The 227585-nt window shown below is 41.1% G+C and overlaps 15 protein-coding genes and 1 long non-coding RNA gene across 32 annotated transcripts; 6 read left to right on the plus strand and 10 right to left on the minus strand.

Annotated features, from left to right (window-relative positions):
* Positions 1-18945: 18945 nt before the first annotated feature.
* paip1 (poly(A) binding protein interacting protein 1) lies at positions 18946-30440 on the minus strand. Its single transcript, XM_034091162.2, has 11 exons — positions 30040-30440; positions 28396-28547; positions 27933-28130; positions 27645-27757; positions 27238-27349; positions 26796-26921; positions 26581-26687; positions 25350-25467; positions 25209-25263; positions 24665-24749; positions 18946-20214 (listed from the first exon to the last, which is right to left on the minus strand). Exons 1-11 carry the CDS (start codon positions 30239-30241, stop codon positions 20127-20129), a joined length of 1356 nt encoding a protein of 451 aa, XP_033947053.1. The 5' UTR covers positions 30242-30440; the 3' UTR covers positions 18946-20126.
* Positions 30441-32792: 2352 nt separating this feature from the next.
* fgf10b (fibroblast growth factor 10b) lies at positions 32793-40186 on the minus strand. 3 transcript variants are annotated; one of them, XM_034091625.2, is made up of 5 exons: positions 40046-40186; positions 39893-39947; positions 38880-39583; positions 33899-34002; positions 32793-33553 (listed from the first exon to the last, which is right to left on the minus strand). In XM_034091625.2, exons 3-5 carry the CDS (start codon positions 39328-39330, stop codon positions 33362-33364), a joined length of 747 nt encoding a protein of 248 aa, XP_033947516.1. In that variant the 5' UTR covers positions 39331-39583; positions 39893-39947; positions 40046-40186; the 3' UTR covers positions 32793-33361. The 3 variants fall into 3 exon arrangements, with proteins under 3 accessions (XP_033947516.1, XP_033947515.1, XP_033947514.1); XM_034091624.2 differs by having other exon boundaries at positions 38880-39947; XM_034091623.2 differs by having other exon boundaries at positions 39893-40186.
* Positions 40187-49426: 9240 nt separating this feature from the next.
* LOC117452915 (A disintegrin and metalloproteinase with thrombospondin motifs 12-like) lies at positions 49427-89547 on the minus strand. Its single transcript, XM_034091730.2, has 24 exons — positions 89264-89547; positions 88749-89107; positions 83952-84129; positions 83616-83818; positions 83415-83498; positions 82663-82787; positions 82385-82534; positions 60717-60860; positions 59268-59412; positions 59080-59172; positions 58790-58935; positions 58113-58282; positions 57509-57642; positions 57114-57234; positions 55924-56168; positions 55385-55526; positions 55139-55265; positions 54344-54554; positions 53070-54254; positions 52049-52201; positions 51717-51893; positions 51113-51259; positions 50820-50973; positions 49427-50599 (listed from the first exon to the last, which is right to left on the minus strand). The coding sequence occupies exons 1-24, from the start codon at positions 89379-89381 to the stop codon at positions 50484-50486; spliced, it is 4827 nt and encodes a 1608-aa protein (XP_033947621.1). The 5' UTR covers positions 89382-89547; the 3' UTR covers positions 49427-50483.
* Positions 89548-92070: 2523 nt separating this feature from the next.
* On the plus strand, positions 92071-99643 carry agpat9l (1-acylglycerol-3-phosphate O-acyltransferase 9, like). Of its 3 annotated transcripts, none has more exons than XM_034090897.1 (14): positions 92071-92157; positions 92552-92729; positions 92818-92881; positions 94493-94641; positions 94739-94884; positions 95199-95273; positions 95375-95464; positions 95548-95641; positions 95742-95857; positions 96157-96212; positions 96425-96510; positions 96632-96760; positions 96958-97037; positions 98009-99643. In XM_034090897.1, the coding sequence occupies exons 2-14, from the start codon at positions 92586-92588 to the stop codon at positions 98115-98117; spliced, it is 1338 nt and encodes a 445-aa protein (XP_033946788.1). In that variant the 5' UTR covers positions 92071-92157; positions 92552-92585; the 3' UTR covers positions 98118-99643. The 3 variants fall into 3 exon arrangements, with proteins under 3 accessions (XP_033946788.1, XP_033946789.1, XP_033946791.1); XM_034090898.2 differs by having other exon boundaries at positions 92089-92172; XM_034090900.2 differs by lacking the exons at positions 92071-92157; positions 92552-92729; positions 92818-92881 and adding an exon at positions 93208-93301.
* A 1910-nt stretch (positions 99644-101553) lies between these two features.
* Positions 101554-103342, minus strand: myl7 (myosin, light chain 7, regulatory). The gene is made up of 7 exons (XM_034091477.2): positions 103250-103342; positions 103026-103127; positions 102482-102557; positions 102239-102343; positions 102079-102157; positions 101939-101987; positions 101554-101847 (listed from the first exon to the last, which is right to left on the minus strand). Exons 1-7 carry the CDS (start codon positions 103250-103252, stop codon positions 101743-101745), a joined length of 519 nt encoding a protein of 172 aa, XP_033947368.1. The 5' UTR covers positions 103253-103342; the 3' UTR covers positions 101554-101742.
* Positions 103343-103938: 596 nt separating this feature from the next.
* Positions 103939-111133, minus strand: gck (glucokinase (hexokinase 4)). 7 transcript variants are annotated; one of them, XM_034091475.1, is made up of 10 exons: positions 111109-111133; positions 108642-108804; positions 108367-108536; positions 108061-108180; positions 107843-107938; positions 107641-107740; positions 107348-107531; positions 106555-106710; positions 104869-105102; positions 103939-104651 (listed from the first exon to the last, which is right to left on the minus strand). In XM_034091475.1, exons 1-10 carry the CDS (start codon positions 111115-111117, stop codon positions 104504-104506), a joined length of 1380 nt encoding a protein of 459 aa, XP_033947366.1. In that variant the 5' UTR covers positions 111118-111133; the 3' UTR covers positions 103939-104503. The 7 variants fall into 7 exon arrangements, with proteins under 7 accessions (XP_033947366.1, XP_033947364.1, XP_033947365.2 ...); XM_034091473.1 differs by lacking the exon at positions 111109-111133 and adding an exon at positions 109336-109448; XM_034091474.2 differs by lacking the exon at positions 111109-111133 and adding an exon at positions 109318-109448 and having other exon boundaries at positions 108367-108521.
* Positions 111134-112456: 1323 nt separating this feature from the next.
* On the plus strand, positions 112457-116859 carry ykt6 (YKT6 v-SNARE homolog (S. cerevisiae)). Its single transcript, XM_034091460.2, has 8 exons — positions 112457-112655; positions 113031-113192; positions 113415-113497; positions 114097-114197; positions 114282-114386; positions 114599-114664; positions 114918-115019; positions 115100-116859. Exons 2-8 carry the CDS (start codon positions 113089-113091, stop codon positions 115133-115135), a joined length of 597 nt encoding a protein of 198 aa, XP_033947351.1. The 5' UTR covers positions 112457-112655; positions 113031-113088; the 3' UTR covers positions 115136-116859.
* An 895-nt stretch (positions 116860-117754) lies between these two features.
* LOC117452713 (uncharacterized) lies at positions 117755-124968 on the plus strand. 2 transcript variants are annotated; one of them, XR_011643835.1, is made up of 6 exons: positions 117755-117897; positions 118445-118493; positions 119032-120295; positions 120891-121019; positions 122229-122313; positions 124292-124968. XR_011643835.1 is itself a non-coding variant. In XM_034091440.1 (5 exons), exons 1-5 carry the CDS (start codon positions 117841-117843, stop codon positions 124338-124340), a joined length of 312 nt encoding a protein of 103 aa, XP_033947331.1. In that variant the 5' UTR covers positions 117755-117840; the 3' UTR covers positions 124341-124968. The 2 variants fall into 2 exon arrangements, 1 of the variants encoding a protein (XP_033947331.1); XM_034091440.1 differs by lacking the exon at positions 120891-121019 and having other exon boundaries at positions 119032-119103.
* Positions 124969-125638: 670 nt separating this feature from the next.
* Positions 125639-151774, minus strand: osmr (oncostatin M receptor). The gene is made up of 17 exons (XM_034091442.2): positions 151462-151774; positions 151230-151384; positions 132556-132709; positions 131963-132235; positions 131735-131864; positions 131295-131443; positions 131042-131175; positions 130813-130954; positions 130251-130336; positions 129907-130114; positions 129377-129559; positions 129186-129287; positions 128536-128703; positions 128258-128410; positions 128023-128104; positions 127846-127930; positions 125639-126826 (listed from the first exon to the last, which is right to left on the minus strand). Exons 1-17 carry the CDS (start codon positions 151589-151591, stop codon positions 126038-126040), a joined length of 3123 nt encoding a protein of 1040 aa, XP_033947333.1. The 5' UTR covers positions 151592-151774; the 3' UTR covers positions 125639-126037.
* A 176-nt stretch (positions 151775-151950) lies between these two features.
* Positions 151951-197415, minus strand: LOC117452311 (rho guanine nucleotide exchange factor 28-like). Of its 6 annotated transcripts, XM_034090852.2 has the most exons (40): positions 197203-197415; positions 196335-196378; positions 191866-192007; positions 190909-191018; positions 190326-190512; positions 187945-188128; positions 186955-187156; positions 186564-186639; positions 180422-180462; positions 179772-179844; positions 170841-170962; positions 170305-170687; positions 169438-169612; positions 168829-168940; positions 168545-168625; positions 167558-167600; positions 166537-166626; positions 165828-165951; positions 164940-165084; positions 164618-164673; positions 163708-163765; positions 163037-163157; positions 162320-162450; positions 162065-162205; positions 161451-161701; positions 161247-161372; positions 161040-161157; positions 160017-160271; positions 159855-159931; positions 159570-159748; positions 158872-158969; positions 158585-158770; positions 157931-158062; positions 157670-157803; positions 157543-157590; positions 157321-157425; positions 157082-157246; positions 156461-156712; positions 153162-153531; positions 151951-152983 (listed from the first exon to the last, which is right to left on the minus strand). In XM_034090852.2, exons 2-40 carry the CDS (start codon positions 196365-196367, stop codon positions 152793-152795), a joined length of 5517 nt encoding a protein of 1838 aa, XP_033946743.1. In that variant the 5' UTR covers positions 196368-196378; positions 197203-197415; the 3' UTR covers positions 151951-152792. The 6 variants fall into 6 exon arrangements, with proteins under 6 accessions (XP_033946743.1, XP_033946744.1, XP_033946745.1 ...); XM_034090853.2 differs by lacking the exon at positions 168545-168625; XM_034090854.2 differs by lacking the exon at positions 166537-166626 and having other exon boundaries at positions 197203-197414.
* A 201-nt stretch (positions 197416-197616) lies between these two features.
* On the minus strand, positions 197617-204754 carry utp15 (UTP15 small subunit processome component). The gene is made up of 12 exons (XM_034090778.1): positions 204642-204754; positions 203833-203945; positions 203646-203738; positions 203090-203274; positions 202676-202854; positions 201626-201751; positions 200730-200865; positions 200495-200579; positions 199645-199800; positions 199345-199446; positions 198504-198637; positions 197617-198347 (listed from the first exon to the last, which is right to left on the minus strand). Exons 2-12 carry the CDS (start codon positions 203920-203922, stop codon positions 198047-198049), a joined length of 1587 nt encoding a protein of 528 aa, XP_033946669.1. The 5' UTR covers positions 203923-203945; positions 204642-204754; the 3' UTR covers positions 197617-198046.
* A 374-nt stretch (positions 204755-205128) lies between these two features.
* LOC117452274 (transcription factor BTF3-like) lies at positions 205129-207944 on the plus strand. The gene is made up of 6 exons (XM_034090780.2): positions 205129-205211; positions 206179-206247; positions 206346-206459; positions 207032-207233; positions 207328-207387; positions 207743-207944. Exons 2-6 carry the CDS (start codon positions 206179-206181, stop codon positions 207787-207789), a joined length of 492 nt encoding a protein of 163 aa, XP_033946671.1. The 5' UTR covers positions 205129-205211; the 3' UTR covers positions 207790-207944.
* Positions 207945-210762: 2818 nt separating this feature from the next.
* On the plus strand, positions 210763-213831 carry il12b2 (interleukin 12B 2). The gene is made up of 7 exons (XM_034090779.1): positions 210763-210890; positions 211215-211296; positions 211426-211665; positions 211946-212045; positions 212170-212354; positions 212842-212990; positions 213081-213831. The coding sequence occupies exons 1-7, from the start codon at positions 210888-210890 to the stop codon at positions 213201-213203; spliced, it is 882 nt and encodes a 293-aa protein (XP_033946670.1). The 5' UTR covers positions 210763-210887; the 3' UTR covers positions 213204-213831.
* A 2031-nt stretch (positions 213832-215862) lies between these two features.
* On the plus strand, positions 215863-219469 carry LOC117452401 (protease-associated domain-containing protein 1-like). The gene is made up of 5 exons (XM_034091011.2): positions 215863-216068; positions 216928-217028; positions 217142-217251; positions 218483-218650; positions 218899-219469. Exons 1-5 carry the CDS (start codon positions 215993-215995, stop codon positions 219017-219019), a joined length of 576 nt encoding a protein of 191 aa, XP_033946902.1. The 5' UTR covers positions 215863-215992; the 3' UTR covers positions 219020-219469.
* Positions 219470-221960: 2491 nt separating this feature from the next.
* LOC117452588 (kappa-type opioid receptor-like) lies at positions 221961-222848 on the minus strand. Its single transcript, XM_034091298.1, has one exon. It carries the CDS (start codon positions 222846-222848, stop codon positions 221961-221963), a length of 888 nt encoding a protein of 295 aa, XP_033947189.1.
* Positions 222849-224267: 1419 nt separating this feature from the next.
* Positions 224268-224952, minus strand: LOC139434412 (uncharacterized). Its single transcript, XR_011643760.1, has 2 exons — positions 224512-224952; positions 224268-224399 (listed from the first exon to the last, which is right to left on the minus strand). It is a non-coding gene; the product is annotated as an uncharacterized lncRNA (long non-coding RNA).
* Positions 224953-227585: the final 2633 nt, after the last annotated feature.

A 227585-nucleotide genomic window follows, 5' to 3' on the forward strand; every position in this document is an offset into this window, starting at 1 on the left:
ACATTTAATTATAATGAAACCAGCTGCAATGGATCATGGATCCACCAGGGGGAGCCGTGAAAAGCTCCCACACTGGAACTCATGTGAAATAAACAGCTGATCTACAGGTATCTGATATAGCGGATATTTGTTAAGATCCAATGTCACGGATAGGATCATATTCTGTGCTAAATAAGAGACATGTAATCATTTACTAAACATCACCATGTTTTTATTTAACAAAATAATGTTTCATTCACGTTGGCGTAAGTACAAAACCATCGCTGCACCTGCAAGGTGAATACAGCTGGTAAAAGAACAAGTGTTTGAATGCATACATTAACAGGTTTATGATATCACTGCCCCATTCTAAAAGACGAGTGGATCTGACTTTAATTACATTTGTCTCGAGTGTTTCGTCAACTTAATGTGTTGCTTAAAATAATACTTCTGCATACAGTATGTGACACTGTGAGTGTTGCACGGCCAGATACGGCTCAGCTGACTCAGATCAGGAGATATATGATACATTATGAAGTGATATGCCGCGGACTGTACTTAATGTTACTCTGATCCGGTTACTTATGTTGTGGCAGATATTTAAGTAAGCTTTCTTAACGCTAATGTTATAATAGTCGGATTGCTCTGAAGATGGGAGGTGATATTCTATTATGTTCACGTTCACACAGTCGGTGATTTTTGCCGGCTGTCTTTCCTGCATCGGCAGCTTTTCTGTATTTCCTTTCTCCTGTAATATGACTTGATCGCTTTAAACTCCGCACACTGAGCTCTGATTGGTCAGCAGGCAGTGCTTTCACTGAGTAGAGCTCTTAGCCTGCAACCTAACCTGGTCCCGACCAGGTTAGCCGCTAAGCATAAGTTACCATGGAGATCTAGCCTGCTAAAAAGAGAACCAGTTTCGTAGGACCGGAAAGCCGGAGTTTTCCCTGAATTTAGCCGGCTAAGCGAAAATCCTGCTTCGTAGTATACCCCCCAGGTGCTTTACGACAGTGGCGAGCCGTCAGGGCCCTCTAGGCCCTCCGTGAGGGCCTAAGATATTCTAAAATATAATATTTGAAAACATTAAAAAAAAACATTTTCTTTTATTATATTTTTTATATTTTTTTGTTGTTACATTTTCATTAGTTTTACCAAAATAACTTGATTTCATTGTATTTAAAATAATATTTCCAAAGAAATAAATCCTTAGAATCTGCCTGTTCAGTTCTGTTGGAATGTGAAGGGTTAAATGCCGTCTCTGCGAGTTAGTAGGCTTGTTTGAGACAAGCAAGACCTGCGCAGACCTGCGCAGTTGCGATCAACGTCTTGCTAGTGCGTTGCATGATGGTTAGTCATTTTGTCCGACTTGCTCTGGAGGCTCGCCCACATGAGACTTTGAAATCTCGCGGGACAAAGACGCCCGCAGCCTTGAGAGCGAGGCGAGGCGAGTTGGCGTAGTTGCTCTCCACGAGCTGCGGAAGCGAAATGCTTGATGGGAAACGGCTCGCTGGTATCTGGAGCTGAGCGCTCATTGGTGGTTTTTACCACGTGCTGCTGATGAAACTCTCCAATTGGCTGGCAAAAGTTTGTTGTTGTTTTTGTGTCAGTTTTACGTCGCCACATCCATTCCCATTTTTCATCATTGTTCCACAATGTTTATCATCATGAAATTAATATCTATATTTTATACTATACTGCTTACCGTTTTCATACTTTATATATCTTTGCATATTCATACACACTGTTCATACTGCTCACAGGCTGATAGTGTATGCATACCCCACTGTTTATTCATCATTCAATTCATTAGGGCCTGAGCACGTAGTGCAAAGACCTATTGAAATCGTCAGTATTATTTATTCTTCTGTTACCGGTTCTGCACTTTCGACCTGTTTTGAGGGGGTTACGACACTCTTCATGTAGCGACATTTGGCAACGCCACCAGGACCGGTGAAATGTTAACATTCTGGATTCGATGGGTGAACATTTTTCACCTTGCTCTCTAGCGCCACCTGTGTAAATTCAGTGTTTCGAAAAATTTACAAAGTCGCAGCGTAAGTCTGACGGACCTGACATTTTGCACACTTATCCGGGTGGAGCAGCTCTACATATTATCCTCTCATATCCCGAAGCTCCGCCTACTTTGATTTTTTTTTAATTAGCATAATGTGAAAAACATTGAAATATTAACTTAAATTCCAATTTCTTGATTTTCCAAACCAAACTTCGTGCACAGCATCAATGGAGGGGCAGACACATTACCGTACAAAATCAGCACGAGGTGTGGAAAAATGTGGCCGACATCAATCAAAACGTATTAGCAAAAGGGTGTTGCCTACACATAAATGCTCACAATTCATCCAAAATGTATCCAAATATCACAGATTTCGGTGGATAGGTTCAGTGTGTCTTGGGGAATAGGTACAACGAACAATGTTCATTTCGAACAATAGGGGGCGCCAAAACACAACTAATTTATATCTCAAGAACCGATGGACTAAAAAATATATATTGTCATAGACATACTGGCAGGGTGAGTATAAACTGAGATTTAAAGGGTCGCAACCAATGAAAAATGTGGGCGTGTCCTATTCAGTTTTTTCTCGAAATCGAAGGGTTAAAAAATGTACCGAGCCATAAGTAGGGGAGAAAATGAGTTACGGCCTTTAAATTCGGAACGCATGTCACAGCCCACAACCTTTTCCAGACTGTGAGAAAAAAGTCGGACGTTTTAGCAAATATGTCTCAGTAGCGCCCCCTATTGTGCGGTAGTCAAATATAGTTTCTTCGAACTACCCGAAACTTGGCACAGAGATTCCTCAAGGAAATGCGGACATATTTCAAAATGGCTTCCATTATCTCCGCCCCCCATGAAGTCGGCCATTTTGAAATATGTCCATTTTAAGCGCATTTTCGCATACTTGTCCTAGGAAAATGATCGGAAAAATGTCAAACGAGGCCAAGATCAGCCCATATCCAATGTGATGCTAAATTGCGAATGAATAGTCGACTGCTCAAACGGGGAGCTCGTAAGCTAACGGAACATGTACCAATTTTGACGATTTAAATGCCACAAAATCGCTAAAATGACTTTCGGACGCAAAACTTGGAACACACGTCACAACCCACGTCTTTTTCCAGACTGTACAACATTTTTTTACATTTTGTACACCAGCTCAGTAGCGCCCCCTATTGTGCGATAGTCACATATAGTTTCTCCAAACTACCCCAATCTTGCCACAGACATTACTGATGGAATTGCGGACATATTTCAAAATATCTTCCATTAGCCCCGACCCCCAGAAAGTCGGCCATTTTGAAATATCGGTGTTATTCATGCGTTTTAAGCGCTTTTTCGCAAACACCTCCTCGGGAAAAGATCGGGAAAATTCCAGTCCAGGACAAGTTAAGCCCATATCCAATATGATGTTAAATTGCGAATAAAACAGTTGCTAGCTCAATCGGGGCGAACGTAGCTAACAGAGAATGTACCATTTCTGTACCAGTCTCAAATGATTCCAAACTACTCGCATATTTTTCCAGATATTCACGAAACGCTGTATACACATTACTATTATGATGGCACAGAATTTACCAGCAACAGCTCTGCTTATTACTTTCCCACATTAACCATAAACACCCAATACATATAACTCCTAAAAAATGTATGGTGAAATGTTTTCCATCTTTGTTTTTCTATCTACGACTACAAACAGTATTTCCACTACAAGCAGAACAGTAACACATCTTTCTATGCAATACAATAGAACAGTATGTGTTCACAGCCAATCCATGATTTAATGAGTATTTCCTTTGTGCCAAGAGCTGATTTAGTATATTGCATCAATGACCTTTTCAATTAAATTGACAATTCTTTTGTGTAATTAATAGTGTGTGAAACCAGCAGAGTGAGTGACATGGTGTTCATTTCCACTATGCCAAAGCAGTTTACAGTTGCTGACGTGTGTAAGGTAATATATATTGTCCTAAGTAATTGTATGTAGCTGTGTTCAAAGGAGTACACGTTACAAGGCCGTGCGGGGGGAGCTGCCAGACCCAGATGTCCTCAAAAGTCAGCGAGGTATACAAGGACCTCTCAGCAGACATCTCACCATGAAAAAAAACGAATGGCTCACTACTCAACTCAATCTTGTACACAGAGCCTATAGAACACATAATTTAAACCAGCAGGATGTAAACAGAGGAGAACAGCCGGTCTGATTTAGTGCCATGTGATTATCCTGTAATGAGTAACATACACAGTGTTGATCGACTATATAAACAGTTCATTTATTGTCTTGATACATGTGTTGTGTAAGACATTTGAATCAATTTGATACGTCAATATTAAATGTACCTTTATTTTGAAAAACTTTATTGTGAAGGACAAACCGGATGTCACATTTCCGGTATTGCCGGTTTAGGGAGAGACTTAATTCAGGTAGCTTGCCTTGGCTGTCTGTGTGCGCGGAGGTTTTGTCGTCAACAGACTCATTAAACTACCCACTTCTCGGTAGGCCTACATAGAAACCCTGCTCCACGGTGTCAAACGTGAGTAATATTGCAATTAGTGTGTTATACTGAAATGTGTTGACCTATACTTTATACTTTATTTATATATATGTATGCTTTTCATTGGAACACGCCGTGGGTGTGTGCAGTGCTAATGCTAATTACCAGCGCCACTTGTTTGATGTACGTTTTTGTTGGTAACCTCGCTAGTTTGTATCTTTTAGTGTTGAAGTGGGCACCGTTAGATTCTGTGTCTCCTTGCGGTCATAAAAAATGTGTTGGATGTAAAGCTAGGATAAGTAATAAGGGAGCTAGGAGTGATTTTCGGTGCAGTAATAGGTTAGCATTTTTCGCTCGGGGCTAATTCAGAGGCTCACTGTTAGCATTGTGTGTTTTTTGTGAAAAAATAAATGAAAAAGATCAGTTAAATTAGGTTTTTCCCCGTTCTATGGATAAAATAGTCATAGTTTATTAAATATTAAGCTTCCTTAGACGTTGTTTCCTGAAAAATGACGCGATTTCGGGTCGGTGGAGCCTAAGAGGATAACAGAGTATGTTTTATTTTTTATTTTATTTATTTTTTCACAACAGTTGTATTTGGATGGAATGATACCTATAGTGATAATTCAAAGTAATAAATGATTTTTACAGTGAAAAACGTTCAATTGGAACTGATGGTTCCCAAATTACCCAGAGGTGAGGTGGACTTTATTTTTCTAAACCTCTCTAAAAAGGTCACATTTCACTTGTTTTGCATCAATCTTGATACAGGGTACTTATTATATGTTATAGTTTGGATTCCTAAAGCTTTTAGTCTACTAAACTCATAATTCAAGGGTGGTTTTCACTATAAGTAGCCTAATGTTTTTTTATTAGGCGGACATTAGAATTTACATGTTTTTACTATGTTCCATCTGAATTTACTTTAAAATAAAAACGTCTCTATTGTACGGTGGCCCTGAAGTGCAAGAAACCACAGCATTTCACAAAACACAACAGAATTTCACAAAACACAACAGCATTTCACAAAACGCCACAGCATTTCACAAATCGCCACAGCATTTCAGAAAACACAACAGCATTTCACAAAACGCCGCAGCATTTCACAAAACACCACAGCATTTCACAAAACACCGCAGCATTTCACAAAACGCCACTGCATTTCACAAAACACCGCAGCATTTCACAAAACACTGCAGCATTTCACATTGGACGGAAAGGGTATTCCTTAGGGAGAACACTTATTGTTTGTGATTGGACAGAGCCAGCCAGAGAAGCACTGCTGTGATTGGTTGTTTTTGCTGCCAATCAAGAAATGACTTCGTGATTGGCCCAACACATCAGCCGTTAGCTGTTAGCACACACTCAGAGCTCACAGCTCCTCATATCTGTTCAGAAACTGGACAAAAATTAAAGATATGCAAAACACAGACTGTCTATGTCATGGCGAATACAGTCGCTGCTTTATTTATGTCTGTATGATGTTGTTGTGAGTGTGGACGGAGCAGCTACAGGTTAGTTTAGCCTGATCGATCCGATTCCGATAGGATTTACATGGAGATCCGGCCCGCCCCCTCTCCAGCGTCTTTTTTGATTCACAGGAGTAAACACAGAATTAATGCTTTATTAATTCATGGTTTTTAAGGGGCTTATCTCCATGTAAATACTATGGTAGACTACCCAATATTCGCATCGCTCTAATCGCTTGAGTTTCACCGCGGCTGTCAGCTGTGTTTGCTCCTGTCATTCAAACAAGACGCGCTGGAGAGGGGGCGGGAAGTATCTCCATGTAAATCCTATAGGAGATACCAACTACAACAAAATGAACATATTTGACAGTGATTTAATTGTAATACACGTTTCAAAGTGATGCCGAAGTAACTACATACTGATAACGGTTAGTAAAAACCATGAATTAATGCTTTGACAAGTCTGCAGACAAGACGGCAGGCGAAAAGCTTTTAAAATGCGCGTTTTCAGAATGGAATCGGATCCATCAGGCTAAACTAACCTGTAGCTGCTCCGTCCACACTCACAACAACGTCATACAGACATAAATAAAGCAGTGACTGTATTCGCCATGACATAGACAGTCTGTGGTTTGTAAATATTTAACTTTTGTCCAGTTTCTGAACAGATATGAGGAGCTGTGAGCTCTGAGTGTGTGCTAACGGCTGATGTGTTGGGAGGGACCGGTTGGGACATATTGCGCTGTCGGACGTTGACCAATCACGAAGCGTAATTTCTTCACTGGCAGCAAAAACAACCAATCACAGCAGTGCTGTCTGGCTGGCTCTGTCCAATCATAAACAAGAAGTGTTCTCCCTAAAGGAATACCCTTTCCGTCCAATGTGAAATGCTGTGGTGTTTTCTGAAATGCTGTAGCGTTTTGTGAAATGCTGTGGCGTTTTGTGAAATGCTGTTGTGTTTTCATTTTAAGTCATATGCTAATATTAACCAATACACAGCTTCAATTATTACTTTACTTACCTTGACCACATAACAGCTGTATTGAAGGTTTGCTTTTTGATCAATAAACATAACAACAAAAAGCAAACTCTACTGGTATGGAACATACATGGCCTAATATCCAGAGGAGATGCGTTTATTGAGTAAACAAACAGCCAAGGGCAGAACGTCTGCACAACCCACTGCACCGCACGCCACGGTTAACCTGTTAAACCCGAAGGTCCCCGGGGACCCTGGTTTTTTTCTCGACACTGTCTCAGGGCATCTTAATATTGAAAAACCTATCAATGTGTTATACCAGATTAACGAGAAGAATCTCAGCTAACTGACGATAAGAACTATTTTTACCGAAACAAAACAAAAGTGTCACAAGAAGCGTTAGCATTAGCCCTTAGCTAAAACGGGCAGATGCTACTTCCGGTGCTAACTAGCAAAAATGATCTTTAAAACTTAATATTGACTAACTTTCACTAACTGTCACTCGATTCTATTGGCTCTAACGGTTCATAAAAGGTGTCAATCACCCAAATCGACCAATGGGTTCCAAAGATATGATCCTGCGTAGTATAAACTACGCCCGCTCCGGCTCCATTACGCAGCCAGAAGGGAGAGCTTCACCACAGAGCAGGTGCTAGAGATGCTAGCTGACGATAGCGTGGCTATGATCCTACCAGATGACTCTTCGTCGGATGATGAAGATCTCCTCCAGCCAGACCTGGATCCGGACAGTAGTGACTCGGATGTTGATCTTCCACCACGGGAAAGGTATGTAATCTCTCTGTTTTTATATATTACTTATGTGTTTGGTGGAACTGCGTCACAGTGCTAGCTTAGCCAAGAAGCTACAGGAATGATTAGGCAAAATGCTAAATAGTGTTACTTGTCTTTTTGGAGTTACATTTTCTAAATGAATGGCCAGTGAATGAATATATACATGTGTTTACTTATTTATTTGGTGTAATATTATTCATTTATAGTCCAATATTATCCTTTTTATATATTACTTTTGTGTTTGGTGGAACTGCATCACAGTAGGCGCATTCACACTGAGGTACTTTTCCCACAAAGGTTCATGCGAACTTAGTTCATGATCGTGTTCACACCAAAAAGAGCCGGTACTACAATTAGTTCATGCGAACCTTTTTACCCCCTCGAAAGTCCCTGCTAGAGAGCAGGGACTTTCGAGCGGCTCTTTTGTGAGAAAAGAGCTATATGTCTGATTGGCCGGGCGGATTGTAAACCACGGCCCGTAAAACTCCCAAAAAGTTTTGTGAAGCCGCCATTTTATTATCCTCGCATTAGCATTATTAGCATTAGCATTAGCCAATCGCAGAAACGCAGAGAGACTAACTTATGGCAACACAAAATAAAACATGGGAGCGGTGGAGATGAGGAGGTGTCGGCGTTCTGGCGATTTACTCGGAAGGCTACTGAAGCCTTCCCCAACTCTTGGGACTTCCGGCCGGGGACTTTGGGCGGCAGCTATACGCCGTGAAGTGGTTTGCGGCCTGCCAGTAAACCCAAAGCAGAAGAAGAAGAAGTGACGTCAGCGGCTTCATTTGCCTAATCCACCCCAGGGACTTTTTCCGGTGTGAACGCGATCTGTACTTAGTTCATGCGAACTAAAGAGTTCGCATGAACCTTTGTGGGAAAAGTACCGCAGTGTGAATGCGCCTAGTGTTAGCTTAGCCAACAGGAATGATTAGCCAAAATGCTAAATAGTGTTACTTGTCTTTTTGAGTTACATTTTCTAAATGAATGGCCAGTGAATGAATATATACATGTGTTTACTTATTTATTTGGTGTCATATTATTAATTTATAGTCCAATATTATCCTATAAGTATAAGCCAGTGAATTAATCGAATCTCTTTGTTTTTCCACATTTGTTAGATGGGGTGTGACCCCAGCAGGACAAAGCCTCACACCCAGAAGACTTTCAGGGAGCAGCTTGCTGCAGAATTGTTGGAGTTTGCTGAAGGCCCTGCTGAAGGCCCTGCATCTCCACCACCCCCTCCTCCACCACTCACATGCATGCCCGAGTATTATGGGAAGATGCCACCAAGGTCAGGAAGAACTGCAGGAGGTGCCTAGATGCTGGACTCAAAAGGGTGAATACACCTGTGTACTGCAGGAAGTGCCAGGTCCCTCTGTGCTTCACTGTCAAAAAGAACTGTTTCAGGGAGTGGCACGACCTAAATACTGGAACATTCAGATAGGTATAAAGTTCAGGTAGGTATAACGTTTTGCAAGTGTTTATTTAAAAAAAATTACTTGTTGTTTTTATATACCTAGTGTGATTTTATTGTATAGTACATTGGTAAAAAAATTGTTTTTACATGCCTATAGTGTGTTGGTAAAATGTTTGAAATAAATCTGCCCCAGTTGGAGTCAAATGTCACTTATGTTTCCGTTTTTTTTATTGTGCAAGTACACTTACACACAATGACCTACAGTGTAGTTAATTGTATAGTGCGTTGGTACATACACACACATCCCCACACAGCTACACACACCTACACATACCCACACAGCTACACCTACACAGCTACACCTACACATACACACACCTACACTTACAGACACCTAGTACACACACTCACACATACAACAATATATATATATATATATATTTTTTTTAAAATATTTTTTGTTGTTGTTTTGGGTGGAATGAATACCTATCAGAGATGGGGACTCGAGTCTGCGACTCGGACTCGAGTCTGCGACTCGGACTCGAGTCGCACTTAAGTCGCACACACAGAGACTTCAGACTTGACTTGGACTCGTGACCAAAATACTTCAGACTCGACTTGGACTCGTGTGTTGGGACTCGTGAACAATCATTGTGTTTTCTATTTTTGGCGTATTAAAGGTGGGGTAGGTACATTTGAGAGAAACCGGCTCGAGATCGCTAGAATTTGAAAATAAACAACCGGAGATAATCTGCAAGAGGCTGCTACTTCCTTATAGAGCCCGCCTCCTCCAACACACACGAACGCGCACATGACCAATGAGGGCACGAGAGAAATGTGTGCCCAGATGGAAGGCTGACAGGCAGGCAGGCCATCCAGTTACTTTAGCCGGGCTCATTACGCAGACGTGCGCGCCTCTGTTACTACCTCGTAGTAACACAATAGCGACCGGCGGCTGTACCGCTTGTAATTAGGTTCAACTACAACAACTTCGAAAAAAACGCCGGCGACACCAACAAAAGGAGCGCACACTGCAAAGTCTGCAATATCAAAATCAAGGATTCTGGCGCAACAACGTCAAATTTCATCAGGCACTTGAAAACTCACCCGGAGAGGTCAGTCACATTAACGCATGGACGGTTAGCAAACATGTTTAGCTCAGCATCAGCTATGTAATGTTAACTTAGCTTGCTACTAGCTTTGTAACTGAATATTTGAAAAGATTAGTGAATTGCTTGTCACACTTGTTTGAGTTGAGTGGCGTTGACATCCAACTCTTGACATGACATAAAAAAGGTCGGTAACGTTAATCATTACCCGCTTTTAAGTACCTTTAACAGTTTCCCTGCGGGGGATTAATAAAGTATTTGTGATACTGATTTCTGATTCTGAAGTGTTTTGCTTATAAGTTGTTTGTATTTAGCTAAAGTGTGATGTTTGTCCTCATATTGCATAGCAATAGCCTGTTTAAAGTGATCATATAACAAACAACTAATCAGTACTGATACTGTATGCTAATAGATATAGGAGTGATAATAACACAGTAAATGCTTTGCATTTCTTAGATATAGCCGTGCAGTATTCTTAACAGACTGGATAGCAGCAGACAATATAAGGCTTATTACAACCAGAAGAGACATGAGACTTTTATTCGTTAGAGACTTGAGACTTGACTTGGACTCGTGACCAAAGACTTGAGACTTGACTTGGACTTGCAAAAAAAGACTTGTGAACATCTCTGATACCTATAGTGATGATTCAATGTAATACAATGATTTGTATAGTCTGGTACCTGAAAAAGGTCAAATGTGCCCAAAGCTTATTCCGCCTGGACTTTATTTTCATAAACCTCTCTAAAAAGGTCAAATGTCACTTGTTTTGCCTAAATCTTGATACAGGGTACTTATTATGTTATACTTTGGATTCCTAAAGCTTTTAGGCTACTAACCCATCATTCAAGGTTGGTCTTCACTATAAGTAATGGGTTTTCTTTAGGCGGAGACAGGAATTTACATTTTTTTGCTATGTTCCATCTGAATTTACTCTGACACAGAACAATCTATATTGATTCTGACACTTCTACATCCAACTCACAGATGTAACCTTGATTTGATAAAATTCATATAAACCTTTTTAGAAGTGAAGTTATGGTAATTTGTTCTGGGAATGTCATTTTCGAGCCTGAAACCTGAAAAACAGGCTCGAGGTTTAACAGGTTACGGCTCCTCCAGACAGCCTCCGCGATAATCGATCGTCGACGAGCCTTTACAGCAGGGGTGGGGAACCTTTTTCCTCTCAAGGGCCATTTCAATTTTTTCAACATCCTCCGAGGGCCGTACAAATTATTGACGTCTGCTTAAAAATACTAAAATCAAAGCCCATTCATTTGGCCTTTCTTTCATGCTGTGCAAAGAAAAAGCAACCTCTTAATCCAGATATTTTACCATGATTCGCGCATGCATGCACGTGCACGGTTGTGGCATGGCCACCAAAACATAAAGATATGGACACAAGATGTGTGAAATTTAGTTTCCTATCCATGTGAACATGATTTAAGTGGGGGGGGGACCTAACCCCCTCTAGGGGGGACTGGGCTCGGGGCATGTTCCCCCGGGAAGATTTTTTTTTAAATGTTGAAGTTTGGTGCACTTTGAGAGCAACATTAGGAAATCTATGGAAACCTCTCTCAGCACCCATATGAAACAGAACTGGAAGCAGATTTTCTTTTTCTTTATGGATATTTTACAAATCACTCCCCTTTCAAACTGTATTCTTGTTTATTAATAACTTTTTTTTATTGTCATATAGTATTTTATACCCGTTTACTGTATTCTCTTATTTTTTTATAACTATAACGATCATATAAAGATGTGCCTTTACCTCACTGGTAGTAGAAAAAGCTTCTTATATTCGTTAGCATAGCTAGCTAACCAGATGCTAATAACAACAAAGTTATCGACTGTATGATCAGTATGACAGATGAACAGATCGCCACTGGGCTTTCAACTAAAGACACAGCCACGCAAAAACTGCGGCATGTGTACGGCTCCTTATGGCTACTGACATTTGTGAAGTCCCGGCCCGGAGCGGCGTTCTGGTGCTCTGCTCTCCGGCAGCTCTAAACCCCTGTCGGAGGAGACATATACCACGTGATGACACGTTAGGCTCGTGTTGTGTTCAAGGACCCTGACCTTGCCCAGGAAAAACAGGTAGTCGCTTGTTACATATTTTGCGGTCTAGATTTCTTAATTTTTTTTCTTTTTTGCGTGTGTTACCTCGAGGGCCGTATCAAATTGTCTCGCGGGCCGTATACGGCCCGGGGGCCGGAGGTTCCCCACCCCTGCTTTACAGAAATGTGTTTTCCTTCGAGGTGGCGAGCCCACATACGTTTCCCAGTCGCTGCCGGAAGACCTGGGAGTCCGGGACGCGCACGTTTGAGAAATTACGAACGGCTCATTTCGGAGGACACGCGCGCATCTGCTTGACGCCGGGACGACCGGCGACCCTCCCCTACAGGCACTCGGACGCGAAGGCCCGCCCACAACTGCGTGCACGTCTGTGACCGCAGTTTTAATTCTATATGTTATTCTGTAGATTGTGTACATTACTTTCCACTTCACTGCTTGTTGCACCTGGTTAGAAGCTAAACTGCATTTCGTTGTCTCAGTACCTGTAATATGTGCAATAACAATAAAGTTTCTCTATAAGTTAAACCAAATCATTAAAATAAAATCTATTATAATGTAATGATTTGGTTTAACCTTATTTATTGAATACATCATTTAAAATGGCAAGATTAAATCAAATTACATCCATGTTGTACACATCATAAAGCTTAAAGTGGCAGCTAAAGAATTAACACAGCAGCAGGTCTGTTCAATTCATGCTCATTAAGCTTCATGTGTGCGGATCTGAAGGGACTGATCATTTGTAGCCTGTCCACCTATCAGTTTTGCAAACATTAAGAGGGAGGAGCATTTCTAATTATGGAACCCAGTCACTGGTGTGGTTCATCATCATGACTGAATTAACAAACCTATATAAAGCAATGGAGATCACCTTTGTCTACAGTGGGTAAAATGGAATTTCCGCCATTGCAAACCCAGCCAGTCAAGCCGACTCCGAGTCCGAGCTGTCCGACTTAAGACGAGCTTTTTGACACCTCCCCCGGCTGCGATCGGCTACTCTCGTCTACTTTACAGGAAGTCCGGTTAACTAAAATGTCCATGCGGAACAATACCCCAACCCATAGATCCGAGGTCACTGAGGTCGTCAAACAACTCCACAGTGGCAAAGCCCCGGGGGTGGATGAGATCCGCCCGGAAATGCTGAAGGCTCTGGGTGTTGAGGGACTGTCATGGTTGAGACGTCTCATCAACGTTGCGTGGAAGTCGGAAACAGTACCGAAGGAGTGGCAGACCGGGGTGGTGGTTCCCCTTTTTAAAAAGGGGGATCAGAGGGTGTGTGCCAATTACAGAGGCATCACACTACTCAGCCTCCCCGGAAAAGTTTACTCTAAGGTACTCAAAAGGAGGGTCAGGCCGATTGTCGAACCTCAGATTGAGGAGGAACAATGCAGATTCCGTCCTGGTCGTGGAACGACGGATCAGCTTTTTACTCTCGCAAGGATCCTGGAGGGGGCCTGGGAGTACGCTTATCCGGTCTACATGTGTTTTGTAGACTTGGAGAAGGCGTATGACCGAGTTCCCAGGGAGGGGGTCTCTACTCAGGGCCATCCAATCTCTGTACTCCCAAAGCGAGAGCTGTGTCCGGGTCCTCGGCAGTAATTCGGACACATTTCCGGTGAGGGTTGGCCTCCGCCAGGGCTGCGCTTTGTCACCAATCCTGTTTGTAATATACATGGATCGGATTTCGAGGCGTAGTCGTGGGGGAGGGGGTCTGCAGTTCGGTGGACTAAGGATTGCACCACTGCTTTTTGCAGATGATGTGGTTCTGATGGCTTCATCGGTCTGCAGCCTTCAGCACTCACTGGATCGGTTCGCAACCGAGTGTGAAGCGGCTGGGATGAGGATCAGCACCTCCAAATCTGAGGCCATGGTTCTCAGCAGGAAACCGATCGACTGTCCACTCCAAGTAGGGAATGAGTCCTTATCCCAAGTGAAGGAGTTCAAGTATCTCGGGGTCTTGTTCTCGAGTGAGGGAACAATGGAGCGTGAGATGGGCCGGAGAATCGGAGCAGCGGGAGCGGTACTGCAGTCGCTTTACCGCACCGTTGTGACGAAAAGGGAGCTGAGCCAGAAGGCAAAGCTCTCTGTCTACCGGGCCATCTTCGTTCCTACCCTCACCTATGGTCATGAAGGATGGGTGCGCCTTGGGATCCCCCAGTCAGAGCTGGTTGATGTCGCCAGGGAAAAGACAGTTTGGGGCTCTCTGCTGGAACTGCTACCCCCGCGACCCGACCACGGATAAGCGGGAGAAGATGGATGGATGGATATTGAGTAAGACAAAGGTTGATAAACGCTGTGAGAATGGATCTGCGGGTAGCATTCGCTCGCGATCTCAAGTCGTCTACAACATACGTTTAGGGAGCTATATAGAAGCCTATGGACATCCCGGAAAGTTGAAAATGTACGCTGAGGGCCCCCCCCTTGCGTTGGATAAAGCCGACACAGGGGACTTGACATAACGTCAACATAGGCCGACCAGGGAGTGAGGATGTGTTGATTATATCTAAAATATGGTGTGACAACCACATTAAAGTGTGCTACCAACCTTAAAGATATTGTTTCTGTCCCATCATGAGGATAGTGTGGGTTTTATGGCCTGCAGCTAACATTGCTTGGTCCCCAGGTCCCTCAGTAAATTGACCCCTGACACAAGTGAAAGAAATGTAAAATGTATCACAAAGAAAAGCAATGTTCTTAGCTGTAATCCAAGCTCAAAGTCTCACAATTTCAACATAAATGTATGCTTTGTTGTGGGAGTTATAAATGACCAAAGAGCTATTACATTGCATTTAGCTGACGCTTTTATCCAAAGCGACTTACAATAAGTGCATTCGACCAACAAAATTCAAACTTGAAGAAAACAGAATCATATAAGTACATCAGGTTTCATAGAGCAAAAAAAGTGCAAGTGCTACTCAACTGGCTTTAGGTAAGCCATTCCTTTATTAGTATATAAGTGCTTTGTTAATAGTTCTATTGCTCGAAGTGGAGTCGAAAGAGATGAGTTTTCAGGCTGCGCCGGAAGGTGTGTAAGCTATCTGCTGTCCTGATGTCAATGGGGAACTCATTCCACCATTTTGGAGCCAGGATAGCAAACCCACGTGTTTTTGCTGATGGGAACTTGGGTCCCCTTCGCAGCGAGGGTGCAGCGAGCTGTTTGGTTGATGCAGAGCGGAGTGCACGTGCTGGGGTGTATGGTTTAACCATGTCCTGGATGTAGGAAGGGCCAGATCCATTCGCAGCATGGTACGCAAGTACCATTGTCTTGAAGTGGATTCTAGCAGTTACCGGAAGCCAGTGGAGGGAGCGGAGTGGTGTGGGAGAATTTAGGAAGGTTGAAGACCAGATGAGCCGATGCATTCTGGATGAGCTGCAGAGGTCGGATGGCACATGCAGGTAGACCAGCCAGGAGGGAGTTGCAGTAGTCTAGGCGTGAGATGACGAGAGCCTGGACCAGAACCTGCGTCGCTTTCTGAGTCAGCTGGGGACGTATCCTCCTGATGTTGTAAAGCGTGTATCTGCAGCAGCGGGTTGTAGCAGCTATGTTTAAAGTGAAGGACAGGTTGTTATCTAGGATCACACCCAGATTCCTTGCAGTCTGAGTCGGGGAAACAACAGAGGTGCCGATGTTGATTGTCAGGTCAAGAGTGGGACAATCTTTTCCCGGAAGGAAAAGCAGTTCAGTCTTGTCAAGGTTGAGCTTGAGGTGATGAGCAGACATCCACTGAGAGATGTCAGCTAGACAAGCAGAGATGCGTGCGACGACCTGGGTCTCTGAGCGGGGAAAGGACAGAATTAATTGGGTGTCGTCAGCGTAGCAGTGGTATGAAAAACTATGCGGGCTAATGACAGATCCGAGCGAGTTTGTGTACAAGGAGAAGAGGAGGGGACCAAGAACAGAGCCTTGAGGGACCCCTGTAGTTAATTGACACGGGTCGGACTCCGACCCTCTCCAAGTAACCCTGTAGGTGCGGTCTTTGAGGTATGAGGTGAGAAGGGAAAGTGCAGAGCCTGAAACTCCAAGTTCTTGGAGAGTGCGAAGGAGGATCTGGAGATGCACCGTGTCGAATGCAGCAGACAGGTCCAACAGGATGATGACAGAGGAGAGGGAGGCTGCTTTAGCAGTGTGCAGTTCCTCAGTGACAGCAAGGAGGGCAGTTTCTGTGGAGTGACCTGCCTTGAAACCAGACTGGTGCGGATCCAGAAGGTTGTTCTGATTACACTGTAGCAAGGCAAATAGCTGCGGTGAGGGTAAAGAGATGTCATAATATTCTGTTTGTCATCTTTCTCTGAGCAGCCAAGCACTTTCAAGGCCATTCTGAACACACATGTCACATTTCTGAAATGTCAACTACTAAGAAGCTCCTTTATTTCTTATAGAAAAGGGAGAGGCTTATAATGAGAATGGAAAATTGTGATAATTCAAATATAAAGATGGGGCAAGACATGCTTGGGACTAAAAGTATAAATGTGTGGACTCTGCAGGGTTCTCATCTTGTTTTGTCACTGTCTTAGATCTATTATGGTTAAGTAGCATAACCTTTTTTACACTAATCTAAAACCAGCTATTTGAAAATACAAGTTTAGCATTTACTCCATTAACATCATAATGAAACAATACTGAATTTCAAAAACTCCGATTATTTTTTCCTAGTACCAAACGTACTAAATGAAATCATTGATGCAGCTTCTTCATCTACTAGCGACTCGATATGTTAACGCTACTCACTTTGGTCACCAGGTGGCGGCAAAGGATAAAATATCACTTACAAACAGACATCAACCTGATTTTACATTACATGTCACTTGTTAGACGCTTTTATCCAAAGCGACTTACATAATCAATCCTGTGGGCAATCCCCACAGGAGCAATTTGGGGTGAAGTGTCTTGCCCAGGGACCCAACGACATGCTGACTGCAGTGGGGTTCGAACCTGTGACCCCCTGATACGAACGCCAACGCACAACACCACACTTGGTAACTGGTGTTCATTTGCAGGGATTTGTATTGCATTGCAGGTCACAATAGCCATTGTTATTCTATTCTAAACTTTAAATACTTCAATTAAGAACAATTCACTGTGTTCTCAGCAATGCATTTGACATACATTTAAGTCAAGATCTCCATTAAAAGGTCTCACTAGAGGAATTTATTGCAGAGAATTGGATAGTAATATAAGAATGGACATAAAGGTGTTTTTGCGTGTCTTTTGAGCCCTTATTTTATTTTCACCTAAACTGTGAATCAGCACGGCAGATCCTGCATAAACTGCCAGAGAACTGTAACTGGTGTTAGGTGACTAACATTTAATGCCAGTTTTTTTTAGGTCCCAGAATAAATATCTTTGTTTGAGTTGTGCAGTCCTCATAGCAATAACTTAAACAGTGATCTGTCATTTTATTACAAACATGTGTATAGGTCTGATCTGGAAAGAGTTGCACAGACATAGAGTCACCAGATGATGGCAGTTTGTTCAAACACACTTAGTTGGGAAATGTTGCTGTACAGCAGAGAGAAGACGCTACTTTCAAAATAATATTGTAAACATGTTATTTTCTCCATTCGTTTTATTAGTTCTAAAGTGAAATGTGCACTTTTGCAAGTGTAAAGAACCCCTTGTATTTAAACTTGAGTCATAGTATTCTCCTTTTATACCTTAAGAGCAGGGGTGTCAAACTACGGAGCGGGGGCCAAATGCGGCACATGGTCTATTTTGAATTGACCCTCAGCAAATTGTTAAAGTATAAAGGAATATGACCCACTCCTGAAACTTGTGCTTGTATGTAAACATATATTACAGTATTCACAAGTTAATGAGCCCACTTTTCAAATAAATTCAGTCAATTAAAGTTGAAAACATTTTCTAATCTTATTTCAGAAAAAAAAGCCCAATAACTTATTTGCATAACAAGCTTGAAATAGACCCTGCATATGTCCCCTTATTATAGGCAATTTGAGGCTGAGCTGCCAACAAAATAAATAAATCCCCATGAGAGCTGTGATGTAACCGGTTTTCTTTCTTAAAGCATATTCATGTATTAATTGACCTATATTTGATTGAGTTTGCGCAAACAGTTATTTAGATTAAACAGTGATTTGGGTAGTGCAAAGATGATATGCTTACTATGTTATTGCCTGAGATCTAGGGCTGTTCAATATAAGGAAAACATACCAACACTTTGTTCAATATTGCCATAATGATATTACTTGTATTGAATAAACAGATAGTGTAATGAGTTCTAACTTTGTGATATCACTCCCTTGGATGGGCATGCCTCTACTGATAAGAGCTTTGCTTGCATTCAACTTTCCTCATTTCACAACGTTCTGCTTCACCTGCTGCAACGTGCTCGGCCTGCAACAGTTGGCCTGCCCCATACTCGGAGACTATTTTCATTTGTGTGAGTAGTTTCCTATCCTATAGCTCTCAGGGAAGCTAGGTCGAACCTGGCATAGCAGTGCATGTGTCTGGAGGGGGTGAAACTAACCCGCTGCTATTATTTTTAACCCCTCCTTCTCCTCCTCTTTACCCTGACCCTTTGCTCTGCTGCTTTCACTATGCTGCTCCAACACAACAGTGCTTGTTAAACAAAAAGTAAATAGAAGAAATTTGTAACAGTATTTTATTAAACACTTAACTGAACAAAAAAGGAAATACCAAAAAAGAAAGAATAGGAACATTTAAAAATATTGTTTTCTAATGATAATCTCTCACAGAATCCCTGAGCTTTATATCGCAGTGTTTCACCATGTGTTCCCGTGAGTTTATATCTCGCTATACAACAAAGATGAAGTCCAAGTCACTAAATCACTTCACAATTAAATCTCTGGAGAAAAAACAATGTGCCTGTCCCAAATACAGAACAAACGTCCTTGTTTATCTCCTTCCACCTAAACAAAAGACAAATCAATTCACATTATAAAGAATTTATTGCAGGCAAACAATACCATAAATAATATTTACAAACTATGAAACAACATTCCTTTTTATGGGCTGAATGAATTGCTGGTAGACAGTCTTTCCGTCTTGGGATATAAATAATCCTTTCCTGCAGTTAACACTGTCACACTGACCATGGATTCTGAACATTTTACTTAGAGATTTCTGTCCAAATTCACCTCCCAGGTTATGACTAAATTAAGTATTTGTTTCTAATAGAGCTAACATCATTTCTCCCAATTGGACTGCAGTCACGTATATGAATGCCATCAACCTGACAACAGTCACAGGATAAAGGCTGTATATGCATTTCTGTATGTAGTAAAGCAACCCTCACCATCTTACAGTGCATTTCACATTAGGATGAGGCCTCTCTGACAATGAATGGAGTTTTTTTTGGCCTGTTTATGCATGGGGCATTCATAAGAACTTAAACTAGAATGCACGCAGTCGATGCAATCGGCCTTTCAGAAAGTAACTCAAAGGAAAATAAATCCACAGCACACCATTTCCCTGTTGGCATTTTGTTTAGGCGTAAAGGAAATACATTCCTGAAAACAATGTAAAAGCAACAAAGAGAGAACTGCCATGTCCAAAGAAAAACTCTTAACACCGTTAATATTTTTGAACAATTAACCCTGTTGACTGTCCCCATTTCTAATCAACCCCGACTGAAATAGTGTCAGAAGTGCTATGAACAGCACCTTTTATTAAAATGCTTTTTAGCCTTAAATAAAAGTTTGAACATATCGGATGCTAGTTAACTTTGCGTTTCAACATTCCAAACAAGTTGAGAATTAAAAGTAAAGGATGTGCCTTTCGAGACTCATGGACTTTCACCGTCACGTCATTGTTTTCGTCTCATCTCTGCTTCTAAACAAAATGTCTCATAAGCTTCTTCTATCTCAGGCTCCATCTCGTCTTCAGAGTCGAATCTGTGAAAACAACAAAACCAGTCATTTACTTTTTTTAGATCTTTAAAAAGACAAATGTGCTCCTGAATGTATGGATGGCGCGTGTATCTATTATTAAGCGACCTAAAATATGGGTTAGAAAAAGGCCATTTACACAATGCACAATAACAGAGCCAGAGTTCACAGAGAGGATAGCAGCGAGCTAAGCCCTCTTTCACACTCATCTGCTGACTAAACTGAAACCCAGGCAATGGTTCACCCTGTTGCATTGTGGGCTAGTCAATCACACTAACCATGCTCAGGGGCCCACAGGTGATCATATGACCTGTGGGAAGCTGCATTCAGACGCCCTTTATTCATCTGTATGAGCCCATCCTGATTTCCATCATGCCTATTCCGCTATCTTTCTTTGTAAAACTTTAACTGACAGCATATACAAACATTATTGTCAGTTTGAAAAATTGTAATTCAATTAAAAATAACACACTGACTAACTTACATCTTCTCTAAAACAGCACTTATTTGTTACAGCACCCTCTTGTTGTCTAACCCCGTTTCCCCTATATACAAATAGCGGCGGCGGCGCAGCTGCTAGGGGGCGCCAGCCAGGTACTCCGTCCTAGGGGAAACACTGAACCCTGTTTAAGGTTTTTTCCATAACGGCGTGTTTGTGACGTTCTGCCTCGGCTACTGTGTACTCAGAATATCATGCAGTAGGGCTGAACGATATATCGTGTCATGGCGATAACCGCGATATTCACACCGCAGGGACGTGGGGTTTTATTCATTTTAAATGCTAACGCACTTTAGCACAGAATTCAAAATAAAGATACCCTCATTACTTATCGAAACTGCACATACAATATATACAATTAAAGCTGAGACTCCACAGATTATTTAAGTATAGTATCATCACTAAGCGATCCGATCTCGCGACAGGGGAAGCAAACAACACAACACGTAACTTTACGGAGCTTTTACGGGAGATCGTCTCACCGTAGCTGTCAATCTGATCAAAAGACGTGTTCAATGGCATTAAAACGAGAAAAAACGCGGCTGAATCGGTTGATCCATAGGTTAATAATGTATCTGTGGCTTTGAAGCAATTGTTTATAATCCATAATTCCATTTTTATGTAAAAATCGGAGCACAGAGTGTATGCAGCTTCCGGTTTTGGCTACGCGTCACTCTCACTCCTTATTTGTTCATGTGTTTGTGTGTAGAACTTCCCTTCGATTCCATTGGCTCTATCGGTTATAAAGAGATTTCATTGTCAAAATCGACCAAGGGGGGCCAGAGATATGGAAAATCCACCCAAATGACCCCATAAGTGGTTGTTTTTTGCTAAATCTCTCTAAAAAAGGTCAAATGTCACTTGTTTTGCATCAATCTTGATACAGGGTACTTATTATATGTTGTACTTTGGATTCCTAAAGCTTTTAGTCTACTAACCCATCATCCAAGGGTAGTTTTCACTATAAGTACAACAATTATTTGGACGGACACTATAATTTACAGTTTTTTTTACTATGTTCAATCTGAATTGTCTTTAAAATAAAAAACATCTATATTGATTCCGACTTCCAACTCACAGGTTTATCATTACTTTGAGAACAAAGATTATTAATTTACCCCTTTTAGAAGGGAAGATAATGGTCATTTGTTCTGGGAATGTCATTTTCGAGCGTGAGACCTGAAAAACAGGCTCAGTGCTTAAGTATTAATTAACTCAAACACGTCATGTTACAATTATTTTGCTGCTTGCTACAAAAGGAAAACTTGCGTGGCTCTCATGTCAGGGGTACTTGAGTGAGTGACATGCAGGCTCTGCATGCACAGCAAACCACCAATCACAATAATTCTTGATCAGATCACAGCAGGCCCCGCCCCGCTAGTTTGCAGACCATCAAAACACCGGTAAAAAATGAGCGAGGCACAGGAGGACAATACCTTCATCCGGTTAAATATAGTTAAAAAAAACGCAATATATATCGCAAGGGGGAAAAATCGCAATGTCAGTTTTTTTCAATATCGTGCAGCCCTATCATGCAGGATATATAAAATATATATTTATATCACATCACTAACATCTTTGAATTATTCTGAGGGTCGTTGGGTTCATGTGTCATTGTCTAACTAATCTTATAATAATAAATTACATTTTTAATTAGAGCGCTTTTACAGGTGCTCAAAGCGCTTTACAATTACATATTAGACATGTAAATGTCAATAATGTGGACATTACCCACAGGAGCAAATGTGGGTAGAATATCTTGCCCAAGGACACAACGAACTGGAGTTCACCAACGCCCCTTGATCTGATGATCAACGCTCTAACCACTGTGCCAAACCGGCCCCTTATAAAACACAAGTATCATCGCAGCTGACTGCTCAGTCTCCATAAACATAAAGTTTTCTTATAATGACTGTTATATCTTTGAATGGTATTAATAGCAACTATGAGAAACGGGTCCCTGTAATGGCTGGGACCTAAAAGGGAAGCATATATATCTATATATCTAAGCATCTATATATTAATTATCCTCCGATATCTTGTTGTATGACTGTGTTTTAAAATGGTCTGTAACTGTGCCGTTACCATTCTTGGGCCAGGACTCTGTTGAAAAAGAGATTTTAAGGTCGCATTCACACCTAATAGTCCGCTTCTCTGGTTCGCCAGACCACAATTTGTTACATTGTTTCATTTTTCAGAAGGTTTGGTTTGCGTTCACAAAACTCAAACGGACTATAAACACAAGTCATGTGCACGGAAATGCTGTTCAACCATTGGTCAGACATTAAGGGGGTAAACACGCAAATCCCGACAATTTCTACCGGAGCCTCCGCCACGGAGCATCGGCAGGTTATTTTCATGCTGTTGTTAATCTGGAGAGCATATCAACGGCGCATATGATTATATAATCAGACAACGTTCGATACGAAACATTATAACACATATAATGAGACGCAGGAGGGGGTTTCACTGACGGAAGGTGGCTCTGACTTTTATGTATAGTTTTTAGTTTGATAGTTGTTTTTACTTTACACGACACTGTTCAACACTTCATTCTGCTTCACTCTTTCGCTAACGATTCTGAAGACATCCGCGTTCTTGTGACATGTAAATACTACGCTTCCTATGTTTTGGTGCGGACTGCGTTCACACCAGCAATGAACCGCTCCAGAGTTCACTAGCAAGTGCTCCGAGACCACCTATTTTAGCGGACCAGAGTGCGGTTGTTTAGTTCACTTAAGACAGGGGTGGGGAACCTTTTTCCTCTCAAGGGCCATTTCAATTTTTTCAACATCCTCCGAGGGCCGTACAAATTATTGACCTCTGCTTAAAAATACTAAAATCACAACCCATTTATTTCTTCTTTCTTTCATGCCGTACAAAGAAAAAGCAACCTCTTAATCCAGATATCTCACCATGACTCGCGTATGCACGCACGTGCACGGTTGTGGCATGACCACCAAAACAGAAAGATATGGACACAAGTGTGCAAATATATTTAGTTTCCTATCCATGTGAACATGATTTAAGTGGGGGGGGGACCTAACCTCCTCTAGGGGGGTCCAGGGGGCATGCTCCCCCGGGAAGATTTTTTTTTTAAATGTTGAAGTTAAAAGCATCAATCTGGTGCACTTTAAGAGCAACATTAGAGATCTACTGATACATCTCTCAACACCCAGATGAAACAGACCTGTAAGCATATTTACTTTTTCTTTATGGATATTTTACATTTTACTGTATACTTGTTCATTAATAACAACTTTTTTTTACTGTCATATAGTATTTTATACCTGTTTACTTTATTCTCTTATTTTTTTATAACTATAATGATCATATAAAGATGTGCCTTTACCTCACTGGTTGTAGAAAAAGCTTCTTATATTTGTTAGCATAGCTAGCTAACCAGATGCTAATAACAACAAAGCTATTGACTGTATGATCAGTATGACAGATGAACAGATCGCCACTGGGCTTACAACTAAAGACACAGCCACGCAGAAACTGCGGCATGTGTACGGCTCCTTATCTGAAGTGCCGAGCCGCATTCTGGTGCTCTCTATCAGAACTGCACCCCTGTCAGACGAGACATATATCCACGTGATGACCACGGTCAGGGTCCATGAACACAACACGAGCCTAACGTGTCATCACCAGGAAAAACAGGCACTCGCTTATTTAATTTTTTTTATTTTTGCGTGTGTTTATAAATTACCTCGAGGGCCGTACCAAATTGTCTCGTGGGCCGTATACGGCCCGGGGGCCGGAGGTTCCCCACCCCTGACTTAAGAGGTCTCGGACTGCGTTCACACCGACCCAAATGAACCGCACCAAGCAGCTAAACGCACCAGGGTTCGATTCAACCGGACTATACAAGGCAGGTGTGAATGCGACCTTAATCTCAATGAGACCTATCCTGGTTTAATAAAAGGTAAAATAAAAAATAAAATGTGTACTTACAACTCGGATTCGCTTCCATTTTCTCCGTCAGTGTCATTGAAATACTCCTGCCTGTCCAGGATCTCTTGGTATTTCTCACCATAATCTATGAAAGCCGAGAAAGGGACATTAAGGCACTGGTGCTTTATGTTGCAGACCATATTTATTAACGCTAAGCAACATAGTGCATAATAAACAAAAGAAAAGTACATTTCTATCAACACTTACACCCATGAAAACAGTAGGGTGCCTGCATTTCAATTCATAGATCTGATGCAGATTATTTTACTTAGAAAACCACTTTTTAACATAGTTACTAGTAAAACACAATAATATATCACAAGCTATAGAGAAAAATGAATAAATAAGAAATATCTGGCCTCCTAACATTTTTAAAGTCTTCTAGCCTTTTCGTTTTCGTGCAAATACGATACAGAAATTACAGTTTTTTCTAATGTTTTTATAACAGTATAGAGCATGATTTAGCATGTCGACGGTGGCTGTGATTGACAAACAGCTGATAACCTGGTACTGATATATCACACACGTGTTTACAAAGATTCACCTGGGTCTGCTGCTGTGAAAGGAGTCCCGTCTTGTGTGTAGAATGTGGGTTCATTCTGAGAGGAGAAGAATATTTAATGAAAAACAGAAATGCAGAGAAAAAAGAAAAAGGAATGGGAAGAATGGTGAAGGTGACCCTCACCATGAAGTAGTTGGGGTCGTTGTCTGGCGTGGCGTTGCTGGCTGCTGCAGCTGCTCGGACCCTGCCCCAGTCACTCGATCTCAACTCCACTAGTTTCAGGAGCATCTGTCGGACATCCCTGAGCACAGAAACACTCACATCAATACATTTCCCCAGGGTGTATATTAGGGATTAACGCTCAAAAGTGCAGCTTTTTGGCACCTTTTCTCAGTTTATGCGCGCAGAGAAAAGTGTGAGTGAATATCGGCCGATATTCACTCTCTAACAGCCTAAGAATCAAATCAAGTAGTCGATAAACAGAGAAATAATTAAGACCTATTTTTGTTTATGACATTTTTCATAATTTCACTAGGACAAGATAAATATTCTGCCTCGTCCTAGATAATAAAAAAATCCCTAAATACACGTCATTATTGTTGAGGAAAGAATATATTTTCTCGAGTAGAATCTGGCACAACACAGCACATCACTGTACTGTACTAGGGATGGGAACGATTAATCGAATATTCGAAATGATTCAGGTATTCGAATAATTATTCATGTATTCGAATTAGGGCTGCCAATTTAACGCGTTAATAACGCAAAAAAAAAATTACCGCCACTAATTATTTTTATGCGATTAACGCATGTGTAATTTTTTTTCTCGGCCGCCCCGTAGTTTCAGAGCGCATCGAGTTTAAAATACCATCTACAAGCTGATGCTGACAGCCCCGCTCCTGCCGCCCGCTTGAGGCAGACCACACTTCCACGCTCACCGGCAGGCACCAACTGGCCATCGGGAGGACCGGGAGGGTGTGTGCATGTGTGGCCCGAGCGAGCGAGAGAGACCTTACGTGCATTGTTGTTGTTAGCATCTGGTGCTAGCTAGCTGCGCTAACTGATATAAGGAGCTGTTTAAATGAAAACAGAGGAGCGACATTTCGCCACAACTGCGCCGAGCACTTGACTTTATGCAGGAAGCCAGACAGTGGGACATTGTACGAAAAGTCAGCACACTCAGCTCGGATAGTGTGCAACATGATTGCAGCGTCCAGGCAGCTCCCGTTCGAGCATATGCCTTGAGCTGCACATAGCTCCAACGATCCATCACCCAATTGGGTAAAAAATAATAATTCTGAAAACATTTTTTACAGGATGTGTACATTTCGGTTAACCGGTTAACCGTTTTTTGGGGGGTCGAATATTCGAATATACATTTGCTTTCAAATTCCCATCCCTACACTGTACCCACCTGCTGCAGGTGGCATCCAGTAGAATATTTTCTATTCTTCGGACCAGTTCATCCATGTGTCGTTGTCCACTCTCTTTCCACGTGTCATCCAGGACCGAGCCCGTCAGCTGTCAATTTAAAACATTTTCAATACCTTCCCAAAAAAGAAAAAAGATCGAACTGTCCAGAAACATCTTGATACAATTGTTTAGACGTATTTAATTGAGAATGGAAACCTTAAGCAGCTTGACAGCGCAGATGAGATTTGCGTCCACCGGCTTGGAGAACAGACTGTTCATCAGGTCCTTCAGAGCCGTGAGAAGGATCGCTGCTCGATTTGGAGGTCCTTTTGCACTTTTAATCTAAATAAAAAAGGCAAATTATTGACTGGCACTACTGTGACGACTAGTCCAGAGATTAGTTTCAACCTAGTCTTTATATAAATACAATTCTTCAAGTGAGGAAGCAAACATAGTTAATCCGCCAAATGTTTCCTTTAGTGCCACTGGGGCAGCATGTGGGACTGCAACAAGTTCACAAACTGCCATTGAGTGAAGCTAAATTAAAAGGCTGAAAGGAATAGAATATTGCATTCTGTACATTTCAACAAATTGATTAAATAAAAGCGGACGACTTAAGGAATGCTTATGTAATGTGGTCTCGAAGACGATGTCTTACCTCGAGGCTGAGATAGAGCTCTCCCAGGAAGAGCACATAGGAGTGGAACTTCTTCTGAGTCTCTTTGTCTCCTCGTACAGCTGCATCCCTCTGTTCATACTCTGTCTGACACCTAGGGCAGACGACGCATTATAGCTTTTAAACATCACTTTGAATGAACAATGACAGGTCCAATGCTTCCTGGCCTTATTCTCACCGAATAACTGAGTGTAATGTAAAACATATTCCTACTCTCTACTACTGGTGCTAGTTTGAAACTAATATTTCATACTTATTTTACCCTTTTCAACAATCCAAATTATCAAAATATTTGCATTTCATGAAAAATAAAAAGGGAGTTTGGTCATAATATTTCATCTACCCCGATATCAACCTACATTAAATACAGTCAAATATAAACAAATCACCTTTTTAGGAGCAGCTGACGAAAGTTGCCACTTGGAGGGCTGACGGTGAGATGATGAGACAGGTAGTTACAGAGCCGGGCGCCCGTGTACGAGAAGTTCGGAATGGCAGTAGACTGCAATGAAAGGAAGAATGAATACATTGTCTTATACCATTGTGTGGTTCACCAGAAACATAAATATATATATATATTTCGATGTGCATGCTTTGTTAAGACAGGTTTGGTTTAAAATCATATTGTTTACTATTCATCCACACAGCAACATGAGAAGTGATGGTGTGTCTCTAACCTGTGTGTAAATCAGCTCCACCAGCTCATTCAGCAGCTCCTCAGTAGTGACCCAGGAATTGAGCATCGCCGTTATCTGTTCAACGTCAGACTCAAAGGAGCCTGGTGAGGAGCTCAGGTGGGCCAGGAAGTCTGTCACCGTCTCAGCCAAGGTTTGTTCCTCATAATAGCTTGTGCTGTCATCACAAAAAGAGGGGTCCTATACAAAAATCACAATACGAACATGAACAACTATTGAAAAACCCAGAGCACTTTCTTGTGCTGATGCAATCATACATTTAGAAGTGTAAGCTTAAAAAGAAGAAATCTAAGACAAACTTGCTCTTTACAAAAGCAATGATAGATGTGTTACTGACACAGTTCCTGTCTCCAATTACAACAGCAGCAAAGAGAAAAATGTTCCAAAACACATAAAAAAAGGAAGTTATAACATCAGAATAAAGGCATAATAGCGTTACTCTTACTTCATAAGAGTTCATTCCAGAAGGGACAAACTCTGGGGCACTCGCTGAAAGCTTTGACGACTGGACCAAAGAATCCACTTCATTAAAACCTCTGGAGGCAGACGTACTGTTGGCATTTGCACTTGGTTGGTGTTTGCTCGGTCTTTTAAAATCTAAAAATGGAAGAAAGATATTCTCAGTCTTAGTTACATCTTTAACTACTCATTCAACATGGGTGGATTCTCTCTCTTCTTTAAAGAACAAGCTGGCGATAGTCTATAGTGTTGAACAATGTTGATCTTTCAGTAGGTCCTCAATTAGAATATTTCATTTTGAGTTATTTTCTAAAAACAGCCAAGCTGAACACTGCAGTTTGTTTTTAGCAAATCTCACCAATTAGTATATTTGAATACTTCTTGGACTGCAATTAAAGTCTATGGCAAAGAGGAACAAGCTTCATCGGGTTCAAGATATGGGCACAACATGTTTTGTACACAACAGAATGAAAAGCAAAAAAGACAACAGGGTGTAAAAACAGTCAATACACAGTTAACAGAAAGAAATACATTTGCTTAAAAAGTACAAAACATTGATTGAGTAACTTATATTGAGTGCAAAGACATAGTACTGCACACAATACTATGGTATACTATCACTTACAAAAGTGCTGCTGTGAGTACTTAGAGTTTCATGCAGGATTGCAAATCATGCATATGTGCTGATCTCAGCTCTCTGTTCCCATGCTTATTGTTTAGGGTCATACTATAGGTGCAGCTAGAGTACAGTACACATCAACCTAGTGGAGCCATCTGTGGATTGGTTGGCTGTTATCCCAAGAAATAATACAAGAATCTGCTGTGATAATTATTTTAGAGGCAGATAATATCAGTACAATTCCCACCAATACTAGTTGATGCTAACTTTCATTTGGGGATATTTTTCAACATTAAGTTCTTGCTTTTGCCTTTGTAATCACGTGGTGTGTTGACCATACAGAAACACACAATAGTGCTGTGAAAAGTCCACACATTAGACTCATTCTGATACAGTTTCACATCTGACACAGATAATAAAACTTTAGTGATTCTAATTCTAACCCGTGAACTATCTTACTGGCACTTCTTGACAATTCCCTATTCCTTAGCGCCAGCTGCTTGATCAGATTAAAGGGAGCAGAAAAGGGAACTATTGTTGCCACTTTGCTCTGCGTAGACACACGTTAGAGTGGCTATAACAAAATATTGCTCCAAAACGTTATATCTGGGTAAGACAGTTTTAAATGTGGTACGTAACTAAAGAACCATGCGATATCTGAGTGGGAGCTTTTTTTAGACGGAGCGTTACAAACACAATCCAACAGCTGCATGTCGCAACAGCAACATGCTAAAGAGAGCTAACATTAATGGTATTTAGCAGCTAGCTAGCTATCATTAATTTCAACAACAGATTTAACCAGGTAACACGAGGATATTAACCCTTAACGCTTGTCAGTATAACTATTAACCGAAGGTTATGTTGTGGCTACTATTCATTTTACGTAAAAACAGTCTTTGGCCTTCACTCGCAATAATGTCAGATTGGGTCGTTTACAAGGAATCGAATGTGAAAGTAGCTAGCTTAATTAGCTCAGTTATCGCCATTGTTAGCTCGTTGACAGCCCCATACCTCCAGCAACCATGGCGTCGGCCGCGCTTGTGCTGTTTTCAGAATATGGCGGGGATGTTCGCGGCTGTCTCAACGGCTCCCTTTGGTTGAAAAGCGGGGTTCTGGAGTCTCCATTGCCGGTGGACCCCACAAGCCCGGGGTCCGCGGGAAAATGTCGGGCTCTCTCTGCTCCGGGAGCTCGGTTAAAACAATCTTCGTTCATGGTTACTCGTATGTCTCTCAAAGCGGCATCAGAAAGATGAAGATCAGCAGTTAACTTCTTTTTGTGGTGCGTAGCATCAATTGCTTGTATTTTAAGACCATACAACACGACCTATCTCTCTTTCATGATGCCTTTTACTAAATCGGCTAGTATCACGGCGTATACACAACTTTTTGTTGGCCACTTCCTTTAACAACAAACTCGCCGTTGCTGATTATCCGTGACAGTGTGCAAAATCTAAGTGTCCCCCTCTGGTGGCGTGGAGGGCAAAGCTCAGCCATAAATGGTGCATCTCGCTGACCTGGCAAGACGTGATCACTGATGGTAAAAATAATTCCGATTTTTAACTCCATAACAGTCAACCATTAAATATACATAGTTACTTTATAGGAAATGTTCACACATTAAAATAAATATGAGAATAAAACATTTTAAAAATAAGGCATTTGACTCCAATTTTAAGCTGTCATTGTGCCTACACAAAGTTATGACTACAGCTAAACAACAAAGACAAGAAAGCTGCACACAATTAAACATACACATTTATATACAAATCATAGTGCTTCTTTAAGTTGAACTAAATAGGAATACATGCATTATTTTGAACCGACTTGATGCCTGACCATCATTCAAAATATGCTGCTGTGGCCTGAATTTTTGAATGACTAATGTCACAAGTCGAATTCGACTAAATAACACACAAACAATTTGACTAAATGTGGAAAATGTCTTGTTTAAAATGAACTTGTATTGACTTTAGTTACAGTTACTTGGATGGTTTTGCTTCTAAAACCTGTGACCTATAAAGTCCTGTATGCCTCGAGCGTCTGCGTTTTTTCCACTGCCCCATTTTTGGGTTTTAGGTTATCTGGATGATGGACCTGTTAAAGTGAGTGGTTGAATATGTCAAATGACGTAGTATTGATTTATTATATCTGCAAAAGCACTGTTGTACAATTTTGTGGAACTAACTGATACCACAGAGGCGATTCTGGACCTGTGCAGCCCCTCCAGAGAGCCTCCCTCCCTGAGCTCTCTCAGTAGCTGCCCACTACAAACATGTGTTGCACCAGAGCTCTCAGTGTAAGTATTCATTAGTTGTTTGAGCCTCCAGCCATTTTCCACTTGTTTCCCAAAGCTGGATCACATTATGCCACAGAGAATTCCCGTGCCAGAATAAGGAAACCCACTTCGATAAAACGATTACTGCCCCTTATTTGCTATTATTGTTGTTTATCCCCCAATGCCAATGTCTTGGAGGGACTAGTTCAAACATTCACAAATCTCTAGAACGCACAATGTGATATATGACTGTAGGATTGTTGTTGAGCGGGAATCATGTGCATAGCCACCATTGCAGGTTTTAAATGGAAGAGAGTGGAGTTTGTGGCTTCATCAGTTCACATTATGTAGATTACATAACGATTTATTGTCTGCATCATTAGTTTGCATTTAAAGACAAATATAGGGAAATGCAGTGCTACAGAGACCAAATCAACCGTCCCATTGTGAGGTCTTTCTTGTAAATTTAGTGCAGAAATATAAGTAAATGAAACCAAAAATATATACCCTTGGCCTCAGCAATAACAACACCATGCATTCGACTATGTATGGTGCAGAGATTGTCATGAAATACTATTCCATATGTTTCCATTGGCCCTGACTGTCATGGTGGATTCCATTGCAGCATTCCTTGGCATTAATAATTTGTTGCGGTGATTCCTTAAACGGCAATGAAAGGACAATATACTATAGCCTAAATAAACTGTTTCCTGTACTATTAATATGATTCACATTGCTTTTGTTACGTTGGAGCCCCACTCACAGGCCAACTTGGATAAATGTCTCTTGCCACCGGTCTCTCACCTTCCTGTCTAAATCTACTCTCTTCGTCTTCTCGTGCCGTTGCTGAGATGGATGTTCAGAGAGGTGGGATAAGAGAACATGAGGCCCGAAAGCCTGTGGTGTTAATGTTCTCCCCGTGGTCTTTGGATCTGGCATCAAGGCAGATGTCATTGATTAGTGTGTTTGTAGATGATTACTAAGGGAAATGGGTGGTCAGACACAGGTCATATCTCTCTTTCTGCCTCCACACACTTGCAAGGCCCTGCAGTAAACATATTGGCAGAAGTGATGCTGTCCAACATGACAGAGCTAGTTTGATATTTTAGATTTTTTGTGGCAGATCTGTAATATTAGGATATTGTGTCAGCATCTACAGGCAATACCACAGAAGGAACCTCCCTCCCATGTTGTTATTGTTGGTCTATATGTTTCCTGTTTGCTTGGGAAATAATCATTAGTGCAATTGTTGCCACATGGAAAATCTGGCGAGGCATTACAGTTGCCTTTTGGCCCTCAGATAAGAATAGACTAACTGTGACCTGAAAGTGCACCAGGGTTTCTCACTTCTTGCTGTTCCACTTCAGTAAAATCAATTTCCGTGTATTGAGGAAGTCAGACAACTACATTGCAGAGGAGAATTTTTTATTTTAATTTCACATAAAAGAGTTCCTATAAAAAGTAAAGAATGCAAAGGAATGCTTGCCTTGTAAGTATTCCCCTCCAGTTAAATATTTCACAAAAATAAATAAATCATTACATTACAATCAAAACACAGTGGTTAAGTATCAAACATTTGCTTTAAATGTGTTGCATCCTCTATTATTCATGCTGTGGTGATGAACTGACCAATCATTTCCCTCATCTTGTCTAGTCTCATCTCTCCTTTTATCTTTTGCGGATTATCTGGGTTCTCGCTGTAAAATGTGGATTATAAATAACATCTTCTGCATCTACCGCAGTATTAGCTGGGACAGTATCCCCTGTGTTGTCTGCATTACATACATACTCCAGTTGCAACAGTTTGGCACAGAAAAGAAGGATAAATATTGCATCCGGTGCCACAGAAAACACAAATATCATCCTTTCCCACTAAATAAAATACGTGATCTCAGTAAAAGTCAGGAGCAGATACCATATTTTTTTGTGTAACAGTGTTAGTGCCTTGTTTCCAATATGAGATTTCTCAGTGAATGTCTTCATTTTACAGCTTTTTTATTATTGAAAACCTCTCTGTCCAGTGCTGCTTATCCTCCTCCCCCTGTTGATCCCTCCAGTTCACACCATAATTGGAAGGAAGTGGGTGGCCGTGTTCTTCCTGCGGGTTTTCTTCCCTCTCAGCGGCTTCCCGTGGACATTCAGACCCACAAACATCTGCCGCTTCTTGTTCCTCCACTCAGCTGATGCGTACGTGTTGTAGCCGTTCTCCTCAATGCGCTCCTTCAGGGTGCAGTCGACACCGAACTCTCTCTGTAAAAACAGTAGGTATCACGTTTCAATGTTTTACCCCAGGCATGTGAGGTTAAGGCAAAACACACATCATTTTCTTGTGCAAATCCATTGTGGTTGCTCATGGTACCGTGTTTATTTACTACTCCTCCTTAATCCATATTGCATGTTTTGCTTTGTGAGCTTGAGTAGAAGTTAGTGTGCTCTTCTAAAATTGCATAGTTAGAGGTTAACGTGTGCGCACTGGCCTGGTTGTTTTTAGAGTTGACCCAGCAGTTAGAAGTAAAGATAAGACCTCCTTTGATAAGGACAGACTATCTCTCTTTCTCTGGAGCATTCAGATTGACCCCTGACTCGGATACTAACCGCTCCGTACAGCTCTCCCTTCCTGCTGATAGCCAGATAGTAGTTGCTGTTCAGCCCTTTGATGGCCACCACTCCCACGTCCACCGATGTGATTTCCAGAATGCCTAGGGTTCAGCAAAAAAGACAGTTACATCAATGTATTTCAACATTCACAGTGAGCATAGGAGCTTGATGTCATTTGTGCATGTAACTCAACTGCTCAAAACACTTAAAAAAAAAATTCACGTAGACAAAAAAAAACAAAGAAAAGAAAACGTGTTTTCGACTCGTAGTTGAGGTAGACAGAATTGTATAAATAAATCCATAACGTTTTACAGAACTCGGAGAGGGTGAGAGTAACGAACGGATAACAAAATATTGCACGCTCATTCCAGGACATTTAACATGTAAGTCCTTAAGCAAGATGTATCGTTATGTTGATCTAAATCTAAAGGCACTTTACAACCTACACCTGTGTAACAGATTCCAGCTGCGCAATCCATTTAGTTTGAAAATTAATAGGTGGATAGCGCAGAGATTCTCAGGTTGTTTATGTTCTGTTTGGTTTTTAGGTTTCCAAGTACCTGTGCAAGCCATTCAGGGTTCTCATAGGCTATTAGAGGGGCTACTTTATACCCCAGTTAACAAGGGCATGCTTTTGCCCCAGACAGCTGTGGTTATTTGTGTGGTCTAAGTATCAGAGGTCAGAGAGATATAACTTCCTAGCGTGTCCTTTGACCACAGAACCTACTTGTCTCGTCTTATCCTGTGTGTGTGTGTGTGTGTGTGTGTGTGTGTGTGTGTGTGTGTGTGTGTGTGTGTGTGTGTGTGTGTGTGTGTGTGTGTGTGTGTGTGTGTGTGTGTGTGTGTGTGTGTGTGTGTGTGTGTGTGTGCGCACATTAACCTCCCCTGTTCCCATGGCATGTTTGATTTCATGCCTCCCTCCCTGTCTTCCTTTCCCCACTTCCTGTGAGCTGTCGTTATTTTATCCAGATAAGCACACATGTGTGCACATACACACACACACACACACACACACACACACACACACACACACACACACACACACACACATACACACACACACACACACAGCGTGGGGTGTGAACTCCAGTCAACGACAACCTTTGATCAGATCAGCAACCCTTCCTCTGTCTGATGACTGTTTGTGTGGTAGCCCGCCCCACTGTCAGGCCCACTCTCCGGTGGTTGGGGGCCAGCCTGGTACATGAGGGGACAGTGGAGGATGCAGGTGTGCCCCCAAAGATCAATCTCTTTTTTGTTAGAGCAGCTTCCCTCCTGTCTATGAGCTCTTGACTGTATCAGTTTCTAGTTCAAACAGTGGCACCTCGGGGCAGTGAGGTCTGAAGCGGCAAGGCGGTGGTGGGGACTGTATCACAACGGCCATTGAAGATCTGAGAGGAGCTGGTTTCTGTATGGGATCGGGTGTCGGGTACGGAGTGAGCATGTAAGACAATCTATGGCAGTCTCTGGCTGCTCTGTAAACATGGGAGGGATGAAAGGAAGGAGAACAGAGGAGGACAGAGGAGCCATGACAGTGAGACTGGGGGTGGAGTGAGGATTAGTAAGTCTGTAATGATCACTGATCAAAGTCCGCCACCGGAGGCAGAGTGGAGACAGGTTGCATACACACACACATGCACGCACACGTATCTACGTACTGACACACACATACACAGAGATGATATTGTAGCAGGTGAATGTGCACTTGCAAATCTAACCTGGCTGTGAAACTGCACAATCTCCATTCACTGTTCTCTGCTTGGTGCTGAGCTTGGCCCACAAGTGGAGAGTAATGAGTTCATGGCTGAAAGTATGGGGAAACACCACCACCAAAACAGCCTACTCCAGATTACTACATTAAGCCTCAAATGTGACAACAATGCTTTTTACGTGGTACATTTTACAAACCACACCTGAAAAATGTAGCCGTAAGTCAGCCAGCCGTGCAGGTTCAGCTGTTTATTTGGGGAGACAGCAGTTTTTCTTTTGCATGCTGGTTGCTTTTCTGTGTGGCTTATTTGAGAGTTCTGTTTGGAGTTACAACAGTAAATGTTGTGTTGGTCTTGGAATGGAGGCACACAATGCCAGTGAGAATTAAAGGTGGTTTTTCCGCAGTCGGATGCCAGAAACCATGTGCTTTGCATCTTGAATTGTTATTCCTCCTCACCCCTGCTTTGCTGTTAATCAGGATACACAGAATGTATCTGCACAGAAGGGATATGCATCCTCTTCCCCACCTCTGAGAAAAGCTATACATTTCTCTTCTCAAACCTCAATAAGAGCACCATCTGTTATTTCCCCACGCAAAAGGCAACTGCTTTGATTAAAGGACATGAATGCACAAACACTTAAGCACACATTCACATATAACACACACACACACACACACGTTTTGAACCATGTCCAGAAGCATCTTGCACACGTGGCCCCTAAAGCACAGAATCACAAATGATGGCGGGACAGAAATACACACACACACACACACACACACACACACACACACACACACACACACACACACACACACACACACACACACACACACACACACACACACACACACACACACACACACACACACACACACACACACACACACACACACACACACACACACACACACACACACACACACATGCTCCCCTCAAACCCTGACAGGCTCAGCCTCTCACACCGTCACAGCCTCGGATAATTACCAAAATGTTTTACCGCCAAACTTTTGCCTTTAGTCTTATTAAGCAATATTTCACTCAGAGCCGCTAGTCGTCGTACATTCAGGAGAACTCAGCTGTGAATCACTCATATTTTAATCACATACTTAGGCCATGCAGATACCTACTTAGCTGACTTTAACATAATCTCCCTCCCTTTCTCTCTGCCTCTTTGTAACCTCAGCACAGGCGCTCAGCGGGTTTGAAAGCCATGTGGGACAGTTTTGCGCTGGCATCCCCATAAATCTGTGGGAGGCTGGATACTGGCTCTTTAACAGACAGTGAGCCGGGTCCTCGCAGGGCCACAGACAGCACCCAAAACCAAAGCCTCCACATCTCATACACATCTAGGAAAAGCATGGTAAATCTATAAATTAATCTATTGCAAAAAATCAATGTAGTGTGATTTGTCTTGCAACTTCTGGCTCAGCAAAAGGTAAGCCATCCTCCACTCATCGCACAAAAACTTGATATTTTGTCACTTCAAGGGACCATCGAGGGTCTACAAAGGACGTCAGCCCTGGGATCATGTCTAGCCCCAGGGGCCAGAGCAAAGACTGAAGCTGCTGTTGTGTAGTATCCTTTACCGTGTGAACCTGATATGAGGGCACATAATCCACACACAGTGTCCTCAGACCCCCCCAGGACACAGCTTTTTGATGGCACCACCATTGATACTGAAGACGCGCGGCTTTGATGTGGCCACAATGATGTTCAGCCATGTCATTCATGAACTTGTACCTCTAGAGATTCCCCTGTGCTCCCTTTCACCTCCCTTCAATGCTCACTCTGAACTACCTCAAACTGACTTTTGGAAATGGCAACACACTCCTAAAAATGAGAAGGTGCTGGCCAATAAAAAAGAAGACAGAGTGGTAAATCCTCTTCCAAACATACATAAAGTTTGGGGTGATTTCACACACCGCTGTTATGATAACTGAGTCAGACTTCCTTTCAGTTTTACAACTTCTACTACTACCACTAACAAAAATGGAGTAAAGGCATTGCGATACGGTCAGTAAATAAAGTTGCCTCTTTCATGACCTTGTCAAAACAAACATCTCCCCTGACATTATGCCTCCCCATGCCATTTCACCTAAGTCACTTTGATTGAATATGTGGTTTAGCTCTCCCAAGAGGAACATTAAAAGCTTCCATATACACTCTGGGTTGGGGGACAGAGTGGGAGAGGGAGGGAGAGAAAAAAGAGCATGTGAGATATGTATACTGTATGTGTGAGTGTGTGTGTCAGTAATAAGGGAGCACATGTGTCATCCTCCGCTGCTATATGATCACACACCCACTGAAGCATGTGAGTGCCCGCTGGCTGATAGGCACACACACTTAGCTCGGTGGGAACACTGGAAGACTAATGAGAAAGCTATTTAACTGACTGATATCCCGAAGCATACAACGTGTAATCACTCTAAAGACTTGTTTCTCTGAGTGCAGCATGTCAAACTGCTTTAAACAAATGTCTGATCTGTCATGGAGGGTCTGTAATTTGCCGGACTATGTCTGGCAGGCGAGCAAACTGAGTGGGAGAGTGAGAGAGACACAGACACAGACAGGCAGAAAAAGTCTGAAAACACCGATGAGACTGACAACCATATCCTTCCCCCTCGCACCCCTATCCCTGTTCTTCTGTGGTTGTTATCAGTGCTGTTTAACCAGGGCTGTGAAGACAGCCTGATAATGGCTGCCTTATCAGCCCCTGCTCCTTTTTAAGCCATCTGAGAGCTACCATCATTGTGCTGAACGTTTGGACAGGAGACATACCAGTGGGATGTCTGGTTTAAAACAAAATACGACTCTAATGCTTCATCCAAACGACCAACCAATGGGCAGGCTGGCAGTCTCAGAATATCATCCAATTAACATGCTTTTATATAAATGTGATGTTTTACGCAGAGTAATATATCCAGTTTATGCATTTCTTATAAAGAACAACCACCTGATTTCTCAAATGAGAAATAACTAAACATTTAAGAGGGTTTCTTATTGCAATAAATGTCCCACTGGTGCTCTTTGTTGTGCGCGATAAACAAATGCCTTAAAAGGTCAAAAGTGTTGGCTGCATAGATTAAAAGCCTTCATTTAACACAGGCAGTTTGGCTGTAAAAACTGATGTGTGTGCTCAAATGAGCCTGGTTTCTTCTCACATTTAACTTTTGCAGCCACCACCACATAGACTCAGATCATCGTTGGTGTCTGCTTCCTTCCTTTCTGTCTACTTTTGCACATTTATACCAACAGGAATTACTTACTGAGGGGGTCATCCTTGCTCTTGGTTCCATTGACCTTTCCGTCCCTATCGATCCTCAGGAAAAACTTCTGGAAAGAGAACAGCTTCCTCCTCCGCATGTCCCCTGTGAGATGATTGTAGCTGCGCACATGCCTGCCTTGTGGCCCCCCAGTCCGACCCAGGGGGCCCCCAGTGGCCCTGGGCCTAGACACAACCTCAGTCTCAGAAATGTTCAGTGGGACCCTGAGAGTTCGAGGGTTGGCGAGCCTTAGTCTGTCTCTGCGGGGCTGGTGGCAAGCTGCCCCCGGTAGGGAGAAGGAAAAAAACACCAGGGCAACCAGGAGAGGCAAAGACAGGGAGGAAAGCAGTGTGGATGGGGACCTCAGTCTGGTCCCAGCGTGAGCCCCTAACCCAGCCCTGGAGCAGCACGAGGCAGAGGCAGCCTTACTCCCTCCAGCAGCCCATCTGATCATGGTAGTGTGCTGTGTGGAGGACTACAGGCAGCCTCAGAGCCTGGAACATGCTGCTGGGGGCGAGAAAAGGCTGGGAGGGCAGGGAGGGGAGCCCTCCACAGTCCAGACACGGCGAGGTGGTCCCCCTGCAGAGTCCCAATTATTTAGCACCTGGATAAGATTCTTTCCCTCTCAATTATTTTTGATAGTGTTCAACAAGTCAATGTGAGTCCTCTTCTCCACCGATAAAGTTTTAGGCTGAAGATCAGAAAGTCTGTTTTGGAAAATAAAACAGTCTGAATGAACAAAGATTACGACATAAACAACACACCGATTACTTTTTGAGTTTATTCCAGTACTGAACCTGTTTTTCCACTTCCCCTACGTTTTCTAATCGCTCTAAATTGTTTGTAAACGTTGACTATACTCGGCTACTCGTGTGACCCTTTTATTTCCAGGCACTTTCTAAATAAAAAAAACAGAAAATAAAAAGATATAAAGTTCACTGATATCCAGTCAGAAAGATTGCCATGTGAAAAAAAAATCCTTAATTCCAGTACAATTAAAGAAAAAGGCAATCTACCTGTCCAATAGCTGCTTCACTCCACATGTGCAGAAAAGGATTTTCAGATTTCAGTCTGAGGAGAAAAAGCAGGAATCAAGACTTAAAGAGGAACGCTGGTCAATCCGGGCGCATGTGAGATAATCCATCTGTGTTCTCTCTTCATCTATTTACCCCCAAATGACTCCACCTTCATGAAGCATCGAGGTAACGGTCTGGGGAGGTCTTCCTCTTGCTCTAGGGGTTGAGTCAGAGTGATTTGCCTCCTCTTCGTTGGATTTCTTGATACAAGGATTCCTGGTGTGATCTCCTCACCTGGAGGCTGATCACAGAAAATGACTGTGTTGTGTGTAGCTGTGTGACTCTGTTAGTTATTTGATCCCTCCCTCCTTTACTCAACTTCCCCTCGCACATATGGGAGCGTGTGTGTGTGTGTGTGTGTGTGTGTGTGTGTGTGTGTGTGTGTGTGTGTGTGTGTGTGTGTGTGTGTGTGTGTGTGTGTGTGTGTGTGTGTGTGTGTGTGTGTGTGTGTGTGTGTGTATGCCTACATACAAGTTGATCTCACTTATGAGAGTGTGTGAGAGGTGATAGCAGGGTTTATCTGAGTAGATGCAGCAGGACAGGAAGAAGCCGTCTGGTAGTATTGGATCTGTCCCTAAGGCTAAAGATTGTACTGGTGATGGCTTTATTGAATAATCAAAGGGTTGTTCTGTTTTCTGTATGGTAGGACTCGTGTTTTTTTGTTGTTATCTTGTGTAAGATTGAGTGTGAATGAATACAAAATGTAGACCCATTTATTACTCATTAAGATGTGATAATCCTAACAAGTGGTCATCCTGCTCTATCTCTTCAGAAACAAATCATATTAAGTTACTATGGCAGGTTCCTTCTGGAAGCTGGTCTTATCACGACCATCTTCTCTCCTCTCTCTTTCCCTCAAGGTACTTTATCGTAGTGTGTTATCTGTAATGCAATTAAGCTCTCTCGTTTCACTCAGCAGACCTCCGCCTTCCTTTGGGACTCAGGTGTCTGAGTGGCCCTCGGCCAATGAGACTCTTAAACGAACCATGCATCATTTGCTCCTCAAGGCAAGGCAGGCACAGGATGGACAATATCATAGCGGACAGAGATGGGGTCGTTACTAAAAAATGTAATATATTACTTTTTTTTTTTAAAGTAATATATTACACTACTTCGTTACTCTCTACATAAAGTAACTCGTTATTTTACTTGTTACTTTACTCGCCGAGCACGTACGAACTGCGCATGCGTGAGTGGCAATAACTCTCCTTACCAGCAAGCGGCGGTAGTGTGTATTCGTCATTCAAAACAGGCAACAACCGGAAAACAGAGAAGAAGAATAGACTACGTGATATAAACAAACAACAAATAGCGTGTGCGTTAGCTTCACCTTAGCATGTGTTCTTTGCAGGTGTGTGTTGAGGTTTGACGTGGTGTTTACAGCAGTGGATAACAGCTTCTGGTCTGGACACAGTTTGCACCTCACCGTCACATTCCTGTCTATTCTTCGGACGAACTCAAAATAATGGGCATACCTCCACCCCTCGAAAGTTATCGCTGACTCAGCCATGTTTATGCAGCACTGCATGTGGAGATGTGGACGCGCAAATCACGCAGATTACGCACATATAAACCTGAGGCGGAAATCCCTCTTGTCTGTCAGTGTGATTATGACTGATTTTAGTAAGTAACGAAGTCGGGGCAATGTTAGTAACTGTAGTGTGATTACTGAATTATAAAAGTAGCGTGTTACACTCAGTTACCGACAAAAGTAATATTATTACAGTAATGCGTTACTTTGTTACTTTAGTAACGCGTTACACCCATAGACGGTTACACCCAACTCTGATAGCGGACTAGACAACAATGCACAATATGTGGAGTGAATGTGCAAAATATTAGGGACGGTCACTGTTCTCACGAAGCACACTGACGAGGCAAAGTTAGATATAAATGTATCTTTTTGATTCAATTAAAACATTTCTTTTTCAATCGACACAAAAGTAGCAGGGTTACAATAAACACTTCACATTATGCAAAGAGTGTTGCAACACCAGAGAGACAATTCAAGTCTTATTAAGATGTTAACAATGATCAAGGGCCATGTGGTGACATTTCTAACCATCTGCTGTAATAAACTAAACTTGTGCTGGCAGTCTTATCTGTCCTCCCTGATCTTTGTGTTTTTAATGTCCGGGTCTGTCCTCTTCCTCGCTTTCCTTCCCCTAAGTCCCAGTTTGTAGTGCCTGCTTTAATGTCTGTCAACGAGCTATGGCCAGAACAGCAGTCTGGTCTTGGCATGGCTTTATCTGGGATACAAACAAAGCTATCTTATCATGGCTTCCTTTGTGGTGTCCTTCCCAATGTGATAACCTGAATCAGTGCAGAGGAAACAGAGCTGGGAGGAGCAGCCATCATTCTTATTGATTATTAGTAGATTAAGTTGTTCTAGATTTATTTTTCATTGCTTACAATTGCTTCTACTTTACCTAAATGGTTTTATTACAATCAATGATTTGATCTAAATTGTGATTTAAGTATATGTATCTCTATTGAAGGTTTATATTCTTTTCAAGATTCAAGATTCAAAGGTTTTATTATTATGTGCACAGCTACAGTGTACTTATGGCAATGACAATCTTAGGTCCCGAGCTCCTCAAACACAAATGTTGTTTATCATGTTGTAGTTAAAGTAAAATATGTTATTTATCATTTTATAAATCAAAGTTTGTCATTGAAAACTATCTAATTATTAATTTATTTATTTTATTTGTGTCATGCAAAAATTAGGCTATCCAACATATTATTACATACATGTCCTGTCTTGCATTTACAAAGCATGTGGAATAGAAAAAAAGAGAAAATAATCAGAATAAACTAGAAAACAAACTAAACACAACTCTATTATCTCTCCATAAAGAGCTTTTTCTCCTTTGTTTTCTCAAGATAGCTCATTTAAATGTTTGAATTTAAAATGAGCACAAATAGACACAAATACCAAATACTAATTTTAGATCGGTTAATCTTGTGCATTCATTGTATTCTATTCTCTTCTTTAAAAACCTTGGCGAGGTTTAATTACTTTGACTGTGAGACTGTAAGAAATGTAAGTAACAATATCTTGAAAGAAACATTTTATTATATCAAAATTGTGTGGCCTGGAAATATGCAAATATGTTTGTTGGAAAATATTTTGGGGAAAAGTACTAAATGAAATAGCTTGTCTGTGATTTATCATTCTGCGTTCTACTACGGTTGACTGGACAATCATGGCCTGACGCTCTATTATTTCTATTAGAAGTATGATAGGTAAGATACTGTAAAATAGCCCAGTGACAGCTCAGACCAGTGTGTTGCTCTCAGTGTAATGCATCAGGATTGCATTTGAAACTAGAGAATGCAATTCCTGAAGAAATTGCTAGTGGGAATGCTTTATGCTGAAAAGTTGATGCTAAACTGCTATGCTGAAATGTAATGTGTAAGAAGAAAGTGAATAATTTAGATTGAAATGATACATGAACACTGGGGGCTTGAATGTGTGATGAGAGAAGAAAAGAAAGTAAAAAGGCTTGGAAAAGCAGCAGAATATTTGAACTGCAAACGTTTGAACTAACTTGATGGCGAATGATCTGTCGCCAACGGCATTTGATGACATCCCATAATACGCTTAGATGCGTTGATGGCTGCATCGTTACCAAACCTGTGAAGTTTTGGGCCGTTTGGAGCATTTTCACTGAAGTTATGAGAAAACCGTGTTTCATGGTGAGCATTGTGTTGCCATGGCAACATCATTTGAAGAAATCTCTCAAAACTGTCCCTTAGATGTCTTCACGGCTGGACTGTTAGCACACATGTGAAGTTTGAGCACTTTTTGAACATTTTCATAGGAGTTATAGCGACATCGTCTTTTATGGCGAGGGATGCGTTTCCATGGAAACGGCATATGATGACACCCCATAATTAACATAGAGCTGTTACCTGAAGTCTGGTGCTCTGAGCATGTCAGTTGGAGTTATGACATCATCGTGTTCCATTACACAGGTGTTAATATTTGAGCTAACGACGTGTCCAGAGATCAAAGGTTTCCATGGTGATGTGCAGTAATCAGTGAGAGGAGAGCATTTTCATTGTTCTGAATGAGAGATAAACCTCTTACATGTGAGCGTTTTGATGAAGAACCGTAACATCGGTGAATTGTCAAAGCGTGAAGCATGTCAAGGAACTTGAGCATCTGAAGTGTACTTTTTGTGTACTTTCGGGTTAATAATGTAGCCTTTTTGGCAGATTAACTAAAGGTGTGCGGCTGCTGTGGTGGGGAAAGATGAGGCTGAACTTACAATGGGGCTTAATGGAGACATGTTGAAAGTTGTTGTCACTTCATGCCATCAAGAGGCATTTTGTTTAATTATTTTTGCTTAATCTTTTTTAATTTTTCAAGCTACGAGATGTTTTCCTACGTTTCTCATGAAAAATTATGTTTCAGGAATGTAGGGTTTGGGAATTATGGCAGGTTTAAAAGAAAATATGAAGACAACATTAAATCTGTCCTCCACTCTAGCTGTGACATCACGCACTCTAAAATCTGAAGAAGACCTCTTTACCAATGTCTGAACAATGTTTAATATCTCTAAGTACGAATCAGAAAAGCAGTGTTACATTTTAAAGTTGGAATGAGGTTTCTGAGTGAAAGTATGAAGGAGCAGTTAGCAGTTGAAGTTGCATGAAGATTGTTCAAGTCTGAAGAATTTCTCCATTGACTTCCATGTTAAAAATGTGAATTATGGGATGTATCTCTGAAATTATGAAAGTTATGAATGAGAAAAGTAATAGCCATCGATTCCCGACCGAGCTGAACGTTTTGATGTTTGAACGGAGTTTCCGTGATGTGGAATATGGGAGAAGAAGAAGGCCAAAATAACCCGGCGGAATAATAAAGAATATTGTGCATAGCATAACAGATAGTTGGAATGCTGTGTCAGCATTCCCACTAAATGATTTCACATTGGAGGCATGGTCAGATTCTCAGATAAGGGATCAGAGACTGAAGAGTCAGCTCTTACTGTTCTTTCCACTAAGACAGTAATGTCCTCTGTAGGTGCCTCAGAGGGATGTGGGCCTGAAATGATTTGCAGGATTTCTTTAGAGGCCAAGGAGCAAATTCTTTGTCAACGTAACCGTGCCTGTGTTTTATCTCCTAAATGCAATATAAGTGAGATTTGCGAGGTCTGGAGATGGTCTCATCTCTTTCCTGCTCTACAGCTTTTGCATTTAGTGTATCTTTATAGATCTATCCCTGAATTGCATTTCAAAGTTCAAAACAATGGGCAATAGAACAGACAAATGTGCTTCTGATCCCTCCCAGGCTGTGGCTCTAGCTGGGTTATTACGCTATTCTCAAAAACAGAACATAATTACAATAAAGGCAATGAAAACTTGAATACCGGAAATGTATACGCGTCAGCAGAGATTTGATTTCACACAGTACGAAATGCCAAAAAGAAAAAGGAATCGAGGGGAAACACATGGAAAGATTCTCTTTTGTACTTTTAGCGTTTCATGTAAGTTAGCTTGACAAAAGCAAACTCTTATTCGTCTGCACTTATTTTTATAAAGTAATGAAAGCATCAAGTGTTGTTTTAGTTGTATTCCTTTAACTCAATAATTATGTGAATACATTTACATTTGTATTTGAGTTCAAACAGGAACAAGTTAGGATCAAGGTAAAACAAACAAGCAGACAGTTGCTAGTGTATCAGCTTTGTTTTTCTCTTTTTTTATTATTAAATCAGACATTATTTCTATCACAGAACCTACCAACTGTGGTTTATGTTGGTACAATCTTGCCCTCTTTGGCTCTCGTTACTTTATCTTCCTGTAAAAGCCATGATGGCCTTGTTGCTCATGCAAACTTCACAGTTGGTTCTGTTTGAAATGATGTCGCCCGCCGGCTTTAAATGCATCACTTCCTGTGTCTAATGATTTTCTTTTCTTGATAACAACATGCTTGACCTCAAAAGGTTAGAGCAACAATGTTATTGGGTTCAATCAGTCTTAGACGTGAGATAGAAGTGTAACATACATAGTTTGGGTTTCTTTCTGAAGCTACATTTTGGCCTCTTGATTTTGCTTAATGCGGATCCTGTAGCAGGTGGATCGAGCCCTGAGTACCATGCAATCTGTTTTTCTGTTACATACTATGTCGCATTAGCCAGTCATACTGTAGAAATGTGTTTTATTCATGTCATATGTCTCTGATTTAGCTTGGCCTCCTTGTGAGTATAATTGCCCCTCCCTTTTGGTACACTATCATTAGGCAGATGTTTTACACAGCAAAGCCCCTCACTCCGATGTACCTAAACTCAAATCCATATGTGGCCACGAGGGAGTCAAACGCACATCTCACAAACAACCTAACTGACCTATGGGAACCATGTGTGTGTCTGTCTGCGTTCCCCGGGGGCTCGCTATGTGTGTGTGCTGGGTCAGAGGAGGCCGAGGCTTTAATAAAGGAACAGGCCCGGTACATGGATGCCAGTCTCACCACCCGGGGACATGCAGCCTGATGGAGTCCAGATGAGAGCCACCAGACCGGACTTCTTCCTCCAAACCAACAGCCAGTCGGTGCACGGATTACATTCCACTGCCTGCTTCCTCCAGCCCCTCTCTGCGTTTACACTGGGATTTGGGCTAAACTGGCAGATTAAAGTAACATTCTCCTTTAATGGTACTTTAAAGCTTTTCATTGATCACCGATTTCATTTGCAACCTCATGTTGCAAAGACACAACATGCAAACAGATGCTTGGCTCACGCTCGAGGCCTTTTTTTTCTTTTCTTCTGTTGGTCATCAAATGTAAATATTTAATGTGTTCCTGGCCGATGTGTTGGGGAGTGTCTGGTAACCTACAAGATGAGGTTGCTTTTCCTGCTTTACTGTGATCATTTGATGTTCGCCATGTTATCTTCCCCCTCCTGAACAGGCACCAACATCATCCTCCTCTGCTGAGTGTCAGTTTCAGCAGGGCAGAGGAATTTACTTACAGCTCAGTCACTGGATCAACTGAGGCTCTCCAACTGTCCTATGTCTTCTCTGGCAACACATGGTCCCATTTTACAGCCACACTTTTTATTATAATGAGTAGAATGACAGGCAATAAGACAATATGCACTCTCCTAGTACTAAGATAAATAAATATTTGTCAACCTTCCGTAATTTTTTTGACAAAGTTACCAATAAGCTTTTTAAATATATTTTAGTGCGTTATATTAGCATTGTTGCAAAGTTTATGGAAATAGTGGATTTCGAATATTCTAATAGTCTGTGAATTTGTATCCCTTTTTTAATACATATTGATATAATAATACAAAAGAACATAGTACATAAATAATACATAATACAAAATAACATAGTGGGACATTGTATGCAAACTGCCCATCCCTAATGACGAATATCTAATACTTAACAGTGACATTTTGTATTTACCACTTACCTGCCAATCAGGCATACTTTAACCATTACTATAATATGCAGTAAACCTGTGGAGCCAACATCAGTTTGCTACTGCGTTGTGCAGAGAAAGTCTGGAAAATCTACAAACAATGAAGTAAACACTCAAACATCGAATCCAAAACCACAATTGTTTGGCAGAAAAACACATGCATTGTGTTGCTTAAGCTGTTAAAAGTAATTTTATGACAATTATTGCCATTTTCAGAGAACAACCAAACACTAACCACTAATGTTGTTGTTGTTTTGTATAGCTGGAATTGACCTGTGCCAGATAAGTCACTGTTTGGTACACTGACATCTGCAATTAAAGCATGTTTAGTTTTGTTTTTAGATATATCGATATAAATAAAGATAGCATTTTTATTCTTTCATCCACAAGGCTTGCTAATTGACTTTTTGTTGGATTGCTCAGATCTATGTCTTCTGTTAATCCTAAATGATTCAGTTAGGTCATTTACTAAGATGTCTAAAGCCCTTGTGGGACCTTTAAAATCATAAATAAGCATTGAAATACATTTTCTATGAAGAGTAAATACACCGTTAAATCTTAATCTGATATTTTATATTACCCATGCATTTCCTTATGAGTTTAAAATCTAAATAGCTTCTTTCTGAATTGTGCAATTCTACAAATAAAGCAACACACAATGATGTCACAGTATGAGAGATGTTATGTAATACAACTTGATGGTGTTTGCGTCATGATAACACGCATTACACACACATACAAATACACACAGCCTCCCCAACACACACACACACACACACACACACACACACACACACACACACACACACACACACACACACACACACACACACACACACACACACACACACACACACACACACACACACACACACCATGTATACATCACTTCAGGGGACATTATTACATTGACTTACATGCATTTCCTGGAGACTTATCCTAACCTTAACCATAACCAACACATGCCTAACCCTTACCCTTACCCTTAACCTAACCCTAATCCTAATCCTAACCAAGTCTTCACCCTAAAATTAATGATTCCCCTCATGGGAACCTCCAATTTGTCCCCATAAGGGAAGCCAGTCCCCACACCCACACACCCACCCACCCACCCACCCACACACACACACACACACACACACACACACACACACACACACACACACACACACACACACACACACACACACACACACACACACACACACACACACACACACACACACACACACACACACACACACACACACACACACACACACACACACACACACACACACACACACACACACACACACACACACACAGAGCTGGTTTTTAGGACATGAGCTACATTGACCTAGTATTGTGTTACTCCTTCCATTACAGCTGACTAACTCTTGGTCTCTGGCTCGAATGATAGCAGAAGGACGCATGCAGCGGGGCAGTGTCCGTCCGTGTCAAGTTATCTGGCACAGAGGATCCTGGGAAATCTGGGCCAGTTGAACCCGATCCCTGAAACAGAGCCCGCTGCTACCGATTCTGGTGTTACACATCCAGCAGCATCTGGCACTCTCAGGCGAGAATGACCTTGCTGACATGAAAGGTCAGAAAGCAGAAGACGCTGATGCAAAGAAGGGTTATTTATACTATGGTATTCCAGCAATGCTTGTGCCTCATGCGTACTACATAATCATCAACTTCTTCTTTCTCCAGGAAGTTCCGTGTTACAAATTTGAATAGGATTATTAATAATATATATATATAAATAATCGGTTGGATTTAAATCACCCAGAGTAGCTTGACTGCATCATATCAAACAGTATACACTAATGCAGAGCACATCCAAAACAGGCATATTGCATGTTATTGCAGCTTGCGAAGTTGTTAAGAAACCAATCTGATTCCTTCCTTTATATGTCATGATACTACTATGCTGTCAGCTATTTGGCCAGGTGACACAATATTTGCAGTCAAAAGTTACAGGCTAAAATTGAATGTTTACATAAATTGCTTTAAATGTAGAAAATCAGGGGAAAAACCCAAAACAATTCATGTTATTTTACTAAACACATTTTATTGTCACATTTATTATAGAAAACATAGGTAAAAATTAGTCAAGGTGACAATGGCAATGGTAATGCCTGTACAACATCATACAAACAAAGAAGGGACCTGAGAGGGATGACCTGCAACACCTCTTTCTCATTGGTCAATCTCACACTAGGAGGAGGAGCAACACAGGTTTTAATTATCATTGACAATCGTAACAAAAAATGATTAAAACAGGAACTTGTACCCAGGAAAATGTAAACACACAGTGCCAACTCTGAGGATGAAACCACAATTCAAGCAGAAAAAAGAAAGATATAAAAGAAAAAACACAGTTAATTATTTCTTTTAACAATTTAATAGAAGTCTAAAAAAACGTTATTTACATTCTCTTTTTACCTGTTACCATTCAAATAAAAATATAACTGGTAACTTTAGTGTAGAGTTGTGAGTCATCAGCTCCTTGATTACAAAGGCACATGTATCACAGTTGTGTATGGGGTAACACTTGAACTTGAATTGTGATTTTCTACTAAATTACTAATTTGATTTACTTTCATGTTTTTTTTTCAGTATGTTTCTACTGAATTATTGTACTTTGAACCAGTAAATACTTTTAAAGTTATGGTATATTTTGAACACTCCTTAAACATCCGTCCAAATCTAAACGTGGCAGTTAATTCATAAAAAATGTTTAACAAAAGAAATATTGACAGCAGAAATATTTTAATCCCAATAAGCATTTCTGCTCACCTCAACATGAATCTATTAACATTAAGCTCTGAGATTTGTCCCTAGGTTCATTCATCATCAGTGTTTTTGGCTTGTTCTCTTGCTCACTATATACATTTCTTTATGTACTTATGACTATATAAGATGTGAGTCGATCCAGGTTTTATTTGTGCCGATTAACGTGTGCTCGTTGGGATTATTAGCTATTTGGTTTGGACGTGTCAGACTGTTGATGGAATGGTTATATGTCAGTGTAGCAAGACAGTACAGTAAGTGTGACTGTAGTCCGGATGTGTTGATTTTGATACATATGTGGGTGTGTAACCCTGGCTAAGGCCGACAGGTGACACAACACTGTCTTTGGATGGACCTGAGGGAGCAGCGACCCAGCAGCTTCAGCTTGTCACAGAAGCGAGAGGTCATGGTGTTTTTCCTGCAAACGGCACCTGCAAGAAGGAACACGAGACAGACGTCAAATCCAATCAAATCCAATCCACTTTATGTATATAGCACATATTAAAAACAGAGGAAATATGTGCCATGAAACACTGCAGGACAGGTAATATTTATTTTATTTAAGGTGATTTAGGGTGAGGTTAGTTACAAATAAGTGTGCCCATAGTGACCCTGCTGGGCTACCAGACAGACTAATCGTTGCGTACAAACCTGTGTTGGTCTTGCATTCCTGCATATTGCACTTCCTGAGTGTTTCTGGTTTGGATATCTTCTCACAGAGACTGTTGGGCATGACGGCCATATCCTGCTCACTCAAACAGTTGACTTCACGCTGCTTCTGACCCCCACCACAGCTCACAGAGCACTGCAAAGACACACACAAAACGATAATCATGGTCATCAGGTCCACTTCTAGGAATATTAAACTGCCAGACATGTTTTTATGAACAACATTTTGAAATGCCCTCATTGCTCTGGGTAAATCTTGATGATGTGAGCCTGACCTCCTCCCAGTCCTCGGCCCTCCAGTCGGTGCAGGGCTTTAGACTGCAGGGCTGTGTGCTGTTTGGCCTCAGTGTGGTGCTGCAGCGATGAGGCTCGGGACAGTACACCAGGCGCTCATGGACACCTTCATCACAGCTGCCAGAGCACTGAGGAAAACACAGGGTTATAAGGAAGGTGCGTAATTGTAAAATCCATATATTTTGGGACATAAATGTGACAATACTCACACATTTGGCTGTGACAACGCCGCAAGAATAGCCTAAATCCTCAATGTAATATTTGATTGAATTTGACTTGTTTTGTTATACTAAGTAAATAATATTATTCATTTAGTAGGGGCTACATCATGTGAACATTAGTTATGGCCTTTAGTGAAAATGGTTTCTAGAAAAATCATGAATGGTTTAGTTCTCTCAAATTATGAAGATATCTGCATCTACCTTAAGTCTGTATACTTTCAAATATTGGAAAATAAAATCAAAACTCTTTGATTATTATTGAAAAATAGATAAACATGGATATTCCTTTTTTTTTTTTAAAGCTAGTGAAAAAAAGGTTGCTTAATTGTAACATAAAGAGATTGGATGTGTAAAATGGTCCTACCGGTCCCCAGGGTGATGTGCTCCAGGTCATACAGGGCTTGTGGGGGCAGGTCAGGGTGCTGAGGGGTCTGCTGGACACGGCTTGACAGTGGAAAGGTCTGAGGGGACGTTTACTCTGAGAATCCATACACTGGACTTCACGGTACCTCCTTCCCACCAATGCACAGTTTTCAGGACACTGTGGAGAACATCATGGTGAAATTGAATGCCTTAGAAAGACCTGGCACTTGAGAACTCAACAAACCCATTTCATCATTTGGAAAAGTAACGGATGATTAAGTATTGAGTAAAGTTCTCGGATTCGGTGACTGGAGGAAATCTAACGTTACTCACCTTGCTCCAGCTGCCACTTTGCCAGGTGGCACAGGGCTGTAGGTGACACGTGCGCGCGGGCTCAGGTCTCTTCTTGCTGGCACAGTCCTCATCATTCTGGGAGCTGCATGTTACTGTCCTCCATATTGCTCCAATCCCACATGTTGTTGAACACTGAGGAACGTGTTCTTATTAGAACTTGCCTTGGGTTTATGTGTATACTTTGATGGACACATTTTAAAAGAGACATGTGAGGCAATAATATTGAAAAGAAAATATTTAGCAAATCTTAATAAAAAAACAACCAGAAATGTAAAAAATCTCTTTCTGTGCATTTGAGCCTGTTTCTTCCTGATAAAAGATCATCCCATAACCATGTTCTAAATCATACATCATTTGATTTCCTACCATGAAGAAGCCTTTGAAAATTACTTTTACTTGACCGACAAACTTGAAGATATTAAATGAAATACATGGTAATTCACTATTGATTGCTGAATGAGGTAACACAACATCACGCAGCCTATTGTCCACTGAGGAGAGCACTTGCATTGGCAGCAGTATGGACTGGATTTCTGTGGTGACATTTTTGGACTAAATCACATTAGTGACCCTTTTCCATCACCCAGCATTGGTTGACCTCCAGAGAAGGTAGATAGAGCTTACAGAACAGACTTTAATTCAGTTGTGTGCGTGACACTGTTTTTTCCAGTCTCTCCTAGCTTTGCAAGTGAATGTTTACCAAGGCCGAACATTCAGAAAAACAAGAGTGATGACTACAGGCGATTGACAATCAAAAAACGTCACACATACAACAATGTTTACATCTGTCTGCATCATATGCCACAGCATGTGGTAAACTTCAGGTTTTTCAAAGCTTTCACTTCATAAGAGTCGTATTTATGGAAGGAGCATCTCAACAAATTAAGATGTATCTTATAATATGGCCAGCATTAATGTGATTTCTTTGGAAAACAAGTACATTTTCTTGTCTGATTCTTAATAATGAAAGATAATATGGGCATAAAACATCTGTACCCACCTCGCTCCAGTTTCCCACGACCCAGAACATATCCATGCTGACTGGCTCTCTAGCCATCTGCTTGCTTTTGTCACTGACGGAGCTGCTTGTGGGATCTTCTGGTCGCTGGTTTTTGTTCTTGGTGCGACTTCCTTTAGACGAGGAAGAAGGATTTTTAGGACGAGTGGTAGAACTGGTTTTCCTTGGTGTCACTGCAGGCTTCTTTTGTTTAATGATCTTCACTGTAGACTTGGGGGTTGCTGCAGTGGTGAAAGGTTTTCTTCTAGTTGTGGAAGACGCTTGTGTTGTGTTGAAACCAGATTTTGATGGTACTGTGTGATATCTGGGAGTGGTGAGGGGAACCCTGCGTGTCCAGGGGCTGTGTGGGTTAATACGAGAGGTTGTGTGTTGATCTGAGGAGGGATAGTGTTGAGTGGTCTTTGCCCATGATTCAGTACTGGTGTGTGGGGCGGGGTAGGTGGTGGGTGCTTTGGTTGTGTGCACGGTAGGCGGATTTGTTTGTAAAGTGGGTGTAATAAGGATATGTAGTTTTGGTGTGGTTGATTTAAGAGGATTTATCAGGGGTGTAGATGTGGAAACATCCAGGTCAATAATACCCTCCTCCTCTGTTGTCCTATCATCAACAGCATAATCATATCCTGGAGTATACATCCCCACATTTGGTGTGCTGCCCTCCTCTCCCTCCTCCTGAACTTTTACCTTTACAATGCCTTTAGTTTTTATGTCCTTTTCAGCAGAATTGACTTTAGATGAGAAGACTTTCCCTCTCTTATCCTCATTTTTTCTCACATGAACATTGGGCTCATAATCATCTGTGTCTATGATTTCAGGGATTGTGGTTTGAGGGGTTAGAGGGGAAGCGGTGGTAAGGATGAAAGCTGTCGTAGTTTCTTTGGTGGTTGTTTTCTTCCTCACAGTGACAGCAGCTGTGGGTGCAGATGTGGCCATGGTGCTCGGGGGAGTCCAGGTAGGTGTGGGCGTGGAGTGGTTGGTGGGGCTGCTCTTAGGAGGGTACAATTGGCGATATTTAGGAGGAGGACCGGGGCGTCTACGAAGACTTGAGTTAGGGCAGCTCTGTAGGGCGCACAGTGATCTGGTCCGAGGTTTAGTTGAGAGGTCGCAGGTCTTCTTTGGTGCACATACGACTGAACGTGATCGAACACTGCCTCCGCATGTGACTGGGCACTGCAGAGAAGGAACAACACAAATTATACATTAACTCAGAAAAGGCAGTAATATAAAAAATAAATCATCGGTTAAAAAAATGACCCTACCTCTTCCCAGTTGCTGACAACCCAGTTCAGACCACAGGGTACCTCTCTGTTGCACGGCACCACAGGTTTGGGTTTTAGGAGATGCTTGCACTCGGCAGGGTGGAGCACCCTTTCCTCCCCTGAGACTGTCCGAACACAGAGCACCGTTCGCTTCCGTACCCCATCAGATCCACAGGTGGAAGTACACTGCTGCCAGCCACCCACCCACCACCTGAGAAAGAGGGGATGGACAGAAAATGAGGTTGAATAAACCAGAAAGAAGAGATTTTATGGGAGCAGATGGCAAGCAGATGATTGTGTCATCTTCTGACAATGAAGAGGGCTGCTTATAATTTCTAAATGTTTGATACTATTGAACCAAAACCATGCGTTTTGGAATACATTGCTTTAAGGAAAACATGTTTTTCTACACAACCACATTTTTTTTCATACAATAACTTACAACATTTTATATGCTCTCAAAACACAATGAACCATGCAAGATAAAACTAGCCCAATGCACACAAATCACAAACTGTTTCAGTAAACAGGTCAGGACTCCCTGGAAGAAGAGATCTTGTATCTCAATGGGACATTCCTGGATAAATAAAGGATAAATAAAAAAATAAAAACAAGACTATAAATCTGTCCAGGCCAAGTAACGACTGTCGTTACTTGGCATTTTTAAATATATTCTGCGAACACATTTTAGTTGTTAACAAAAACAGTATTGAGGTTCCATAACCAATACGTTTCCAAGTCAAAATATACTGACAGTGACTGAAAAATAGTTAAACAGCATTTGAGAGTGAGGACCTTGCAGGACAATCCATAATCTTGCATTTTCGGATTCTGTCTTCCAGACGGCTGACCGGGTCACACAGAGACTCATCCACGACACCCACGTCCATCTCAAAGCACCGCACAGGCTGGTGCTGCTGACCTAAAGCAGCCAGGAATACAGAAAGCGGAATGACCAGGCCGTTACTTAACTGTCACTGAAATTATTTACCATAAAAAATGTTTAGAATGACGATCCCTCTTGTCTAATGCAACACCAACCTAAGCCACAGGTGGTGCTGCAGTCAGTCCATGCCCCGTGCCTCCACCTGTAGATGGGTTCGATGACCTCATTTCCTGTCCCTTTTGTCTTCTTGATGATGTACTCGTACTTTATACCTGGGTTTTTCTCCTGGAACAGCAACTGGACAGCCACATGAATTTTAATGTAGAGTATGATTTCAACATGAAATATTGGACATACAAACAAATGTTCAATTCCCCTTCAATTTCATTTTAGTATCTGGTGTCTTTGAGTATTTGAGAGAACAATTGCTTATATACTGTCTGTATTTATTGTGATCTAATCCTTCACGCAGATATGTTTAGGCTCATTTGGAAAACATGCAACATGTGCATGCTCTGAATGGTTGGCTATGGTTAGCTATCCTAAAGTCCCTTTCTCTATCCCTGATTGGTTGAAACCACCCTCAAAAGACACTGAGTTACATTGTGGATTTCTGATTAATGCTATATATCTCTCAAATACAAACGTTTTTAAAAACTACAAAAAACAAAGACCCTTCGCAGATTGACCCTACCTGCAGCATGACGGGATGTGAGGTGGGTCCAGGCGCCGTGAGGTTCTCCAAGTTCCCGCTGCGTTCGTAGTAGAATGTCGTCCCACCGGCCTGGTACTCCCCGTTCCACTGGATGATAAAGTTGCCATTGAGAAAATACTCCTCAGAGGTCTCGGTCTTCAGAACCAGGAAGTTACCTGCTTCCTCCACTTCCTTTACCAGGATGTCCCGCGCCCCCTCAGGTATTACACCCACGTCCATGTACCCTGGGAGAGTGGAGAGGGGAGTCAGAGTCACCGCGAGGTAATGGATGGCCCACCATGGCTGCTGCCACACTCACATCCAGACTACCAGACAGTTTCTCTCTGATCTTTAATAGAGGGTGGGCTCGGTCTGTGGGGGTGGTTGGCATGTGTGTGTGTGTGTGTGTGCGTGCGTGCGTGCGTGTGTGCGTGTGTGTGTGTGTGTGCGTGTGTGTGTGTGTACACGTGTGCGTATTCGGCGTGGGGGGCACTGCCTTGTCTCTGTTTTTATTGTGTGTGGATGGGGGGCTGGATGGGGGAGGACGAAAGCAGCTATGAGTAGGTCTCTGGAGTTTAATGATGTTTGTGGGAAGGTGTGTGTGTTTCTGTGTTTGTGCAAAGGAGGGGGAGGTTTTCCCCTGGTCTAAGCCTTTTGAAGTTTTACACATCTGGGCTGGTTATCTAGAAAGGATGCTGTGTGGGGCAAACACACAGGCAGAGAGAAAGAGAGGCAAAGAAGGAAGAACGTTTTTGTATTGTTTTAGAGCCTCTTTCTCGATAAATGTTGCCGTGTGTTGACTCTGCATGTGAGTTATACTTTTTTTAAATTAGCCAAAGATATGTCAGATATAGATACGATTTAGCTGAATAAAAGCATGGGCCTGAAGATAGACACACACTCGCCACACACACAAACACCAGCAGGACAAACAGCTGCACCTTGTGGACCAGAAGGCTGCCATGACAACAGCATCACAAAACATTGGGGTAATGCTAATGAACAGTCCTGAAATGACTTTCTGCCTGTAGACATAAATTAAAATTCTGCTATTTCACACTCGTCTGGTGGGTATATCAAAGCTCCTCCTCATTAGAAGGTTTTCTGTTTTGCGTTACAGTTTTATAATTGGATCAAATCTTAGGTCTGGATAATTCAATTTGCTCAAAAATTCATTGTATCAAACTTACCAAAGCCTTCTTCTTCATCAAACGACTTGTAGACCGTCTCACAGCTTGTGCCGTCACCCAAACAGACCCCGCAGCGATCCTCCACAGCGTTTGAGTCAATGCCATAGTCACAGCCTACCGCCTTCACACAACACACACACACACACACACACACACACACACACACACACACACACACACACACACACACACACACACACACACACACACACACACACACACACACACACACACACACACACACACACACACAAATATAGAGACACATAACAGGGTCACATAAGTTGAGAGTTTGCACAGAAAAGCTTCTCACTCACTTATACTGATGTTAAACTAAAACTCCTATCCTGGTCCACTATCACCCCCCCCCCCTGTCTCTTACCCAGCCACAATACCTTGCACACTCCGTTGACACAGATGTTTCTGGACTTGTTGTTCATGAAGCACGGAGTCCCATCTGTCACAGTGTCCAGCATCTTCTCCGTAAAATACTCAACGTCTGGTCGACAGTACAGCTCACATGGGTTTACTGAAGATGGTTGAAGGGTGGGGAAAAGGAGAGAATAAAGTAGCTTTGTTCTATTGAGTGTCTACTATTGTCATGCCTGATTATCAGTAACAAGGCATACTTACAAAAGTTTCATCATGATGTCAAGAAATGTTGGAGCTCTTTTTTCTATTGAACAAAAAACCTAATAAGCCTTATAAAATAACATTATATATAACTAGTTAATTCAGTTTAGGAATTGATATAAAGTAAACTTCAGCAAGGACATTAACTGCAGTTAACGGAAAACCACATACAACTTCAACCAACTTCAACCAACTGCATTGTGTGCTGCGATTGCTTTTTCGTGTAAATGCTGCCATCTGTTGGGTGACATACATGATCGCAGCTTCAGATTGATGTGGTAGGAAAAAAGGGCTAATTAAAGGGTGTGTGTCTGTCTTTCTGTAGTATCTAAACTTATCTTTATATTTGAGGCTTTGATCACTCACTTGGGTTGGACACAGGGATCCACTGGTAGAGCTCATTGTGGTAAGGCACAGTGTCAAATTCGCTGCACAGCATCTCTCGAAAGCTTGGTTCATTATTCTGACACAGCTTTGTGTTACAGGTCCGATAACGTTTCCTTTCCCCGGTGCAGTACTTGCCACCAAACTCTGGTCTGGAGAAAAAACAAGAGAAAGACTTTGTTTTCTTTTTGAATTTAGTGAAGTGAGACATGACAGGTGAGACTGGAGAATAATTAATACATAAATTGACATGACAGAAACATTTGTAGATGGTGTGGTTTTAATTAAGATGCAAGACCGTCTGTTGTGTATGATTCTTGTGAGGTTTTATGCAAGTGTAGAGGAGCCATCAGGGATTTTGTTTTAAAAAGGGAAAAAAAGATAAGAATACACTAATTAATAAAAATATAGAGTTGGAACAATCGAGTTTTCTGCTAGTAGAGGAGGCTAATGACATCCCTTGGTCCAACTATTTTTCATTCTATTTATTGGCTTCTTTTTTGTTCGGTAGCATAATTTCAATCAACCATTTTAAAGAAAAAAAACATGAATTGTGTTAGACTTGCCATTGGAAGATAAACAGGTTTATGGCAGGTATATGTACAAAAAAAAGTAGTGCCCTGAAATACTTCAATGGCAGATTTAAAATCAGCTCTTACTTGGGGTTGTTACACTCCCTCTCTGCTGACTGAACTCCAGTCCCGCAGGTCCTGGAGCAGTGAGACCATTTCGTCCACTGTCCCCAGCCTCCATTCACCTTCTCTGGGAGTTTACCCACAATCACACACTCTCCTGAGATACACCACTGTAGGAGAAAATCACACAAATAAGACCTGTAAGATGACACTTTAAGTACTTTGCGTCAGTACAAGCCTTATATCCCAACCATCTTCATTCCCCAGGCTAATGAAATTCACACTCTAACAAGACAAAGCCAAATGGCACCCACCTTCTCCGGTCCACAGCGGGTGCCATCTATAGGCGAGTCCAGTTTGGAGCGACAGGATCCGTTCACTGAACACCAAAGAATCTGGCAAATGTTCTGAAAGAAAGATGTAATCCGTAAACAATGAGAAAAGGATTATATTCTAATGGATTCCTAACATTTTAAGTCTTGGATTCACGATAGACACTCACATCGACCTCATGGCAGAAGGTTGCGTTCGGGCCGTACTGGAGTTGGCACTGGTGGTGTGTGGTGTAGCGGACACCGAGGCGAGCCAGCGGGGTGGTTAGGTCTCTCTTAGAAGGACGGTCATCCAGACAGAAACCCCAGCCACGACTAAGACAAACACAAAAAAGGTAAAGAATGTGTGACCTTTGAAAAAGAGAAAGGGGAACAATGTGTGGTGCTGAGAGAGATGCCTGACAGAGAATGCTTGAAAGGTCAACAGAATAAGGACTCTTTCACAAATAGTTCTCAGTAAGTTACTGGGATAACCTTTTAGGAAACACTAGCGATTTTCACAATTCACACATTGACTACCATACAAACTCAACAGAAGAAGAAGATGGGGCAGGGCTGGATGTACACGTGCTTAATATTTAAGGAACATGGCTTGTGAGGAGCGCTTTTAATGGCCTCAGCATTGGTGTAAATGCTAATCTGTGAATAAGTACTTCATCTCTGAAATATTGTGATTGGTTCGAGCTTCTTTGGTAAGGCCTAGTTAACCCTTTTTATTTTTCCCTGTAATGTTAATTATGTGTCCACAACACTGCTGTACCGGCACTTCCACCCATGTTACTTTGCCTGGAGGTGGGAAACAAGTGGTACAGATTTCCCTGCTCCCATTCACATATGAGCTCTGCCCAGGTGTAAGGGACTTAAGAGGAGCATGGAGAGTTTGTTCGAGAGAAGTTCATACTTGTGGGTACTAGTATGCGTTTTAACTTTAGTAACATTTAAAACAATTATAAAAACTTGTGTCAACATGCAAGTGAACAAACATATATTTGCTTTTGTACTGCAATTTACAGTGTCCTATAGCACAGAATCCTATCAAATAGGGTGATGCGGAAAATACTAAAATTCAACAAACTCTTTTGAATTTGCTCCAGGTCCAATTTTTGTTGTCAGAAAGGAATTGTTAAATTCACAGTTGACTCAGTTTTAAAGAGAAAATAATCAGAGTCAAGGCAAACTCTTTTAGTTATTTGTGTAAGTGTGACCGCCCTCGTATGTTCCCTGAGGCTCCTCTTGCTTTTCTTTCATTATTGTTGGATTTTCTGGCTGTAAATGAATTGTGCTTGTACAGCATATTATTGGCATGTAAGATCTTTGTTGCCCCCTATAAATTGAGATTGTCATGGTTTGCTACACATGAATGTCTTTATAACTGCATTTTTGTTCTACCATTGCAGGTTTTTTTCAATAATTTTCACCACCTCCTTTCAAATCTGCACCAGCATTTTCACTTTAATATTAAGAGTCACTGCTTGTTTGGAATGACTGTAATTCAAACAATGATTTCACAACCCTGGAAATGCACACAATTTCTAGACCACTTGGAAAAAACAGCGTGAACAGTAAGAGAATCATGTTATGATCCATGGCTTCAGAATAAAGTATGAATGCAGCCTTACTCGAGGAAGCGTGTGATGTAGTCTTTGGAGCAGGAGGACCAGGTGAGAGGCGAGCTGTCGTACATCAGCTGTCTGGACATGATGAACGGGTGCCTCCCCTCCAGCTCGCAGTCATTCCCCTGACCGTCATGATGGATTCCAAAGCTGTGTTCAAAACACAACCAGCAAGACCAATTATGTTATTATCCTAACAAAAGAAAACATGTTTCACCAGGATTGCATTCAGCTCTTGGACCTGCAAATACTGATTGAACCTCTGAAAAAACATCTTTATCTTAATAAAATGTCGACAGCGTCAATCCTCTGATTTGAAATCCACTCCAAAGTCTTAGATCCCTTTTGTTTGTGCATGTCCTACATCATTACCTGGGAGTACAAAGCAGTGAAGTTCTTAAGAAAACAGAAGAGTTGTACAAAATGTATGATTTGTAACATAAAAACACAAGAAAACGAATAATCAGTTAACAAATTGTGCTTTCACAATAGCAAAGATGTTCATTCAGACAGATAGTGTGTAGGTTTACATAATAGTCAGACATTTGACCTGGAGCCAAAAACCAAGTCTGAAAAGATGACGAAGTTTGTCCTGCTATTGGGTTCACAATAAATGCGTTGGCATGTCTGTATTTCATGTCTGAAAAAAGGTTCAAAGGAAGGTGCTCTTTGTATAAGTCAGGGGAAACTAATGTTCATTATCTTGATGTGATTCAACATTGGGGAGGTGGCTGCAGTTATCTTAAGAGGCAAACAAAAATAAAATGTTCTTTAATAATAATAATAATAACTTGAATTTATATAGCGCCTTTCATAACCTCAAGGTCGCTTTACAAAGAAACATACAAGGACAAGACATAAAACATAAAAACATAAACATGTAAAACATTTACATTTACGGTTACTAAATGCACCTCGCATCATTCTCAGGTAATCTTTTTTTAACCAAGGTCTGGTTACCAGATACTATCCAGCCCATTCACTTATAAGCAAATGTAATAAAGCTAGGATATTTGATAACGCAACTGTGTATCCCTATGGTAACCATCATACGAACGAGATTCTGTCTTTGTCACATCGCCCATTATCAGAGGTGGGAAGTAGTGGAGTACAAATACTCCGTTACTGTACTTAAGTACATTTTTCTGGTATCAGAACTTTACTCCACTACTTATTTTTCTGACAACTTTTTACTTTTACTTCTTACATTTTTAAAACAAATACCTGTACTTTATACTTTATACTTGTCATTGCGTGCCTTGCGTGATTTTAACACGATCCGTGGATCCTTCACTTCCTGGTCTTTTCTAAAGAAGAGGGACCAATGAAAACTTTGTCAATTTGCCGATTTTCAGCATCGAAACATTCATTAGCTAACAATGACATTATTGTTCTATTAATATAAAGTGAGATCAGTTAGTGATGGCAGTTTGACACTGAAGCTTCGAACGGAGCTTCAACCCTGGACTTCCTATTCCATAGAAGCAGTGCTTCGAAGCTTGCTTCAAATCACGTGACATATGACGTCCGAAGCAGCAACTGCTTCAAATCACGTGACATGTGACGTCCGAAGCAGCAACTGCTTCATTTCCTGAATGACTGGTTCGCGGTCCATTCACGCGATTCAATCACTGCCTCGTCTCGATTCTGACAGGTGACAGGTTGAAACAGTTTAAAATTTGAGCGCTTCAACACTTTATGACCGCTCTAAATAATGCGCAATGTGTGGGTTGTTGTCGTAGTTTGCGTTGTTACTGTTGAGTTGTTGGTATTGCATTTGAATCGTACTATCATTATAGAGCAAGCCAGGAAGAAAGATAGGTCGTTCTGGCTCGGGAAACACTTCGAAATGTGGAGAAGTTGTGAACAAAAAGACAATTATCAGTAATATAAAAACAGTTCAATATTTCAAGGAATAGATAGCCCAGTGGGTAGAGCCGGCGGCCCAAATGCGGCGATGTCCTCCGCGCAGCTGGTTCAAAGCCCAGAATGGATGTATTTTAATCATTGCTTTTCAACTTTAATAACTGATAAAAGTTGATAACTGCCCTCTCCTCCCAAAAAAATGTCCAGCACTCTCTAGTCTCTTCTCAATAACCAAATACACACAATTATTAATCTTTAATTGCAAATAGAACATGATATTCAGTCTGTGTGTGTGTGTGTGTGTGTGTGTGTGTGTGTGTGTGTGTGTGTGTGTGTGTGTGTGTGTGTGTGTGTGTGTGTGTGTGTGTGTGTGTGTGTGTGTGTGTGTGTGTGTGTGTGTGTGTGTGTGTGTGTGTGTGTGTGTGTGTGTGTGCATCGAATATTTTTCAAGGCAATAATACGTTAAACCCACTGCAGCCTTGCACTTCGCCAGGAGAGGTCGCTGTAACTGAAGCTTCGAGAAATTAACCTATTTCCGACACAATTGTCCAAGTGGTTCGATGCTTCATTCAAAGCTTCATTTTGCCATCACTAAGGTCAGTTACTCTATAAAACAGATGGTAGCTGTTAAGGGAAATGTTTACATATGTCCTCAGTTATTGTATGTAATACTGTTATTGTACCACTGTGAGGCACTGTAGTATTACGTGCTACTAATGACCAGTCTTGCGTCATGTAAATGAGGGTGTGTTCACCTGATGCACGTGTACACTGTCTATGTTTGTTCTCTTCTAAGTTAGCTCGGCTGAGCGAAGGAATCACCTGTGAAGCAGAGGAATAAATCATGCTCAAGGGCTAAACAGTTCATCGTCTCCGTCTCCAATATTTCTCTCCGAGTGCAGCGTAAGAAGAAGCTGCCATCCTAAACCTCAACAGGTTATGGGCCCAGGAGTCATTCGGGGAGAAGTTTGAAAATGTATCACCGTCAGAAAGTCACGGCGAACAGCGTGCTAACGGGATAGCAAGATAAGCTAACATGGATAATCGAGGAACAAGCAGGTTGCCTCGACTGATGTTCGACGGAGATGAAACCAAGTACGAACTTTGGGAGACAAAAGTGTTAGGACACCTTCACCTATTAGGGTTAAAGAACACGATTCTAAGAGAACCAAATAGTGAAGCCGAGATAGCGGCAGACGGCAAGAAAAATGCAGACGCGTATGCTGAGCTAATACAACTTTTAGACGACAAAAGCCTCTTGCTAATTATGAGGGATGCGCCCGACAATGCAAGAGAAGCCTTAAAGATATTAAGGGGATATTATGTCGGGAGGGGAAAACCCCGGATAATAAACTTGTATACCATGTTGACATCACGAACAGTGAAAGTGTCACCGACTATATCATACGGGCAGAAACCACCATCACTGCGCTACGGAACGCAGGTGAAACGTTAGGCGCCTACTGATAGCCATGGTCTTAAAAGGACTGCCTGAGATATTTAGGCCATTTGCAATACACGTGGCACATAATGATGACAATATAACGTTTCCAGAGTTCAGGACAAAGCTAAGGAGTTTTGAAGACACAGAGAAATGAAGCACGACAGAGTCGAGTGATAACGTGATGAAGACTCAAGCGAGACCCGGACGGCGGCCCGCAAAGCAAGGTGCATATGACAGGAACGGTGACAATGCCGATATTGAGTGTTTTAAGTGCGGCACAAAAGGCCACAGAGCGAGAGTGTGTCGGCAGAAGACATGGTGTAGTCAATGCAAAAGTGACACACACAAAGACGCCACGTGCAGGCGTAAAGACAGACAAGATGGCGCGAGAAAAGTCTCAGAAGAAGATGGTGGCAACGCAGATTACGTCTTCAGGATCAAAGACGGAAAAAACAGGGTCCAGCGGCAGCCAGCACGCAGCATCCAGGAGAAGGGCCTGATGGTCGACACAGGAGCCACCTCGCACATCATCACGGACATCACCAAGTTCAAAAACTTCTATGACACGTTCAAGCCACACTGCATGGAGCTGGCAGATGGTACCCGGTGCAACGGCGTCGCTCAACGCAAGGGAAAAGCAGAGGTTTGCCTGGTAGACAGCGGAGGACGGCGACATACCACTACGCTGAGAAAGGCATTGTTTATACCGTCATATCCCCAGGACATCTTCTCAGTGAAGGCAGTGACCACCAGCGGAGCCACGGTCGTTTTCAAGCAGGGAAAAGACGCTTTGATACACAAAGACGGTACCAGGTTTGACATTCATGTGTACAACAGGTTGTATTATTTGCACACTGAAGGTGAGAATAGTGACAAATGCAATGCTTGCCATGATGTACAGACGTGGCATGAAATACTAGGCCACTGTAATTATGACGATGTGCAAATGCAAAATGTGGTTGAAGGTATGCAGATCAAGGGCAAAACAGATAGACCCGACCAAGAATGTGAGGTGTGTATTCAGGGGAAATTTGCACAAACCAGAAATAGAAACCCTGATAGTAGAGCAAAGGCTCCATTACAAATGGTACACAGCACACGAACCTAGCCGGTCCAGTAGCTACAGAGTCAAGAGATGGTTACAAATATGTACAGTCATTCACTGATGACTACTCGGGTGCAATATGTGTATATTTTCTAAAAACTAAAAGTGACACGGTACAGGCAACGAAAAAATTCCTAGCAGATACAGCCCCATACGGGAAAGTGAAGTGTATAAGGTCAGACAACGGCACAGAGTTCACATGCAGGGATTTCCAAACGTTGTTAAGGAAAAATAGGATAAGACATGAGACGTCAGCCCCGTACTCACCCCACCAGAACGGTACAGCTGAGAGAAGCTGGTGTACTCTTTTTGAGATGGGTAGGTGTATGCTAACTGAAAGTCAGCTACCAAAACAGTTATGGAACTACGCAGTCCAAACAGCAGCCATAGTACATAACAGATGTTTTAACAGGCGTACAGGACAAACCCCTTACCAGATGCTGACAGATAAAAAGCCTAACGTCTCTACAATGCAGAAGTTTGGGTCTGTATGTTACACATACAAACAGGACAAAGGAAACACTTGATTCCAGGTGTGATCAGGGTCGTTTTGTGGGTTATGACAAGAACAGCCCCGCGTATTTGGTCTATCACCCAGATACTGAGAAAGTACAAAAGCACAGGCTAGTCAAGTTTGTAAACAAGGTAACTGTGGAGAAACAGACATTTGGGTCAGACCCAAATGATGACAAATACAGTGTGAGGCAGCCTAGGGCTAGCAGGGTCACACCGGAGATACATGAGAGCACAGAGAATGCTAAAGAGACTAGTGCACAAAGTGACAGTCCAGTAACTATGTCTGACGACAGTAGCCAAACACAACCAAGTGGGACAGATGATGAATCTGAGGGTGGGAGATACCCGACTAGAGACAGAAGGAAACCAAGTCACTTTGTAACTGAAGACAGTGATAGTGATGGGATTCATACTACCGTAGACTACTGCTACAGAGCAGTATGTGGCATTCCACAGACATTTAAGGAGGCTATGACGTCAACGGACTCAAGAGAATGGGTCAAAGCCATGGATGACGAAATCCAATCATTACATTACATTACATTGCATTTAGCTGACGCTTTTATCCAGAGCGACTTACAATAACCTTGAAGAAAACAGAATCATATAAGTACATCAGGTTTCATAAAGCCAAACATTTCAAGTGCTACTCGATTGGCTATAGATAAGCCAGTCATTAAAGGGAAATGGAAACACTTTTCAAACTGCTTTCCATGCGACAATATTCCCATTAGGAAATGTATTTATCTAGTCTATTTCCAATGTAAACGATCGAGATACGCACATTTATTTGTTTAAATACGCGCCTAATGACCTAGGGTGCTTCCATCGATTCGGGACTTTCCCAGTGACGTCACTGTGTGTGTACGGCTTCCTGGGCCAAAGCTCAATACAGCTGCAAACAACATGGCGTGCAATGCACCAGTGGTTTCCAACAAAAGAAAACGGTCGTCGTCAGGAGCGTATTGTATTGCCCCAGGCTGCACAAATGGTTTTTATACAAAGAAGGAAGAAGTACATTTCCATAGGCTGCCACTAAAGGATGAGAAGCTGCTCAAAGCATGGGTTATTTCCATGAAACGGTCCGATCCGCCGCTGAATCAGTACGCACGTGTGTGCAGCGAACACTTTACAAATCGTCACCTTCTTAAACTAATGGCCTAAGTCATATTTTGGAGAAAATGTTTTTTTTGCCTAAATCATCTCTTCTTGATGCTGGCCACCTCTGGTAAAATTGCCTACATCCTTATTGAAAGGATAGTGCTGTTCCTACCCTGATAGTATAATGGCCTATGTCAAGAGTGTGACTTAGGCCATATATTTAAAAAACATAATGGCTTAAGTCACATTGTCTTGTGACTTAGGCCATTTGACAAGCTTTACAAAATGGCTACTTCAAGAAAAAGAAAAAACTAACAGATAAATTAAGTTATTTTCATGGTTCAGGGCTTGTCCCCTATTGGGAAGTGATGTTTACTATACTATAGGCTGGGCTATAAATATTGTGTAGTTATTTAGTCTTTTACTTTCACAATGTATAGTTACTGTAGCTACCGAAGCTATACTGTAGGTACTATAGTTACTGTAGCTAATATAGCTACTGTAGCTCCATGAAGCATGCACACATTCCCTTCTGGGACAATAAAGACTAATCTAAAAACTAATCTAACCTTTCAAAAGTAACGGTTACAATTACTGCATAATTATGAATTAGAAAAAGTACATTTTGCATTTGTCTGTTTCAATTCTTAATATTGTATTATTGTCTCATTTTTCCACATTACATTTCCATCTTATTAGGAAAGATTACATGTTTTTTTAATTGAATTTGGCCAAATGATATTCATCAAAAATAGCTTTAATGTATTAATACATAGGACCACAGTGCAATTACAAAACATTTTTTCATAATGATCACAGTTGTGACCGTACGCCTACTCCTTTTTGGTAGGAGATGCACTTGACTTTTCAGACACCGATCAGGAATCATCCAATGAAAATGAGACCGTTGTTAAAGAGATGGAGCAGCATGTACCAGGCCAAGACCCTGTATCAGATGGAGCAGACAATAACTTAAACACTCTCATTGAAGAAGAGAGTGTTGCTGAAGATGCCAAGCAGACCCGTCCACACCATGAAGAAGACTTAGATGATGATGATGTTATCATTGACCCAAACTACAATCCATCCTCTGATGAGTCCTCTCTCCCTGAAAATGAAGACAGTCTGGCAGCAACTTCAGAACATTATGGTCCTCATCTAGAGGATGTATGAAAACAATATGGTCAAAAGGAAACAACATAAATACCTCAGCCCAGAAACATGGAAGCAAAATGAATCCAGGAAGAAACATCTCAAAGGAATGGCATACAAGGTCAAAGGTGGCAAAGAAATAGCTGCAAAGGCTATGGGCCTTCCCTGCAATTCGAAGTTCTGTCAACGAGTCACGACTCGAGACTGTCAATCCATTACAGAAGAGCAGAGGCAGTGGATATTTTAGAAAGTTTGGTCAATGGACAACTGGGAAGAACATCGGTTATACGTCACCACTTTGATCACAAAGGTTACCATGAAGCCAAAGAGAGAAAGTTGGTGAGGGATCCAGGCGCAGTTCATCATTTTCCTACCAACTGAAACTTCAGGATGGAACGAATCTTAAAGTGTGCAAAGCTTTTTTTCTTCTACACTTGGTATCCCTGAAAGAACCATTACACTGGCTGAACAAAGACACCATCGACCATGACGAACAAGTGGCAGACCCGCCAACTACATCTCCACCTCAGAGTGGCAAAAATGCAAAGCTGGAAACTGCTGTCACAGAGTTCCTTAAGGACTGGTTGAAGGATCTGCCCACTGTTGATTCACACTACTGCAGAAGGACAGCGCCCTACAAAGACAAGAAGTTCATTCACCCAGGCACAACCATCTCCCAACTACATCAGGAATATCAACAGGCAGCTGCAATTGCTGAAGTTGACGCTCTGCCAATCAAGGAGAGGACATTTCAGGACCTTCAGTCCATGAAACATGTCATGCCCGTCTAGTGTCATCAGCTTTTTGACAATTTGCCACATAATTAGACACACACACACACACACACACACACACACACACACACACACACACACACACACACACACACACAAATCAAGATGACTGAGAAAGATTCAGGGGATAAACTGATTTAAAGGTCCCATGTCATGCTTTTCCGGTTATTACCTGTCCCCTAGTGTGTTATGTAGGTTTTTCTGCATGTAAACAGTGTGCAGAGTCACAAACCCTCAAAGTGCACCCTGTAGCGAGTAAAACTCTAACACAGAAAAGACCTGTCTGTGCTGCCCCAGAACGCCTCGTTGGACATTTCTCTTTTTCCATTTGTTTCTTCCTGAGTATAGTGACGTAATCTTACCCAGTTCCAAATGGACCAATCCGTGGAGCTACACACACACACACACACACACACACACACACACACACACACACACACACACACACACACACACACACACACACACACACACACACACACACACACACACACACACACACACACACACACACCCTTATCTTTTCTCAGCCGAGATGTTCCGCTGAGTTTTGCCGGCACACTCAGCCGCAGCTACGTGGATCTCCACTCACAGTTCGCCAGACACTCTGAGTGTGTGCTCAGGCTGAGTTCCGTGGTATCTCGCAGACCCCAAGCAGCAACCAGGAAACGACACCAGTAATACAGCTCACACTGTCCGCTCCTCGAGCCTCAAAGGGCGGAGCAGCGAGCCCCGCAACGTCTCGCCAACACAGCACCCAGACCGCATGCAGCATTCTCATCTGTTTGTCATTACTGGTGTCATTTTCTGGTTGCTAACTAATGCCATTGTAACACATAATCACTGATGTTCAGCTGTAACGGTGGTGGACTCATCAGAGCACAGTGGGCTCACAGGGTGGGGGGGGGGGCAGGAGCTCCAACAAGGTGTGTAGGACAGAGAGTGAATACACAGACTATAGAGATGCTGTTTGAGAAACCAATGTGAGTTTGGAAAATTGAACAATGTAAATCTATTCTAGTCGACCTCAACAATGGAATTATGATCAGTCGAAATGGCCAAGACATGGGACCTTTAAATGGAAAAGGGTTAGCTGCAATTAAAAACACAGCAAAGAAGAGCTGGAGGGAGTATGAGGAGAGGCACATGCCTCCTCAGGGTTAGATTTACTTGCCTTTTGTTTTATTTAGCTAAGATTTAAGTTGTACCTTTTGAGTTTGCTATATTGAATTAAAGGGCCAACAACGTCCAAACTGCCCTCTCTTTTCTGGGTCTCTGTATGCTCTTCTAGCATTTGAAACTGTTAGTGGCCGACCCAGCCATGGTCTGTCACAGTAATGCGGAAAGTGCACTGTTTTGCCTAAGTCACTTACTCAAGAAGTAATAAGGCCTAAGTCAGGTTTCAAATTGCCTAAGTCACAACAACATGTTCGTAAATTGGCCTAAGTCATCTAATCCTCTTATTTTACACAATTGACAGACAGTGTTATTTGTACGTCAATAGTCATATATTGTCATAACCTTTTTGTGTGAAATAATTAATATATATCATATATTCTATATTTGGTTCAGTTTTTTCTGTTTTTTGAAAAACTTTCAAATATGACTTAGGCCATTAGTTTAAGAAGGTGACGAAATGACGATTATGTCCACAAAATGAGGTTTGATGAGTCTGGATGCCTGGTTCAATACAAAACATCGGATTTGAAGCCAGGATCTGTTCCCACAATATTCGATTTCTCATCGTATGCAGTCGGGAACACCGACCGTCCCAGCACGCCCGCCGCGCAAGACAATGACACCAGTGTCAACAAACGTGAAGTTCGAGCAACCAAACGAGCTGCTTCAGCTGCCGAGAGAGAGGTAAATATTGCAGCACTACCAGATTACTAGCTCACACATGTATTTACTGACACTGTGTCAGTGACACAGTGTGACCTTATTAATGTATGTATATATATATTAGGGCTGTCAAGTTAACGCGTTAACGCAAAGGAAAATTAACGCCACTAATTATTTTAACGCGATTAGCGCATGTGTATTTTTTGTCCTCGGCCGCCCCGTAGTTTCAGAGCGCATCGAGTTTAAAATACCATCTACATGTCATAGTCTGCTCCATCATTCACCAGTAGTTTTCCATTCACCTGTCTCACCTGTTTTCCACACCCACTCGTTAACTCACTCTCTTTCTCTTCTGCACCCATTAGCTTCTGCCAGTATTTAAACTCGCACCTGACACACACTCTTTGCCAGATTGTACTTTGCCTCATGCTTGTCTCTCCCGCGTTCAACACTAGATTGCCTACCCGGTTCCGACCCTGCCTGTCCCCGACCTGCCTGCTCTGCCTGTTTCCTGATCCTGCCTGTCCCTCGACTATCCTGCCTGGCCTGTTATCCGACCCTGCCTGTATCCACGCTGACCGCCTCGCTTACTCCCTGACCCTCTGCCTGTCCCTGACTCACCTTCTGCCCGCTGTCCTCCGGTGCGTTATACTGCCCGGTTGGTATTCCTCCGATCCAGTGGAATCTCCAATAAAGGATATTACCAATTCTCCTTGGTTTCTCGAGTGCTGCATTTGGGTTCTCCTTAAGACTGTGACAGAACAATCTGGCCAGAACATGGACCCAGCGCACTCCTCTTCACCAAGAGACCGTTTCGAGAGAGTTGAGGACGCTCTCCAGAGGCAGGAAGCCTCGATAGCCGCCCTGGCCACCGAGGCTCATCATGCTACATCTTCACATGACCAGACGCTAACCTATTTAGCTGCGCAGCTACAGCAGCTAACGGCTACTGTGCAGCAGCTAGTGGCAGGAGTGGCCGCTCCAGCGCCTCTTCCTATGCCGTCGACACCCGCTTCTGCATCACCTCTGATGGGATTTACCCCGGAGCCTCGGGTGGGAACTCCGGAGCGCTACGCCGGGGAACCGGAGGGCTGCAGCCCGTTTCTTACGAACTGTTCTATCCTGTTTGCACTGCAGCCACACACTTTCGCTTCTGAAGCTGCTCGTGTGGCGTTCACGGTCAATCATTTGACTGGGAAAGCCCGACTGTGGGGCACAGCGGAATGGGAGCAACAAACACCCGCCTGCTCTTCGTTCCCCGCTTTTTCTGCGGAGCTGCGCAAGGTGTTTGGACCCGTGTCTGTGGGTCCAGACGCTGCAGGAGGACTATTGAACCTGAGCCAGGGTAATGGATCTATAGTGGATTATGCCATTGAGTTTCGCACCCGGAGCCGCCTCAGCAACTGGAATTCTGCAGCCCAGTGTGACGCCTATCTGCGTGGGTTGGCGGATTACATCAAAGATGAGCTTGTGTCGTTTGATTTGCCCAATTCACTGGATGGGTTGATTGAACTGACTTCCCGCATGGATCGGCGCATCCAGACACGGAGACGGGAGCGACGATCGGCGGAAGTTCAACATGCCTGGGCGCCCCGACGTCCGAGTTTGGCTGCGACTCCTCACCTCACTCCAGAGCCGCAACCAGGGGGGGATGAGCCCATGCAGGTGGGTCGCACCAACCTCACTTTGGAGGAACGTGAGCATCGCAGACGTCGTAACCTGTGTCTCTACTGCGGCCGGGCCGGCCATTTCGTTTCTCACTGCCCGGTAAAAGGCAAGGCTCAGCAGTAATGGGGAACATACTGGTGAGCCAAACCCCTGGATTTGTTCCCACTCAGAGACCATTGAGCCACGCCAGGTTGCTATTGCCGGATAGCTCTCAGGCTCTTGCAGTTTTTATTGACTCTGGTTCGGACGCGAGTATTATGGATGAAGAGCTTATGCTGCAGTTGGGTATAGACCGGGTTCCCTTATCTCGCCCAGTTCCAGCCAACGCCTTAGACGGTCACCTGCTGGGGACAGTGACTCATCAGACTGTACCCGTTCACATGCTCCTGTCTGGGAACCATCACGAGACTATTCAGTTTCATGTTCTCCGGTCTCCACATATCCCGCTTATCCTGGGTTACCCATGGCTCCGCTGCCACAACCCTAACATTGACTGGGAGACGGGAGCCATTTTGGGATGGAGCCCCTCTTGTCATCAGATCTGTCTGAAACAGGCTGCCGCGCCTCAACGCTCGGGGAACCCCAGCCAAGTTCTGGATGTTACAGGAGTTCCACCGGAATATCTGGACTTCAAGGAAGTATTCAGCAAGTCGAGGGCTACTTCCCTACCACCACACCGGCCCTACGACTGTGCCATCGACCTGCATCCCGGCACCAGCCCTCCCAGGGGTCGATTGTACTCCCTGTCTGCTCCGGAAAGAGTTTCCATGGAGACTTATATCAATGACGCTCTGGCGGCTGGGATTATTCGCCCGTCCTCATCACCTGCTGGCGCAGGGTTCTTCTTTGTAGAGAAGAAAGACAAGACCCTAAGGCCCTGTATCGACTTTCGGGGTCTTAATAACATTACAATCAAGAATCGATACCCACTGCCTCTTATCTCTTCTGCATTTGAGTTGTTGCAGGGAGCAACCATATTCACGAAGCTGGACTTGCGTAACGCGTACCACTTGGTACGTATTCGCGAGGGGGATGAGTGGAAGACCGCCTTCAACACCACCTCGAGGCACTACGAGTACCTAGTCATGCCTTTTGGGCTTACCAACGCCCCTGCAGTATTCCAGGCGTTGGTAAATGATGTGCTCCGAGACATGTTGGACCGACACGTGTTTGTTTACTTGGATGACATCCTGATCTTTTCCAAGACACTGAAAGAACACGTGCACCACGTCCAGGCGGTTCTCAGGAGATTACTCGAGAACTCGCTGTTTGTTAAAACGGAGAAGTGCGAGTTTCACACATCCTCTGTCTCTTTTCTGGGATACATCGTGGGACAAGGGAGCATCGAGATGGATCCTGCCAAGGTTGATGCAGTCACTTCCTGGCCGGTTCCAGATTCCCGGAAGCGGCTACAACAGTTCCTCGGGTTCGCCAACTTCTACCGGAGGTTCATTCGTGGATACAGTACCTTGGCCGCTCCTCTCACAGCCCTGACCTCCTCTAAGGTCATGTTCCAGTGGTCCTCCTCGGCTGAGGAGGCATTCCAGAACCTTAAGGCGAGGTTCACCTCCGGCCCCATCCTCCGAGTACCCGATCCTGTAAGACAGTTTGTTTTGGAGGTGGATGCTTCTGATATGGGGGTGGGAGCCATCCTGTCTCAGCGAGCAATGGACAGCCAAAAACTCCATCCCTGTGCTTTCTTTTCAAAGCGTTTGACTCCAGCGGAAAGGAATTATGATGTGGGAAACCGGGAGCTGCTAGCAGTGAAGTTGGCTCTGGAGGAGTGGCGTCACTGGCTCGAGGGGACCAGTCAACCTTTCCTGGTGTGGACCGACCACAAGAATTTGGAGTACATCCGGTCGGCCCGCAGACTGAATTCCCGACAGGCTAGATGGGCCCTTTTCTTCACTAGGTTCAATTTCTCCCTCTCCTACCGCCCTGGTTCTCGGAACATTAAGGCTGACGCTCTTTCTCGTCAGTTTGGAGAGGGAGGTAACATTCCCAGGGGCTTGGACACCATCCTTCCGACTTCTCAGCTCGTCGCCGCCCTCATCTGGGAGGTGGAGGAGAGGGTCAAGGCTGCCCAGCAGGACCAGCCGGGACCCAGTGCCTGTCCTCCGAACCGCCTGTTCGTTCCGCAGACGTTGAGGTCTGATGTTCTCCAGTTGGCTCATAACTCCAGACTCACCTGCCATCCTGGGATCCAACGCACATGGGAGGTAGTCCAGCAAAGGTTCTGGTGGGCAACACTTAAGGAGGACACCAGGGAATTTGTTAATGCCTGCCCCGTTTGCAATCAGAACAAGTCTTCTCACCAAGCTCCTGCTGGTCTCCTACGACCTCTGCCTATCCCTCATCGCCCCTGGTCTCACATTTCTTTGGACTTTGTTACTGGTCTGCCACCGTCCAACGGACACACTGCCATCTTGACGGTGGTAGACCGATTCAGTAAGATGGCTCATTTTGTGCCGATACCCAAGCTCCCCTCAGCTAAAGAGACGGCAGAGCTGGTCCTGCTCCATGTGTTCCGGCTCCATGGGCTGCCTACTGATGTGGTTTCCGATCGTGGTCCTCAATTTACCTCGGTGTTCTGGAGGGAATTCTGCACGCTCCTTGGGGCCACGGTCAGTCTGTCATCCGGTTTCCATCCGCAGTCCAACGGTCAGACAGAAAGAAAGAACCAGGAGATGGAGACAACCTTACGATGTATAGTCTCCAAGAACCCAGCGGCCTGGGCTAAACAGTTGCTCTGGGTCGAGTACGCCCACAACACTCTGGTCAGTTCGGCCACCAAGCTGTCCCCATTTCAGTGTGCTTACGGGCTTCAACCCCCTCTGTTTCCGGCCCTGGAGAGGGAGGTTACCTGTCCGTCCGTCCAGGCTTTCATCCGTCGTTGTCGACAGACCTGGAATCAAGCCCGGAGAACTCTCGTCTGTTCGGCCAACCGGTACGCCTCCTCTGCCAACCGCCGACGTTCTGAAGCACCTGTCTACCAGGTGGGCCAAAAGGTATGGCTTTCCTCCCGGGATATTCCTTTACGGGTGGATTCAAAGAAACTTGCACCTAAATTCATTGGACCGTTTGAGATTGTCAGAATAAGGCTAAGACTGCCTCGGACTCTGCGGATCCATCCCACCTTCCACGTTTCCAGGATCAAACCTGTCCGAGAGAGTGCCTTGGTTCCTGCGATCCCTCCCCCACCACCCCCCCGGATGATTGACGGCGGGCCTACGTACACTCTCCGACGACTTCTTCGTTCCCGTCGCAGAGGAAGAGGAGTCCAGTACCTGGTGGACTGGAAGGGTTACGGCCCTGAGGAGAGGTGTTGGGTTCCAGCTCGTCATGTGTTGGACCCCCGGCTCATCAGGGAGTTCCATCGGCGTAATCCCGAGTAACCGTCTAAGACCGTCACGTTGACGGGCAGAGACACAGGGAGAGTCTCTCCTCTTACCGTCAGCTCGTCAGAGGAGGACAGCGAGGGGCAGGCTTCTGATGAAGATGCAGATTCCCACAGGGGGCAGGAGAGGGAGGCGGAAAGAACTTTTTCAGATGAGTACTAATCCCACCTCCCACCTTCATCTGTAGATTAGCATTTAGGGACGTCAGGAGCCGTCCATTAAGGGGGGGGTTCTGTCATAGTCTGCTCCATCATTCACCAGTAGTTTTCCATTCACCTGTCTCACCTGTTTTCCACACCCACTCGTTAACTCACTCTCTTTCTCTTCTGCACCCATTAGCTTCTGCCAGTATTTAAACTCGCACCTGACACACACTCTTTGCCAGATTGTACTTTGCCTCATGCTTGTCTCTCCCGCGTTCAACACTAGATTGCCTACCCGGTTCCGACCCTGCCTGTCCCCGACCTGCCTGCTCTGCCTGTTTCCTGATCCTGCCTGTCCCTCGACTATCCTGCCTGGCCTGTTATCCGACCCTGCCTGTATCCACGCTGACCGCCTCGCTTACTCCCTGACCCTCTGCCTGTCCCTGACTCACCTTCTGCCCGCTGTCCTCCGGTGCGTTATACTGCCCGGTTGGTATTCCTCCGATCCAGTGGAATCTCCAATAAAGGATATTACCAATTCTCCTTGGTTTCTCGAGTGCTGCATTTGGGTTCTCCTTAAGACTGTGACACTACAAGCTGATGCTGACAGCCCCGCTCCTGCCGTCCGCTTGCTGCAGACCACACTTCATGCTCACCGGCAGGCACCGACTGGCCATCGGGAGGACCGGGAGGGTGTGTGTATGTGTGGCGCGAGCGAGTGAGAGAGAGACCTTACGTGTATTGTTGTTGTTAGCATCTGGTGCTAGCTAGCTGCGCTAACGGATATAAGGAGCTGTTCAAATTAAAACAGAGGAGCGACATTTCGCCGACAACTGCGCCGAGCACTTGACTTTATGCAGGCAGCCGGACAGTGGGACATTGTACGAAAAGTCCGCACACTCAGCTCGGATAGTGCGTGCAACATGATCACAGCGTCCAGGCAGCTCCCGTTCGAGCATATGCCTTGAGTTGCACATAGCTCCAACGATCCATCACACACACACACACACACACACACACACACACACACACACACACACACACACACACACACACACACACACACACACACACACACACACACACACTTTGTATTGTATTATTGTATGAGAGAGGTTTCAGGTTGAATTGAGGCGAATGTTCAGAGTTTGTTGTGTTTAATATTCATGAGAATATTTGTCATTGTTCAAATCATAATAAACATTTGCATAAAGCATGTTTGTCCACTCATATGTTGATAAGAGTATTAAAAACTTGAAAAATATTCCTCTAAGGTACATTTAGAACAGATAAAAAATGTGCGATTAATTTGCGATTAATCGCGATTAACTATGGACAATCATGCGATTAATCGCGATTAAATATTTTAATCGACTGACAGCCCTAATATATATATATATATTATGTAATAATGTACTGGAACTGGTGGTATCCCACTCGGCGAGGATGCCTGGTAACTGTAGATGCTTCCACATCAATGTCATCTCCCGACGAATAGTCAAATTCATCGTTCAAAACGTCGATCTCATTGCAAAATTCCTCCATCGCTGCCATATCTGCCACGTTGTGTTGACTTCCGGTATGGATACCCGGAGCGAGGACCCACACCATTTGGGACTCCCCTAATGGCAGCGGCCTGGTCCCGGAATTCCCCACCCGGCCGGCGGATAATTAATTTTCTTTTGGCGAGTATCCATTGTAAAATGAATAAACTACCGGAATATTATAGCTGTAATGGTGTTTCCTTTCCCCTTTAAACGACAACAACACATTTACCCTGACAAATCTGCCAAAAGGCAAAAAGACAGTGTGGGGCAAATGGGTTTACTCTATCAAAAGTGATATTGAGGGAATGGACAAGTACAAAGCAAGGTTTGTGGCCAAAGGCTATAGCCAGAGGATGGGGATTGACTATGGAGAGACTTTTTCCCCCACGGCCAGCTTGACGAGTGTAAGAGTGTTGTTACAGAAAGCAGCACAGGAGGACTTGCTACTGCATCAGATGGATGTAAAAACCAACACATCCTCACTCCCAGGTCGGCCTATGTTGACGTTATGTCAAGTCCCCTGTGTCGGCTTTTTCCAACGAAAGGGGAGGGCCCTTAGCGTCCGTTTTCAGCTTTCCGGGATGTCCATATGCTTCTATGGACGCTCATGGAAGCACGGCATTCGTTTGTGTCGACTGCCCTTAAAGGCAATGTGAGCGTCCATTCTCATTGGATAACGGAGAATTGTACACCCGGAAGTAAGTATTCCCTTTACTGACGATTGATTTTACAGTGATATCTGCACTACTCATCGACTAAAAAACACCAGATTATCCTTGTTAATTACACAACATTGATTGGTTTAAATTGTGTGCAATGCTTTTGTATTTTTCCCCTTCGATTCGGAGAAACAAATCTTTTTTCGGAGTAAAGGATGGCAGAAGACACTACACTACCCAGAATCCCCAGCTATCGTTTGGACTACACCATGTGCTCTGTTTGACAAACCCCTTGATAGTCCTCAAGCTCTGTGATTGGAGAATGTGCTCCGAGGGTTATCGAGCCTCGAACAACACTTGAAATGGGATGGAACCACGGCAGACTGTTCAAAACTGGATTTGAACGGGTCCACTGCGTCCCCCCCTCCCCCACCCCGTCCCCAGAACTACACCTGCTGGCTATTCTGTTTCGCAACATGTTCTCTATCTATGGCACGTCTCTACTGGGAGTAGTTTTAAAAGACGTTTTCGTATTTCCCATAATAAGAAGTTGCCAGTATTCAACTGTGTACATCCCTGGAGGTTTAGGGGATAGGAAACACTCACATTTAAAACATATAATTAATAAATGGGTGAAAATTGCTCGTGCCCATTATGGGCAGCATTAATATATATACACACATGCCAGCTAAGGTCAGAAGAGCTTTATTTAACAGCTGGTCTTATGTTTGTGACCCCTGTGATAACATTACATTACATTACATTAATTGATAAGCCTGAAACATGCACTTGTCAAGGTTCATAGGCACATTTTGCAAATATGGCAGAAGCCATCGATCAGCTTAAGATAAGATATACTTTATTGATCCCAAGTTGGAACATTTGCGTTACATCAGCATGTGTAACAGTTAAATATGCAGTGGTGTTTATTTGTAAATCATTTAGTATAATCACACAAATTCTGTGTTTTATTTTCAACAATTCTGTGTTCTTTATTTATTGATTGTTCAATACCTGACAAGGCCAGAGATTAAATATCTACATACATCTTATAAGAGTATAATACATTATGTATAATATCAGTTAAAATAAGTGCTTCAACATAGTTAACATTGCTGGAGGTATGCACAAATATTGATAGATGTCTTGTAATGCACTATTGAGGAACCTGCGACCAAGTTTTTCATTCAGTGCAGAACTACACTATAGTTGTGTAGGCCTATATGATATGTCAATAAACCTTAGAAAATCTTGAAATCTTGAAAGGGATGTGCAAAATAGTCATTATATACAGTCGTTAATTAACTATTATTAGAGAATAACGAGTACTTATACTTTATAGGGATCCTATTAATATCTAATAATAAAAATAATGAAATTCAATAACATGCTTTAACCACTAGGTGTCCCTTTATATCAGCTGTGCACCTTTATGGTGTAAATACAGCCTATCTACCAATTGGATCAAATATAAAAGTCAGCCGAATTAGTGTTGATACTGCAAGGAGACGTATTGTGTGAAAAGAAATGTAAGATGTTGTTTAATGGCTGATATATTTATGATCCACGTCACGTTTGTCTAGAAGTCTTCTCATCAGGGCTCTATAAATACAGAACTACGGCAGATATGTAATATTTAATGCAGCCAAACCGTGTATTACAATGCCGTTATGTGATGACTTTCAAAGAGAAAAGCAAGCACACTCGGAATAAAGTATTATTATTATTATTTGTTTTAATGTTTTCGGTCTGTTTCCGGTATTTGTTAATGACGATGTGCTCTGAGATGTGAGACTGGAATTGCACAGGGGGAAATAACGTAGGCTATCTTTAGATGCAGATTTTGTTTGCGCTGTGGACCAACACTATACATTGACGGGGAAGGGGGTAGCAATAAAGATAACACCATTAAACAGTTACACAACATAACAGAAATAATATCGATAGCAACCACCTTGGTAACAATGAAAACGTTATGGACGCAATTTCCTGAAGTAATCTTCATAATAACTAGCAAACTAAATATCATGTATATCCACTGCACACATAATCTGAAATAACAACTCATATTTCTCGCATCAAATGACATCAAAACGCATTGTAATGGCCAAACTAACTTTAAAATAGGCATTTTACACCGAGAATAAAACGAAGTTCGGCCATGTTTTTTTTCTGCAGGGAGAAATTTGAAGATCACGTGATGTCAAACAGAGCACATGATAGCTGGGGATTCTGGGTAGTGTAGTGTCTTCTGCCATCCTTTACTCCGAAAAAAGATTTGTTTCTCCGAATCGAAGGGGAAAAATACAAAAGCATTGCACACAATTTAAACCAATCACTGTTGTGTAATTAACAAGGATAATCTGGTGTTTTTTAGTCGATGAGTAGTGCAGATATCACTGTAAAATCAATCGACAGTAAGGGGAATACTTACTTCCGGGTGTACAATTCTCCGTTATCCAATGAGAATGGACGCTCACATTGCCTTTAAGGGCAGTCGACACAAACGAATGCCGTGCTTCCATGAGCGTCCATCGAAGCATATGGACATCCCGGAAAGCTGAAAATGGACGCTAAGGGCCCCCCCCTTGCGTTAAAATGGACTCTAAGGCCCCCCCCCCTTGCGTTGGAAAAAGCCGACACAGGGGACTTGACATAACGTCAACATAGGCCGACCTGGGAGTGAGGATGTGTTGGTAAAAACAGCGTACTTACACGCTCCGATAGATTATGAAATCTATATCGAACTACCAGAGGGTTATGAAGAAAGAGGGGAAGGTCTAGGTGTGTAAGCTAGAAAAATCTCTTTATGGTCTAAAACAATCCGGTAGAAATTGGAACAGGATTTTGCACGATTGTTTAACTGAAGACGATGATTGGCTACGGCTTGAGCTGTCAGATTTTCCTAAACGGGATTTGATTGGCTGGCACTGGAGACGGCGGAGACGGACCCTATGCTACCCACAATTCAGTTCGGCGAAAAAGCGAGGCAACGTGACGTCACCCCATTCAAAGTGAATGGGCAGATTGAGCTGTCGACGCTGTAGTGTGGACGGGCCGTTCAACTTCTGACGCCGGAGACGCCGGAGTAGCCAGCGCTAGCCAATCAAATCCCGTTTCGGAAAATCTGACAGCTCAAGCCGTAGCCAATCAAACCGCGTCTAAGCTGGGAGAGATATCCCGCCGTTCATTTCTATATTTCAAAAAAAGATGGAGGAGAAACTGATTATCGCTGGAGCAAATCACCCGGTTTTGTATGACCAGACCCTCTTCACCTACCGGGATACAAACCGGAGGAACCAGGCATGGAGGGAGGTGGCAGAGACAGTGGGTGAAACTGGTAGGTTTTCGCCTGTTTGGGGAGTTTATATATATATTGCTCCCATAAAATCCCCGGGGTTTTTTGCTTTGTATGTCGGGGGCGGGAGATTCATGTGATTGGTTGTTGGTCGCGTTGCTTGAATAAAATCCCCAAGCTTCAGACACGCCCTGCTCCAAGCTTCTTTTTAAGCTGTAGTGTGGACGCTCCATTAGGGAGCGCTGGATTTGTGAAAAACTCCCCTCTTCCTAAACCACCTACAGTACTGGCAAAACGGGAGGAGCCGAGTGAAAAACAAGCGCCTCTCATCCCAATCCACCCACACCGCAGTATTTTTTCTTTTTTTTTTTACCCAAAAAATATATTGTATATTATCGGGACTATTAATACTTTTATCGGGTTTAACGGTGAAGACGTCATAATTCCTAATATCGGGCCGATAATTATCGTGCACCACTAATAATGACAACCTGTAACTAAGCTGAAACTGAAGAAGTTTGCAGGAATCGTTTTTGGAGTTTAAAATGTGTGAGGAGGTCCACATTTTCATTTTGTTTACATTTTTGGAGTAAAGCAACCTGAGAACAAGTGGGGGTGTTAAGGGAAATGTTTACATATGTCCTCAGTTATTGTATGTAATACTGTTATTGTACCACTGTGAGGCACTGTAGTATTACGTGCTACGTAATGACCAGTCTTGCGTCATGTAAATGAGGGTGTGTTCACGTTATGCACGTGTACACTGTCTATGTTTGTTCTCTTCCAAGTTAGCTCGGCTGAGCGAAGGAATCACCTGTGAAGCAGAGGAATAAATCATGCTCAAGGGCTAAACAGTTCATCATCTCCGTCTCCAATATTTCTCTCCGAGTGCAGCGTAAGAAGAAGCTGCCATCCTAAACCTCAACAGTAGCTATGGGTAGGCTACTTTTTACCTAAATACATTTCGAAGCCCATACTTTTTTACTTTTACTTGAGTAAAGAAGTTCAGTCAGTACTTCTTATTTTACCAGAGTATTTTTATACATGAGTATCTGTACTTCTACTCGAGTAAAGGATGTGTGTACTTTTCCCATCTCTGCCCATTATACTTATATTGCATCACACAGCAATTAAAAATCACCTGTGGCCCATTTCATGAGCGACGGTGAAGGCGACAGGTAGTCCTGAATCCTCATTGATGTTGCAGCTGCGGTGCGGTTGACAGATCCCAGACAGGTGGGACAGACCCAGCGTCTCACAGGGCTGGTTCATCCCAGCACAGATGTCTTTCCTGGGGGGGGGACAAAGGCAAATGATGTACATGCCAACATGAACCCCACATCAAAATATACAATGTATCCACTTTCTCTTATCTATTGGTAAAGCTGACCTACAAATGCTTATGTGTGTGTCACTTGCCTAGTGACCAACACAGCCACGTCGTGATGAGCAGGGTGGGTGTCACTCTGGGGGTTGAGGTTTTTCTGCCAGGCACAAAAACTGGCCAAAGTGGTGTCTGCATGGTGAACGATCTTCAACTCTTTCTGTAACAAATCGCAGAGTTAGAAGCCAAAATTCTGCTCTTATTTGGCATCATTTTGATTTTTTTTTAATGTCATTTAAGAAGATTATGAGAGTATGTTTGACTATAATGAAAAGCATTTATTTTCCTTATTTTACAGTGAATTTAGACTACGTGTAGATTAAGGTATTCATCTACTTTAGTATGAGCATAGTCCCAGCAGGACCACACGTCAATTTACATTCAATTTCATTTACCAGGTGATAACAGATATTTTGATTTATCAATGTTGTCAATGGAAGCCAATTCAGTTCTGCAAATAAGGTTTTTTGTGTGGTATTTTATTGAGCCAAACTGGATTTTGACTGTTTTCGTGATCAGTCAGGATCAAGTTTTTCCCACTCGAAGAGACACGTGGAAGTCTGATGTAATTTAAGGTGAGTACTTAATGTTCAATGTAGCTTGTTTCTTTAGCTGGATACTCAGAAGCTTGAACTACAGCCAAATGGAGTCTCAAACTTTACTTCATCTTATAACTACCCAGCTGAGGAATGCTTTATTGATAGGCATGAACTTTCTTGTTCCAACTTTAATATATGCATTGTGGAAGAAAAAAATATATATATTAGCATTTCTTGGAAAGTGTTACCTCTTCTCCCTGGAGTAGAATGAGGCGAACCAAGATGACGTAGATAGCATTCCCAATACTGGCATCATGAAAGATCCCTGCCACCTGTCAACATAGAATTCATTCAGCAGCACTAAAAGTATTTCAAACGTAACAGCTGTGCAAAAACTGAGAATGGGTGAAAGCACATGTAAAGAGTAAATGCTGATTCTAACCCCTCACCATGTTCATAATGGTGAAGATGTAGGACTCCACATTATCGCTGCCATGGTATTCTATCAGCTTGGCGTCCGCCACCACCATGGTCTCCACCCACCGCTCTCTGCTGACGGAGCGCTGCGAGCGGGGCCGAGGATCCTCGCTCTGCTGCTCCCTCTCCCACTCCTCCCTCTCCCTCTCCACTTGGACAGAGTCACTGAGAGCATCTAAATTATGGAAAACAGGGAAAAAGGAAGGTCACTTGAGGATTATCCTTGCTTGACACAGGCGCAGAAAGATTTTTTTGTAAAAGCTACTTTTTGTTCAATAACACAAACATCTGCAGTTCCACACACACACCTTGAACTCCACAGAGGCTGGGTGTCTCGTTTGGCTCAAGACTGCGTTTTGTTCTCTGGCTCTCTGTTGTAACTCTTGGATAGACAACATGAGGCTCTGGCGTCCCTACAGGATCTTCAGCAGAGTTCTGGACTGGTTCAATAAAGAAGTGTCCCTCTGGCAGGGAGAAGAAGCCTCTCTGAGGAAAATAAAAATGACAAAGATGAAGTTGCAATCAGTAGAAATGTGTAGACCTAGGCGGAGCAAGATTACTTTTCGATCACTTTGGCTAAATAAAAATCATGAATTTGATCTCAAAATCTTGCATAATGCAGCTTTTAGTCTCTTTTTAATGTCATGTTTTTTCAGACTGTGAAATCACAAAAGTTACAGCCTAACTAGCATGCAAATCAACAACAAATCAAAAAATTGTAGCATTTAAAAAAACTCCCACATTTAAAAGTCAGAGATAGAGCTTTCTGAGCATTCCTCAATAGTTTCCATCAGGGTGAAATCTGAATATGTTATTCTTTCTCCTTCCCCGAGGCACATTCTCTGTCTGCTGCAGTTATACAAAAGACGTTACCCTAAGTATGCCATGCATGTTCTTACTGGTGCAGACTATTCATTAGCTGATCTGTGAGTTCTGCTGGTGTACAGAGACACAAGAAACACACAAAAAAGGCTTCTGTCGAATGTGTTCTTTCTTGTAAACACACATATATGAATGTTTTATCTTAAAATAAATGTTTGCAAGTTCCCATCATTAGTGTGTGTGTGTGTGTGTGTGTGTGTGTGTGTGTGTGTGTGTGTGTGTGTGTGTGTGTGTGTGTGTGTGTGTGTGTGTGTGTGTGTGTGTGTGTGTGTGTGTGTGTGTGTGTGTGTGTGTGTGTGTGTGTGTGTGTGTGTGTGTGTGTGTGTGTTTCCAAACAAGCCCAGACTGTTCCAGGATGAACCCTCCCTTCTCTCCCTAAACCAGCTTGCATAAGACAGAAGACACATTTTCTCCAAGTTAATTAAAAAAAGCAAATGACTCAACATGCACACACATTGATTCAAACATACCAACACAAAGAGAATTGTTAGAACACGATTCTGCATCTTATTCTTGGATCTTTTCTCAGTGTTTTTATAGAAACCAAAGGCAGATGTGAAAAGTAAGTTCATGCAGTGCTTATAGTTTGGCCAGTTGTGGTCTCAGGGGTCTACCCTGCTGCCGGCTGCAGTTACTCACTGTTCAGCTTTCTGGGTCCTCCTGACAACTTTAATGTGTGTTTCTTGGGACACGTTTTTTAAACTACATGTATTCAGAAGTCTGCAGAGCTCTGACTGGAGTATCCAATTGCTTTATTCACAGAGTTCAGAAAGTACAAATCTAGAAGGGCATTCCCTTTGGAAAGACTATATTACTCCACCTGTTACACTGAACCTTGTCAAATGAGACAAGCTTTGTAGGATGAAACCAAGCTATCTCTGGCTTGTTTGTTCAATGAATAACCACAAGAGGAACGTGCAAACAATATAAAAAGTCCATCGTTTATGTCTGAGCTTGCTTTATTTAAAAAAAAAACCTGATTAAACAAATGATTGAGACAGGGTTTTCCACTGACTCAAAGTGTGGCCTGCAGCCAGGGGTCCCTGAGTTGTGCTAGACTCATCCACAAAGCATGCAAGCTGATATGGTCAGCTGGGAAAGCTTCCCAACGGCCTTGTGCAGAAGAAAATCAGCAGATTTCTCTGTAGCTCTGTATCTCATGCATACAATCCATTTCTCCAGGATAAACGTTCTACCAGATTAAGATTAATTGTTTGCATTTCCTTTCTACAAGCCAACACGAATAGTAGAAGAACTTGTCATCCATATAAGGGTGGATGCTTGTTGCTCTCTGTAATCGTGCCTCCCTGCCGTCTCCTACATGTTTTCCTGAGTGTTAAACTTCTAATCGAGCTGCGAGAAGCAGGTGGTGGTGTGCAGAGCAACCAGGAAGGAATGCTACGGAGAGGCCCATCTAAACATTCAGACCAATGCTCTGCGTGATCTGTATGATCTGTATACCAAATGCAGTCCTGCTGTGCAACGCAGCCGACAAGGCTCTGCTTGTGCAGTGTGGTTATGGTGTTACTTGTGATCCTTAGATGACCATGTACAGACCCTGTGTGATGCCTGTGTTCAACAATCAAAGACAACTTCAAAGGATACCAACTAGGACTTTGTTTTCCATTTAAAAATAAAGGATTGGATTGTATTGAATGGTAATGCTCTGCCAACTCATTCTGCATTGGACTGCCATTCACTGTCACCACCTCCTGCCCTTCTCCCCCTGCTCTCCATGAATCCCTCTCCCCTCACCGAGAGGAAGCGTGTTGGGGTGTGAGGTGCCAGAGCCAGGGGAGGTTACCATAACACAGGTCTGTGTTCCAAATAGATGGCCATGTGGAACTGCTTTACTTCCGTTTCCTGCTTCTGTGGATTTTGTAGTGCTGGCCAACTGGGTCTGGACAAAGTCTCTGCTGTTACACAGATAACTTACTTCACAAGATAATTGTGCCCGTGAGCTAATTTCTTACCTCCTCAGAGGTCAATGACATTATCCTTTTTCATCTGCATACGAAACATGCATTTAAGTGGGGGAAATACCACTTCAATAGGTCTGAACTTGCATGATCTTTGTGCTGTGCCTCAGGGATTACCAAAGACTACGCTGAGAAATATTTGTCTTTTCCTGAATTGAAAGTTTTCCCTCAGGAACAAAAAAGTAACAGCGGCCCCCATCAAATGACTCAACTTCATAGTTTGACACGTACAGAGAATAGTAAAGGTGAACTTCGTCAGGTCATAATCACCTGTAAAGTATATACGGCACACTGCAGCACAGCTCTATTTGTTGAGGCAATGTTTCTCAACCAGCAGTGGTAGTTTAAGTGCTGTGATTGAAGTTGTAAAGCCCATATTGAGGCTTTCAAAAGCGATAATCCTTCACCTGCTCTGTACCGGTTGCCATTATTTTGTTTAGCCCACCAAACACAGCCAGATGACAGATCAGGAGTCAGGACAACCAGCCTGCTACTAAAGGCATGTCCACAGCTGCTTCCTGACAAGTCTGCAAACATATCACTAAGTCATTTGCTTCACCAACAAAGGCAAGGGCAATTTAAATATGAGACTTTAATCGTTTTGATCAACGCAAGAGATACTTAGCAGTGCACTATTGAAGCCATCTTTAACTAATTCTCCATGTTTTTTAGATTAAACAATAAGTAGATTTGTCTATTAGTATATCAATGCAAATATCATTCTCATTTCAATCATTTTTCAAGCAAATTGTCAAGAAATTGCTGGGCTCGGCTTATTTAAATTGTAGATTTGCTGAAGTTTTTTGTCCTTTATAAAAGTTGAACATATAAGACAATTACAAAACAAGTAATTTTCATTTTTCCTTATGTTTGTTTAAAGCCTTAAGTAACTCCAGGCTTGTGCAACATAAACAAAAGATTATCATGAATCTATTTTTTGAAGCAGTCCATCTCTATCTGTCTCCTGAGGGGGGAATGACCTCCACAGCAGCTGGCAGGGTTTCCCTCCCACATCTGCATGGCCGAGCCTCATGTTTAGTGGTCTCTCTCTGTGGTGTAAGCTGCAGTGAACCTTCTTCTACAGAGCAGAAAATCAGTGTAATACATCATGGTGGTTTCCCATGTAGGTTGGAGAGAAGGGACACACTGGAGCATTTAGGATTGCGGATATAAATCCTCTCAATGCAGTAGGTTGTCGATAATTGGAATTTAGAGTGACATAACACACTTTTCTAATGATATGCATTTACAGGATTTGGCAGGAAGAAGCAGTGCAACCCACACAAACATAACAGAGGAGGAGGCAAGACCCTGCAGGAGAGGCATTCCTGCTGTGACAAAATCAAACACGAACACCAAAGCCTTCTTCATGACTCAAACTGACACATCCCATTTTTTCCGAGGAGGAAGTTCTTCCCTTTTCCCAACCACATCCAATTTGGGGTGCTATATAGGGAAGAGTGTATTTCAACTCTTATTTGGACATTAAAGGTCTAAAATACTCATAGTCTGTGCACCATACATTTCTCCAGAATTGGTCGTGTCTTCTAATAATCAAAACGTTTCATATGCTCAGCTGCTCCTTTGTCTATCTGCTGACCAGCTGTTTTCTCTTCTTCGGAGTTGAACTTCTTTTTAGATTAAAAACATTTCAGTCAAAGTTATAAAGCACAGATTCTCTGAACAAAACATATGGCCCTATTTCTGGTCTCTCCATCTGTCAGACCGTATTGTTCCAGTCTGTAAAGAAATTGCCAACATCTATTACTGAAGCTCTATCTCAACAAAGAACAAAGTAACACTGCACGTCCAAGGGGGGCTGCAGAGTGAAATTAATCAATGAATTAGAGAGGGTGAAAGTACAGAGGGAAACATCAGAGGACAAAGAAGACAGAAAGGGTCTTATGGTTGGCCGAGAAGCAGTAGCCGTCAGTGGGTCTGCAGCACAGTCGTTCTGCAAATACTGTCAGGAAGTCTTTGAAGGGCAAACTAACACACAGGGCACTGTCAGATGGAAGGGTTTGCTCAACAGAATATGAGTGCCTAACCCACATACCAGCTTCCCCAGAGTGATGCCCCCTTTCTCCTGTGTATTAAAGAACCTGCCTGTCAAAAGAAACTGGATTTTGTCAGTGTAGGGTGAAGGACTCTTAAAGTGGATCATAGGACTCAAATTGATGAATGAGATGGAGGTTTAAAAATCTGTTTCCCTTGATATGCATGTCAGACAGTGTGGTTCCTTACCAATCCTTTGCATGTGCTGATGGCAGCAGTTCCCCACACATCGGGGGCTTCCACTGTGCCGAGGAGGTAGCAGGAGTTCCTGTCAGCGCCACGATGCTCAGTGCTGTTAGCACTGCCGTTCCTCCTCTCCAGGATGTAGCCACTTGAAACCAGGTGATTGTTAGCAGTCAAATTAAACATTAAAGCGCGACCCTTGTAGTTGACCTTGTAGTAAACCTGTCCCTCCAAACCAAGGGGTCGCAGGTCACGCCTGACTCGCCCACCTTTGAAGTGGTGAGCCAGAGAGTGGGAGAGGAACTCTCCATCAGCGGTGGTTTTCACTGGGTGAACAGTGGATAGATCTGACTCTGACAACTGACCTGCAGAATAAAATGTAACACAATAGAAATCAGTTGTGATGCATTAATTTGTACCTGTAATGCTTACTGTTATTCATGTGCACTAAACCATGCACATTTCATGAATGCATTATACATGCAGAAGTGCAGGTTCAATAACAACTGCATCACACTGACCTTGTTCTGCAAACAGGGAGAAGAGTCCGCCAGAGTCGGAGAGCTCTATGTGGCCGGCTGCCAGAATGAAAACAAAGTGTAGCAGAAAAAGAACGGGGCACTTTTGCAAACATCGCATATTTCATGTAACCAAACTCAAACCACTGCAAAAGAGTCCTGTGCACTGGGGTTCCAGTGGCTTGAGAGGCGACCACTTCGATCCTGCGCTGTCCTGTGTCATGACATGGACACGTTCAGAAATCTCCCCTCACAAAGGCAGACAAGCACCGAGCAAGACTGGGAGCCGGATCGAGGTTTGAAGAGGGAGAAAGCTCCAGCTCTGCGGGAGGAGAGGAGGGGAGGAGTTTTCTCGGGGCCAGTGTCTACTTTCCTTTGCAGGAGCGAGGGGGAGCGAGGAGGAGCGAGGAGGAGCGAGGAGGAGGAAGCTCCATTGATCTGGATGAAGCAGCACGCTCTGTCATGTGTCGAGACTTGCACCAAATCCTGCACCAGCGGCGCATCATTAACGCGAGGCAATTTACTGCCACTTATAAAATAAATCTGGAGCAAATTACGTCGGACTTGTGGGTGCCAAGAAGGAGAAGTATAGTTTTGCCTACATTAGTGTTAGTCACATTTTCAAGAAATATCAGCGTAAAAGGTGAAAAAGTTTTGTCCAAAGCTTTCAAATTAGCCTCATAAAATGTCTAAATATCCCACGTAAAATTCCTCAGTCATTTCATGTCAAAAAAATTACATATCTTATATCAGCCATGATAAGAAATACTTGACATTGTTTCTTTAGTAGATGCACAGTAATTTAATTGTATACTAACTGAACTTCCATAACTTCTAGTGATTTAGAGTCTGGGGCATGGAAGGTTGGGGAAAATATAGCAAAACCCTAAAAAAAGATATTTCATCTGCATTTTTGCATACTATACTAAATATTAGATTATTTGATGTGAGGTCTCTTAATTCCGTGAAGAACAAACCACATGCATTCTTATGTTTTATTTAGAATTAAGGACAAATATTGTTGCTTCTGTAGCTTTTAAACAATGATGTCTATTGACATGCATCAGTTTGTATCAACCAGGAATTGTTTCCAGTGTGCAGGATTGTAATGGAAGCTCGATGCTAAGAAAACCTTCACATTTAAATATATGCATGGCTTTACTTCCAGCTTACATTGAGTTCCACTGTAAAAGTGGACAAACATGTCTGATGTTAGTTGTGCACTGTAGAATAGCCCAATGAATTATTATTTATTATTTCCAGGGAACATTAAAGCTCCTAGATCACAACATAATGTAGCTCAGGGTGAAAGGCTTTTTCTGGGGCATATCCTCTGAAAGTTGAAACCCCTTTCAGAAAATACTGCTGCTTCAGGTGTCTAACATTTATCCCTCGAGCAAAATCATCTGTGATTAAGTGGTTACTGAGACATGACACATTCATTCCCTCATTTTTGTGGTGCATGGGAGACACAGAGGCAGACAATGCAGGGGACTCATTAAACTGTGGAGTTTAAAGGGCATTGAAGATATAGTTGTTAATAACAATTCCAAACAATCCCTCAGGAATGTCTTTGGAGTAGAGAGGAGATAATTGATGCGAATGAAGACCTCCCCTTAAAATAACTGATCAAACCACTGTTCCCCACAGATAATGACCATTGATCTCAGTCCACCTACCAGCAACACTAATGGGCCACATTGGGGTGTTCCCCTTATGTGGACCCAATAAAACCGCCATGCAACAGAAGCTGTATTGTACAAACTGTTGTGTATGTTGAAGTTTTAAGATAACACATGTTAGAACTAACAAGCCCAGCCTCACTGGAGCAGCACACCCTAACATTAGAGGACAAATAGTGTGTTGTTGGCTCCTGTTTTAACACACATCTGGAATGTCTGTATCTGGTGTGAAATTACAAGCCTGGCAATTATCAGAATTGATCAACAGAAATAACACTAAATTAATTACTGGTAATTGCAATTTTTTTTGCAAAAAGTAAAAGTGAAACAAGGAAAACAATTACAGACATGAATTGCATTATTGAATTGCATATATTTTTGGCTTATTATATCCCTTTATGTTACTGCGATCGACAGACCGCTTTCTTCATACAAATGCATCTTTGCCAAAAGCCTTGTTATCATTCTCACAGACATTACTCTAACTGACCCCCTGAAGTCTTCTGTTACAGTAATGTGCAACAGACTGTGAAATATCTGAACCTGGAAAATAATCAGGACCTTAGGGTGGGAGAGAAAAGCTTTTATACAGGGAGAGCGTGTGGCTACATTCCTCATCAAGGTTTTTTCTGTGTTGTGTTGTCAGACAAGTTTGTAGCACTACATACAGTAATACTATCAAGCTGAGTTTTTAAAATATGCTCTCAAATGACAAAAGAAACTGAAAATCCCTATATACTTATCCATTAAAGTTAATGCATTAGTGTAACCTGAAACATAAACATGCTTTCACCGAAACAAAGTTGACCTCATTAATGTAATTAGTATTAATTCGGCGATTCAGGAATGAACCAACTAGCTTAGGTTTTATTTTCTTGTATTTTATTATGACATTTTGTGTTCTTGTATTTACACTTTATCTTTATCAAAATCTCTTTTGTACGAATGGCCTTAATACAGCAAAATACTAACTATGATTACAAAAAAAACAACTCAGCCAAGCACAAACTCTATAGAAACAATTTGAAAATAATATTTGAACTGTATTTTCCCACACTCATGAACAATGAGCCACGTGTCTGCACTTCTCCAGTTGTCCACAGGAGGCGCTGCTCTGTGAACTTTGTTCCAGTCATAAATGGGCGTGTTTACTCCTGCTGCTCAGTCCTTTGAGTTACTCCTCGGGAAGGAAGGGCATGGACTGAACTCTGACAGGTAAAATGAGCCGATGTAAGTTTTGTAAAGGCTTTTGAAAATATGAACAACTCGGTCTTATAGAGTCTTGTAGTTTAATAATAGAGGGGTCCTATCATAGTTTGGTTATTTATGGATTTGTTTACCTTCGCAGGATTACATTACATGTGATAGTGATCGTGAGTGATCGTCAGAGTGCGTGTGTGTGTGTGCGCGCGCGTGCGTGCGTGCGTGTGTTCTAGCTTTACTAACTATGAGTGTATGATGAGTGATATTAGTTTTGTGGGCATGTCATTGTGATTCTTGTTGACCTTCTTAGTGTGACAAGTGATTGTATAAATGATTTATCTATCTTATTTGGGTGACTATGGTGAACTTATATGACTAAAATAAACACCCTTTTCCCCACATACAGGACTGCCTTCTGAGCCTCAGGGAATCAGGTGGACATGGAGGACTTCTGGGTATTTGCCCTTTGGGCACTAAAGACTTGGCTGTGCCTCCTCATCGGCCTCATCATGGTCCCTGCCATGTTTGGCTTCTCACTGGGCATCTCTGAGGCCTACATGAACATCCTGGTGAAAACCTTAGAGGTACTGTTGTTTTTGTGTTTCTCACAGATGTACATGCCTTCGGCTATGCAGATACCATAAATGTCTCCTGTCTGTGTGTCCTCTACAGTGGGCCACTCTGAACATACAGAAAGTCACAGATGAACGAACATTCAAACCATCTGCATCTAATGGTGAGTAGAAAACTGCATGATCAAAATTACTTGTGGTAAGGACACTTCCAAAGAAGATCATTGTCATATCCTTTATTGTGAAAGATTGGACTACAGTGACTATAGTGTTGCGCTTCAGTGCTGGATTTCGTAAGATACTTTACTCCAAGTCTGATCATGCATGTTGCAATGATACTGTCTAGTTTAAAAGAGTAATGATTCGTATTTGCAGCTAAGAGTGATTTTGAATACGGATGCATTGTTTTAGTGATGATAGCCCTGTGCTGTAACCTTTTAATGGCAGATTTAAGTTATGTTATTTTGATCTATAGGACTATGTCTGGCATAACAAATCTCAAACTTACACCTATCTCACAAGACTTAACTCATTGTCAGTCAATGAGCTGCACAGGAGGGTCCCTCGCTGTAACACATAAAGACGTAAGTAATGTCAGCAAAATGTGGCCACTGCAAAGTCCAAAGTATGTCAGCGTTGCATTTAAATGTGGAATATACATAAGAACTTTAACGTGCTTCATAAGCAGCGATAAGGCAGACATCATTCTGAAATATTGGAAACAAAGTTTGTTTCTCTGGGTTTTGGACTTTGCCTGCAGTACTATCAGAAAAATGGATTAGGTAGAGGCCACTTCCTTACTGTTCTGTGAGCTGTTGGTGGATAGTGTCAGATCCCTGCTCTTTGATCAGCTCTCTCGTAATATAATTTGTATTTCAGTAGGTGTAGGTTTAAGGTAGACTGTTAGACATTTAAGGTGAACTTTCTTTCAGAGTCCTGCATTAATGACTGTAATGGTAATCAAGTTTTATTTTTATAGCACATTTATAAACGATTTTTGGTCGAGCGAAAGTGCTGTACATATAATAAAAATAGCCTACAGTAGAGACACTTTACAGCAAAAACAACAGCACAGATTGTTCAGAATATCAGTATGAGAAAATGGCTCTTACTGTATCAGTGCAGTTTATTCAATGTGGAAATTGGCAGATTCCTCTGCTGCGTTCTGCCAAAAGACATATGTTGTAGTTATTAGATAAAGCATGCTGATATTTATCTTCATCTTTTCTCTTTTCTCTCTGAAGTGAACATCTCAGAATGGTTTCATGCTCTGATCCAATATGTCCATTTACATTCGATTTTATTTTTTATATTATTGACTGAAACCATGTAATCTTCTGGCTCGATCAACACAATCTGTAAAGATATGCCTTATATTTCATGCTGCTGAAGTGTTCTATTAGATGATTAAGGGGGTGTGTGTGTGTGTGTGTGTGTGTGTGTGTGTGTGTGTGTGTGTGTGTGTGTGTGTGTGTGTGTGTGTGTGTGTGTGTGTGTGTGTGTGTGTGTGTGTGTGTGTGTGTGTGTGTGTGTGTGTGTGTGTGTGTGTGTGTGTGTGTGTGTGTGTGTGTGTGTGTGTGTGTGTGTGTGTGTGTGTGTTGTGTGTGTGTGTGTGTGTGTGTGTGTGTGTGTGTGTGTGTGTGTGTGTGTGTGTGTGTGTGTGTGTGTGTGTGTGTGTGTGTGTGTGTGTGTGTGTGTGTGTGTGTGTGTGTGTGTGTGTGTGTGTGTGTGTGTGTGTGTGTGTGTGTGTGTGTGTGTGTGTGTGTGTGTTTTAGGTCTCATCCAGAGGGAGGATGGCTCTATGGAGAAAGAGTTAGAGGAACTCAGAAGCAGTCGCCCCAAACCACTGGTGGGCGGAGACTTTGCACTTAGTGACTGTTTCTATTTCACGCGAAAAGGAATTGAGAGCATTGTCGAGGATGAGGTAACTTTATTTGCAATACCACCATTTTTTTTCTAAATATGTTGCCTTGTTGCTGTAGTCAGATTTCTTTTTTTATTTCACTCAACTCCAAATATAGGTGACACAGCGTTTCACTTCAGAGGAGCTGGTGTCGTGGAACTTACTGACTCGCACCAACAACGATTTCCAGTACATCAGTCTGAAGCTGACGCTGGTCTATGGCATCGGCATCTTTGTGAGATACTGCATCCTCGCCCCGCTTAGGTACACAGATGCTAAGTCCAGTCCCCTTGCTGCAAAATGAAGTTCTCAGACACAAATGTAGTGTTTTCAAACTTCAGTGAAGTCAAACTGGCAAAATCATAAAAATGACATATTTGTATCTTTTTTTTAGTTCAAAGTTTCACCAATTTGTTCCAGACATTGTTGATACTTTCAAACCACAACAACCTGCTATCAGACAATGGTTATTGTACTCATGCAAATACTGACAAATATTTTAGTTTTAATATTATATGTTTGGGTTTTTATTTGACATGCTGAACATTTGATGAATCAACGTGTTCCACTTTCTCCAGGATAACTCTGGCGTTCATCGGCCTCTCCTGGTTGGTCATAGGAACATCTGCAGTTGGATTACTTCCAAATTGGAGGTGACTACAAACAATCATTGTATTCCATATTTAGATATTTTTTTCGAATGGATATGGTTCCTCCTTCCTTTGTGCTTCCCTGTGTACGTCTGTGTTTCCAGGATGAAGTTCTGGCTCAGTGAATGGGTGCATGTGATGTGCTACAGGATCTGTGCTCGAGGACTTTCTGCCACCATCCGCTATCACAACAGGTAAACAAGCCTCCATCTTAACCTTTCTAACAATCAGGAATATCATTTGACTCTGACCTCATGTCTTCACCTCCCAACAACAGGGAAAACAAACCACAAAAAGGAGGAATCTGTGTGGCCAATCACACCTCTCCTATTGACATAGTGATTCTCTGCAACGATGGGTGTTATGCTATGGTAAAAAAAAGATCTTTCATGTTGAGATTTCTATATTGGTAGGTAATCTGTCATTCTACATCAAGACATGCTGCCATAACTGTCCTAATGTGTCCATCAGGTGGGTCAGGTGCATGGAGGTTTGATAGGAGTCGTCCAGAGAGCCATGGTGAGGTCGTGTCCTCATGTCTGGTTTGAGAGGGCAGAGATGAAGGATCGCCACCTAGTGACCAAAAGGTGAGCTTACTCCTTCACTCCAGCATTTTTTCTCTGGCTTGTCACTGCATGTCTTTCCGCCTGTATTTTCTCTCCGTGGCTGCTTTGGAACTCAGAGAGGTTGGCATTTTCCTGGCAGTGAAATTATCTAGAGTTCCTGTATCTCTTCCAAGCAACAACAGGTTTTGGAAAGTTGCTACTCAAGAGTGACTCATTCCGTTTGGAATCCAGGATCTCATACTACCACTGCTACACACATAATATGCAGATATATTTCTAGTCAGGAGATGGTTTCCATTACCTCTTTGTGTTGTTTCCAGGTTGACAGACCATGTGAATGACAAGGAAAAGCTCCCCATATTGATATTTCCAGAGGGTAAGTTTGACCATGTGGAATGATGGAGTTACTCTATCCACAGCGGTTTTATGTTTGTCCTTGTATCATCAAAGATAAGATTCGGTAGCTCTTGATATTTTATACCAGTCTGGCTACTCAGTGGTGACTAATGATGAGCTATTTCATGTGGGTTTGGACAAAGCTTCACACAACTCTGTCCCCTTTTATCTCCCAATGTCTGGCTTCCACAGGAACATGTGTAAACAACACATCTGTCATGATGTTTAAGAAGGGAAGCTTTGAAATTGGAGCGACTATATATCCAGTGGCTATCAAGGTACTTTAATCCTGTCTCTCAATAAAGCCCCATTACTCATCCAGATATGTGTGGCCTACTGGCTCACATGCTTTAAAGTTATGCATTGCACTTCTTTATTTTATGTTTTTACTTTTCTTAGTACGACCCAAATGTTGGAGATGCTTTCTGGAACAGTTCCAAGCATAGCATGGTCAACTACCTGCTGAGGATGATGACCAGCTGGGCCCTCGTCTGTAATGTCTGGTACCTGCCCGTAATGCATCAACAGGTGTGTATGTCCCCAAGCACGTGAGCACATGCATGCAAAGAGCCACGTGTACAGCCCATATGCGTCACTCCACATGTACACACACACACACACACACACACACACACACACACACACACACACACACACACACACACACACACACACACACACACACAGTGCAGTATATTGAATTTGTTTTCATTTCAACATGGCAGGAGGGGGAAGACGCTGTCCAGTTTGCCAACAGAGTGAAGTCGGCCATTGCTCGACGGGGTGGACTCGTAGATTTACAGTGGTAAGAATTTAACCTTTTTACTTCTTTTTAATTTAAACCTTTTTTACTTCTTCAGTTGATTGTTATTTCTTCATTCTAGAGTATTTAACATCTGTTTTTCTGTATATGAAGTCTATGTCAGGACTTTATCTGTGAATGCAAATAGTGCTTAAACACACATCTACAGCAAGAAAAAATCTTGAATGAAAATATAAAAATATGTTTTTATCCTCTGACCTGTAGTGCTTTTTGTCAATCTAGATTATTTTGATATGACGTGTTAAAGATTTAAACAGTAGAGATGCATACCTTCTCACTATTTGTGTTAATGTAGATAGCATTCTGTTTGTGGTGTTGACTAATACATTTGAAAAAATCAAGACCCACTTACATGAATACAATCAGCATACTTTATTCTGAGCAGTATGTAGGAACTATTATTCTCTCTACCAAACTACAGCTGCCAAATGTACCACCACGCAGATGTAACTGTGCATTTACTCATGGACGCTTCTGCATGTAATTCAGTGATGAGGAAAAAGGTTCATAGATAAAACTACTCTACTACTAAAAGCAAGGACTGTAGATAACAGGGTCTTGATCTCTGGAAAGAGACTTTACTGTTGACTTGTGCAAATGTATTTATTTGGCACTGAACTTCACAAGTGCCATTATGTTGAAGATGAGGCAGACAACTCCACAGATGATATCCCCAGTACTTAGGAACTCCTAACAATCTAGATCGATAGCACTAAAGGTCAGATGTTTATATTTATATATAAATAGTTTGATTCGATTTGAAAGTTATAAATTAAGCTAATAGCTTTTTTTAAATGTGTAACATTTTTGCAAAAGATTGCCAAATACATATATATATATTTAAAAGAAAATATAAGTTATTTAGATTAACCATGATATTCGTTGACATGGAGCAGATGTGTTTAAATGATAAGCACCACTCTCAGCTCCCACCTGTCTGCCTCTGTCTGCAGGGATGGAGGTCTGAAGAGATCGCAGCCCAAGGTGTGGTTCAAAGAGGAGCAGCAGAAGCAGTACAGCAGCATGGTGGTGGGGGACGACAGCAGCAGCCACAGTGACTGACCCCCCCCCCCCCAGTACGCTGTAATAATCCCTGCCATGTGGAGAATATACACTGGAAACGGGCATCTCTTTCTCTCTCCTCTCGCATGTCCCCATGAGCTCGGCCTGATCCTGCCAATTACAGCAGGACAGGTACCTCACTCAGTGATTCACAAAGTGCAATATGGAGCTTTTATGAGGCACAGACTGTGGCTCTGATAAAGTGAGAAGCTCTTTATTTTTTACTGCTGCTGAAAAAACATTAGCTTCTCTTGTGATTGAATGCTGAGGAAATGCTTTGAATGAAATGGGTGATTATAAACAAGACGATGGTGAGAACAACTGGGTTCATGGATGTCTCCATCAGTAGACTTATTCATGAGCTGTTCAATTTTATTTTTTTTAAAGATAACTTTTAGTTTACAAGTTTGTGTGATTTATAAAATCACAAAAGAACCTGTAGGCACTGTGTGGTTTTACTTTTGTATAGCATGACATGTCATACTATTTGTAATACAGCAGATGTGGAGAGCTAAATACAAGAGATAATGCTTTTATGTATTTAGGTCTTAATGTAACATAATTAATACTGATAGACACTTTTATCATAGATATTGTTCATTCAATTCAACGCTGATACACTGATATGTTTTAGTTGTGCAAAAAGAAAACTTATTCTGTGGTTTTGGTACCCTTCGACCCCTCACCCTTTTTTCACAGTGCAGTAAAGGCAAAGTAGGGACACGAGACACATGGGTTTGGCACATAAATAATACATGCGTGAGGGTGAAGGATAGTTCATTAAAAGTCCACATGAGATGGGATGGCTTTAAAGGAGAACACACAGCGGAGACTTTTTGGATCTCACTTCACTGGGTAATGTTCCTGAAGTGGTCTCCTCCTCTCTGCTGCTATTTTTCTGGGAGTTCTCTTCTTTGGCTCCTGAAAAAAAGTGTTTGAAAAAAGTTTACTCACAGTAACTTTTCTGATATTTCTATTGTTTTATCTTGTCAGCGTTCTCACCATTATTTTTCTCACTATCAGTTTCCTCAGCATCATTTTCATTATCACTGGGCTCAGGGTTTTCCTGTGTAAAAACAAATATGAGTTAATCACATGTTACAGTTAATTGTGTCTCACTGCCCCCCAAACTCTACTTGATAACAATACTCACATGAAACGCGTGTCTTTTGATTTTCTGTCTCTCTTTGAGTTGGTAATATCTGGAATGATCAAGGATGAAAATAAGTTTACATGCGATTGCCAAGAAACTAAGCTGATACTAATTTATTTACATTAGTGTGTTTTGGAGAACAGTGCCTTTTTTACATTTGACTTCCTGACTCTTTCTTTAGTCAAACAGCCGAGAGAAACAAATGGTACTGTGAAATATTTACGAGTCTGATTAGTGCCTCACATCTGTCTTCCTCTGTGCATTTCAAATGACGAACAGGTGTCTGTTGATTCAGACCAGCAGTTTTTTAAAGTAAGATGCTTTTATCTCTTAGCAATAAAAAGCCAATAAAGATGCTACGTGGCTAATCTCTTCTGGTTTGATCTCAATTATTAAAATGGTTTCTACAATCAGAACAACCCCCGCTTTCACAATCTGTTCTTACACGATCTTGTGTTTATTGTAGGCAATGATTTTACATTTAGACAGCTCAGTTATGTTATTTTCCATGACTTGTCAATATGTAAGTATAACCTGATAACATTAGTCTGCCTTGGTGTCAGCTGGCTGATTTAATAGCAGCTGCAGATCGCAGGTTACTGTCAGCATTCTTTGCAAAAATGCTGATATTTCTCTGGCATTGAAAACTAAAGAATGAATCGACAACATACCTTCAATTAAAGCATTGAAAAGTGCAGGTGTTTTTGTTTTTATCAGCAAACGAAACATGATACAACTCAGCTTCTGTTAACATTCTTATTGTGTTATATTTCCTGCGTTGATATCCCTATACATTGCTTTAAATATAAAGAGCACAGACAGTGTGTACTAAAGGATCACAGCAATAGTGTCACTTATCCTTACTACATTTCAATGGTAGGCTACACCTGTTACTTCACCCACCGTTGCAGATAGGAGTTGCAGTCCCTGGTGGAAGGTTTATTTGTCCTCTTCTGTCCATCTTCTGTCCATGTCGTGCCAGCACCTACCCCCACATGCACCCTGCCTGCAGCTCCAGAGGCAATGGGCATCTCTGCCAGTAAAAACTACAGATTTAGGAAATCCCAAAATAAACCCACAATCATTTGAAAGCAGCCCTGATGTTGCAAGTGTGCTGAAAGTAAATCTTGCCTTGCAAGATTTCACACACTCCTATTCCTCTTGTTGTTGACCGTCTGTTTGCTGTGTGAGCAGGAAAATGTGGTGGTGGAGTTTATGGAGGTGTTTGTTGTTGTATCCATGGCAACAGTGTATTCAAAGAAGGGAACAGGAACCTCTGAATGAATGAAAGCACTTTACCGTATTTTGCTTCAGATTACTTTACCTTACTTGACTTGACTTTACTTCAAATTACTTAACATTTATTCTACCTACTTTACTTGTCTCGACTTTACCTTACTTTATACTACCCACTTTACTTCGAATTACCTTACTTTTATTCTGCCGAGGTGCCCTTGAGCAAGGCACCTAAGCTCGAAACTGCTCCCTTGGCGCCGGGTACCTGGCAGCCTCTCTGCTCTGCCACCTCTCCTATCTGCATGTGGTTGTGTGTGTATATCCTCTGTGTTTGTGCATGTATATCCTCCCCTGTGTGTGTAATGTGTGCAAACACAACAGAGTGGGGAAATAAATGTCCCTGTAAGGGATTAATAAAGTGTATCTTCTTCTTCTTCTTCTTCTTCTTCTTCTTCTTCTTCTTCTTCTTCTTCTACCCACTTTACTTGACTTTACTTCAAATTACTTTACTTTTATTCTACCCACTTTACTTGACTTTACTTCAAATTACTTAACATGTATTCTACCCACTTTATTTGACTTCAATTCAAATTACTTTACCATACTTTATTTTCCCTTCTTTACTTTTAACCTTACTTGACTTTATTATATACTTTACTTAATTACTTGATCTTTTACCAATCAAGAAAAACAGCCTTTGTCATGGTGAGCATGCTTGAGTATACATAGATCTCCTTGGTCTTGAAAAGGTTTCATTTTCTTTGTCATAACTATTTTTTTATACCGAGGAGCTCAGATTACTAATAAAAGCCTATTTTGTAAGCAGACATATTGAACTCACTGAAATGAAGTATTAAACCCTTAGATTATTAATCTCAAATTTCATATTTCTTAATGAGTCTAGAAAAAATCCATTAATTTTTTTTATAATCAAGAATATGACATTTGAGTGTGATGTTTCGCTTTTTTATTTCATGATCACAGCAATGCTAAGCCGCTTGTGTTACTTCACTTTCCCTTACAAAACGAACATTTGTAATCATCACGAAAGATTTTAGGAACACTTTATTCTTAACATAGAAATGAGAAACAAATGGCATAACCAACAGAACTGTAGCATTTAACAGTTGAGGTTAAATGAATCAGATGTCCCAACATTAATCCATCAACCATTGAAGGTTCTGATTGATAACCTTTACGTGATATCAGCATGTTAAGGTAACCTGCATGACTTTCTTAAGATTCTTCCTTCTCGTCTCCGTGTGTGATGATGTAGCAGAGGGACTTGTAGTCGATGTTGCCTGTTGGGTCAATAGGAGCGAGAGCAAAGGCCTGATCGACCTAGAGGTTCATCAATGACAATTTACCAGGTGAAAATATTATCTTACAGCATAGTCCATGTATCACTATAAAGACAAAAGAGAACACAAACCTCCTCTGCTGTGAATTTATCCGCCTGGTTCATCAGTAATCGTTTAAACCTGCAAAAGGAGACGATAAATGAGATAATTAAATGTTATTGATGATATGTAAAATATAAATAATGGGAAAGCTATTTAATATGTATCTTACTCATCCTTATTAACAAAGCCCGTCCCATTCGGGTCAAAAAGCTTGAAGGCTCCCAGTATGGTGTCTTCAGGATCGGTGCCTGGAGGACAACATCGCTTCGTCAAGCATCTTCATCAAAGTAATATAAGAGATTACTTTGAACTTCTGTAGAAGCTCTTACCGTTGAGTTTCTCTCCAAAAAGAGACAGGAACACGGTGAAGTTGATGGGACCCTTCCCCTCATTCAACATCCCCTCCAGCTCTTCATCATCAACATTAAGCTTCCCTGATACACAGGAGCCCACAGAGAATATGAGCACGTACAGTAAATACATTTAAATATATCAAATGCATTAAGAACAGCAGGTTGCATCAGTAGATACTTTTTTTTGATCACATAAAGAGTTAAAGATAAAGAAAATACCCAGCTGTCCATAGGTCTCCTTTAGGTCCTGTTTTTTGATAACACCATCTCTGTCTTGGTCAATGCACCCAAAAGCCTACAGGATAAAGAATGAGAAATATTGAAATTGAATACAAAATATGTACATGTTTGAGACCTTCAGATAACGAATATATGTTGAATTGCATATAAACCTTTACTGTTTCAAATTAAACTCCAATGCAACAGTTACTTTTACAATTTGTATTAAATATAATGACACATATATATGTTTTCTTTGGAGTTGTATAGGGTATTCTTGTAAAGGGAGCTGTTGTATAAAAATAGCCATGGTAAATGTTGCGTACAGTACCCTGATGCTTTTTACCAATATTGATACATTTACTTCGCTTGCCATTGTCATATATTTTCTGACAATTTGGCCACTTCAATCATTCTTATATGGATTAAGTTCACTGATGTCCAGTAGCTTAGATACTCCCTTAGATACCCTTTCTCTATTTCCCTTCTCATGCATAGGTTTGAAAATAAAAAATCACAGGTTCCTACATCGTTTTTTTTTTACCTCTTTGAACTCCTGAATCTGGGACTGCTCAAACATGGAGAAGACATTGGAGCAGGACTTCTGTGCTCCCCTCTGTCTCTTATTGGAGGCCTTCTTACTTGCCTGAAAAGATGCACACAAACACATTCAGTGTACTCATAAAAGTATACAAACATTTATAATACAGAATAACAACTGATCACAGACTGCAAGTATTGCTAGACTGAACACGCTCACTGACTTACCATGTCTGAATGATCGAATGCTCCCAGCAGAGTGTGATGCTGGGGTGGGTTTTATGTAGCGCCCATCTTATCTTTTACTGTCCTATAATAGCCTGTGGTGGGCAGCACAGTCCCTTACATGGCCATCACTGCTGTCCGTGTGCTTCTGAAGGTACCTGATAAGAGGTGAAGCTGCAGGATTCCTCTGAGCTTGAAAATAGAGATATGAAGTGCATGGAGGGGCGTAAGTGACCTCTGACATCACTCAACCAATGAAGTTACTCCTCTGAGGTCAAAGCAAGCCGTGTATTAACTTTAATGCATGTTTTATGTGTTGTTTTTCACACAACATTGTGTGATGATACACAGCAGATTTCCTAAGCATATAATGATTTCCTATTATTCCAACGCATGGTAAACTGAGAGGTCTCCATGGCAGAGACAGGGGGCAGTATATGAACTATTCTACTATTATTTAATTCTTCTCTGATTTTGAAAACTGTTTAAGCAGCGGGTGTATCACCAAGTGAAATAAGTAGGGATACTACTGAAGATGTGTCTTAACTAACTTTAGACAGCACTTGCTATTCCAGTAGAAATAGAAGTGATAATAAGTTACATAAAAAACATCTGCTTTTCCATTTCAGCTGTGGTATTATATATAGTATTTGGTAATTAAACTGATATTTACATACATTTAAATATAATAGTTGAGTTTATGAAAGCATTTTTATTTAAAGTTGGGCTTATTCAAATCGAAAGCACTTTTCATCATGCACATTTGGAAACTACAACGCACTGGCTAAATATACATATAGATCTGTATAATTTAAATATACATGACAAAGGAATATTTCATTTCTCACAAACAGAAATCACTACATAACAAAGCAATATATTTGGTTTAGTCATAGATCGTAGCAGCATTTACAAATGGAGTCCCTGGCTTATACATGTCATGTAAGTAATGTAAGGAACAGGTTTGCATGGGTGTTATACCATATCCCCAATCAAACATTAACCATTGTTGAAATGGACCAGTTCATACCCAAATATTATCAATAGGCAGTGATACACAAATTCAGAAACATTACATGTGTACTACAATCTGGTCTAATGCTACCAAATACTATAATAAAATACAGCTTGCTTTCTTGTCTGTACATCGTGCAGCTGTGGGTGTCTTGACCGGCACACATCCCTCAGAGCCCGAAAAAGGCCGGAGCTACCATCTGTGAATGACTTGTCATCAATGTTCTCAGATCACAGTTCAGTTCACTGGGTCAGCATGCAGGCAGCCATCTTACAGGCCACTGCTGAGATAAGGGCGGCTCCACGACCGCTCCCCTCCTCCGACTGGATGAAGGTGATGTCACAGTGAGGCGTGAGGTCCCTGACAATTTGGTGGAATCTTACACGGAACCTGAGATAAAGGAAAAACTGTCAAATCTCCAACTTCTTTTCCACATTCTCTCTATTCTTTAGTCATACAATCAAGATTGATTTACTCCAATAAAGATTTGGGGAGTTAAATATAAGTCCACAAGCACTGCATTTTGGGTACATCTAATCAATCACCAAGTATTTTCCGGTATATAAAAAATTGGGATATTAGAAAGTCTCAAACATGGATTCCTCACCATGGGTGCAGCTTGTAGACGGATCCATCAACCCCCACTGTGATCTTCAGGGCTTCTTGGCTGCGTCGCTCCCTCATCCGGTTGATCACAGCTGCAAGCCCGGCGCCGCACATATGTGAAGAGCGAGTGGAGACGCTCTCACACACCAGACGCACAATGTCACAGTCCAGCTCTGACGGCAGAACACCCAGCGAGGACAGGATGTTGTAAATTTGCTTTCTGTCCCCAGTGTCACTGAAAAAAAGGCAAAAGTTGACAATACATAAATGCTGATATCACAAATGTGTGTATTTATAGTATAAAAAAAAACACCAATTATATTTTGCATTCATTTAAATGTCTAATTAGTTGTCTACAAATATTGTAGTAGCTCACAACTGAATTGTAGCTTTTTTGTATTGCTTCCTACTAGTGCTGCGTACCGGTACGCCGAACCGGTACTGGACTTGTAAAAAGTCTCGGTTCAAGTCCGGTTAAAACCGGAACGTCAGGAACCGGTACTTGGACTCGCAAAAAAACTGGCACTTACGTATATTCTGGTGTCTGTGGTTATTTAAACATTCCCTGATAAACGTTATTCAGCGTCAATAAATGAGTGCTAATCCCAGTGTGTTCAGTGTACAACATCACATGTCATTTCACCTTCGATTCACGGTTTGAAAACGTAGCGTTTCGCCACATGCTAATGCTAACCGGAAGTGAAGACTTTTCAGAATAAAAGTATTAAGTAAATAGTGTGAACTTCCGGATTTTCAGAATAAAACTGATTTAAATTAAATAGTGTATTTAATTCAAAATTACGCCATATCAACATTGATTTTAATTTCTAACAGTATGTATGTACATCACTATGTATGTAGTATGTACTGTTTAATGTAAACATGTAGAGTTGTAGAAAAGACATGGTGTACAGACAGTACAGTACACTCTGACTGTACAGTCACTACAGTGTAGTGTATACTGTATAGTAGGTGTGTAACAGTGTAATGCGTATAGTCTACTCTACACTCTACCTTTCAGCAACGTTTTAGGGATTGAGGCTCAGTCAGCTCAGGGACTGTTTGGTTACTTTAGTTTGGTAAATGAAATAAATGTTTGAACTTTGTAGTAGTTCACTGTAGTTGCTGTCATAAGTCATTTGTAGACTAAGTGGCAAAAAATGTTTTTTTTTTACATTTGTACTTTGTAGAGAAATGTAGACACAAGTTGGAAGGGAGCACAATAAACCTGACGAGTTTGAATTTGAGTTGATTATGAGTTAATGTTCAATTGATAATTAGCTCACAATAAGTTCACTTTAGTTACTCGCACAACTTGACACAAGCCATGGGTTCAGGTCCGGACTTATAAGTCCGGACCTGAACCTGAACCTCTGGACTTGAGTCCGGACCTGAACCTGAATGTGAGTCCAGGTACGCAGCACTACTTCCTACTATTTCCCTTCAACACTGTCATGTGAGATTATGTCATTAGGATACATAACACAATAGGCTTTACATTATTATTATTTGTTATTATATTCATGTGTTTCTTTCCCTCTCTGGTTATGATATGAATGTTTGTCTGTAATCATCTTCATTTTAAGTCCTCTTTTGTCAAATGTCTAATAGGAAACATTCATCTATGTTTTTAAGTTGTCTTATTGGGAGGACAACAGCAGCCATGGCAGTATTTATTGATGCTCACCTCTCCATCTGTGAGACAAAGCACGTCTCAAAGCTCCCACGTGTCTTCAGCTGCTCTGAGGCCTCACCGTTAAACAGCAGGTCTTCATTCACCAGCTTCATCAGAACAAGCCTGACCAGCTCTCCCATATACTTCCCACTGATCAGCTTCTCATATCTACCAGAGGCGAAAAACAAGAGAAGAGACAGGTAACTATAAATACATATTGATAGGAAGGCTGGGAACTCAAGGAGAGGATGTTGAAATTGGGGAAGGAACAGGAAGCAAGTGCACGTCACAAAATGTAATTTAAAAAAAGGGGAACGGATGAAGATGACAACGTCAGTACTAAAAAGGCTCAATGAGGCTGGGCTCAGCAGTTGTCTGTGTTAAGGGACTGCCAGTGCAAAAGGTAAACAGCCATTAGGCCTACAGGCACTATGGCAAGCAGAGGAGAGGGGTCATTAATCTGACACTGACTGACCACTGACGTATGAGGGCTCTGGCCATTTACAGTCATCCTCAGGAAAAACAACTGGTAGCTTAGCAACCACACAGAGAGCTCAAGTGAGAGTCAGGTGAGTATTGCCGCAGAAGGATGATTGATTTAGAAAAACAATAATACAATGAGGGAGGAAGTGTTTGTCAGACTTTAAAATACAACGTCAATCTCTCAATCTGAGAACCTTTAATGACATATCACTATGAGCACAAACACTTAAGGTAGATGAAGTTGGTAAACATGTGGAGTTGGGTCAAACGAATGACGAGGTTTTTATGTATGTGACTGAATCTTTGAACTGAATGCACTCACAGCTGCCGTCCGGGGTTAATGGAATTCTCGTCCACCACTCTGTCGTACTCCAGTCTGAACTCCTCCAGCTCCCCGTTGTTTCCGAACGCCCCCCACTCTGTGTTCACACACATCCGGCCCTCCTCCCCTTCCACCAGCTCCACAGTCCTCATCTCCTCCATGTAACATGCGTTACAACCAGTGCCTGGTGTCAAGAAAAGCAAAACAACACACTTTAAATATGCTTGAGTCTACATGTCTGTGCATGGATACATGTTCATGAGTGCATATCAATATCACGTGTTACTATTTACCAACAATCATCCCAACTTCGCAGCTGCGATCCTCATAGTAGCAGGAAATCATGGTGGCTACTGTGTCATTCACCATGGCAACCACATCCATCTCAAAGTCCTAAATGACGACATCATATTTAGAGTCATCCAGCTGTATACGGATGACACAAAATGGTCTTGTTTATTAAGAAAAAGACACTTCTAATAAGCAGGAACTCACCCCTCGTCTCTTGATAGCATCTCTGAGTAAACCAACAATGTTGTTCCCTTCTGCTCCAGAAGCCTTGAAGCCTTTGGTCCAGTTAAGCAGGATACCCTGTGGAAAGAAAACATATAAATATAAATTAAGGAAATATAAGATACATAACTTTTATAGGTCTTGCTCTGTTGACCGATCTTGGGATTGTTTAAAAGTATGTCCAATGTATAACATCCTACCTTGTCAATGTCCTCATGCCTTACTGGAAAGGAGAAGGTGAAACCCAGAGGAAGCTTCTTGTGCTTTAAATGATGTCTGTCCAAAAAGTCTGACATACACTCTGCTATGTAGTCAAAAAGCTGCAGAAAGAGAGGATATGAGATGTGGAAAAATTATCATTCTAATATCATTCTGTATTTATAAAAAAACGACCTTAATACATTTCTTTTTGGCAATCTTTAATTTTGAACATACAAAATTGTCAAACACAATAACCTGAGGAAACATGAACATGGATAACACTGGAAAAGAATGGCCATGCTAACCATTTCAGCAGTGCCCGTCATGGCATCTTCAGGAATGGAGTACATCTGGTTCTTGGTCTCCACCTTCCAGATCCTCTCTTCATCTTCACCCACCTTCACAAGCATCACGCGAAAGTTGGTCCCCCCCAGGTCGAGAGCCAGGAAATTTCCCACTTCTGCTAAAACACACACTACATCTGAACGTGCACATAATGGCTTTACCTGCACAGGTGATAATCATGAGATAACAAAAAACAACTATGCAATCCTCTAATGGTGAAAGAATGAGTTTCTACCTGATCCTTCAGGGGTGGAGCAAACATATGTTGGAAGCATTTTGACACTAGCCTCTTCGTGCGTCTCTAAACGCAATCCTCGGTCCATCTCGTGCTGCATCCTCTTCATGACTTCTTTTAGCTCTTCCTTCTTCAAACTGAAGTCTGACAGGATCTCCTCTACCTGCAACAAGAGCAGAGAAGATTTCTCTAAAAGGCCATTCGACATTATTGGTATATATATACATATATGCACTGGAAACACGCTTCTAATCCAAACTGAGAAACAGCTTTTTCAAAACTACAAGAGGTTTCAAAACAAGAAAGGAAAATCATAAGCGGCAACAGCAGAGAAGGAATCAGAGCACAAACAAATGAGATGAAAAGAGAGAAAAACACTACTTTACAATACAACACAAAGGAAGGAATTGCTGAGGACTCCAATTTCTGCTTCAGAATTGCCACAGACAACCATGTTTTCAGTAAATACAGGACAAAGTAGCATCTGAACAACTAATACAATCAAGCTTCTCACCCAGAGTTGCTTCTGAAACAACATGGTGCAGTCTGTGTGTAAAGATTATTGTTAATTCACATAACAGTCACATGGGATAAAAGTACAAATCTCTAACAATACTAACGTTACAAATGATTTAAAGCTTTACAAAGTCTCGTCGAACAGAAAAGTGAATCTTACCAAGAGGATTTTATTCACCATTTGGTTGGGGTTAGAGCTGACACAGGGCATCTTCCCAGCTTTAACTAAATGAGTCTCTGCAAGTGTTTCTAGGTGTGCGGTGAGTGTGTGTCCACCTTGTGTGTGTGCAGAGTCAGTGAAGTGTGAGTTGCACTGAATGAGAACCTCAGCTGATTTTATGCTCAGGTGAAGTGGGCTGGCAACACCAAATACCAACCCCTACCCAAAATCACCCCATCTGGCCACCTGGAATCAACACGACACACACACACACACGCACGCACACACACACACACACACACACACACGCACACGCACGCACACACCGCCCACCAGTGATTTGGGGCGACTGCTTCTGAGTTCCTCTAACTCTTTCTCCGTAGAGCCATCCTCCCTCTGGATGAGACCTAACACACACACACACACACACACACACACACACACACACACACACACACACACACACACACACACACACACACACACACACACACACACACACACACACACACACACCCACACACACATGCTGTACAAACAGAGTATACCACCCCCCCAAAAAGCCAAAAGTCTACATGACCTACTTTCTTCAAAGTAAGAATCAAGTTTTATAGATTGTTCAGTTTTAATGCAGGCATTTGGAAGAGGTTAATTTAACATATGTATTCTTATATTTCATCTATGACTTGTTTTTATATGAAGCTCCATCATAACTGACAAATCACACTCAGACTTGTTCAAGGCATGCCCTTACTGCCCTTAGACATAATAACATACACAAATACAGTGTACTTTAGTAATAACAAATTGGGATTAATAAGGTATCTTATCTTATCTTATTTTATTATAAACTTCATTAATTATGAATACTTTGTCATCATGACATTTTTTAAAGTTTTACAAATGTTTATAATTATGCAAAAAAATATATGTTTTGAGTACTCTGCGTTATGTTGCTTGTTTGAAATTGTAGCTTAATCCTGCTATTAATGCCAGGCCAACTCTTGAAAATTAGACCTTTAAGTCACAGATGTTTCCTCGTTCATTAGGTTAAACAAATGAAAAGAAAACATAATCTCAAACTAATCACTATAATTCCTCAGTGTGAAGAATGTGCAAGATATAACCTGTGACCAACAAGGATAATCACGTACATTTAAAGATGAACCCTGTGATTTGAATTTATCATTTTATTTTTTTTATTTTTTGAGCAATATCCAATGTTGCAAGGTTGCTTAAATAAACTTAAGAGTTACGCAAACATTTGTAAAATGAGTAACATATCTAAAATTAGTAACAGCAATGAATGACCTCTAAAACTAACAAAGTGAAGGCCATGTGTGCTTATCAGCTCCAGTAGTTTACCTAACCAAAACATTGTTACTGTTTTTAGCTCTGACCCCTGGCTGTGACAGTGACCCTCTCCCCTAGTGCCCTGTCAGTAGGAGAGATGTCACTGACACATACATTTATTTTTTAAATAATGTATTACTTCTAGTAATGTCATCTACATTAGATTACAACTAACTGTCTTTTCAGAATGAAACAGATAACTTTTTTCAAAAAATACATTTCTCTGTAAATGTATACTTTAGTAGCTTGAAGTTAAAGAAAACTTTGTTTACATCATGGACCACAAGTATCTCCTTGTAAAGCTCATGACACTTACTGTTATATTACTGTAAGATAGACAGATAGACAGACAGACAGACAGACAGACAGACAGACAGACAGATAGATAGATAAATAGATAGATAGATAGATAGATAGATGGGTAGATAGATATGTTACCTTATCCATCGTATCACAACGAGGATTAAATCCTTAATGTCCCGCAGACCATCTGTGCCCTGCTGTAGAAATGTCCTTATTTTCCCCAATCGTTTTGGAGATTCCCAGTTTTCGGCTCTAATTGTATTTGAACTCGGTGTTCGTGCATGAGGTGCAGAGAAAATGTAATCCTTCACGTCTCACCTACATAATGTTTTATCAGCAATCCAAAACACGATTACATATCTGCAGTAAATTCAAGCCTACATTTTTAAGTATTCACCTTAATTCCTACAAAACCTATGCATTTATTTTAACCTGTGGATTGTATCTTCTTCCTTGTAGTTATCTGGCCCGCATCGACGCACTGGCGTACCATCAGCTCCAACACTCAGTTAAACAAGAACAATTCAATAAAACATTGCATCCAAGTCTTCCTTCGAGGGTTGTACACCACGTTTAAAGCATCACAAATATTGAGCAAGCCTCCAATTAGCTGGCCTTGTTAATAACCTGAATATTTTAACCCAGCCAACATTTACTCGAGGAAGGAAAAAGGCATTTCTTCCTCTGGAGCAGCAGTCCTGTCAACAGATAAAGGCTTAGCGGTTTCCATGCCAAAACGATTTTATTGTGTTACCTTGGAAATGAATTACAGGCACACCTCTGCCATGGAAAACACTTACCACCGAGTTAAGTAGCGAGGAGCAAATTGTTTAATGGAGCAAGATTACCAGAGAAAACATCAATTGAGAGTGCCATGTTTTTGGTAGACAAAAAGTTAGACCCAGAGGGTAACCAAGCTATTTACAATAGAACAAAACAGAATATAGGTTATTTTTTAACTGTTCACTCGAGAAAATCTCACTTGAATAGGCTACTTTAGCGACAACAACACGCTTAAATAAAATAGGCTACTTTTGGTAAAAACAACAATAAAATTCTTTGGCTCCACGGTTCCTATTAAAATGTTATATTATGAATAGAAATTAATTAATAGATATGTTAAAAAAAACGAGTCTAACAAAGTAATTTGTTAGGTAAAATGACAAAGGAAGGACTAAAAAAAAAGGAAAACCAGAATTAAATATTTTGACCCAGTATCTTCATTATCGACAAAGATCTAAAATTGTCCAATAGAAAAAAAGAGTATCCTTCTTATTTTTATGAATGAATTTAATCATTATTATTTCATAATCAACATTCATTGCATTGCTCAACTGACATGAGGGCTTGGTTTTCTTCTTCTTTTTCTTCTTCTTGAAACACATATTTTATTGTGTATTTGTTGAAAAACTTCAATATTATTCAAAAATGTCATACCTTCTCCTAGGAACCTTTCCTATCAGACTATGAAGTGCTCCACCGGAGGAATTATAACCTCGCACCGTTTCAGGATCGTGACGTGGTGATTGGTCATATTGAAAAGTACTAGGTTAGTGTCAACAACAGTGTGATAAAGCCACATTACAGCGGCTTTATATGTCAACAAGTTTCAGTTTATGTGGAATAAACAGTTTATTCGGTTGTTTGGACGGTAACCCAACGGTTTGCTGCTGATTTGTCTGGTAAGTTCGTTAAGGCCTAACGGAGACCTGATAGAATGTGTAGCTAGCAGCATGCTAAACTTGATTTCAGAAGTATAAGTTAGCTTTGCACGTTTTTAAACTTCATTTACATGGCACCTAGCCTGTGGTAATATTGTACCACTTACTGTCACTTATCACATGTGTCGTTTCCTTGAGAAACAGATGTACTTAAGCGAGTGTTGGGTAGCTACTATAAGCTATAAGGCGGCTACTTTCACTTCTAAGCTAGCTCTTGTCAACTGTAGGCTACCTCTCAAGTTTCTTTAGCTCTCATATTGTTAGCAGATAGGCTAGCTGGCTAAACTGGATGAGGGATTATGCTCTCATGTGACTTTGTCTCGTCTTCCAAATTAGATCATCAGGGTGATCGTATCTGCTGTGACTGACTGACCAGGACTCTCACGGCGGCAGCATGAAGCTCTACAGCATCAGCATCCACCACAAAGGAGGGACCAAAGCCAACCTCCTCAAATCGGCCTACGACCTCTCCTCCTTCAGCTTCTTTCAGCGCTCCAGGTCGGTCCCCTGTATATATCATCTGACCTATTTGTATTGGACTCTTTTGTTCTGTGTGGAGATGGAGAGAGAATTATAATAGTAACACTGTGGTCTTTTACACGTCAGTTTTGTTTGGGTTTAAAGCAATTGCATACGAAAATACATTGTATAGTCTAATTTGTTGCCTAATCATACGTGGGGACTTTTCCATTGGTGACCTTATTGTTTTGGCTTGTTTAGTGTTCAGGAGTTCATGACCTTCACCAGTGCCTTGATTGTTGAACGGACATCACAAGGAAGTCGTGCCTCTGTCAAAGAGCAAGGTAAACATTAGCAGCTTCTGCTCAGGTTCAATTCTAAAGTTGTATCATATCTTGCTTTAGTGTTGTTCAGCACTTATCCTGTTCTTTCTCTGTTTGGTGCCACCCAGTTTATATAACAGTAAGAACTTTGTTGTGAGTGAAGCAAAAGTTAATATTTACAATTTAATCAGCATCCTGGTGGGGGAGTGGTAAAGATGTGCATCGTACAACATGTGAAGTCCCTGATTCTGACCAGGAACCTTGGGTACCCCTCTCCCTCCAAATGTTTCCTGTGTGTCTTAACATATCAAACATGCATATGTATAAACAGTTTAAATGGAAGGTCAGTCAGGTAAACAATAAATAAGTCAGGCTCTGTCGATGTTAGCTATTCTTGAAGAGACCGGTCTGGTTGCTGTACCCATTAACACCCCCTATTATCAAAATGATTTCCATATATTACAATGAGTAACATTTATTTAAAATATATCACTTTTACTTCTGCTTTTCTTAACAAAGCCAGCCAACTTGTTCTGGGTTAAACCGTACCCTAAAACCAGGAACCGCTTTTATCACACTTCTGTTTTCATCATACTAACCATGGTTTCTCCTATTTGCAGAGTACCTGTGCCATGTGTATGTAAGAAATGACAACCTGGGTGCTGTGGTCATCGCAGATACTGAATACCCTCAGAGAGTCTGTTTCACATTGCTAGACAAGGTGGGTATAGAAACATGTTAATAGACACTTCTTGCACTTTGCCGTCAGCTTCAGTTTTCATATTGTTGTTTGGCTTTTTTCCAGGTATTAGAAGAGTTCTCCAGGCAAGTGGACAGTATAGAATGGCCCTCTGGTAATCCTGACACCATAAACTACAAAGCCTTGGATATTCACCTTTCTAAATACCAGGTCGGTGTGTAATGTGTTTATTAGGAAATATGTCAAAGGAAACCGTTGTTGCCTAGGAGTATGAAGAAATATATTGCATTTCCTTAACGTGTCTTTTGTCATCTTACACTGTTTACTGAAATGTGGTTTGAGTTAAAGGCGAAAGATATGAATTAATCAGTGCTGTTTAATGATACTGTACCTGGCCGCTTGTTGTTGTTTATTTCCCCCAGAACCCCAAAGAAGCAGATGCAATGACCAAAGTGCAGGCAGAGCTGGATGAGACAAAGATCATTTTGGTAAAAACCTCCCTAAGCACGGGCTGCATACTTAAACTAAGAGGATGATAGATATTCCTTTTTCTATAGAAACATCAGAAGATTTTAGTTTTTTCTCTTCATAACAGAATACACATGTAGGATATGGAAAGCACACAATACTAAAAACTGAAACAAGCAAGCTACAGGTCCTGGGCAACCTCTACATGCCAGAGCCATAACGTAGCATTCCGGTTGCACTCTGTGTGATTAACAAACCTTTCTGTATCTGTAGCACAACACCATGGAAAGTCTTTTGGAGAGAGGAGAGAAATTGGATGATCTTGTGGCAAAGTCGGAGCACCTTGGAAACCAGTCCAAAGCCTTCTACAAGACTGTAAGTGATGGCGTTATTATCTGGACTGACACGGTCATTAACTGTTTAGATGCCTGACTGTTTGCATGTTAACCCTGCAGGCACGGAAACAGAACTCCTGCTGTGAAATCATGTGATGCCGCTGCCTCGTCCTCGAGGACACGCCTCTCTGCCTTTCTGATTTTCCTACAACTCCCACCAGCCACCAGCTCTCAACACAAAGGACAGAAAGGACGCTTTCATCCGGGTCAGGAGGTTAGGATAACAGCATGAAAGGTGGAAATGTGACCTGTCCAGACTGAGACTGATGGGGGCTGAAGTGTTGGGGTTTGGTCTGGGGAAGAAATAACATTTGATTTTTACCCCTCAAAGGGTAAACATCTTGTGGTGTTTCAATACCAGCTGCAGACATAATAGTGTGACGTTGTGTATCGGTGATGTATTGTATAAACGTCCTCAAACCATTTAATGTTATCAGATTGAAACGAATGCTCATAGTTTGAATTCAATTATTAAAATTCTTAACCACAATTGTGCTTCTGCTTCAAGACAACTCTGACAATCACAAAGTCTTATGTAGTGATTTCTAAAGATGCGTGCGTCACGGTTAAACCGTTTTTTCTTGCAGGCATAACCTTTGTTGCCCACTAGGTGGCCTTGTTTATTTACTTGTATTCCTCCGATGAGCCTCAGTATCGAGGTAAAACAACTCTAATGTGAGCCAGCACAACGGGTGGCTGCTTGGATGTGTGACATCAGAATTTCACAATGATTTTGAAAATGTATTATACTGGATTAAGTTACATGATTTCTTTGATTTTTCTCTGTCTCATAGTGTTAAATGAAACTTTAAACATTCCCACTTTGGGTGAGTGCGTAATGAATGATGGTGCATCTTAAAGCTGATAGGAAGGGAGGAAAGATGCTAAGTGTAGAGGGATGTTTCTTCATAAATGTAGCCTTATTGCGGCTAACATGCAACCCTGTGTGCTGTTGTAGAAATGATGTGTTGTCATGAAAAGGACGGCACAACAAGCTGTTCTACTTAACATACTGTAGCCATGCTTTTCACTGTTAACTGCCAAACGCAACACTTTAGAGTTCAAGAGCACACTCAGAGCTCTGCAGGGGGGGCCGTCTGTTCCTCTCAAACCCTGGATCTATTTACCATCACTTGTTGTGATTCTGAGAACCCTCGACTGCCGCTGCACTCTCTGGCTTCTTATTGTTGAATGTCTGAAAAATGGTCGGACAAATTGGAGGATTTCACATCCAACTCATATTTTAACACACTCCACAATTGACTTCCTAATTTTTACTGACAGCACTGCTTACTTTGTATGCAGAAATGTCTCTTCAGGAACTGCTGATCAGCTTAGAGATAGATGCCTTGGGTTGTGTATTTTTAGATGTTTCACTGCTCTCTTTTAGCTGTGTCTGAGATGTTGATATACAACATATGCAGGCTGTATTGGTGTTGAGTGCCTGTGTGTGAGGACTGGTGTGTATTTATGTGTGTGACCTGAATTGCTCTTTCTGCTTTTACAGTGTAAACGTTTGTGCAATATCTCTGCAGACTGATGACATATTTCTCTTAAAGTGGAAAGGATACATTTAAATAATTTCTCATAAAGGAAGGTGAATTAACCTTTGACTATGCTTTGTCCTTATCACTAACTCTCATGTGAAGTGTGTCGAGGGATGTTCCTAAGATTTGATGAATTGCTTTTTTTCTCCAAAATGTCCTCAATTAATGTGCTAAATTTGAAAACATGTATGTAACAGTCCACATTAAATTCTTTGATTCTGATAAAAATTAAAACCAAGACTTCAGTTAATAAACGGTTATTTTCTGTCTGTATTCACTTTTTGTTTTTGGAACTCTGATTGTTTACAGAACATGCCATCTTGGCTTGATAAACACACATGATAGCATCCTACTGGAAGCTGGCATTGAGGTGTTGCAGGAAATCCTATAACACAATGTAAAGGTAAACTTGTTCTTTGAGTGTCAACAGTAGTATCTTTTTCAACATTCATATTTTAACTCGGCAAACTGAAACCTGCGCCTCTCCACAAGAAGGTCAGAAGCTGATGCACCCTTCATGACGTGTTGTAGGAAATATCAAACTTTAATATGAACAGAATCCATTAAGGAACCGAATTAAGGCTAAATGTTACCTGGCCTACCATTTTTCATATTGTAACAAATTAGATGAATTCTCAAAAATCCGTTTTGCTCTCAAGATACCGCATAGAGCAATGGTGGATGAGGTATTCAGATCCTTGTAAAATTACTCCATCACAAGTACAAATACTGCATTAAGAATGGTACTTCTTATTAGGGGTAAAAGTAGGCTACTCATTGCAGACTTGCTCTAAATTATAAATCAAAAGGAGAAAAGCTACGAATATTTTGAAAGTTATTAATGAGTGTTGTGTCAAACTCAAGCTGTAACATAAATGGAATAAAGTACAAATACAAAATGTTACTTTGGATTTTAGATAATTAGAAGTATAAAGGGGCACTGAAGGAAAGCATACTTTAGTAAATGCACAAACTACTTTCCACCCCAAACGTAGAGGAAACGCCTGATTGATATTAAAAACACAAATAATTCGATCGTTAACTTTAGACAATTTTTACAACCCTTACTTCAGTCGAACAGAACAGCCTTGCACAACACGGTCCGAGGTTCTTTTCTGTGCCAGATATAAAGTACGAGTTGAAAGGAAGTACTTGAATGCAGCACGAGAGGCGCACCTCGCTCCTCGCGCGTCCTTCTCGGGTGAGAGGAAAACATGATGGACGGATGAAGTCTGACCGCACACAGCCTCAAAAATGTGGACGGAGGTAAAAAGGAGCAGGACTGTAACTAGCGGCGGGAACAGCTCGATGGTAAGAAGCTAAAATAGAAAATCAGACGTTTATTTGGTTCCTACGGAAGAGCAACAACGAACCAAAACAAACCTGTTGATCCGGGAACGAGCCTCTCTCTCGGGATACAGTGCTTCTTTACGACGGTTACAACCTGACCCATAACTGTGTCACTTGTTTACTAGTCTTCAGTGAGCATTATTACACTAAACCTAGACTGTTTGACCGTCCAGCTGCAGGAACAAGTATCTCTACATGATTCTTTTGGAAATATGTGTGTTTCTTATCAGTTCTTATCTGGCACGTTTTCTTATCTTTGCTGCCTGTCGTTGCCCTAAGCGCTCTGATTTTCCTCTTTGTTGGACTTCCTGCAGCACGGTGTCTACATCAGCTGATTCAGCACTTTACTTTCACCTTTGTTTTTTTCTGTGTATTTTAAACTATTGTTACTGTGGTTAATGCCTGTCTTTTTAAATTGCACAATCAAGTATCCGATCAGTGTGTCCTCTCAGTGCCCTGTGCTCCACTTCCCTTTTTGTTCAAACATGTATGTTTTGGGCGTTTGCAGATGGTTGACTCAGATCTGACACTTTTACAGAATGCTCAACACAGAAATGGTGAGATTTTTAGAGTTGTATTTCTTCCTATCTTTTTATATTGGTTTTGTCAAAGTCACAAGTTGTCATATTTTGTATTCTTATACAAAGATTAACTACATGTTTGTCCACATTACCTAAATCAGATTGAAGTGGCAGACAAAAGGTGAATTCCTCCTCATGTAAATTCTATCTAGCAACTTAGATGACTGGCAATTGATACTATTTTTTATTTAGAGCCATGCATGGCAAATGGCCCAGTTTCAAAGTGGCTAAAATATTTAATATGACAAAGGAAACATACTGTGTGTTGCTCTATGTTCACAGACAAAACCTGTAACTGTTCATTTAGAAAATGGTTGTTACATGAACATTATATTTTATAAACACCAAGAATGCCTATAATTAAACATATTACATTATTTCCCCCGTCAATAGAGTCACTGAGTTGTAAAGTAGTACCACTAATTATAAATTATGTAGGAAAATGTATCTCTCACAGCGTTTTATATTAGCGCTGTTGACAGTTATTTGTCACTATGTTTTTCCCCCTTAAAAGGTTCAACTGCAGCTGCTACTCGTCCTTCACACACAGAGGACTCTTTAACTAGCAGCAGTGGAATCATCCCAGGTGACAACATCTGATGTCTTTACAGACCCTGCACGACCTGTTTCGGAGAGAAACACCTGACTTGGGTCAACAGCAAACAAAGTGTATTTCCCTCAGGGGTCAGCCTACAAACAGAGGAGAACTGAGCTGAACCACCAGCAGCAAAGCAAGCTTTACACAATTCCAAAACAATTTATTTGCCAGATCTTTTATGTATGACCAAATTTCTGGGGGTTATTTTTGTTTGCCAACACCAATATATTTTTAAATATACTCCCTTTTGAGAGCAGCGTTTTCATCAGACATATTCATAAGTGTATAACGCTTCCATTAGCGTCAGGTCACTAAACCAGATATTGGTAAAGGGCAGTGAAATTCCTCAGGCCCCCAGTAATATTATGAAGGCAGGCTGCAGAGCTCTGAAAGATGACATTTACAGAAGAGGAGAAATCCCCAAAGCACCAAAAAGATACCCCCGATGTTTATTTGATTATGACAGTGCAGGGGAGATGGATAGGTCAATTAAAAGCATGAAATGTAGCATATGTTTTCTGTGAGGGAACCGGTTCACCTATATCACCAGGATGAAAAGTAGGTAAACAAATTATTTCTGCTGAAGATACAATGAACCATGCAACCCTGCATAATCAGTGTTAATTTCGTTAACGAAAACTATGACGAAAAATGTTCGTCAACGACCTTTTTTACATGACTAAGACGAGACGATGACGAGCTAAAAATAGATTCTTGATAACGAAAACTATGACGAAATGTAAATGTAGTTTTCGTTGACGAGACGAGACGAGACGAAGGTGTTAAGGGTGGACTATCGGACATTAAAAATGCAGGATATTATTTTCCTCCAATTGTCCGTCTTCTCTTTCAAAATGCATCCCTGTCATTGGTTGAATTATTTGGGATTCTGGGAATTTGCACACCTCACTCACCCCCGCCCACCCCAGCTTCACTGCAGCAGCACAGGTGGTGATGATATCCAAACAGTGAAGATGACGGATTCAGCGAAAGCGCTTTTAGTCGCAAAAAAAGAATAGATATATGGACCAACTTTCTTTATAACTCGGTAGAAAATAAAACACACTGCACTGCAACTGCGGGCGAAGGAGAGACGCCATGTGGCTTCAAATTAGTTGGGAAGAATACGACTAACCTGAAGAGGCACTTGAAGGCGCACCATCCTGCTATTTATGCCACGGTAAGTTAGCTAACTGTAACGTTACATGATAAGTCGTAACTAACTCGTATGTGGTAACGCTAACTAAGCATATACATTTGCTAACGTTAAGTCTATGTTACTGGGCAGTCTGCATTTGCAAGTTGCCATTGCCAATGCAGACTGCTAGCTAGTCACTAGTTACTAGAGGCAAATGTACTAACTATCTATGTTAGCTTAGCCTTTCTTGCAAACACGTTTTCAGTTTCCGGTAGCAAATGAATGATTCTGGCAAGTTCCAGGCTAATGTTGGCTGGGCTTGCATTGCAATAACTATCTAGTCACTGCAATTATTGTGTGTTTTTTTAAGAGTACACGGCAATTTATTTGGAAAATACTTTCTTATCTCTAAGGCCAGGTAGGCATATATAATAGGCTAGTTGTATTGTATTATCACATAATTAGAATCTTCAAAATCTAAACTTGATATTATTGATATACTATATTTTAATGATAATACTATTACCAAAGGCATATTTTAAAGGGATTAGCCTACATTTAATTAATTGGAATTCATCTGTAGGCGTTGTAGTTCTGTATAGGGAGTAATTATGCAATCTTATTTTTCCTCACCTAGATCCCAGAGACGAGTACTCCAAAACAGCAACCTGGTGCAAAGAATAAACAGTCAACTATCCCAGCAGCGTTCTCTTCCTCAGGACCAAAATATAAAGCAGACTCGCTGGAACAAGGCACCAAAGAAAAGGTCATTGCCCAGTGGATTGGACGCACCGGTCTACCTGCCCGTACAGTTGAGGATGAGGATTTCATCCTTATGATAGAGACCTTCGATAAGAGGAGAAGTGCTTTCCTCAAACTGAATAGAGATCAGTAGGCTAAAAAGTTGTTAATGCTACTACGGATGTCTGTACTTTGTCTGTTACTTTATATGAGAGTGCACTACAGAGGTGGTTCCCTCTGATTGTTTATAAGGCCAAGTTTATTCAAGGTTTATCTTATTCTATAGGTATGTACTGTATGCACTTTCAACATTTTTATTTTATTTGTAGGTACAGAAACGTATAATGTTAAGGTGAGGGATAGTTTTATACAACAATTTATACTTTATAATTTATACAAGTTACTGCTTTGCACTGCATCTTGTGAGGGATGACCCTCTGTTCTGACAAGTTACTGACACACCATTGATAAATGTAGAGAGTCTACAATGGACTACAGTTTGAGTCACTGAGCTAACTCAAGTCTGTAATTTTCGTGATCCAAAACTTCAGGTGTCATGTCATTGTTCATCATTTATTGCTCTGTTTTGGGCATACGTGTCTTCACTTTTATTGGAGGTTTCGGAAAATAAATATAAGGCTAAAAAAAATAATGTTTTGGTTCTTGACTTGGAGTAAAGAACATTCCACTATGTTACCAGTACCACTTGTATCTATGTGTATGCACTATCCTTACCTTAGAGGATCAGCAAGGACAACACAACAGTATTGCACCAATGTGAGAGATATCAAACTAACTAAGTAAAGGGTTAAGAGAGTGAAATGTTGCTTTACAAATTTCAACACTTGATACGGTCACCTTGATTCCAATTTCAGATACCTGTATTTGCCTAACTGAATTGGTTTAAAGAGAGAAAACATTTTGACTTAAAGTTAACTAAAATGTAATTTTTCATCGACTAAAACTGGACTAAAACTAGACTAAAACGTTTTGAGTTTTCGTCGACTAAAACTAGACTAAAACGTTTTGAGTTTTCGTCGACTAAAACTAGACTAAAACTATAAAGGATAGAAATGACTAAAATGTGACTAAAACTAATAACCATTTTCGTCTTAAGACTAAGACTAACTCAAAAATAGCTGCCAAAATTAACACTGCTGCATATTGTGCATGTGTCCTCATGTATTGGCATGATTATTGTTGTGTAATAACAAGTCTGTTTTTGTGGCTTTAGGTGCCATTGCAGCCACAGTGTTCATTGCCTTTCTACTTGCTCTCTACGCTGTCCTCTGGAAGTGCATGGTGTCGCCACCACAAAGGTAACAATTACATTTTGTTGACACAGCGTTCTTGAAACTGTCATTTGGTCACCTGCCTGTTAGCGTCACATGTCTGGACTTTGTATCCCAGCTCATCAAAGAAAGACCAATAACCTTGCACGATCGGCACTTTTTCCACTTCATATTCAATTGGGATATCAAATCAAGTTTTATTTATAGAGCACATGTAAAAACGATTATTGGTCGAGCCAAAGTGCTGTACATGTAATAAAAACACTTTACTACAATAACAAGAAAAGACAATAATTTACAACAGAAATATAAAAACAAAACACAGGGAAATGTCAGGAGCCGTATTCAGCTTTGACTAGAAGGCCAGAGAGAAGAAGTGTGTCTTTAGTGAGGATTTGCTAGGACTGTCTTAGGGAAGACAGCTTTTAGATGCGCAGCTCCTCTGTCTTGGAATAGTCTGCAAATTAAATAGAAACTGAACAATCTGGTGCCACTAAATGTTTTTAAAGCTCGGTTGGATGCTACTCAATCGGAAGCTATTGGTACCTGTTTATGTGGATAATTTTGTAAATGATGCTGTATGATGTCCTTTTGTTGTTCTGTTTATGCTTTTATGTTTCATGTGGAACTACTTGAACAGGTCTCCCTTGGAAAAGAGATCAATGATCTCAATGGGATTTTATCTGTATAAATAAAGGTTTGAAATTAAATTAAATTAAAAAACCCCTAGGGTCTGGGCCGACCTCACATGGAGGGGCAGAGTGTTCCAGAGCCTAGGGCCAGCTACTGCGAAGGCTCGGTGACCTCGGGTTTTGAGCCTGGTCTTGGGCACTACCAGCAACAGCTGATCAGCAGACCTTAAAGCTCTGGCTGGGGTGTAGCGATGGAGGAGTTCAGCTATATAGGCCGGAGCCAGCCCATTTAGTGCTTTAAAAACAAATAAAAGGAGGTTAAAATCAATTCAGAACCAAATTGGAAGCCAGTGTAATGAGGCCAGAATTGGGGTGATGTGGTCACGCTTTTTGTGTCCAGTAAGTAGACGCGCAGCAGCATTCTGGACTAGCTGCAGGCTAGTCCAGAGAGAGCCCTGAATATCAACCAGAGAGGCTGGGGGTTGGGGTCCAAAAAAGATTACCTCTGTCTTGCTCTCGTTGAGGTTAAGGATATTTTTGCTCAGCCAGGATTTGATCTCTGTCAAGCAGTCCATCAGTTATTGACATTTTAATTGAGAGGCAGATATATCTGTACATTGTTGGCGTAGCAGTGGAAGGGAATGTTGTGTTTAGTGAGAATTTAACCTACAGTAGGGGTAGTATGTACAGTAGAAAGAGGATGGGGCCCAGGATAGAGCCTTGGGGAACCCCACAGGTAAGAGGGGCTTTAGCAGAGGAGAAGGCACCTAGCTGCACTGAGAAGCTACGGTCTGTCAGGTAAGACCTGAACCATGCAAGGGCTGAGCCTGTGATGCCTGCGGATTGTTCAAGCCGCGACAACAGGATGCTATGGTCCAGTGTCGAAGGCAGCTGTCAGGTCTAACGGCACCAGGACAGCTGGGCTACCTGAGTCGGCGGCTAAGAGCAGATCATTAAAAAACCTTAAAAGGGCTGTTTCAGTGCTGTGCATAGGTTTGAAGCCAGACTGAAACTTTTCGTGAATGCCATGCGTGGTTAAGAACGACTGCAGCTTGACATAGACTACTCGCTCCAGGACTTTAGATACAAAAGGTAGGAGATGGGCCTAACATTTGCGAGAATGGAGGGGTCGAGATTTTTCCTTTTAAGTAATGGCTGCACCACGGCATGTTTAAAGGCAGCTGGGACACATCCTGAGCTAAGAGAGGTGTTCATGAGTAATAAAATACTTGCTCCAACTGATTCGAAAACATCTCTGTGAAGGCGAGAGGGAATGCTGTCTGAGGTGCAGTATGTCGGCCGCAGGTGCTTGACAACATCCGGGATATGTTTGTAGGCGATCTAACAACCACTTGTTTGTTATTATCTTTCAGAAAGCACTGCAAGGTGAGGGTGAGAGTAAAACAGAGGACGTCTGTGTGAAGACTGGCTGCCAGTTTGGATCTTAATGGTGCAGACTAAAATCTGAGAGCAAACACAGCCCAGAGAAAAGCACCAGAGTGACAACATGTCGCTGAAGAAGATCCTTCTTATAGATGAAAGGTCAAATCACAAAAAACTGAGTGGATGTGTTCCCTCAGCGGTCTGCTGGGGGCTCCTGTTGACTCAGAGCTCCATGTTGATGTCTAACACTTGTTTGGCAGGTCAGATCGTGCTGATTTGTCTGTGACTCTGCACTACTGAGGGACCAACAAGCTGTGTCTGATAGAGAGGTTGTGGTCAATTTAGTTTACGTGGATTTTTCTGCATGCTTTGTACAGTTGCATTTAAATGTGTCCTCTTTTATGGGTTCTATTTTTATCTGTTCTAATTTCTTTAAGATGTCTTAGGTACACTACTAATGCTGCCAGTGTTATATATTAGGACTATCAGCCAAGCAGCTCTCCCTGGGTATTTAGACAGCATTCACTTTGGAATTAGAAAACTGACTATGATTTTTGTTTTATATTATCCTCTATTGTCTTCTTTGAAATCCACACTAAAATCAGGATGTTGTAACTACTGTATGACTTTTGAGTCTCTCTAATAAACTGTGACTTTTTTACATCAATGTGAATATCTGTAAATGCTTATGACTAAGTCAAAAATGTAATGAAGCTTCAATGAATATAATTTTTCTTCCCTTGTTTCATGGCATATTTTTTATTGACCTTAAGCTTTGGTATGAGAAACAAACGTTGCAATAGATTTTTGCAGAAAACTCAGCCTTTTGAAACGTTTTTCTCAGATTATTTCATCAGCTCATACAGCAGCCACCGAGCTTAACGTGCTTTGTGCCTGCCTGCCTCCGGTGTTCAGAACCAGTCCTGCTACTTAAAAAAGAAACTACAGAGCGGAGCTAAATGAAGTAATTGAATGGGAATGTGATTTGGTGCAAGTCAAAGTAGAGATACCGTAACTAACAAATAAAAAGAAAATGATCATATCATATCAAATGCATAATTTAAAAAAATATATTAGGACAGATTGGCAAATAATTAAGATTTAGCTGCACAGGTGGATGGGAGCGGCATGAGCCAATTATAATTATGGTGCATCATTTGGGATTTCATTTACTCTAATACACCTTATCGTATTTATACCTAAACCTAAATATTAGCCACAACTTTGACATTTATATCAGCTCTGGCGATCATACATAACATATATTTAAAAGGTCATTCATAGATGATGATCTAAACCTGTTTTTTAAATTGCAGATGAGAAAACATTGCTCTTGCAGTGTTGGATATTCAAAAATATATTTTGATAATACCATACGAATTAAAGAAAGATGCACATGTTTGGCTGCCTTATCAGTGCATCATTGCATCCTGTAGATTACATCTCTAGCTGCTGTATTACTTTGACTTCTAAATGTAGTTGTTAAAATATAACCTCCTGAGTTTCCTGCTCTATATAAGACAAGATACATCTTTACAAGCACATATGCATTAATATTGTCATTAGAAAGCCTCATATTTACATAAACGTGTTATAGTATTTACTCCCTCGAAAAAATATGACAGACATTTTGGGCCTGGTCTTTGACTTCATTTCATTTCAAACCTTTATTTAACCAGATTGGTCCCATTGAGATCATAGATCTCTTTTTCAAGGGAGACCTGCATACTTCATACTTATAAAGTGTTATTGGAAATATAACCATAGATAACACTACACGAATCATGCACACTGTCAGAAGGCTCAAAGCTTGATTTGATTTCAGAGAACATGAGTTGTTGTGCCTCAGATGAATCTTCCTCCACGGTGTGATAAAAAGTGTTGTTGTTGTTGATGCATGTCATCTGTTGGACGTCTGGTCTGTCTCTGAGCACTGTGACTGACTGTGAACAGTAGCCTGTTTCAAGCAGGACACTGGAGAGAGATGTGATTAGAGCAGAGGACTGGGGAGCAGGAGAGGGCGGTGCGTTCAGGGGAGCAGGAGAGGACGGTATGTTCAGGGGAGCAGGAGACGGCGGTGGGTTCATGGGAGCAGGAGAGGGCGGTGGGTTCAGGGGAGCAGGAGAGGGTGGTGAGTTCAGGGGAGCAGGAGAGGGTGGTGGGTTCAGGGGAGCAGGAGAGGGCGGTGGGTTCAGGGGAGCAGGAGAGGGCGGTGGGTTCAGGGGAGCAGGAGAGGGCGGTGGGTTCAGGGGAGCAGGAGAGGGCGGTGAGTTCATGGGTGCAGGAGAGGGCGGTGGGTTCATGGGAGCAGGAGAGGGCGGTGGGTTCTGGGGAGCAGGAGAGGGCGGTGGGTTCAGGGGAGCAGGAGAGGGCGGTGGGTTCAGGGGAGCAGGAGAGGGCGGCGGGTTCATGGGTGCAGGGTCTCTCAGTGCAGATGTTTCCTTCAGAAGAGGTCTACTGTTCAGGATCTCTATGTCACAGGTGCTGCACTCCTCCACCTTCAGAGCCTGCAGCCTCTCCCCAGTCTGTGCAAACAGAGGGGATCTTAATGATGCAAGGCAAAATGTGTGCATTACATTAAAGGTTACCTATCATGCTTTTTTTAGGCATATATTATGGGTCTCAGATATATACAAATATATAAAAGACATGTCTATGATGTGTTTTGCTCGTTGTTTCTGATAGAAACGTCTCTGGTAGTGCTGTAGGTCCATATTTCCGATATTACATCATATCGGACACAAATCTGGATCAGCTCCGTTGTACCCCCATTTTTAGAGATTGGTTATGGAGGAAAAGAGAAAGGGTTTTGTTTTCTGACACTTTGCGAGTTCCCTAACACACCGGGGACACATTTATGTATAAAATACATTAAAAAGTGCATTTTGCATGATAGGTCCCCTTTAATGTACACAATTATTTCATTTTTCATTACTGCACATATTTTATTCCAATTCTATTTCTACAATTTCAATCATGTTCAATGTAAATACTGCTATATTTTACTATATCTTTATATGGTTTATTATGGTTTTCTTCAAATAGTTTTCAATCTGTGTTTTTAATTATCTTTCAACACCAAGTCAAATTCCTCGTATGTGTTAACCTACCTGGTATTAAACCTGTTTCTATTTCAGATTCTGAAAACACATGGGTTAACTACGGCCTGTAAAGTAGTGGCTTTGTTGTGCATTTTGCTCCAAAAAGAATTTCTAAGGAACTTTCTGTGTTCACTTCTATTCAGACTCCAAGTTTAAAATGGCTTCTGTTAATCAGAAGTGTTTTCACACCTTGAATTGCCCTGGGTAACATTTGAATTGCCATTGTCAGAGAACTACGCCCATAAAGTGGTCGAAGACAGTCCAAACATGAGAAACTCGCCCTAATCCAAAACTAGAGTGTGTGTTACAACTCAAATGTGTTAATGTCAGCAATTATAAAATCAGGAATTGTTCATAGACCATTTGGGAACTGTGTTGATGAAATGAACAATGCATGGGAATAAATAATAGTTCTGTATACTATTTCAGTGGTGTGTTTTTACCTCGTGCAGGAAACTGTCTAACTCAGGAGTTGTTATGTTCATACCAGCCGGGTAAGCAAACATCTCTCTCAGCCCGCTCTTCAGACTGGAAGAGAAACAGAACATTAGAAGATTGAAGAGAGAGGGAAAGATTCAGCATTACCATTTAGGTGAAGGTTAAAAGATCAAACTACTCACATTTTTCTTTGAGGCCACAGTGCAATGATGCAGCCCAACAGTAACAACATGGGAGTCAGTATCTTGGCCAGGTGAGTAGAGTCTTCAAAGAGAGAGAAAGGATGAGCAGTTCAAGTCATTTATTCAAGTCTTTGTAATGGAATCTGAGAACTTTTTAAGATTGAATGAGAAAGGACAATAGTTAAATCAATAAATGGTTGTATATCCAGGATCCACCGGACGTTATGGAGCTCACAGTTGGTGTTGGTCCTGATGGTAATACTGGTGGATTGTCCAGGCCCCCCCTTAGTGAGAGCGCTCACAGAGAAAAGGTATTTGTGGTCTTGCTGAAGACCCTCTATGGTCACAGACTTCCTCCGAGGGTCTAACACAGACACGTTGAACAAATCTAGATGTACACAAGACCATAAATGCCTTGTTTCATGCATCAGTCATTTACAGGCTTTCTTTTTGGGCACAGAAACAGATCAAGATGAATAATTATCAACAGTTGAAGCTTTCCTCCACACTTACTTGCAACATGACCTGGCAGTGTATCAGTCCCTGCTTCTTGTCCTGTTACCAGGTAACCAGTGATGAATGCCGTGTGAGCCGGATCGTCCTCATTGTAACTCCATTCCAGAGTCACAGATGAGGAAGTACTCTGAACAGGTACAAGCAGAATCGGGGACTGTACAGATTCTGAGGAAAGTCGTTTTTTGAGGAAGGAAGACAGATAAAGTTCATTAGAATTAAAACAGCTGACTTTAAGCAATAACTAACCTTCCTAAATGATACATGAATCTAGAAGGACATTTTATGTTACACCTGCATTGTTGTGAAGATGTCAGAATCTGCTGCAAAAGTTTCAATTTCATATCTTTTTGAATTTACGAGATGAAAAGGAACAGGAAACATGATATCTTGTGTTTAGATGATCTGGAGAATGTCTTCTGATAAGGACATCCGTGTTAAATGTAGCTGTCATGCTTTATTAAATTATTTATTTTGAAAGCATGCACTCAAAACTTGTCTGTTGAGACCTCAGCTCTAAAAGCAGGCCTCAGACTTTTGTACTAGATGACAGAACACCTGATTAACCTCCTAAAGAAACCCTCAGAGCAACATAAACACAAATCGAGACAGATTTCCAGAACAACTTATGAATCAGTAATAACACTCACTAAGCTCTTGTGAGTATCCCTTCTGTACTTCCAGTAGTCTGTGTCCATGTTCTGTGCATGCATATATATTAAATGTATACTTACAACCTGCTTTGAAATTGCCTGCAAAATAAAGAAGTGACTGTCAATAACAACATTTGAAAAACACGTGAAGGATGCATGTGCAGGAAAATACCAACACAGAGACTTACTGGCAGGTAAGAACAATGTTTTGTTTCCTTGTTTCACATTCAGCCATTGCACATTACAAGGCACAGCGTTTCCCAGAATGCACCACTCCACAGTGTAGCCACAGGTGACTGTATCAAGCTCATCCCAGGTCAGATTAAAACCAGCAGGGCTGCTGCTCAAACGTCTCTTTACCGGGAGGATTTCTGGAGAGAGACATGCATTTTTAGACTGTGGCAGACTGTGGTGTTAAAGCAAGAAGGGTTTAAGAGACGGTCAATTCAAAAAGGAATATAGGTTTCATCCTACAGACATATTTAACATAAAAGGACTACTGGGGAGTCCAAAAATAGTAAAGTGTTAACTTAATTATACTAAAAACATTATTATTTATTAAATTAATCAGAATTAGAAAACATTTTATCTAATCCAAAAATCAAGTACCCCAATACATGGTAGGATAAAAGATTAAGAAAAAACATTTACATACAATGTTAAGTTGAAAACTCAAACAATGAACCAAGAGAATGTCAGCCGAGTCCTCGCTGCTCACCATCGATGTCCTTCTGGGGGATGATGATGTGAGCTGGGATGGCGGAGCCGCTGTGGAGAAGAGCCCGGACCGTGAAGTCATACTGTCCCAGATTAATGGAGACCTGCGCCTGGGTTTGTCCACTGTCCTTCCACTCAGTCCAGTTTAGACTTCCCTGCGACCACTGAACCATGAAACCTTTGATCGTGGCTGCTGAGTCAGGAACATCCTGAGAACAAAAGTGGGTGTCAAAGTTGAAAAATGCATCATGTGGTGACATTTATTTTCTATGATTTAACCAGACATTCTGTGCTGTTATGCCAAAATAGAAGTTTGGAGAATATTAGACAAGCATAGAGTCTCACATGAGTCCACAGAAGAGTAACTTGACGACTGTTTGGGTCGGACAGCTGCTTCATTCTCCTCCATACATCCAAGGTCACCAACGGATCTGAGGAGAAGACATGAAGATTATTTGTTTACGGAATTAAAATAAATGCCAACTATTTTAATAATAAATGGTTAGTATTTGGCATGCAAAAATGGTTGAAAATATCTCTTAAATATGGAGATTTTCTGCTTTTCTCTTTTTTAAATTATGTTCAACTGAATATCTTTTGCTTTCGGACAGGCAAAACAAAGCATTTAAACACATCACCTGTGACTAGGAAGGGTATTTTTTAATTATTTCCGCATATTTTATTATTATAAGAACAATCGTTCCAAACCAGTACTTATTCAGTCATTGTAAGTGCTAAAACTGTACAACTAAGGGTTTATTGCCCGGCCTTAAACCAACTTGTTGATGTGCGGGACTTGTATCATTTGCTCAGCTGACCATTGTCTTAACTGAATAACACTTTGACATAACCACACCCTTGTATACACCATCACACTACCCTGCTTATACACATGTTTAGTACTCACAGGTTTTGAAGGATCTGGGCTTGGTCCATTCCCCCCAGAGCCGGCCGTCCACAGAGCAGCGCACTCTGGTAGAGTAGGGGGTGTTAGGTAACAGATATTCCAGTGTGACTTTGCATCGACCACTCACACTATTGCACCTCAGCTGTCACAAACACACAGAAAGAATGATAAAAAAATGCAAAAAGACAATTTAATTCCTGCAATATAAACGATTAAGCATTAAACACACTTTGGTGGCACTTCCTGGGTCTGCAGTGACCTGACAGAGGAGGTTCAGTCGGGTCAAGTTCCCATGTACGATCCAGGACACGGTGGTGTGGGTCGCCCCGAGGCTCACTCTCTCCAACTCCACCACAGGTGACACTAACGGCAACAAAAAACACACATGAATTAACATGTGTGATGAGGTTAATCTTCAAGTGATAATAGCAACAACATAATGTGTGTGTGTATTGTGTTTAGATGCCTGTGTGGCCTCTGACCTCTGTCAGAGATGTTGAAGCTGTAGCTCTCCGTCTCCTCTCCCAGCAGGTCCTTCACCACAACATGGATATTGTATTCCTTCAAGTCAGGGATGGCGGGGAAAGTACAAGACGACTGTTCACAGTTGATGGGAGGCTGTTCTGAGTTGCTGTGTTTTCAACAACAAACAAGAGCATGAGAATAGACTAATAAGACATCCTTCAGAACTCTTTGTAGGAATTGTTTGAGAACAAACAGCCTTTCCTGCCTTTATTATCTTGTTTAGAGTGTCCTTTCAGCCTGTCTGCCCAATGGATCCAACAAGAGGCTTTATGCAGTAGGAGCCATTTTATGAGTAAAATAGAAAGGTGTTGCTCAAGCTGAACTCCAACATGCAGGTTTGTCAGATGGTAGTGATAAGAAGAAAATGCAAAAAGTAATACATTTGTGATACACTCACTCTATGTGAAGAGTGCGTGTTTGCGTGTTGCGGTCGTTCTCGTCTCGTTTTCTGCCTGAATCCCAGGTGCAAGAGACACTTGTCATGTCTGAGGTCACACAGCTGATGTTACTGGGCTTCTGGGGAGTAACTACAGTGTGTGAAGAGACACATACTGATGTAAAAGTGATCTGGACAAAACATTACAAAAATATTTGAAGAAAGTACATCAAAACATTTCAGACTTACAACTGATAAAGTTCCAGACATCACTCTGCCTGCCTGTTGTGTCATTGCATGAGATTAAAAGGTATTTGAAGCGCACTGTTGGGATCTTCAGGTTGTGTACAGTGATTGCCTTGACCCCCGCTCCAATGCTCATAAGAGGGTATTTGCTGTGGTTGAAGGACATGCTGGTAATATGGACTCCTCTAGGGGGAACACAGCAGAACATGGCGCTGGAGTTCTCTCTCAGCACCCGATAGTTGGGGAAGATCCTTGTCTTATCCTTCGCCAGGGTTCCTACAGGTCACAGAACAGAGAGATGAGCGGGGTGCTGTATCTTTGATCCCCGGTATGTTCTGGGGCCACTGAGGGTGAACATAATGTTGCCACTGTGCATTGCGACAGATATTTGCAGTTGAGAAACACTGATATAAAGATTGGTGAAAAGGGAAGTAAAAAAAGCCACACTCTTACCGAGTGAACACTCACTTATACGATGTGATGATTTTATCAGTGAAAAAGTGCACATAAGAAACCAGTTTTATATCCATTTATAAACTTTGTTTAACTCATTTACACTGACAACTGACAAAAGCACAAGAGTAGCATCATCTTACTATTGTTTGTTTTCCAGTTACTCCAGGGACTCGGGACAGACTGATTATAGAATCGTCGTATCCTGACTGAGTGATCGACACAACCCAGAGGCACGCCTGAGGTCCATGTCCAAGCATATTCCACATGATCCACAGAAAAAATACTCAGATTTTTCTAGAATAGCAAAAATAGGGAAGAATTGTACATGGATTTCACAGGAGCATTTGATTATTTATAAAATTCCCACACTACATGCTGTTATACACTGTAAAATATTACCATGATTTCACAATATGTAGCTGTAATATTTTACAATAAATTACTGTTTTACCACTTTACAGTCTTTACCTGTAATGTTCACAATATCACACTGTAATTTAGAATTTCACAGTGAAATCAATACAGGCACAGTTAATTACTGTGAATATACAGGATCAATGATTACCAGGATTTCACAACATGTTACTGTATTATTTCACAGTAAAATACTGTATTCAGACCATCCTGGTCTGTAAGGTGTCCTTGAGAGTTTTGAAAGGCGCCCATAAATAAAATGCATTATTATTATTATTATCCTCTGTGATAACACAACACATTAAGTGATTTTCTTGCTTGGCTTTAAATACTAATTTCTTTATTTGGTGCAGGTTTTACTTAAATTGAAAGGGGCACCGCTGCATGTGCCTTAAAATAAATGAGGCGACATATACATCTATGTAAAATTGAAATGGTTGTCTTGGCTTATTGTTTTCAGGTGCATCCTGGGCATTAATCCTGAGACGGGCTGGAAAGCCAAAAAGAGGCATGGCAATTTAAACCCCCATGTCAGCACATTCTTCAGAACAATTGTTGACTTTGAGTGGATGTCTGTGTAGACATGTGTTAGGTGCTCCCCTCCTTGTTTTCTGTCTCCCTGGCTCCGCCTCTGCCCAGGTGCACCCGGGCTGCAGTCGGATCGTTTAAAAATCAGCTCCTAAGTTCTAACCCTATCGTCTATTCCTTGACCTCTGAGTGAAACGTCACGGGGTTAAGGGATAGTGGATAGGAGAATCCAAAAGGACTTAGGAGAAGAGACTGCGGTACTTTAGAGAATCGAATGCACTTTCACTATCCGACGTGTTTATGATGCGCCAGCGGACGTCCTGAATGTGCGTCTGCTGCTGTGGGGAAACCATGGCAACCACAGTTTTCTATACAGCGGACTACAACATGGATGTTCAATAAGAACGAGGGACTGCTGTGAACTCATCTGGAGACTCTGCTCCGTGCTCTGATGCTGTTGCTTTGCTTTGTGAACGTGGACAACAGAGAAACATATTCTTCAGGACCAAAGCTGGAATTGAAATAAAAAAGGAAAGTGAAACTTATGCTCGTCACCCTCTCCCTCCGGTCCACATTAATACAAATGATCCCAATACGTATGATTGTATGAACTAAAGATCTTAAAATCAATCCAGATGTATTTATTATAAACGTTAGGACTCTTAACATCTATCACTGTGTATATCACCATTCAAACATCTTTAGAAGCTGAACAAACCCCACACAGCTCAGTGAAGACTGAGAGATGTTGACTTTATTTGATCATTTCAGTAAAAACTAACGTTCATATTTCTCTCTTTATTATAATACTGATGAACGTTCAGAACAAAGCACTTTGTAACTTACCACCTATGTTTTAAAATGCTTAATAAGCACCGTAACTTTCATGATATAATTTCTCGGTCATAATCGGTTGTTTCCGTGAACGACCGGCTGTTGAGTGACGGCAAATGCTGCGGCTGCAATGCATTGTGGGGCAGCATTTTCTCCTTAAGTTGCCAAAGTGCTTTGTTTTGAACGTTCATCAGTATTATAATCAAAAAGAGAAATATGAACGTTAGTTTTCACTGAAATTATCAAATAAAGTCAACATTTCAGTTTTTACTGAGCTGTGTGGAGTTTGTTCAACTTTTAAAAGATGTTTGAATGGTGATATACACAGTGATAGATGGTAAGGACTAACGTTTATAATAAATACATTTGTATTGATTTTAAGATCTTTAGTTCATACAATCATACGTAGGCCTATTGGGATCATTTGTATTAATGTGGACCGGAGGGAGAGGGGGACGAGCAGAAGTTTCACTTTCCTTTTGTATTTCAATTCCAACTTTGGTCATGAAGAATATGTTTCTCTGTTGTCCACGTTCATAAAGCAAAGCAGCAGCATCAGAGCACGGTGCAGAGTCTCTAGATGAGTTCACAGTAGTCCCTCGTTCTCAGTGGCGTTTCTATATGTACAAAAGTGGTGGGGCACAAAAAACTCAGATGTCTAAATATAAGCTTCTGCAGAGAGGTTCATGGCTGGTGAAACACTGGCACTGACTCTTCAGGTTTACAAATATATTAAATCAAAATATAATATTATTTTCAAAAGCTTTTTGTCTGATGCTTCAATTACCTTTAAACAGACAGTTCAACAGAAGGATACCCAAAAAAATGTAATTTTATCATTTAAATATTGAATTGTTTTCTCTTAGTAAGATCCCATTTTCAATAAAATTGCAGTCTTACCTTGACTTGAAGATTAAGTCCATTTGCCTATCCTTCTGGACAAAAATCACTATTACTTTTTTGTAAAAGTCCTCCTTATCTTCTTGTAGTTTCAAAAGTCTATCATAAATCTAATCTAATCAATAGATTTTTTATTCGAAAATGATAAAGTAGGGTAGACATGTGGATATTATCCGGCTGAACAAAACGTACATTTATCTAACAGCTACGTTTCCCACAGATCTTATTTTGAGCTATTTTCTAAAATCCTATGGAGAAATCTCGTTGCTTTTTTGTGGAGGGAAGCCATGCGCAGCTTACTTCCTGGTTTTAGGACGCCTCACTGCAGCTCTCTCTCCTCCTCTTCACACACCACACTTTTCGCGGCACACGTACTTACAGCCAATCAGCTCTGAATTATGTGAGATGACGTATGGTGGGGATGGCAGCACTTTGCCCCTATGGTCATTATTTTTTGCCACACACAATGGCCCATTCCCAAACCGTGTGTGGCTACAGACGGAGTTCACTCCATCACGGAGGGGTAGGGTCGAGGGAGTGGTTTGGGATTGGGCCAATAAATAGGAAAATACTCTGAGCATGCGCAGTGTAGTTTTTGCAGTCACCGTTCACTTAGACAGTCAGAGGGAGGGGCAGGATCAGGTTTTGTCCCACATGGCTCTAAACAGCTCAATAGTCACACACTGTAGACACTAATTAGAAGAGCACAGACTAAAACAGCAATGTACAGACGAATCAGATTATTAAACATGATCTTAGAATATATTTTATATATTTTTTAATTTATTTTTTGCATTTTGTTGTAATCATTATTTTAATACTTTCTGCTGACACTAGGTGGGGCTGTGCCCCACCTGCCCCTAATGACCAGTCGCCACTGCTCGTTCTTATTAAACATCCATGTTGTAGTCCGCTGTATAGAAAACTGTGGTTTCCACGGTTTCCCCACAGCAGCAGACGCACACAATGACGTCCGCTGGCGCATCATAAACACGTCGGATAGTGAAAGTGCATTCGGATTTTCTAAAGTACCGCAGTCTCTTCTCCTAAGTCCTTTTGAATTCTCCTATCCACTATCCCTTAACCCCGTGACGTTTCACTCAGAGGTCAAGGAATAGACGATAGGGTTAGAACTTAGGAGCTGATTTTTAAACTATCCGACTGCCAACCAAGCGGCAAACTGTGGGGTAGAGCCGTGAAGCCAATACGGAAGTGTCACACACTGCAGTTCATATATTGGCCGATAGGCGATGGCTGCAGAAAGGAGCAATTTCCATAGACCCCCATGTTAAACTGCCCAACTTTACAGCAGAAAAAAACATGTTTCTCTCCCTGGCTCCATACATTTTATTATCGATATAGTTAGATTCCACCTTCATGATTATGGATCTGAGAGTGAATTGTTTTCTAACGCGACCCTTTTATTTATATTAGGTCTTAAAGTGTGTGCATAAATTAGGGCGTGGTCACGTTGAGTGACGGCTCTGTCAAGTGCCTGCCGCTGTTAGCTTCTTGTCTCTCTGCTAGCTGCTCCGTGAAGCTAGCTACAGGGACTCTGCCTGCCCAGCTCATCCAGGAAACACAACTTGTAGCCGGCCGTGGTTGTTTGTTCTTCATGCTTATATATCGGACTATTGTGACTCGCTCTGCGGTTAAAACAGACGGTGCATGAATGCGGTAAGTAAAATTTGAGTGCTGTATTTTTGTGTTAATGATTTTAATCAGCTACGTAATGAATGGTAAGGCTTGGGTTAGCATGTAAGCTAGTGGTAGCTACATCGGTGCTAACGATTGTAATCGTACCCTCCAAGTTAAAATCATAGACTGTATATATAAAGGTTAAAACGAAATCGACAAGTGTTAAGTGGGATAATATTGTTGAACAAACGGCTTCTGTTTGAGGTTAATAAAATAAGGTTACATCCTTGTAACTTAGAGATATTTTATTATGTAGGAGGAACTGTATGCATCGCTAAGGTTCATTTAAATTGGCTATGCTCAAGTATGTAGACAAGTTAATGTCGAAGTAGTTATGTGAAATCAACCTCACAATAAGATGTGTGTATATTACAATTATTAATGTCATATTTCAAGATGATTACTTAGATATTACAATATGGTTGATTGAGCTGGAGTTCATTATTGAGCTTACACGTTAACGTCACAGTCATCTGAAGAACGAACCCAAACCTTGTTGTTTTTATTAATTGCATTACCAAATGGGTATCAAATAAACAGTAAGCATTGGTAACACAACTTCCAAAGTTACAGTAAAATAAAAAGGACCCTGACTCGGACAATACACAATCCAACATGTCCAACAGAAGAGAATCAGTTATATTGTTTGTACACATGGTACTTTACATATATATATATCTGTTTGTTTAAGGTGTCCAGGTGATGCAGACAGGCTGGACCAGAGAGTGAGAGACAGAACTGGACTCCTCACAGCAGTGAACTTCAGCAAAGGTACAAAGACTCTTTTTTTCATACTGTACAAAGAATCAATAAAGATATTGGTTTAAATGAATGAAGTATTGACTTGAATACACTGATATAAATTCCAATAAACAATACTAAATACTAGATCACCTACACATCAGTTATGTTGAGGGGTTTTTCCATGCAAAAAGTTACATTTAGATATTTAGCAATATGACTTTGTCAGCTTTCTAATGTAATGTATTGAAGGCAAAGATTTATCTCTCAATATTGTCTGTAAAAAACGTGGTAAAAGTGATTCTTTCAGTGAGACAACAGAGCAAGCTTCTACAGTTGCACTACGTTTTGATAACAGTTAAATATTATTTTGATAATAACATATATTTCAATGTTGATGAACATCATACTGTTCATTCATAATCTGATTGTCTTTGTAGCTCATTGTTTAAATAAAAAAAAAAACATTACAATTACAAAATAATGATATCTACAGCCCCTAAACACACAAACACACCGCTTTCATAAATAACACACTTGTTCTGCAATAATATGTTTTATGTTTCCTGTCATTTTTGTTAGGAAAGGACATGCCTGAAAGACACGACATGTTCTCCTTCTCTGAAGGTCAAGAAGAACATCCAAGAGGATCATTAAAAGCTGATGCTATGAGATGTTAAGACCAGTACAGGACATTCACTATAAACAACTTTTATTGTAAAAACAGTCAGCTGATCGAATGCAGCTATTTCCACAGCTACACTCCATCAGCTGATTATTTCTATGTGCCTCACTTTATGAGCTTCACATCACTTGTGCCTTGTACCGCAGAGTTTGCAACGTCACAAATAAATGGGGCCAATCTTCAGTCAGATGTGAATGTGTAATCTAACATGTTCAGTAAGAATAATGGACAAAAGGAGAGCAAATACAAATACAGTTTATTGAAATGTGAACCAAAAGTTAATCAAATGTTTTAAATAAAAAGCAAATATGGACAGAAGGTGTACACCTATTAAATGTATAAGTAAACACATTTAGTCAAATAAAGTGACGGACTAGGCCTGTGCAGTTGGTATCAGCTTTGCCCAGCATGGGCTCCTCCATCAGCCCTGGTCCTCCTCGCTCCAAACCAACAGACAGGACGTCCATCACACGGAGGTTTCTCCCTGAAGTCTCTGCAGCTCTCTGGACACCATGCTGTCTCAATCCGTCCACACTGAATATGAGAGGGGGGAAATGAAAATAATAAATGCTTTAGACAATAAGAAACATAAAGTTGACTGTTGAGTTGCTCAGTTTTTTTAGATTGTCAATACTATTACTGTATAACTAATATCTCAGGTTAAGAGGCACATTCAAATAAAGATTGGTCTTTAAATACATTTTGTCTTTTGAATTGTTTGTCTAAAGTCAAGGATCTAGAACTGGTACTTAGTTTGAATAATACAGTCTGGTTATTATGCTGTTTGGAGGAGGCCTCACAGGTAAGAGCACTAACTAGCTAACATCACATGTACCTTAGCTTGACTTAAATGTATTAAACGTATGGTTAAGTGATATCAAAATATAAATAACTAATGTCATGCAAACATATTAATATTTGCTTGATTCCAGAGTTGAATTTAGCACAATTGCATACAAACGTTAAGGGGTTTTAAGATTCTGAAGTATTATGCTAAAAACTCAATAACTTAGATTATTATTTATAGTTTTGCTGAATAGTTTCATGGTTTCATCAATAGTTTCATCTTACCTTAGAAACGTAAAATGCGACGGCAGTGTGCAGATGGGGAGCATGTTAGCTTAGCTTGGTAGCTTCAGCTAGCTCTGGAACTTCCAGCTGGATGGCAGCAGGTCCCGCCTCGGCTCCGCCTCTTTGCCCTTATTTGGAGAAGGCGGGAGTTGAACTCTGACATCACTGTTGAGCCGTTAGTGGCCGACTCCGCCTACTAAGGGCTTCACGGCAACTCTGCAGAATCCTATGGGTGACGTCACGGACCCTACGTCCATTTATATATACAGTCTATGCTGCCAACCCAGTCTCACGGCATTTCGTGTTCACCAACACGATTTTTAATCTATTGATTCGTGTTCACAATCACGATTTGCCCCTTTTTTTCGTGTCGCACAGCACGATTTTAAAAGCAATGTATTTCTACTGGTAACGTGTTTCATGCCTGCAGGCTGCAGCACGTCTTTTTCTCCGGTCGGGTCGTGGAAGACCGGAAGCTGTGTGGTTTATAAAAACATGTTCTTACTCAATATCAAGCCACAATTATTGCTTTTATTTTAAATCGTATAATTTCGGACTTTTGTTGCCGTCTGTGAGGAAAATAAACGGGGCTCAGAGCCTCAGGATACTGAAATCTGTATTTTTAAATATTTTTTTCCTTCTAATTTGTTATTCTTTTCAAAATAACACACTGTTATTTACTCACCAATAACACACAATTATCCTTGCTTTTATTTATTGGTTTAATTCCATAACCTCTGGCTTTTTTGGTGTCCGTCAGGAACTGAATTTCAAGATAAAAATAACCGGAAACAGACGTAAGCCTGTAAGGGACATTTCGAGCATCATTGCGATTGTCAACATTTCTGAGTTTAGGATGGCCGAAAAGACTACACTACCCATAATCCCCAGCTATCGTTTAGGACTACAGTTCCCGTAAGGTTACGCAGAGCGTCAAACAGCTGTGTGAAATGGAACGAAACCACGCCAGATTATCCAAAACTAGAATCGAACACCCCCCCAGAACTACACATGCTGGCTATTGTGTTTCGCAAAATGTTCTATGGGACGTCTCTACTGAACGTTTTCGTTTTTCCCACAATTAGAAGTTGCCATTATTAAACACATTGGTGTTATCAAATGTAAAACATATAATTAATAAATGGGTGAAAATCACTTGTGTCCATAATGCGCAGCATTAATATATACCCACATGACAGCTCATTGCTACTTTGTAATTCTACTCCACTACAATTCAGAGGTTAACCTGGTATTTTTACTCCACTGCATTTATTTGAGTTACTTTGCAGATTCTGATTAATTATGTGAAATATAAACAACCCTTAAATCAGACTTTAGTTACACCTGAGTAAAATTCAGGTATGGTGATTGTCAAGTGCCAACAATCAGGAGAAATATTTGATAGTTGGTGCTTGAGAAGACTAAACATGTATCTGCAATTGACATGAATGGAAACAAGTAATAAAGTATATTCATTACTCGTTATTCTCTACTAATAGTTAATTAAAGACTGTATATTATGGCTATTTTGCACATTCCTTTCAAGATTTTCAAAGGTTTATTGACATATCATACACAACTACGGTGTAGTTATGCAATGAATGAAAAACTTGGGTCACAGGTTCCTCAACAGTGCATTACAAGACATCTATCAATATGTGTGTACCTCCACCATTAAACTGTCATATTCTGCACATTTCTTATTCTATCTACATACATAAGAGTATAATTAATGTGTATAATATCAGTTAAAATAAGTGCTTCAATATAGTTAACATTGCAGGAAAGCAATATATTAGACGTTAATTACTTTGTCAGGCTTAATGTTTAATATTTAATGTTTAAATAAAGGTTAATCCGTTTTTCTGTTTTGCACCTCCTCCTATTAATATCTGTGTACATCCTGCACTAAACTGTTTTATTGTAGAGATCACTTATAGTATCTTCTTGATTTTGTATATTCTATATTTATACTTTCCCCCTATGAAAGTATGTACTCTTAATATTTTTGTAATCAAATATAACACATACAAACAATAATTCAATAACGTGCTTTAACCACTAGGAGGTGCACACAAGGTGCACACAGCCATAATAACTTTGTATTATTAGTGTGTATGTACAACATCTGAAGATGTATAGTTTTATGCATGCTTTCACATCATTTTACAGCATATTGCTATACTATTTCAGACTCAGTATTTACATTCTTACATTCAAAGAAAATCAGTAATATCTTTGAAAACTACCGCAGCCTTAGTCTGCCCCTGGCTCCGGATGTCTCGCCTATCCTAACGCCGGAGACACTGTCCTTAGAATACCTCTTTGCCATTCTGAGCTGTAGGCCATATTTTTGCAGATGTGTTTATGTTTAGCCTGGAGGACCTGGTAGTCCAGTTTTTGCGGCTTTATTTTGTTTCCCATAGGGTTTATATTTGATTTTTGTTTAGGCAGGGGAGTTCTGGGTCCTACGGCCCGTGGTGTGGCTGGCTCGGGTTCCCTCCTTCTGTTTGTTCCTTTTGGCCAGTCCTCCAGACCTCTTTTTGTTTCCCGTTTCGCTTGTGATTAAGTAATTAATTAAGTAATTAAGTCTTGGATTGCAGAGTATGAATGTCCTCTAGCAATTTTCAGACGATATATACGTGTGTAAAGTTTGTGGAGGCAGGAGGAAAAAAGCTTCCGCGATCACCGTCTCCTTCGTTCCTCCAAACCCCGCCCCCTCCCTGAAAATAATGAGTGACAGGCTGATAGTGACCCGATGGAAACTTTATTATTCACTTCATCACTGAGATATAATGAAGCTAATTTAATCTCATACATTCATGGGATTTATGCAACAGTAAGACAGAGAATGTAAGTGTGCACCCACATGCACTATTTTAGTTTGTATATGCTGTTGTAAATACTCCTGTTGTCTGCTGTGTTCAGACTCAAGTCCTGTGTGTGATGCCTCATTCAGGACATTCAGTGTCCTTTCTTAACAGAAGACCGTGGCTAGAAGCTGCAGCTCGACTGCAGAAGCAGTAGCTTTTTGTTTTTGAGGATGGAACAACTTCACACACGGAGGCTAGACCTATACAATTCATTTGTTTTGGTTTATAAATTAATGTCAAGACATTTATGTTATTGATTTCTGAAGCACTTTCTAAATAATAAAAAGAGAGTTCATATGTATTTACTGCATGTATGCATTGATGAAAAATAAGCCATGTGCAGTAATATAGAAAATTGAGGATGCAACGCATTGGTATGAATCGTGATGCACCGGGATATCGAACCGAATCGAATCGTTGACAGGATAATCGTAATCGAATCGAATCGTGAGACCATTGAAGATGCACAGCCCTAGTATTTTGACATCAGCACAAAGCATAGAGATAATTACTACAAGACAATCGGTCTTTATCCTTTTTCAATATGAGAGAGATAGCAGCCTGACGCAGCGTGAGAGGAAGTGAGCCATTTTGCAGCGATTCGTGGAACATGTTAAGTAGAAGCGGTGAAAGTGTATCTGAAAATGTTTAAAAAAATTCAGCAGGGAAACCGTCAGGGCCAGGGCTTTTCCCATTCTGCATAAACATTAAAGCACTTCTAAATGTGTCTATTGTAAATGGTGCATCCAGATTAGATGCCACTTCAGAGTTGATAGAAGGGATATCTAAGGAACTAAAAAAGTGTTCGTACTGTGTTTCGTTGTCTGGGCACTCAGAGGAGTATAATGACGCATAAAAATCCCTGAACTGACCGTTAATGGATTGAGGGTTAATGGTTGGTCCAATATGTGTTAATTTGGGCGATGTGCAATGATGAGGAGGGTTGCCTAATCTGGTGAGCAAGCAACCTACTTGGTTTATCTCCAAATTCATAATAATTATGGCGTGTTTTAACAGGGACTGTGCTGTTTCGTTGGAGGTCAGAATGTCATATTCCACCTTTTTTGTGAGTAAGTCTTTGAAAAGATCAGCATCAAGTGTGTCTACACACTTTGACTGCAGCTCTGCTATATCCTTGGAGAGAGTGGCCTTGTTTTCCATAGAAATCTTTCTCTGATAAGCAGAGTAAGATATTATTTCTCCTCTTAAGTAAGCTTTACATGACTCCCATATGGCTGCTGCAGATATATCTGGATTGACATTGGTAGATATGAAAAGATCAATACGACTGTTAATTGTGTTAATAAAGTTGGTGTCAGAAAGTAGCAATGAATTAAAGCGCCAGGGAGAGAGGGAAAGCGATCTGCCTGGGAAGGAGACATCCATGATGGTTGCATGATCTGAAATTACAATGGGACTGTAGGAACACGACATGACAGAGGAGAGGAGTTTACTATCAATGAGAAAGAAATCTATTCGTGAGAACGTTCCATGAACAGGAGAGAAGAATGAGAACTGCTTGGTGCTAGGATTAAAAAAGCGCCAGGCGTCTGAGACGGCATATTGTTCCATGAACAGCTGGATTACTTTAGATCAGGGGTGGGGAACCTTTTTCCTCTCAAGGGCCATTTCAATTTTTTCAACATCCTCCGAGGGCCGTACAAATTATTGACCTCTGCTTAAAAAAAACTAAAATCACAGCCCATTCATTTCGCCTTTCTTTCAGGCTGTGCAAAGAAAAAGCAACCTCTTAATCCAGATATTTTACCATGACTCGCGTATGCATGCACGTGCACGGTGTGGCATGACAGAAAAATATGGACAAAAGATGTGTGCAAATGTATTTAGTTTCCATGTGGACATGACAAGTGGGGGGGGGGGGGGGTACCTAACCTCCTCTATGGGGGTCTGGGGGGCATGCTCCCCCAGGAAGATTTTTTTTTAAATGTTGAAGTTAAAAGCATCAATCTGGTGCATTTTGAGAGCAACATTAGGAGATCTATGGAAACATCTCAACACCCATTTGAAACAGAACTGTAAGCATATTTACTTTTTCTTTATGGATATTTTACAAATCACTCTCCTTTCAAACTGTATTCTTGTTTATTAATAACAACTTTTTTTTTACTATCATATAGTATTTTATACCCGTTTACTTTATTCTCTTATTTTTTTATAACTATAATGATCATATAAAGATGTGCCTTTACCTCACTGGTTGGAGAAAAAGCTTCTTATATTCGTTAGCATAGCTAGCTAACCAGATGCTAATAACAACAAAGTTATTGACTGTAATGATCACTATGACAGATCGCCACTGGGCTTTCAACTAAAGACACAGCCACTCAAAAACTGCGGCATGTGTACTACAGCTTCAAAAAAACAAAAAAAACGGAGCCACGTTCTGGTGCTCTCCGTCAGAACTGCACCCCTGTCAGAGGAGACATGTACCACGTGATGACACGTTAGGCTCGTGTTGTGTTCAAGGACCCTGACCTTGGCCAGGAAAAACAGGCACTCGCTTTGTTTAATTTGTTTGCGGTCAAGATTTCTTTAAATTACCTCGAGGGCCGTACAAAATGGTCTCGCGGGCCGTATACGGCCCGGGGGCCGGAGGTTCCCCACCCCTGCTTTAGATGGTTTAGATGAAGCATAAGGCCTGTTGGATGAGCGATCAAGCGAGGAATCAAGACAGCAGTTGAAGTCACCACCAAGGATAAGCTGATGAGAGTTTAGGTCAGGGAGAGAGAAAAGAAAGTTCTTAAAAAAATTCTCATTATCCCATTTTGGGCCATACACGTTTGCCAACACCAGGTTATTAGCCCCAATTCTACCTGTAACAATTATAAAGCGTCCATTAGGGTCTGAAATGACAGTGGACATTGAGAATGGGATTGATTTATGAATTAGAATTGCAGCCCCGCGTGCCTTGCTTGAAAATGAGGAGTGGTAAAGTTGGCCTACCCAACCTCTCTTAAATGTAACGTGATCTAACGGCTTAAGGTGGGTCTCTTGTAAAAAGGCTATTTTAGTGTTAAGGAATATAAGATGGTTGATCACTTTGTTACACTTAACAGGAGAGTTAAGACCTATAACATTCCAACTAGTGAATCGAACTGCACCGCATGGTGCAGACAATGAGACTGTACTAGTCATATGCAGGGATTGACGGTATGGTTGGAGATGCATCCTCCATAAATGCCCCCGCCCATCCCCACCTATGACTCAGAGCCAGAACCAGAGAGAGAGCCATATGGATTGTAGCAGTAGCACATAGATAATAGTAGAAAAATACAGTAACAGAACGCACAATAAAACAACTCAAAAAACAGTGACGAAAACACCCCACAAGCAACCCCAAACCCCACTGCTGCTGCAAGAAGCAACAGCGTGAAACTCACTGATCCACTGATCAGCATCATTTGCTACTTCGCTCTTGTAGAGTTCCGCCATGGAGCTTTTGTACTCTGCTCTTTCCTTCAACACATCGCTAATGTAATCCTCGTAGAGTCGGATCTTGTGCTCCTTGTAGAACAGCTCACCACGTCTACGAGCCTCACGGATGAGCAGGTCCTTCACTTGGAAGCGGTGTAGGCGTACGATGACAGGTCGTGGCTTATCTCCTGCAGCAGGCTTGGATGCGAGGCTCCGGTGGGCACGATCGAGCTCAGGTGGTGAAGAAAGGACCTCCTTGCCAAAGACATCCACAAGTAGTTGGGAAAAAAACGCGGTTGGTCGTGGACCTTCAAGCGATTCAGGTAGGCCAATAATCCTGATGTTTTGGCGCCTGCTGCGCCCCTCCAGGTCGGCTAGCTTAGTTTTCAGCAACACGTTATCTTGTTGGAGGGTAGAGCATGCATTCTCTAAATGTTGGAGACGACGGTCCACCTCCAGGGGCGGACTGGCCATCGGGACGAATCCCGATGGGCCGGTACTGAAGTGGGCCGGTCGGACGATGTGGGCCGGCCGGTAACCGGCAGGGCTCGACATTAAATGGCCCGCTGGCCCGAAGGCACTATTTAGACACCCCGGGCCAGCATAACGTACTTTCCACTTGCCCGCTCGGGCCACTAAAAATATAAAAATGGTCCTGTGGTATTGGTATTTTGACTAGCAATTTAGTTAAATTGTTTCGTTTATCAACGCTACAACATAGCGTTCCGTGAGTCGGTTGTCGTTGTTGTTGTTGTTGTTGTTGTTGTTGGGTGAAAAGCAAACAGCTGTTTGCTCCGGAGCGCAGCGGGAGTGAAGCGCTGCTTCACTACAGACTATCGCGCCACCTAACCATTCGCCAAATGTTTTTAATACCAGCGGTAGCCGGCCAAGCGCCGGGAAAAACACAATCTTCAAATAAAAGAAAGTCACCGGAGGAGTTAAAGGAGAGTGACAGGGAGTATGTGAAGAAGAGGGAGAGAAAGTTTCAGCCAGCTTGATCGATGGAGTTGGCTGCATGATTATGATTCGACAATTATAAAAGTCGGGTAGACATGTGGAGATTATCCGGCTGAACAAAACGTGCATTTATCAAACGGGTTTGTTTTCCACAGACCTTATTTCCAGCTATTTTCCAAAACCCTTGTCGAGGGAACCAGCAGCTGACTTCCTGGTTTTAGGACGCGTCACTGGCTGCACCTCTCAATATGATGCCAATATAAACAAGGTCTTCTGTCGGCTCTGTACATCAATGCCGACCTATGCTGACAAGTAAGTGAAGAGTAGACAATATAAAGGTATTGGCAAAATGTCCCAGCAGTTTAGGATAATGAAGGTTCTAATCAAATCTAGTACATAGCCATTACATGTCTAACTCCTAATGACAGGAAGGCAGAAAGTGCATTATACAAATAATAATAATAGCAGATATTTTTTAACAATGACCACAATATCATTATTTTAATAAACCAAATATGAACAATTGAGGAAAATGAGGAAGAACTGATGATTAAAATGTTGTAGTACAAGTAGTAGCCTAATGTAGTTAGTGCATACATTACTATTGCAACACATGTTAATTTTCTTCATTATTAGTCGATTTTTTTTTTGGACGAATGCTCCGGGCCAGTGGTTACAATGGTGGGGCCAGTGGTTACAATGGTGGGGCCAGTGATAATACAAGTCCACCGGCCCGGAGGTAGACATTATTTACCCTTAATGTCTACCGCTAGTAAATTGTCTACCCCCCCCAGTCCCCCCGACAATCACCGGTATACCGCGGTGGGCCGGCGGTACCGAAGTGGGCTGGTCGAGAGTCCCGGGCTGATTTGTAGTCCCAGTCCGCCCCTGTCCACCTCATTAGAGTTGTCTTCCAGAGAGCCGATCCTTTCCCCATGGCCCGCTACAGTCGAGTTCAAGCCGTCCAGTGTCGTTGTCAGCGCCTCAAAAGATGACTTAAAGTCGGCAGATATTGCTTTCCTGTGCTCAGCTAACAGGGAGCTAAGTTCTGCTAGCGTAACACTAGCAGACAAGGAAGACGGGTCTTTATCCTGCTTGCTTTTCGTTTTAGACATTTGTCGAGGCCAAAAAGGTGGTCAGCACAGTTACACTAAACTTTTGAAAACAAAAATACTTAAAAATGAGAAGTTTAAAAGGTAAATATGAAAGTTAAGTCGTGGGAGCGAGCCACCTGCACGTCTACACCGCACACCTCATACCGCAGATTTGTATATTTACAGTAAATTACTGGCTACTGTGTTGCATTACTTCTACAGTAATAGTGTTAACACAGGGGCGGCGCCAGGGGGGAGCTAGGGGGTGCAGGATTGCCAAAGCACCCCCTAAGCACCCCCAAGAAATATATTTTTTTTTTCTCCGAAAATTATTATTATTATTTTTATTAAATTAAATCAGAAAAATTATTCATTACATCAATGCAAATGTGAAACAAACAAATGTTTGACCAAAAACATAAAGCCAACACAGGTGATATGATTAGGCCAATGGCCAGCAACCATTACATTTTTGACCTACTCATAGGCTAAATTACTTTGTGACACTTGAGTGACTTCCTGTTAGCTGGAGCCCCAAATTATTTGCTAACAGCAAAGTGACAAATGGATCGTTTTGTAGTCCTTAAACGTCCACGTGTGGACACTCAATCAAAACCAACTGAAAGCGAGAGGGATTGTGCACATAATAGGCCTCGTGAGTACAAGTAGCTTACTTCTGGGTCTCTGTGTTTCATTCAAGCTCTGCTCTGTGTGTGTGTGGCACGAGCCATTTTGTGTGCGTGCGCAAGCGAGCGAGAGAGAGAGAGAGCGCACCGGTGGGTATCTACCGGAGATCGTTGTGGTTAGCATCTGGTGCTAGCTAGCCAAGCTAACGGATATAAGGAGCTTTTACGACAACAAGGTGGAGGGAGAACTCTCTCTTGTCAGACGGAGAGTCTCAGATAACCTCAGCTCAGGTGAAGTAAAGGACTCTCAGTGTTTAGATAGTTAACTGTAATCTAGTTATCTCAGTGGGTCTCAAACGGTTTGTATTTTAAAAGGGGAGTGATTTGTAAGATATCTATAAAGAAATAGAAAATCTGTTTACAGTTCTGTTTATGTATGTGGAGAGATGTATCCATAGATCTCATCATTTTGCTCTCAAAATGCACCAGATTGATGCTTTTAACTTCAATATTTAAAAAAAAAAATCTTCCCGGGACCCCACTAGAGGAGATGAGGACCCTCCTAGAGGAGGTGAGGTCCACTCCCCACTTGTAAAAATAGCACTTTACCCCTACTTACACCTGTATGCCGTGAGCTGATTACCGAGCATTCATTGTAACAGTCGCGGGTACACTGTGTGTGCGTGTGGGGAGTGTTGCAGTAGAAAATTCAACTGTAGCGCTGGTACATTAATGGGAAACCCTTAATGTTTGAGCACCCTCTATGAAACGTCAAGCTACCCCACAGCACCCCCTAGAGAAAATCTCTGGCGCCGCCACTGAACATACAGGTAATTACTGTAATTTATGTACAGCAAGGTACCATAATACCACAGCTCTGTACTGCTATATCACAGTAATTCCATGGGCATGGCAACTGTAAAGTCACAGTATTTAGTTGTACTTTTATTAGAATTAACTGTAAAATATCGACCTCTGCAGCTCATCCAGAATGCAGCGGCTCGTCTGGTCTTCAACCTTCCTAAATTCTCCATGGATGTATAATAAGAACTGGATACAGCGTGGGAGGCGGGGCCTCATTCATTCCTATGAGAGTTGCTCATTAGCGCATGATGACAAAATGGCCCAACTTTTGAGAGAGCGAAACGTCACAGATTACCCGGCATGCCTGAGAAGTACCCGTATGTGCACTCAGAGCATGCGCAACTTTAACCACGCCGCCCAAAAGGCTCGTTCACATTAAACACGTGAATTTGCGTACACGTACAGCACCGCGCGTTCATGACAGCATGGTACTGGATTTATATTAACGAGGCGGCAGTTAGCAGCTAGCGTCTAGCTAGTAATTATGCTAAATTACACATCAATCGTTATGTACTTTTATATTACGCTGACATCATGATACTTGGGTGGGTTGTACATGAAACCACTTGGTAATATATAAAAATGTATATGTTGAAGCCTGTTATGATCAATTGTGAGTTAAAACTTTATCTAAAAAGTAAAGCTGATGATGGATTACTGTGGTGGAATTAAAATAGCCTATTTCTTTTTTAAATGTGATGGAGTAAAAGGATAGTAACTGTGATTATTCATGTTAAGTAGCCCACAAGTAACTAAAACAATTGCAAGTGCAATAAGAAGCTACAGGAACGTTAATCTACGTCAGTAATATTAACTTTATTTAATACAACATTTACGGTACAAGATTTACATCATACAGCCCATGTAGTATAATATTTTACAAATGATGAATTACAGCAAACATGTGCAATATATCCATTATTACAGCTCCGTGGGCTGGCAGTAAGGCGATCTGGGTCCGTTCTTTGTGCATCCATGGGTAAAAAGAAACTCATGTAGTGCTGAACATGTAACATGAACGTGCCGGGCAGCGCGGTCCCGTGGGTTAGATGCGCGTTCATAATGCCGAGGGAAATAACTCTCAGAATAACGTTATTAGCATATTTTTACAACTTGAGGAACGAATGTTTTTAATAAGGGCTATACAAACGTTCATACTGGGTAGTTTATTTAGTTTAAAAAAAATTATCCAACGAGTTACAGACCACTCTTTCCCAATGTAAGTCAATGGGAAAAAGTTTTTCCGGGCCCAGCAACCTAAATGAAGTGTAGTACCGCCGTTTGACCAGCACGAATATTCTCATCAGACTCCGGCGCACTTCCTGGGGCTTGAAATTCTCCCACACCACGCTGCTCCTCCGCTCCCCCCACTGGCTTCCGGTAACTGCTAGAATCCACTTCAAGACAATGGTACTTGCGTACCATGCTGTGAATGGATCTGGCCCTTCCTACATCCAAGACATGGTTAAACCGTACACCCCAGCACGTACACTCTGCTCTGCATCAACCAAACGGCTCGCTGCACCCTCGCTGCGAAGGGGACCCAAGTTCCCATCAGCAAAAACACGTGGGTTGGCTATCCTGGCTCCAAAATGGTGGAATGAGCTCCCCATTGACATCAGGACAGCAGATAGCTTACACACCTTCCGGCGCAGACTGCAAACTCATCTCTTTCGACTCCACTTCGAGCAATAGAACTATTAACAAAGCACTTATATACTAATTAAAGACTGGCTTACCCAAAGCCAGTTGAGTAGCACTTGAAATGTTTTTGCTCTATGAAACCTGATACTTATATGATTCTGTTTTCTTCAAGTTTGTATTTTGTTGGTCGAACGCACTTATTGTAAGTCGCTTTGGATAAAAGCGTCAGCTAAATGCAATGTAATGTAAAAATATATACAGTAAATTACTGTGAAATATTTACAGTCAATTACTGTGAAATATTTACAGTCAATTACTGTGAAATCCATGCAACTAGTAGCCAGGAATTTACTGTAATTTTACAGCCAAACATTTTACAGTGTAAGTATCATAGTCCCAAGCAACTATAGAGCTTTTTAATAACACAAAACCCAGACTACTAGTACTCACATTATAAATAACAGTGTGGTTCTCGGTGCGGCCGATCTGGATCTCATAAATATCTCCCACTAAGCTGCTGTTGTTCACCATCCAGTTCACCAAGAAGCTCTGCTGGTCACCCAGAGCCTGCAGATGAGTGATTCTCGGGCTTGGTGGCTGCCCAACTGAAACACAATAAATGTAAAGTACATCACATTTTGAGGAGTTTCAATGTGGGAGATGAGATTTACATCAAACTCACCAGAGTTGAAGCAGCAGCCACTATGATCCTCAGAAAATATGAAATACAATCCAAGCAGGTCAATAAAATATATTATAAAACTTAAACACCTTTCAATACAGAAATGTTTAAAGAAAAAACAGTGTGCCATGCTTGCCGTTCAGCACACACACTGGAAGTCCCACAAGTCAATGGTCAACAGCAGCCAGCCTCCAATACAACCACGTTTTTAATATTAAGCAATAATGAACCAATGAGAGGTGTGCTACACTAATGTTGCCCTGTAGTGTATTAGGCAAGGCAAAATACACACACACACACACACACACACACACACACACACACACACACACACACACACACACACACACACACACACACACACACACACACACACACACACACACACACACACACACACACACACACACACACACACACACACACACACACACACACACACACACACACACACACACACACACACACACACACACACACACACACAAAGATGTTTGACAGTTTTATAGCATATCCATATGGCACAACACAATTCTGATTACAGCGATTACAAGAGAACACGTATCCTAACCAAAATATTATTAACGTTGACGGTGCATGAAGCAATTTACACACAATAAATTATCAGAAAAGGTGGTGAACAGAAAACATACAGCCGTTTTTTACAGACATCACTTTCAGTATTAGATAGCAAGATTGTTGGCACTTAAGTGAGAAAAAAAAGAAGAATTTAAATTATTCTTCAATCAAAGTGTGCATAGGTAGCTTTTCAATAAAAATATACATATATTTACTATTTATACAATAATGTCAGTTTACTTTTATGTCTTCAAGATGCTCACAATCCCTTATAAATATTGAGAAATAATAGCACTCTGTTATAGTTTGGGGAAGGGCTCGATTGGCTTTTCAAATAATTCCTTTTTTTTAAGTGCTCATGTGAAAACAACATCAATACTTGTGTCCTGATATCCTGGTACTTTAAGTCCCAGTGTTGGCACTAAATGTACCTCTTCCATCAACGAAGTTCAACGGATACTAAACGGAATCATAGTGGAAGTCAAAACGTGGGGTGCAAGTATCAGAGCTGGAGAATTTGTTTGCAGAAAGGCACAATGGTTTCATGACACAGGAAGAGAATAATGAATATCCACCCCCATACACTGATCAAGGCACAAATACTGTATCTGTGTAAACTCCCTCCCCGCAACTATTCCCTTGTTTGATTATTCAGGTTTTGAAAACAAATGCACACGTATACACAAACACATATAAGCAACAGATATATTATCTTCGGTCCAGTTAGCTCAGGCAGCTTGCATTGCTCTTTCTCAGAGATAAACAATGTTCTCCTCGACTCCCTCCTCCCCGTTCTGTCCTTCAAGAGAGAGGTAGGCCTGTGGGGGAAGGAGGGGGGTAAGAGAGGGAGACGAGGAGTAGCCGTCCTCATAAAGTCTGTGACCTGTGACCTCTGACCTCCAGGGACCCGGGGATGGTCTGTCAAACGACTGGCTGAAGTCTGCTGAAAGAAGAAAGAAAAGCTTAAGATCGTGATTTGGAGGGAGGTTATGGAACTGAGATGAGATTAACATACAGCATTATGATGGACACATGCTATGTTGCTGGGGGGCGGCGACAGACAGCTGCACGTCTTTGTTTTGCCGTCCACTATATACCTGCAGGAATAGGAAAACACTCACTGTTGTTGGTCATTTGTGGCTGTGCAGTGATCCTGCTGCTGAAGGGGACATTCAGGGGCCGGGGGACCGCGTGTGGGTTGCTGTAGTTGGGGTATGTGAGACCCTCCGCGGGCTGTTTGCTGTGGGCCTGGCTCAGCAGAGTGTTGAGGCTGTTGTACAGGCTGGCACTGAGGCCCAGGTTGGCGGTGTAGCTGGAGCTTCGCAGAGGGATGTCCTGGCTCCTCCTGGGCGCAGAGAGCAGGCGCTGGTTGTTGTTGGGGGGCTGGTGGAGGCGGTTCTGCTGGAGGGAGGCCAGTAAAACCGCCTCGTTCTGGAACACCGAGCTGTTTGCATCCAGACTGCCTGAGCGGCTGTGGCTGGGCATCTGGGACTTTAAAACAACACAAAATATGAGATTCAAGTTTCAAGGCTTTTATTGTCATTCGTACATAGCTACAGTGTAGACAATTCAAATCGTAGGTCACAGGCTCCTCCAACAGTGCAACACAATAAAACAGATACAATAGTGCAGAATAGTCTATATACAAGTAATTGGAATATTGATATACAGTAGTCAGCCACCAATTGTGCAAGTTCTCCCACTTAAAAAGATGAGAGAGGCCTGTAATTTTCATCCTAGGTATACTTCAACTATGAGAGACAGAATGGGGGGAAAGAATCCAGGAAATTACATTGTAGGATTTTTAATGAATTAATTGGTAAATATAAGTATTTGGTCACCTACAAACAAACAAGATTTCTGGCTCTCACAGACCTGTAACTTCTTCTTTAAGAGCCTCCTCTGTCCTCCACTCGTTAACTGTATTAATGGCATTTGTTTGAACTCGTTATCAGTATAAAAGACACCTGTCCACAACCTCAAACAGTCACACTCCAAATTCCACTATGGCCAAGACCAAAGAGCTGTCAAAGGACACCAGAAACAAAATTGTAGACCTGCACCAGGCTGGGAAGACTGAATCTGCAATAGGTAAGCAGCTTGGTGGGAAGAAATCAACTGTGGGAGCAATTATTAGAAAATGGAAGACATACAAGACCACTGATAATCTCCCTCGATCTCCACGCAAGATCTCACCCCGTGGGGTCAAAATGATCACAAGAACGGTGAGCAAAAATCCCAGAACCACACGGGGGGACCTAGTCAATGACCTGCAGAGAGCTGGGACCAAAGTAACAAAGGCTACCATCAGTAACACACTACGCCACCAGGGACTCAAATCCTGCAGTGCCAGACATGTCCCCCTGCTTAAGCCAGTACATGTCCAGGCCCATCTGAAGTTTGCTAGAGAGCATTTAGATGATCCAGAAGAGGATTGGGAGAATGTCATATGGTCAGATGAAACCAAAATAGAACTTTTTGGTAAAAACTCAACTAGACGTGTTTGGAGGAGAAAGAATGCTGAGTTGCATCCAAAGAACACCATACCTACTGTGAAACATGGGGGTGGAAACATCATGCTTTGGGGCTGTTTTTCTGCAAAGGGACCAGGACGACTGATCCGTGTAAAGGAAAGAATGAATGTGGCCATGTATCGTGAGATTTTGAGTGACAACCTCCTTCCATCAGCAAGGGCATTGAAGATGAAACGTGGCTGGGTCTTTCAGCATGACAATGATCCCAAACACACCGCCCGGGCAATGAAGGAGTGGCTTCGTAAGAAGCATTTCAAGGTCCTGGAGCGGCCTAGCCAGTCTCCAGATCTCAACCCCATAGAAAATCTTTGGAGGGAGTTGAAAGTCTGTGTTACCCAGCGACAGCCCCAAAACATCACTGCTCTAGAGGAGATAGGCATGGAGGAATGGGCCAAAATACCAGCAACAGTGTGTGAAAACCTTGTGAAGACTTACAGAAAACGTTTGACCTCTGTCATTGCCAACCAGGGCCGCCCCTCCCTACAGGCCAATCACGCAGGCTGCATGGGGCCCCGCCTTGCGCAGGGGGCCTCACCCAGAGGTCCTCAGCTGCTGTGCTCAGTTCTCCGCGCACCCCCCGCGAGAGTGAGAGGTGACAAAGGGGAGCACGTCTGTAACCTGACACCGTTGCAATGAATCGACATCTGACCAATCACAACTTTGATACGGCCACTATGCAGGTGAAGAGATGTCGGTGAAAAGACAGTTTCAGTCCAGAGCAAGCAAGAGGGAAAAAAACAAAACATGAAGAAACTACAGCATCACTCGAAGGTGGGTTATTGTATGAGTCAAATGTACAACTTGCGAATGTTGTATAAGTCAAATTGCCAATTGCCATATTAAAACATCAGCTGCAATTCACGACATGAAGAAGGCAGTCTCTGCAGAGCATATAGGCTAATGGAGATGCAGTTATTTCCAGCATTCTTTATTCATTCAAGTATGTGATGCCTTTTATCTGCTAATGTACAGGAGGAAGAGTGATAAACTGTCTGCCTAGTTGGCTTACATAACAGTTAAAGTTTTCAGCCTAAAAAACATGGAGCATTTTTTTTAATTCATTTTTATGTCAATTTGCACATTTCATGGTGATGCTCAGCCTCTTCCCTCCTAACAGTCATCATCATGTCAACCACAACACAGAGAAATACTGATAGAAATGTGTGTGTAGTTGTTGATACATTGCTGACAGAGGGAACTAGAATACAGATTTAAGAAATATCAGTTTGTCATAAGCATGTTTTGTCTTGTTGGGGGAGGGCCTCATCTCACAATGTCGCTTGGGGCCCCAAGTTGGCCAGGGGCGGCCCTGTTGCCAACAAAGGGTATATAACAAAGTATCGAGATGAACTTTTGTTATTGACCAAATACTTATTTTCCACCATAATTTGCAAATAAATTCTTTAAAAATCAGACAATGTGATTTTCTGGATTCTTTTTTCGCATTTTGTCTCTCATAGTTGAGGTGTACCTAGGATGAAAATTACAGGCCTCTCTCATCTTTTTAAGTGGGAGAACTTGCACAATTGGTGGCTGACTAAATATTTTTTTGCCCCACTGTATATAAGTTGCAAACAGATGAATGTTATGGACGTTCTGAGGTGGCATGTTTTACTTAACAGTGTTGTTTTTTTTTGCGGTATTAATGCTCGGATCTACATAAACAATGTTCCTTTCCATTCAACTTATCCTCCTCTTCCACCCCCCCAACTTCATTACATTACATATCATTTACCTTTTATCCAAAGCGACTTTCAAGTGCAATGAAGATGCAAACTCAAAATAGCAAGAATCATGGAGGTTCATTAACTTTTAAAAGTAAGTGCCACATACAGAAGCAAGACGGTTTTTTTTATTTTGTCATATTGGCCAGGTTCCTTTCTTACCTTGTATACGTCCAGCGGTATGCTGACAGGCAGGCTGCTCTGGCGGGTGTGTCTACACCTCTGCAGCTGCCTCTGCTGGGCTTCGATCTGCTCCTTCTCCCGCTCCACGCTCCTCTGGCCCTCCCTCAGGCGGTCCAGGTTCTGCTGGTACTCCTGCAGCTGAGCCTCCAGCTCCTCTCGCTCGCAGCGCAGCCGCTCGGCCTCCAGGAGGCACTGCTGCTCCCGCTGCTCCAGCACACTCTCCTGCTCACACTGGGAACACATTCACAACAGTGCAGAGTTCTGTTATGTCTTTTTCTCAGTTCATACAGTACCATTACAGCAGCCATACCATTACTACTATTAGCTATGCACGGTTAAAGGGTCCACTTATAACATTTTAGAAGCTTACTAGGATCTTATTTGTCTGTATTGTTCTCAATAATGCACCTAGCTAAACACAAAACCAATGACAGCTCGATGGAAGAAAAGTACAAATTGGCTCACTCGTGTACATGTATTGGGATTATCATGGCTTGGCAATATTTATGATGGACCAACATGTTTTATTTTATGAAAGAAATTCAAGTATATGTGTTGCAAATGATTAGAACTAGTTCAGAACATGAGCTAATTGCTTACTTGTTGTTTCTCTCGAACCAGACACTCTTTGTCCCAGCGTTGCTGCTCCTGTTTCAGCTTCACATGGAGTTTCTTTACCTCATCCACCTCTTCTTTCTTCCTCTCTAAACCCTTCTTTTCCACATCCTCTTTCTTTTTATCGAGGCTTCTCTGCTTCTCCTGCTCCTGGAAAAGATCAGCAATGGGTTAAGGAGGCAACTCAATCCTGGTCTTCTTAAAAACACTATACTGATACATACCAGACTGTTTTGGAGGGATGAGAGGGTTCGGGGCTGAGGTCTTTCTCCTTCCTGGAGAAGGAGTTTCTGGACTTCACAGCAGCTGTCCTGCAGGGTAACAGCAGCCTGCCAACACAAAGAGGAGACACCTGATCACACTCCAGTTCATAATCCTGTCCTTTAAAAGCCAAATATTTACTGTTGCATTCAGCTACAGTTACTGACAACTGTGTGTCTTCTCACCTGCAGACTGTAGAGAAGCTGAGTCAGACCATGAACGCTCTCTGACACCTACAGAAAACAGTGTTATTAGCGGGCCACAATAATGCATATATATTGTATTATCATGGTTATTATTTGGTATTGGAACCTTTGAGAGTGTCCCTTTGGAGTCTCCTTTTTTCAGCTCGACAGCAGAGCTCCACACCGCGTTGTCCAGACCCGTCATCTCACTGTCTGATCCCAGAGAGGTGGAGCTCAAACTGAGGGTGCTCAGATAATCCGCTGTAGCAATGGAACAAGAAGTAGTCGAAATTAACTGCAGAAATGATCCAATAACAAATCCATGAAAATGTCAGAAGTTTGTGGTCTCAAAAGACTTTCAGAATGACGGTGTGAGTGTGAGACCCACGCTCAGAGGGAGACTCCTGGATGCTGCTGCCATGGCTGTTGTAGCTGAAGCACTCTGGTCCTCGGAGCGGAGAGCTCTGACTTTTTACTGAAAGGCCGTCACGAGCCTGCAGCATAGTGATCAGGTTCTCCGCTGCAGCAGAAGAAAAGCGTGTGATTATTCAATGTGAACAAATGCTAACCAACAATGACAATAAAATAAACCTGCAGTGTACAATAGTGTTATAGTAAACTTTTATTAATTTTCAGCACTTTTATGTTGTTTTCTAAAATGTTATAATGATGCAGAATCATTATTTTTCAGTTAAGAGGTCTATTAGACAATTCTTATTCAAGAAAAGTGAATTATCTGTTTGTTAAAAGGCAGTACTGACATACTTTGAAATTCTGCATCTCATTTGATTAAAATAAATTCATGTAAACACAGGACTTTTCTCTAACTCAGTGGATTAAAGCTCAAATTAGGCTGAAAAACTCAACAATGTTAGCTGTGTTGGGTGTTTGACGCAGGTTTTCCTCATATGGACTTGACTTAGTCTGCTCACCATAATAGATGTATCCTAACCGTAAATACATTATGTGAATGGTGCAATCACGTTAAGCAGCACCATTAGACAGATCTCTTCATTTAGCACCACCACAGCAGCCTTCTCACCTTCTCTGAGTGCAGCTGTGAGCAGTGAGGAGGCCTGCGGCACAGTGTTAGCGTCAGGTTGCACCAGAAGATGGCGCTGCAGTACAGGCTCTGGTGAACACAGGGTTAACTCTGTCAGCTCGGCATAAAGCTGCAACTTCTCCTCCAGGCTGCTGCAGATCTGCTGGTCCTGACTCAACAGGGTTTCTAAACAAAACAAACACCGAGATTAGGACTTGGTTATAGAGCAGTGTCATGTTTCATATTTAAAGACAGGTTACAGATGGAATGTACATCTTTAGTTTCACCTTGGAACTTTGTGATCTTTTGAACTCTCACTTCTGCTACCCGCCGGGCCTCCTCTGTCTCAGCACTGTGCTCTTCCTCCTCCTCTTCCTCAGGACAACTGCAAGATAAACCAGTAGGTTAGATAATGAGTAACGCACACACACACACACACACACACACACACACACACACACACACACACACACACACACACACACACACACACACACACACACACACACACACACACACACACACACACACACACACACACACACACACACACACACACACACACACACACACACACATACCATGTATACATCACTTCAGGGGACATTACATTGACTTACATGCATTTCCTGGAGACTTATCCTAACCTTAACCATAACCAACACATGCCTAACCCTAATCCTAATCCTAACCAAGTCTTCACCCTAAAAGTAATGATTCCCCTTATGGGGACCTCCAATTTGTCCCCATAAGGGAAGCCAGTCCCCACACGTGACTATGTAAACAGATTTAGGTCCCCACAAGTATAGTAATGCTAGACCACACACACACACACACACACACACACACACACACACACACACACACACACACACACACACACACACACACACACACAGAGATTCTAAGTAGAATTTTAAAAATGCGCATACCTGAACAAAGACACACTGTAAACTTGACTTGACGTACACACACGCACACACACCTCTCTACAGCTTTTCGTATGTGTCTCATCCATGCATTCCTCTCGTCTCTAGTGGTGGTGTGAACTTCATACATCTCTGGTCCCACTGAGGAGGCGGAGATGAGGAACATTCCTCTCTCCTCATTGGCTACTTCTCTAACAATGAGCTTCTGCAAAGGGATTACAGGAGGCTTCTGGTCCTGGAGGAGCAGATAAAACCATGAAGACGGGAAATGGAGGAACAGAACTGTATAGGCAGCAGGATCATGTTTTTCATTTCAAAGAGTTCTACAAGTCAAGGCTTACCACGGCAGCAAATACCAAACGTTGATCTTTCTCTTGAAGGAAAACCAGAACGTCTGTGAGCAGCAGAGCCAAAGTATCTGAAAACAGAGAAGTAGAAATAAATGAAGGATGGTTGTCTGTTAAACTAAGAAGGTTTTGTGGCACAGGTGATCTCACACACACCTTTCAGACGCCCGGTGGCAGTCTTCCAGAAGACCAGCCCTTTATAATGCAGCTCCCTGTGTTTGCTATGCAGATCCTGTTTGCGAAACACCTTGTCGTTCTTTAGCTTGGCGAAGCTCTTGTTCTCCAGCCGGGCCAGCACTTCCTGCATCTCCTGACACCTTTCATACTTATTCACAGTGAGGTCCACCGCAGCGATGATGTCCCGGATCTGAGCCAGGGCCCTCGACAGGTCAGAGTGCTCCTGACCTCCCTCTGAGAAAGAGTTCATGGAAGGGTCACATTAAAATAATATTTGACCCTGTACAACATACAGTTGCTCAAAGAGGCAGAAGGTGAAATAATTTGTTAAAATATACATTGTGGCTTCTTATATAGTTCTCACAAAGCAAAGCCTGCTTATATTGTGCCAACAGAGAATTGGTCCTTCAATAGAGTTTTTATTTGTCAGACAGTTTATAGATGTGTTTAGCTTCACGGTCAGCTGTGTATTTCTTCTTACTCTCTAATGCTGGTTTATTTCTATTTCTTTTTCTATTTTGAGATGTTTCTATTTTAGAATTGTTATTATGCAATGCCTTGTTTTGTTTTATGCTGCTGGAACAAAAGAAATGGGATTAATAAAGTACATCTTATTTCATCTTTATTCATAGGTGTGAATATATAGAGAAATGTTCGGTAGAGGTTAGCTCTCTGATTACATATCAAATAGTATACAGATAGGATTGAGTGTTTCATCCATTCATTTAGTCATGGAAAGAAAATATCTCTCAAACAGGCTTTTAAAAACAGAAACATCAGCTAGCACTAAAAAAAGAGGGCAATCTGATTTGTAAAATATCCTCCCTTTTTGCAGTATGACACTCATGTCATTGTCAAGCAAAAGTACTTCTGGACTGGCCTGAAATATGCATTGTTACAGCAAATACTTGGATTTTGAGACACTTTCCTCTGCAAGAGCAAAACAATGTAAGAGTTGCACATTGTGTTGGTTTTGTGAAGGACAAAGTAGAGCTGACGTACCCTGAGTGTAATGTAATATCCTCTCCAGCAGGACAGGGTACTTGGTGATGCGCTGAGTGACCAGCAGGATAAATTCTGGCACCTCTCTCCGCCGGACCAGAGTGTTATTGCTCTGTTGCTGTGAGCAGAGAGTTTAACCCAAAATTAGTACATTCGCAATCCAATGTTTTGTTTTACTCTCCTTTTCTGCAGAACGCAGGAGCTTACTTTGACAAAGTTTTGCAGTTTTTTGTTTTGCTGCTGCAGCTCTTTGAAAACATTGACGGCATCGGTGTGATGGCTGCAGAACTCTCCGTACACCTGCTTCATCTTCTCAGCGTTTTCATCTGAGAACTGAGAAAGAGTTCATAAGAGGTTAACTTTAGAAGCTAATCTGCATGTGTTAAAGTACATGAATCCATCTTGACCAACCTGCTGAAGCAGAATATCTCCAATGTGATGGATGAGGTAATTCCGGGGGTTCTCAGGTTGCGTTGCAGCTTGTCTGCGTTCCTGCAGGGCTCCGAAGAGGTTTTTGTGAAAAAGCAGCAGGGGGTCCAGGCAGGGAAAGATCCGGGCCACGCAGTCCAGGTCCAGCTGCAGCTCCTCCAGCATGCCTCTCCTGAACACCTCGGACATGACCGTCAGCGTCTGGATGTGGTGCAGCTCGGTCTGCATCAGCTCTGTATCGGAGTGATGATGGGATAACTTATGTACACTAATGATTTGCTGAATTCAAGTGAAACAACAAGATGTGAAAATGGCCTTATAATTGCTTGAGTAAATCATTTCCAAACAATTATCCAGGAAAAACATACATAAATATGAATCTAATGTTTTGTGGGCTTCCAACTTAAACCACAGTGTACATCATTTGTACTTGTGTATTAATGCAATGTTATATCAATTCCAATTAAGTCCTCTCTGTTGTGATTCTAGAGCTCCACCCTGTTAGGTTTGACTAACAGTAAAAATACCATCTTTAAAAATACATGCACAGATGATAACGCGTATAAGAAATTCTTTATTAGGAAGAAATGTCACACCATAAATAACATCCTGTCGCTTAGTGGTGCGCCTGTCGAGCGGCCTGCAGAACTCCTTACTGGCGGCCAGACTCCAGGACTCCACATCCAGCCCCAGCAGCTCAGCTGACAGGTCGCTCATTAGAGGAGGAGCATCAACATCTGCAGGGACACAAATCAGGAGCAATGTCATTTAAAAAACATCACATCACATCACATCACAGTTATTCTCGATGTTATGTGTGACAAGTAATGATGCAGGCTTGTCCTTCTCACCCTGCGTGGTGATTGGCGGTTCGGTTGGCGGGGGATTCGCTGTGACAGGTGTTCCTTCATCAGACAACGAGTTGTTGGTGCAAGCTGTCACACCGCACTCAGCGTCCGCCCCTGCTGCATCACTCAGCCGCCTGTACAGAGCAACATGCGTTTCATAAGGTTTCCAATGGGGGGCATGATTGCAAGCTTAGTTTGATTTGCTACTTATTTCACCAATGAGTTCTTCAGCATTTGGGGACTGAAGACGAACCTCGCTGATATGTTGTGGAAAGCTGTGGAAGTATTCAGTGTTTCCCTAATTTCCAATTGAGGTGGAGAACAGCAATTCCTCAATTGGAATTTTTTTAAGTAAATTAAAGACCTATGTTTTTAATTTGGCTTATAATTTGGGGAATTGTCATTTTTGAGTAGTATAACTGTTCATGTTTTATTGTTTGATGGTTCAGTGATATAACCGTCTGTTTGTTTATACCTTGTTTTTAATTATTTCCCTCACTTTTTATTGTCATTTTCTGTCACTCTGTTGGGCTGCGTCAAGCATGAAAGTTGCTATAAAAATGAAGTTTATTATTATTATATATGGAATTATACACATTATATGCATTAAATATACATTTCAGCCCACTGAAATGTATATTTAATCAATTTATTTTGGTGGATTAGATCCACATTAATATGGATGTTGGATATTTAAATGTATAGTGTTAACAATCCTACCTGGTGTCGATAGAGATGGAGAGGCTTTTGGAGAGAGGGGCGACTGTTTCTCTCCTCTCTCTGGTTGTGGTGGGAAGTGTAGAGGAAGAGGAGAAAGCTTGAGAGTTTTCTTTCACAGAGTCTGAAAGAGAGACCAGGAAAAAAAGCAGGAAGAGGAATCAATCCCACCTCAGATGTTTCCCATTACACAAATACCATACAAAAAAGACAATATCATGCTCTGTTTGGATGTATCACTGAATATAACCGTTACAAAATAATAAAGCTGTAGAGAGGTCCTCATCTTTCAATGTTGAACTTGGCATACGGGCTACAGCTGAGACAATATTGTTGTAATGGAATGGAAGCTGTTTGTCTTTGTCCTTGACACTTTGGTCAGACATCAAACATTCAGACAGGTAAGACACAGCGTTCTACTTTCAGGAATAACATGATCCTGTCAATGCAAGAGAAACACTCAAAAGCCAGATCCCCCACTGAGCTAGATTACTATTTAACTTGTTGTCTTCTAACCAAGGAAAGAACAGCAGGGAAGAGGGGAGAGTGGGGGCAATGGCTTTCTTAATCTACTACAGAAGAAACAAGGGAGGACAGGTACAAACTGAGTCAAAATCCAAAGGAGGACGCTATGGAAGGGGGGGGGGGGGGGCATGCTGTCATTTCTGACTCACTGTTTGGGAGAGACATGGTCTTGCTTTTCATCAGCATTGCATTCCTCTCCTGTGGCTTCTGAGGAAACACATGATCATATCGAAAGTTGTAAATCATAGTGTGCTTGGAATATTAAGTTGTTGTAGTTGCAACACAACAAATGCAGTCAATTCATACCCAAAGAAAACCATTAAACTCGACATAGTGTTGTTTTACATTTTCAGTTTGAGACACATTCCAGGAGTTCCTTTGTCACTAGGTGTTGGAATGTATTTTTCCTTCCTCTAAGTCTGCCTCTACTTCAGTATATATTTATTTTCTTGGCATTTTGCCTTTAAAGACATACAGCAGAGTGTGACAGGAAACACAGGGAGACAGAGGGAATGACCTGCAACAAAAGCTTGAATTGACCTTCGGAGGTTGCTGCCACACAGCACGCGTCTCAGATTTTTGGACATGGCCGGTACACAGTTTCAAATTTGTAAAATTGGCCATAACAATTTGGACAGATACAGTATGTGATGTCATTTGATTCAGTCTGCAAGCTAGTAGCCATATGTAAACACAACCCGATTTTAAATATTTAAAATGGGTACTGCACTTAGTTTTGCACTTCCAGATTTCGATTTGATAAATTGGGAATTAAAATCACGCAACATCTACAAATAAGCTTACTTACAACTCTTGTCATTCTTGCAAATACCTTAAAATTGAGTGACGAGTGTACTGTGATACTGCAATGTAAATGAAATGGCATCGATTATTGTACACTACAATGAAATAATTAGACGTATAAAAAAAAGAAAACCATAAAATTACAAAACTGTTGTTGTTTAAGAGGATGTGTTTTCAATTCAACTATTTTTAATAATTCATTATTTTTGCTTTTGGGTTTTGAGATGAAATGAAATGTGTTTTGTTAGTGGTTACCTTTCCGCAGGCGGCAACAGACTCTCGACAGCTTTTATGGACATTCAGGAAACAGCCTGCAGGCAAAAACAAATGAAATCCCAGTTAATTTCATCAGTTAACGGATAATAAACAAAATGACCACATCTCTGGACTCAGAGTCCAGATGGCTGTCAAATCGGGATGCTCCTCATGATCAATGCCTACGTTGTGAGAGGAAGAAGACTTACTTCTGCTAAACAGAACATCAAGGCAGCATGCGCGAAGAGATTTACTCAAACTCTAAACAGTTCAGCCACCACAGGACGTAAAACAACAACAGTACTGACAGTACAATACTTACTGGAGCACTGCAGCAGCTCCTTCCCAGAAACAGACTTTTCACAGGCCACACAGAGAGCGGCACCGGAGGGAGACACAGGAACAAACTGGTGTCCGTTAGCCGCTCCTGGCTTCTCCTTTCCCTCCTTCACCTCTTTGCCCTTCACCTAAAACAAAAGTCAGAAATACTTTAAACATCATACAGCTGACATTAACTGCAGATAATCCAACAATACCATGCAAACAACCAGAGTAGAAATAACAAGACTTGAGCAGCGGTCATCTTCTGGCTGAAAAGCACCTGTTAACGTGGAGTTAGCTGAGATAAAGAGGGCCCCGAGTGAGCATTTATGTTTAGTTTATTAAAGTCCATGGGGACGTCTGCTTTGATGGTGCTCTATCCTTAGGGGGGCATTAGGGGAATTCCTCTGTGCATGTGTGTGATAGTGCTCTGTTTATTTTCTTATCAACTTGACCAGGAAGTCTGAAAGTGTATGTTTGTTTGTTGACTTTTTGTGTGCATCACATGTCTTCGTACATACATGGAAAAATATTCTTGGATACATACACACGTGTTAATAAGATTGAAAGCGTACTATGGAATGTGTTTTGGCTCCTAATGCTAGCTGGAGGGGGGGTATACGCATTATGTAAGAGGATATTTTCACTGTGTCCCGTTGCTAAGACCTGAGGAGAGGGAATCTTCTCCATGGCCAAATAAAGGCACCGCACACAGACAACGGCTCCCCAGCAGAGGAATTCTGACCTGGCCTGTCTGAGAGGTGCTAAACCTTTTACTGCAGTACTCTGGGAGGCCTTCCTACTTTTACTACTTTTTCAAGGAAAGTTTAACTGATGGCATTTTAAATCTTAGCCAGCAGGAATCCCATCTTCCACTGTGTCGCCTCACCTTGGTTTTGTTCCGGGTGCTGGACATCCTGCTCTTGAGGAAGCTGAAGGTCCGGCTGACTTTGTACTTCTCTGACTCGACCTTTGATGGGATTATGTATTTATCCCACTCCTCATCTTCGATCCTGTGTCAGTGTGAACATTTCAGTGAGCACGCATCACAACCTCTACCCTCATTTTGCCTATAAAAGACTGCGGCATTCATGCCCAACATGCACACTCTTTATAAAACAACTCGTTCTTTTTGTAGTTTTAATATACTAGGTAGAGGTAAATAATCCGGTACATTGGTGTCATGCTGGAACAAAAGACTGTCCAGACAGTGTTCCAGGACCACGGGTCGACATACTATTACTCTTAACAACATGCTTGGCATGCTTGCAAATCTCTATGGACTCTAGTGGATGGTATTTATAGTATGACCTTGGCAAGATGCAATTGATAATGTGTCAACTATTTAAACAGTACTAGTGTACTAGTAACATTACACATTTTGTCTGAAAGGTGACACAACGTAAAGAAGAGAAACATGCAATGAAACATGACATACAAGAAGTTAATGTCATCGACTTCTGAGGATTCACATATCAGATCAGATATCAAAGAATCCATGTGGTTAATAGGTTGCGTCGGGGAATAGTTTAACGGCGGGGTTAGAATGAGTTAAGCCACACATGCATGGCTGTGAGGGCGTTCTGGTGACAACGTACTCTTTGAGGAACTCTGTGAGGGTGAGGTGTTGGAGCGAAGCGCTGCTCTCCTCCTCGGCTGACTGGGCCCGCTTACGGAAACCCAAAATCCTGCATGGATATAACACACCTCAGAGCGGGTCGATGTGCTCGGCTCGTCAGGAGACTCACAATGTTAACATATGCGTGGCTTCTATGATGAGTCTACAAAGCATTTCTGGGTCAAATAAAGCTGTATGGAAAAGTCAAATGACTACACGTGAGAGTCGTATGGATGTTTGTGAAACATACGGATTTAGTAAACATCAGAATGTTTTATCCAGTGGACACATCCACATTTTGTTAACATTGAATGTATTGTCATTTTATGAAGGAAATACATAGTTAGTGCCTGATAAGGCTGGTGTTGTGGATATTGTTGTATTAATATGATCTTTTCTAATACAATAATGCCGTGATGTAATATGATAATCAAATTGCCTAATGTGGTCTTCTAAAATGTTTCCTCTGTTAGCAATGCATGGCAATTATCAAACAAAATGTATTGGCGCATGATACATTTATGAGGCAGTGAGATGAAACAAAAATGAATATGGATTGTGTTTTTTATGAAATGAAAACAAAATAAGCAAATGGGTCAAATGGTAGGGTTGTAAAGCAAATGTAGTATTCCTGTTAAATCCCAAACACATACTACCATATGAACATACTGCACATTCAGGATCACTGAGGTGTTTTGGAAATGTTTCTGAGGCCTGGAGTGCAGGCGAGTTTTGCTGTTTACTCAGGGTTATTTTGAGGTTGTAATCAGAGTGTATTCTGGCCTCTGCCTTGAAACAGGAAGTATGTCACATCCTGCGCACTCAGACCCCGACCACAGGTTTAATACCGGAGATACACATACACATCAAAACACACACATAAACATGTGTAGGCACATTTTGACCAATCTCTAACTGCTGGTCGACACTAAAGAGGGAGGAAGAACAAAGCAATGGGTGGCCTCCCCCTTAACTCCTGAAATAACACACTGTGGTTTTACCTCTGTTCTCTGGCAGTCTCAGTCAGGGTGAATGCTCTCTGCTCTGTAAGGTAGAGAAACAAGGACAGGCAAATGAGTATCCAAAAATGCCTCTGAATGAGAAGACAGCAGTGTAGGTGTTAAGTGAATTAGCCCAGGGTGTTATAAAACATCATCCAATTAGAATTATGTTAGAAGCAAATACAAGAATCCCTGAAACAGTCTGGATCCAGCAAACGCCTACAGAGAAAGACCAAAGAGGTTATTCTTAGCCCAAACCCAGAATACACCAAAGATGGAAAATCCAAACAAAGATAGAAACACAATATGTACCAACGTGGAAGCAGAGCGGATCACTCACCAATTGCCCGTTGCGGGATTAATAAAGTTGTTGATTGATTAATTGAGTAGAAAACAAATCCTTAGAATGATTAATAAGAGTTACATGGAGAATTATCTTTCCAAAGCCCCAGGATATTAAAAGTGTCTTAAATATTTTAGACCTCCGCCTCTCAGTCATCATACAGTATAAAAGAGTCTTGACATTAAGCTGAGTGAAAAGTCTGTTATTGATTGATATTGATCTTTTAGCGAAAAATATTGAAAATATGAATAATTGAATGTTTTCTCTGAGAGTGGTTTGTGGATTGAACAGTGAACCTGCCAATAGAAACTAAATCTCACCACAGATAAGGGGCTGCACAATTTGGGCCACAATGAGAAACATCATTGTTTTGAAAATTGTGTGAAATCAAAACTTAGAAAAGTATTTGGTTCCACCAAACAAACAAGTGTAATTCAATCATTTTGCTCAATCTTGCATAAATACACTTTTAATTACACTGGGTCATGAGAAGTTTAAATATACAAGATATGCCTTTTAATCCTGTAGCTTTTGATGATCACAAATTAATCCCACGGTTAACCAGAAAGAGCAGAAAGACACACTGTAATGTTTTCAGCAGCCACCCAGCAGCGTGGGCCGTTTGAAGCGGCCCTTGTACTTACTAACTTGGTTGAGACGAGAGAAGGATTTAGAGAGAGATAAAGCTTGAAGTAGAGAACGACCACTGCTGCTGAATGCACCATCTACACAGGACAAAGCATGGTCTTAATGCTGCACACGAGTACTGGAGCTGACATTAAACACACATGTACTTTATAGAGGTTCAGTTGATTTATGACACCTGTCTGGTCCCCCCCCTCCCGGTTAGACATGTGGCACATGTGTCCGTTCAGCTGGCTCCAGGGAACAGAGAGGTTACAGGGCAGAGGGGTCAGAGGTCACTCACCTTCTGCCAGGTCAGTGATGGTTGCGTCTCGGTTTAGCAGAGGCCGTGACGGCTTCGCTTTGGGGGAGGAGTAGGAGTAGGAGCGCTGGCGAAATTCGGCTTTCTCTGGGTTCTGGGCGAGGAAGAGGATCAGATAGATGAGTAAGCAAACGTTTGCAGGTTCATTTCTGTGAACGGGAACAGATCAACTCAATTTGTCTGACCTTTTTGTTCACATTATTGAGCTGTTGACAGACAGAGATGATCTACTGATGATTGTAGGGCAGGTCGTGTCTGATACATTGCATTAACTTCGTTTTTAGTGTTTTAGTGTGCTTCTTATATATATTGAAGAGAATAAAACCTGCTGCTAAAAATGGTTTAATAATAATAATGATAATTAAATGAAAGAAAGTCAAACTGTATCATGCCTCTTGAGCAATTGATTGTGTTTATAGAAGTAGTCTATCAGTAAGAATAAACAAAAATGGTAATTAAGTCATAAAGGCAGTGTTTTAGTAGGAGGGTTAGTTTTGCAGTTGGCCTGTCTCTGCCCACCCGTGATTTCCCATGCATGGAGAGAAACACTGTTGTTGGATGTGTAATACTACATGTTTAGTGATGGTGTACCTTAGCGGACGTGTCTGTGCTGTCAGAGAGCGTGCGGTTAAAGTCTGGTGATGTGTCGAAAGAGTCCCTCTCCTCTCCTGAGCTGGAACGCAGGATGGACTGCTTCTTTACAGACGAGCAGGGGTAGGAATATCCCAGTATGTCTTCTTCTCCACTGTCACACTCCAAACTGGGACTGTTTTAATACACACACACACACACACACACACACACACACACACACACACACACACACACACACACACACACACACACACACACACACACACACACACACACACACACACACACACACACACACACACACACACACACACACACACACAACATTCAGTGAAAGATCTTTGCTACATCTTTCAACAGGATTAGGCAAAAGGCTTCCTATGGTACAGTTTAAGATATAACACTTTGTTCAGATCTATGATGATGTCACAATGTTGTACAGATAGGTGCAGATGATCTTGATCATGGTACAATCTTTAATCAGGTTTTGAACTGCTTTCCAGTTTCAGTGCTCACAGAGAAGATCCTGCAGCACTGAGGAACTGGAAGGAATGTTTAGCAACTTCAACACACAAACAGCTCAATTGTGTCCAGGCTTCCTGTCACTTTCCGCACCTTCACAGACTACAATTACTGCTAAAAAGCTCATGAAAGTATTTTGCTGAAATGATGATAGATACTTTGTAAGAATGGGTTAGTTACAGGAAAATAACAACATGATTGTATTGTTCCATATATCAAGGAATCCCCTTATAAAGCTTGTTTGTTCTCTAATTTCAACGCAACTCATCCAGTTGAAAGGGCAGTCACATTTTAAAGTTATGCAATTAAATATAATAGCTCACACTTTAAGTAGCGTCCTACCTCAGGCCCCGGCTCGTCTCGGTCAAGCTGCATCCTCTGCGGTTCAAAGCAGGAGAAACTGGCAGACCGGGCTGCGTCTGACGCCTCTGCGCTCCCTCGAACATACGGAAGGCGGAAGTCAGGGGGGAGGAAGGAAAAGACGGGGAGGAAGCAAAGGGACATGGGGGAGACATGCGAGGGGATGGCTCCCTGTGATTCTCCAGGCCAGGGCCTTGAATTCCCCTCTCCTCATTATGGGGTGAGGACGGGTGCCGGTTTTGGGAACAGTTCCCTGAGTCAGGGGGGGTCATGGAGAAGGGGTCCCAGCACGGGCTGCCAAGATGTGGCGCAGGGCTCCCTTCCTCCTCCCCGGGAGAGCGGTATTTAATGTCAGCTTCATCCACCTAAAACAGAAAAGTGAGTAAGTGAAGGCTGATCTGTAGCTCCTGTAATGCAACATTTGACATCATAAACCAGTTCATGACATAACGTCATAAACTATATAACTGATGTACATCTCTGTATAAACACGACTTAGAAAGAAACAGGCCACTCACCTGGTCCACCAGCATGGCGTTAGAGTACACCCTGTCTTTGCCATGTATCATCGCTGACAGTCTGGCGGCAGCAGCCAGTGTGGGGGAGCGGGCCGGGCTCTCCCCTATGGACTGGCTTTTCTCTACAGAGAGAGAGAGGGGATTTTTCAATATTATATTTGGTTTCCATAGCAACACCAAGGAACTTTCTCACAAACACAGGAAGTAAATAGACATCCTGGGCAGTTGCATGACATTGTCCCTTAAGAGTGTGCTTCTCTCTTTGCACACACACGTGAATGGGTGTGCATGGAGTTGTGAGCGGTCATCTGTTGGCATGTTTCTTCCCCACCCTGCCTTCGATACAGCCAGGGAGTGGAAATAACTCCCGGTGAGCACACAGTAGCATTGAGAGGAACCCTTTCAACACAGTAGAGGCACTGTGAGCAGCAGCCTGCTTGTGCTTTTTAAGCAGGGGGAAACAGTCCTGCTCTCAAAACACACACGGCCCCCTCTGGGACGCTGCTCTGGACCAAACACAGCTTCTCCACAACACAACTTCTTGGAAAGTGTTTCAGGTTCCAAAACAACCTACAGGTAGGCTGTAGGTCACTTGCCACAGAACTCATTACAACAAACCTTTGATGGCTTTCATTCAACACAGCTAACTATTGTTTTAGCCTAATTGGACAATTAAATTATTCACAAACAATAATTCTTACAGTGAATCAATTTGCAGAGATGGTTAATACATAAATTAAACTCATATATCAATTAAATGTTAAAGTAAATGTAAAGTCCATACATATGATTGGCACTATACAGTATATAGTATAAAGCAGTGGTTCTCAAATGGGGTACGCGGACCCCTAGGGGTACGTTGGAGTACTGCAGGGGGTACGTGAGATTTATTTTATGATAATGAAAAAAACAAACATAATTAATGCATTTAAACAAACTACTAATAGTAGATTAACTACTTTATTCAAAGGTTTAAAGTAATTCTGGATAATAAAATGGGGGAAATAAACGGGGTGGTCTCTTTTCCTCTCCCTCTCCTGACAGCCCGTCAGTCTCGTGCAGCTCTCTGAACCTGTAATAAGTAACCCGACAGTAAAGAATACATATATGTATAACTAGTTTAGCTAGTCCCAGAGTAGATAAACTAGCTAAGTGTGTTAGGTCTAACTCTCAGTGTACTTGGCTCGGCTCAACAATCCGTCGCAGCGGCGGAGCTGTGAACATGCAGAGCTGCGTGTTCTCCGTCAGCAGCAGCTGATCTGCTCTCCGATTCTCCGTCAGCAGCAGCTGATCTGCTCTCCGATCTCTCTCTCGCGTCCGGTTAGACTTCACTCGTGTTTATGTCCAAATCTATCAGATCTAGCTAGTTCTAGTTAATGCCTGCTTATCAAAGGACCTAGACAATGCATATGTTTATATGAGGGGTCAAAATCCCATGCTCATAAAATGCTCATATATTTTTTTCTCTTCATTCCCTCCCATAGCCCCAAAATAAATAAATATACAAATATACCAATTTTAGGAAAAGTAAGGAAGTTTGAGCAGTGTGGGTTTTATATTAACAGAGTTACACATATCTCAAAACGCAAAGTGTAATAACTGCAGTTTGCCGTTTCCCTGTCAGAATGCCAAAGATCCTCAGTGAAGCACAAGCCCATGTTTCTCACTACATTGTAAGTACAACTTATTAAAAAGATCAGTTCAATGCAACTAATGTCATCTTAGTGTTATTGCATGATGTTAAAATTGGTTTGCCATGAATTTAGTGATGGATTGTAAACATTTGAAATGTAGCATTTAAGTGTTTCTCAGTTACAAGGTTGTTGTTTTAATAAATCAGACACTGATGGTGCAGCGCTGTACTGTACCTCTTTATATCGGCATTTGTTTTTTTAAATTAAAAACATTAACTCTGTCCTAAATAAAACTAAATGTGGAATTAAATATAAGATTTAAACCAGCAATAAACTACTGAAAATTAAGGTTTTAGAACAGCAGCTCCATAACAGAAACTATTCGGAGCTTCAGGTGTGACGCTGTATCAACTGCTGTTTAAAGATCAAACATGAACTCTGAAAGAAAAATGTAAAGCCAACATCGACTAAGAGTTGTTTAAATGCTAAGATAAAGTTAGTTAGTTTTAACAGTTAGTTAAAAGGAGAATTTGAACATCTGTATCCCTGACAATTGGGAGGCTCCATCTGCAATAGTGATAATGTATTTATAAGCACACCTGGCCCTAATGAAGAGGACTAAGAAACCTACATCACACAATTCAAGGCACTAACTTGCACACGCTTATTGTACCATTTATAACAGTTTATTAATGTATCAGTACTGTTAACCTAATCATTTGAATTACTGAAGGGATTGTATCTAGTTTATTTTAACTTTGTGTAATTCTTTTGTAGTTTTGATCATTGACTTAGAAAAAATACTAAGATATGGATTGCAATACATTTCAGTGTTTTAAGGGTTTGACAGCATTATAAATGAGAAAAAAGCAGCAAAGAAAATGAGAGTTAACAATGTGGAAAGCATCCACTGGAAAAAATGAACTTCTCATTACATAAGCAACTGGTAGAAATCGTGCAGCACTCCTCACAATAATCCGAGGAGGCATCCTCATTAGCTCAGTTATATTATTAAGTTCCTAATGACAGTCTCTTCTTACCCTGGCCAAGCCATGCCTGAAACAATGCCAGCGGTGATAAAACATGTCTTTGGCACCACTGTTTCCACCTAAACTCATCAAGCGGATATTAAACCCAGACTCAACATCTCTTGTTAAAAAAAGAATCCATAGTTTATCCATAGTTTCCAAGCTGCCGGCACCGCAGTGGGAGCAAAAAAGTAAATCAGACCAACAATTGGTTGTGCTTCCTGTAGGCAGGGAGTCCAATAAATCTGAGACTCAACAGGGACTCAAGCAGACATTGATGAGGACACCAGATGAGCCCGGTTCCATCCACAACAAACGATATGGAGAAGATATAGACTTAACATGAACCCCTGCAGGATACAGAACACACTCCACATCAATCGAAGAGTTATGAAGTATCTCTAGAACAGCATCATTAGTGTAATGTAAGTTACTTACAACAGCCTGAAAATATTGGAAAACATGAACAAAACATCCTGTTATTCTGTTACTTCTGGATCCTCTTAGTTTCGCATGGAAACATTTGACTATATTTGAACCCGAATACAGACACAAAGTCACGTTACACCGTCTACTGTGTATTGTAGGGTTAGTTTTACTGCAACATCAAATCAAGAGACTAGGTCAGATTCTGGATGTGGGTCAAACCACTGTTTGAAAGCAGATACAGTTTCATATACCCACTTAAGGAACTTGATGGACATGCTTAACAGTAAAGGTTCTGGGCCAGGTCCAAAGCCACAGCTGGCTGCCACAGGCCCGATCATTCACACACCTCTGACCCATAAACACAGCCTCAGTGAACATTACTGTCAGGCGCTGCGAACTGTGTTTAACATTGGTTCACTGGGGGAGTAACAGACGACCATGGAGATCATATTTCTAACAAGTTAAAGCTGCACAAAATCAATCTTTCTGCAAGAGAAGCTGTCTTTATGGCTGCGACGGAGGTCGCTGTACGCATGTTACCATTTCAGAGGAGTTTTAAGGAATGCGGAGCAGGGCATGGGGGCTTTAGTCTATAGGATGTTGCTCACAGAAGGTATATTTGGAGTGATGTGATATTCAGAGCATGTCCCCGTGTGAGAGCCAACCCTATACAGTAGCAGCGCCCGGAGCAGCAGCAAAGAGAAAGAGAGAGAGCTGGAGCTTTACTGAGTCCCAGACAAAGACAGCAGTCAGTGCCAGGTTTCCAGACCAGGGCAGTTAAACACAGAAAGTGACCCTTCAACCCATGCACACCCCTGGGAGAGAGAGATCGAGGAAGGCAGGATGGAGAGGGGGGAGGCAGGGCTGTCACAAGGGCTCTTTCTCAAGGTTTACCCACTTTGGAGGCTGCTGGTGTGCAAAACAAAAATGTTCAAGACTAACAGAGAATCATAAATGTTAATTGCGTAAACACCTAGGCTTGTTTATTACGAGTATAATGGGATCATTTGTCTTTTATGAAGTTAGTCGCTTTATAAGCACCACGCTAAACAACTGTCACTTTGGAGAACTTAGGAGCAGAGTAAAATAACAAGCAGAGCCTAATAGAACAAAACAAAAAGCTGTAATACCTTATAAGAGGGGAGAGCTAATTATTTGATGGAGGGCCATTTAAATCATTAAAATAATTGTCCACCAACCCACTGTGAGTTATGACACCTGCAGTCAAACATCCCAGTCCAAGCATCACATTGTGTGTTCGCCAAGTTGTTTACATTTCAGTGCGTCTCTGGGCCCAAGAGATCTAGGAAGAGGTAAACTCAGAGTGAACAGCGATCAGTCCTTAAGAGTGGAGAAATGATGGTCCGTTTACAAAAAGGTTTTTTTATATTGCCGCTTTTCTACTCTTCAGCCGCATTGCACAGACAGACAGGCAGTGTTTATCAAATGTGCAGAAGTCAATCACAATTAAGAAGCAATAACATAGATAATCTGGCAGAGTTTCATTGTGAAAGATGAGGAAAAAGACCACTGGAGTCGAGCCATGATGACACATACATGGGAGTAACTTGGTTTCACTCTCACTCTTCCCTCTAACAAACACAAACTCTAGTCACTTGCATACAAGCAATGAACTGTTTAACTATTCTGGTTCAGCTGACCCAACAAATGTGTTTTCTAACTTTAGGTACCAGGATTAACTTGATTTTGGTTTCTCAACAATTGACAATAACCTGTGATTTCACATCAGCGCCAATGACACTTCAGTGACATATGAACACAAACTGATAATGATCGTCAACTGCAGGTGCCTGAGTATAGTGAGGTATATGAAGTTACATATTAAGCATTGGGCCTTCTTTTTGCACTTCATAGACCCCAGCAGTCACATGAAGCCTCGACTCCTCAGCGGGGGCTCCCATACGCACACAACAGTGTGGAGTGAGGATGTCGAAAGCCCCTAACCACTCAATCAGCTTCGAGTGGACATCTGACATTCCCCAACATACTGTCAGATATCAGGTTACATCACCGGCAAACATGCAGTTATCTCATTCCGATTGTCTCGCTGCTGCACAGGAGGCCCTGGGAATACATATGTGTAATGGGAAAAGTCTAATTTTAACTGTATTGTTCCACAGAGAAAAGCCTGTGGTAAAGTCTTCAATTTGCCAATCTAACCAGATGTGGCTTTAAGAAAAGAGTTGCAACTGAAATGAGGAAAACTGCAGAGTCTGTGAGCTCAAGTGAGCTGCTTTATTCATGACATCAACGCACATGCATCTAATGTCTGTCACACACTGTGACAAGTTATCTAGCAGGGACTGTGACTCATTTTGAATCAAAGGTGAAAGCGTCAACTTGAATGGCTCATCCAACCAAGAGCAAACAGTCACTGTGACAGGATGAAACAACGTCTGTAAAGCAATTCATTATTTCCACATCCGTAGATTACAGTACCACTCGGTCTTACCTTTTTTGCCTGTCTTCTTGCGCATCCTCATCTTAGGAAAAGAGGGCCAGGAGTAGTTGAAAGGAGAGTCCGAGTCAGAATCCATGATTTGCTATCTTCAAGGTAATCTTTATCCAAACGGCTCAAGGTGTTAATAAATAAATGAGCAGTTTACATCCATTTCCCAGAGGCAGCGAACTAGCTGCAGCGTTCACTCTCCTTTTTCCAGAGCCCCGCTGTAGACACTCTGACACTTCAGCAGTGAGCCAGCATGTTCCCCTCTGTCTCCCCCAGTCACCCCTCCCCCTAAGGTCCACCCCTTCCCCCTCGACAACTTTGCACCAACTGTCTGACAGAGCAGGGACACAACTCTGTCTCCCTCTGATCCTTTCTACAGTTTTCTCACAGTTTTCTCACTATCTACAACTTTGTCCCATCTTCCTGACTGCTCTCTTCAAACCTGTAACAACATTTGAGTCTCTAAGTCTTCCTCTGGCCCCCCCAGTCACTCATCTACCAAACAGAGTACAGGGGAGAGGGAGAGAGATCAACACATGCTGACAGGAGCAGGGGGGAGGAGTGTATTGACTGCCGGAAAGAGTGACTGAAGGAGGGAGAGAAACAGAGAGAGACAAAGTCAAACATAGGAGTGACTTCAGAACCTACAGCGAAGACAAATGAGGGCAGACAGCTTAGGGGAGGTGAGTCTCAGACCCGGGAGGAATCATTAAGCCTGTGAGTTCATGATTGCCACACTCCAAGGTACAAGACGTGCACCCCGAATATGCCAGATGCCACATCTGAACAGATTCCTTCTCGATCACTCCATTCTCTGTTTCTATATTATAGCATGTCAAAGCTAGAATGAGGGGGAAAGGGGTTCGGAGTGTGTGGAGGGGGCGGTCTGCCAGGTCAGCAGCCTCACCATGGAGACAGCAGTGAGAGCCGCTGCTGTTTTTTCTTTGGGTTCCCCCCCCCTCCTCCTTTCCCCCTCTTGCAGGAGTACAGTGCTCCATTGGCAGCAGCAGGGATACAAGTATGTTTAGCTAGAGGTGGTAAATGTGACAGAAAGGGATAATGAAGCGGGTTTAAGAGACAAATCAGACAATGGCACTTTGGGAGACGCCAAACATGGGTTTATAAATGCACATCAAAGAAGGAATGTGATAAAAAAAAAAACGAGAAAGAGGGATGAGAATGGGTTTGGTAGGACGAAGATATGCAGAGGACAGACACAGAGGTACACTGCGACTATAAAGTAGTTTCTGTATGTGCTGGTGCGCGTGCGTGCGTGTGTGTGCGTGTGTGTGTGTGTGTGTGTGTGTGTGTGTGTGTGTGTGTGTGTGTGTGTGTGTGTGTGTGTGTGTGTGTGTGTGTGTGTGTGTGTGTGTGTGTGTGTGTGTGTGTGTGTGTGTGTTGGCACTGTACTGGTGGACATTAATGCTGCCTTTGTGGGGTCTGTGAGAGGTTTAATCCTTTTTTACGTTCTCCAATTAGACCCCTCAGCCGGGGTCGCAGACTCTTGTTAGTGTTGCTGGCATGTCTCTCATCGTCTGTTGTCACCCTTCCAAACTATCCATATCATAAATCCCTTTCCCTTGCGCTCTCTCTTTCCAACTAATACACACACACACCATTCTCACACTCCTCTACTCTGCTCTCCCTGGGGATCTCAAGAAGCTGGAAAACTGCATTCAGCACCGCCTTGGCAACCCCCATTCAGATTTGTTTTCACTTCCCTATAGCCCTTGCTCCCTTCAGAGCACTCTTCCCCACTGCCTTCTCCCTCTCAAATGCACACCAACACTGACAACACACACACATATCGACCTCCTTCCTCTCTCTTCTGCTGTGTGGAGCAGAGCTCCTCGGGATGGAGTGGCGTTTGCTGTTTGTTCACTAAACTCACATTCAAATGCTGACCTGGGAGGAAGGGTGCACAAGTCTGTCTGTTTGTGTTTGTGTGTATATGAAGGTATGTAAGGGCAAGTGTGTGTTTTGGGTGGGGTGTTTGGATTTTGGGGGCATTAGGAGGGCAGATGGGGGGAGAAGCGGAGGGAGCTGGAAGCGTGGAAGACAAGTGAGAGAAACTTTTCTACTATCAAACGTTTTTAACAATTACGCCTATATTTTAAACCTTTAACAACCTGTTGTGGCAAAACTGCATTTTATTTTGCTCATGTGAGTGAAGGTACAGTCATTTGAAATGGAGAGCGGAAAGAGCTGACATCAAGAAGACAGGGGGAAAATGACAGCTACGCTCAAAATTCCTCATCCCCTGCCGAAGCTCTGGCCATATAAGCTGTGTCTGTCTATTTGATGACGCAGAAGCTCAATGATAAAAACAGTCTGGAATCGCAAACCTGCTGGTCACTCGTTATGCCCGACAGCTTCGCAATGTCTAATGAAGAATTGTATTTCCTCAAGCGTCAAATGAGCAATGTAATCCTGGAAGAGTTACATGTATAAAACCTGAGTCACTCTGAGCCTGAAGTTTTTTTAAATATGGCAGTAAAAACAGGATTTATGGGCCAGCCTTATTGGTCTGAACCACAAAAGCCTTTGAAGGGACCAATCGAAGTCACGAGCAGTAAGACTACACACGCCAGAAAATATGAAAATCCTAAACTAGCCAACAAACACACACATTCACAAATACACACAGAACAAAATGGTTAAACCATATAACATGGAAAACAACGCTAGCCACAGGAAGTTCAGATTGCAGATGTCCAGTGCCAAGTGTTATAAAGCCTGAAGCCTCAGCTTATAACCACAACATTCTTACACTGAGGCATCAGTCCGCTCTGCAGCATTACAAGCCAATTATTAACCCGCTGGATGTTCCCACTCTTTAAAATCATTCCCTTCCCGTGCAGAGGCAGATCAGAGTGGTCAACCTAAAGCCCCACATTTAGCATTCATCTCTGTCCCCATGTCACTGCTGGTGGGAAGAGGGTGACTCTGCATTGTATCTTCATGTCGGATTATCTAGATTCCTTCTTAGTGCCACCATCACTGTAAACACAGAGTGACACGACTCTAAAATCTCCAGAGAGGCGGGGCCAGAAGGAGTCATGAAATGTGATCGTACAGTCTGTGGGGATGGTGGACAGCGGTGGTCATGTTTTAAGTTCCAAGTTCTGTTCAGGAAAGGAAATGTTTCCTGCAGATGGACTCGGTTATGGATTAGAAGCGAATTAGATAATTTCCTATGAACATAACACCACCTAAACCAACAGTGATCAGTTTCAGTCTGCTCAAAACAGGATCTACAGCTGAGGCAACGCAAGCTCTAAAATTAAAACCAAATCTAAAAACAGGCTTCTGAGAAAGTAACCGTGGTCTGAGGGGAAGCTTAAAAAGATGTTAAAAATAAAATCTTTACCAGAGTCAAAGTGTGAGGGGTCGTCCACCTCGTCCTCTTCATGCAGGCAAAACATCAGCAGCTCCTCGTAGTCCTGGACAGACAGAAGCGTTCAGCAAACAGCACACACATTTCCAAGGACTAAAGTAGAACTCAAGTACACAAGTGTTTGGTGAATGCCTAGGTGTGTGACAGAGCAACATCAACTAGGTAACCATCTGTATCACATAAAACCTATTCAATAACGAGAATCACGTGCACACGCCACACCTCTCAAAACATGAACTACACACTTGACCGCTCACAAAGTCGGCTATTCAGGGGCATGTGCAGGGTGCCAGCTTCAACACCTTGACAATAAGAGTGAAACAATGTGGAGCATTTAGGGATGGTCGGTGCCACCGGCTGATGCAGATGTTCATGGAGATTAAAGAGTTTTATAATTAGAACAATTAGATATCCGGGACTTTTTTTTATGGGCACCTGTTGTGGCAAAATAGGCACACACGTACTCTGGAGTGTTTTTGAAGGACATGTAGCATATTGTATTGTCTCGTCAAATAAAGCTGTTTAAACTTAGACAATTACAGTATGAGTTAACATTACATATTTGTTTTATTATATATTTAGTCCATACCTATGTGTGTGAAATATTATGATCCAATACTCACATTTTCTTCTACAGCAGCTCTTTTCATTTCAGAATACAGTGCTGAAAGAAGAGAAACATACTCAGACATACAGCAGCCATTACACTTCAAAAGAGGCTCGAGTGGGCACAGATGTGTGTCACTTTTTAACAATGTATGTACCATGCAAAGTGGGTTTTTTCATAACGTGGGGAGACCTTACTGTAGCCTTGATCTACTTTCTTTTCATTTTACTACCATGTGCATCTCAGATCAAAGGACACTGTATGATTGCTTACCAGAAACCAAAAAGTGACGCGCAGAAATTAGTGTATGGGTGGTTTGATATGGAGCCCCGGGTCACATTAATGTATAAAAACATGTAAATGCAGGAAAGGGAAGTGGCAGCAACGCCATAAAGGATATATAGGTTGGGAGAGGAACTCAGAGACAAAAGAAGAATCAAGCCGCAAAGAGTGAGAAAGGAGAAGATGTCAAATATAGGAGACTAAAAAACAAGCTTCTTTCTGTGCCTCAGTGGGATACCGTGAAACACATTCACTTAAGTCTCATACAGTGATGCCAGCTGGTTCTAAAGTGAGAGTGAGTGTGAGAGAGAAAGAGAGAGAGAGAGAGAGAGAGAGAGAGAGAGAGAGAGCACACACACACACACACACACACACACACACACACACACACACACACACACACACACACACTGAGCATGCGTGGAAGTTGTGTGTGAAGTCTGAGAGCGTGTAGCTCCCGTACCAAACTTTTTGAGAAATCAGGTTATGATCAGATGAGCAAGTTGATCACTCAAAGTTTATAGCGAAATACGATGTGGGGAATGTAATGCCACCGAAGAAACCAAACAAAAAGGCTAAAGTGCCATTGAATGAGAGCAGCGGTCTTTCGGGAGTGATTGACACACAAGCAGCAGAGGAGAACGCCATGGAGAGCGGGGCCTCGCAGGTGAACCACTCGGAGCTGGCGGTACTAATACGCTCCATAATAAGAGAGGAGATAGGGGCTGCTTTCGAGAAATTCCAGCCGCAGCTTGATGCTTTAAAGGGAGAACTTGACTCATGTTGTCAGAAGCTCGGTGATATGGAGGAGGGGATAACCGACATGGATTGTAGGGTTGCTATACTCGAAACCGCAAATGGCAATCTAATGAAGGAAAGCAAAGAGTTCAAAGACAAAATAGAGAGGATGGAGATTCAAAGCAGAAAGTTTAATCTACGTGTGATTGGACTGAAAACGGACATTGAGAAGAGCGATCCCATTGCCTTTGTGACAAACTTTTTAAAGGAGGTGTTCGGAAGTGAGCTCTCATGTGAACCGGCAGTCGAGATTGCATACAGGATTGGGCAGGGGACTGATTTGAGACCCAGACCTATGATTGTCACTATGCAGAGATATCAAGCTAAGGAAGCTATCTTGAAGCTGGCAAGAAGCAAGGGAGAGATTCTTTTCCGTGACATGCGAGTGAAGATATTTCCTGATATTACTCCGGATGTTGCCAGGAAGAGAGCCCTATTCAATGACGTCAGGATGAAGCTGCGCAAGGCTGAGGTGAGGCATGGGCTATTGTTCCCCGCAACGCTCATCGTAACCTTCAATGGACAAACCAAACTTTATCGGGACTGTAGTGAAGCTGAGCATTTCTATAAAACAGTGATAAGCCCGGTTTCAGTTCAAACCAGAAATGAAGGTGGGAAATGACTGATTGACATCACCAGATAGATGGTATGATTATACATATAGGAGAAGAAATTAATTGTATTATGAAAATGGAAATTGTTGCAGTTTTGGTGATCTCCACAATTGTTTTATTTTCTTGTGGGCCAATATTCACTGGTCTATGAGTTATCTACTCATTTATTTGAAGTTATTTACTTCATCATCTGCGAGTATGAATTTATGTTTATTAGATTTTGAATAGAGACAAATTTCAACTTGTCTCTATTGTTGTTTATTCTTCCTAAAATGTAATTGTGATGTATTGATTAGATCTAGTGTTGCGAGACATTACCATGAATATATTTCATACTATTATTTAAAATGTTCGGGAGCTACCGTGAAGCTCGTCTAATTGAGCGAGTGAGTATGCACATTTATAGCAATCTATGTGCAGATACATGTTGGGTTATGTATGTGATGGTGTGTGTGGTTGAAATTGTGTTACATGTATGTTTTAGTTCAGCTCTCATTTTGATAGGAAGTGAAAAAGAGATAACATTTAAATTGCCATCTTAATGTTGAATAAGTTACCAAGTAAAGGGTTTAAATTGGCTCACATCAATATATGTAGTTTAAGAAATAAAGTGTCTGAGATAGAGGAAATATTATCATGTGGTATTCATTTGTTAGCAATATCTGAAACTCACTTAGATGACACATTTAATGACGCTGCTGTGGATATTGATGGATATAGAATATTTAGAAAGGACAGGAATGCAGATGGAGGTGGGGTGGCAGTATACATTCAAAAGCAAATACCAGCTAAAGTGAGATATGATTTGATGTCTGCTGATATTGAAGTACTTTGGTTGCAAATTAATTTACCTCACTTGAAACCTTTGTTGGTAGGATGTTGTTACAGACCTCCAAATGCAAACTTAATTTATTTAGACAAATTATGTGAAATGTTAGACAAAGTTTGTGATCTTGACAGAGAGATTTATTTTATCGGAGATTTAAATATTGACTGGAATATGTTGCACTGTGCCCTTAAAAACAAGCTGCAGACAATAATTAATACATGTAACTTGGTACAAATGGTGACTAAACCTACTAGGATATGCATCAAGAAAGATGGGTCAAAAAGTGCAACTTGTATTGATCATATATTTACTAATTTTAGCCATGTATGTTCTCAGGCAATATCAATTCCAGTAGGGTGTTCTGATCATAATTTAATAATTATCGTGAGAAAGACAAAGGTGCCAAAAGCTGGACCAAAAGTCATTGTGAGGAGATCAATGAAATATTTTAGTGAAGAGTCATTTATCCAGGATGTTCAAATGATATGTTGGAAACATGTTTTTGAGAAAGTCGATCCAGATGATGCTCTTGATGTCTTCAATTTGTTATTCATGCAGGTGATTGATAAACATGCTCCACTTAGAAAACAGACTGTAAGGAACTTTAGAGCACCCTGGTTAGATGAGGAATTAAGGGATCTAATGAAACAAAGAGATGATGCAAAAAATGTAGCTCTCTCATCAAGTTATGAGTCAGACGGGCACATTTATAGAAGGTTAAGGAATTATGTTACAGCATTAAATAAAAAGAAAAAACAGTTGTATTATGGAAATAAAATTAAAGAGATAAAGGATGACAAGAAAAAACTGTGGAGCTTAGTGAATGGCATGATGGGCCGTAAGCCGAAATCCACCTCAACATATCTTGAGGTGGATGGGACATTTTTGACGAAACCAGTACAAATTGCTAATCATCTGAATGATTATTTTCTTGATAAAGTAAAACATTTGAGGATAAATATGAATCAAACTATAAATAGTAACTCCACATTTCTAATACAGGATTTAATTATGAAAAATAAGAAGTGTACATTTAAAATAGAAAAAGTGACAATTACAGATGTTGAATGTCTACTAGGTAAATGTAATGATAAACCACCAGGAGTGGATAATTTAGTTGGTACATTTCTTAGATATGTTGCTAATTTTGTTGCAGAGCCCATCTGTCATATTATAAATTTGAGTATTGATAAATGTATTTGCCCACAGGCATGGAAAATAGCAAAAATTATTCCACTTGCAAAAAATCCAGCTGGACCATTTTCTGGTACAAATAGCCGTCCAATAAGTTTATTACCAGCATTAGCAAAGATAATGGAGAGAATAATTTTCAATCAAATACAAAAATACTTTGAAGGTAACAAACTTAATACTGTGTATCAACATGCTTATAGACCTGGCCATTCCACATGCACCGCTTTAACACAAATGACAGATGACTGGAAGGGCGAACTAGATAATAGGAAGTTAGTGGGTGCAGTACTACTCGATTTTAGTTCTGCTTTTGATGTCATTGACCATTCTTTGTTGTTACACAAGCTGGAACAATATGGTTTTCATTTGGAAACGCTGAAGTGGTTAGAAAGTTACCTGACAAATCGAAGTCAAACTGTTTTTTTTAATGGAAGTCTCTCAAAGATGAAAAAAGTCACCTGTGGAGTACCTCAGGGTAGTTGTTTGGGACCACTTTTATTTTCTATTTTTACAAATGACCTACCATTAGTGTTAGAAAAAGCTAAAATTGTAATGTATGCAGATGACTCAACAATATATTATGCAGCATCAACTACAAGAGAGTTGACAAATGTTATGAATAAAGATCTACTACTGATATCAGAGTGGGTCATAAATAATAAGTTGGTACTTAATGCGGGAAAAACAAAATCGTTATTAATAGGATCAAATCATCAGTTAAAAGGTGAACCAAAATTGCAACTACATTTAAACCATATTGAAATTGAACAGGTCAAGGAGACAAAATTGCTAGGTATAACCCTGGATCATAAATTATCTTGGTCTAAACAAATTGATAATGTTGTATGTAAAATGGGAAGGGGTGTGTCACTTGTAAAAAGAATTGTAAAATATTTGCCTATGGATGTCAGTAGACAAGTTTTGGATGCTTTGGTTCTGTCGCAGCTTGATTATTGTTTGGTTATATGGTCTAGTGCTGCTGAAAAAGATTTAAACAAACTACAAGTAGCACAAAATAAGGCAGCACGATGTGCACTGCAGTGCTCCTACAGAACCAGAGTCACTGAAATGCTGGAGACACTGAAATGGTTAACTGTCAGACAGAGGTCAACTTATATTTTATTGAATTTTGTCAGAAATATTACAGTGACTCACTCACCAGATATATTATCACAAAGATTTATAGCGCAATATGCACAACATAACTATCAAACACGACATACAATAGAAGGAAGGTTTGTATTACCTAAATCTAAATCAAATATGGGACAGAAAACAGTCATGTACAGAGCCATGATCAGCTGGAACTCTTTACCGGTTCACATCATTCAGGAAAATTCTCAAGTACATTTCAAATGGTTGCTAAAAAATTATTTAAGTATTACAAAGTAAATTTGAACTGTGCCTGTGGCTATGTATGCATATATTATTATGTACACTTATTTGTATTTACTTTTGTTTGGCCTTAGGATGGCGATAATTGAATGACCATTTTAGTTTCACTTCATTTCACTGTAAATAGCATGAAATTATGAGCTGTTTTGTTTTGTTTTAATTTTGTTGTATGTTTATGTATGTTTTGAGTGTGTGAGGACCCCAGGAAGAATAGCCAATGCTCATGCTAGTGCTAATGGGGATCCTAATAAAGAGCGAGAGAGAGAGAGAGAGAGAGAGAGAGAGAGAGAGAGAGAGAGAGAGGAGAGAGAGAGAGAGAGAGAGAGAGAGAGAGAGAGAGAGAGAGAGAGAGAGAGAGAGAGAGAGAGAGAGGGTAAAGGAGGCTGTGACCTTCCAAACTGCATCCTTGCATTTGTATTGCTTCCCACAAAAATAAACCCATGAAAACGTACTGTACTGTATATGGCTGTAATTCAGGATACTTTTCATCGTCCATTATAAGTTGACAGTTATTTTTAATATGTTTTTTTGGTTAAGCGTTTGTCGGTTAATGTTAAAAAATAAATGGTAGAAAAATAAATAAAATAAAATAGCCAACAGTTTGTTTTGTCCAAACAACAGTTAAGATGTCAAAATATATTTAATAGGCAAATGATAATACTAAACACGCTTAGGAAAATTGAAAACACAGCATTGAGAAGCTATAATCAGCAGATTTTGTTTTGATGAATCACTTGAGTAATTATAATTATAAATGACTGACATGTATTTCCTGTCAATTAACTAATTTAAGCTTATTTTACTCTACTGTTAATCAGGTTCACATAAGACACGTTATCTTGATGTATCTTTGCAACAGCAATACCTGAAAAACCCCACAGGAGGGCAGTCAATGTCAGCTAATAAAGCCTGAGTCAAGCCACAGATGAAGCCTCATAGACCACTCGAACAAAGATTGTCAGACAATTGCAACATAAGAGTTCAGATTGAGGGTTAACCGGGCCTCTTAAATCCCACAAACATTAAGAAGGGTAAAATAAAGTTACCGGTCTCGACAGGATCATCCACCAGCTCCTCCTTCCCCGAGGGGGTCTCCACACGTTCCCTCCTGAGAGCTTTGATCTGTAGGAGGAAAGGTGATGTTTAAGTCAGAGGATTATGTAAAACTGAAGCATAGGGCTGGGAGGTGGTGACTCTATTCTTACTTTGTATGTGAAATTACATCATTTCTAACTAGCTTTATTTTGATGGTACTTTCAGGTACATTATTTGGGGTTTATAATTGTGTATCACCAAAAGCGCAATTTCCTCCACTAAAGAAATCCCATCTCTCTATAAATTACAGCTGAATAGCTTCATTTTGTTTGGGTTGCCTTGGTTGGGGCGATGAGGGGGGTTCAAACCTTGACCCAGCACCAGTTAACGTTGACAATTCACCTCTCTGAGAAAGTCCTCATCTCTGAGCCGGTCTCTGAGAAGAAGGATGTCAGCATGTCGACTGTCCTCTGAGCTCCACCTCAGGTTCTGTCGGACGGTCAGAGTCAGGTTCCCCATATCATGACAGAACCTGAGCAGGCGGGACCGGTCGGCCCACACCTGGGACAGACCTGCTGGAGGCGTGGCCAGAGGGTTGGGGGGGCTGTAGCACAACAGGTGGGCCGGTTTAATCACAACCATTAAAAACATTAGGGTTGATGTTCAAAGAGAATATTGTTACACCATGACAAATCTCAATAGAAAGTTAATTATTTTTGTTATGTGTATTATTTAATTTGTGAAAAAAACTCTAAAGCACTGTCAGCATTTCAGATGATGGTGATTTTCAGCCAGGTGTTTAGCACTGTGTGTAGTCATTGGCAAAATATCTATCGTGTCATATTTCATTTCATTTGTATTTGTTCCGTTCATGGTATGCACAAACTCAATGTATAACAATTATCTACAAAACATGTCTCTGTAAACACACACTACCCGAATAGGAGCAGGGAGAATAAAATAATCTTATAAAACCTGTCCCTTTCTAAAAAAAAAAAAAAGGAAATATAAATAGATGGTCTGTCCTTCATTTTTTCGTATTCACAGCCAATCATTGCAGTATCGTAGGAAAATAAGAGAAACACAAAAACTTACAAAAAACACTTAATTCCCACTTGACAGTTAAGGGGAAACAAAAAAAAACAACACCAAAACATCACATGAACAAGGAAAAGTGCAACACCCTCATCTGAGTCCTACTTGAGTAGAAGGGGAAAGCGGAGCATAATAAACTAGTGAGACTAGATATCCAGCTAGATTTGCAATAAGTGTTGTCTTTTCCTGGTTTGAATGAGAGCTTTCCCTTACTGTGTGTGAACGCACTGCACTCAACGCCTAATGTTACAGCTTAACAGTGATTCATTTGCCAGTATCCCTGCCGTATAATCTTACTGTGTGAGCAGCTCCAGGAGCTGGATGTTGCCGGCTGTCTGTGCCAGCTGCAGCGGTGTCACTCCCTCTTCGTTTGGCAGACTGACAGCCATCAGACCCCCCGGCTGACAAAGCAGCAGCTCCGCAAGCCGATACAGACCCCATCGCACGGCCATGTGGAGGGGAGACTCCCTGAAACTGTGCTCTGGAGATGAAGGAAGAAATCGAATTCAATAAAATATATAACTGATAAAGGCAGGTAGGATGTTAACAGTAAGACAGGAACGAAGGGTGAAACGTGAGATAAAGAGTAACCTATCATGTCAAGAAGTGCCTCTTGATAACCTACTCGTGATAATTAACCTAAATGCCAATGATTGATTTGTCCTCTTGCATAGCCCTGGGTCTCTCTGCCCCACTGACACACTTAAATAAAAGCTTTTCTTAACAAAGTAGGGGCAGCTACTTATTTCTGTGTCTGTTACTCAACGCAGTTCAACCAGATCTGTCTCCAGGTGACAGACATGCATCAACACAGCTTCAGTCAAGCAGCTAGTAGGCTTGATCAAAGGAAAATTGTTAAACCCAATTCAGACAAAATAAAGGACACTTATCTTAAAAGCTCCTTGGTATATCAACTTAGTGAATCTTAAAATGTACTTCTTTGATTTGACTGTTAATCAAATAAATAGTGGGGTGTCATTAAGTAAGGTGCATGTTTACTATAACCACTGTTCCTTAATGCTGATGCAGTTTTTGGTAGACATATGTCAACAAGACTTTGTTGACCTCGTCCCATAACATTGCAGCAGCATTTGTCATTGATTTTCTAGAAATTCAGACAAAACATCTCAATTATTGAGGCAACTGCAGAATTTCATAACTTGAATAACAATAAGCCGACAATCACCTTTTTCTCCACTTAGTTTTCAAGGCAACTTACAGAGATACAAAGCGGCCAGGAAGATGCTGTCTGAATTTATTTAGCATCACAGCCAGAGCAAGAAGAAAATATAACTAGATAAATAGAAATAGAAAAAATACACTGACGAGAGAAACACATGCCATAGAGTCTACACTGAGGGATTTCTAATGGGATGTTGCTTAGCTAAACAGCAAAAGATAGCCTAAAACATGAAACACGATCAACACCTAGACAGTATTATCAAAAAGTATTCATCACAATTGGTATTTAACTGCAAAGGGGTAATGCGGTTTTATTTTAGATGATATATCATTTTGCCTTTGAATGATAGTGGACTACAGAAAGCATTAGGAATCATATTGATGAAAAAAGCAATTTCCCCCACATACTGTGCAGCCAATGTGGCCGAACTGGTGCCAGGAATACGTTATTCTACTATTCTAGTCAAAGTGAAGTCACTTTAAGTGAAACAACAGCTCATAACTGACTAACATAAAGCAAGATTACCCTTATAAGTCTACGCTTTAATTCTAGAAAAAAACTCTGTCCAAGAATATTGTGTATAGAAAAAACATCTGCCAGCCTTCTTGACCTTTAAAGACAGATTCCACACATCTTTGCAGGCTGTATCAAAGGTATTCAATTGCACATTTTTCAGAGCTGCCCAGAGAAAATCAAATGATTCCAAGATCCAATCAAATATCTAACTGTTGATAAAGAATTGGATTTTTCCATTCCTTTAAAATGTAGAAAGCACTATGAACAAAGCACCAATGGTTAGCTGGGATTGATAAGTCAGTACAGCATCGGCAGTAGAATGATGATGTGAGCAGTGTTATGAAATGAACTACAGACATTTAGAGGGAGACGCTGCAAAGAAACAGACTGCCCTAACTTTGTTAATGCTAAATCTAGTTTATTATTTATGTAGGTGGCCCTACACAAACACTTAGATCATAGAGACAGATGGTGACAGTCAACATGGTGGTCGGCGCACACACACGCACGCAAACACACACACATACAGATTTATTAGTCTCTGCCTAGGGCTACTTCCAGAACGAAAGGCTCTATTAACCACATTATATGCTGCCTAATTGGCTTTGATGAGTCCAACAGAAGCACACATGTGACCATGTTCACTTCCGATTACACAGTAAGCATTGCAAATGGGAAGGATGGCAGAGAAAAGGGGAGGGGGAGTTGAAGAGTTCACCTTCATAGCTGGCTTTGAGTGTGCAGTGCGATGCTGAGAGATCCCTCTTTATAAAAAACAACATCTTTCCTTAAACCAATTTCTGACAGTTAAACATTACAACCTTATCCGTCTTCCTCAAAGCTGTATGCTTTAAGCTTATCTACCTAATGTTTCCTGTGTATACATTGTTGTGTAATAAAAAACAAATACTATGTGCTTTAGATAAACGTATCTGTGCAGGAAATCCCATTAAGCAGGATGAGTAAATCCCGCTCTCACCATCTCCGCTGTGGCTCCCTAGCACATTCCAGTTTTGGGGGATATCCAGATTTGCCATGGCCAGGGCAACGCGACGATCCATAGCCCAGCGAGAGCTCTGCTGGCCCAGATTGAAGAGGCTGCTCAGATCCTTGTGATCCCTGGAGCTAAGGCAATGTCCGTGGACTACCAGGTGCTCTGCCAGGTCCTGAGAAGAAAAAAGAATAAGATCAATCCTTGAAACAGTCATGTGAAAACCAATGCTACACAACAAAGGTGAAATGTTTTAGTTTTTTCAAAGGAAATCATGTTTTCATTTAACATTAATTACAGAAAATAGAATTTTTCACCGTTTTAGAAAACAAGTTTTTTTAATATAAGCTTATTGTCATTTTTCAAAGATTCAAGGCTTGTATTGTCATTTGTGCTTAGCTAGTGTAGTTATGACAATGAAAATCTTAGGTCACAGGCTCCTCCAACAGTGCAACACAATAAAACGGATAAAAGTTGTCATAAAGAATATGACAACAATAATCCATTCCCAAGCAGGTTATTTTACCCTTGGGTAAGCACAAACTAACAGGCAGTGTAAATGATATCTAACCTGAGCATCATCTTGGACATACTCCAGAGAAGCCCCGCCCACCCAGGTGAGGGGTGTGGTTTCAGAACACAGGTAGGCCTGCACAGACACCACCTCAGCCAGGTTATGACCTAAAAAGACACGACCCGTCAAAACACAGATTTTATTCAGAGCAGATTTGTATTTCTTTTAAATAAAAAGAGTATGTATATACAGTCTGAGTTTGTAAGTCACCCTCTAAAAACACAAATCCACTGGTAAGGTCCTTAAAATATACCTTTTATGTTTCATCCCAGAGCCTCAGTGCATTATTGTGGTTCAAAATGTTATCAGATTTTCATTTAGTATGCTGAAAGGGCTTTTCTTTTATGGAGAAGATGACTTGCTTTTAATAGTGCCGTTATAGTAGAGTGCTCAAGCCTGCAGGACTGCCTGTTGTCTGCGTCAACCTACACAGAGGCTCAGTAATGTTGACGTATTGTTTATGGCGCTGTTTCCCCCCTGAGAGGAAGCTGATAAGATTCTGTGCCTTTCCAGACCTCAAGTCACAGACTGTGATTGTGCAAGTGTGTTTCCATTTGTGTGTGTGTGTGTGTGTGTGTGTGTGTGTGTGTGTGTGTGTGTGTGTGTGTGTGTGTGTGTGTGTGTGTGTGTTTCCATTTGTGTGTGTGTGTGTGTGTGTGTGTGTGTGTGTGTGTGTGTGTGTGTGTGTGTGTGTGTGTGTGTGTGTGTGTGTGTGTGTGTGTGTGTGTGTGTGTGTGTGTGTGTGTGGGACGATCAAAATAGTGATATACTGTTCATGAGTTTATCACAGACAATAAGAAAAACCTGGAGTTGTCAGATTGTGCAATGGAGGGTTATGTCTGAACATGGTGTTCTAAATAAATTCTCCCTTTTGGAGGAAAAACATATTACCTAATATACACAGTTACACACACATCAATATAGTATGATCTACAGGCATACAACGTAACATACCAGGAACGATAAAGCAGAGCATGACATCACTAAGAGCCCTGGTGACATGGACCAGTGTGGATCCTTCCAAGACAACGTAGACCTCTGCATCCTCGGGAAGCGAGTCAAAACCATCCAGCAGTGCAAATACTTTCGCCTGGCCCTAAGACAAAGACAATTCAGAGAGTTTGAAAGAGAAAATGAAGACGAAAGATGCTTGAGAGCATGATATATTTCTATTCCTAAAGATACAGGCTCATTTCTGTGAAGTACACTAAATCCCCTCACAGCATGCCAATTGAGGACCATAGAACATTACCCCTCAATAAAACCAGGAATGTCTTGAAGTCTACTGCAAAGACCTGCCCTGATACTAAAAGGCCAGAACACTTTAGACTTCTGACCTGAGGCAGAGAAAAGTGAAATAGGGCAGAATATTTACACTGATTTGTAGGCTGATTACTGGCCTTTGAACAACATGTAATGTGCCAGCCTCACTGGACTCTGTGAATACATCACTTTGTATTGCCGATACATATTGTAACATAACTTCAAAACCGAATTCTTCCACAACTTTCTTGGTTGCCTAAAACGGCTTATAGAATAATTTCTATTTCTACCATTGTTAAGTGCCTATAGCTCCCCAACAGCCTCAAAAGTGTGTAACTAAAATGAATGATCTTGAGTAGATAACGTCAGCCAATTCATCCAAATGACAGGGGCAGATTTTTTAGGTCAAATTGTCTCACCTGGCTTTTTTGTTTCATTACCTCAGCCAGCTGGCTAAATGTGCTTGCCATCAGGCTAGTTGTATTACTATCTGTGGAGTGGATGTAAAATGACTAGCATGTTAAATTAATGGTTGACTACTAATGCGAAACAATAGCTTAATAACAATATTTGAAATACGGCAAGAACAATTCAAGTATTAAAAAGGAAGACAAGTTGTAAATAAGACAAATTCTCATCTTATAAAATTTAACAGAAGGCTATTTAGATTCAGCAGACACAGAGGCAGTGGTTCCCAACCTGGAGCCAAAGGTCGCAGGGGGGGCACCATGCCTCAAATTTATTTATTTATTTTAACATATAATTGTAACACAATACATGATTGTCATCATCAACATTACAATAAAATATAAAAAATAATTGATTAATTAATTTGAATAAAAATTCAAGTTGGTAGCTATTAAAGGCATAAAAAGACAGAAATGTATAATTTTTTCTTTAATAGAAATGCTTCTTCTGCCCGTAAAGTGTCCAAACCGGGCTTTTCTGGATAAGCGCATTTTTAAAACATAGTCATTGTCCATGCCGGTTTCAGTTGGATTATTTGTCACAGTTGCTCCATTTTGTACATTATTTACCACTTTTGAATCCACATAAACACATCGGCAAAATCCGGCTTACTTTGAGCATGTGTTTTAAACAGTTTAATCCCTTTGTGATTTGTTTCCCCTTGTGCCATCCTTTAATTTCTTCATACAGCGGGAATCCAAATTAATTAATCCTGAGTCCAATAACCATCAAAGTCACTCCAATAGTGCTCCTTAATTACGCTTTCATCCTCCTTTAACAAAATACTTCACATTCATCCAGTTTGTGACAGTAGTTGTAGCATTTTTGAGACTTTTAAACTTTAATTACAGCTGTTGCCCCCCCCCCCCCGTGTGTGTGTGGGTGTGTGTGTGTGTGTGTGTGTGTGTGTGTGTGTGTGGTGTGTGTGTGTGTGTGTGTGTGTGTGTGTGTGTGTGTGTGTGTGTGTGTGTGTGTGTGTGTGTGTGTGTGTGTGTGTGTGTGTGTGTGTGTGTGTGTGTGTGTGTGTGTGTGTGTGTATAACTTCCAACAGGAGTCATTTAGGGGGACTCTTGGGAAAAAAGGTTGGGAACCCCTGATCTAAGGAATGCAACTCTAAATGTTATAACAAATCTACATTTTACCTCAACCGGCTTAAAGCTCACCAACAAGTGCTTATGTTGCCAGTCTGCTGTATGTTGCTGGGCAAGCAATGTACCATGGGGTTATAAGACTTTTTTCTGTGTAAAACAATGTACTCAGTGCAGTGAGACTGACACAAACAGTACAGTTGCAGGAAATAAAACCAAAACAATAAGAGAGGCTGAAACATTTTGTAAGGCTGATGAGAACTTGATGGTAAGGTTTTAATTATGTGTGAGTTTGTCACTATGAACAGCTCCTTTCTCACTACACGATGTAATTCAACCAATTATTGATATAAACATTTTGAATATTGCAACTTTAAATTATTCTGGGTCTTTTTGGTTGTGAACCTTTTACTGTGGATAGATTAAGAAAAACATAATGTTAGTTTCAGACCCGCAGAAGAAAAAAAGAGACATCTTCCAGGGCCACTGGCCTCCTTTGGAGAGCTGCCACTTTCCACCATCTCCTACGACCTGCAGGATATCAATTTGTCCAGCTACAATGTCCTCAATAGACCAGACACCAATGCAACCACAAGACACACTGAGTGGGTTACTCTGGGAAACATATCAAACCACTGACATAGGAAGAAGTACAGCTGACAGGTTGAAGGAAAGAAGCCACACATAAATTATAAGGCTTGACTTGAATTGCAATGAATGTCTCAGATTAGTGTTGAATGATGTGAGAGTGAGGAGATTTTTTTAAGAAGTCTGGCTCTTTTTCTCAAGAGAGTATATCTATTAGCCTTGAATCACCTCAACAGCTGACCTACTTTCTCACGTCATAAAACTGAGAGGCTTTTTTCTTTACTCCTCTATGATAGCGGCACTCTGAGTAATCCTGGCTATCCCTCTCACCTAATCCTACCTTCAGGTTCATTTATGCACGTCTTGATCCCTAGTCTTTGAAATAGAGAACATCAGGTTTAACACGCATTTTATATAATGTCTACAGATCTTTTCCCGAACTCACGTTGAGATTCCTCACCTCCGTGTGATTGACCACAAATCAATGATTTTTTATTGACCCATTACCTCCATCTTATTTCCATTAAATTCAGTAAGCAAATTAAGGTATGCAGGAATGTGAGTATCCTGCTCCAAGCCTCAAAGAGTGAAAAGTATGTCTGTAGACCTGTAAAACATTGTTCAACTTTCCTGTTTTAGTAGCTACCAGAGACGGGATCAAGTCATTTCTTCCAAGTAACAAGTACGTTTCAAGTCTTTGCAATCAAGGCGAAATTCAAGAACGACAGGTCATCAAGTCCTATGTCCTAAACTTTGTGTTTCAAGTCCTAACCAAGTCATATCAAATCAGCAACGGTACGTTAATTCTTCAGGGTTCTCTCCTACAACATGACTGGATGCTATCCAGTTTTTTCAAACCAAGTGGATCTGGTGCACTCCGTGTCAGCTTTCTAGGAATGAATAGCAATATTGTTAGCTGAGAAAATTAAGGGAATTCATATTATTTATTTTTAAAAAACATGCTTTCTTATTTTGGGCTTGGAGAGAGGTATCGAGTGTTTAAGTCATAAGGCCCAAGCCCAAGTTAAGTCATAAATCATTTGTGTTTTAAGTGGAGTTGCACGTCTTTTTTGATTTCATCAAGTCAAGTATAAACTCATCAAATGTGAGTTGAGTCCAAGTCATGTCATTCAATTATGTATGTGTGGGATTCTAAAACAAGCACAGTATCAAAGGAATTTCGGTTTCATTACACTAAATGGAGAAGATCTTTGGTAGAAGGAAAACAGCCTTGAAAACATGTCAAACTAGAAAGGATTAAATTGACTGAACACAGTTTGATCAATGATCACAATGATCAATCAAGCATAAGCTCTTGTTAATGTTTGCATACTTAAGTTCCCAAGCTTATATAAATAACAAAATACTTGAATGCAGTGTTGCCCTGTTTGGCTTCAGTTTTAACTTAAAGAAAATAGATCCATTCAAAGGTTTAACCAGATACACAACAAATCAAACGGATAGCAAATACCTTTCATACTCTAAATAAAATAAAAATATCACTGTGAATGAAGCACATAGTGACTGATTTGCTAGTTATACACACAAATGCCAGACTGCTATTGTTGCCTAACTTTCCTAAGAAACTATGAGTCAGTGCTTAAATAAATCAACAGAAAAACCCAGTGACCTTGCATTCAGACCATACGGTGCCCGTCTGTTCAAAGTCTAAAACATTTATCTGCTGTCATCGTGGAATTTCATTGACCCTAATCTTATTTTAAAAGACTAGTAGGCTACATACAGTGACTTTAGTGAACTTAAACATACTGTAGTGGTGCAAAAACAGAAAAGTTGCATTTCGTCAGATATATTCAATGCATTTTAATAAAAAAATGGTTTGGTCATAAGAACAAAATATCTTAGATGTTGAAATCATACACTTTTTTTGTAAACCAGGCTTCGGATCTATCAATGCATTCCCAACTCAATTTGCAGAGATTTCCCGAGGGATGACTAACTCTTGAGATGAATTAGAGAACTCATACTTGACTGCAAACTGGAGCACATACTCACATACAGAGGCACTTTCCTCCTGCTCAGCTCCATCTGCACAGCAACTGCAGACAGACATGGACAGACATTTGAGAGACAAAAAGGAAATCCAACACTCAGTGAAGCCACGTGACTCCTAATTACTTTGGTTATTCTGCCTGCTCCTCTGATCCCGAAGAGATTATCAAACCTCATCTGGGCCAAGCGGAGTCAGGGCAGAGGTCCTCCGATGGGACAGCATCATCTTTTGATCTCAACTATGTGAATAATGATTTTAATGACGATGCTTTCTACCTGTGTGTAAAGTACCACAACAACAAAAATGCGCCAAATGATTTGCAGGCAGTGTGTAGCCAGACTACTCGTGCATGTGGGCTCGCCAGCTAAAGTAGGACATCGATTGAGTTTCACTGCTGCAAGATTCAGATCCGTTCTTTATCAGTGGCCGCTTCCTAAACTGGACTCAACAGCAAATACTTATTTCAACCATTTTACCAGAAACTGTTCTTTTTTCAGACATGTTGCATTAAAACCCTATATTTTTAATGGTCAAAGCATGAAAAAAACGAGTATGACTTCAGTGTGCTAGCGTTAAAAAATAAAAACTGCTCATCACATGACAGTTGGGATAATGATGGGACTATATCGATGATTTATTATTAAATAGCACAAACTTGATTGTCTACTTTAAGAAATGTGTTTTTTTATGTTATTGTTTGACTCGTGGTTTAATGTTGACCTATTTAGCTGCAGAATAAATGTAAGGCTCGTTTTACAGCGCTATATCCGACCAGCGTTTACATGTTAGCAAACTGTCAATAATATAAGTAGGACTCACGTTGGAAAACAATTCAACAGCTGGAAGAAAATGTTCACATTATTGACGTACCTTCACAGCTAAAACTCCGCAAGAAGAAACCTGACAATGGGCTTAATTTCAGCAAAAACAGAGCAGCTAACCCGGACACATCCTCCTGTTGCTCACTGCTAATTCAAGTGGCGCCGTTAAGCTTCAAGTTGAGAAATGGCGTTCAGTCGGTGCTGCGGCTGTTTCAGTGTGAGCTACAGCTTCCACTGAGCGAGCATCCTCCTCTCTGCCAGTGTTGGTGCTCCGTGTCTTCGCCTGGTGCAAATGCCTCCTTAATATGTGAAAGTTAACAGTTTCCTTGAGCTTACAGTGACCTCTGGTGGAAGGCCATAAAAGAGTGACGTGTGCAGAGAAAAGGGTACACGTTAAAATCGGTACCATTATCAGACTTGAGTCGAGTTTTCTTACCATTTGAACACAATTATGAAAAGTCAGTTCCAATATTACAAAGCTTTATTCACATCTGCTTATAAAACATTTGACACTGCCAAATATTATGAAAACAGAAAGAAGACATTAACAGTTCAATCATTCAAAACACACAAGCACGCATCCAGACAGATTTACATTTTGAAAGTGTTATTTCCAGACTTTCAAACAAAAAAAATCAAGTCCCTTCCCATTCACACATGGAAAGATACTTCAAGCAGTAAATGCATGTTCTCTTTGTTTCCTGCTGCGTTTTCAGTCACACCGAGTTAAAACGCCAGGGAGCTCATGGGTTTGTCAGTCTTTTAAAAACCTATCAATACCAGTTTGCTGACATGTGGTCTGTCATGTCTGGAAATGTGTGTCAGATGTTTCAAAAAGAAGTTTTTAGAGTTGTGAAGGCACTCTAACCCAGTCTTAAGCAGCCCCCCTAGTCTCAGGTAGCCTGAATCTGTGGTCTCGAGGTAATCCCGTCTCCCCCGGCCAGGCCATTAGCCCTGCTGATGCCAGGGCACGGAACCTCCATCCTGGGAAAGGAGGAGGCGAACATCGTGTCCAACATGCCCATCACCTCCAGGAGGTCCTGCTGGTAGTCGATCTCTTTCTCCAGCAGCTCCTGCAGACGCAGCAGCTGTCGGTCCACGACTGGAGACTGTCCGATAACCGACCGATAGATGTCCAGGATCATCTCTGCCGCTGTCACCAGGACAGGAGCAAACCTGGGGTCAACCACGTTCCTGGAGAACAAACAGAAGAAAGTTATCAGGTTGCAAAATGTTTGTATACGGTTTGATGTACAATAAACTAATTCAATGCATCTGATAACACATGGGCTCAATAAGTTAAACATTGTTGAAGTCTACTTGAGTAATGAAGTTTCATCTTTGTCTTACCCAATGAGAAAGTTTAGCAACCGAGCGAGGGCTTGTTCATCCCTTCCTGCCAGAGCGTTCTTCAACGTCCCCCTTCGATCCAGCTCCTTCATAACAGCCACTGTGATCTCTGGCTTTCGGTGTCTGGTCCATGTCTATAAATGCAATTATTCATTATGACAAGTCAAATCATACTGAAAACATTTTGCCATGCTTGTTTGTGCAGGAGGGTTGGGTTTCAGCTTCCAATATCGAGGATAGTGAGATGAATTCATAACACTCAAAAGTAAAGTAGCTGACCGATTTGTATTGCAAATTGAAAAAAAAAAGGCAAAACTTTACAGGAAAAGGATGTTGCCTTTTTATAAATGCATATCTCCAGAGCTGTATCCAAATACATACATTTTTTTATTTGCAGGTTCCACTGACTATGCAAATTAATTATTTGAGGTATGCTAATGCTAATGATGGTAAATGCAACATCAGCTGTGGCGAAAAACAAGTATAAAATTGTTTATGGGTTGTCAGAATACTTGAGATCATCAGGAAATTCAGTCGATGGATCACTCAAGAGATCATCATTCAACAATTGATTCAATAGGCAAGAACTTCCGTAGACACCATCACCTACTGCTGCCTTGCATTGTTGGCTGTGCTGGTAATTGAAAAGGAAAATCTAAAGTCATTTAATGGAACCGTTTGAATGGCAAAACGTACCCAATTCCATTTGACATAAGGACAAGGATAGATCATATTTCTTAAAGTTTGACAACATGAATACATATCATAGCTAGCCCTCACCACCAACTATTGCTAATCAGTATAATAAAACATACTATTTTGCCTTTTTATAAATGCATACCTCCAGAGCTGTATCCAAAGCCTTTGTGACATTAAATTTCTTGAGCTGCTTGTCGTATTTGGCCAGATGCTGTTTCACTGGCTTGCTGACGAGATAATCATCCTGGGAAAAAGATAGAAAAACTAATATAATTAACAATGGTGAGAAAGAAAAGCCTTATATTATAACTCAGTGAGCAGAAACATAGCCATTAGCCATGGCATGTTATGATTCAGTTCACACATGTGTAATCATCAATCAATAGATCACATCATGTACTGTTGACTTCAGCCGCTGTACGTAAACCAAATATTAACATACCCGTTTAGGGACAGGGTTCTTCCCCTTCACAAAAACACGATACGATGGCCGCCGCCTCTGTTGGCCAGAGATTTCCTTCGAATCTTCAAGGCTTTTCCTGTGTTTGACACTCAGGATACTATTGGTCATACCCACAACAATTGATTCATCATCCGGCTGAGAAAAAAAAAGACACATTCATAGTTTTACTAGAAATCCAGGGAAGAAATACAATTAAACACAAGAAGCCATTAATAAGTCTGTAAAATAGCTTAAAAGTTGTCAGAATTCTTGAGATCATCATGAAATTCAGACGATGGATCACTCAAGGGATCATCATTCAACACTACACTACACGGGAACTTCAGAAGACAGTCACCTCCTGTCCCATTGGATAATATTGTTGGCTATAGCTGGGAAGAATTTCTTTTCAGGAGAGCGAGTCTCAAGCAACTCAGTGATTGCAGTGGTAATTGAAAATGAAAATCTAAAAGCACTGCAAACCCAAAGTGATAAAAACAAAGCTGTCAGATCACTGTTAGGTTGGACATTGTGTTCTGGAACCCCAATGCCCTAAAGCCAACACTGAGGATAGGATGTACCGTTTCATGGGTTTAAATCCCTGGCAAACTCAGATATTTGTCATCACCTTGCAGTCTCAGTTCGTTGGTCAAATCATAGCTTGCTCTGATGGGGCACCTCAGATAAAAGGGCATTTTGATCTCTGATGTTGTTTATTTGCATGTGTATAGGCCACACGCTCTCCATAAGGATTTTCTTATGTGGTTACTCATCAACCATTGTGTAATTATCGTAAATAAAATAAAAACGTATAATAGAACATGATGAAGGATTTAATATAATTTCTTACAGCCAGAGCCAGACTGAGGATGGAGGCAGCGTAGTCAAAGTTGTGGACCACTTTGTAGTTGGTTGTGTTGTACACCTTTACATGCCTGAAAGACAAACAAATGCTCTGCATTAGATCAGGCTTATATAAAAATTACTTTTGAAATAATTGGATGACAGATTAGAGTGGGCTCTGATTTCCAGAGATTAGAATATGTTTTCTTTGTACACCATTTTACAGTGAGGTTTGCCCATACCTGTCCAGAGAAGCTGACAGCAGTCGCTGGCCGCTGCTGCTGAGACACAAAGACGTGACAGTTTTGTGATGGTTCTTCAAGGACACCAGAGGCTGGCCTCCCTTCAGCAGATCCCATACTTTCACATTGCGGCCACCTAAAGAGAGTAGAAAAAATACATTTTAAAATGTCCCGTACATTAGTAAATATAATGAAGCATGTGTGCAAGAGTTGGTCAAGTTCAGGGAGGCGGCACGTGTAGGAAAACTATTTCAGGTCGTTTTTGTCCCGATTCAAGTCACAAGCAAGCATGAAATTGACCTTAATGCTGCCTGGCTTACTACTACATATGTTATGTCTTTATCAGCAACCATTGTCAACCTTAACAAGGTGGAGGACCGTTCAAATAATTAAACACTAGTAATATAGTTTGCTTGAACCCAACAAGAGGATTTACTGTAACAACAATTGCTTTAAAAAGAGTGAACACTTGACTAAATGCAAAAAAATAAGTTTAAAACAGTTTATTAGTTGTCAGAATACTTGAGATCATCAGGAAATTCAGACGATGGATCACTCAAGAGATCATCATTCAACATTTGATTCAATAGACAAGAACTAGTAGACACCATCTCCTACTGCTGCCTTATATTGTTGGCTGTGGTGGTAATTGAAAAGAAAAATAGTCATTTAGGGAGGCGACACGTGTAAGAAAACTAGTGCTGCCTGGCTTACTACTACATATGTTATGTCTTTATCAGCAACCATTGTCAACCTTAACAAGGTGGAGGACCGTTCAAATAGTTAAACACTGGTCAAATAGTTAAACACTGGTCATATAGTTTGCTTGAATCGAACAAGTTTGCACATTTTGCTGATGCACTGATGGAGCAAGAAAAGTATTAATGGATGACTACCTGCAGAGACGAGGAGTCCCTCAGAAGGATAGAGAAGCAGACTCTCCACTGGTTGGCCGTGGTCCATGGTCATCACACTCTTATCCACTCTGGCATCAAACAGTTTTAGTGTGTGGTCATAAGATCCTAGGATCAAAACATAAATTGTTAGTCACATGAAAACTCTTTAATTCTTCCATCTGCAGGGCAGTCTACCTCAAAAGTTGTAGCTTGATACGTTTTTTTATTTGCAGGTTCCACTGACTATGCAAATTATTTATTTGAAGTATGCTAATGCTAATGATGGTAAATGTAATATCAGCTGTGGCGAAAAACAAGTGTAAAATTGTTTATGGGTTGTCAGAATACTTGAGATCATCAGGAAATTCAGTCGATGGATCACTCAAGAGATCATCATTCAACAATTGATTCAATAGACAAGAACTTCCGTAGACACCATCACCTACTGCTGCCTTGCATTGTTGGCTGTGCTGGTAATTGAAAAGGAAAATCTACCCAATTCCATTTTACATAAGGACAGGATCATATTTCTTAACGTTTGACAACATGAATAAATATCATAGCTAGCCCTCACCACCAACTATTGCTAATGAGTATAATAAAACATACTATTTCTTAGCAAAAGTAAAATTTCTCATTTTAATAATATTTTTTTTCTATAACAATGTAGTTAAATTATTGTTTTCCCAAGTAGCCATGTGAAAAGCGGGATAATGTACAGTGAACTGGTCATTATTTCAAAATCAACCATGGCAGGCTGAGCAGGACTTGATTCACAGCTTGCTTTATATTATCTCATATGTTCTTCTTTTTCATATTTAAGTTTTGTTTAGAAAAATAAAATGTTTGATTAAAATAAAAAAGGAAAATCAAATGGCGAAATGTTGGTTGATTTTGGCTGTACATCTGTAAATCAGTTTAATCTAAAAGCCACGATGAAAGATGTTGTTCAATAGTGGTTATATTGAAAAATCTCCTGGCTACAAAAAGAAAGAATATCTGGCATGCAAACATTGTTATATAAACAAATGTGTCACCCCTCTATCTCACCAGTGATGAAGAGATCTCTGTTGAGTTTGCTGGCAACGCCACAGCGAATGTAATCTGTGTGTTCTTGGTAGGTGTTGAGCTCAGTGGCATTTGGGAGGTCCCAAAGTCGACACGTGTAGTCGTCTGACCCTGTGAGGATCTGGTAACGGTCTGAGATAAAGTCTGCAACATGTACAGCCCTGACCAGGAATAAAATAAGACAAAGCATATACATCAGTTCTCTTTAATTACAACATGCTATAGGGTCAGTAAAACCGTTTTAAAAGGGTTGTCAGAATTATTGAGATCATCATGGAAATCAGTCGATGGATCACTCAAGAAATCATCATTCAACATTTCAATGTTCAAATTCAATTTTATAACAAGCAGTCTTTAGGCAAGACCACCCGGACATGTTACACATGGGATACCTACTTTGTGTGCCCTTTGAACATTCTGAGAGCCACCTTGCCGCTGACATCAAACAGCCGGACCACTGAGTCCTCACATCCCGCCACGAGCAGCTGACCGTCTGACCTGAACCTGCCACAGTATGCAGTGTCCTTAAAACGTGTAAATGACTTCACAGGCTCCTGGGAGAATGGCCCGTAAATGTGGATCTGAAGAATAACCAGAGTTATAATGAGAAAATGCATATACATTGCTTATTCAGAGGATTTACCGTAACAACAATTGAGTGAACACTTGACTAAATGCAAAAAACCAAGTTTAAAACGGTTTATTAGTCGTCAGAATACTTGAGATCATCAGGAAATTCAGACGATGGATCACTCAAGAGATCATCATTCAACAATTGATTCAATAGACAAGAACTAGTAGACACCATCTCCTACTGCCGCCTTATATTGTTGGCTGTGGTGGTAATTGAAAAGAAATGGCAAAATCTAATCAATTATTTGTATACATGTATAAAAAGATAGATGGACATCCCTTAAAGATTAACAAAATTCAGAAAAAGAAGACAACATACCCTTGTGAATGCTGTCACAGCAAAGTTGTGTGGGGCCACTGGGGAGAAGTCTATATTTGTGATTGCTCCAAATTCTTTTATGTGGAGCGGAGCCTGCAAGAGAATAAAGAAATATGCATTGCTGAGATCTAGAAAAAATGATAAGGTTGTCTCTGTAATATCAAAACAATATACACTAGAGACTTACCTTGTAGTTTTTCCAGTAGAGTGTGTCCTGTGTGACTTTCTCTCCAAGTTTAGGATAGACTTGGACTTTGGTAGGTTTAAATGAAGCCATTTTTCTGCTGATCACCAAATACTCTGGTAGGAAAAACAAAAACCATGAACACTTGCAAGATATATGACACTTAAACACCCCTCTGACCTGGTTGGTCAAATACAAATGCATTCAACGCAGTCCAACAATTCTCCAACCAAGATAATACTTTAAATTGTTTGTTGTCGTTAATTTACATCTGTAAACCTGATAGAGCTCTAACAAGAAACTGGATAAAACAAGCAGATTATGATGCTGTTAATCATGATGAAATAAGGTGGTTTTTCTTACAACGTGAAAGCTTGTTGTAATTGAAAATAAACGTGGATAAACTGGATTGAAAATACTTAGAAGCGAAACAAAAATGAACTCACAAGAATACAACCAGCAAACGGGTTACTAAATGCAGTAACATTGACATAAAGGCCACACACTTAATTGTTTAACCCAACAGTATCACAACCCAACAAACTATGCACAAAATAGTTAATTGTAATCCAACAGTGTCACTGTTTCGAGACAGCCGATGTCTTCGCTGCGCATTTAGAGATAAATATAGCCTTTAATTATTATTTTAAACTACACGCTACAACAAGCAGCTTGCTAGAAAAGAGATCAGAGCCAACGTGTTCACCACAGCAGGGCTAGCACAATGCGCTTTAGCCGCCTAGCATTTTCTACTAAACTGCTTTCTGATGATTCTCAGAATTGAACGAAAAGGTGTAAGAGTGCAAACGTACCTTTTAACTATGATGTGTAGAAATTAGATGATACTGATGTTGGTTTTCCAAGTAAACCAAAAGTTGATCATTTTAAGGAACTATCACGTTGCCTCTCGTGCGCTGGCGGACGCCATGATTACAACGTGACGACTTCCGTTATCAATGGCATATCTTTATTGTTCATTGGAAGGAAAACGTTATTCTTTTTTCCCTATTTTAAATGGCACCATATCAACTTAGTATTAAACAAACTGAATTAAACAGTAGTATTAAAGTATATTTTTGTATATTTCCTAATGTAATAATAACCCTTATCTTATCAGAAGTTTCAAGAGCTCACTTCTTTATGTACATTTCAGAAATAGGTAAATAATTGGACATGTTCTTTGCTACCTCAAATGTGACCAGATACATATTATTATTTAGAAACAAATACACTTTAATGTTTTACGTCACATTAATGTATTAGTTGAAAAAAAATGTTGGGCACATCCGCTAAGTTATGCACCTCAGAACGCCACTTCCGGTCCTCACTCCTTTCTCCGAGCTTCTATCGACTGTGTGACCCGCGTGTTTACACACTCCCAGGTTAGTTTACCTCACTGACGTATTGTATAAGCTGTCTGAGCCCCATATATATTAGGCATTGTAGAGGAACAGTCCCTTGTCCCACTCTATGCGCTGTGGCGGACAAATGTTCATTATACGTGGGCGTTAGTGTGAGTTTAAAGAGGCCCGAGCTAGCTATTTAGCTTGGCGAGCTAACAAACCGACAGTTCAGTTGTCATACTTTCTGAGAGCCCGGGTTGAAAAACAAGTTGCCCTGACTAAGTGGCGGAAAAACCAAGCATGACCCAACATCACATACTTTAATTATGCTTATAAAGCTAGCCAGCAGAACGTTGCAGACCTAATTTAGCCACACACTTCAGCTGCCCACCTCTGTCTAATTCATGCAGAACTTGAGTCGAGACTAAAAAATGTGCAGCTATTTTTGGGCTTCTGTCAGCTGACTACGGGGGGATTTGGGGGAGTTTTAGGTTTGGCACTTAATTATTGCAAACCTAATGTATCTATTGAACTGTTGAGGTCATAGATTAGGTGCCTACTTTTTGCATATTTCTTCATTATGGATTCTCATATCAAAATCCAATTTTTACTATGTGTGATGATGGGAATGACTCAATAGAAAACACAATAAGTAATGATGATAATTGTAGGTATCCCATGTTTCACATGTCTGTGTGGTCTTGCCTAAAGACTGCTTGTTATAAAATTAAATTTGAACATTGTAAATGTTGAATGATGATTTCTTGAGTGATCCATCGACTGATTTCCATGATGATCTCAATAATTCTGACAACCTTTTTTTAATGGTTTTACTGACCCTATAACATGTTTTAATTAAAGAGAACTGATGTATATGCTTTGTCTTATTTTATTCCGGCTACTATTGGTGCTTTCTTGTCTCCCAGTGCTGTGTTTGGTGAAAGTGTTTTCTATTTGTGAACACATATTACATTTAAAATATATACAATTGTGTTCCTTGTTTCAGATGAAGGAGTTTATAATGAACCAGGAGAAGCTCGCCAAACTGCAGGCGCAGGTCCGCATAGGCGGCAAGGTGAGTTGGAATGCATTCTGGCAATTGACTTGAAGAAAATGTTTTTTGACATTGGATTATTGGTATATTATATTCATGCTCATTGTTGTGCTCTCTAGGGGTCAGCGCGCCGAAAGAAGAAGGTGGTGCACAGAACAGCAACAGCAGATGACAAGAAGCTGCAGTTCTCCCTCAAGAAACTGGGAGTCAACAACATCTCTGGCATTGAAGAGGTACAGCAAATTATTTCTGAAATGCTTAACAATAAGTAAGTAAACGTGTCCTCTTCATGGCGATGATGCTCTTAGGACAGGGTACTCTTAAGTAATACAATTTAAGTATTACAAATAGCATATAGAATGCCACATTTAAAAAAAAAAAAAAAAATGTGACCAAAGGAATTCTCTTTTAAAGAAGCAGTCAGCAGGTCTAATACAATACACTTTTTCTCAAATTCAGCACATATCTCGGTTAGCTGTTCAGTTGCTCCGTGTGCATGTACAAATACAAATCTGGGTTGCATACACAGCCTCTGTCAATTGGAAACAAATTGTAACCAGGCAAGTACATAGCAAGGCAGTGGGGAGAGAGGCATGTTAAATCTGAAGGGGGTATTTGTGTGGGTTCTTCAAACATCAAATATCGTTCTCCAGAAGTACTGACTCCACCTTTTAACTGATTTGATTTCATCCTGAAGCAATGAGAACAAATAACAATGAAAGTACATGTTAAGATGATTTAATCTGTTCATCATGCTCTTTGCCACTGACCATACACTCTCTGTTGCTTGTTTGTTCCTCTGTAGGTGAACATGTTCACAAACCAGGGGACAGTGATCCACTTCAACAACCCAAAGGTGCAGGCCTCACTGGCGGCCAACACCTTCACCATCACAGGGCACGCTGAGAACAAGCAGCTCACAGAGATGCTCCCAGGAATCCTGAACCAGCTGGGAGCCGACAGCCTCACCAGCCTCAGGAGATTAGCCGAGAACCTGCCCAGACCAGGTACCCTTCACACTCTTTCCTGATCTGTGTGCATGTACCAGAACTCTCTTTGTGCTTTCTTTCAATGATGTGCTGTACTTCATCCCCCTCATAGCTGGAGAGGATATGGCCCCCATGGTTGATGCTGAAGAGGATGAGGATGATGATGTTCCAGGTAAGCACATTTACACATCATGTTTTTAAACAATTGTTTTTATTATTTTTGTTTTATTCATGTTTTATAGCATTAAAGTAGGCGAAACACTTACAGTCAAGAACAGGCTGACTTAGACGTTTGTCTTGTCACGTCAACTATGTGTTTTTTTATATCTTTCAAACTGTGTCTAAATGTATATTGGTGTGAAATGAAAAAACAGATGATCCCAAATGGAATGTATGGCGCTGATACATATGGTAACATTTTGTAATTTAGTTTCATTTGTATATTAAATCTTATGATCCTTGAGACATTTTCTTACCTTTACGGCTCACTGTTTTCTGTCCTCTTCTCCCTCTGTTTCTGTTTTTAGATCTTGTTGAAAACTTTGACGAGGCTTCAAAGGACGAGGCAAACTAAAAAACACCAGCACACATTTCTATGCCCCTTGGGACTCGCCGTACTTTGACAAAGCGACATTTTGTAATTATTGATCTGTAACTGCTCTGTGGCTACAAACAAAAGTAGCTTTTTTAATGTAACCATGACAATTGGGCTTAAACAAGTAAAACTCACTTTGTGGCATCTGTTACTTTTTTTTGTCTTGTTTTGCAGTACATATTAAATAATTTAATTCAGTGGAATGTGCAAACCTTTCTCTTTCACGTGCTGCCTTTCCTGCATGGTGATGCCCACACATCAGACATGTATTGGTGGAATCATGTAATAAAAAGGACATTTAAAGAGAAAGGTGTTATCACTTTGCTGTTTTTATTTAAACTCATGGTCCTAGTTTTCACATTTCCTCAGGGGACTAGATAATGGAAACCATGACTTATAACTGAACATTGGATTATTAGTCATTATTTACTGTGCAGAGAAAGCATAATGTCTGGAAGTATAACCATATAGTAATAACTTGGCATTGAATCACAAAGCATTACATTGTAGGGGGAAAACAATAGAAGCTTGACAGGGACTTTCAGTTTAGCTTTTTATCATGAAATGCAAGCCCATTAGGATTCCCTTTTGACAGCAGCATTAGTATTTGGAAATGTTTCTATTGCATGATACTGACGGCTAAAAACAGTACAAACATGCAGTGTAGACGGACTGTAATTAAAGCAGATGCCTCACACACTATTCGGCAAAGTACAGTAGTTGCTGTGTAGCCTTTCCTCTTCACAAGGCCCCATTCTGGATGCCCACATGTAAATGATTATAATGTTCTTACAAATCTCTTTAATATTCAGAAGTAAAGGTCCCTAGCTTCTATTCACATTGCATCTGTACCAACTGGTAAACAAAGTAATGTTCTTATTTAGTGTCAAAGGTAAATGTTTCCGTAAAGGTACTGTATAGCTTTTTTAACTAATTTGTATATGAATACAACTGGTTGAAACGGCAACATACTAGGTTGATGTTTTTAAAAGGTTTCAGTGTTCCTACATATGAGAGGTTTTTTTATTAGCACTCACACCAACTCTGGCATTACACATGAGGTACAGTCAGTTATTGGTGCCACAGAATATCAGCTGGGGAAATGTGTTTTATGCTAAATATTTGTTCAAACTGCTAAATTAAACTGCATGGTTCTCATACCTTAAATGTTCCAATAGATATCCAGAATCATGGGCACAAAATAAGTCACACTGATATACTCGTATCTATATATACTGTTTGTATGACATGTGTTATGTAGGGTGGATAATGACACCTATTGAAGTGTTTTGAGCACCCTTGATGGTTTTTTCCACTGTCTGGACTGAAGTGACCTAAGCGTCTGACATTGTGCCGCACATGGTGTACACTAAAAGATGAAAGTAGGGATTATTGGAACGTAACACATTTAATTGTTCGGGATTTTTTCTTACTCTTCTGATTCAGAGGAAAACATAAGTTTGGTGACTCAAAAATATATTTCAAGACTTAAGAAGAAATAAATAACTTGCAGCTACACTGAAACATAACATTTAAAACTAATTAAAATGACAGTATATATGCTACACATCTACATTACTAGTTTTCATTCAACATTTGCTGTCTTCATTTTCAGGCCTTTGTGATCTTTTTTTTTAATGTTAACATTTCAAACAGCTGGATCTTTTTAGTGATTTCAATATCATATATATATTTATATATATATATTGTTAATAAAAATGATAATTGATCAAAGACAGCATATGTATATACTGTGAACACAGACAAGCAGGTTATTTGAGTACACTAAATTCTGCGCTTGAACAAATTCATCAAAATGCCATCGATGTTTTAAGGAACTGAAACCTGAAACCATCTTTTTCTGTTCAGATGACCAAACAGGTTTCGCAGAATTTTAGATCATAATGGGGTCACAGTCTGTCAAGCTGTAGGTGCTTAATACTATAAAACACAGTATATTACCTAGTTACAAACTGTATGGACAATGAAGAATCATAATACCAAATAGTAACACAGACCTCCAGCAAACGTGAGTTGCAAAAATGGTTTTACTATAAAAGTAATTCCCACACTGTTTAACACATGACTGTATCAGATGACCGGCAGATCAGTGAGAACGCACACAGGACCAAAAGTGCTTTTTCGACTGTGAAATAGTTGACATTTAGCCCAACACAATTGGTTTGCCCCATATGACTAATAACAGGGAATGTCCTTTTATCTGACCCTCTCTCTGTGTCGTACGTGATGGGGGTGGGGGGGATAGATTGAAAGAAGTTGTTTTTTTTGCTCAGGTAATGCTCGGTTATATCTGGCATATTACTCCAGAATGAAGTTAAGGACATGTTTTATGGGATCATCTTGTTGGGATGAAAATAATTATGGAATTATTAATGTCCTCCCAAAGCCAAGTTGACAGTTTTAAAGAGCTTGTTTAAAATATAAATAAAAAAAGTTGTCATTTTATTTTGCATTCGACATAAAATGACATCAATATTTGGAAAAATTACAAACTAAATTTCCCAACACCCAGAAATGGAAGATAACTAGAGAAGAGAGACTGAATGTGTGTGTGTGTGTGTGTGTGTGTGTGTGTGTGTGTGTGTGTGTGTGTGTGTGTGTGTGTGTGTGTGTGTGTGTGTGTGTGTGTGTGTGTGTGTGTGTGTGTGTGTGTGTGCGCATGTGTGTGTGTGTGCGTGTGTGTGTGTGTGTGTGTGTGTGTGTGTGTGTGTGTACTGTATATTTCACATACAGTGTTATGTCACAGTATTTCAGCTTAAATTGTGAGGGCAACCCCCCACCCCTCTAACCACCCACACTTCTTATCTCCATCCCCTCCTCATTCGAAACTCGCAGTTTAAATTTGACATGCAAAACAGTATAGAGGAAATGCTCTTATCGGTTTACTATAGCGCTTAGTTTCTCTCTCTCCCCTCCAAGATGATACGATGCTGGGGAGGATGACGACAACAACAACATGATATAAAAATGATGCCCAGTGATTAGTTGGATCATACAATCATCAGGATTCATCTCTTGATTTTTTAACAGCGACACTTCAGTGTAACTTCATCAAAATGGTAAGAAAAACCTGTTGATACTACAGATATATCTGCTTTTGAATTATTGTTATTATCTGGTCAGTTAATATTGTTATGATTATATATGGCAAATGATGGAATTGATTGTAAATATCCCACTTTGCTATTTAATTTGCATTATTATAACAGATAACCAATTTCATTTAGCCAATTGAAATGTCACATGAACATATCATTTTGTGTTTCTGAATTGAAGATGAAATGGGAAATAATAATATTAAAGGAAAATCAAATGTTTCTTGTAATGCAAGTAATGGATCATTTTCAACAATTTCCTCCTTTTGCTGTCACCCAATTCTTCAGAAGTCTCTGTTTCTGTGGATGAGTGGGATTTTGTTCCTCAGCCTCACCGGAGCACAAGACCTCAAACGCTTTCCGGAACACTGTGAGTCTAATTTATTTTCATTTGTGAAATATCTGGAGAGGTTCCAAATCTGTTGATCTTGACATGCTAACAAAGTTGTTTTTGTGTTTGTCTGTGTGTGTAACTGTGTGTCTGCATCTATGTGTGTAGTTGTGGTGGCAAAAAAGAATGATGCAAATCCAGTCACGCTGACCTGCCGTACCAATGTCGAAGGAGATGTCACATGGACGTTTCAGCTGGAGGATGTCGACATCGAGGAGAATATCCAGCAGAACGGTCTGAATCTCTCTCTGTCAGCAGTAGATATACCCATGTTGGGAAAATACAGCTGCTGGAGAGGAGAAGAAATGTTATCATCAACCTATCTGCTGCTGGAGGCTGAGGAGCTTGGTAAGATGCTCTGGTTTCATTTTCCATTCTTTTTTATTGTTCATGTACTTTAAATGGCAAGAGTCTCTCAAATAGAGGAACTCATAGTGCACACTTAATTCCAAAATAGCTAGGTGGTCAAAATTATGATAATTGAAGTTAAAAATACTGAAACCTACTATGATGCACTTCCAACGACAATGTCTTATATTTAGTAATATTTTCTCTTCATTTTTGGAAGTGACAAAGTCCAAAAATGTTCCTTTACACTTGTGGTTACTCACATTGTGTATCTTTATAGATTATCTCTCTTGTCGGGCAAAGTCTTATGACTGTAACTTCAGCTGTGTCTGGTTCGACAAACGACAAACCGCAGTGCGCCTTGGACTGGGCCGTGAATGGTAAAGGAAATTAAAAAAGTTACAGTAAAAGAGGCCGAACATTTTGCATGAAGTTTATAAAGACAGACCAACAAACAGAATTGCTTCTCTCAGGTAGATATTTCACTCTGTGTTTTCCCTGTAGCAGTGAAGGTGGGAAGACGTGTGATTGGGTCAGCAGTGATCAGAAGGATGGGAGATTCCAGTTTGAGCTGAACCACTCGCTCTCACCCTACACTGAGGAAAGCACCCAGCTGGAGGTCACCGTGGAGGCCATCGTTGAACTCTCCATCCTCAGAAAGACCAAGAGATTTTATCTCAGAGACATCAGTAAGCTGAGAGAAACTAAGATACATTAGGCATTCTACGAAAGATTTGATAACAAATATACCGAATACAATTCCTGACAAAGTTGTTGACACATTTTGAGATGAGATCATTCAAAGTAATTGGTCTCAAACGATGAAAACCAAACGTTAAAATCAAACATTGATGTACAAACCTTTATCATTATTATCAAAAACTTTAAAAGTCATAATAAAAGGCAATAAGTGATAAATGAACTTCTTTCCAAATAAATGTACCAAACAGCAAAAAACAGCTGTGACTTGAAATTAAAACATAAGAATTAAAGTTCAAAAGACAAAAAAGACAAATGTAAGCCTTCGATCAAACTGTTAACAATTTTTCCTTTTATAAATGAATGTAATTATTTCAGCAAAATATGTATACATTTTTAATACATACTTTAATGATTCCTTACGTGTTGACCCATGTTTTCCTTGTTTCTCTAATTTGTGTATGTCATTTTGTCTAGTTGAACCTGACAGTCCCAACATTGTGAGGTGTCAGGAGGGGAAGGAGGACCTGAACGTCACCATCGATGCACCGTCCAGCTGGTCCACTCCGCACAGCTACTTCAGCCTGGAGCACCAAATTGAATACGTTTTAAAAGATGATGGCAAGGTACACATACATCTGGTGATCTTTTCATGTCTGTCATTATTCTCTCTGTTGTTTTTGTTTTTTCTCATTGTGCGACCTGTCTGACTTTAGACTGGACGTTCTTCTTCTGTTCTGATACCGAAGAGGATCAGCAAGCTGAGGGTTCGCTCCAGAGACGCAGTGGTGCTCTCAGCTTGGAGCCAGTGGACTGCCTGGAAAAATTTAACCTGTTGACATTATTCCAACACAACACTGTCTTCTCCTGCTCTCTCTTTGTTTCTTACATGTCCACAATGTCCTTGTGTCCTCTAACCTACTGTTTTTCACTATGTGTTTCTGGCTGTCTCCCTTTGGGGCAATTACACACACTGATAGCTAAAAGATAACACAGCACTCACCAGAAGCGAAGTAATACGTCCCTACGTTTTAAGACAGAAGATCACTAAACACTGTTATTATTTATTTTTATTTATGACTGTACTCAAACTAATAATTTGTGTATATATTCATATTTATTCTAAATATTTTACAACTCTATATGTATTTATAAACACACATAATTAAAGCAGCATGACATATTATTTGCAAGCAAAACATGACTGAATGGTTTCGTGGGACCACATCTTATAAAGTTGGTCTCAACAGTTTTGTCCATTTTAAGATCCTTGTTGAAATGACAATCAAAGGTCATTTACATATGACATCATTCAACATGAATCATAACTTGAGGAGTCAGTCCAGTTGCACTCTATACAGTCTTTCTCAAAGTTTGTTCCTTGGCCCTGTGTATTTCTGTATAAGTGTGTTGGCGTTTCTGTGTATCTTGGTGGTTTGCGACTGTGCGACCTATTAAAAGAGCTTTGTGCTTCCTTCCTCATACGTTGCTTCTTCATTTATGTGTTGCCTGCTCATGTCATGTGTACAAATGCAAAAAGTGCAGTACTTTCGTCTGGACAAAGTATCAGAAATATCCATCAGTGAATGTTTCTAGTGTATGCTCCTAATCATAGTTACTAATCACTTTTATATTATATCTACAGTACAATACTCCGGCAACAATTATAATGGATTTCTTATTTTATCATCATCACTAGTGCCTGATTTGAAAACACAAATTAGTTTAGTGGTAAAGAAGTTACACTTTTTTTAAAACTATACCATATATGTAGTATTCAACTGTTTTTTAGTTGGAAAAAAAATAAGCTATATATTTGAGCAATTAATATGTTTTTTTAAATTAGAAGAAAATTGAAATGTTAAATAGGTTCAAGAAGAATTCTGTGGTTGTAAGGTATATTTGTAATGTTTTCCCATAGCTATATCATCATTCAACAGGGATTTGTTTGTGCAAACAAAACAGACCCTATAGGCACTAACAAGCACTAGAAAACAGCAAAAGTAAGCAAAGGTGTATCAGAGCTGCATCTGCTAGCTAGATTTGATATACATGACAACTTATTTGGTTATGGTTTCAAATTTCTGATTTTAATGATTCATCCTGTAGTTCAACATTGTCAGGAGGAATATTTTGCCAGATGTTATTTACTTAAATCGGAACACATGCCGAGAGCCCAACATAAAATGTTGTTGTCCCAAAGCTAAAAAGTAAAATAAATATACTTGCTGACAGCTCAATAAAGGTCAAAAACATATTTCCCGGTGAGCAAACATAGACATACCTGCAGAGCATAATTGGCTTGAAGCTTTAGCAGTAAATGACAACGTTATGCAGACAAATAACATGCTCCAATGGGAAAGTAATGCAGATCATTACAAATGCCCAAAGAGCAACTCTTAAAACATTTTAATGGGAGCATTTTTAATATATATATATATATAGCCAGAACTTGCAGACACATTTTATTAATGTAAGATTTGTAAAAAAAAAAAAAGTGTTGCTTTTTTTTTTTTTTCCTGTAATCAGAACCTAATCTGTTATTAACTCATTACAGGTGATTACAGGGAAAAATAAACTCTGCAAATGCAAAAACAAAGCAAAGACATGCTGCCCAGAGTTGCCATCTGAGTACTTGGAAAACTGCAAGAACAGAAAAGGAAGAAAAAAAGGGGGGAAAAGTGCTAAGAAGACTTTAAAATACAATGCTTAATAAATAACATCCATTGCAACTGGGACCATGCTGTGTACAAACACCTTTGTTTGGAAATAACATAAATGTTTATGTATATTTGTATACATGTTTTAGGGATAATGCAAACACATTTAGCCATGCAATACATCTATACCTTCACTGGGGAACAATTAGTATCATATGATTTTTCAATCTTGCATTCCATTTGTATGAAAACCTAACAAGTGAATAAAAACGCAAACCATTCTTACCAATTCTGAGATTTCCAAAATCTTTTGAAAAGCAAATCTGGGTAATTGGTAATATGATTATTACATTTTTGTCTATTGGAATATGACACAAGTGCTTGAAAGTTTATCTATGTTATACAAATAAAAAAACATACTTTTCAATTAAAATTGTGTTCTGTAATTGGCCGAGATTTGAGTCTTTCACTGTCAATATGAATTTATTTTACTTTTTAGTTCTCTTTTATTTTTGAGAAATTACTATTTTAAATAAAGTTAATCTAATCTAAATAATCCATATTGTAAAATATATAATGTTTTTCCACGAGCGGGTTCACATTATGTTATCTATCTTGTAAGGTGTCCTTGGCTGGAAGTAAAGTAAATATTCTGCTCTAGAATATAAATATGTTGGATACACAGTGCACAGAGAGTTGTAAATAAAACAATTTAGGAGGAGGGGTGGGGGGTCAGCTAAAGGGGCCAAACAGTTTGGTTTTGCCCCGCGACCACCTAGCAGGTTGATCCGCCTTTGCGATGTACGCATGCGCATTAAAAAAGCGCGGAAGTGGTTCCTTTAACCTGCTGGTCTGTTGTTCATTCACAGAACGACAGCTAGCATACAGTATGCACAAACATCGATCTCAATTATAAAGCTACACGTCTGTTTTATTTAACGTTAACTATCTCTACAAATGCCTTGAACATGGCAAAGGTTGTTTGGACGACGGCTTTCCTTTTATACCTCTGGAGTGTTTTTATACAGTTCAATAGCATTTCAGGTAAGTAAGGGGCGGGGGGAGCATGTAATGCTAGTAAACCGCTAATTTAGCTAACGTATCGGTGTAACTGTCATGTTAGCTCGAGGGTTTCAGAAGCTTTGTAAGGCTTTCGTCTGTACTTCTGTATTCTCTCAGTGAATTATCATCTCATATGTGCCTGCTTCTGCAACTCTGACCTCGTAATGTTACTGATGATGCCGTTATGGCAGTGTATAATAGATATTGGACAGACATTGACTCTATGGTGGCGTCTTCTTTCTCATAGGACGGTTAGCTCACATCTTAGCCATACAGTATATGATCTTAGCACTTGCTCTTAACCACAGGTTTTCAATTTAGGACCAAACCCAGAGCTGGGAGAAGTACTCAGATCTTGTACTTAAGTAGAAGTACCAGAGTGTAGGACTACTCTGTTAAAAGTAAAAGGCCTGCATTCAAAATTGTACTCTAGTAAAAATACAAAAGTAAGTAGTAATTATTATGCAAATTGGACCGTTTCAGAATATATATTATATCATTTGATTATAATCATTGAAACATTCAAGTGTTTATCAAAGCTGGTAAAGGTGCAGATAGTTTTAATGACTTCGTATACCGCAGGGTAGATTGTGAATTTACTCCAGGTTTAAATAGAGTCCTTTAAGTACAACGTAGCATAAAATACTCAAGTAAAGTACCTCAAGTATCTCAAAATGGTACTTGAATAAATGTACTTAGTTACTTCACACCTCTTCACAAAACCAAAAACTTGGCCATATTAAAAAAAACACCAATGGATTTGTATGTTGAATATCCAACCTAAAAATAACTGCGTGTTGTTTAATGTTGGTCCTGTTACATTTCCTTTTTTGTACCCTAGGTCTTGGGATCAATGAACTGCTTTATTTCCGGGTCATCAGTCCAGAGGAGATAGGATACATCTTCAGTGCAGCACCTGCTAAAGACTTTGGAGGAGATTTTGTGAGTTGTTGTTTGTATAATTTCACATGTTGGTCAAAGGGTTGTCAAGCCTCAGACGCATGTGTTCACCAATCACTTACCATCACATTCCTTTTCTCTCATTTTGTCCCTAGACGTATTCATATGATAAGATTTTCCTGGTGCCAGCAGACCCAGCAGACGGCTGTTCAGAGCTGGAGGACGGAGAAATCATACAGGGACAAGTAGTCCTGGTGGAGAGAGGGTACGTGCACATTCATCAGCAAACAATAGCTTCACTTGTATAAGCCATTGAGTCTGGAACACTTGGGATATGTGGTAAACTGGAATTGTAAGTTTGCATCAATCCTTTTAATCATAATTATAATACAATTAATCTATAAGGCACTTTTCTAAATACTCAAGACGCTTGTACAGAGAAAAACAAAAGGGCATCATTTTATCATTACCCCTGAGCAATAAGCAGGTAAAACTTGCAGGGCCAAAGTGGTTGACTTGTGGGAAAGAATTCAAGACATGGCCTGAAATGAAAAGGGGTTGAGTGGATGGCCAAGCAGTTGTTATAAGTTTAGATGTGGTGTTGTTCTTGACTGTCCTATCACAGCCTTGTGAGGACAGTTTTGCATTAAGAAGACGTGCTTTTTTTCAAGCCATTATACTTATTTCACACATTTGACATATAATGTTAATTTCAATAGTGCTCGTCTGGCTCATACAGCAGAATATAACCTTCGGGCTTCTACATCTTTGTCCCCGTAGTGCAGGCGCATAAGAGTCTTTGTCTGGCCTCGTCAGCCACCAGTCTGCATTCCTAACGTGCACAAAAATATGTTTATATGGTTGTGCAATAACATTTGTATTCTTTAAACAGACTTAAACAATGTTTAATTTGTAGAAACAGAGATAATAATTATATTAATGATTAGTTCCTTATAATGTCAGCAGAGGGGTTCAGAGCCAGATTCATGTTAAGCAAATTCAACGTGTTCAAATAACTGGCTATGACTGTTACTTGATTATGGATTCAAATACTTTTGATATGAACCTGTTTGGTTGCTCATGACATTTTAAATGTGTGTTGGACCTAGGTTTTTACATACATGTTTTTGAAAAAGTTGCATATGGGGAAACTGCTGTGTCTCAAACAAACAATATTAACTGAAAAACCATGACATTTAAGGGTTGCTAGATCTTTTAGACCTTACTGCACATCCCCATTTCCACACTGAGTTATTTACAAATTGGATGCTGCTTGGGGACCACAGAAACATGATTTGTGTGTTAAGATAATTAGCAGACACATCTATTTGTAAGTGTTAGGGGAGTGTCTAATTGCTATGGGCAACCAGCTGCCCTGATGGGACTATGAAGTTTTGAATAAATATGTGACCAAACATAATTTTACAGGATGTGTTGGCGGGAACATTTTCAAATAGTTGCTCACATTTCTTTGTCTGTTCTTATGTGCTCTCCAGAGGTTGCTCCTTTGTGCAAAAGGCCCGACATGTGGAGGAAGCAGGAGGCAAAGCAGTTCTGATTGCTGATAATGCGGTGGACAATGACAGTCAGTACCTGGACATGATCACTGATGGAAGCACGGCTAAACCCAGCATACCTGCTCTATTCCTGCTGGGGCGTGATGGGTGAGACACATTTAGGAATCAGACTTAAGAATTGTACTTAAAGCTCCAAGCTATTTTATGTGTAGATCAAACCGAGATCTTTGCCAGGTATTATTAGAGTTATTCTGGATGTACATATCCTACAACCTGTCCATCTAAGAAAGATGCAGACACACAAACATAATTTGAGTTTATCAATAAAGGAATCTGTTATCATTAATGCACATTTCCGGACATCAAACATGTTTCATCTTTCTCATTTATTTCAGAATGATGATCAGACGATCTCTTCAGAGACATGCAATGCCATGGGCTGTCATTTCCATTCCTGTCAATGTTTCCTCTCTGGCTTCGTTTCCACTCAAGCAGCCCCCATGGACACTGTGGTAGAACATGACGCACAACTTCATGCCCTCCCCCACCCAATAAACATTTGGTGCATATCCTATCACTTGTGAATCAACTCACAGTTGCACAGGGAAATAATTGTATGGTTGTTAAACAAAACCACACACACTGGAGGTGAACCTGTTTAAATGACCGTATTTATACATCTCACACTCAAACACACAGCCAAAGTCAACAACAAGCAGGCCTCACGGCATGTTGAACTTTACTACACAATGCAAAACCAGCAAACCAGGAATGTCATCTTACTGCAAAAATTTAAAATAAATTCCTGCTTATTTGCATGAACTTAAACTGTGTTATACAAAATGTATCTTTTGCTGCCTCATATAATGTATTGTCTTTCTGAAGTAAAAATCTATACAACTTTATAAAACAAACACATTTTCTGAAGCACTCTGACTACTAAAAGCTCCCCTGCTTACCTTTGTACCTCGACTGACGTTTGTATTACTCCTGATGCAGAAAGTAGCCATTTGTATTCAAAGGTTTTACACTATATTGTTTTTGGTGTATACAAAGTAAAGATAGAAAACGTGAGGTAGAACAAATTAACTTTTGTGAAAATGATGACTGATCAGTATGAATTTTTGCAATTTTTTAAAAATAAATGTAAAGATATGTTTGTCCCCGAACAGATTCATCATTAGGCCAGTGTTTTTAACGCCAAACGAAGCACAGTATTCGTCACTTTGTCTTACTTGGACTACATTTTCCATCTTAAATAGCGTCTCGCTGCAGAGCTCCAGGCCACTTCTTCCCGTCTTGTGTCATGTTTTAGGATGGAAAATAATCGCTTTTCCTTATCAATCAATAACATTTACATGCTCAGTGCCGGCCCTCGGCATAGGCAGTATAGGTGAATGCTAAGGGTGCATCAACCCATAGGGGGCGCTGAAAATTGGGGGGGGGGGAAAGTTCGAATTTTTATTTTATTTCATAACACAATTTCCCGATTTTGGATCAACAAAGTACATCTTATTATCTTATACTAACAGAACTACGCCTATATTGCGTACAGCGCCCATAAACTATGGCACACACCCCCCCCCCAAAATCAAATTGAACTGCCCCCAGCCCCAGAGGAGAGCTTTAGAGAGCTCTCTCCTGAAAGACTGAGAGGCTCTGATAACCTCAGCTCAGTGAGGTAAAGGCACACCTTTATATGATCATTATAGTTATACAAAAATAAGAGAATAGGTGAAAAACAGGTATAAAATACTATATGACCGTACAAAAAAGTTTTTATTAATAAACAAGAATACAGTTTGAAAGTGGAGTGATTTGTAAAGTATCCATAAAGGAAAAGAAAATCTACTTACAGTTCTGTTTCATATGGGTGTTGAGAGATGTATCCATAGATTTCCTAATGTTGCTCTCAAAGTGCACCAGATTTTTGCTTTTAACTTCAATATTACACAATATACACCACAACCATGCACGCGCGAGTCATAGTAAGTGTAAGTGTCTGCATTTGGTCAGGGCCGGCCCTGTACATGCTGCTGTATTATATTTCACTGTATACTCTTTCATAGCCCTTATCAGTATTAAAGTAGCTTGTGTAAATTGAGTACATTGTATACTGTACTTAAACCTCAAATATAATTGTATTAAGTTATTAAACTAATTTACAGTAGTTTTGTGCCGATAGTTTACAGATTAAAGAATTTTAACATTAAACCCACTGGATTTACAATGTATTAGATTTGCAACTATGTTCTTTATTATCAGTAACTATCATTGCTCTTATTGCACCTCCAGTCTTCCTGCTTGTGTTCAGACACATTTAAAGGTCTTATTTAGTTTTGCTGCCGTGTGCTTTAATTTTCCTTTTTTAAAGGTTGCATTTTTTAGAGGATACATGTTTTCATTTAGGCTTTATTTTTCAGTTGTATATTAAAAAAGATATGAGACAAATATTGTATTTATTTTTGCTTTTTTTGATTAGGTATTTTCAGTTTGAACTCATATCAGAGAAGTGTATTAGGGTCTGTACATGTGTCTTTCACCTTGCATTTAAGCTGTAGAAATGATCTATCATTTAAAATGGTATTATATATTTAAGTCTTGTTGATCATTTATGTTTTGTTAAAAAGGGGCATACAGCAAATTATGAATTGAAATACATGGCTTAGAATATATCAATTATTAAAGATTTGGTTTAACATTTTAAATAGTGGCATATTAATCTTTCACTTTCTTATTAAATGGTAAACATAGATTTATGACAACCTCAACTTCAGTAGAGAAAAAGACCGTATCCAAATATTCCCAACACGGGTTAATCCCGTTTATCAACCTGCCGCCGCACACTGTTAATAACTACTCAACGCATGTTTAGTTAATTTGATCAGAGCCAACACTACAACCAGCCAAACCATAATGCACAATATACGTGCCAAACAAGCCACTACAAAGATTATATTGAAAGACGTGTGCGCTCAAACCTTTTAAAGAAATATGCTGATCAGCACCACCCAGCAAAGACAACGACACTGCAGATAGACAAGGTACAAATAAAACTTCACATCTCACTCCGCGACACTATACTATTTAATAGGAGTAACGTAACAGTTTGTCCGTAAAATCGCTGTCAATGAATCAACAGCTAATTCAGATGAAACATTGAGATTACCTATAAGGCACAATGATGGAAACATTTCAGAAAACTGTTTTGCATTTAAACTTTGCATGGCTGTGTGGTTCAAAAATCAATGGGAGGGAGAGAGATGGAGAAAGTGTCAGTTGATTAGAATAGGGGAATCCTCGGGCTCCTGTTACTCCCATGTATTTTTGGTATCTACCTTCCCGTGAATGGAGCCGACTCTGAAAAAGGAGTTAAAGACAGTTAGAAGAGCAACAGATAAAAAGATCACATGTATACATTTGTTGAACATGTAGGCCTATGCATTTGCCCCCAGTGTTACCTCCTTTTGCATCTCGGGCACACTCTGCCCCACACGGTCTTCACCATGGCTTCCCTCAGTGCCGGGCTACCCCAGATGTACACGGACGGAGTGCACACTGCGTTGAAACGAGCCATGATGGCGAACAGGTTAGTGGCCTCGTTCCTAAACGTCAGCCCCCCTACTCCTATAAATCTGATGATTATATTAACAAAAGAGGGGCACCACAACACCAAGAAGGTTATGACAACAAAGATGATGATTCGTAATGATTCCTTCTTGCTCTCTTTTTCGGCGCTGGGAGGGTCTCTGGCGAGCTGGACTCTGGCAACCACATACAGTTTGATAGTCATGGCCACTTTGGTGACCAAGATCAGCTGGAAGAGTACTATGCTGATTACGTACATCTGCATTGCTTTGGAAGATGGCAGCAAATTCCTGGCCAACAAGTGAGCCGAATTGTAAACCCAGCAGTAGATGTTAATGCCTATCACAAACTGTCTTGTAACAAAGCGACCATAGATGAATGGGTGGCACACAGCAAAATAGCGGTCAAACTGTGCGAACAAAAACGTCAGAATATTGACCCCTAGAAGTGAGGGTAAAATATTATAAGTTCCATTCCTAGGCGGGTATCCCTCCTGAACATCAAACAGACCGAGATAATACACGGAGACCCCAACAAGCGTGTCACAAATACTGGTGTTCAGCATGAAAATAAACCTGTTCTGGAGGCGGAGCGCCGAGGTGGCCAATATGGTGATGACTACAGATCCGGCTACCAGAACAGTTACTGTTGCAAATACGATCTGAAAAATAAAGATGACATAGTCCTGAGGACTTTTGAAGTCCACCGATAGAGGAACTCCTCCTGAGATAGAGTCTGTGATGTTGGCGGGGACCATCTTTATGTGCAAATGTTTCTGAAGGCTAGCCTTTTTATGCACGAGTTACAACGCGAAGTCACCAACTCTCTTGTGACACTGACACTGTAATGTCTTCTTTACAATAAAAAAATACCAAACAGAGAATGTATTTTAACTTTGAAGCTTTTTCACATGCAGCTATGGCTATATGCTTTTAATCGACATGTTGTCTTCATCAAAGTAATATATTACATATTACTTTTTTAAAAAGTAATTGTGATGCCCCTGTGGGTCCATCAGTAGAGAGGGTGTGGCTGTTCTGTCTGTGCTGCAATAGCCGCGTTCACACTGCGGTACTTTTCCCACAAAGGTTCATGCGAACTTAGTTCATGCGAACTCTTTAGTTCGCATGAACTAAGTACAGATCGCGTTCACACCAGAAAAAGTCCCTGGGGGAGGATTAGGCAAATGCAGAGCTATTTAATAGAAGAGTTACGACACCGGAAGTCCAAAAACGGTTATCGTCACGTGGTTCATGTAGACGAGGGATCGTTCCCCGGAAGTTCATGGCGGGCAATGTGAATGCATTGATAACAGGAGATAGAACTACGATTTTTGTTAATTATTAGTGAATAAAGGTTTTGATTTGCAATATTTATACAACAAATCGATATGTGTATGTATTTACATCAATATGTTTTCAAAAATAAAATCGAATTTGCTAATATTAAGTGATAATATTAGGATTAGTGTGAACAACTAGTTTACATGTTACTAACAGTGCCTTGGTTAAAGAGCCTGTTGCTGTTTATTTATAGCTTTGAATTCTTTCAAACCAATATTATCTTCTTAAACTTGTATGGTAGTCAGGAGGATGACTTTCTAATGTTTATTGATACATTTAGAGGGAGGGGATCTAAAGTAATGCTTTAAAATTCAGATTAGATTAATTTCTACCATTTTCTTAAATTCATGGTAGTTTCAGTAATCCCCTGGTAATTGAGGACACAAGTTATCTAAATGACTAATGTCGTCTTTATGGCTTTCAGAAAGGACAGGAGACCGATATGATGATGATGATGATGTTAAATGTGTTGCTTTAGGAACTTCCATTGCAAATACATGGAATTCAATAAACATAGAAGAGCATATCATGCAGTTTGTCGGTGCCTTTTCCTCCGTGTTGTCCTGGTTTGCTGTGCTGCCTCCTAGTCGCCACCATGGTTTGCTGTGCTGCCTCCTAGTCGCCACCATGGTTTGATGTGCTGCCTGGGGATGCTCAAATCTCTCAGAGAAAGGAGTACGAATGTACGGCTTCCCCACTGACACAGAGCGGAGGAAAAAATGGCTGGCTCAAGTCAGCAGGAGCAATTTCACGACCAACAGCAACAAAATATGTGATTTATATACAAACACTGCATTTGCACTTTTTCACAACACGAAAACCACACCATTGGGAAAGCTTAATGTTTTGTTTAATACAAAAAAACAGGGAAAGGCTTGAAAAACACAGAGTTGAGACTCAGGGTGCAGGGTGAGGGTCTCAGTGCAGGTATTCAGGCTCCATTGAACCCCCCTCTGGTTCTTGTGCTGAGAGAGGGAGCAACAGACAGGAGAAAGGGTTATACACACCTATATAGCACACCTATTGCCTTGGGGAGATAACGTGTTTACTTATATAAAACAGTAGTATTAAACGTACCTTGTGTTTTCACTCTCACTTAAGTCCCTCTCCCTTTGCCATCAATCCAGAATCAGCTGGGCTGCAACATTATACAGACAGGTAATAATCAACAGAATCACAAGGACACAATATGGCTCTGCTAAAAACACTCACTCTTACACGCACCAAAGTTATATTTATCTAATATTTAACTCCCTCCACCCCCGCATACAATCCCGTTTAGAAGCCCCTCTTCTCTAATTCAACATGTTGGACGAAATGACAGAGAGAACGGAATTTACAATTAAAAGGCTGTTCAACGTGTGTTGCTAACTTGCTTCGGTATGCTAGCTTAATCTGTTATCTGTAAACGTTCCCTAAATCTACTAATTTAGGGATAATCCACTGACATCCTTTAATACACATGTTCATTTGAATCAGATGTACTGATAATATCCGCAATATACATCTTTAAACTTCTTCTTAACTTTAAAAGTCCGTCACGGACGGTCTATTATGCTGCAACTCCACAGCTCTGCCAGCCTTGGCGCTAACTTCCGGGGAACGATTGACAGGATCCACGATCCGCCATTGCTGTAAAAAAGTGGTCCATTGGAGTGAACGGAGATGTCGTAACTCTTCTATTAAATGGCTCTGGGCAAATGAAGCCACTGACGTCACTTCTTCTTCTTCTGCTTTGGGTTTACTGGCAGGCCGCAAACCACTTCACGGCGTATACTGCCGCCCAGAGCCATTTAATATGGCGCTGCTGCCGCCCAAAGTCCCCGGCCGGAAGTCCCCGGAGTTGGGGACTCCCAGCAGCTTCTACTGAAGCCTTCCGAGTAAATCGCCAGAACGCCGACACCTCCTCATCTCCACCGCTCCCATGTTTTATTTTGTGTTGCCATAAGTTAGTCTCTCTGCGTTTCTGCGCTGGGCTAATGCTAATGCTAATAATGCTAATGCGAGGATAATAAAATGGCGGCTTCACAAAACTTTTTGGGAGTTTTACGGGGCGTGGTTTGCAATCCGCCCAGCCAATCAGGAATATAGCTCTTTTCTCAAAAAAGAGCCCCTCGAAAGTCCCTGCTGGAGCAGGGACTTTCGAGGTAAAAAGGTTCGCATGAACTACTTTTAGTACCGGCTCTTTTTGGTGTGAACGCGATCATGAACTAAGTTCGCATGAACCTTTGTGGGAAAAGTACCGCAGTGTGAACGCGGCTATTGGCTGCATTGATTGCACTGATTGCAGTAACTCAGGGCACCTGGGTCTGGTGCTCTGCAGCTATTTTAAAGCCTCTCTGCTCCTGTTTGCACTCTCGCTTGTTTCCTGCAGGCACCCGGCTCTGATGAGTATGAACCACAGTTGACTTGAACAGTGTTGTGCAAATAAACACCCTTTACCTACCCATTGACATGTTGTGTCTCCTTTTTGTTGCGGCCTTTTGAGCCAGGTCGCAACAAATGGGGGCTCGTCCGACGGGTTATTTGTTTAAAAAGTTTGTGTAGTGCTCAGGGCACATAGTGTCATTGAGCAGCTGATTCATTGTTGTGGTCCAGCTGTGTGCTGGCTTGTCGCTGCTATTTGGGGGACACATCATGTCTTTTGGGGTTTCAGGAAGCTGTGGTGTTTGACATGTCGTCAGGTTTTGTGTGCCAATCAGAGGGTAAGATGTTGCTGTTTGTTACGCTTTTGTAAAAGAGATTTTCCCCGCTAGGCTTAAGTGGCGTTTCCCCTTGGGTTGCGTGGTTAGTGTCCGCTGTTTTCGGACAGCTGTCTCGGCAACACATCCTCACTCCCAGGTCGGCCTATGTTGACGTTATGTCAAGTCCCCTGCCGGCGTTTTTCAACGCAAGGGGCCCTTAAAGGCAATGAGAGCGTCCATTCTCATTGGATAACGGAGAATTGTACACCCGGAAGTAAGTATTCCCCTTACTGTCGATTGATTTTACAGTGATATCTGCACTACTCATCAACTAAAAAACACCAGATTATCCTTGTTAATTACACAACATTGATTGGTTTAAATTGTGTGCAATGCTTTTGTATTTTTCCCCTTCGATTCGGAGAAACAAATCTTTTTTCGGAGTAAAGGATGGCAGAAGACACTACACTAATCCCCAGCTATCGTTTGGACTACACCATGTGCTCTGTTTGACGTCACGTGATCTTCAAATTTCTCCCTGCAGAAAAAAAACATGGCCGAACTTCTCGGTGGAAAATGCCTATTTTAAAGTTAGTTTGGCCATTAAAATGCGTTTTGATGTCATTTGATGCGAGAAATATGAGTTGTTATTTCAGATTATGTGTGCAGTGGATGTACATGATCTTTAGTTTACTAGTTATTACGAAGATTACTTCAGGAAATTGCGTCCAACGTTTTCATTGTTACCAAGGTGGTTGCTAGGGACACTGCTATCGATATTATTTCTGTTATGTTGTGTAACTGTTTAATGGTGTTATCTTTATTGCTACCCCCTTCCCCGTCAATGTATAGTGTTGGTCCACAGCGCAAACATATTAAACAAAACCCGCATCTAAAGATACGTTTTCCCCTGTGCAATTCCAGTCTCACATCTCAGAGCACATTGTCATTAACAAATACCGGAAACAGACCGAAAACATTTAAAAAAAATAAAATACCTTATTCCGAGTGTGCTTGCTTTTCTCTTTGAAAGTCATCACATACCGGCATTGTAATACACGGTTCGGCTGCATTAAATATTACATATCTGCCGTAGTTCTGTATTTATAGAGCCCTGATGAGAAGACCTCTATAGACAAACATGAGGAACTGAAAACGTGACGTGGATCATAAATATATCAGCCATTAAACAAAATCTTACATTTCTTTTCACACAATACGTCTCCTTGCAGTATCAACACTAATTCGGCTGACTTTTATATTTGATCCAATTGGTAGATAGGCTGTATTTACACCATAAAGGTGCACAGCTGATATAAAGGGACACCTAGTGGTTAAAGCATGTTATTGAATTTCATTATTTTTATTATTAGATATTAATAGGATCCTTATAAAGTATATTCATTACTCATTATTCTCTACTAATAGTTAATTAAAGACTGTATATAATGACTATTTTGCACATCC

This window comes from Pseudochaenichthys georgianus, chromosome 9 (assembly GCF_902827115.2).
Source record: "Pseudochaenichthys georgianus chromosome 9, fPseGeo1.2, whole genome shotgun sequence".
NCBI lineage: Eukaryota > Metazoa > Chordata > Actinopteri > Perciformes > Channichthyidae > Pseudochaenichthys > Pseudochaenichthys georgianus.

What these genes read in the sequence shown, in the direction of transcription:
- gck (XM_034091471.2), bottom strand. Translation starts at nt 109,368, where the DNA reads ATGCCCTGTGTCAGCTCTAACCCCAACCAAATGGTGAATAAAATCCTC. An exon ending in CTCCACCCCTGAAGGATCAG is followed by an intron (nt 108,537 to 108,641) that starts GTAGAAACTCAT and finishes GTTCAGATGTAG; the next exon opens with TGTGTGTTTTAGCAGAAGTG. An exon ending in TGACGGGCACTGCTGAAATG is followed by an intron (nt 108,181 to 108,366) that starts GTTAGCATGGCC and finishes CTCTTTCTGCAG; the next exon opens with CTTTTTGACTACATAGCAGA.
- agpat9l (XM_034090897.1), top strand. Translation starts at nt 92,586, where the DNA reads ATGGAGGACTTCTGGGTATTTGCCCTTTGGGCACTAAAGACTTGGCTG. An exon ending in TGCATCCTCGCCCCGCTTAG is followed by an intron (nt 94,885 to 95,198) that starts GTACACAGATGC and finishes CACTTTCTCCAG; the next exon opens with GATAACTCTGGCGTTCATCG. An exon ending in TGCCCGTAATGCATCAACAG is followed by an intron (nt 96,761 to 96,957) that starts GTGTGTATGTCC and finishes TCAACATGGCAG; the next exon opens with GAGGGGGAAGACGCTGTCCA.
- LOC117452401 (XM_034091011.2), top strand. Translation starts at nt 215,993, where the DNA reads ATGGCAAAGGTTGTTTGGACGACGGCTTTCCTTTTATACCTCTGGAGT. An exon ending in ACAGTTCAATAGCATTTCAG is followed by an intron (nt 216,069 to 216,927) that starts GTAAGTAAGGGG and finishes TTTGTACCCTAG; the next exon opens with GTCTTGGGATCAATGAACTG. An exon ending in GTAGTCCTGGTGGAGAGAGG is followed by an intron (nt 217,252 to 218,482) that starts GTACGTGCACAT and finishes TGTGCTCTCCAG; the next exon opens with AGGTTGCTCCTTTGTGCAAA.
- osmr (XM_034091442.2), bottom strand. Translation starts at nt 151,591, where the DNA reads ATGGCACACTGTTTTTTCTTTAAACATTTCTGTATTGAAAGGTGTTTA. An exon ending in ACACGCACTCTTCACATAGA is followed by an intron (nt 131,444 to 131,734) that starts GTGAGTGTATCA and finishes TTGAAAACACAG; the next exon opens with CAACTCAGAACAGCCTCCCA. An exon ending in GCCCAGATCCTTCAAAACCT is followed by an intron (nt 130,337 to 130,812) that starts GTGAGTACTAAA and finishes TCTTCTCCTCAG; the next exon opens with ATCCGTTGGTGACCTTGGAT.
- LOC117452274 (XM_034090780.2), top strand. Translation starts at nt 206,179, where the DNA reads ATGAAGGAGTTTATAATGAACCAGGAGAAGCTCGCCAAACTGCAGGCG. An exon ending in AGGTCCGCATAGGCGGCAAG is followed by an intron (nt 206,248 to 206,345) that starts GTGAGTTGGAAT and finishes TGTGCTCTCTAG; the next exon opens with GGGTCAGCGCGCCGAAAGAA. An exon ending in ACATCTCTGGCATTGAAGAG is followed by an intron (nt 206,460 to 207,031) that starts GTACAGCAAATT and finishes GTTCCTCTGTAG; the next exon opens with GTGAACATGTTCACAAACCA.
- LOC117452713 (XM_034091440.1), top strand. Translation starts at nt 117,841, where the DNA reads ATGTGGACGGAGGTAAAAAGGAGCAGGACTGTAACTAGCGGCGGGAAC. An exon ending in GAATGCTCAACACAGAAATG is followed by an intron (nt 118,494 to 119,031) that starts GTGAGATTTTTA and finishes CCCCCTTAAAAG; the next exon opens with GTTCAACTGCAGCTGCTACT. An exon ending in ATGGTGTCGCCACCACAAAG is followed by an intron (nt 122,314 to 124,291) that starts GTAACAATTACA and finishes ATTATCTTTCAG; the next exon opens with AAAGCACTGCAAGGTGAGGG.
- LOC117452311 (XM_034090852.2), bottom strand. Translation starts at nt 196,367, where the DNA reads ATGGAGCTGAGCAGGAGGAAAGTGCCTCTGTAT. An exon ending in GAGATATTCTGCTTCAGCAG is followed by an intron (nt 161,373 to 161,450) that starts GTTGGTCAAGAT and finishes ACTCTTTCTCAG; the next exon opens with TTCTCAGATGAAAACGCTGA. An exon ending in ATACGAAAAGCTGTAGAGAG is followed by an intron (nt 158,970 to 159,569) that starts GTGTGTGTGCGT and finishes TTTATCTTGCAG; the next exon opens with TTGTCCTGAGGAAGAGGAGG.
- LOC117452588 (XM_034091298.1), bottom strand. Translation starts at nt 222,848, where the DNA reads ATGGTCCCCGCCAACATCACAGACTCTATCTCAGGAGGAGTTCCTCTA.
- LOC117452915 (XM_034091730.2), bottom strand. Translation starts at nt 89,381, where the DNA reads ATGCGATGTTTGCAAAAGTGCCCCGTTCTTTTTCTGCTACACTTTGTT. An exon ending in CTCCCTGTTTGCAGAACAAG is followed by an intron (nt 89,108 to 89,263) that starts GTCAGTGTGATG and finishes TTTATTCTGCAG; the next exon opens with GTCAGTTGTCAGAGTCAGAT. An exon ending in CAGCACCACCTGTGGCTTAG is followed by an intron (nt 55,266 to 55,384) that starts GTTGGTGTTGCA and finishes TGGCTGCTTTAG; the next exon opens with GTCAGCAGCACCAGCCTGTG.
- fgf10b (XM_034091625.2), bottom strand. Translation starts at nt 39,330, where the DNA reads ATGATCAGATGGGCTGCTGGAGGGAGTAAGGCTGCCTCTGCCTCGTGC. An exon ending in GAGCAAGGATGACCCCCTCA is followed by an intron (nt 34,003 to 38,879) that starts GTAAGTAATTCC and finishes GCTGAACCCTAG; the next exon opens with GCATTCTGGAAATCACATCG. An exon ending in AGGGAGAGCTGTACGGAGCG is followed by an intron (nt 33,554 to 33,898) that starts GTTAGTATCCGA and finishes CTGTTTTTACAG; the next exon opens with AGAGAGTTCGGTGTCGACTG.
- myl7 (XM_034091477.2), bottom strand. An exon ending in GGAGACCTATGGACAGCTGG is followed by an intron (nt 102,344 to 102,481) that starts GTATTTTCTTTA and finishes CCTGTGTATCAG; the next exon opens with GGAAGCTTAATGTTGATGAT. An exon ending in ATAAATTCACAGCAGAGGAG is followed by an intron (nt 101,848 to 101,938) that starts GTTTGTGTTCTC and finishes ATGAACCTCTAG; the next exon opens with GTCGATCAGGCCTTTGCTCT.
- ykt6 (XM_034091460.2), top strand. Translation starts at nt 113,089, where the DNA reads ATGAAGCTCTACAGCATCAGCATCCACCACAAAGGAGGGACCAAAGCC. An exon ending in GTTTCACATTGCTAGACAAG is followed by an intron (nt 114,198 to 114,281) that starts GTGGGTATAGAA and finishes GCTTTTTTCCAG; the next exon opens with GTATTAGAAGAGTTCTCCAG. An exon ending in TTCACCTTTCTAAATACCAG is followed by an intron (nt 114,387 to 114,598) that starts GTCGGTGTGTAA and finishes TATTTCCCCCAG; the next exon opens with AACCCCAAAGAAGCAGATGC.
- il12b2 (XM_034090779.1), top strand. An exon ending in CAAACGCTTTCCGGAACACT is followed by an intron (nt 211,297 to 211,425) that starts GTGAGTCTAATT and finishes CTATGTGTGTAG; the next exon opens with TTGTGGTGGCAAAAAAGAAT. An exon ending in CTTGGACTGGGCCGTGAATG is followed by an intron (nt 212,046 to 212,169) that starts GTAAAGGAAATT and finishes TTTTCCCTGTAG; the next exon opens with CAGTGAAGGTGGGAAGACGT.
- paip1 (XM_034091162.2), bottom strand. Translation starts at nt 30,241, where the DNA reads ATGAACGAAGATTGTTTTAACCGAGCTCCCGGAGCAGAGAGAGCCCGA. An exon ending in AGCTCTATCTCAGCCTCGAG is followed by an intron (nt 26,922 to 27,237) that starts GTAAGACATCGT and finishes TTTTTTATTTAG; the next exon opens with ATTAAAAGTGCAAAAGGACC. An exon ending in ACGACCCCAACTACTTCATG is followed by an intron (nt 25,264 to 25,349) that starts GTGAGGGTCACC and finishes TTCTCCTCTCAG; the next exon opens with AATGAACCCACATTCTACAC.
- utp15 (XM_034090778.1), bottom strand. Translation starts at nt 203,922, where the DNA reads ATGGCTTCATTTAAACCTACCAAAGTCCAAGTCTATCCTAAACTTGGA. An exon ending in CAGAGATCTCTTCATCACTG is followed by an intron (nt 201,752 to 202,675) that starts GTGAGATAGAGG and finishes TTTTGATCCTAG; the next exon opens with GATCTTATGACCACACACTA. An exon ending in CTTTGGATACAGCTCTGGAG is followed by an intron (nt 198,638 to 199,344) that starts GTATGCATTTAT and finishes TTGCATTTATAG; the next exon opens with ACATGGACCAGACACCGAAA.